The sequence below is a fragment of the Equus caballus genome, chromosome 2 (assembly GCF_041296265.1).
Source record: "Equus caballus isolate H_3958 breed thoroughbred chromosome 2, TB-T2T, whole genome shotgun sequence".
NCBI classification, from domain to species: domain Eukaryota; kingdom Metazoa; phylum Chordata; class Mammalia; order Perissodactyla; family Equidae; genus Equus; species Equus caballus.
The window spans coordinates 96,828,346-97,116,703 of NC_091685.1; the positions used below are offsets into that span (position 1 = coordinate 96,828,346).

General features: G+C 39.7%; 3 protein-coding genes and 1 long non-coding RNA gene across 13 annotated transcripts; 2 read left to right on the plus strand and 2 right to left on the minus strand.

Annotated features, from left to right (window-relative positions):
* The first annotated feature begins 7,499 nt into the window (after positions 1 to 7,499).
* Positions 7,500 to 71,880, plus strand: MGAT4D (MGAT4 family member D). 3 transcript variants are annotated; one of them, XM_070258647.1, is made up of 12 exons: positions 7,500 to 7,843; positions 26,811 to 26,969; positions 29,232 to 29,369; positions 33,792 to 33,925; positions 37,035 to 37,081; positions 45,017 to 45,130; positions 46,805 to 46,880; positions 48,165 to 48,279; positions 49,777 to 49,907; positions 53,197 to 53,304; positions 54,572 to 54,740; positions 70,679 to 71,880. In XM_070258647.1, the coding sequence occupies exons 1-11, from the start codon at positions 7,750 to 7,752 to the stop codon at positions 54,584 to 54,586; spliced, it is 1,131 nt and encodes a 376-aa protein (XP_070114748.1). In that variant the 5' UTR covers positions 7,500 to 7,749; the 3' UTR covers positions 54,587 to 54,740; positions 70,679 to 71,880. The 3 variants fall into 3 exon arrangements, with proteins under 3 accessions (XP_070114748.1, XP_023492285.2, XP_070114757.1); XM_023636517.2 differs by lacking the exon at positions 54,572 to 54,740; XM_070258656.1 differs by lacking the exons at positions 53,197 to 53,304; positions 54,572 to 54,740.
* LOC138922013 (uncharacterized) lies at positions 53,152 to 58,245 on the minus strand. Its single transcript, XR_011435101.1, has 2 exons — positions 58,065 to 58,245; positions 53,152 to 53,281 (listed from the first exon to the last, which is right to left on the minus strand). It is a non-coding gene; the product is annotated as an uncharacterized lncRNA (long non-coding RNA).
* Positions 71,881 to 81,612: 9,732 nt separating the features above from the next.
* Positions 81,613 to 123,166, plus strand: CLGN (calmegin). 2 transcript variants are annotated; one of them, XM_023636520.2, is made up of 16 exons: positions 81,613 to 81,799; positions 82,579 to 82,661; positions 94,539 to 94,691; positions 96,980 to 97,053; positions 97,712 to 97,770; positions 100,995 to 101,136; positions 105,039 to 105,120; positions 106,560 to 106,752; positions 109,731 to 109,920; positions 114,652 to 114,765; positions 114,888 to 115,038; positions 116,570 to 116,785; positions 117,903 to 118,028; positions 118,240 to 118,399; positions 119,611 to 119,711; positions 121,446 to 121,981. In XM_023636520.2, the coding sequence occupies exons 2-16, from the start codon at positions 82,629 to 82,631 to the stop codon at positions 121,524 to 121,526; spliced, it is 1,875 nt and encodes a 624-aa protein (XP_023492288.1). In that variant the 5' UTR covers positions 81,613 to 81,799; positions 82,579 to 82,628; the 3' UTR covers positions 121,527 to 121,981.
* A 4,587-nt stretch (positions 123,167 to 127,753) lies between these two features.
* Positions 127,754 to 161,997, minus strand: SCOC (short coiled-coil protein). 7 transcript variants are annotated; one of them, XM_070258682.1, is made up of 5 exons: positions 136,775 to 136,910; positions 135,025 to 135,104; positions 131,545 to 131,616; positions 131,084 to 131,167; positions 127,754 to 129,601 (listed from the first exon to the last, which is right to left on the minus strand). In XM_070258682.1, the coding sequence occupies exons 3-5, from the start codon at positions 131,564 to 131,566 to the stop codon at positions 129,459 to 129,461; spliced, it is 249 nt and encodes an 82-aa protein (XP_070114783.1). In that variant the 5' UTR covers positions 131,567 to 131,616; positions 135,025 to 135,104; positions 136,775 to 136,910; the 3' UTR covers positions 127,754 to 129,458. The 7 variants fall into 7 exon arrangements, with proteins under 7 accessions (XP_070114783.1, XP_070114787.1, XP_070114790.1 ...); XM_070258686.1 differs by lacking the exon at positions 136,775 to 136,910 and adding an exon at positions 136,438 to 136,568; XM_070258689.1 differs by lacking the exon at positions 136,775 to 136,910 and adding an exon at positions 136,288 to 136,399.
* Positions 161,998 to 288,358: the final 126,361 nt, after the last annotated feature.

The following is a 288,358-nucleotide window of genomic DNA, read 5'->3' on the forward strand; positions in this document are numbered from 1 at the left end:
CTCCCCAAAGCCCCCCAGTACCTAGTTGTATACTGCAGTTGTGAGCGCCTCTGGTTGTGCTATGTGAGACACCGCCTCAGCATGGCCTGATGAGCCGTGCCATGTCTGCGCCCAGGATCCTAACTGGCGAAAGCCGGGGCCGCTGAAGCAGAGCACGTGAACTTAACCACTCGGCCAGGGGGCCAGCCCCACCTTCCTTCCCTTTGAAGTCCCTGACTCTCCCTACTCCCAACGTCTTTTGTCTCTAGCTGAGAATAGTATTTAAGGTGAGAGCTTCAGCTGTTTTGGTGAGTTACTTGGTTTTCCTGGGTTTCTCCCATATATACATGTTATTAAACTTTTGTTTTTCTCCTTTTAATCTGCCTCATGTCAATTTATTTCTTAAAACAGCCAGAAGAATCTAGAAGAGTATAGGAAAATTTCTTCCTCCCCTACAGGACTTACACAAACCTAGATGGTATAATCTGCTACATCCTTAAACTCTATGGTACTAATCTTATGGGACCCGGTGGTATGGTATGCGGTCCATTATTGACCAAAATGTTGTTATGTGGTCCATGATTGTAGCTATATTGTACTTGACCAAGGCAACCCTTCCACTTCTTCCCTAGAATGGAAAAATGGGGAGGCTTTGGCAAGTTTCCTATTGCTGCCCTCTTTGTGGACTGAGAGTATGGCTGATCCAGAGGCACCTCTGGGGAGCCTAGATCTGTATTCTGACACGTGATAAATGGAAAAGGCATGAAACATTAAAAGAAGGAAAATACGAGAACAAATGAATGATGATGCTGGGAAAAGATACTGTTACTCTTAGCCCTTAAGAGCATCTGATAGTAAGAGAATAATACGGCTATTTCTCTCAGATGTAAAGCCACATCATGGTTGATGGTAGGATAAGCCCTCAGAACCGTTCTCCCCCCAAATTGAATTGAAGCTGATTTACATGTTTGGCTTGAAAACTCTGCCAGGGTAATCTGGAGAAAAACTGTGACACAGGACCCCTGAATCCCTGCCCAAATGGTAGCAGACTGGAACTGTTTGGCTGGGGACTTATGGGCTATGCCTATTTTCTTGTTTCTTTTCTAGGTACCCTGCACGATGAACTGTGTGGCTTCCCAGTTTTCATTAGGACCTGGACAATGGCTTCTTCTTGTCCCACTGCTTCCAGGAATGGTGAGACTTCAGCCAGGCTACATGATACTTTTGTGTAAACTAGTGTAAGATGCCTTCCTCACTCTGAACAGACACCGTCCTGCACCCCAGTGCACTTGGAGCAAGTGCTGATTTAAGCACTCACCTAGGCAGGGCCCCTTGGTAGGACACAGCTGGCATACCCACATGCCACATGCCACCCTGAGGGTGGGCCCAGCAAACTGTGTTTAACAAGGTTTCCAGGTAAATCTTTTTTCTTTTTTAAAGATTGGCACCTGAGCTAACAACTGTTGCCAATCTTCTTTTTTTTCTTTTTTTCTCTTTCTGCTTTTTCTCCCCAAATCCCTCCAGTACATAGTTATATGTTTTAATTGTGGGTCCTACTAGCTGTGGCACGTGAGATGCTGCCTCAAGGTGGCCTGATGAGTGGTGCCATGGCCACGCCCAGGATCTGAACCAGTGAAACCCTGGGCTGCCATAGCGGAGCGAGTGAACTTCACCACTCAGCTATGGGGCCGGCCCCCAGGTGATTCTTGTTCATGCTAAACTTTGAGAAGAACGGCTGTCATAGGTGATCTGTAAAAGCCCCTTTCAGTGTGACATTTTCCTGAATTGTGCTGAACAGATGGCACTCACCCTGGGTACAGATGACTTCTTTCGAAGTAACTTGAAGCAGAAAATAGGCGCCAGGGCAACTGGCATTTTATCAACAGTCATTATCTTTCAGATTGTTTTCACCTTCAGGATCCTACATATATATGAGACTAGAAAAATTGTCCCCACTAAGTTTACTTTTGTGCTAATAACAGTCGTGAGAACACTATTTAGACTGAGGTTAACTGAAGAATGCTTGATGACTGTTTGTGATGCCAGTAATATCCCCACAGGACGCTCCTTCTATACCTATTACTGCAGCAAATATTTATCTTCAGCCTGGCAATTCTCTACTTCCCATGATCTGAATGGGACACTAATTTTTAAAAACAAACAAAAACAGGGAAGTCTGAAGTCTTTGAGAATGCTACTGCAATCTCTATCTACTGGATTTCCTGGAGCGATGTTGACTGTTGGCTTAAATGGTAGTAGGTAGTGACTGCAGGTGCTTAGCTGTGAATATTGCTCAGCTGGACCACAGGCCTGTGTTGCAATCAACACCTTTAATCCGTGAAACACCCTGAAATGCACATGGGGAATATAATATGAAAATGTATAAGACCTGATCTCTCTCTCCTCCAGGCTCATAACATGGCAGAGGAAATAAAATATGTACATAACAATTCAATAAAATGCAGACTGAGTGTCCTGAGAGGACCAGCTGCTACGAGGGTTCAAAGAGGGATAGATTCCCTCATACACAGTAATCAATGAAGTCTTCATGGAAGAAGTGGCATTTCAGCTGAGTCTTGAATTCTTTTGATAGGTAGGAATATGAGTGTCTCTGTGGGGGGTGCAGTCCTTGTTTGAGCATGAAGCAGAAGGTGGAGCCAAGAAGAACCAGCAGGTGGCTATTTGTATCTCTAGCACCTAGTTCAATGACCGCCCAGAGCAGATGCTCAGTAAGTATGTGTTCTGACTCATAGACAAGCCATTGACTGAAGAGCAGGTTTTTGGTTTTTCCTTTTTTTGGAAAAAACATAAAAGAAGAAGAAATAGCTGTAATATAAAAATCGATTGGAAGACACATGCTGATTTCAAAAACGTTAAGATAGGAGAGCAAAGTATTTTTTTGAATCTTGAAAACATGGTATTTGGTGAATTTGAGTGGAGCAGAACTTTTAAGTCCTAAATAAAGGCATATACAGCTAGAGAGGCAGAATGGAACCAGATTGTGTTAGTCCTGGATTCCGGGTTAATACTTTTGATTTTTAACAGAGCGTTGCTGAAGGCTTTTTGAGCAGGTAGTCTGCTGTAGGAAAAGTAACAGTTAGAATCAGTGAAAAGTTAGCACTGCTTCCAATGGGCAACAACAGAGAACCAAAATGTATTGCACTTACACAACAACAGGAAATAGGCTAAGTGAGTTTGAGTATCATTTTAGCTTATCAACCTCAAACAGAGAGTCATCCTATCTTACTATTGAGGAACCCAAACTCAGAGAGGATTAAAAACCTTTCCCAATGTTACTCTGCTAGTGAATTGTGACATAGTTTGCTTTCCAACACAGCATAAAAAAAGTTCTATATTTAACACGGATATTCTATTTTCCAGAAAGGAAAAATACTTCTTTCCAGTATTAGGAAAGTAATGCCATACTCCTTCTTAGTTATCCTAGTTTCTTGAATCCAGAAACTAGTAATTGACTTATCTGGGGGGAGGAGGGTTAAATATCTTGAGAAACATTGTAATTTTGATTTTGGTTAAGTTGATGTGGTGGAGATGGATAGCTGACCATCGAAGATTTGCAATCTCTTTCCAGGGAAAAGTGTTGACGGGAAGCAGCTGCCCAGCCAGTTCTTTTGCATCCAGTTCTCATCAACAGCATTTGAGCAGAATGAAGGTGTGTTAATTCTGGTCCGACTTTCTTCTGCAATGCCTTCTCCCCATCCGCCGGAGGAATGGAGAGAATTCTAAAACCCAGAGGAGAAGGGAGCCACGTGATGGAAGAGCCTGGGATTCAGAGATCGCATGAAAAGCTGCCAGCCAATTAGAAACTGTGATTACTTGGGCAAGAAACATTACTTGAGCAGGAACAAAACCTCTGTTGTGTTAGCCATGGAAGTTTAGGAGTTTATCTGTTCCCAAAGCTGGTAGCATTTTAATGAATTAGTTGCTAATATGTTTAAATCACCATTATGAAATAAATAAATAGTGAATATGCAGAAGATGTGTTTATTTGGATTTGTGACTTGGATTACATTACAGATTTGACTTATAATGATATACAGTTTACAGTAAAATGCCAAAATGTACAGAAGTTTTAAAGAGTAAGCTTGCCTTTTCACCCTTTGGATCTAAAAGTGTCGGTACAGTTACAAATTGTCTCTACATTCAAGGAGTTTGTCACACAAAACCTAAGTATTTTGAGTAAATTGATTATTCTTTTGTGCTTAGCATCACGGTATCTTTGGGTTTCCAACAGAGATGGACTTTGTGGATAAATTAAAGCACTAGCTGTTCTTTTCTTTTATTTTTTTCTTTTTATTTTCCTGCTTTTTTCTCCCCAAATCCCCCCAGTACATAGTTGTATATTTTAGTTGTGGGTCCTTCTAGTTGTGGCATTCGGCATGCCACCTCAACATGGCCTAACCAGCTGTGCCATGTCCGTGCCCAGGATCCGTACCCTGGGCCACTGAAGTGGAGCGTGAGAACTTAACCACTGGGCCATGGACCGGCCCCTGTTCTTCTTTTAGATCTGCTGGTTTTCTCCCTCTGATACCAATGAAAACTGTTGATACTCAGAAGCAATTAGAGCTAAATTTAGAAAGATTTAACAATTAGAAACTCTTAGTTATTTACTTTCCTTCAGCTTAGCAGTATCTAAAACAATCCCAGAGCTTTTTCTGGGCACGTGTGTTTGTCCTATTAGACCTGTTTACATTGAGGTTTTTCTTTATTATACATTAGTGCATTGTAAATTATCAAGAGAGTTAAGCCTACCAAAATTTTGTTTGGCTCTCATTGTTTGCACTGACCCTACGCACGCACAAGGTTTATGTATGCAGGCTCATTGCAATAATCAATTGTTTATTTTGAGGGATTAGGTTCTTAAGCAGCTTTTCCACCTCTGTTTCCCATGGTCTCTGTGGAATCAGGCCCTCCAGCTTCTGCCCACAGCCAACTCTTTTCTCCCCAGAACTTGTCTATACGGAAACCCTCTTTTCCCAGGCATCCATGAGCAAATATCCTTCCTAGACCCTTAACCTCCTTAACCATTGATGCTACCATGTATAAATACATTTCTTAGGACAACCACCAACAATTCAATCTGCTTTGAATATATTTCACCCTCAACCATGGATGGAATTTAGGCTCATTCTAGGGACCTCTACCCTCAAGTACATTGGGATATGTATCTAAATGAAAGGCAGAGACAGTTTCTTGTCCTAAAAAAATAAAACAGCAGTTATTTTACCTGCACAATGGGTTTATTTGGGAATAGCAGAGGATTTGCAATTCAGGAAAACCAAGATATTGCAAAAGCCACAGGCAAGTCCAGCAAGCAAAGGAGAGGAATATTATAGAGAGAAAGAAATTTTATAGAGAAAAAGAAGGAAGTTGGAAGGGGTTATTTGGAACAAAATTCCATTGGTGGAAAACGAAAGGTCAAGGTGGTGGCAGTCTCTCACTGGCTGAGTTGTTGGGGTAGTTGATTTCTTGTTGGGGGTGCAATCTATATCTCTTCCTGTTGGGGTCTGTAATTGATGATTCTTCCTATGGTAGGATGTGAGGACTCCCACTTCTGGCCTCCTCACTCCATTTTAAATGAGGTTTCCTTAATTCAGTTACACACCCTGCATATTAAAGGAATTCAGAGAAGGGGCAATCCGAGTGGCCTGCTGTAGTCAGATTTTGATTCATGAAACAGATAAAACTTGAGTGAGACTTTGAGATGTGGAAAAGATTTGAATGATCAGAGAGGAGGCTGGGCATCCTCAGCAGAGGATAGACATCAAAGGAAAAGGCACAGAAAGAGAGAGGTGAACATGACATATTCAGGACAGAATAAAGAGGAGAGTCTGGCAGGTCCTGGAGGCATGTAAGAAAGTCTTAGGGGAGAATCTTGAGAAAACAGAGAAGGCCCTGATGCACTTGAACTCTCTCATCCAGGAACAGTGGAGCTACTTAAACAAGAGTGACAGCTGACAGTGGTGAACTAGGAAGATTACCTGGCATTGGAGTGAAGAGAGGACAGCAGAGGGTAGACACCAAGGACAGTGCGACCACTTTGAGAATTATTGTAATAATCTCGGTATTGGAGTAGTAGATAGCAACAGAGATGCAAATCTGGGAAGGAGCCATTTCAAAGAAGAACTGTAAAGATTTTACAAGTGATGGGATATAATGAAAGAGTAAATTGATCAGAGGAACTATAGTGCCATTGATAAAAATCAAAGGACTCTGGGAAGATAGTGCGCCTGCTGAGAACATTTAGACATCTTGGATTTGATGTGGGACATCAAAGCAGAAGTGCTGGGAAGGGGGAGTTTTACATCCAATGTGAAAAGGGAACTCACGTAAGAGGACAATGACGTATTGATTTTGGAGCTATCTCTTTGTGCTGGACAGTTTCCTTCTCCCACCTCAATTGACTCTGCATTTTTCTTCACCCTGCTGCATACCCCAGGAGGCAGGTTTGCATGATCTAGTACATGAAGCTGAACTTCCTTGCCTTCTGGTTTCCAGTGAAGCTTAACCAATGGGAAGCACTGGCAAGAGACTGAAGGGAAGAAGGAGAATAAAGTTGAGGTATTTATTCCTCCTGGCTCCCTCTTTTGGGATCTGGTTGGTTCACTGCTCAACTGAAGGCCACAATGCCTGGCCATTAGTACATGAGAAAATACAGCTTATAATGGCATCCTCAGGCTGGCAAGTGTTCTAATCTTTCTTCCTCTCAAGGAGCCAGAAACTAGCCCAGCTGCTGGTGCAGGGATGAAGTAGAACGCTTCTTACCGGACAGTGTCAGTGAGTCCCAAGTAAGAAGCATGATCAGAGTGGAGAACCCAAATAGCAAATTACATTCAAAGAGCCCAAAGAGAGACTCATCTACTGATGTTCTCCTAGTGTTTCCCAGCCCTGGGTAAAAGGCTGAGAAACCGATACCTTGAACTTGGCAAAGCTCAGCAAATCTCCCTTGGGCTGCTGCTCATCGTGTATATAACTTTTTTCTTTGGCAAAAGTTGACTTCCTGCTCCTTTCCTGTGGGAGGGAGTACCAACAAATTAAAGATAAGGGGATTAGCTGAAGGTCTGGGGTTGGTCACTTCCCACACAAAAATCTAAGCCCCCTAAGTCATTTGGGCATTTGATGGCTACCATTTAAGGCTAATAATCTCCAAGTAAAGATACATATCGTCTTTACGAACTCTTACCTATGTACAAGATTTGTAGAGAAACCTCTTCCGGTTGTGCAACCTGAGGCAAGTTGCTCAATTTCACAATGGCTCAATTTTTTCAAGATAAAATGAAGATAACAGCATACTAAGTAGATGCTTTTGTCATCTTCATATTATAATTTAAAAAACTAGGATGTTGTGAGGACTTAACGAGATAACGTATGCAAACTGTATAGCCCAGAGTCTGGCACAAAAGTCGCTTACTACTGCAGGAAATAAAGTAACAGTCACTGAGCACTCATCGCGTGCATGCAGTGGGCAGCTTTCTCATAGTTTATCATATATAATCACCAGCAGCTCTAGCATGTGGCTCAGGATTCTAAGAGCTGAGCCACACACAGGAGGCAAAGGGTGCAGAAGTTCTGCCAGAAGAGAGCCCCCCAGGGGTGGGTGTGCTGGGGTCCCCAGCGACCCGGTGGGGAGGGGGGCTCACGGGCGCGCGCGTCCAGGGCGCAGGCGCCGCGCGTGCTCATCCTCGGCGGCGTGGGTGCTGCTCGTCGCCTCCATCGGCTCCGCTGCCGGCTGTCTCCTACCCAGCCAGCTCCATGAGGACCAAGCAAGTGAACTTCCTGATCGCGTTCGCAGCGGTCGTGCTCTTCAGCTTCTCCTGCTTCTGCATCTCTAGGATGACTCAAACCAGTAAGCCGCGGGTGGCTCCTCTCGCCTCCTTTCCCGCCTCCCTGGTTTCGGGGCTTCGGGATGCTGGGGCGGCTGGATGGGAAGGGAGGCGACGTGGGAACCTGGCTGCTGTCACCCGGTCTCGTCTTTGGGGCTTTACAGATGTAGCCCGCCACGCCTTTGTCCCGCCAGCGGTTAAGCTGTAACGGGTGCCCCTGGTCCACCGGGGTGGCGGTGACCTCGGCAGGCGCGCGCGCTAACGGATCGGCCTGCGGGCGCTCCTGGTCCTCCCAGGCGTCTGCGGGCTCCTTTCCCTCCAAAGGTTCAAGGGTCCAATCTGCGCACAGCTTTCCTGCCACCCCGCTACCCCCAGGCGTCGTCTTCTCCATGGTTTCCAGAAACATGTGAATGTCTGACTTTAAGAACTCCTTACAAGAACTCCTTACACAGTCAACAGCTTTCCTCTTTCGTGTTCTACGTTACGTTATTGAACCACGCTTCAAGGCTCCCTCAAGTATTTTTTAATATCTTAATTTTTTTTAACTTTAATTTTTTTTTCCTTTTTCTCCCCAGAGCCCCCTGGTACATAGTTGTGCTTTTTTAGTTGTGGGTGTTTCTAGTTGTGGCATGTGGGATGCCGCCTCAGCATGGCTTGATGAGCAGTGCCATGTCCGCGCCCAGGATTCTACCCACGAAACACTGGGCAGAGCGCCCGAACTTAACCACTCCGCCAGGGGCTGGCCCCCTCCCTCAAATATTTTTTGCGAAGCTGAAAAGGTATGAGATGGAGAGAGACATAATCGATGATTTAGAGCACTGGTTTAGCCCCTGAACTTTCTCAGATGTACCATGCAGCTTGCGTTACCACTTTGAAACACACCACGGTTTTCATTTATTGTTGTCTGTCGAGTTGCCAACTTAGCATATAAAAATAGAGGATGCCCAGTTAAATTAGAATTTCAGATAAACAAGGAATAAGTTTTTAGTATAAAAATTGCGTGGGATATGTTTATACTAAAACAGCATTGTTTATCTTAAATTCAAATTTAGCTAGGCTTCTTATATTTTATCTTTCAACTCTAGCCCATGGTGTAACATTTTAGCATTCATAGTTGAATTTTGAATTTAAGATTTAAGAATCCTGTAAATATAATAACTCAGCCTTCCAAGATTGTCCTTCTGTGGTTTTTGGGTTAAATTTTCATTCTTCTTCTTAAACACATTTATGATTCATGTTGCACACAAAGCAATCTTACAAAAGTAATAATGTCAAGGATCAAATTTGGAAGTGGCTTTAGTCCTGTAATTAATGTTTATGTCCTCTAATTACTGTTAAAATTATGTTTTAGTCATCTGGTTAATACTAAATTTTGTTATGGACATACATCAACATTGTACCACATTTGTTTCAAAGATTAGAAGTGTATATTTATCTGAATTATACTACTAATCTTTAATCATTTTATATACTTTCACTCTTCTTCATTTTCTTTAAAGAAAATTATCCAAATGTGTTTTTATTTATTTCAGAACAATAAACCACGAGTACCTTTATAACAAAAAATAAGCAATTACTCATAATTAGAAAGCAAAATATAAACTTATAGTATTTTTGAACTGCAATTTAGATTGGTAACCTCAGAAGGCATTTTAATACAGTTAATATTCTTATGATGAAACTGTAGACTTTGAGATATACACAAGGATTTTTGTGTTTTCTAGTTTTGACCAAGAAAAAAGTTTGGTTCTGTGAAGTGTTCATATTCCCATCGTTCATATGTTCAAGTTCAGAAAATGAGATTGTTCTTGAGAATGCACTCCTCTTAAAAGAGCAGATAAAACAGGCTTTTCATTTTCTATGTGTTTCTGTGGAACGTAGCTCTAAAATAATTAGGAAATCAATCCTAGTACTATAATGAGATGTTCTTACATAAACAAAAGAAAACACAGTCTTCATGTAGTTTTTGAAGTAGTAATTTTTATAAAACACTGAAGATAGTCACAATATTTTAAAAACCTGACCTATAGTTGTAATTCTTATCAATGAAAATTTGGGAATATTTATTAGAAACATAGCCACCACCTAGTGCTTTATTCTTTTCCCCTTTAAAAATTAGTTTTTATGGGGCCAGCCCCGTGGCCGAGTGAAGTTCACATGCTCCGCCTCGGCGGCCCAGGCTTTCAACGGTTCGGATCCTGGGCGTGGACATGGCACCGCTCATCTGGCCACTATGAGGCAGCGGCCCACATTCCACAACTAGAAGGACTCACAACTAAAAAATAGACAACTATGTTCTGGGGGGATTTGGGGGAGAAAAATCAGAAAAAAAAAAAAAGCTTGGCAGCAGTTGTCAGCTCAGGTGCCAATCTTTAAAAAAAAATTAGTTAATTTTTATGTGTAGATAACCTTTTGGTTTCTTTCTGTGAGCTCATGATATTAATAATGAATTTGTTCAACAAATAAGCAAGTTCCATGAGGAGAGAAATTTTTTTTTCTGTTTTTGCCTGTTTGGTTCACTGCTGTGTCCCAGACCCAGGAGAATGCCTAGCGTGTGATAGGTATGCTAAATATTTTTGAAGAAATGAATAGTTGAATGAATGAGTGAATGAATGAATTTAGTAATTACCTACTCACGTTGTAGGAACTACGCAAAGTTTTAAAAACCCCTTACTTTCATGGAGCTTACATTCTGATTAGGGGAAATGAACAACAAACATGAATGATATAGTTGCTGTGTGATGTCAGGTGTTGGCAGGGCCAGGGCAGAGGGAGTGCTATTTTGGTTACGGTTGTCAGAGAAGGATTCTCTGAGAAGGGCATATTTGAGTAGATTTCTGAATGAAGTGAGGAGGCATTTTGTGTGGGTATCTCGGGGAAGGGTTTTCCAGGCAATGAGAAAAACAAGAGCAAAGGCCCTGTGATGGAATCAGCTTGGTAAGATGGAGAAACAGCCAGGAGGCCAATGTGAGCAAGGAGGAGAGTCACAGAAGGATGAGATGGCGGAGACCATAGTAAGAACTATGACTTTTATTCTGAGTGAGCTAGGAAGCCTTGCAGGCATTTTTTAAAGAGGAGTGATATGATGGCACGTATGTATTTAAATGATTGTTGGGTGTGGGCTATGAAAGAAAGAGAAGAATCGTAGAATGCTCCAAGCATTTTTGCCCACACCAGGCTTTCTCAACCTTAGCACTATTGATATTGAGGCTGCAAAATTCTTTTTCTGGGGGGCTATCTCATATATCGTAGAATGTTTAACAGCATCCCTAGACCTTATCCACTAGATGCCAGCAGCAACACTCCCTCTCCAGTGTGACAATGTCTCCAAGACATTACCAAATGTCCCCTGGGAGGCGTAATGCCCCTGGTTGAGAGCCACCAGTTTATTTTTTATTTTTTTTTAATTTTATCTTTTTTTTGTGAGGAAGGTTGGCTCTGAGCTAATCTCTTGCCAACCTTCTTCTATTTTATGTGGGATGCTGCCACAACATGGCTTGATGAGTGGTGCTAAGTCTGTGCCTGGGATCCAAACCTTCAAACCCTGGGCCACCCAAGTGGAGTGTGCGAACTTAACCACTATAAGAGCCACCAGTTTAAACAAGTGAAGAAAGGGAGTTGCCATGTAGTGGAATAGTGAAGCCTGCAGGAGGAGCAGATTTGAGGGGTAAAATCAATATTTCTGTTAAGAATAAGGTGCTCATTAGACATCTAGTGACAGTGTTGAATAGGCAATTGGATATATCATTTTGGGTCAGGATTGGAGATATAAATTTGAAAGCTGTCAGCGGATAGTGTTTAAAGCCAATGAGATTGGATGAGATCATGTTGAGAGCGGCTGTAGATAATGAAAAGTTCCAAAGAGTGAGCTGGGGAATTCCAATATTTCAAAGTCAAAGAAGAACTAGGAAGCTGAGAGAGCTGAGCCAAGAAAGTATTTCAAGAAGAGTTTAACACTGTCAAAAAATGCTGATAAAGTTCCCTAGTGCAGTCATAAAAGGCCATTGCACTCATAATCTTTAAAGTCATCATCACCACATTATTGGGGAATACAGCAGCCACTTGATCTCCAGGGCCTCAATTTGAGTAGGTGCTTCATGTCAGTCAACCGCAGATGATAATTTAGATAAGCATTTTGCCAGTGCCTCTCATGGACCTCCAGTATCACATCTTCTAGTGGGGTGTGGTGGGTATCCATGCAGTTAAGCCCAAGGAGGGCAGATAACCAATCCCAGATTCCCTCCCTTGAGAGTGTGTTTCCTGGGTAATGCAGCCACTCCAGGAGCCCCTAGCCATCTGTTAGCTACCTCCCTTGGAAAAGCCAGCACTTGGCCTGCCACTACCACTGACCTGGACCTGCTGCTGCTGCTGCCGCCACTGCCTGGACACTCCAGCAGGGGCTAGCAGTTTGGTGGGGGAACCACAAAAAGCAGCATAACTTCGCCTTTTTATACTCTCTAATCTGGCACAGCTGCCTCCCACTGGCACAATGTAATGAGAACACAACTGACAAGGGGATCTGGGACAAGGAACTGACTTCTGGTCTTGATCATACCAAAGAGAGTGTAGAAAGGCATATAAAGACTGACTGTCAGCAGATGGGGTTTTTAGGAAGTCCAGGAACAAGCCAAGCTAAACTGCATATTATAAGGGACAGAAATAAATTGATAAAAACTGAATTCTAAAAAGCAAAGGAACAGTAAACATAATTCAGGAGAGCAGTAACATCAGCGAGATGGGGTAGAAAAGGAATCCACTGTAGGAAGCAAAGGCATTGGGTAATAGGCTAGTTGTCAGCATGGGTGATGGGTTACTTGTATGCATTTCATATTATGCTGCAGAGCTTACCTATGTATTACATGGTTTTCTTTTGTATGTATAACGTTTTTAAAAACTGAAAGAATTTGTACTCATATTGATGAGTGATAGGAGGCACACAGTACTCAGTTCTTGAGAATATAGAACAATCAGAATGCATTTTTACAAATGTCTTTAAATAAATGCTAATTTTTATATGCATATGTAATTGATTTATTACATACACACATATTACCTACATATGTAATTGATTTATTAAAGTGGTTAATTTGTCAGTATATAAATATGAACTTTTATTTTTCCAAAAGTTACCCATATGTGTTCTATCGAACGCCCTTCTCTGTTAGCCATAGAGGTTTCATAGCGATTTTTGTGTGATTATCTTGGAGAATGTCTTTATTATTAGAAAATTTGTGCTCAAGAGTTTAAGAAGGAAGTGTCATGATGTCTGCAACTTGATTTCAAATGCTTCAACAAAGATACAAGCCACAGACTGAATGTGCCGCACCCCCCCCCAAATTCTTATCTTGACACACAATCGCCTTCCACCACGTGAGGACACAGTGAGAAATCTGAGGTCTGTGAACAGGATGCGGGTTCTCACTAGATATGGAATCTGCCCGTGTCTTGATCTTGGACTTTCTAGATTCCAGAACGCTGAGAAATAAATGTTGGTTGTTTAAGCCACCCAGTCTATGGTATTTCTGTCATGGCCGACTGAATAGACTAAGACGATAGATAAATAGAGAGCAAAACAGCAAAATGTTAACAATTATTGCATCTATGTGGAGGGTGTACCATTGTTCAGTGATTCCTTTTTTATTTCTGTATGTTTGAAAATAATCATAGTGTAACATTGGGGAGGGGAAAAACTGAAATCCAGTTCCACAAAACGTCAGATATTGAGTGTATTTTTAAAATATGTATTACATGCTAAAGGACAAATTGCCTAATAAGGTAATCAAGAAAGGATAGGTTTTTGTCCTTGTCCTGCAAAACTTGGCTTAAGCTGCGTTTTCCTTCAGTGTTGAGTAGAAGAATAGGCTGAAGAAAAAATCACTACCTATTCTTTGAACCAGAAGCCACACCAAGAATTCTTCTTTGGATTGAAAGAGTTTAATATAGCCAGTATTTTTTTAATGGTACAAGAGGAATGTGGTCATTCAGAATGATACTGAAAACTTATTCTGTCTCTCTTTTGGTCACTTTTGGTTATTCAAACAGTCTCTTGTTTTTAAAGACCCTGTCCCATTCTTTTAAAAACTTTGCTCTGAGAGTCATTTCAAAGCTTTCTTCTCCTTTCCCCATTGGACAGGCTAGACTTGTTCTAGGAAAATTCAGTGGCAGGAGAAGAAGTGGTGTGTTCTTTCAGACCTTTCCCCCTTGTTTGGTGTAAAACTTCTCAAACCTTTTTGGCTTAAAACAATCATTTTGTTTAACTCTTGATTTAGTAATCAAGGACCCAGGAAGGACTCCGCTGGGCAGTTTGCCATCTGAGTGGCATCAGCTGGGCCCTTGGCACTGGAGACTCTCCTGAGATATCCTCCTCACTCTGGCATCTCTTATGTCTCCCCACGTGGTGGCTTGTCCTCCAAGGCTTCCCCATGTGGCCTGGCTTCTCACAGCAGTGTGGTCTTAGTAAAGTTGTGCTTTTTGCAAGGCAACTCCCTTTCAAAAGGCAGGAAGTGGAAGCTGGCAGGCCAGTTAAAGACTCCACCCCAAACTGGCCCTGCGTTCCTTCTGCTGTGGTCTACTAGGCAAAGCAGTCACAGGGCTCACCAGCTCCCAGGGAGTGGAGACATTGACTTTACCTCTTGATGAGCGACTGGCAAGGGCACAGCAGAGCTGTTGTAGCCATCTTTGGAAAACAGAATCTGCTGCGTCCCTCCTCCCTCCTTGTGCTGTACCTCCATGGTGTCAGGGAAGGAGGTGGAGAGGCAGAGAGGGGTTTCTTTGTGTGATGGCAGCATGAAGTTCCAATTTCTCGAGAAGGTGCTTGTGTATGGCAGACATCCAGTGCTGGCTCTTTTGTCGGGTTGTTTGTGGCTGCTCCCTGGTTAGAATATCCGTCTCCTGCCTGAGCCCCTCCTCCCTCGCTCTGCCCTCACCACAGCCTCTTGCTGCTAGAACTTTCTTGCCTAGCAGGTGACCCTCTTCAGGTGCCTGCAGCATTCACTTGAGCCGCAGCAAACTCATGCATCTTTGCCACTTCTGCTGCATTCCTACAGGCTCCCTGGCAGATATTCCCTCTTGGCTTAGCAATTTCTCTCCCTCTCTCCTGCCCCTTTTCGTCTGGCAACATGAGACATTTTGCAGGTCCAGCACTTCAGTAAGTTTCAGGGTAGAAGTGCTCCCCAGCCCCTAACTTAGTGGAAGGAGGGCTCATTCTGGAGCACCTAAACTTTATGAGTGAATTTTTTGGGGTCTCTCTTTCTTTTCTTGGTGAAAGGAAAGTACCCTCCTCCCCATCCAAGTAGGAGATTATATATATAGATGTATATGTATGCCACGGGTATATGACCTTGTGGGAATATGCCTACAAAATGCCGTGGAAGAGAAATGGTGGGGACAGCAGATCCCAATGTAGCTCTAAGTCAGCAGAGTCAGGATCCAAGGGCTATTGGGCTATTCCAGACAGTAATTGAAATAGCTTGTGGAATTTGAAATACGTGTAGAACAACAATGCATGACAATTACAAGAAAAGGTAAGAGGGGGTAAATAGAGTTAAATGGTTTAAAGAAGTGAGAATGTACGACTTTGTATTACATTATATTATAATAAGTCAAGGATTCAAATGGAAATCTCTAGTCTAACCACTAAAATTATAGTAAAATAATGCATAACTGTATCACTAATTATATTAAATGCTCCAAAAAGGAAATTAAAATATTTTCTTACTGGATAGAAAACAAAACCCAGTTGATGACGCTTACAAGAAACACATTTAAATTTTAAAAACATAGAAATGTTGGAAGAAAAAGGATTGAAAAATATATGCTAGCAAACCCGAGCTGAAAGAAAGTTGATGTAGCTATGTTAATATCAGCAAAGTAGACTCGAAGGCCAAGTGCAACATAAATGTTGAATAAACTAGAAAAATTTCATTAGCAATCAAGGAAATGCAAATTAAAAACATGAGATACCATTTCATTCCATTCAGAGTTGTTAAATTAGGAAATCAGAGGTTTGGGGAGAATATGGTACTGCAGGAATTAAAAACAGTCCCCTTAGTCGGGGAGTATTCATTCTATCACTTTCCTTATGAAACATGCATTTCCTTTGTCCCAGCAGCTCTGCTAAGAGGGCTGAAATTGATGTGCAGCCTTGCCCATGGCTCCTGGCCAACTTCTCTTCTCACTGATCAGTACTCATGCCATAAAGGTTGTTAAATATTTTAAATAACATCCCTACCACCAGATATATCCTAGGGAAACCCTTGAACATGTTTACTAGGAGACATGTACCAGAATATTATTGGTAGCATTTTTATAATTGTTCATCAACAGTAGAAGAGATAAAATGTTGTGGCATATTCAATACAGTGGTGCATTTTACGGCAGTAAAAATGAATGAACTAGAGCTTGGCTCATCACTATGGAGGAATCTCAAAAACATAAACTGAGCAAAAGAAGCAAATACAGAAGAATACATATAAGTTTTATTTATTAATATCTAAACCCAAATGCAAATCAGCTTGCAAACGTTGTAAAACCATAAAGAAAAGCAATGGATGATTAATACAAAATTCAGGATTCTGCTTACTTTGGGGTGGGAAAGAAGGGGAATTGGATGTTGGAAGGAAACTGATGGAATATCTAAGGCTAAGGGAGTACTGGGTTCCTGGATGTCCATTTTTATTATTGTCTTTTAAACTGTTTTATATACTCTTTGTAACGTCTGAAGTATATCACCACAAAACGTAACGCATAGGGGGCTACTCACAGGGAATTTAAAGGGCGTGGTACATGATGTGATTTGATTACTTTTGTGAGGGGAGTAATCTGAAATGTATTTTACCTTCTTAGTTTCGTCTCCTACTAACTGCCTCAGATAGTCTTTCTTTGGAACCATATTTGGGTACAAATAAATGAATAATAAATTGAAAGTGGCCTGCCAATACTTTAACTCCATGCCGTTTCCCCTTCTTTTTACCCCCTGAGTGAATTTCTTGCTTTCCTCTCAAAATGCCATATATTTCGTCCTTACTCATATATGTTGTTTTCTTAGTCTAGAATGCCCTTCCCGGCCCTTTGCTGTATGGCAAAATTCTATGCATTCTTCAAATGCTCACATAGTCCCTCTTTTCTGAAACCTCTCCCACCTCCCTCCCCCACTCCTCACTCCTCCTTAAGAGTTAATCATTCTTGCCTCCCTTTGCCTGTGGCACTTGAGGATAATTCTGTTTTAATGATTACATTATAATGAGTTGTTTAATTGCAGGCTCCTTTCCCCCATCCCTTGCAGCCTAATTGTCAGTTAATTTAGAGCAGGAACCTGACTTTATTCATGTGTATTTACCAATCACATAGCACAGAGAGTGGCACATGGTAAGTATTAGTTGGAAGAAAGAATGACTGTCTCAGCATGCTTCTTGTTCTGGAGGTGTTGAGTGAATGAAATGAAGTGGAATGTCAGGTCATGACTACATTGTCTGGGACCTTGTATACTAAGGCGAGTGGTTTGGTCTTTGAATCTTCAGGAAGCGTTCAGGGAGCCATTTAAAGTCTTTGACAAAGGTTTAAGATTAAGCGTGGATTAGAGGTGAGAGACCAATTAAGAGGCAGTTATTGCTAGAGGCAATGAGAACCTGAACTATGGTGAAGTCAATGATGAGAAACATAAAACAATTAAAGAGGTCTGTACAGTGCTTCTCAAATTTTAACGTGCATACCAATCACCTATGAATCTTATTAAAACGCAGATTCTGGCCCAGTAGGTCTGGGATGAGGCCTGAGATGCTGCATTTCTAATCTGCTCACAGCTGGTGCCATCAACCTGCGCTGTCCAATATGGCAGCCCCTAGTCACATGGCTGTCGAGCCCTTGAAATGTAGTTAGTGCAACTGAGGAAGTGAATTTTTAATTTAATTTTAAGTCATTTAAATTTAAATTTAAAAACTGAAGCGGTGCAAAACATTTCCCCATTAAGCTAAATTTTGCTGTTTTGGTATTACTACATTTCACTGTAACTGAAACAATTTAGCATCTGAATTAAGATGTACTGTGAGTGTAAAATACACTTGGGATTTAGAATACTTAGTATAAAAGAAGAGTGTAAACTATTCCAGTAATTATGTTTTTATGTTGGTTACATGTTGAAAAATATTTTAGGTATATTGGATTACATTCAATATGTTACTTACAATTTCTTTTACTTGTTTCTTTTTACTTTTTAAAATATGGGTACTAGAAAATTCTAAATTACCAATGTGGCTTGCATTTTATTTCTACTGGAGAAAGTGCTTTGGGCCTTTGCTGTGAGAAGCAAAGGTCAGTGGTCCTTAGCATCTCACCTGGACCCTTTTTTATGGGTGGAAGTCACATTGGCCCATTGCACATGTGGACTAGTGTTTGTTTTCACAGTTTCACCACGATGGACTCAAAACCTCAAATTATCGTTTATTTCAAACCTTTCCAAAATAGCGTCATAACATTTCATCCTCACAAAATACCTGAATCAATATGCAAGTAATATGAATATTTTAAATGGATTATTGATGAATTGAATTATCAGGAAGAATAGACAAAAAGCAGATCCAAGACTAGGGATTATGCCCTTTAACATTTCTGTATGGTTGTTTCTACAAATACTACTTCCTCTAGAGAAAACTGTCCCTTTTCACATTTACCAAATTGATCCCTCAGGGACTGACTGACACTCTGGAAGCCCAGATACATTGCATCACCCGTGATATATCAACTCCAAACACTTGATCCATGTTGCAAAGAGAATATTACCTGGGGAACCAAATAATGTAGGGTTTTCCTGGTTAAACTGCATCTGCCTCTAAAATTTGAAGCATCCTCAAAGAGTACCCACTGTGTCTGGGATAGTTAGAGTTTTTAGATTAAAACATGATTCTGTTTAAGAATCTCTCAAATCAGTTCCTTTGCTGGCCAGTCCATTCGTTTGTTAATTTGTCCATTTCATTCAGCACATGTTTGTGTAGGAGCTGTATGCTAGTCACTGTTTTAGGCATTAATGCTTTTTCCTTGCATTATTATATCTGACATTTCTAATGTGAGGGGAAAAAAGTAAGTAAACATCTAGAAACATGTAAAGTAAAACATTGAGTGGTTATCTTCAAGTAATGGAATTACGATGGATTACTTTTTTTTTCTGTGCCTTTTTCTAAAATTTTAACCTAGGTATTGCTTCTCTAATCAGATGTTTGAATATTTTAGCACAGCTACCCAGGTTGGAAGCTGCTTTGTGTCCTCATTTTCTCTCGGCCATATACTAGTTCCATTAAACAACAATGGTTTAGCATTTAAATAACAAGCTGGTGTAGAGATTTTCCTCCCTAACCTCATTCCAGTCTTTAGGTTACTTCCATCTTGTTGCTGCTCATCTATAGGGCATTTTCTTTATCTGCATGATCCAGGATGGGTCACCCATATCTACATTCCACTAAAGGGACAGATAAAAAGAGGAAGGGAAAGACACACTCCTTCCCTTTAAGTGTCCGATCCAAAAGGTTCACTCAACAACTCCTGCTCACATCATGCTGGATACAATGTACTCTCATGGCCAAATCAAAGGCAAGAGACTGAGAAATCAAGTATTTAGTTGGGCGGCCTTGGCCCCAGCTGAAAGTTCTACCACTATAAAATGGAAAAACGAGTCTTAGTGGATCACTCTGAATGGCTCCTAGAGCCTTCCAGGTGTAGAGGCTTAAGTAGATAGGAGTATCTCCTGAGTCCTGTCTTACCACAGAAACTGCATGGAGAAGGAAAGAGGGAAAGAGAGAGAAGGGTGAAGAGAGGAGAGCCCCACAAGAGTGACTGAAGAGAAAGGTTGTCTCTCTCTCTCTCTCTCTCTACTCATCTTATTTGGGATCCTTTAAGACCTACAGTTGAGTGTCTGCCCTCCGCTTTGCCTTGCCCCATCTCTCAGCCTGTTCTCCTAGAGCTGGTGTGGAGGCCAGGAAACAGTGAACAGCAGCTAGGGAGAGGGGATGTGACAATAATTATCATTTACTATAAACTAGAACGTGTATTTCAGTAACTACGAACGATCAGAACAGTAACAATAAAAATGAGACTGAGTTCTTCCCATTTAAATCTAATCATTTAGCACCTTTATTTCTACCTCTTTTATCTTCCCTCTTCAACTGCTTTCTGGTCTTTGCTACTTTAATCTAGAATTATAAAAGTTTTTAAAAATAATTTTCTTTACCCTGTACATCTTATTTTTAATTTCTTTGTCTTTATAGTCCATTTTGTAACCATTTTTACAATAATTATTTACATTTAAGTCTCTATATTGAATGGGTTTTATGTGTACCTCTGATACTTTTATACCACATTTTCTTTATTTTGAATTTCTTTATTTTGATGCCTCCCACAATTATTTGGAAGACATTTTTTGAGTATATTTTTTCAAGAATGGTATGTAAGTACCATTTACATTTATGACAATGTTTTTCCATTGCTTTTACATGTGAATCAAAACGTATCTGGGTATAAAATTATTGGATTACAATAGTTTTTCCTTCTGATTACTTGTCCATCTTGCCCCTGTTGGTTTCCCTTCCACCTGTAGTCCTATAAGCTATACTGAGTCATCCAGAATTGCGGTCCAGCTGGCTTATTAAAGAAAGCTGAAAACCAGTTGCTACAGTGCCGTTTCTCAGGAACACCTTTTCTACCCTACCTCAGTCTCCCTCCCTCAAACCTCTACTCTAATACACACACACACACACACACACACACACACACACACACACACATCCTTTGTATGCTCCTGACTTCTTGGGGCTATCTCTTATCTTCCTGACTATGGCAGACACCACAGGTTGTCCATCCAGTATGCAACCCTAGATGCTTTTTTTTACTTACAGAGCTGTGATTTTGTTTGGGCCAGCAACGCATTAGCTAAAATTACTTCATTTCCAAGACCACAGCTAATTCAATAGGGAGCTCCATGTGCTCAGGATAAGACCTCACTCTCCCAGCCTCCATGCTTCCATCATCAGGGGGCAAGTGGGAGTCCCAGAGACTTTAATGCTCAGAGTAAGACCTCCAGCCCCGGCCCTCACCCGTCCATTGACAAGGCTCAAGAAGGACCTGCAGACTTCCTTGTGCTCCTGACAAGTTACACATTCCTCTCTCTTCCCATCACTCATAATCTCATCACCACCTTCTTCCTTGAGACCATCAAGGCTGATCTCATTAACCCCTTTATCTCAGCTTCTGATTCTCAGGTTACTCTTCTTCTGGACTCTACTCCATACATGGATCTACACATTGTGCCCTCACCTTTCCACTTCTATCCCCAACCCTTCCCAAAGCCCCAAAGCCTTTGTGCTCTAGAGCTCATGGTCATTACTAAAATTGCTCATGTCTTCATCCTCTTCTCTAAAGTTTCCTTCACCATCTTGCTCTCACTGAAACTTGGCTGTTTCCTGAGGACACTATTTCTCCTGTGGGCTTTCTCAAATAGTGGTTGTTTTCTCTCCCACACCGCTTGTACTCAAGGCAAGGTAGGTGTCCTCCTTCCTTCTCATTGCTGCTTCCAAATCTTTCTCCCACTTGTCTTCCCCAATGCCTCAGCATTTACTCTAATTATATCCCCACTTTCTCTCTTTGTGCAATCATCTTCAAACTCATGGGTCACTTTCCCTTGTTAGCAATAACTGCTTTGTTTCCATAAACTCCATATCAAGCATCCTAGTCTCTGACTGGCACCTCCCAAATTTCTAGGCCACTCTCTTTAATACCCTAACTCTGACAATCCTTTGACATACCAGGGCCTACAATTTACTGATTTGTCTACCTTTTCACGCCCCTCATCCACTGTGTTCTTCCTTACACTGTGTTTAAGTTCCATGGACAATCATTATAATAATTCCCTGGCATACACCCTCGACTCTCTTGATTCTCTCTCACTTACTTATATCCACTTGGTTAAATCACCATCCTCATGAAATTCAGTTCTCCTTTTACTCTGCATCTGTACCCTGATGACTGAATGTGACTAGAGTAAAATAAGCAGTCACAGTGACAGTCTCACTTCAAATCCATGACCACTGACCTCAAGTAGGCCCTGAAGGCTGCTTCAAGATCATATTATACTTCTCTGTCCCATCCACCCTCCTACTTTCCTAGAAAATTATTTCACACTTCTTTCTTTTCAAGTCTATAGTACATTGTCCCCCACCTTCACTCTCAGCTGATGACTATGCTCCCTATTTCACTTAGAAATAGAAACAATAAGAAGAGAGCTTCCAAAAGTTCCATAATCAATGGAAAGCACACCTTAGTTGGGGTAACTAGTTCCTAGTTACCCTGTGATCAGTCATATCATTATGGTGACACTTGTCCATGCTTCTGGCTAAAGCCCACCCCTCCACTCATATACTGGATCCCACCTGCATCTTGTCTATTTTCACGTGTGTTATCAGTTTGTCTCTCTTTCCTGGATCATATCCATCAGCACACAAACGTGCTGTTTTCTCTCATCTTAAAAAGGAAAATGAAAAACTGCCTTGACTCCGCTGCCCACTCTAGTTACTGCCCCATTATCCTACCCCCTCTTATAGCAAAACTCCTAGAAAGAGTTGTCCAGCCCTCCTGCCTTTAAGCCGTCTCCTCCTGTTCTCTCCTGAACCTGCTCCAGTTAGGCTTTCACCTTCATCGTTCCACAGAAATCAGTGTCGTCAAAGCCTCAGGGAGTGTGCATTGCTCCGTCTCATGGCACACTCTGAGTCCTCATCTTCCGTGTCCTATTCAACAGCATTGACAGTTGATCCCTCTCTTCTCCTTGAAACACTTTGCTCCTTTGGTTTCCAGGACTCCACATACTCCTGAGTTTTCTCCTGTCTCACCACTAATCCATCTCAGTCTTCTTTTCTGGCCTTTTCTCATTTGTCCAGCTTATAACTTGGAGTGCCTCAGGATGTCCTTAGGCATCATCTCTTCTCTATGCATCCTCATTCCCCTAATGATCTCATGGGTCTAAACACAGATCTTTTTACATTTATGTGTCCAGGCCGGGCCACTTCTCTGTACTCCAGACTCACATATGCAGCTGCCAACTGAGATGCATAATAGGCATCTCAAATCTAGTATGTCCCCAACCAAACTCCTGATATTCACACCAAAACTTGCTTCGCCTCATGTTTGTAAATGGCTACTCCCTTCTTCCGGTAATCCTCCATCTTTCCTAACTGAGTGATTTGTATGTGAGGATTAAAGTGTGGCTTGGATCTAGCAGTGCCTTTTCCTAGTCATTGTCCTTTCACTGAGGGTGGATTGAGGAAGGAAATCATAGATCTTGTGCCACTGCCCACTCACCAGTGAAGACGACAGATCTAAAGCCTTGAGTTCTAGTGGCTGTACCATGGCAAGCCAGAGCTTTTGTGCAACACCTGCTTCTGGAAAACTGCCAGAACTGTCTATCTCTGAAATGTTTAGCCAATCAGTTGAGTCTTTCCCTGGACCTCTGCTGTCCTGTTTCAGCAAGCCCAACTATCCATAATACCTGAATCGACTTCTTGTGTGCGAACTCCATTGATGCAAACCCTGTGGACGCATATAACGTGAAATTGTGCTACAATGTGGGGACTCAGTGTCAAATAACTGGAAAAGGGGAATCACTAATAACAGACCTTAAAGATGGAACTGGCTAAGTTTGGGTGAGGACTAGAGCAGTGAGGATCCCTCCAACCCAAGAGGGAAAGACAAAATATTTTGTTAGAGAGTAGTGAAGCAGTGGTTTACGTCCTCTGTTGTGTCTTGGGGTGGATGATCCATTGAGGCTTGGCAGAGAAATATGAGGATATTAGTTTATTAGCTGCTTCCTATCTTCAGTCAGGTAGCTCAGGCAAGACTCAAGTTTTATCCCGAGCTGGCTTCTCTGAAAGGTGAGTGGGACACCAAAATGGATATGCAAGTCTGTCAGAGGGGTCATTTCTGTCTATGGCCAAGGATTTAAGACCTCTGAGAACCAGACACTTAGGCACCCTGCTGGATTTCAAGACTGAACTCTCTGCCCTAGGCTAAGGCTAGTGTGAGTCAAGGCAGGGATGAAGGAAACGGCAGGAGATGAGACTGGGCTGGTATTTTATCACTACATTTTCTTGCTCCATTTTATAGGTGAATCTTAAGATGTTTGCTCTTGAATCTATAAAACCAGCCCTAATCTCTCCCTTGAACTTCAAAGGCATATAGACAAATGTCTGCCATGTATTTGGATGCCTCATAAGCATCACGACTACCTCTGGCCCTGCTCCTTTTCCTGTTTTCCCAGTCCAGATTGAGTACTAGCTTAGAAATCTAGTGGTCATGTTGGAAACCTAGCAGGGATTCTTGTCTCTTCTTCTCTTATCAGTTACTAAGTCTTTCCAATAGAAGCTCTCAGATATTTGTCATATTCATCCCCTATTTCCTAATCCTTTCTGCCCTGGTTTGTTCTTTTATCATCTCTCACATGAAACTGTTATCGCTATAGGTCCCTAACTCGTGGTTTCTCTGGCTTTAGTTTTGCTTTCCTGAAACAATCTTCTATATGGCCACCAGAATGATTTTTCTAAAACAAATGTTGCACCTAATAACCTTCAGCTATGCTTCGCAATTGAAATAGGTGTTCCCATGATGGTCTGTAGTGGTGTTCCAAGATATATAAAGTCGCCTGAAAAAAATCTGGAGGGGAGTGGAGAGTGACTCCGTTATCTTTAGATTAAAACCAATATGTACTGTGGAATGGACTATGGAATTTGCATACATTTTAAAGAAACTTCACAGAAATTCCATGAATGTGGTGGGCTATTTCAGGTTATGCCTCCACCTGCATCCTTTGTATTTAAATTCACTGCCATTAGAGGTTTTTTAGAAGAAAAGTTTAAGAAACACTGGTCTATAGGAAAAAGTTCAAGCTTCTTGTCATAGCTTATCAAAAAGATCAGCATAACCAGATCCCTCTTTTAACCTCACTTCTGAGTTTTCCCCATGTTGTCCCTGAGACGATGAACAGCTTCCAGGTCTGCAGAGACCGTATTTTGAATGCCTCTGTCCCGCACTGAGTTCCAACTAGAATGCCTTTCCTTGCCTCCCTTGGCTGTCTAACTCTTGCTCCCTCAAGGGTCTGCTAGGCATCATATCCTCCAGAATCCTTCTCTAGCTTCCTCTCCTCTCCCCTCCCAGCCATTTAGATTCTGTCCTCTATGCCTAGTATTATCACTACTTGCCAGGGCTTGAAACCTTGTTCTGCTGTGTCCATTTCTCCTCCAAGGGAATATCTTTCAGTTTACCCTGCTAGAATGGGCATTTTAAAATGAACACCTGAACCTTCTCCCAGTAACTCATTACCTCTCTCAGAAGATGAGGAGATTCATCTGAATGGTGAAATTGGTCAGACCTGACTTTTATAGGTCATATGGACAAGGAGGCAGAATCGTTTCCTTGAGATGGGAACTTGTGCCATCCCTGGCTCTTTCTCTTGTAATATCTATCTTATGTACTCTCTGAAAGAAGGGCCAGCTCCCTCTTTACTTTTCCCTCCAAAGTAGTAAGCACATGTGATAAGTCCTACCTTTTGTGGGTGTGGTTCCACTGTTGTCCAGCTTCTCTTTCAATAACGGGGTGGGAGTAGGGGTGAGTTAACTTGGGTAGGGAGGTAGGATACTCCAGTGCACTCTGCAATATACTCATTGTCAGAGAGCCCCAAATAAAGCTAATAGGCCCTTTTGGGGGCTGGTGTTATCTTTGTGTGTGCTTAATTAGTTAAAATTCAAGGAGAAGGGAATATGTAACAACAGAAATATCACACTGATTTAAATTATCAATTAAGTTAGTTCTACCAGTTAGTCAATAAACTTCCTGAAGGCAAGTTTATCCTTTTTATTTTTGTATTTCCATTGACACAGATTACTTGGCAAATAAGAGGTACTTAGTTTTTTATTTTTTATTTTTTTCTGATTATAGAAGCAATGCAACATGATTTTAGAAATGAGAGAATTTTGTAAAATGAGGAAATAAAAAATGATCCAACAAACCAAAGATTATATATTAACAAAATATAAACTTGTACACTTACTCTTCTCCTTTTTACTGTATGTATATATACTTTTTTTACAAAAAAGAAATTATACATAGTTTTGTTTTTAAAAAAACAACTACTTTTATAGCATTGAATATTCTTCTACAAGCTGGTTTTCATAGCTGCATAGTATTCCATTTTTACGTTAATGAAGAGTAGTCCATTGATAAATAATATTTATTAGACATGTCAAAACATTTTTTTCATGAGCTTTGCCATGTGATTGACATGCATTATCACATTACATATTTACAACTCTGGGGCAAGGATTTTTGTATATCCACTTATACATGAAGAAACAGAGGCTAACAAAAATTAACCAGATTATCCAAGGTCACACAAATATTAAGTGGCAAAATTGGGATTCAGTTATATGTGATTTAACACCAGAGCCATGAGAACTCTTAAAAGGATATTCTGTAATTTATTTAGCATATTTTTATTGTTAGGCACTTAAGTTGTTTCCAATTTTCTTATAATAATAAATAATGCTGCCTATGTCGAACATCATTAGAGCCGAATCTGTGTACATATTTCTGGTCATTTTCTTCAGATAAATTCTTAGAAGTAAAATTTTTGGCTCAATTGGTTTTTCTCTCTAATTACAAACCTAATACAATCACAAAATGGAAAATTTGGAGAACATAGAAAAGCATAAAGTAATAAAGCAAAAACCATTGATAATTCCACCTTTCATATATTTTTAACATTTTATTCTTTTTTCAATCTTTTATGTGTATTTATATGTACATATATGCCATACGTATATAGCACTCTCTATACATATATAGAGAGAGCTATATATATAGCTATATTGAAGAATATATTTTACATTTTTATTATACATTATAGGAAATCGTATGATACCAGTGCTACATGTATAAACGTATACATATATGTTTCCTTTGCAGATAATCAATTAATTAATTGTAGAAACCATATTCTGGAGTTTAAGGAAAATATGCTACGTTTAAAAAACAAAACTGAAACAAATCGCCAAGAACTGATGAAAACCTTGAATAGAATGAAGGATGAAATTGAACAGAGAGAAAATCTATCAGCACGCTTAGGTTTGTGTTGCTTTTGTTTTTGTGTATGGTGATTTATTTGTTTGTTTTAGGTTTTGTGTTTGTAAGTTTAGATTTTATGCTTTCTGATTTTAGGGCATTTCTCCTCAATAAATATAGCTAAATCAGTACTTGTTCTTTTATTGTGAGACATCCAAAAGTCAGGTGAGAGATATCACTGATACAGTTCTTCCCATCTCTACCTCAAAAACGGCCTTTCTATGTGTTCTCTCTCTGTGAGTTGCACCAGGATGCCTGATCCATCTAACAGATGCAGCCAGAACCTGAGCATCATCTCTGACTCCTCCCTCTCCTTCTCGCATCCCTCCATGTCAGTCAATAAACAATCCTGTTAATTCATAATCTTACATATCTCACAAATCTGTCCACATTTTTCCATCGCCATCTGTACTACCCTAGTCGGGTCACCTTCATACTTCATCTGAATGGCTGCTAACATACTCTTATTTTTTTCTTTCTCTCTCTAGACTTATACCCGCCTCTCTATTCTCACTGTAACCAAAGTGAAGACTACACTGTCCTGTATATCAACCTTCAGTGGTTCCCCGTTTCTCTAGGATAGAAGTCCTGCCTCATGCATCCCACTTTGTGGTTAGATGCTTCTCCCACTCTTAACCCCTGGTAACCACTGATCAGTTCTCTAGCTCTCCCTTTTCCAGTTGCTGTAGAAATGTCATGGTGCAGTGTGTGACTCTGACACTGGCTTCTTTCACTTTGCTTAGATTCATCCAAGTTATTGTGTGACCAATTGTTTTCTTGCCTTTCTGTTGCTGAGTAGCATTCCATTGTATGGATGTAAACTTGGTAGTTTGTTTATCCTTTCACCAATTGAGGGACATTTGGGTTGTTTCCTGTTTTTTTGGTGATTAGAAATACCTGTTGTTATAAACATTTATGTGCAGATTTTTTGTATGAAGAGAATTTTCATTTCTTTAGGATAAATATCTAGGATTCATGAGTATGTGGTAAGTCTATGTTTAACTTTATAAGAAACTGCCAAACTGTTGTCCAGAGTGGCTGTACCATTTTGCATTCCCCACAGCGATGTATGAGGTTTCCAGTCACTCCAGTTTATTATAGACATTCTAGTGTCATGGTTTAAGTTCTATTTCTCTAGTGACTAATGATGTTGAACATCTTTTTTGTGCTTATTTTGCCATCCATGTATCTTCTTTGGCGAAATGTCTGTTCAAGTCTTTTGCATATTTTTTAATTGGGTTGTTTGTTTTCTTGCTGTTGAGTTTTAAGTGGTCTGTATATATCCTGGCTACATATCAGAAGGATATGTGGTTTGGAAATATTTTCTCCCAGTCTGTGGCTAGTCTTTTCATCCTCCTTATGGTGTTCTTCACAGAGCAAACATTTTTAATTTTGATGAAGACAAATTTATCAATTTTTCTTTATATACATTATGTTTTCAATGTTGTATTTAAGACCTCTTTACCTAGCTGAGAGTAATGAAGATTTTCTTTTATGTGTGTGTGTTTTTAACTTTATAGTTTTAGGTTTTACATTTAGGTCTATGAAACTTTCAAGTTGATTTTTATAAATGGTGTGAAGTACAGATCAAGATTCAGTCTTTTTCGTGTAGATGTCCAAGTGTTCTCACACCATTTGTCAAAAACGCTGTCCTTTCTGCATTGAATTGCCTTTGCACCTTTCCAAAACTTAATGACCATATTTGTGTGGCTCTATTTCTGGATTCTGGATTCTGTTCCATTGGTCTATGTATCTATTTTTACTGTAATAACACACTGACTTGATTACTGTATTATATAGTATGAGTTAAAATTGGGTAGTGTGAGTCCTCCAACTTTGTTCTTTGTCAAAATTGTAGAGGCAAATTCAAATGAAGAGTACAAATGGAGTCATTAAGTGTTCAGAGGCTACAAAACGAAGTTATGAAGATACAAACTTTAATGATGTGATCTTAATCCAAGTAGCAGAACAGATCAGTTATAGCCTGATTCACTTATACTCCCTTTATTTGGAACTGGCAGTTGTATAAGTCTCTGGTTGTATAGCTCATAGTGCTAGACTTAAGTATTACCTTTGAAATAAGTATGAGGCAGTAACATTTGAGCTATATTTTGATAATTTACATTTAATAGTATTTCTCTTATATATTGAATACTAAATTAATCTGTGAATTAATTTATAAACCCTCATTTAAAAAAATTATACCAGGGGGAGAAAAATCCCTATAGCTGTGAACTCAGAAGCCCTATTTTTTCTGTCTTTCAGTTGAGAAGAAAGTGAATACATCAGATAAGATTGAAACCGTAACTAATGCATTTGAAATCTTAAAGTTCTTTCTTCCTCATCTAAGGAAAGTAGGCAGAATTTATCCTAATGTAATCATTGGCAAAGAGAAAACAGGCGGTAAGAAAACCTAGATTTGTATCATCAAATACAGATATTTTGATCTTTGGGAACTTGCTTTTAAGTTTTAAAATGTAATCCATTAAAATGACACTCAGATTGACATACAGACCACCAGCCTATCTGGCAGTGATTTGGATTACCAGAAATCAGTATATTGTCTGGCAGAAAAAATTGTTCAGTAAGTATTGGGAGACTTGAATTCAAATTCAATTTTAATACAGATGCTTTGAAAATAAGTCAATATAAGTCAAACATACAATAAGCATCTGCTGAGTGCTTGGCAACTCTTTTCTCCTTTGGTTTTGGTAAATCTATTCAAGATATCTTAACCCAGATATCTTGGTTATCTTTCTAGGTCCCCATCTTTCTGGGGACCAGAGTCAGCAAAAACTTTACAGAAGAGGTGATGTTTGCACTAACCCGTGAAAGATGAGTTCAAGCTCACCAGGTGTAGAAGAGAAAAAGCATTTGAGTTAGAAGCAGGGATATTAAGGCCAAGTCTCAGAACACCTGCCATTCTCACAAACCTTGTTCATTCCAGTGAGGCACTCTAGGTCAGAGGTCAGCAAACTAGAGCCCACAGGCCAAATTTGCTTGTTTTGAAATAGTTTTGTTGGACCATAGCCATACTCATCGTTTACTTGTCTGTGGCTGCTTTGGCACTACAAGGCCGGCGTTGAGTAGTTGCGACAGAAACAGTCTGGCCCGGGAGCCAAAAATGTTTACTATCTAGCCCTTTATAGAAAAGTTTGCTGACCTCTGCTCTCGGCAGTTCGGTGGGAATCAGTAAGTGCTGTTTTATATCACATGCCTCTGACAAGCCTCTCGTGTTGGGATGGGGGTGCCAGATGACATTGTTTAACATTGACTGAATTCTCACTGTGTACCATACACTGAGTTGCTATGTTTTCTTTCATTATCTCATTTAATCTTCATAACCCAATGCAGTAGGCCCATGATTATCTGTATTTTACACCTGAAAAAATTGAGGCTTAGAGAGATTAAGGAAGTTTTTGAAATCACACTTGTAAGTCTTTAACTGCATCAGATTCCCTCTTGGGAGTGTTTTGATTGTGGCATATAAATATGCACATATACGTGCTTGTACACGTGTGTTTGAATGTATGAGAGAGCGTGTGCTGGATGAAAGCTGGAGTTTATGGGAAGAGGAGTTGAAAGACACAGAAAAAAACCAATGCATAGAATCTATAAGATATTAGATACCAAGAATAAGCACAGCTGTGGAAAAGCATCAGCAAAGATAAGCAGAAGCCCATGATATAGAGTGAAAGGAAAGAGGGAGAGAGATGCTGGTAATTGGGAAGAGTAATAGAGCTCTGTTCCCTGGGGCCGGGGGCAGGGGTCGGTGGGAGGTGGGTTGAGATAAACCAGTAATCAGAACTGTGTTAAATCCTGAATAATTTTCCAATTTCCCAACTACGTCCTGATTTCCAGCTATGCTGTATTTATATTGGTCCTTCTTTCAAGGTCCCTTTGGTGGCTTTTCTTAGGTTTTTAGGGGGACCGGCCTGCATATAACGCTTCATTACCAGAGGCAATATAAAGGGAGATTTTGTTTCTGGTAACTAAAAGATCTTAACACATAAGACATTTGCAAATGTATTGAAGCCTGTAGCATAGCCTACTGGGGAATCTATCATCAGTCTTATTTATTCTATATTCTGAATATATCTCAAATAATTTCTGCTCTTTGTAGCCCCTCTACAACTGTTTTTTAGTGAGCCCCTCATTTCTTGCCTTGTCTATTTCAATAGACGTAATTTTTCTCATGACTTTAGTATTACTAAGTGAGTCCATGCTTTCCTCAGAGATGCGTACTAAAATGCGTAACTCATCTTGCTCAACTCTTGCTTAGAATCCCTCACTAGATCCTCGGTGCATATAGGATGAAGTTAGCTCCTTGACATGGCATACTCATAATAGGCTATATCTTTCAAATCTCAATTTCTACCACTTCCTTCCATTTCCAGCGACTCCAAACCACTAGCAGTCCCCAAAAATAGACCAAGCTCTTTGAGATCTCCATGTATTTGTACATGCTGATCACTGCCTATAATGAGCACACCACCTCCTATCAACCCACAGCTAATTTGTTGTGTAAGTCCCTTATCCAGTATGACTTTTCATCTTAACTGACAACTTCTTTGTGAAGCCTACCATGTCCCCTCGTTTAACAAGCTTCTGCTTTGTGCCAGGCACTTGCTAGGCCCTGGGGATATAGTGGTGAACAAGATGTGGACCTCATCCTCATAGAGACAAATGAGAAAGCAATTACAATATAGAGTGACCAGTGCCATAATGGAGGAAACACAAGTGTGAGCCAAGTAATCTATCCTCAGGGAATTGGGGAAAACTTTCTGGAGGAAGTAACATCTAAGCTGAGACATGAAGAGTAAAAAGAACTGGAGTAGGCTAAGCAGGGGACAGGTAGGTGATGGATAGTGGAAAGGTGGAGGATGGTTGTCCAGATAGAGGAAAAGAAATGTGAAAGATCTAACAGCAAGAGAGCCTGGGAAAAGAGTGTGGCTTGTGTGCACAAGTGGGGCTGGAGGCTATCAGCAATAAGACATGGCACAGAGGCCAAATAATTAAAGGGGCTTATCCGTTCATTTACTCATCCCAAATTTATTGACATTACTATGTTCCAGTCATTATATTAGTGCTGGACTTATAATGGTGAGCAAGAGAGCATCAGTGTCTGCCCTCACCAAGCTTACATTCCAGCTAGGAAAACAACAGGTAAAAATAAAAAGGATAAGAAATACTATGAGAGATGAAGTAAGAATATATAGCTGGTACACCCAAGCTAATTTAGAAAGAATGAGCAGAATTAGCACAAGGAATCTGAAGAATGAGTGGAATTAGCACAAGGAATCAGAAGAATGTTCTATGCATGTGCAAAGGCCTGAAGATGAGAAAGTGGTATTTGGTCAATTTGAGAAGCTGACAGACTGTTAAGTAATACTGGTTTGGAAAGAGGATAGTTGAAACAGAAGACGTAGGGCGAGACCAGGTCACTAAGGGCCTTGTGAACTTTTGTAAGTGTACTCCTTATCTTAAGGCATGGGAAGCCATTCCAGGAATTGCATTTTAGAGTGGATCTCGCAGCTTGAAACTTGACTCCTGCCCGACATCATCCATAAAAATCAATTCTAGGTGGACTATTCATCTAAATATGAAACACAAACAATAAACCATCTAGAAGATGTTCAGGAGAATATCTTTATGACCTGAAGATAAGCAAAGATTTCTCAACAGGAATCAAAAAGTACTAACTATAAAGGAAATGACTGATAAATTGCACTCTAGTAAAATTAAGAATTTGTGTTCATAAACAGGTAAAACATTGAAAAAGGAACCAAGAGTGGGAGACAATGTTTGTAACACATATAATTGACAAAGGGCTCATGTTCAGAATATATCAAAAGCATCAATAAATCAATAGGAAGAATGAAGACAACTCAATAGAGAAATGGGCAAGAGCTTAAACAGAGATTTCACAAAAGAATATCCAAAGGCCAAAAACATATTTTTATATATGTTCAAACTCAATACTAATCGGAGAAATACTGATTCCTTCTGTTCTCACCAAAGTTCAAGAACTTTTTTTTTAAATAAATGCTTCTCAGTTTGTTGTATACCAGGGTCCTGATTGTTTTGACAATTTTTTTCCCTAAGTTTATTAGTCTTCTTAGGGAGAAGATTTTCTGAGTTCCTCACTCAGCCATTCTGGAAGTCCTTATCCCCATCTTAAAGATGGGGAAATTGAGCTGGAGGGGCCGTGTTTCTTGACCAAGCTCATACAGCCAAGCACTATGCAGCCAAGACTGAGTTTGGGCAGACTTCGCTGATAGAATCTTCATATTTATTTATGATCACGTGAGGTCTAGTCTCCCAGTGCTTCAGTTATTATTGTGCAATAAAATCACTTAGAGGCATGGATTCATTCCAGCAAATCATTTGGAAATTACTTCATACATTTTTTTTACAGATGAAAATATTTCGTAATATTGTCCTTATTTTGGGTTCCAGCTTCTCCTTAGGAAAAAGAGTATAGAATCAGCCAATGTATGACATTTTGTACCCACTTAGATGAAAGCTGTAGTAAATGGAGAGTGGTTAGTTTTATTTTTGCCGACATCCTCCAACATGAGAATATCTTGGAGTCTATTTAATGTGTTTACTAACAATCCATTGCAAATTGAAATTTCCTGGAACAGAAAATGAAATATGTGATAAAAATTAACAGTAGTTTGGAGTTTTTTTGGAATACAGTTTCAAACACTCTTTCTATGACCATACAACTAACCCAAACATACAAGTAAGCATAGATAATAATGCTAAATTATGTTTTTCTCTGTGGTTTGAAATGATGATTCCATACTCCTTTGTTTGCAGTTTCCTTTGCGCTGGGTATTCCCACTGTTAACAGAGGAAATCATACTTACCTGAAGCAAACCCTGACCTCTATTGTCTCCAGAATGACTCTTTCGGAAGAGAATGACTCTGTGGTTATTGTCTCTATTGCAGATGTGCGTATGAAAAATAAGTAGGTCTCCTCATTCCCAACCTGTAGCCTCCAAATACACTTCCTCCATGGTAACCACTGTATTATTTTGAATTTCTCTCTTAAATTTAAAAAAACAATTCCTAGATGCCTTTTTTTGGTAGCAAACCATGTACTGAATACCTGTTTGACACCAAGAAGAAGAAATTAAGTACGTAAATCTAAAAAGAAAATATAATGGTTCCATGTGGAGAAATAAGATTGCATGTTAAATGTGTTAATAGGAGCCTTGCCTACTATATGGTAAAGAAATTATATTTGCAACCAGAAAAGTAAAATTGATGCTACAGTAATAAAATCTGGCCAGCCCCAAAAAAGGTTGGTATACAAATCAGGAAAGAATTTATGTTAAGTAACAATAACTACCACTAATTGAAGGACCCCTTTCCACATCTGTAGGATAGTGGACAATTTCTATACACATTATTTATAGCCTGTATTACACTTCTGTAAAGTAGGTATTACCATCTGACTTTACAGATGAAGAAACTGGAGCTTAAATAAAGTTAGTAACTTGTGGAGTAACTCATAGAGCATCTTCAAATCTAGGTCTCTCTGATGGCCCCAAAGTTTTCAATCCTGCCTCTAATGCCATGTAGAACCATAAAGAACTGTTTAAATATTAACACCATAAGATCTTTTGAAGGGGAATTTGGCAACATGTATCAGATTTAAAATGTGTATATCCTTTGTTCCAGAAATCTCAATTCTGGGAAGTTATCCTAAGGAGATAAACAGGCAAGAATTTCAAAATAATAAAAATATGACAGTATAGTCATGCAGTAGTTGGGAAGAGACTCTAGGTCTAGATTGCCAATGGTCAAATGCCAGCTTCTCAGGCTAGCCGGGTGGTGTAGCAGTTAAGTTCACGCACTCCAATTTGGAGGCCTGGGGTTCGCCAGTTTGGATCCTGGGCACAGACCTACGTGCTGCTTATCAAGCCATGCTGTGGCAGGCATCCCACATATAAAATAGAGAAAGATGGGCACAGATGTTAGCTCAGGGCCAATCTTATTCAGCAAAAAGAGGAGGATTGGAGGCAGATGTTAGCTCAGGACCAATCTTCCTCAAAAAGAGAAAAAAGGTCACAAATGCCAGCTTCTCTACTGTCTTGCTTGTGAACTTGAACAAGTTACTTTGCTCCTGTATGCTTCACTTCTCTTATCTGTAAAATAGTGATAATCATATTACCCACGTCATAGGGTTGTTTTGGAAATTAAACTAGCTAATATATTTAAAGTATTTAAAATGATGGGTGGCACATGGTAAGTGTTCAATAAGTAATTCTTTCAAGGATTTTCAGTGCTCTGTTGCTTTATAAAAGCATGATATTGGAAACAACCAAAATATCTATCAACAAGAGGCTGATTAAATACTTATGTCTATGTTGCAACCATTGAGGGGAGAATGAATATCTATAGTCACTGACGTAAAATGATGTCCACATCATATTATTGAGTGAAAAAAGTTGTAAAGCATCTTGTTTAACGTAATATTATCTTTGTAAAATGTGCTAGAAAGAGAAGGGAGGAAGGAAGGAGGAAGAAAGATATAAAGACAGATGAAATGTATAAAGAGAAAAACAGAATGAGCAATCATGGTCTCCAAAATATAAATAATGGTTATCTCTGGATGTTGGGAGTTAGAAGGATCTTTGTTGTCCTTTCTTTATTCTTTTCTCTATTGTTTGAATTTCCTGTAATAAACTTATCTTTGAATGCAGAAAAAAACTCCAACAAAACAAGCAGTTGAAGAACTAATAGGAAAATATAAATGAAAGGTTAAACAATCATTCTCTCCAAGTTAATTTCTTAATATTGGAAGCATATACAAGGTCTCCAAAACGTTTTGTCACATTTCCTCTGTTACATGTTACAATCTTTATTTCTTTGCTGTTGACACAATGCACATGTGCCCAAAATGTTTAGACCAATAATAAAATATTGGGGGACAAATTTTAAAATGGAATATAAAATGCTAAAGAAGTGTAACTTTAGTACTATATTTAAAATATCATATGTTTCAGTGGGTAACAAATAGCTGTGATTCAACTTTTTTTAAATAATTTTTTTTTTTTTTTGAGGAAGATTAGCCCTCAGCTAACATCCAGCACCAATCCTCCTCTTTTTGCTGAGGAGGATTGGCCCTGAGCTAACATCTGTGCCCATCTTCCTCTACTTTATATGTGGGATGGCTGCCACAGCATGGCTTGATAAGTGCTGTGTACGTCCACACCTGAGATCTGAACCAGCAAAGCCCGGTCCACCGAAGCGGAACGTGTGAACTTAACCGCTGTACTACTGCGCTGGCCGCTAGGCATGATTCAACTTATGGCTATCTTAAGAACCTTATGTACTAGTTATCTGCATCATGACTGGTATTTTTAAACTAACTACATTCATTCAGAATTGCCTTTCAGAGTACTCAGATTTGATCCTAGAACTATCATTGTTGAAAATATTTCCAGAATTTTACCTTGGGAGTGCTGGTGGGCCCTGAAGCTACATCTTGTAAATGTCATCAGTTATGTTAAAAAAAATGATCTGAGAGAATAAACCCCCAAAAGCTAATTTGCAAATGAGTCTGTCATCTAATCCAGCATAGTGTTCGATGAAGAGTAGGTACACAAAGTTTGTTGATGGAAGAAAATTTGGTAATCAAGCTGAGTAATACTGTCTGGAAAAATGTGATGTAATTTTGAAGTAAGCTTATTGTCGTATAATACTCATAAAATGAAGGCATTTTCAAAAAGAGCAGTACTTTGAAATAAGCCATCCCAAATTTTAGGACAAAACTGTTTTAGGTACATAAGTTTTTGTATACTAATTTTTAAGTGTAAATAACGTGTAGTGATATTTCATATTGTGACAAAGGGAGAATGAAATATTTTTGATGTTCAAGTCAGATCTTTTAGACACATGGATATTTTAAATTCTTTTATAGAAAGTGAAAACAGTAGAAATGATTAGGACATGATGACATTCCACACATAAACTAGAGTTACATGTAGTAAACATGTATTAGTAAAATAGGAGGCATGCTTGGTTTCAGTGAAATATTTTTCTCATTCTTAGAGTAATGAAGATTATGTAAAATCTGTTGTTGACATGATTACAAAAAAGTAAGTACTGTTCAATAAATTTAAAAATAGCCCTTCTTTCATTTTTCTATCCTATTTTTTATATCAATTATATAATTTCATTAGTGATCAATTCTTCTTAATGAGTGTAGCTGTGCAGAAAGAACCTGTAGTTCTGTCTAAGCTGTGATGAAGTATAGCTTGTAATTTTCCCCAATTTTGTAGGTTATCTACCTATTAAAATCCATATTTTTCATGTTATTATTGTTACACTATCTATTCCCCCATGAAATTCATTGCCTCTGAGAGAAGCCTACTTGATTATTTTTAAAACATTCTTGTGTTCCTTACTGTATGAAGTTACTTTCACTGCTGCTGCTTATAATCTCCTGCTGTATGCAGCCCAGGATATGCAGGCACATACAGACGAACCAATGTGAAGTTATTTATCAAGCAAGTTGCTCTGGAATGGAGTCAGCTTTCCAGATCGTTATGTTCAAGTGGGCGATACAACTGGTAAAAAAAAAACAAATCACAGCAAGGAAGCCAGTGTTATCGTAGGAGTATGAGTAAGGCACTATGAGAACACAGAGAGGGGGAAGTATTTCACTCTATCTGTAGGTATCAAGAAGGACTTTGTGGAGAAGGTAAGAATTAAGCTGAGTCTAAAGGTGTAAGCAGACATTCTTCAGGCAGACAAAAGGAGAAAGGGAATGCCTGGCAAACAGAATTGCTTGAGAAGGCAGAAAAGCCCCAAAGGGAGCATGCTAGATTTTTGGAAATATAAGTATATTCGGGAACATGGTTGGTTGGGAGTAGGGAGGAAGGATTGGTGGGAGCTGAGGCAGGCCATGATGAGATCATGAAGAGCCTTAGGTATCGTGCAGAAGAATAGGTGCTTTATGCTACAGACTGGGGTTGCAAACATGCTCTTCAAGCCTAATCTGGCTAACAGATATGCTTGGTTTCGCCAGCAAAGTGTTGCATTTTGTTTTGTCTTTTCCTCAACCAAAAGCTCAAGTGGATGAGGCAACATTATTCTGGTCAAAAGAATTCCAGCTGATAACTGTAGAATTAATAGAATTAGAAAATCACCGTTTTGAGACATAACTGATTCAGGCATGTCATTAAGTGACAGGTGGGTGGGGAACTTTACAAGGAGGGTGTAGCAGTTAGCATCCAAACGGGAGAGCTCTTGGTAGTTCAGAAAGCAGAAATAGAGGGAATTCAATACAAAGAATAGGTCGAAAAATTTTACAAAGGCTGAGAGAACAAAAGGTAGAAGAAGAGACGGGAGAAGCATACAGGGAGATGGGGCTACACCCCGAGATCTGACACTGGGCTGCACCTGCTGCTGCCCTGTTGTAAATGCTGCGACAGCGGGGTCTAGTGGTGCCGCCTCCGTCAGAGCTGCAACCTCCACCAACTCTGCTGCTCCTGCCAGTGCTGACATCACTGCTGCTGCTGCTGCTGGAGACTTCACCTAAAACCGAAAGTGGCAAGAATGTCCTCCTCTTCTACGGCCTTCCAATCTCTTGTTACTTACTGCCTCCGACAGGCAGAACCTACCGGGAAGCTGGCTAGCACAGGTGCCTGGGACTGTGGTGTGCAGACCTCCAGCCCTACGATGCATGGCAGAGCAGAGGGCGAGAGTGTGGGCCGAGATCAGACGGGCATCAGCAGGAAGGGACCAAGTTCCCCGACCTGAACCTCTGATCAAGCTCCGTATCACTGGAAGCCAGTCAGGCATTTTGTCCCTCCTGTTTTGATGCAAATGAAATACAGAATGAAATAACTATAGGGAGTTATTGCCCACCACCCTCCAAAAAACAAAACAAGCTTGAATCTCATCAAGCCTCTAGAAGTAAATTCCAGTTTAGAGTATTCATAGTGAATGGAGGAAGCAATCTGGAGAAAACCACCAGGACGTGGGACAGTCTACAGGACAACTTTTCTATAAAACAGTTCTTTAAACAAGACAGTTGCATTAAAAAAAGGAAAAAAAGAAATAAAAACTAAAGTGACTGGTCTAGCTAATAAGTTTTAAAAAGATATTAGAAATACTCAATTATAATGAGAAGATTTTTTGTGGATACTCCTTTGAACATCACCCCCACCCCCATTAGATACTACTGGGGACATTTGATAATGAACTGAGTATTATGTGATATTGAATAATTATTCTTGGTTTTGTAAGGTGTAATAATGGCTTGTGGTTATGTAAATGTCCTTTTTTGATTTTCACACTGAAGAATTTAAGGGTGAAATGTGATATCAAGGATTTTTTTTTCTTTTTTTAAAGATTGGCACCTGAGCTAACTGTTGCCAATTTTTTTTTCCTGCTTTATCTCCCCAAATCTCTGCAGTACGTAGTTGTATATCTTGGTTGTACATCCTTCTAGTTGTGTCATGTGGAACGCTGCCTCAACGTAGCCTGACGAGCGGAACCATGTCCGTGGCCAGGATCCTAACCGGTGAAACCCTGGGCCGCGGCAGCGGAGCACGTGGACTTAACCACTCGGCCACGGGGCCGGCCCCTAGGATTTGTTTTAAAATACTTCAGCAAAAAATAGTGGGCTGTATAGATGAAACAAGCGTCGTAAAAATTAATGGCGGTTGAAATCGGGTGATTTGGGATTCACTATATTTCTACTTTTGTGTGTGTTTCATAATTTTCATACTACAAATTTAAAGAATCAAATCAGACTATTCTCAACAAGCTTAACTGATGGGGAGAAAAGTTAAAACACAGTAGCTTGAGGGAAAGTTGTGTTTGGGGAGGTTTTGAGTTGGAGCAACTTGAGTGTTTTGTATGTCCTCCAGTGGAGAAGAAGGAGCTGATGGAGCGAGGTCTGTGGGGGATTGGATGCAGGATACACACGGAAGGAGATTTAGGCAGGACTAAGCTAAGACTAAAGGAAAAAGAGATAAGAACAAGTGAAAGACTGGAAGAAAATAATTAGTTTGGGGAGAGAGGGTGACATGAAAGAGTCCTCTCCATAAAGGTTCCTCTCTTCTCTGTGAAGGAGATAAGATCATGTGTTGAGAATGAGCGATTTGTTGGTGGTAAATGAATTTGAGAGCAGTAGTGAAGGCTCGAAGTTGGTGATGTGTGCAAAGGGAGATGGAGTGGCACAAGATGAAATAAAATACCATATATGTCTAGTTTTCACCAAAAAAGTTTCCCCAGAAAAAAAGTTGCCTTATACTTGAATCCTTAAAATGTTCTCCTGTCAGGATATGCTCTCATGTGCTTTATTCTCAATAATAAACCACTGTTTGGAGAAGACGCATTAGCCTGAAATGACTTATGTCTCTGCTAGTTTGGTATCCTTATAAGGGATTCTTGACAGGATCAGTTAAAAAGAAGGCAAAAGTTTACAAACAATTGCTGGGGATATGACCACATAATTGCAAGACTTTTGAAGATGACTTTAAAAAGAATTATGGTATGTGGTTATTTGTGGAGATCACAAATGAAAATATTACTTATGTTTTGCTATAAAATGTTCAGAGACAATGCCACTGGTTTCAGAAATTGCTGTATTTTAGTTAGACCTGAAGGTCAAATGTACCTGAGAACTATGTCAGATGATTCAGAAAGTGATTCTAGTGAGAATAAGGGTATTGACATTAACAATGCAGGATAAAGAGGTGGAATAAAAGATGTAAAAACATAAAACTCCTAGAAGAAAATATAGGCGGTACACTCTTTGGCATCGATCTTTGAAAGATCTTTCAAATACCACGTCTACTCGGGCAAGAGAAACAAAAGAAAAACATAAACAAATGGGACTTCATGCGACTAAAGAGCTTCTGCAAGTCAAAGGAAACCAGGAGCAAAACAAAAGACAACCCACAAACTTGGAGAAAATATTTGCAAACCATATATCCAACAAGGGTTAATCTCCAAAATACATAAAGAACTCACACAACTCAACAACAGCAAGACAAACAACCCAATCAAAAAATGGGCAGAGGATATGAACAGATATTTTTCCAAAGAAGATATTTCAGGTGGCCAGTAGGTACATGAAAAGATGTTCAACATCACTAACCATCAGGGAAATGCAAATCAAAACTACATTGAGATATCATTTTACACCCATTAGAATGGCTAGAATCACTTAAGACAAAAAATAACAGATGTTGGAGAGGATGTTGAGAAAAGGGAACCCTCATATATTGCTGATGGGAATGCACACTGGTGCAGCCACTGTGGAAAACAGTATGGAGAGTTCTCAAAAAATTAAGAATCAAAATACCATACAACCCAGCTATTCCACTGCTTGGGTGGAATACTTGGGTATTTATCTGAAGAACTTGAAATCAACAATTCAAAGAGCACACTTATGCACCCATATGTTCATTGCAGTACTATTCACAATAGCCAAGACGTGGAAGCAACCCAAGTGACCATAAACTGATGAATGGATAAAGAAGATGTGGTATATATATATACAATGGAATACTACTCAGCCACAAAAAAGGAGAAAATCATCCCATTTGCAACAACACGGATGGAACTTGAGGGTATTATGTTAAGTGAGATGAGCCAGACAGAGAAGACAAACACTGTATGATTTCACTCATATGTGGAAGATAAAGACGTGGACAAAGAGAACAGATTAATGGTTACTTAGGGAAAGGGGATTAAGGAGTAGGCATAAGGGGTAAAGAGGCACATATATGTGGTGACTGACAAATAATAATGTACAACTGAAATTTCACATCATTATAAACTATTATGACCTCAATAAAAAATTTTTCAAAAATTGGAATAAAGTTATTTTTGTGAGAATAAAATAAAACTATAATTTAAAAATAGCACATTATAGAATATGAGGTTAGAAATATGTGGTTGTATCTAAGTTAATGTAGACACATAGCTTTTCATTTACATACCCAAACTTATATGTTTAGCTCAAAATCCCTTCTCTAGGTCTTCTCATTGGGGATAATGAGGGATTGCTCTATATTTTATCAACCCTAAATTTGAGACTATATAGCAATTTTTAGAGGATGCAACTAAGGTTATATACAACCTTATATGAAACTGTATATAACTATGTACTTTATACAAAACTATAGAGCTGTAAAGTTTCCACTCTTATATGACAATAAGCCAAAATCATTCATCTATAATGGCAACAACCTATATTATTTTCTCCAGTTATTGGCAACTAGCAATTCTACTATCATTATCTCAAGGTCTTTTAATCATATCCATAACCTAACAAGCTAGAAAAATTTTAAAGAGTCCTAGAAAGGTGTCACCATACAGCATTCCAAGGGTCTTGCTTAAGAGGAATTGCATAAAACTGTGCTTGGAATCTTTCTCTCCATCAGTAAGGGGAGATTATTCTATTAATGTAGAAATTACTTGTAACTTGACTTTTGTTGCTTTTGGACTTTGGGTAAAATTGTCTAGAGGACAATATTTACTTATTAACCTCTGTAATACAAACCTTTTGATGATTGCGTATACAGCAACTTGATGTCATTTTCACTTGCCTCTGTTATTCTAAATTGCTGTACACAGTCCTAAGGCTTATAGTCATGCAATTTCATTTTAAAAAAATGCAGACATTATGTTACTAAATTTTTACCCCAAAGCAGACAATAAGTATTCCCCATTCTTTTCTTCCATACCAGCATTTTCTATTCCCTAAGGAACGTATTAGAATTAATTTTCAAAAATCTTTCCGTTTGATATACCATGAAATCAGAGGGCAGCCAGTAAGGCTTTCACCCCCTACATTCCCCCATTTACGCTCCCACCAAAGTAAATAAATAACATAGAGCCTGGGAAGAATTCAAGTGTGTCTTTTGAACAGTTCTTTCCCTGCCAGGTATGTATTGCTATTCCAGTTTTATAGATCAGGAAATTGAAGGTCAGAGAAAGTAAATAACTCACTCCAAATTTGAAGGCAAAGGAAGCAAAATTGGTACATTCACTTTTCTGGTTCAAAACACTGCATTCTTTCTAGCACATGACACTACTCCTACCCCATGATCAGGATACATCCCTATTATTAAACATCTCCAAACCATTTAAAAAGCAAGTGAAAGGAATACAATTGTCCACATTCCAATGACTCATAGCTAAAAAAGCATGTGCTTTCTTTCTTCTGTGTGTGTGTGTGCTTACACATACTCAGGCAATCCTTGATTTGCACGATAATATGGGGACATAAAAATGATTGTGCAGGTTGAAACCATGCAAAAGGCGATATTCACAATCAATGGGAAAAATTACAATTGTTCCATGACCTTTAAACATTTGCGAAAACATTAAATATTCTCTAACTGTTGACTATTAATGTTTAGAAAAATGAAAAATATAGTAAAGCTAATATTCGTTTAGTAAACTGTCATATAAAACATAAGAATTATTGAGAATAAAGTATTTTATTTCCTCTAGAAAATTTATCAAGAGTATAGTTTACAGTATTTGCCTTCTTCTTGTCATGCAGCTTAAATACGGAGCGAATATCTTTTTTATGCCTTTGCAAATTGTCGTACTCCTCTCTGAGTCTGGATCAGCCTCCTACATTTTATTATTTGAATTTTCAATGCTGTGAAATATCTCTGAGAATTCCTTTAATGTGAAGTGTTTTGCCAGCATCACATCCAATGGGACATCCTTTCCACCACAGCCACTTTCCTCATTTATGTCAGATAGGTTCACTTCACCAAGTGCCTCTGCCTGCGTACCTAGAGTCTCTCTGAATAGCAGCAGTGTCAGCCTTCCCAGGCTCAGCTCTCTTGGAATCTTATTCCAAATTCACCTTCAGTGTGATTACTTTCTGTGCTTTCATCTGTTGGCCACTTCCCTCTTTTGATTATTCATTTTAATTCTGTGTCATGTGGGCTTTTTTGTCACGGGGAGACAAGGAAGCAACACAACTACGTGTTTTGCTGCCTGCAAGTGAACTGAATAACAGATGCACAGTGACCAGTCACCAACAGACTTCGAAAGAAGTGGCAAGATGGTGATGTGCATTTGTTATTTATGTAGTGATCTGTGAACTAAAGAGCCAGCAGCGAAGTTTGTACTTTCTGCAACTATTCACGGTTAATATACCATGGTGAGTGGGAGACTGGTATTATTTAACTAAAATGTGGTAACTGAAATTCACACATATGGAAATGGTCCAAAGTGAAGACTGCCTATTTTGCACATAATTGAGATCATTCATATAAACTCTGTCCTTCTTGTTCACCTAATAGTAGAAAATAAACATTTCCTTGAGACTTTAACATTATAACAAATAACGTAATGCCTAAATTTAAATCTCACTTAAGGTCATATTATATCTCTCTCAAGGAAAACCATTTAAAATGCTCTATCTGGTCTCCCATCCTTTGCCTTGATGATACGAGATTTATATTACAGTGTTTTGAGCAATATTTTATTCATGTTAATGATGTCCTTGTTGGTCTATAAATATTAACTTCTAAAAATAAAGATTCTAAAAAGCACATATAGTCCTCCAGTGAGCTGTGGACAAGAGTCACATTTAGTCCTTGCTTGCTGTGGCAGTCTAGTTTCAGGAGCCACATTGCTATTCAGTAGGAGTCTTGTTAAACTCAAAATTGCATGCTTAAAAAAACCATCTAATGTTCTTGCTCTTTTGCATTTACTGTATTATTCTAATCATTAGTTTCATTATCTTGGATCTATTAGAGTACATATCTGATTGTAAACTTAAAAAAATTTAAAGTATCTATAATTTGTATGAGAGGAAATAAATTTTATATATTTTAATTTTTTGATATGTCTGTCACTAATTTACAAAAGAAATACTTTGGCTAAAAAATATTAGTTTCATGATGTTGATGTCATGTATCAACGTGAAATAATTGAAATAAAAATTTTAGGTGGACATGCATAAGGAAATTCTTTTTAAGTATTTATGTTGTTTTGGTAAACCAAATATTCACTTACAAGCGTCCATTTACTTTTACTTATAGATTCAGAAAGCAAGTGAAGTCTGGGTCCTTAGAGGTCATTTCAATACCTGCCTATTTTTATCCAACCATGTTACATGACAAGGAATCAACTGAGGACTCAGAAAAATTAGAGCGGTATGACCTTTTAGAAAATAGTATCCTTAAATAACTAACTTTACCTGATGAAATGTTGGAATCAGCATCTAATAGATCCTCTTTCAAACACAGCCACCTCCTGTTGGCTTCCAAGAGCTGACTATGTGCATCACTTCCCAACTCTGTGTTCAGTGACATCCAACGGGAAGTGTGAAATCGGGAGCATTTACACCATGGCAATGGGCAAAAGCTATAAATCAGGCTTCACCACCACCACCTCCCGACACCCGCCCTGCAGGGAAACAGCTGTTAAACATTTACCACCAGCACACCACTGATTATCTATATCCATATTTACAAACAATAATTAGCAAAGGCCTAATGCAGGAAAAAAGAAGCCCAGGGTTATGAATTATTATACGTAGATTTGAGTCCCAGCTTTTTTGTTTCCTGATCATCCTAGGCAGGTAATTGAGCCTTTTTTTCTTAGCTTTGTCAGCGATCCAGTGTGTATCATAAAATCTACATTACATTTTTGGCAAAGTCATTATGAGAACAAAATGATAGTATTTATAAAAGAATTTTGAAAAATTAAAAGCTCCATACGTGTACAAAGGATTATTATTCTTTGGTATAAATGTGGTAGATATTATAAGAAATGTAATAATTTGGCTCCTCAGAACTTAATAGAGCGAAAGACATGTCAGAATTCAGAAAAAAGTCTTATTCCAGGAAACTTATTAGCTCTGTTTTGTTTTAAAATAATAATAGTATTTCAGAATCTGGAAATCTTTTAAGGGTTTTGTTTTGCTTTTAATTAATGACCCGCATTATATCCAGTTTTCAGAGTCATAAAGCTAGAAGTCATTCTAGATCTTTGTTTTTCCTTCTGCCCTTTATGTGTCTATCCTTTTTTTAATCTCTCTGCACATCATCTCTCATCTCCATCCCTCTGCCTTAGACTTAGTTCAGGCCATTCCAGATCATAGCCTAGCCTAGCTTCTCTATTCCATAGCCAGAAGAATCCTTTTTCATATAAGATCAAGTCCAAAGTTTCCTGTGTGTCATGAAAGATCCTTCGTGATCCGGTCTCTGGCAACCTCACCACCACCAGCTTCATTTCCATCGACTCTCTCTGCTCTAAATCTAAGGTGGCATGTTCTTTCACACGTTTTGTACCCTTGCAATGCTGTTCCTCTGCACTGAATGCCCCACCTCCTTCTCCTCCACCCTGCCACCTTACTGTAAGTCATCATTGTCAATATCTTTATATGGCACTCATCTCATTGTGTTAATCTTATTATTTTTCTACATTTTCATACCCGATTACAAGATCCAGAAGGGCAAGAACTACGTTGTATATTGCTAGTATCTAGTTTAGTATTAAATTATAATAAAGTTTCTTTATACTTTCATCTGAACAAGACCTAAGATCAGAAAGGATATTCACTTTATTATGTAGATCAAGATTTAACTGAACCAAAACATAAAATAAATGGATTATGCTTATCCTAGTTTAGCAACGGCAGACACTGTCCACTGAGCAAAGATGGGAAAATTTTTAGTATAACGTATTCAACTTCTCTTAATGTAAATAGTACTTTATTTTAGCAAAGTATAAAACAAAATTTGTTTCTAATTACTGAAGTGTGCTTATAAATAAAAATTAAATAATAATGACAAATATTAAATGATTTTATTACTCATCTTTAGTTGGAAAACCAAACAAGTATTGGATTTTTGTTTTTTGATGCTGTATGCCCAGCCCAAGGCCATGTATTATTTACAGGTAAGACTTTGTTTTATATCTATATATATAATTTAAAGTAGAAGTATTAGGTTCTCCCTCCCTCCTTTGATTCCTTCCTTCCTTCACTTTACTTTATACTCAGAAAATAGAAAATATGCATTATATTAAAATGCCAAAAGCAAGCTTAAAGTTGATTATATATGAGTCTTCTTGCTGGGTTCACTATTAACAGAGGAAATTATAGCTACCTGAAGCAAACTGAAAAAAAATTCTCAAATTAGAAAAAAATAGAAATGGTACTGCCTACATTTCTCCACCCACAGTTTATTAAATTAAACAAGCACTTATTGTATGTCAGTGTCTATGCTTATCACTGCTACTCTACATTGCCTCACATTTTGTAAGTAACAGTTCCGTGCTGCCTTACCGTATTTGTGAAATAAATCAGTATATATAGTTTTTACTCCCTAAATTCCTGCGTATTGTTTAATAATGTTATGTTTCCCAACACTAAGTATACACCTCACCACAGGAGACACGAGACAACGTACAGTTGTGAGAAGGGTTTGCAGAATATCATTGGAGAATAGCTAGAGTTATAAAAAGGCCTGAAGCAAGGTCTTCTCTTATACTGGAAGAAAGAAAAAAAATCTCTTTTCATTCCTAGTTAGTGGCAATGTATTAGCAACATGAGATCCAGCCAATGTACTCTTCCTGATTTGAAGCAACACAATTCTATTTTGTGTTCTGGTACTGTGCCTGAGGACTTCCACATTTTTCCTAATCACTTAGGTGGCCCTCTTAGTCTATAGATTATGCATAATGTATATTAAATTATGAAAGAAAATTCTAGTTTCCCTCCCTGCCCTTCTTATAGAGAAGTATTTTTAGGCTTACTAGCACAATGATTCTAACGAGCTAGTTGTGGATGAGAGTAATAATTCCCTTTGCCATCTCTTTGCCAACTACAGTATCTGGCAATAGAACATGGCACCTATCATCCACACATAATGCCTTAAAATAGAAACTAAAGTCTTTGTGAGGATGAAAATGGATGCAGATAAATAGACTCTTCAAAGAGGATTTAGATTGAATGTTACGTATTAGTATTTAGGAGAGAAAGAGATCATCTCTGGTCTCAGAGTCAGAAAACGAAAATTGACCAACAGTAAATATTATCAGTGAATTGAACTAAAAATAAAATTATTACCTCATAAAAACATTTTTTCAGTGTATTCTTTTGAAAGTATTTTCAATTTCCAAGCTAATATCTTATTCAATGGAAGAATCAAAAGTTCTAATGCCTTTTTGGTTTTGTTCCAGCTAGAAGATGATATCATAGCTAAGAAGAGCTACTTTACAACAATCACAGATTTCGTACATAATATCACTTCAAATAACTGGTTTTCTATTGAGTTTTCAGTTCTTGGATTCATCGGTAAGCAATGGATCTAATTTGTGGGGTCAAGATTTTAGCACACAGTAAACTTAAAATTTCTCAAGAACTTATCAAAAAGTTTGTTCCTAAATGGAAAGGAATGGCGTGATTTCTATAAAGATACTATTACATTAGTAGTAAAATCAGATTCAAGGATCTGAATTTCAGAAGATGTCTTTTTAAACCAAATGTTTTTTCTGGATGGTAATATAAATAAACAGATTGACATCTATACTGTATGTTATAAAAACATATGATGGCTACCACTTGTTAAATGCTCGCTCTGAGTCTGGCATAAATGTTAACTCAGTGACTTAGACGCACTTCTCTCTATTTTACATAGAAAAACACTGAAACTCAAAGAATTAAAGTTGTAGAGAGAGGACTTTTAGCTTAGGACTGTTGTATTCTGAAGTCCCTGCGATTTCCAGCGTGCCAATGCTGACATACTTAAAAAAATCTGAAAATATGTGTATTATCCTCACTATAGAAAAGTTCCTAAAATTCTGTGCATGATGTGCTTTTTTCTGTTGTTTTACACTTCTTCTGTAGACTTTCCTTTTCTTTGCTTCCATTCTTTCCTGCGTTCTTCCTGTCCTTTTTTCTTTTATTTGACCCTCAAGGCAGCAAGTTGAATTACCATACTCACTTGATGTTTGTTTCATGCAGAACCTTCTCTTATTTTATTCCGCTGTTTTATGTGCAATCCCATAGATTTTCACTCTAATATGTTTGAAATATACATATATACATGTAAAATATTTGGTGTTTATCATGTTTATATCTGTTTAAAATTTACATAAATGGTGATATGAAAAACCTATTCCTGTTCCTTACATTTTTGTCCTCAAAACTAGATTTTAAAACTGTCAACATGTTGCTTTATGTTCATTTGGTTCATTGTTTTTTACGACTTAGAAGCGCTACTTGATTTCCCGAGAGTATTCACTGTTCTAAACCTGCTTCACACTTTTTCTCCCCAGAAGCGGTAATCCTCAATTCTTTTTTTGTGTTTTTTAAAGATTGGCACCTGAGCTAACAACTGTTGCCAATCTATTTTTTTTCTTTCTGCTTTTTCTCCCCAAATCCCCCCAGTACATAGTTGTATATTTTAGCTGTGGGTCCTTTTAGTTGTGGCACGTGGGACACCGCCTCAATGTGGCCTGATGAGTGGTGCCATGTCTGTGCCCAGGATCTGAACCAGCAAAACCCCGGGCCGCCGCAGCAGAGGGTGCGAACTTAACCACTCGGCCACCAGGCCGGCGCCGGTAATCCTTAATTCTTAAGCATATATATTATTTTACTTTATTATTCTCCAACTTCATCAATGTAAACTTTATTTAAATAATTTCTAAGGAATAGGATATATTTAATTTTTAATAATTTTTTTCTCTCTTCCCCTTTTCATGGAATGAACAATTTCATATAAGGGTCATGTTATGGTATATTGTATAAACACTCAAGAGTTACTTGGATTTCTTTACTTTTTCTGCATAGGAAAGCTATTCAAATCTGCGGACTTAACTGACTTTGTACAGTTTTTTTTAATGTTCTACAAAGATAAACCCATAGACTGGCTTTTGGGGTACATTTTTCAGATAAAGATGTGTCACCCAGGAGAAACAACTGTGAGTATTTCTTTACTTTATAAATATCAAATATTTTAGGAACATACTACCTGTCTAATGTAATTACCTAAAATTTGTTTACCTAAACAAATTTGATGAGTGCATCAATTTTTAAACTTCCCATATCTTAAATTTTTACTGACACTTATGCCTACTAAATGAAGTAATGAGGCCACAAATGCAGTGAAAAGTGGAAAGAAAGGGACAAACAGAAAAAAACAATGAAGTGGTAGACATAAATCCAAACATGTCAATATTTACATCAAATATAAATGGCCAAAATATACCAATTGAGATAGTTCATCAGGATGGATTAAAAAAACACTATGCAATTACTTGCTGTTGATACTCAGTTCAGATATAATGAAATAGATGGGGTAAAAGCAAAATGGAAAAAGATATACCATGAAGACATTAGTCAAAGGAAATCTGTAGTGGCTATATTATTATCAAAGTAGACTTCAGAGCAAAAAAAGAAAAAGATTGACCAGGGATCAAGAAAGATACTATACTGATGAAAGGGTCAATTCACCAAGAAGATGTAACAATCCTAAAAGTGTATTCATCTAACAAGGGAGCCTCAAAATACGTGAAGCAAAAGATGTCAGAACTGAAAAGAGAAATAGATTAGTCTAAAATTATTGTTGGCCTCTTCAACACTCCTCTCTCAGTAAGAAGCAGAACTGGTAGGCAGAAAACCAGCAAGGCAATAAAAGAACTGAACAACACTGTCTACCATCTGGACTGAATTGATATTTTAAAACTATGTCCAGCAACAGTAGAAAACACATTCTTTTAAAATACACGTGGAACATTCACCAAAATAGATATGTCTTGTATCATGAAACAAAGCTTAATGATTTTAAATTGAAATCATAAAAAGCATATTCTCTGACTACAAGGGAGTCAAATTAAAAATGAATAACAGAAGGATAACTGAAAGGTCTACAAACACTTGGAAATTAAACAGCGCCCTTCTGAGTAAACCATGAGTGAAAGAGGAGCTCTCAAAGGAAATTAGGAAATACTTTGAACTCAATAAAACTGAAAATACAATTTATCAAAATTTGTGGGATGCAGCTAAAGCACTGCTTAAGTATAAATTTATAGCATGAAATTTTTATGTTAGAAGAGAAGATCTCACAATAATCTCAGCTTCTACCTTGAGAAACTAGAAAAAGAAGAGCAAAATAAACCCAAATCAAGCATAAGGAAGAAAATAATAACTATAAGAACAGAAAACAACAAAATTGAAAATCTAAAAGCAGTAGAGAAAATTGATGAAACCAAAACTGGTTCTTTCAAAAGAGCAATAAAACTGATAAATCTCTAAACGACCAACAAAGAAAACCTGAAGGCATAAATTATCAATATTAGAATAAAAGAGAGAATCTCACGACATATCTATCTATATTTGTGTGTCTATAAATCTAAAAAAAATGTACATTATCTATATGCTGAAAACTTCAAAATGCTGATGAGAAAAATAAACATACCGTGATCATGGATTGGAAGGCTCAACATAGTAAATAAGCAAATGCTCTCTAAATTGATGTATAGATTTAACACAATTCCAATCAAAATCCCAGCAGGATTTTCTTTGTTACATATAGACAAGCTGATTCTAAAATTTTTAAGAAAAGGCAAAGGAACTCAATTAGCTAAAATGATTTTGAAAAAGAAGAATAAAGTCAGAGCCATCACACTACTCAATTTTAAATCTTAGTATAAAGCTGTAGTAATCAAGCCAAGCCTTTATAGGCAAAGGGGTAAATGTATGGACCCATTGAATGGAACAGAGTCCAGAAGGAGGTCTGCAACATATGGCCAGTTGATATTTGATAAAGAAGCATATGCAATTCAAGAGAAAGAATAGTCTTTTCAACAAATGTTTCTTGGATCAGTTGGATATCTATATACATATAAAAAAGAATCTCAACCTAAACATCACACCTGATACAAACATTATTTCAAAATAGATCATCTATCTAAATATAAGACATAAAACTATAAAACTTTTAGAAGAAAATATAGAAAAAACCCTTCTGGACCCAAGATTAGGTGAAGAGTTCTTGGACATGACACTAAAAGCATCATCCATTTTTTTGAATTGATAAATTGGACTTCATCAAAATTAAAACCTTTTCTGCTGCAAAATTTACTGTTAAGAGGGTAAGACGCCACAGACTCGTAAAAAGTATTTGTAAATTCCATGTACAACAAAGACTTGTATTTAGAATATGCATAGAATTCTCAAAACTCAACAAGAGAACAAACAACCAAGTTAAAAAATAGGCACAAGACTTGAACAGACACTACCAAGACTCTATCAAGGTAGTTTCTCCCTTACTGCAATAAGCACTTAACTCAGCTTTGCTTTATCAATAGGTTATTTAGGGCGTGTTTTTGGGAGCCGGCGTTTGACAGTACCATCCCACTGGAGCTTTTACTAATAGCTTAGAAAATATTATCATATTTGCTAAATTTTAACTCCTCAACTAATTTTATCTGACTTAATTTAGTTTCAAATTAAGTTAACTCTGGATTATTTAATTACTTCATAGTTATAAAAACGATCCTTTAATATATTTTCCTACATGTCAGTTGAGTAGAAATGACTTAAATAAGCCTGCTATCTTAAAAATTATGATGTACATAAATTTGAAATGTATTTTTATGAATTTTTTCTATGTATACGATATATAAAATAATTCTCAGATAGTGATAGTAATAATTTTAAATGTTTATTTTTAATAGTGGCATCACAGGTCATCTTTCTTATTTTTATTTTGAAGGAGATTGTCTAAATTCTTTTTTATTAAGTGCAATGCTGGCTGTTTGTTTTAATCATATACTTTTTTCCTGTTTAAGAAGAAATTGGGGAGAGTGTAATTTACCATAGGAATTAATCAATGAACATGGAAAGAAAAAGAATAATATATTTTGAGAGAAATGGACAGACAGGAAAATACTAAAAACTTCATTTATGTTGTTGGAATAAAAAGAAAGGAGAGGACAATTATAGTTGGTACAACAGTAGCGTGATTCTCTAAGACAGATTTCATGAAAATACATGCTTTAACTAAAACCCTTTTGTATCTCAACTCTTTTGTCCTATTACTCTTATGAAGAAAAAGCTAAGAATTAAATGTTTTGTTTACATTTTAAAATATTAATACTAAACTCTGGCAAAAATTAATATAATAAAAAATTCTGCCATCAGTAAGTGCAATAAAAAAGAATATTTAGGTTTTTAACAGAAGTTTATTTTCTCTTACTTTTCCCCCAGGAAAAGTGTATAGAGCGAAATAGGGAAATTCGTATTCGATATAAACCTTCCCTTTTCCAGCATGTGGGTATACAGTCATCGTTCCCTGAAAGAGAACAACATTTAAAAGTAAGATTTTGAAATGTAACTTGAATAGTATACAATGTTTCATGAACTTATAAAATATTATTTAGAAAAAGGGTGATGACAACATGAGAGAGACTATAAATTATGGTTGTTTAAACACAATTCATCTTATGACGGAACTGTATGTTGTGAAAAGCAGTCATCTTTTCAAGACCCAGGTTACCTATCACGGATGGAAAAATCCAACCTGTGTAAACTTCTTTGCCTTACTGCTCCCAGCTGTGCAATTAATAAGACTTAAAAAGTGTTCTGAAAATCATAATTCACTATTTTATTCTAATACTCAAAATTATACAAGAATATTTCAAAAGTAAAATGCCCCTGTTACTGAATTTAAGTGTGTCGACATTCTCCAGATCACTGTTTACCAGATGAAGGAAAATTCAGCATTTGGTTTTCAGTCATTCTTAAATTTTCCGTCATTTTTGGAAACAATGTTATTTGTAATTGACTTAGCGTCTTGGTGTGGGGTAGAAGCAGCAGAGACTTCAGAGTCAAAACACCTAGTTTTTAGTTATGGTGACCCATGTACGTATTGGGCAAACCCTAACACTCCTTTGAGTGTTGTTCATCTATAAATTGAGGAGTTTAAATTAGATGATCCTTAAGATTTCTTCCATCTTTGCAATACTATTGACATCTCTACCCTTCTTAGTTTCTTCACACACAAAGCAAATGATGGCTTTAATCCTTTGTCAGTTGAAATGAGAGAAATGCACATATACATCCTCCCATCACTTGGTCCATTATTTATAACCCGCCCTCTTACCACCCTTTCTCCTCTTGTATTTATTGTACTGCAGGCTTTGAAACAGTGCCTGGCACATAATGTGAACTCGTAAATGTCAGCTATTAGCCATCGTCAAGGAGGCATTCAAGATTAAAAGTGTCTGTTGTTTAAGACAAGTGTCTGGAATAATGAAAATTTAAATATTATGAATCTTTATGCAAAAAGTCACACCGTCAGAATTTGTAAAACATAGCCGCAGATGATGCAGAAAGAAATTGGTCTATACCATTCTATTCGTTAGTGCTATTAGGATAGAATTCTTTTCTTCCATTATATTTTTTTTTGCCATAAAGTATTTTAACCCTACCTTTGTAAATTCATGACAGATTAAGGAGAATGTTCCTCTAAAGACATATTTTGGTGTTATAATCTTAGCTTTTCTCTACCTCATAAAATAGAAATAATGTAATGATATGTCAAATGTGATTATATTTAAATTATTTTTAAATTTTCTAACAGGATATCTATTATTAGGAGTTCCATAATTCTAACACTGTCTTTAAAAATGATTAGAATAATTCTTTGGAAAAAAATATCATAACAAGGATTAGAACATTTCTCAACTTTCTTCATAGTGGATAAGAGACTACATCGTATTTTAAAAAGTTAAAATTTCAATAATAAAGTGGTAAGTATAAAAATTGATATAAATATATAGAAAATTATCAGATATTTGTTCATCTTATTTTATGTCCCTATGTCCTCTGTACGTTTTTAGTTTTTATATATAACTTTCTGATACACTCTCTAAATTCTGTTTTAGAAGTATTTTTCCCCTTATCATATACTGTAGATGTACAGTGAATTTGGAGACAATAGATCTGAGTTTGAAGCCTCATTCTTATCAATAGATGCAACAATATGGATGAACTCTAAAGCATTATGCTACATGAAAAAAGGCAGATGCAAAAGACTACATACTGTATGATTCTGTTTTCATGAAATTCTAGAAAAGGCAGATACTGATATCTCATTATGATTTTAATTTGTGTTTCTTTAATAACCAATGATGTTGAGCATCTTTTCATGTGCTTGTTATATATATTTGTAGATATATAAATATATACAATGAAGTATATATTTTTATGAAATATATTTGTGTGAAATGTCTATTAAGAAATTGGATTGTTTACCTTTTCGTTTTTGATTTGTAATAATTCTGTATGTAGTCTGACCACAAGTTTCAGCTATGGCTTGCCCTTTCATTTTCTTAATGTCGTAGTGTCTTTCAGTGAACAAAAGATTTTAATTTTGGGAGCCAGCCCTCATAGCCTATCAGTTAAAGTTTGGCATTCTCCACTTCAGCGACCCAGGTTGGTTCCTGGGCATGGATTCACACTACTTGTTTGTCAGTAGCCATGCTGTGGTGGGGGCTCACCTAGAAGAACTAAAAGGACTTACAACTAGAGTATATGACTATGTACTGGGCTTTGGGGAGGGGGAAAAAAAAGAGAAAGAAGACTGGAAACAGATGTTAGCTCAGGACAAATCTTTCCCAGCAAAAAAAAAGATTTTAATTTTGATAGAGTTCACTCCACTCAAACCTCTGGTCTCTCAATATAGTTATATAATTTGTTAGCTCAGTATTCAGTGATTTTATAGTTATGAGAATATAAATGCATTTACACTTAAACTACATACTCTTCCTTTATTACATGACTTTTTTTCTTTGCAGTTTTAAATTTGCTTTATTGGTACTTATCACTAATTCAACCTCAAATTTTCTGTGAATTATCTAAATCTGTTTGCGATATATTCAAACATTTTAAAAATCATGAATGAATGTCTATTATTGTCAAATTTTTTTCTGCATTTCTATCATTTCCTAATCTTGAAACACCTCTCCCCTGGGGCCTCCTGTCCAGCTCCAGCAGATCTCTTAGGAACCTCTTGGGGTTCTTCTGTCTCTCTTTTGAGTTGATTCTCTTGTTCTGTGCATCATTCTTGGTTTACCTGTTCGCTTTAGTAAAGCACACTCACCAGTAATTTCTTGAGAAAGACTGTGTGCAAGGTAAATTCTTGGAGAATTAAAATGTCTTCAAATGACTACAGTTTATCAAAGTTATTTGTTAAAGTGGCTGGGCAAAGAATTCTGACTTGGACATAATTTCCCCTCAATTTTTGAAGGCATTCAAGAGTGCAGATGTTGAAAAGTAAAGTCGTTCTAAATCCCATTTCTTTGCATAAGAAAAATTTTCCTGTCTGTAAACCTTTAAAAATTTTCTTGTATTTGGGTTCTACAGTTTCATGATTATGGTATGGGTCTACTTTTATCTATTGTGCTTAATATTTGGTGGGGGGGGGGGTTCCTGAGGAAGATTCGCCCTGAGCTAACATCTGTGCCAATCTTCCTCTATTTTGTATGTAGGTTACCATCACAGCATGGCCACTGATGAGTGGTGTAGGTCCACACCCAGGGACCAAACCTGGGCCACTAAAGTGGAGCATACCAAACTTAACCACTAGGCCATGGGGCTGGCCCTGGTTTGGTGGTTTTTTCAAATCTGAAAACTCATGCTTCGATTCTGGAAAATATTCACACATTATTTTGTTGATGAATTTCCCCCTCTATTTTCTATGCTCTTTTTTTCCCTAATTCATTTTGTTTTATTTTTTATTTTGTATTGAGGTAACGTTGGTCTATTTTCCATACTCTTTTTAAGGAATCCTTTTTGAAATGTTAGCTTTCTTGGATTAATGTTCTTTCTCTCTTACTCTCTTCTTCCTGTTTTCTTTCTATTTGCTTTATTCTCTGGGAATTTTTCTAAATTTTATCTTATATCCTTTTTATTAGTGCTTTTTTTTGTTTGTTGCAGGGGAGGGCTGTTTTCATTGATTGGTTTGTTTGGTTCGTTTTTGTTTGTTTTTGCTCTTCTAGTTTTAATTTTTAAGAATGCATTCTCTTCTCCTAATGTCACTGTCTCTTTTTATAACATTCTGTTCTTATTCTATGATTGAAGTACTTCCACTTAACCTGCTGAAGACTTTAATAGTTTTTAAAAAGATTTTTTAAGAAAGAATTTTTTCTTCCTGCATAATTTCTATTCCCTCCAAGTTGGTTTTTTCATTGGTCTCTTTTTCACCTTAAAGCGTTTCTTCATATACCCCATCATTTTAGGTTGTATGTTCAAATGGAGAGAGAAACCTGATTGGAGGCCCTGAGCACATGGCCGGACTCATGAGTTTCACCGTCTGGGGAGGAGAGGCCAGGCTCTTTTTTTCATGAATCCCCTATGTTAGTATCTTTAAGTCTTGCTTAAATTGTTAGAGAATCTGGGAGCCAAAAGGGCAAAGGTAGTTGGGGGTTTCAATGTTCAGTTTGCCAGAATTCACTTATTTGTCGTGTTTTTCATTATTCTCTCTACCCTGGTTTGAGTCTGGATAGCCTCTGTTTTCCTTTTCAGAGAATTACCCTTCAAGAGTGGAGAAAAGACAGTCACCTGGCTTCATAGGGTGAGAGAGGCTATCTAGAGGTTTAACCTTGCAAGCCACCCTCAGAGTTTTGCCGCATCTTCACCTCCATTTCTAGTAGTACTGGGGGCTTTGCCCTGCACATAGCTCCTCTGTTTCCCACTGGCAGCTTGAGATACACCTTTCTCAGAGCTTTTTGTTGCCTTTGTCTTCTCTCCCATTCTATTTATAAGATTATGTATTTTTAAATGGCCTTTAATGCTATTTTAAGTGTGATTTCAAGAAAAAGTAAAAACTTGTTTCTGACTTACCATCTTTATTGGGCAGACTACTAGTTCATTTTGAACTAAAACGTCTATTTTACTTTTCAGCCTATTTGTTCATTTTTTAACTTCAGTAAACAAAATTTTAATTTCCAAGGACTTCCAGTTGATTTTTTTATGTATATAATATCCTATCTCTCTGAGAAGATTAATTCCACTTAAACGTTAGTACATCAGTATAAATGTAATTCATTATCTTAACTTCTTCCTACACTTACTGTCTGTTGTTAATTCTGTATCATTGCCATCCTCCTCTCCATTTTCCTCCTCTTCTCAGGGGAAAAACTGGGAAGTACGCCTCACAGAATGTCTTTCCCCAAAAAGTTCCAAGCTAGATTCTGTCAGTGAGAGATACTCTCAGTAGACATGGAAGACAGCTGAGAAGGCAGCAGTGGTCTCCTGTGGGCAGAAAATTGAGATCACATTGCTGCCAGGCAGCTGAAATCACTGGTGGTTTCCCTTGGCTTCCAGGCTTCTTCTGAAAATAGCCCACTAGTTTGCTGAGGCAGTCGAGAGCATCTGCAATGGCTCCCTTGTGACCCCTACACTTCCAGATTTCCTGAAGGTGGCTCTGTCACCTTTGCTCCCCCAACCTTTCCAACAGTTGAGTGCACCTCTACTTTACCCTGCCTGGGTTAAATCTGTCTCTTGATGCCTCAAGTGGCTTCTGTTTCCTGGACTGAACTCAGTTTTGGTTCTGCTGCTTCCTGTATTTCACGCCCCCATACCCCAACTGAAATTTTGTGTCTTGCTTGTTTTTGAGACTGTCTCTGAATGCTGAATTGTTTTCTGTAGTCTTCCTCCAGTATTTATAGGGGAGGGATGGGTGTTCTACTGCTCATGGTGTGCAGTAGCTTTTCTTCTGAGTAGGGAAGACCTCATTCTTCTTGGGTGTTGCTTTTCTTCTCCACATCAAATACCCACACTCACTCCCTCTGCTGGGGAATAGTCATTTCTGATGTCTGCTACTTGACATGAACATAGATATTCCAACTGTGGCTCTGCAGTTAACCCCAAGGCCCCCACCTGTTCCCTATATCCACCACCTCTGAGCGTGGGTCATCCTTAGAGCCGCTCCCATCTTTTTAGTAGCTGGCTCCTCTGTGTTTTGGAATTTAAATTCCTTCCCTTCGAATCCAGTCTCACTTACTTTCCACCCAAAACTGCCCTCTGAATGATTTATGTGGATGGAAGTGTGTTCATACAAAATTATCTTTTCATACTTTAACAGTAAAAGAAGCGCATAATATATAATCAAATGTATGCATTGTTTGTACACATACCACTTTCCCATGGAAATGTGGGTGCATTTCCATGAAGATAACCCTGCACTCTATGAGTGTCAGTTAGACTTCCATGATGATGAAGATTTTTTTTCATTTTTTAGTGAGACTGAGATCAGCAAAAGTTTGAAGCAAAGATGAGATATGGTGAGACATATGTGGAGTTTTCAACATTGTAATGTTCCAAGATACCCCAAACGTAGTATAGCTCAAAATATGATCCCCAGCTGCTCTTTGGGAATAAGGCAGCTCAGACATCAAATTTCCTAGGATCCTTCATTTGCTACCCTATCGGTCAAGTGTCTTTCTCTTTTCATAGCTCCTTCCAGAATGTTTCCCTTCTTTCTTGCGAGAAGAAAAAGAACACCATCACCCCATCTCTTTTCCCCTCCCAAGTTAGGAACTTGAAATGCTTTCAGCATCCTTCACTGAAACCACATTTCCCTATCAAAAACAATTTCAGGGAAACAATTAACTATCTTTTTGCTAACACTTTTAGATATTTAAAATTAGATGCTTCCAAACTGATGAAAGGGTTGCAGAATGAATTATCCGGTCCATTTTCCAAACGGTGCATTTCAAAATGGAATAAAATTCAATTGGATAAGATTCTTATCCTTGTTTATATTTATCAGGTAATATACACACATGTGGGTAAAAATTAATAAGAAGAAGAGTTTATAATAAAAGGCAACAATCCCCTGCACTTCCCTAGCCCTATCTGACTCATCAGAGGCAATGACATTTGATCATTTCTTGTTTAAATCTTCTGATAGTTATCTTTATATCTCTAAATAAAATGCTTATGCTGCTATTTTTTTTTTTTTTTACCCCCTTGTGCCTGTGGCAGACATTACTGGTCAATTACAGTTTTTGTTTTTTTTTTTAAAGATTGGCACCTGAGCTAACATCTGTTACCTATCTTTTTCTTTTATTCCTTCTTCTCCCCGAAGCCCCCTAGGACAAGGTTGTATATCCTAGTTGTAGGTCTTTCTGGCTCCGATATGTGGGACACCACCTCAGCATGGCTTGATGAGTGGTGCTAGGTCCACGTCCAGGATCCAAACTGGCAAAACCTTGGGCCATTGAAGCAGAGCCCCGCAAACTTAACCACTCCACCACGGGGCCGGCCTGGTGGCTAATTTTTATTTATCCACATTATTATTATTTTTCCTGCAGGATAGATGAATATTTAGGTCAGATCCTTATTTGTTTTTATTATGTCTTGTCAGTTTGGGCTGCTATAATAAAAATACCACAAACTGGGTGGCTTAAACCACATAAATTTATTTCTCATAGTTCTAGAGGCTGGGAAGTCCAAGATCAGGGTGCCAGCATGGGGGGTTCTGATGAGAGCGCTCTTCCTGGTTTGCAGAAGGCTGTCTTCTGGCTGTATCCTCACACAGCCAGGAAGAGAGAAAGCTCTGGTCTCTTTATCCCCTTATAAAGGCACCAATCCCATTCATGCAGGCTCCACCCTCATGACCCACTTATTTCCCAAAGGCCCCACCTCCAAATATATTAGGGATTTAGGCTTCAACATAGGAATTAGAGAAAAGGGGACACAAATATTCAGTCCATAGCATATTACTATTTTGATTATTTTGCACCTTTTCTGAAAGTCTTAATAATCAAATATTAAATTTACTGAATTGATCTTCTCTATGTCATAGCTTTTATTTTCTGTTTTCCATCACTTGTTTTTCTATGTACTAGATGGGTTCCTTGACTTTCAACTTTTCTATTAAATTTTTATTTTAATTTTGTTCATTTTTTCCTACCATCTACTTTTTTGTGGATACAATTTTTCCCAATGAATCTGAGTATTCGTTAGACCTCTTCATTAAATATTTTTAAAGTTGTCTTCTGTATACTGAATTAGCTGTTGTTTCTGTGGTCAGATCACCCTGTCTGCTTGTTTATTTTTATCTTTCTCTGTCATGTTGCATGCTGTCTCAAATATTTAGTGATTCTTGGTTGTCCGTTGAATTTATTGAGCTTATACAAAATGTTAATATAGATCAATTTTGAATGGTATAATATGGGTAAGTTTTATCCTTCCCCCCTGGTCCCCCGAAGTGTACATATCCTCATATTCCTTTATAAAAGTGAAAGGAATGAAGCTTCCTGGGAGTTTTTGGTACATGGGTAGAATTTTTTGGGTTTTAGAGTATACGAGTGACTAGGTTGCGATTGTTTTGTGTTGAAGTTTTTTTGGTTTTTCTTCCTAGTGGTTTGAGGGAAGAGACACCAACATGCCAGAATAGACAGCTTTGTTCTGAGGCACTTGCATACACACTGCTTGCGCTACGTGTATCCCAATGGCTCAAGCACCTTTCGTTTGAGAGGACTGTGTGTGGGGGGGTTGCCTGGGGCATAAAGTGCTGGCCGCTCAGGTGTGGGCTGTGGGTGCTCCTGATCCAGAGTCTTATTTCATTCTCCAGGGTTAGCCCCAGTTTAGCTCGTATCCTCCATCAAATCTGCTATCTCTGTGCTAGCTGTCGTCCCCTGTGTCTAGGCCATAGATTCCTCAGTCCCCATTCTTCTATCAGATTTACATCTTTCATAAATCTGATTAAGTGTCTCCTGGGCTGAGACCCCCCCCCCTCCCATTATTCACAATGTTTTGGAGTTACACCTTTTCTATTCATTTCCTATTTCACTGAGGTCTAGCCATCCACCACCTTGAAACAAGAGTTTGGATGTTTCATTTCAATTTTTTTCAAATTTTAATTTTATTAAGTAAAATAAGATTTACATACATGCCCTGGAGAGATAAATGTCTCCTCTTTTCTTTAATCAGGGCCAACATACCAACACTTTTGTTGCTCTGTTTTCCTTAATATTCATTCCTTTAATTCTTTCTAAAAATCTTTTATGTAAAATTTGTTCTGTAACCAGTTAAATTACGTATTACACTTCTCATAAAACTTTTTAAATGTAAGATAAATTTTCTATAGTTTATTAAACAGAAAAATAATTTAGTTTATCTCTATTCATCTAGCTTGTGGTTTAAAAGTACTAATTTAATCAAGCAAAAATTCATCTTAGTCATCAATTTTCTTAGTTTTTAAAATTTTAAAATTTTTGCCAGTTTTCGATTTTAATGTTTATCATTTCATGTTCTACATCTGCAATAAACATAAAAGAAATTTCTTTAGAAACAACTAAAATATTTTGGTGTTAATAATTTCTGAAAACTCAAATACAATACTTAGATTTTTTCCATTAGTTGATAAGCAAGAGAATAGTGTGTTTTCTGTCATTTGCTAGTGCTTCATCCTGCATGAAAAGTCATTTCCATTTCACAGCAGTACACTAGGCATACGGCAAAGTGTTTCAGTGTGTTGGAGGTAGGGTTGCCAGATAAAACATAGGACACCTAATTAACTTTGAATTTCAGTTAAACAACAACTCTTTTGTATGTACAACCCATTTGTTTTGTTGTTGCTGCAAAATCTGGGAGGCCTAGTTGGAGGTGATGGACTAGAAGATTTCCCATCAAAATGCTTTAACTGAATTATTATTTAAGTTTATGCCCTTGACTTTTATTAAAGAATGAATACAGGATGTCTACATTTTCTTTAAGATTGTTGAAGTTTTATGTTTCCCTTTTATGTAAAGATACATATAACAATTTTCTCTTAGAATTTGGAGCCAGAAAGAGATAATCTTTCCCAAAGAATTGTCATGATTCCTTTGACCCATTGTGGATTTTTTTTCCCCTTTGGCTGTCAAGAAATTCAAAACTAATTTCATATGAAATGTAGTACCCATATTATCTTATATTCACAGAAAAATTTCTCCAATCCTCATTCTATATTTGGTCTCTGATTTTCTTTCATATATTATTGTTAAAAGATTATTGTGTTTTCATTTTGTTACTCTAAATCATTTCTGTATTTATTTAAATTTTAAATTATAAAAATAAAATAAAGTGAATGTTTAAAAATATTTGTACCTTATCTACAACTGTTTGCTGGCTATAATGACAATCCAACCATACAGATTTCCCAGAGATAACAGTGATGGAAATCTACTTTAAATAATTTTAACATCATGGCAGTATCAAAACTGACATTGTTGAGCCAGCCCTGCTGGGTTAGTGGTTAAAGTTTGGCTTTCTCACCTCTTTGGCAGCCTGGGTTTGGTTCCCAGTGACACACCACTCATCTGTCAGTTGCCATGCTGTGGCAGCGGCTCACATAGAAGAACTAGAAGGACTTACAACTAGAGATACAACCATGCAGTGGGACTTTGGGAAGGAAAGAAAAAAAGAGGAAGATTGCCAAAAGATGTTAGCTCAGGGTGAATCTTTCTCTACAAAAAAAAAAATGGGAGTTTTAAAACTATCAAGGTTAGAGATCTCATCAAGATGGCAGCATAAGCAGACTCTGAACTCATCTCCTCCCATGAACACAACCAGGTTACAACTATTTTTGGAAAAATTACCCTGGGTAGAAAACTGAAAACTGGATAAAAAGAACCCCTACAACAAGGGACAGTCCTGACTAAAGTGGGAGGGGCAGAAATTCCTACTGGAGAGAAAAAAGTCACCCTCAGGACCAGTGGAGTTTCTCAGCTGGCCAGGTGGGAGCCACCCTAAGGTACAGAGCCCTCCCTGGAGGAGTGAGGTCTGGAGCAGGGGCCAATACTGCTGTAAGCATCCTTCAGACTCAGCACAACTGAGACGATGGTCTTACTATCTGGCTTTGCTGGCTATTAACTGTAGCAGGGAATACCCTCAGAAAAGCTATCGGATGAAAGCTGAAAAGACCTGGGTCTTAAAGGGCCCATGCACAAACTTACCCATCTCAGCAAACTAAAATCACCAGAGAGAAGGCTGACAGTCCTTTGGTGAAGAGAGACTCACCTGGTGGGCTCTGCTGGTATCTTGGTGAGAGGAGGGGCCTCTCCGGAGACTGAGACATTGGTGGGGGCCGTTGTTCTGACCTGGTCCAGGTGTGCTGACACAGACCCTGGAAGACGCCATTGGGGTTCTCCCCCTGGCCTGTTAGCCCAGGGGGCTGCCACACCCACTAGAGTGCAGATTTAATCCAGTTCAGCCAGGGCAGGCAGCCCACCCTAGGGACCCACCCAGTCCAACAGCAACCCTCAGGCTACTTGTCTGCCTGCATTGACTGGGTGCCTTGATTCTCTATAGGCAGGTGAGTGTGTCCGCCTCTGTGGGGCAGGGCCTGTGTGAGGACCAGGTGAACTGTGGAGGGCATTGGTGGAGAGGTGGGGGCCTCTGCAGTGGGGCATCGGGGTACACTCCAGGGGGTTGGGAAGTGTGCTTGGACCAGGACTGTGTTGACAGTGTGTGTGGTCCTGTGGGGGGTGAGGCTTATCAGCAGCAGAAGACTTGTGCTTCACAAATAGCCGTAAAAAGGATCGGCCCCACATCCAAAGCCTGAGACAATTGAGTGCTCCCCTGCCTAAGGTCAGCCCCACTCAGCTGCACTCTTAAGAGAACTAACAATAGCCTTGTAGGCCTGAGGCCTTTAGCAACTGTAAGCCCCTGAACCTAGCAACCAGCTACACTGGGTACCAACCCAATTAACAGGAAAACTGCAACAGGAGTGTGCTGTTACACCTTGTAGCCAATGGTGCTGAGGCTCCCCAAACCAGATTTACAAACAGCTGGCCAGGGAAGGAAAGACTCGACTCCCTGGGTACCTGCATTAAGAACAACCCCGCCACAGCGGAAAGACACAAGTAGCCCACAAAGGGGTCACTCCTGGATCTTTTGGACTGGTGATGCAAGGGAAGCAGACTGCTGGGCCTCAAAAGGCATCTCTTACATAAGGGCACTTCTACAAGACCAGCAGACATAGCTGACTCACCTAATACATAGAAATAAGCACAGAGAAAGATGGAGGAGACAAAGGAATACATTCCAAGCAAGAGAACAGGACAGAACCCCAGAAAAAGGACTAAATGAAACAGAAAGAAGTGACCTACCTGACAAAGAGTTCAAACAAAATTTCATAAGGATGCTCACAGATATTAGGAGAAGACTGGATGAACACAGTGAGCTCATCAACAAAAAACTGGAAAATATAAAAAAGAACCAATCAGAAATGAATAATACAATACTGGAAATGAAAAATTCACTACAGGGACTCAAGTGCAGAGTAGAGGATACAGAAGAACAGATCAGTGAGCTAGGCAAAAGACTAGAGGAAATCACCCCAGCAGAACAGCAAAAAGAATTAGGCAGAATGAGAACAGTCTAAGGGAACTCTGGGACAATATCAAGCACACCAACATTTGTATTATAGGTGTCCCAGAAGGAGAAGAGAGAGACAAAGGGGCAGCAAACTTATTTGAAGAAATAATAGATGAAAATTTTCCTAATCTAAGGAAGGAAACAGACATTCAAGTACAGGTAGCTCAGAGAGCTCCAAATAAGATAAACCCAAAGAGGCCCACACCAAGACACATTATAATTAAAATGTCCAAAATTAAACATAAAGAGAGAATCCTAAAAGCAGCAAGAGAAAGGCCACAAGTGACATACAAAGGAAAGCCCATAAAGCTATCAGTGGATTTCTCAGCTGAAATCCTAAGGCGAGAAGAGAATGGCATGATGTATTTAAAGTGCTAAAAGGAAAAAACCTACAGCCAAGAATACTCTATACATCAAAGTTCTCATTCAGATTGGAAGGAGAAATAAAGAGCTTCCCAGACAAGCAAAAATTAAAGGAGTTTATCACCAAGAAACCAGTTCTACAGGAAATGCTGAAGGGACTTATTTAAGTGGGAAAGCAATGACCATAAATAGGGATAAAAAAATTATCCAAAAAAATAACCCCCCCAAAATAAACAGGCAATAAAATCACTGGTAAATGTAAAAATATAGTAAAGGTAGCGGATCAACTACCTGTGAAGATAAGATGAAGGTTAAAAGACAAAAGTACTAAAATTACCTACTTCAATGATAAGAGGGTAATGGATAGACACACACTAAACAGGACATTATATATGATTTCCAAAACGTAAAATGTGGGAGGAGCAGAGTGACAAAGTAGAGGCTTTAGAAAGAGGTTAAGCTAAAGAGTCTATCAACTCAATATAGACTGTTATATACATAGAATATTATATAGGTTCCTCATGGTAATCTCAAATCAGAAACCTATAATAAGCAAATAAGTAAGACAAAATAAATCAAACACATTACTAAAGAAAGTCATCAAACCACAAGAGAAGAGAGCAAGAGAAAAAGAAAGGAACAGAGAACTACTACTAAAACACCCAGAAAAAAAGTAATAAAATGGCAATAAATACATATTTATCAATAGCCACTTTAAATGTCAATGGACTAAATGCTGCAATCCAAAGGCATAGGGTGGCCAACTGGATAAAAAAAGAAGACCCATATATATGCTGCATACAAGAGACACACTTCAGATCTAAAGACACTCACAAACTGAAAGTGAATGGATGGAAAAAGATATTCCATGCAAATGGCAAAGAAAAGAAAGTGGGGTAGCAATACTTATATCAGACAAAATAAACTTTAAAACAAAAACTGTAACAAGAGACAAAGAAGGGCACTACATAATGATAAAGGGAACAATTCAACAAGAAGATATAACACTTGTAAATATCTATGCACCCAACATAGGAGCACCTAAATATATAAAGCAATTACTAACAGACATAAAAGGAGAAATAGACAGTAACACAATAATAGTAGGGGACTTTAACACTCCACTTACACCAGTGGATAGATCATCCAAACAGAAGATCAATGAGGAAACACTGGCCTTAAAGGACACATTTGACCAGATGGACTTAGTGGATATATGTAGAACATCCCATCCAAAAACCACAGAATAGACATTCTTTTCAAATGCCCATGGAACATTCTCCAGGATTGATCACATATTATGCCACAAAACAAGTCTCAATAAATTTAAGAAGATCAAAATAATACCATGCATCTTTTCTGATCACAAAGGTATGAAACTAGAAATCAACTACAGGAAGAAAACCAGAAAAGCCACAAAAATGTGGAGATTAAACAAAGTGCTACTGAAAAACGATTAGGTCAATGAAGAAATCAAAGGAGAAATCAAAAATTCCTCGAGGCAAATGAAAATGAAAATAAGACATGCCAAAATCTATGGGATACAGCAAAAGAGGTTCTAAGAGGGAAGTTTATAGAAATTCAGGCCTACCTCTGCAAAGAAGAAAAATCCCAAATAAACAATCTAACAGCACATCTAAGGGTACTGGAAAAAGAAGAACACAGAAATCCCAAAATAAGCAGAAGGAAGGAAATAATAAAAATCAGAGCAGAATAAATGAAATAGAGAGACTAGAAAAATAATAGAAAAAATTAATGAAACCAAGAGCTGGTTCTTTGAAAAGATAAACAAAATTGACAAACCCTTAGCTAGACTCACCAAGGAAAAAAAGGGAGAAGGCTCAAATAAGTAAAATCAGAAATGAAAGAGGAGAAATTACAACAGACACCTCAGAAATACAAAAGATAATAAGAGAATACTATGAAAAGCTATATGCCAACAAATTGGATAATCTAGAAGAAATGGATAAATTCTTAGCAACATATAACCTTCCAAAACTGGACCAAGAAGAAGTAGAGAATTTGAATAGCCCAATCACCAGTAAGGAGATTGAAACAGCAATCAAACACCTCCCAAGAAATAAAAGTCCAGGACCAGATGGCTTCCCTGGTGAATTCTACCAAACATTCAAAGAAGACATAATACTATCCTTCTCAAACTCTTCCAAAAAAATTGAAGAGGAGGTGAGGCTTCCTAACTCATTCTATGAAGCCAACATTATCCTGATACCAAAACCAGACAAGAACAACACAAAAAAAGAAAATTACAGGCCAATATCACTGATGAACATCAAGGCAAAAATCCTCAACAAAATACTAGCAAATCAAATACAACAATACATTAAAAAGATCATACATCATGATCAAATGGGTTTCACTCCAGTGATGCAAGGATGGTTCAACATCCGCAAATCTATCAACGTGACACACCACATTAACAAAATGAAGAATAAAAATCACATGATCATCTCAATAGATGCAGAGAAAGCATTTGACAAGATGCAGCATCCATTTATGATAAAAACTCTAAATAAAATGGGTATAGAAAAGGAAAACACCTCGACATAATAAAGGCCATATATGACAAACCCACAGGAAATATCATTCTCAATGTAGAAAAACTGAAAGCTATCCCTCTAAGAACAGGAACCAGACAAGGATGCCCACTGTCACCACTCTTATTTAACATAGTATTGGAAGTCCTAGCCAGAGCAATCAGGCAAGAAAAAGAAATAAAATGGATCCATATTGGAAAAGAAGAAGTGAAACTGTCTCTTTGCAGATGACATGATTTTATATATAGAAAACCCTACAGAATCCACTAAAAAACTTTTAGAAATAATAAATGAATACAGTCAAGTTGCAGGATACAAAATCAACATACAAAAATCGGTTGCATTTCTATACACTAACAACGAAGTAGCAGAAAGAGAAATTAAGAATGCAATCTCATTTACAATTGCAACAAAAAGAATAAAATACCTAGGAATAAACTTAACCAAAGAGGTGAATGATCTGTACACTGAAAACTATAAAACATTGTTGAAAGAAATCAAAGAACACACAAAGAAATGGAAAGATATTCCGGGCTCTTGGATTGGAAGAATTAACATAGTTAAAATGTTCATACATCCTAAAGCAATCTACAGATTCAATGCAATCCCTATCAAAGTTCCAACAACATTTTTCACAGAAATAGAACAAAGAATCCTAAAATTTATATGGAACAACAAAAGACCCTGAATAGCCAAAGGATTCCTGAGAAAAAAGAACAAAGCTGGAGGTATCACACTCCCTGATTTCAAAATATACTACAAACCCATAGTAGCCAAAACAGCATGGTATGGCACAAAAACAGACACACAGATCAATGGAACAGAATCGAGAGCCTAGAAGTAAACCCACACATTTATGGACAGCTAATATTCGACAAGGGAGCCAAGAGCATACAATGGAGAAAGGAGAGTCTCTTCAATAAATGGTGTTGGGAAAACTGGACAGCCACATGCAAAGAATGAAAGTAGATCATTACCTTACACCATGCACAAAATTCAACTAAAAATGGATTAAAGACTTGAAAGTAAAACCCGAAAGCATGAAACTTCTAGAAGAAAACATAGGCACTATGCTCTTTGACATTGGTCTGAGCAGTGTATTTTCAAGTACCATGTCTGACCAGGCAAGGGAAACAAAAGAAAAAATGAACAAATGGGACTACATCAAACTAAAAAGCTTCTGCACAGCAAAGGAAACCATCAACTAAACAAAAAGACAACCTAACAATTGGGAGAAGATATTTGCAAACCATATATCAGATAAGGGGTTAATATCCAAAATATACAAAGAACACATACAGCTCAACAACAAAAAACCCAACAACCCAATTTAAAAATGGGCAAAAGATCTGAACAGAGATTTCTCCAAAGAAGATATACAGATGGCCAACAGGCATATGAAAAGATGCTCAGCATCATTAGCTATCAGGGAAATGCAAATCAAAACTACAATGAGGTATCACCTCACTCCAGTCAGAAGGGCTATAATTAACAAGACAGGAAACAACAAGTGTTGGAGAGGATGTGGAGAGAAGGGAACCCTCATACACTGCTGGTGGGAGTGCAAACTGGTGCAGCCACTATGGAAAGCAGTATGGAGTATCCTCAGAAAATTAAGAATAGATCTACCGTATGATCCAGCTCTCCCACTGCTGGGTATTTATCCAAAGAACTTGAAAACACAAAGGCATAAAGATACTTGCACCCCTATGTTCATTGCAGCCTTATTCACAATAGCCAAGACTTGGAAGCAACCTAGGTGCCCATCAAGGGATGAATGGATAAAGAAGATGTGGTATATATTTACAATGGAATACTACTCAGCCATAAGAAATGGTGAAATTCAGCCATTTGTGACAACATAGATGGACCTTGAGGGTATTATGCGAAGTGAAATAAGTCAAAGGGAGAAAGTCAAATATTGTACAATCTCACCCATAAGTAGAAGATAAAAACGACGAGAAAAAAACACATAGCAATGGAGATTGGATTGGTGGTTACCATAGGGGAAGAGGGGAGGGGGAGAGCAAAAGAGGTGATTAGGCTCACATGTGAAGGTATGGACTATAATTAATTTTTGGGTGGTGAACATGATGTAATCTACACAGAATTCGAAATATATTACGATGTACATCTGAAAGCGATATAATGTTATAATCCAATGTTACTGCAATAAAATTTAAAAGAATAAAAAATATAAAAAAAATTTGTCTAGCACATCTTAAGAATTATATGTTTTGCCAATGTAAAGTCATCTTCTCTATTTAATAGGGGAAGATAGTGTCAAAAGGACAGAATTAAGGAAAGAATATCAAGAAATTGTTATGAAAATAATTACATCCTTATGAATTAATAATATGTTATTTCTAGATGTTATAGATTTCTTATTTTTATTTCAGAAAATATGAAGATAATAAGCATAGTAAGAAGAAACTCTGTAATACCTTGGAACCTTAGATGACCTTGATTTCTAACGGCATCTTTCAGAAATTGTAATAATGAAAATATGTAATTATATAGAAGAGGATAAAACAATGAACAAACTGGTGGACTTAGAAGTATTAAACTATCTCTTATGTCCAGAAAAATTACAACGTTTATCTATGGTGTTTGTGTTCTTACTATTACAGTTTAATTTGAAAATAGTAAAAGCAGGGAAGTTTTTAAAAGTGAAGAAATGTATTTTGTTGACTTAGATAGTGATGCTAACACATAATTTCAATAAATAGCTAAAAGTTCAGAAACTTGCTGTTGTCATTGAGAGGTTCCACGTGAACTGGTATATACTCTCATCCATTTTGTTAAGACATCTAAAGAAATAGTGCAAATTTAAGCAAGTCTGGGTCTGGCAGTACAGCCACAATATCTTCTTGTCTTTTTAATAAACGCATTTAAAACTATAAACTTACCCCTAAGTGCCATTTGAGCTGATTACCAAACATCTCGATATGTACGTATTCTGATCATCATTCAGTTTTAAAGATTTCATACTTTCTCTTATTATTGCCCTCTTAACTCATGGGTTATTAGGGAATGTGTATGTGTTTGTTTTCCCAAATATATTGGTTCTTGCCACCTTTTATTGTTGATTTATCATTTAATTACATGGTTGTTAGAGAACTTTGCGTGATAAAATTTGAGAATTGTTATGAATTCTTATGTTTCACGTGAATTTGAAAAGAATGTATAGTCTCTGTATGTCCTTTTAAAATATGTTGCGTTCATTTGATTTTACAAATATTAGTTTTGTGCTTTAAAAATTTCTCCTTAAAATATTCCTATTTACTGGATGCAGGGCTGTCTTACATCAGGCTTTTTAATATACTTAAGTCTTTTAAATCTTTCCTAATTTTTGTCTGCTTGATCCATCATTTTCTTATAGAAATCTATTAAAGCCTGCTATTCTTCTTATCATTCTATTGAGTTTGACTTTATTTATTTTGAGAATTAATCCGAGGTATTTCTTCTTTCTTATCCTTCAATCAGATATGAAAATCTTAATTCATACTGTTGTATTATCCTTGAGTGCCAGAATGTCACACATTTACCTCAGAATGAATTGTATCACATACTACTATATAAAGAGAATATGGAAGATAAACTGTTCATGTGTCCATTTTATTCTCTCCTTTTAAATGAAAAGAAGTTATATGTCAACTATATCTCAATAAAGCTGGCAGGGGGAGAAAAAAAGAACATATGTATGTTACAAAAATTTTAAATTTGACTTAAATTTTGAACTTTTAAAATTGCCTGTCAGAGCATATTCAGGCTTATATGAAAAAATAAAACTAAGTCCAGTTACAGCACTTCTTGAAAAGATGGCAACATTCCTTGAAAAGCTACTTATTTTGAGTTTGCAGCCCACCATCCAACTCTGGAACAAAATACCTGGAGGGTTGGGACCACACAGCGGAATAGTATTAAAAGACACTGTCTAATATACGCTGAATATTATGAAAAGCTGAGATGATTCCAAGGGAGTGCTGCTTTGGCGCTCAGAAAGAGGCATTTGAACTCTGACCAAAATGCCCTGAGAGTGGCAGATGCTAGAAGGCAAAAGGTGAAAGAAGTTAAAAGACAGCATTAAAGATTCAGTCTGATAAAGCTGTCCTAAATGAAATGAATCCAAGATAAGAGAGTTTTGGTGGCCAGCACAAAGCATTTCTGGAAAATGTTCCTAATGTAGCCAGGAGAGATGCCCCCACCTTCCATCCCCATCCTTACTGCTCCCAAATGCTTGGTGTTCAGAGGGTCTCACTCACTACCCATGTCTCTGGTCTGAGGTGTATGAGGAAGCGGAGATTTGGAGAACTCCCCCACCTTCTGGTATACTGCCAAGCAAATAGTGCTCATTGGTTGGTTTGGGCATTTGTTTTATAGCATTCTTACTCCTTTTGCTATTTTAAAATCAATTTTATTCACTCATATATATGAAGGCAAATGATTAAGCCCCTGAAACAATATAGCAGGTAAGTTTATAGAAACCACATTCAGACCAGATTCTACAGAAATCTTTTTTCCTTAGACACTACTTTTGAAGTGAATAGAAGCTCTGCAAATATTGGAGACATGATAAGTGAAATTCTCTCTGTTGCCAAAATGTGTCTCAAATATTGAGACAAGCCACCAACATCTGCACCATTTACTATTGAAGTAAATGGTAACATAGTAATATTACCACTAGCCATGGTGGTCTAGTGGTTAAGATTCTGCACTCTCACCATTGCGGCCTGGGTTCATTTTCCAGTCAAGGAACCACACCACACCACCCATCTGTCAGCTGTCACACTGTGGTGGCTGCGTGTTGCTGAAAGCTATGCCACGGGCATTTGAAATACCGCAGGGTCACCCACAGTGGACAGGTTTCAGCAGAGCTTTCAGACTAAGAAGAAGGACCTGGCCACCCACTTCTGAAAAAACTGGCCCTGAAAACTCTTTTAATAGCAGCAGAGCATGAAGAGCATTGTCTGATATAGCCCAGGAAGGTGGATGGCACAAAAAGACCAAGCATGGTTCCACTCTGCTATACACAGGATCGCTGGGAGTCAGAATTGACTCAACAGCACTAACAACAACATTGCCAATAGTAGCAGTAACAGTATGTGTGGCTACACTCTTATGTAGAGGGAAAAGAGATACCTTCTTCTGACAGGTGTGCAAAAATATCTTGCAGTTTTCTGTATACTCTTATATGGACCTTCCAGAACCGTGTGGCAGAATTGCAACAATTATGAGAAGTAGAGAAAGTTATTGAGAAATAACAAAAAAGCACCAGGCCCAGACAATTGCACAGGGGAACTCAATTAAAATTCTAGAAATCAGATAGTCCAATGTTTTAAAATTGTTTCAGAGTATAGCAAATAATGAAAAATTTACAAATTAATGATGCAAGTATAACATAAATATCCAATCCTGATAATGATAGCACAAAAAACAAAACCAGACCTTTATCATTTGTGAGGATTGATGCAAGAATCCTAAATGGGATATTAGAAATAGATTCCCAAGCCACATCAAGAAAACAACACACCATGACCTGGTTTTTAACACCAGGGGAATAAAAATCTAGTTAGGATTCTTACTAATAGGTCTAAGAAGAAAAACCATGATTACCTCCACAGTTATTGGAAAAGCCTTTGAAAAAACTCAGCACCTATTTCCTATCAAAGCATTGCAGAAAATTACAATGAATGGATACTTCCTTAACATGATAAAATTAAGGTGGCCAGATGAAATACACATATGAAAAATGCATCTACTAAAAATTATTTGTTTATACGAAATTGGAATCTCATCAGGCATCATGTATTTTAATCTGCTAAATCTGGCAATCACAGATAAAATTTACATGCCTCAATCCTATAGATGGCTCTTATTTAATGGTTAAACACTAGAGGCATTTCCATTAAGGACAAGAACAATGCAAATGATCCCCACTATCCCCATGACTGTTACATTGTTCTGGCAATGTTAGCCAATGAAATTAGATAAGAAAAAACAATTACAGGCATAAAAGAAGCTCTGAATAACCAGGTATTAAAACATTTTTTAATGCCTCTATAATCAAAACAGTGTGGTACTTTACTTTGTACTAGCACTTGAGCAAACAAGTTGACAAAATAGAATAGAAAGTCTAGAAATACAACCAAGTACATATGGATATTTAGTAAATGATGACAGCAGTATCTTAAATCACTGGGAAAAGATGGATATTTTAATAAATGATATTGGGACAACTTGATAGCCATTTGGAGAAATATAAAATTTACATGCTACTCAAGAATAAGCTCCAAATGAATCAGAAATATAAATTAAACTGAAATTTTGCAAGTACTAAAAGAATATATACGGGAACCTCTCTGAAATCTGGGAATAGGGAAAGGCATTCTAACTATGACACAAAATCTGGATACAATAAAAAGAAAAAGTAGATTGACGCGTGGTCACAAAAAATAAAATAAAATTTTGTATGGCAAAAACACATTTTATGCAAGTTTAAAGATAAAGGGATAATATCTCTATCATATAAAGAAATTTATTAAGTTTGGAAAGGACATAATTGTACAGAAAAATGGGCAAAAGTCATGAACAATTCACAAATTTAAAAATTGCCCTTATATATGGAAAGTTACTCAGTCTCACTTATAAGTACAAATTAAAACTACACAGAGATATCCTAAACTGCCCCATCATGAGGTTGGCAAGAATCCAAAAGCTTGACAGTGCATTCTCTTGCTGACGTTATGCAGAAATAAACACTCTCATACACTGTTTGTGGGAATACAAAATGATACAACTCTTTTGGGTGGGATTTGGTAATATATAAGAAAACTATATAGCATTTAAAACCACAGTAAGATATTATTGATTGGCCTCTAGCAAGACTAAAAGACTGACCGTACAAGTGATGGGGAAGATGTGGTGCAAAGTGAACTCCCATACATTGCTGGGGGGAATGGAAAACAGCCACTTTGGAAAACAGCTCAGCATTTTCTTAATCAAACATATGCCTACCATACATCCCAGCCATTCCACTCCTAGTTGTTCAAGACAAATGAAAGTATATGTCTACCCAAAGACTTGTACATGAATGCCCTTAGCATCTTTATTTGTAACAGCCAAAAACTTGAAACAACCCAAATATCCATTAACAGGTGAATGCATAAACAGTTTCATATCTGTATAGTGGACCAGTACTCAGCAATAAAAAAGAACAAACTATCAATGTCTACAAATATAGAAATGGATCTGAAAATAACTAGTGACTGAAAGAAGCTAGACCAAAATAAGTACATGCAATATAATTCCATTTATAGAAAAGTCTAGAAAATTGCAATCTAATCAATAATGTCAGAGAATTCAAGTCTGTGGTTGCTTAGGAATGGGGGGACAAGGAAACTTTTAGAGGTAAATGATGTGTTCATTATTTGTTTTGGTGTTTCTTGAGTGTATGCATACATCAAAAGTCATCAAAATGCATGCCAAATATTCCTAAATAAGCCTGTAGAAAAATGACGGGACCATGTCAAAAGGATACAGGAGCTAGCATGAAGAGACTCCGACTGTGCAAACCTGGGACAATTTGGGCACCAGAATAACTAAGCATAGTAATGGATTATAACTCACTGACTAAAATAAAGAAGTCATGATTCTATACTAATGATACATAGATTCAGTGGATGGTGGATGGACGGATGGATGGATGGATGGACAAGAAGCAAAAGCTTTTTCTTATAGAATGTTGCCTAATAAATATAGAAAGAAGATGGAGTTTAAAACTCACTATTTCAATCATCATAGTAAAATTGCTCCAGGCAAAAATGGATCAATGGGTGCTAAGTCTCAGGGTGGAAGAAGAGGGAGAGTAAAGTTTGATGAAGAATAGGACATTTACATAGTCTCAAATTTTCTTCACACAGATTACTTATTAATTACAAATGGAAGAATAGTAACTATACAGTAGAGAAAGCAGGAAACACCTTAAACAAGTGTTTAAAATTAACATCACCAAAAAGAGGTAAATGGATATGTGTCTCAGGTATATTACTCTGAAAAGGTCACAAATCACTTACAATACATTTCTGATGGTTAATTTTATGTGTCAACTTGACTGAGCTAAGGAATGACCAGAGAGGTGGTAAAACATTATTTAGGAGTGTTTCTGTGAGGATGTTTCTAGAAGAGATTGACATTTGATTCAATACACTGAGTAAAGAAGATCTGCCCTCACCAATGTGGGCAGACATCATCCAAACTGTTGAAGGCCCAAATAGAACAAAAGGCAAATTCTCGCTCTCTCTTCTTGAGCTGGGACGTCCATCTTATCCTGCCCTTGGACATTGGAGCTCCTGGTTTTGGAGCCTTTGAACTCCAGGACTTACACCTATGGCCCCCCTGGTTCTCAGGCCTTTGGGCTCAGAGTGAATTACACTACTGGTTTTTTCTGGTTCTCCAGCTTGCAGACAGCAGATTGTGGGAATTTTCAGCCTCCATAACCACGTGAGCCAATTACTATAATAAATCCGTTCTTATAGATATCTATATATATATCCTATTGTTTCTGTTTCTACGGAGAACCTTGACTAATATAATATTCTAGCCAAAAATTCATAACTTACATCTAATAACAAATAAATACAGGACAAATCCATGTTGAAGGACATTCTGTCAAATAATTGGCTTGTATACTAATACTAATAAATATTAACATCGTGAAAAGCAAGGAAATATGAGGCACAATTTCAGATTAAAGGAGACTAGAGACATGACAACTACATGCAATATTTCGCATGAGATTATATCTTGTACTGTAAAAATGCTGTGAAGAACATTATTAGGACAATTGAAGAAATCAGAGTATCGTCTATAGATTAAGATATTATATCAATGTTAAATTCCCTGAAGTAGATCACTATACTGTGGTTATGTGAGAGAATATCCTTGTTCTTAGGAAATATATGCTGAATTATTAAGTAGTAAAAGGGCATGATGAAGGCAACCTATTCTCAAATGGTTCAGAGAAAGATAGATAGATGATAAGAAAAAAGAGATAAAGAAAATGTGGCAATGTGTTAAAAATTAGCAAGTACTTTGGGCAAAGGATATACAGGATTTCTTTACACTGTTCTCCTAACTTTTCTGTATATTTGAAAGTATTTCCAAATAAAAAATAAAAAGCAACAAGATCAACAACAACAAAAAACCTTGGGGATATAATTGAAGACTCCTCTCCCCTTACTCTTTGACAAGGACCTCAGTCTAAGTTCATTTACCTTCAAATTTACGTCTCACTTTATCAAACATGCAACTAGTTATTAGGGAAAAAAGTCTTCTAGAAAAGATAAATGACTCTGTTAGGATAGGCTAGTTTATGTTGCAGTAACTTATAGCCCCAATATTTCAGTGGCTTACAACCTCAAAAATGTATTTCTCGCTCACAATACCAGGTCAGCGAGAAGGCTCCACTGATCGGGTCACACAAGGACCAGGTTGACAGGGGCTGTATCTCGGCATGTGCTTCCATGATCTCTGTGCAGGAGAAAAGACAGTCAGAGACAAGCACCAACAATTAAATGCTTCCACCTGGAACTGACACCCAACACATCTGTTCATATTTTATTGGTTAAAGTAAGTTGTGGTCATCCCTAAATTCCAACAGGCAGGAGTGCAATCTTGCCATGTGCCCAGAAGATAACTACCAAAAAAAATTATTCTTGAAATTATTTTGACTATTTACATTGCCTTTATAGACACAAAACTTAAAGTGAAAAGAGGAGAAGTTAGAAGGAAAGAGAGTGAAAGAAAGCGCCATTGCTTTCCCCTGGCCCGGATCACCACCTCCTTTGTCACTACGACTATTTGATGTATTTCTGTCATGTCAGTATGCTTGATGCAACATCCCTTCATCCTGCTTAGACATCCCAACAATGTTTATCTTTTTTCCTGGAGCTTGAAGCTTTGGAACCACAGCCAGGTACCTGTAGCCACATGCAGATCAGGCAAGCTGACTCATCTTGGGACTTCAGAAGGATACTCGTGTCTTGACAGTCACATTGCACCTACAAATGATACCACTCAACATATGTCATATTGTGGCCAGTTGTTAGTGCCATTGAGTCGGTTCTGACTCCTAGTGACCCTGTGTACAGCAGAGTCGAACCCTGGCGGGTCTTTTTGTGCCATCCTCTCACCTTCTGGTGCTATATCAGACCATGCTTGCTGCTATTCATAGGAAGTGGGTGGGTGGCCAGGTCCTTCTTCCTAGTCTGTCTTAGTCTGGAAGCTCTACTGAAACCTCTCTGTCATGGGTGACCCTGCTGGTATTTGAAATACTGGTGGCATAGCTTTCAGCATCACATCACGATGTAGCCACCACGGGTGTGACAACGGACAGATAGGTGGTGTGGTTCCCTGAACAGAAAACGAAATTGGGCCGTGGTGGTGAGATCATCAAATCTTAACCACTAGACCACCAGGGCTGGCCATTGTGGCCAGTTATCTTTCAAAAATTACAGTTGATCCTGTCACTTTTCTGCTTGAAATAATTTGATGGCCCTATGTGAATAATAAAGTTTAAATTCCGTTTCTTGACGTTTAAATTCCTTGATAAACTGGGCCCAATATACCATTCCAGAATCATTTTCTACTATTCCTTCCCATGGACTCTATTTCTAACTAAAATGGACTATTTTCCATTCTCAGGACACCTCTTGCTCTCACCATGATACTAAGAATGCCCATTTCCTTTGCCTTCATGGCACGGGCCCAGTTGCACTACTTTGATGAAGGTTTCTTTGATTTAGGAAGAATGAGTGGCAACATACTCTATGCTCCCATAGCGTTTTGTCCATGCTCCTATGATCTAATTTATCATATATTACAAGTATTTGATTATATATCTATTTCTCTAACTATATTATTAGCTAGTTGAAAGCAGGGCTCATATAGTCGTCATCTTCACATCCCCCAAATTTTCACACACAGCTTAGCACAGGGAAGATAAATGCTCAACAAATGTTTGATGAGACTTCCAGTAAGAAGTACTGTACAGGAAAGCACTTGAGTTTAACATTCTGAATTCCTATTAAAATAGACAGGTATCCTCCTAAAACAACATTCCAAACTGAGAATAAGAATTAAGTGTATATTAGAACTTGGAGTTTTAACAAATTTTCACATCAATAGGTCAGGGTAACGGCCCATTTAGCTCAAATTCCCCATTTCAAAATTTTTAGTTTTCAGCTTCTCCATTGCCGACCTTGAATGGATCCTTCAGAAATCCTTCTCTAGCAAGTCAAGGATATTTGTTATGGGCCACAGAATTAAGTTGAATAATAGAAGTTGGAAAGACCGAAGAAAGAGATTAAGAGGATATATTGTTACATAGTACCCCAAATAAAATTTTTTTAAACCAATAAAATTAAATACTATCTAAACATGCTTCGGAAGGTGATAGTGTCAAAAATCTAGAAACAGTCACTTTATTACTGATGCAATGTGAAAAATATTCAGTGATATTGACATTGTAGGGGAGGAAGACAACTCCTCTGCCCTCTAGGTACTTCTGGCTGGTGTAAGAATTAAATTGATATGAGACAGAATAACAGGAGAAAGTCAAACAAAACTTTATAACATGTATACAAGGGAGAAACCCAGGAAAGCTGAGTAACTCACCAGAATGGCCAAAGCCTGTCACCTTAAATATCATCTTCAGCTAAAGACAAAAGAGGATATTGGCGATAGTGGTTTGGGTCTTCAAAGGTGAGGAAGGCAATTTTCATGGAGATGGTAACGCAAATGGGCAAACTACAGACAATGCGACCTGAGAAACGCATTTTACCGGACACTATAGTTAGCTTTCCGTATTAGCTCCTTCCTGGAACAGGGCGTCTATCTTAAATCTTTTAGGCAGTTAGGGTGAAGGTCAAAGTTTCTTTCAGTCTTTTTGTTCTTAAATATAATCAAGGCAAAGAGACATTTAGGGTGGCCAACTCTGATCCCCCACAACATCTAGCCAATAACATATTGTGTGGGCGTAGGGGCATTAGCTGGCATGCCCCTTTAAAAACCATGTGTCCTTGAGGTGACACTCACGATGACAACAGTCCTGGACTTGGCCAACCCAGTTGCTTTTTTGTGGGAGGTTATCACCAAGACCCTCCCGGTCTGAGGAAACATAGGGGCCCTCCGGGGGAGCTCTGGTCCTTGCAATGCAGGTCATACAGGGATGATCCCCCTTGGCAAACATGCAGGCTTTGTTTCTCTCCTGCTTCAGCGAGCTTCTCTCAAGGGGCGGTAGCAGGTGCACGCTGCTGTCCAGCCGGCCGCCACTGGACCTTCCCTGTAAGTAACTCCCAATAAACCCATATGTCTCATTCGCTGTCTCCGGATCTTTTCTTTAGTCTCTCAGCAAGCTATCCCACGCTGCTCACTCAGATGGGCGTGTGGCAGAAAGGTGGGGAGCGCCATCAATCCTCTAATCTGAGACTCTTTAACAGGGGTATCACAAGTCAATTAAATATTTTAGTCTTCCAATAAAATGGAAATCATGATTATACCAAAGTCAAAGTCAAGATTTACTTTAAAATATAAAGTAGTACAAGACCCATGACCCAACATTTACCGGGCAAAGAAGCTTGTAATTCAATACTACGCTTATGCTGCATTTTTATTTTTAGTGTGTTGGTTTAAACTACAGGCTCTGAGAGGGATAGGCCTGGATTTGAACCCTATTTCTACCATTTCCTAGTCAAAGACTCAGCATGTAATTATTTTCAGTTTTTTCATCTGGGTTGTTGTGAGGTTAAATGAGATCGCGACTGTCAAACCCTAGACTACAGTGAACACAATAAATGTGAGCAATTCTTAACAGTATTTCGAAAAGAAAACAATGTATTTATTAGGTTACCATTTAATATACCTATATTTATCACACACACAGCCACACAGAATAGGAAGCCTCCTCGCTGACCAGAGTGACCTCTCATCTCTGAGCATCCAGAACTCTAGGAAAGGCCTGGTGTCCTAACTGGATGCTGTTCAAAAATGTGATTTATATAAAATTCAGGACTCAATTACACGCAACAGGAGGCAGAACGCCCCTGTTCTCAGAGAGGGCAAGCGCTCCATCAGAGGGAACAGTTTTGGGACTGATAACCAGGAATTCCTTCCCTGGTACCCACGAGCGGGGTTCGCTCTCCGACCGGCCGGCGGGGGCGGCGCGGCGCGCGGCCCGGGGACGCGCCTCACGGCGTGCGGGGAGGCGGGCGGCCGGCGGCTGCCCTAGCTCAGGCTCGCGGGGCTGCGCCCCCCGGCGGCCGTTGAGCCCCTCAGTTCAGGTGCGCGCGGCCCGCGCCTCCGGCCTCCGCCTCCTCCTCGCCTGCGGCCGCACGCGCATGCGCGGTTAGCAGTCGCTGCTAGGCGGCTGCCGGCGGGATTGGTCTGGGGAGACTCAGGGACCAAGTGGCAGCGGCTCGGACATCTGAACTGCCACTGCCGAAAACGGGTTCACAAGACAGGTGCGTGGGCAGAATGCCACTTTCCGCTGCCCTTTGCACTCGGGCAGGGGGGAGGAATCGGAGTCATTTCTCCTTATCCCGGGGCGGGGGTTCCTGGGCCGCACCCCTTTCTTTGGCGACCCGCCAGGCTGAACCGGTTGGGGCCAGGGGAGGGAGTGGATGTTGAGTTTGGGATGGGGGTGCAGCGAGCGAGGTTCTTGGGCGGGCTCTGCCGGCCTCGGGAGAAGGAAGGCCAGTCCCGGGTGGTGGGAGTTGATGCCACCTCAGAGCCATTGGGTCCTCCAGAACTGCTGTGTGCACCTCCTGCGCTGGGGCTGGGGCGGGCTCGGGAAGGCCAGGTACCCTCGCCAGCCCGGCCTGCCCCTGATGACTTAAGGGGTCCCAGGGAGGCGAGTCCGTTATTCCAGCGGTTGGCATTTCAGCCCCGTTCCAAGCTCGAGCCCCGGTGCGCGCTCGCGAGGCGTGTAGAGGGGCCCAGGGCGCGTCTGGGCACTGCTCATCCCAGCGGTTACTTCTCACAAAAACGCGAACAAAACTAAAATAGGCTCAGCTTACGCAATCCCCGCTTCTCTAAAGGCGAAGGGACCCAACCCTCACAGCGATGGTGGCCTGTGACTCCTGGCTACTCCCTGGATGCGCTGCTTGGAGCGCGGTGTGCGTCGCTGGGCAGGGAGCGAGAGGGCTGGGTTGAAACCAATGAAACCGTAATTAGTAGAGACTCATTATCGCCTACAGCCTGTTTACGATCAATCAGTCACTTGAGCTAAATTTGTTTATAGCATCTGCCCAGGCGACAAGGAAGAGGCGTTTGCTTGGGATTTAAAAGCAAATGGCAGCAAAGCTCAGAGGTGGGATAGAGAAGGTAAACAGAACGGCCATGGGAAGAAGTCTCAAATTAGAAGAGAGTTAATTTATATTGAAACTGTTTGATGCATAAAAGCCATCAAAACCCTGATCAAGTCTTATGATTTTGCTCGTTCTGAAATTTTTACATTATTGGTCATTTAATCACTCTAGATAGTCCTCCTTTTGGTCATTGTAAGTTTGACCTCTTTTCAGTTTATAATTTTGCCTTCACATCTAATAGGTTTGATCTTCCAATCATATTTAGACCCTATCTCTAAATTCTTAGAACAAGATAATTTATATTCTTTCTTTATCTAGTTGATAAAGTTATTTACTGTGTTTGAATGATGTAAGGATGTTGATGGATCTGTAGAAATTGAACAGCGCTGTAAATTAGCCTTAGTGCTTGTTTTCAGTACCTAATGTTTTTAGTGCTCTTAATTAGAAAGCTGGAATTGTCAACTTTAATGGACTAGTTTAGATAATCTAGTTTAACCGTGTCACTTGACAAATGAAAAAACAGGCCCAGAGCAGTTTTAACCCCTTTCCTTTTCAATTAATAGGACTAGAAACTTGGTGTGATGGTGCCAAGTTCAGTATACTTTCTATTATATCATTCTGTAGTTGAGTTCCTGAAGCTGCGTGCAATTGAAACTTTAAATAAGAGTGATTTTCAAACACGACTTTTGAGGCATACCAGTGTTGAGTCCTCCGTCAGCCATTAAAACTGAAGAGCAGAAAGGCATCTCAGTTATAAGAAATAGCATATAGAACAGCATGAATGTGTTAAATAGGTGAGTGTTGAAGGGCGTAAAAGAAATGAGTCTTAAAAGGGTAGATTTTGTGCTGAGAACTGCAGAGAACTATTGAACATTTTATAAACAGTAGATTAAGACTCGTTTTTTAGAGAACTCATGCTAGAGAGAAGGTGGAGGATGTATTTGAAGATTGACAAGACAGGAGGTGAAGAGGCAAAGTGGGGATTTACTAATACTTTTCAGAAATGATGGGTTCCTAAATTGAGACTGTGGCATGGGGATAGAAAGGGACATTTAAGAAATACCCAACTGCATTTAGTTACCAATAACATAGAGGGTTAGCGAGAAAGAATAGTCTTAAGATAATGGCAAAGTAACTTGACTGATTCGGTTCACTGGATGTAGAGTTAATGGGAGAAGGGAATTGAGATAGAGAAACAGGTTTGGGAGGAAAGACCAAGTTCAAATGAATGGAGGCTTTGGGACATCCTTGAAGATGTGTAGTGATCTGCAACTAAAGTGTGACATCTGAGCTGTGGATGAGACTTGCGAGTCCTTAGCTACCTTTCATAGGTAGAAGCCAAGAGTATATGTAATGTAAGCAGAGAGCCTGGGGACAGAACCCTCAGGAACAGCAACATTTACGGAAGATTAGAGAAAGTGCCCAAGCAGGAGGTAGAGAAAAGAGAATCAAGAATCAGGAATGGTACCACAGAAACCAAGAGAGGAGAGGACTCCAAGAAGGAAGCAGTCAGCACGGTCAGGAGGAGGAGTAGGCAATAGGACTGTATTTATTGCACTTGTCAACTAAGAATTGGTTGGTAGGAACATTTCAAAGAAGCTAGAATTGAGTACAGGAATAAAAAAAGTATTAGTTTTTCATTGCTGCCATAACAAATTACCACAAACCTGGCAGCTTAAAGCAACACAAATTTATTTTCCCACAGTTCTGTAGGTCAGAAGTCTGACACGGGTCTCGCCGAGCTAACATCAAGGTGTTGGCAGGGCATCATTTCTTACTAGAAGCTCTGGGGAGATTCTGCTTCTTGCTCATTCAGGTTTGTGGCAGAATGCAGTCCCTTGTGGTTGTAGGACTGAGGTTCCTGTTTCCTTGTTGACTGTCGGCTGAGAACTGTTTTCAGCTTTAGAGACCACCCACATTCCTTGGCTCCTGGCTCCTTTCCCCCGTGTTCAAGGTCCCTATGGCCGTGGGAGTCTCTCTCACTCTCCAAGTCTCTTCTGCCCATCTCTCACTGACTTCTTGCACTTTTAAGGGTCCATATGATTATATTGGACCCACCTGGATAATCCAAGCTACTCTCCCTATTTTACCCTCAACTAATTAGCAATCTTAATTCTATCTGCAAAGCCCTTTTTGCTATGTGAGGTAACATTCACAGGACCCAAGGATTAGGGTGTGAACATTTTTGGGGGTTCATTATTCTGTCTGCCATAGAAGTTGGAAGTATTAACAGTTAATGAAGATGTTCCCTCTAGAAGCTTTTGTTAAGGAAAGGAGATACCCAGAGACACTTATATTATCTAGCATGTGATAATTATAATTCCAATAGTAAGCCATACTGTTTCTCCTTGAGCTTTTTAACTGAAAAATGCAAGTATCTTCTTAAATATCCTGAAATTTGTGTATACACTCTGTAAAATTTTAGTGTCATAGAAATATAAGGTAATACCATGAAGTTGTTAATTTTGTATTTTTATGTAGCCTTAAGCTGCTTTAAAATCTTTGCTGGAAAGATTTTAAAGGCCATTTAACCAATTAACTATATGTGCATAAAATATAATTTGGAAACACATCAAAATGTGGCTTTTAAAATATAAAACCTCACAGAAACTGGAATGTATGTCTAAAGGGTGGACCATAATAAGGAAATATTTAACCTTGTATTATATTTTATAGGCCTAGAACTTTAATGCCATTTAGTGAGGATTAAATCATTAAACTCTCTGACCTTAGAGCCTTAATGAAAGGAATGTAGAGCTTGAAACTAGACCTAACTTTGAGTCTTACCTCTTCTCCTTCTCCTAGTAGCATTCGTATTCTTGGGTAAGTTACTTATCTCCCTGAGCCTCACTTTCCTTATTTATAATGGGATACTAATACCGTCACCTGAAGAGTTCTGTAAAGATTGGAATTAATATGCTTGAAACACTGTAAGTGCTCAAAAATAACACTTCTTATTCTCCTCACTCCGCTCTTGCCCTTTCAGTTCCTTTATCACAGGCTGCTTCCTTTGTCCTTGGCCTCGAGAAATCAATCCTTTCTGTCCTTTGCATCTGGCTTTAGGTGCAACTTCCTCAAGGAGGCTTTCTCTGACCCTCTCCCGACCGTGTAGATTCAGTTCCCCAATTACCAACTGTTACAACTTCTTTACTTTTCTGTAAAACTTACTCTAGTTTACATGGTATACCCGGATTATTTAACATCTTCTTTCCACTCTGGACTGTAAGCTCTTTGAGATCAGGGGCCATGTATGTTTTGCTCGTTACTGTAAATTCAGTGTCTGACATGATGCCTGGCACATAATTGACAATCATAAATATGTGTTAAAGAAATTCGTGAATGATGAATTTTATTATCTACTGGCTAGCCTTCCCTGAATTTCTGGAAACATTAGCCATCACAAAATTAATAAATCTCTGATGCAGCTTATTCTGAATCGTGCTAGTTTCTTCTGTGAGAAAGTAGCTACATTTCAAATGAGGGCTTGAGACTTCTTTGGAAGAAGGCTGCCTCTTTAAGATGCCACTATTACCTTCCTCTCCACATCACTTGTGATCCTTCAAAGTGAATTTTCTGTGTGCTGTGTAGCCAGATAATTCCAATAATACCCTCTAATTTTGGTGAAAATTTGTCCAGTTTTACTTTTGTGATGTGGTAACACAAAACTTTTTAATCTAATTTTTCTGTTTACTCTCTTTTATAAGTAAATTATGAACTGAGTTGTTAGAGTGCAGCATGGCTATAGCAAGATTCTGAAATAATTCACAATAAGAGATGTTTCTTGGTAGATATAGAGAAGAATTTAAAAATATGATTAATCTCCCCATATTAGATCATAAAACTTCAAACTTTCTAGACCATTATCTTCTTTCTCTATAGAAATACTTTTGCTGTGTTTAGTTTTAATAATGTTCTAAAAAACTTTCAAGGGCCAATGTTAGAAGCGTTGACGTAACTATTTCTCACTCATAAAACCACAGTGAAAGACATCTATTACATGAGGATTTAGTCCATATATTTTTCTAGGAGTTAAATTGTAGAAAAGGACTTTTCCCTCTGAGGAATCTGTAGACTTTTATGGACAGTGGAAACTCCCTCATTTTTTTTCTGGTCATCCCCTAATTGCCTAGAAACCCTTTTGCTAAATGTATCACTGCAACAACAAACTCATTCCAGCTGATTGCCTAGTAACATCTATTTCTCTCCCCAGTGTAGCCATTTTTTCCACTGTCATCTATGTCTTCATTCATTCATTCTATAAGCATATCTCTCTTCCTATTCTCATACACCAGCACACTTTGGGGGCACTGTGAATACAGAAATGAGAGAGAATTCCACCCCTTGGCGAGCTTATATTTTTGTCTGTTTTGTGTTTTGCAAGTTGCTTCAAACTATTCTTTTGGAACTATGTAGTGATAGAATAAACCCTAAATAAATAAGTAAAGTTTTCATTATAATGTTTATATAAAGATTATTTTGAAAATGATGCTATTTAATCAATTTTAACTGTAGTATGTAGCTATGATTTTAAAACCCAGGACAGATTTAGTTCATTCTTTCTATCGTTAGTAAAGCCAAATGCTAGTCCTGTATGCAGGATTTCAGCCCTGGTCATTTCACTAATCTCAGACCTTCAGAAGTTTCTCGCTTTTGTATAATCAGATCCAAACTCCTTGGAATGCTTTTAGCACTTTGTTGCCTAAACCACCTTAAGTTGTATTTTCAACTATTATTTCTCCTGTTATGGTTCTTGTCCCACTTTTTGCTGTATTTCTTGAGGTATTTTAATTGTTTCTAGGTCCTTCTAATTTAGGAAAAAATACTTAGTTTTGTTTAACAGTATGTGTTAGTTAAGTTAATGCTCAAATAGAAGATAAAAAATTCTCAGAGGCCTAACAGCGTTTCTAGTTGCTCGTGCTCCTCAGGAGTAGATGGCTGTGATGGTTAAGTGTGTGTCAACTTGACTGAACCACAGGGTGACCAGATATTTGGTCACACATTATGCTGGGTGTGTCTGTGAGGATGTCTTTGGATGAGATTAACATTTGAATGGTTGGACCACATAGAGCAGATTGCCCTCCCAATGTGGGTGGGCTTCGTCCAATCAGTTGAATAGAATAAAGAGGCTGACGCTCCAGTGAGGAAGGGGGAACTCCTCCTGCCTGACTAGTTGATCTGGGCCTTCAGTCTTTTCCTGCCTTTGGACCCAAACTGAAACACTGGCTCTTCTTGGGTCTTGAGCCTGCTGGCTTTCAGACTGGAACTTATACCATGGCTCTCCTGTCTCTCAGGCCTTCAGACTCAGACCGGAGCTGTATCATTGGCTTTCCTGGGTCAAACCTGACTCCCGTTCACCTGAATCACACCTAACTCCAAGGACAATATAGTCTGGTCCTGTCCCCTGGAAAAGGAGGAAATATCTTGTTGATCAGCCAGCAATCTCTCCCACACTTTACAAGGAATATTGGGTATCCTGTGATTGTCTTTTCTTTTAGTGTTCTAGCTACCTTTGATGGGGCATTGAGCATTAGTTCAATAGCAGTAAATGAACTGTGCTTCGTAATTTGTGATTTGGAGCTGGCAGTGGAGATTCAATAGGACTTTTAGGTGGTATTGGTGAATTTTTTTGACGTAAATCAGGCTGCTTGGTCTTGGTTTCAGAGATTGGGGAGAATGGTATCTTATACTTGGCCAGAGTTACTTATACTTCACTTTGTTATTGAACCAGCCCAGAAGCACCACAGAGAACATACGTGAGATAAAAGATACATGCAAATGGATATATTTCTCCGGTGCCTCCCTTCTTCCTCACGAAGGCACAAATGGTGTTTTGTGGTTTCAGCAACCTGTGTGAAGTGAGGAATACACATGAAGCGTAGGACCCTGGGCTTGCTACCTTTTACACATTTGTAAGGAAGGAAGGAGGTAGTATCAGCACTAAATGTTCTGCTTTGTGCCTTATAAACTCTTGCCGCACTAAAATTGCATAACTTAGGATGACTATAAAGATCAATAAGGAAATAGAGGACTTGAACTAGACTATAGATCAACTGGACCTAATAGACATATACAGAATACCCCACCTAACAACAGCAGAAAGAAAAATTAATACCAATTAATTGAAAGAAATATTAAGATCAATTTTCCTAAAACTAGCTCTTCCCAAAAGGGAGGGAATACATCCAAACTCATTCTATGAGGGTAGCATTACCCTGGTGCTAAAACCAGACAAAGACACTATAAGAAAACTACAGGCCAATATTTCTGATGAATATTGATGCAAATATATATTTTTCTTAAGTGCACATGAAATATTCTCTAGGATAGACTGTATGTTAGGCCACAAAAGTGTTAGTAAACTTTTAAAAATTGAAATCATACAAAATGTCTTTTCTGGTTACAATGTAGTGAAACTAGAAGTCAGTGGCAGAAGGAAAACAGGAAAATCCACAAATAGAACAACACACTTTTTTTTTTTTTTTTTTTTTTTTTGCTGAGGAAGATTTGCCCTGAGCTAACATCTGTTGCCAGTCTTCTTCTTTTTGTATGTGAGCCACCACAACATGGCCACTGACAGATGAGTGGTGTAAGTCCATGCCCAGGAACTGAACCTGGGCTGCTGAAGTAGAGTGCACTGAACTTAACCACTAGGCCACTGGGGCTGGTCCCGAACAACACACTCTTAAACATCCATAAGGTCAAAAAAGAAATCACAAGGAAATTAGAAAATCTCTTGACATAAATAAAGACAAAAGCCCAACATACCAAAGCTTATGGGATACAGTGAAAGCAGTGCTAAGATGGAAATTTATAGCTGTAGATGCTTATATTAAAAAAGACAGATCTCAAGTTAACAACCTAACTGTACACCTTAAGGAACTAGAAAAACCAAAGCTAGCAGAAGGAAGGAAATAATAAAGATTAGGTGAAAGATAAATAAAATAGAGAATAAACAATAGAGAAACCACTGAAACCAAGAGTTGGTTCTTTGAAAAGATCAAAATTGACAAACTTTTATCTAGATTGAATAAGAAAAAAGACTCAACTAAAGTCAGAAATAAAAGAGGGGACATTACAACCAATTCTATAGATATAAAAAGGTTATAAGAGAATACTATGAACAATTATATGCCAACAAACTGGGTAACCTAGGTGGAATGGATAAATTCCTAGAAACACACAGCCTATTAAGATTAAATCATGATGTTAAAGAAAATCTGAACATATTTTTAGCTGGTAAGGAGATTGAATCAGTAATCAAAAACCTCCCCAAAAATAAAAGCCCAAGAGCAGATGGCTTACCTGGTGAATTCTAGCAAACTTTGAGAGAAATATTACCACCAATCTTCCTCAAACTCTTCTAAAAAAATCAAAGAGGAGGGAACACTTCCAAACTCATTTTATGAGGGCAGCATTACTCTGATACCAAAACCAAAGAAACTACAAGAAAACTACAGACCAATATCCCTGATGAATATTGATGCAAAAATCCTTAACAAAATACTAGCCAACAGAATTCAATAGCAGATTAAAAGGACTATACACTATGACTAAGTGGGATTTATTCCTGGAATACAAGGATGGTTCAACATGAAAATCAATCAGTGTAATATACCATATTACCAGAAGAGAGGAAAAAACCACATGATCATCTCAATTGATGCAGAAACAGCATTTAACAAGATTTAACACCCTTTTATGATAAAAACACTCAACAAACTATGAATAGAAAGAAACTACCTCAACATAATAAAGGCCATATATGAAAAACCAACAGGTAACACCATACTCAATGGTGAACGACTGAAAGATTTTTCTCATAAGATCTGGAACAAGGCAAGGATGCCTGTTTTTGCCACTTATATGCAACATAGTACTAGAAGTCCTAGCCAGAGCATTTAGGCAAGAAAGAGAAATAGAAGATTCCAAATTGAAAAGGAAGAAGTAAAATTGTCTCTGTTCAGACAACATGATCTTATATCTAGAAAAATCTAAAGATTCCACCAAAAAAAATTGTTAGAACTAATAAAGGAACGGTGGTTGCCAGGGTCTTGGGGGAGGGGGAAATGGGAGAGTTGTTTAATGGGTATAGAGTTTTAGTTTTGCAAGATGGAAAGAGTTCTGGACATGGATTGTACAACAGTGTGAATGTACTTAACACTACTGAACTCAACAGTTAAAATTGGTTGAAATGGTAACTTTTATATGTATTGTTCCACAATTTAAAACATCTTTAAAAACTGCATAAATACATTACTTCAGTGTTTTGTGGTATTACCCCATTGTCAGGCCTCTCAAAGCTCCAGTGCAGGCTGATGATATCTTACCTCTCTCTTCAAGAAACCATATGTGACAAACCTCACAGTTTTGTTTGGAGCTTGATGACATGTTGGCACCACAGTGTGATAACTTCTAACTAATACTGTGAACTGCATGATGTAATTCTCAATTGTCAGCTGGTGCGTCATTGAATAATGATAGAAACTGCAGAATTAAGCAGAAACTGTTAAGTCTGTATTTCTGATGCTTTTTTTGTGTGTGTGAGGAAGATTGGTCCTGAGCTGATATCTGTTGCCAATCTTCCTCTTTTTGCTTGAGGAAGATTGTCACTGAGCTGACATCTGTGCCAATCTTCCTCTACTTTATGTGGCATGCCACCACAGCATGGCTTGACAAGCGGTGCTAGGTCCGCACCCAGGATCCGAACCTGCGAACCCTGGACTGCCAAGGTGGAGTGCGTGAACTTAACCACTATGCCACCGGGCCAGCCCTGATAGTTCTGATTTTTTTAAAAAAAGGCATAAATAATAACAACCTTGGACTGTATCATTTTCTTAATGAAGACTATTATCCTGTAGAACTGTATTGCCTGCAGAATTGTTTGTGACCAATTGCAGTTTAAGTATTTCACTTCTGCAGTAAGGTTGATAGGGCCATTTCTGGGAAAATATCTTCATAGCTTAATAGTAATAATAATATAAATTTTGGAAAATTCCGAGATTTGAAAATGTAGGCTGTTACCATATTTGTGATTCCTTTTCAGTGCTTTATCAGTAAGCATATAGTAATGCAGTGGGGTAAGATTAAAATAAGAGGTAGCATGGTATATTGATGTAAAGTTTTGGATTTTTATCTTCCTTCACATTTCCAATCATGTGACTTTTACCAAGTTTTTAAATCTTTCTGTTTTCAGTTTGTAGATTGGGAGTAATAATGCCTATCCTGTTCATGTCCTGCACTGCAAAGATTGAATTAGCTCATTCCTTTATACAAATGAATGATCATAGCCAAAGAACTTCAGAGAAGAAACAAACTTTCAAGATAATGGGTTTTCTAAACTTTCTTTCTGAAGGTTTGGCAACTATTTTGGAAAACAGTTGGAAAGTTAGGAAGAACTGTAATACAGAAAACAAATAAAATTGGTTGCTCTGGGTGAAGCAGGAGTAGAGTTCCAGAGCGGGCACTGCCCGCTTGGCTTCCTCCTCTTTCTTCCCTGGCGGCCCAGAACACCAGAGCACAAAAAGAGCACTTAGAGAATATTTTTTCAACAAACGAATTATTAAGAAACTAAAGTGTGTGTTCATTTTGAAGAAGAAGATAGGGACCTGAAGTGATATTAGTGTTTGTTATTACTGCTATTATTATTTTATGCATTTCTGTTTTACTCAAATATTGTTAACAGCAAGTCAGGCAAAACACCTGTTAATACATATGTAAGTCATGGAAGGCTCTTAAACTTTTAGAACGATGAAGCTTTTTGGGTTCTTAACAGTTAATAAGCAATTTGCAGATGTACTCATTCCTGTGCCAATAAGTGAAACTTAAAAAAAAAGAAACCTACCTTATTCTTATTGAGTCTAATTGATATCTTTACTTCCTATCCCACCTCTTTTTTTCTGATTCAGAGAGATTAAACTCTTGTGACAAATGACAGCATGCATCATTTTTTGTGTTATCTTTGTCTATAAAGATAGTGGTATTAACACATCTTTTAATATAGAGTGTTCATTTTATGGTAGATTGGTATTGATTTTTCTTAAAAACATGCATTTTCAAAGTAAACTTTAGAGTTATAGCCAGTGACCTCTAGATGAAGTCAAGGCTAACTGGCTCACTCATTCATGTAAAGTTTTGTTCTCATTAAAAAGAGTTTAATCAGTTGAGCTAACAGTATGGAAAAATGCCTTTATAATCTGTTTCTTTTCTAAAAACAGCTTTCTTGATACATTATTTGTATATCTTCGAGTTCGCCTGTTTAATGTGCAGTTCACTGGGTTTTTATACTTATGGAGTTATGCAATCATTACCACATTCCAATTTTAGAACATTTTTGTCACCCCAAAAAGAAACCTTGTACCCATTAACTCTTTCTTCCCACTCCTTTCCTTAGGCAATCACTATTCTATTTTCCAATTCTATGGATTTGCTTATTTCTTTTAAATAAGATCATACAGTATGTGGTCTTTTATGACTGACTTCTTTCACTCAACATGTTTTTAAGATTCATCTATCTTGTAACATATCAGTACTCCATTCCATTTTATTGGTGAATAATATCCATTTTATGAATATTCCACATTTTGTTTATGCATTCATCAGTTAATGGACATTTGGCTTGTTTCCACTTTTTGGCTATTATGAAAAATGTTTCTTTAAACATTTATATTCCAAGTTTTTGTGTGGACATCTGTTTTCATTTCTCTTGGGTAGATACCTAGGAATGGAATTGCTAGGTCAAAAGGTAATTCTGTTTTTAACATTTTGAAGAACTTTCATGCTGTTTTTCAAAGCTCATTTTACATTCCCACCAACAGTATAGGAGGATTCCAATTTCTCCACATCCTCCCAACACTTGTTATTGTCTCTTTTTGATTATAGCCATTTGGGTGGGTGTAGAGTGCTAACCTGTAAATCCAGTGTTTCCTAAGCAGAACCATTTAGTCCTATAGATATGTTCTGGAGGATCTAAGAATTCTAAGAATTTACTTTTTTAAAAAAAAAAATTTCATGTTGATGGTAACTTTTTTAAAAAGTAATATAACTATACTGTAGATCATCTGGATGACTGGCCACCTTGTAACCAAGGACTGCCATACTGTTTCAGTGTCTGAAAGTCGTTTGGCACCAAGAGATAAAATTTCAATTTTTAACATGCTAATGGGAATAGAGGAGGATGTAATTATTTAAATCATGTCTTTCTGCCAAGAGACAGCCAAATAATATTTGGCTTTTACTCATCTCAATTAATGCTATAAGGAACAGAAGTTTTGCAGTATTTGAATAGAGAAATGGTTAGATAGCTGTCTTTATCATTTTGATAAATACAAAAGAACTTTTTCCATAGCATTCAACCTGATTGCAATAAACCACATATTTGTTTGATTTTTTAGCTGAGATTTGTTTTCAGCAAAAGACTATCACATTAAGTTGTGGTAAAATTGTTTTTCTTAAGTTCTTTTGGCGTTTATATATAAAAGTATTTTGGTTTTATAATTATAAAATTTCCAATTGTATGTTTATATACACTTAAGCAACATTGTAATAAAAAAGTAACTTAAGTGGACATTTAGGAATCATGATCCTTTTTTCTTTCTTTTGAAGGGGTCCCCGTGATTAGAGCTTGGTGATTCCTGTTATCTATATCTGTAGGTTTCGTGCCTTTGGTCTTTGTTTTGGGGGTGGGCCTGCAGGTGTAGAATCTGTGTCCTGTGAGATTTGGAGTTTGTATTATCACTTGTTCAAATTATAATTTAAATAATTTTGGTAATGATTTGTTTTTAAAGCCATCTTAGAATAAAGGAAGTGTTAAGGAGAAATTATTTCTTTGTAAGTATACTTACGTGTATTTTTCACAACTTTGTTTTATTTTCACTGATTACTTTTAATTTCGCAGATAATCAATATGCGTTTCCAAGGCTTTTGGCTGTGTTTTGGTCTTGTATTCATCTCAGTTAATGCAGAATTTATGGATGATGGTGTTGAGATGGAAGACTTTGATGAAAATTCAGAAGAGATTGATGTTAATAAAGGTGACGCCTCCTCAGAGGTAAGGTTATTGAGAAGTGAGCTATAAATTATTTCTTTACATGGCACTTAGGAGTGACTGAACTCTTAAGATTCATTTCTGTTTTACTAGTTTCATTTTCTAAGTAAATAGAAAAACATTGCTTTTTTCCAGCCCTGTTGCTGTGTTTTTAGAGGGCCCATATGCTATGTAAATTTGCACATGGCACTTAGCACAGTTTTATCATCAAATAAACATGAGTAAGGTTTTTACTATCAAAATAGGAGTTCATCACTGGCTAAAGAGGACGAAGTACTCTAGCTAAGAGGAAGGTTTTCTGCCTACTTCTGACACTGCCATCCCTCTTCAGATAAAAGAAAAAGTAGTATAATTTGCACTTCTCCTAGAAGTAAAGTCAGTAGCTTTTCTTTATTTCTCTGAGGGAAGAAAATGCTAAATAGGAGGATGAATTAGAAACAGAAGTGGTGGTGAGGCTCACCCGTGTTTCTGTCTCAGCGTTGTTGAGATGCGTGTTTTGAGGTGGTAGCTAACTTTACAGAGGTTTTTGTACACTTTGACAACCCATAAGAGCTTTCACATTGAGGAATATTCATAGCTAATATTGGGACAATCAGAAATTTTCCTTCAGAAATATTTTTGATGGTGAGAAAGCATCAATTGTATTGTGCTAGCTACTGTTTAAAGGGCCGAGGAGAATAATATATAGTTGTTAGAGACTTCTTTGCCTTACTTCCTTTTAGAGTTTTTTATTTGCAAATGCAAGTATGGTTAGCTGTTTAAGGTGAATATTCTTTCTCTTGTTAAGCTTTTCAGTTCCACAAAGACATTTCTTTTAAAACCTAGTTCTGTGATCCACAGAAAGTAAGTAATCAAAGTGCTGATGACTGACTAGATAGGCTGCTAACAGCGTTTTCAGAGGTTATTACTTCAAAGGAATTGGCAGACACCTGCCACTCTTAACTATATTTGGTGATAATTTGAAAAGAGGATAAGTGGGAAAGAACAATTTTTGATGCTTCTAAGTTTATAGCGTGAGTGCTCTGGATAGAGTAAAGTATAAATAAAGGGCAAAATCAACTGCTGGTGATTTACAGGGTGGTTGAACATAAGGAAGCCTCTTGTGACCCCATTGTCCATTTTGCCAATCCATAAAAATATAGAGAACAGTAAAGTTGTAATTCAGTAAACTTCAAGAAGATTGACAATTTGGGTAGCAGAATCTTGACTCTGTCAGTAATTATGTAGAATTTTGTTTAGTTACTGATTTTCCTCCCTCAGACAGACAGGAAATCTTGTACTCTCAGGGCAGGGGTAGAGACAGTGAAAATAGAAGTACTCCTGCATGCTCTTGCCTGAAGGCTGAGAGAAAAAATCTCCTAACTGATCATACAGATAAAATCACAAAGGCTGATTCAAAAGGACCAAGATTGATCTATTACTTTAGGCAAAATTGTATTCATTCATCATCAGTTCAGATAATCTTGTGATCATTTGTCAGTAAATTTAATCTTTTAAATTATTTTGTTGGTACGTTCTATATAGTGTAGTGGTTAAGTGTATGAGCTTTGGAGCCAGACAGCCTGGCTCATATCTCTAAGTCCTACGATTATATGATATGAGTTACTGTGCCCCTCTCCCACAGTTTCATCCTGTGTAAAATGGGTGCAGTAGTGGTCCTCCCCACATAGAAGTATTATGAGGATTAGAAGAGCTGCCATATCACCAACACCACCATCGTTATCATCATCACAGTAGCTAACACTTACACGGCACTTGAAACCATGCTTTGCAGATAATTGCTTTGCAATGCTTTCTCTATTGAATCTTTTTCTTCTCTGAGTTCCTGATCTCTCAAAATGGTATCATCCTCCTCTAGTCACGTAGAGTGGAATTTAAGTTAATTTTAAACTAGCCTACAAAACTCACTAAGTTTTTCATCTTATATGCTTTTGATCAAGCTCTTTCTTTCACTTCTTAATGACTTTTATTCCCAGATATTGTCCCCTGTTAGAAGCCTTGCAAAGCCATGTGTCATGTGTCTTAAGGCCTTCTCTCATTACTTCTTCCATTCCTCCTGTCTTAGAAAGAGTCAGTATTCTCTGTTTACACGTACAATATTTTTTTCCGTCATCATATCTCCTATGTTCTTTTGTATCTTATCACCACTAGGATACAGAGTTTTGAGGTCAAAGACCATCTATCTATATTACCTAAATGTGTATTACATGCCAGGTTCTTAACTAGTGAGATTATTTAATTGAATTATTTGTGATGATGAATAACTTTGTTTTTAAATATCTATTTTCTAGATTGAATATAAGACACCTCAACCTATAGGAGAAGTATATTTTACAGAAACTTTTGATAGTGGAAAGTTGGCTGGGTGAGTATTCATTCAAGAGAATTTTTTTCTTGATTTGATTAGCTTTTTTGAAGTTATTGGTTATTGGCCTATGAAAATTGTTTCTACTACAGAACTATAAAAAATGTTAAAGTACTTTATTTGGCAGTGTAAACCAATAGCTTAACACATTTTTGTTATTCATAGCAATGTTTAATTTGAATAGTTGTTCATTTATACAAAGAAAATATACAAATGAATTATGATATAAAGTGAAAACTTATAACGTTTCTTCATTCCTTAGGACAGATATTAATAATCTAATTTCAGATGACAAATTCAGATTACTCTTACATCCTAAATAATGGTAAAAACAATAAAAGTTATTATTTATTGATTATTATATGCCAGACACTGTCCTAAGTAAGTAGGTAGGTACTATCTTTATCTCTGTTTTCCCAGTGGGGAAACTAAGGCTTAGTGTACCTTCTCTGTGATCATACAGCTAGTAAGTTGCAGATTCCAAATTTGATTTAACTCTAGCCTTGCAGGATTTTTATTTAGCCTCTAAGTATTCATTTATTTTTGAATGAAGAGTGATTGTTGGGTAATCTTTTGTTGTATTTCTAATATGCATTGTATCTATAAATTGCAAGTTTTATTTTTAATGATATTCGTTTGTTTTCACTTTTATTTATAGGTGGGTCTTATCAAAAGCAAAGAAAGATGATGCAGATGCGGAGATTTCAATATATGATGGTAAAATATTTATTTAAATATTCAATATAACCAGTAGGACCCAGACAGAGTTCACTAGCTTTTGAGATTATGTTTCTGTTAAATATATAGATATATAGGGCCTGAGGCCCCATCCTGCTTCACAATAGAATGTTCAGACTTTTGTCTCCTTTCCAATATTTCTGGAAGTCCCAGGGTAATCCATATTTAAGCCACCATCCAGTTTTCTAACTCTGAGCAGTTGAATTTTCACTCCACTGTAGTTAGTCTTTTGCATTTCCTGAAACAGTGTTTCCCAGGCTACAATTCTTCTCTTCTGTTTCATCTCAAGCATGGGCACACCTAGATCAAGTCATAACTTGTGGCAAGATTCTCCTAGCGAGTACAAAACAGAGATAATTTATGAGAGCTATAAGCAATGTGGCTGCTCCTGGAGCCCACATCTCCAGGCCTACGTCCGTTATCACTGGGTCTCTAATAGGATTATCCTCAAGCTTAGCTATAGAAAGAAATGTCCTATATGCAAGGGTCATCTTTTCTTCCCTAACAGGACTCTCCTGGAGTATGACGAGAGAGTTTCTTCCTCCTCCTAGTCTAAAACCAGCCTCCTCAATTGTTATATCCTACAGCAAGATCAGCCTCAGTCAGGGTGACTGATAGTGGGAATTTTCTCCCTCCCAGAGGACCTCATACCCATCAGGATGTGAACTCACACTCAGACCCCAACAGGCAGTTAAATGAGAACAACAACAAAACAACAGGGTGTGCTGGACGTCAGCTATCTCCTTCCTTTTTGTAGTTTCTGTTTTAGTGTGAGATAAAGATCATGCCTGCATATCTTCCTTTGCATTGTTCCCCATCCCAGAAAACCCTCTGTGCTTATATATTCTTCTGTGCTCCGAAAAGAAATCTACCCTATGAGCAGAACAAGCAACACTGCATTCGGTGTGAATCCATTTAGAGAACGGAATAATTTCCCCCAAAGAAGAGCCAAGTCTCCAGAGTTAAAGTACTACCTAAAATATACCCACAGAAATACACACTGTCAAACAGAACGTTTGGCCTAAAACATCTACGTTTAGGTTACTTGTAGTTTTTTGCAACAGCATTCGGTGGATACTTGCTTCACATTTGTATTTTAGAAGAATCTATTGATGGAGGTTCCCTAACATTAAGATGTGGTCTATCTTACAAATGAGTTTAAGTCTCTATTTCTTGCTGGACAAAAATGGCTTTTAGTGTTTAAATGAGTTTCTTCCCCAGTTTAAAATTAAAAATCAAACAAGCAAGCAAAAACCAAACTTCCTAGCATCCAAGCTTGGTCTGTAGTCTTATTAAACATAAATATCCACGAAAATAATTTTCTAGCACATTAGATTTGGTCTGGTTGGCTGACTTTTTCCAGTTTCTTAAAAGCGACTTTGAAAACTATGGAATCTCTTAAAGTTCCAGCTACTGAAATTGGTATTTTGTATATCAGTATTAGCAGTGTTTACATAGTGGGTAGTTGAGACCAATGTCAGATTTCTTTGCAGGAATATTTCGTAGTCACAGTAGTTAATCACAGCTTCCATCCAGTGACCCTTGAGTAAAACTAGTTCCTAGCATTTCAGGAGCTAATCTGTATGAAACATTGTGTGCCAGGATACAGGTTTTGCATTTGGAGGAGACTTATAAGATTTTTCAGATTAAGTTATTAATAAAAGTGTAGATGTCATAAATACCAATTCTTTAAGTAACCAACTTTCAGGATGTCTTGTCAAACCATGTGAATTCTTTTTGAAATTTTATTTACACAAGAATTGATATTAACCTGATATTGTCTAGAATTTGGGTAAATCATCGATTAATAGAAAGTTATTGTTTATTTGAAGTTGGGGAAAACCTCTTGTCATTGAGGAATAATTACCTTGTCACAGTTTTCTAAAATTAAAGAGCTAGATGATACATTTTTTATAGCTGATAAATGTGTGTACATAATTGCAAAAAAGACCACATAGTTTCTAAAATCCTTTACTATCAATAAACCCTAAAGGTAAAGTTGTTACTTCTTAAAAGAAGACCTTTCGATTTGGTCAAAGCACAGGTTAGTAGTGATGATACAATTTATCATCAATGTGAGAGGAGAAAAACCAGATAAATTCATCTCTTATAGAAAAGTATAATATAACCAATTTAGGGGGAATAAAAGGAAAAGAAATCTGGAAACTTTCAAATACACATTTTTAAGAGTCCAGTAAAGCGTGCACAGTGATGGACAGGAAAACACTCATCTCTGATTCAGGAGACTGTTCAGGTTCTTACACTGTTGTTTTTAGAAAGAAAAAAGTAATACAGAGCGAATTAGGGATCCGAAACTGCCCAATAATAAATATTTTAATTTGGGACAGTACTAGAAAATAGCCAATTTTTGCTAAATTGAATTTTCTTGGAATAGGCAATACCTATAATTTTCAGCCTAGAACATTTTATACAAATTAATATAAGTTGGTTATTTTCTATTCTATAAAGAGTAAAGGAGAAATGTCCAACACACAACTTTTGGGCTACAGGTAGCCCAGCTAGCTTTGCTTTGTGTGCAGCCCGTGATCGAATTTCAGGATCTTCCTGGTCTCAAACATGGGAAATTCCAGCCCAGAGAGGGCCGGACTCAGCTTTGCTGTGTACAACTTAGTCCTTCTGCAGTGCTTGCTACCTTCTTGGCCAAAAGTTCTGAGAGCTGATGACTTAGCCTGGGAAGCTTCATTGAGCGTACAATTTTCAAAATAAAGTTGAAATCCCTACAATAACTTCCGTAAAGAAAAGTAGCTGATGAATACCATGGATTTCAAAAGAAATAGATCGAGGCAAACCGCTCGTTTTGTGTTAAGGATGCACTTTGAGGGTAATTTTAAAACATCTCATTTTAAAAATACAATGTTGATAGAGCCTATGAGAGAAACCACATTTTGTAACTTTGTTGATTAAAAGTCTTTCAGAGAAATCTAAACTAAGCCAGCTTTAGAGGTGCTTTAATCAGATACTGTAGAGTTTATTTATTAGTTTCCACAATTTTAGCTAAGAAAGTGAAACCGTCCTCTGATAAGAGAAAAAAAGACCAGGTATGACATAAGGTTGGAGACATTATTTCCTGATTTAAGTTCTGTTTTATTTTTCTTAAATCAGCCTTGGTCACCACTGCTGATAAATAATTTTTAAGTCAGTGTTTTTGGTTTTAGTTTAATTTGCTTTGCTCTATATTTTAGGAAGATGGGAAATAGAAGAATTGAAAGAAAACCGAGTACCTGGTGACAGAGGACTGGTATTGAAATCCAGAGCAAAGCATCATGCAATATCTGCTGTATTAGCAAAACCCTTCGTTTTTGCTGATAAACCCTTGATAGTTCAGTAAGTTTTATTATGCTTTTGAATACTTTTCCTGAAATTAATATTAGTCTTTATATATTTGGCTTCTGAATATAGTTATAATGGATATAAAATGGACATAAAAATCCAGATTTTCCTTTTCAGTTTCATTTACTTAAATAACACAATGCATATATACATACAAACACCTTGAGGTTTTGAGTGAAAAGCAGATTAGTTTAAAAATAATATAATATATACTGTAATATATAAAATTTCACCACCATAAACTATAAAATGCTTACTAAAATCACCATTTTTCCATTTTTATTTTAACTCTTAAAATTACTTGCTATTAAGATATTAACCTCAATATATTCAGAATGGAACTGTAAATATTGCTGTTAAACCAGTGATGAGATTCAAAGGCAGTAGATTTATTTTAAAAAGGAAATAACATGTATAGGTCAGTGTCTTTCAAGCATGGACCCCTTTTAAAGGGGCGTGTTCTTTTTTTTCTTTTTGAGGAAGATTAGCCCTGAGCTAACTTCTGCCAGTCCTCCTCTTTTCGCTGAGGAAGACTGGCCCTGAGCTAACATCCGTGCCCATCTTCCTCTACTTTATATGTGGGACGCCTACCACAGCATGGTGTGCCAAGTGGTGCTGTGTCTGCACCTGAGATCCGAACTAGCGAACCCCGGGCCTCCGAAGCAGAACGTGTGCACTTAACCACTGCACCATCGGGCTGGCCCCAGGCACATGTTCTTATAGACAATCCTCCCCGCCCCAACAATGTGACATAAATAGTTTTGTTATGGTGTTGCTTGCATGTGTACTGTCATAATATCAGGTATGAATTCCTCAAGCTTACTTCATCTTTACTGGTATAAAACCAAAAAATAGATCTATACAAATACCATTACAAAACCAGTAAAATTCAAATTAAAATCAAAGAAAAGGAAATGTATAAATGTTACTTTCTACCTCATATCAGAAGATTTGGCTGTCCAAAGCTAATTACAGCTTAAGGAAATATCATTAAACTGTACACTCTGTCACTCCAGAACGCCTTCAGTTTTTTTGTTAACAAGTTGCACGTGTTCCTATGTGGGATCACTAAAATGCCACTTTGTATTTTAGAAATTTTAAAAAATATGGCATTTGGTGTAATTGGCTTAGTTTTTCAGTTGTGATGTTTTGGCTTAGTTCCATTATTTCAATAAATTTAAAATATTAAATAATGTAAAAGAGTATCTCACCATTATTTAAACAAGTTAAAAATATTGCCACAAGTACTTATTGGGACTAATATTTGAGCTTGATATTATTTATCATTATTCAGGGTGTGGTTTTTGTTTTTTCTTGAAAGTTTGAAATTAATCTTATTATTCTGTTGAAACTTAGGTGGAATATAATACCACTTTCTGTGTTGACCTTTTGTGGCCTAAATGAACGATTAAAGGAAAATAATATAAAGTTTAACTTCTCCAGAGTAAAATGAATCAAATTTATTATCTTCAGAAAGTATAAATCACTGTTAAGAAAGTAAGCAAAAGCTAGCCTGCAAGATTAGAAGCAAAGATTGGATAATAAGTCTAAAATATTATTAAAGCAATTGTGAAACTGTTATCCTAGCAAAAGAAAGGGAGGACCAGGAAGAACTGAATCGCTGTCTCTGATATGCTTGAAAACAGTTCAAAGAGGGAGAGTGAATGTTTGTCTTCTCTTATATTGATAAAATGAAATGGGATAAAGAAAATGAAGAAATTTTATTTTAACTACTATAAATACTATGGATTTAATGACATAACTTTACTTTAAAGCTGCTTTTCCCGAATTGTACATGTTAACGTGCATTATGTGGTCATATAAGTTTTAGAAACTAAGAATATTCTAACCGTAGAGATAAGCATATTTTCCCATTAAAGACTTTGAGAAGTTCTACATATAAAAACCTGTTTTTAATTTTGGTACTGTGTTTCCCAAACATATTTGACAACATAAGTTTTTTCCCCCTAACAATAATTATACTTCATGGAAGAGTTTGGGAAATGGTACTTTAAAGAAAATAGGGTTAACATATACTCTGCATACCTCCTCATTTTTCCTGTGACTTAAGATGACCAGCAGTCAAGCTGTATGATATACATTTCACTGATCCTCTAATCCATTGTGAGCTATTTATACTAGTCACAAGTTAATGATCTGGAAACTCTGAAAGTTATAATGTAAGAAATAGACATAGTAATTGAATGTGGGCATAATAGGACGACAAAGCTATGTTTACAGTTATCAAGACAATTTACAAAGTTGTTCTTTCAAGTTCTTCCATTTTCACAGAACCCTTTGTCTTTAGATCACCTATGAAAAAGCTGTAAATCTCTTTGTTTTATTTTACCTAAAATAGTGAATCTTTACCTTTAATTCACATCGCATACCATTTCTTTTACTTTATAGTCTTCAAAGACATGTTCCATGAAAAAAAATTTGTCAGCTACTGCTTAAAATAAAAATCTTGATAAGGCTTTGAGGAAAACAAACAAATTCCTTTTATTTAAAAAATTTAAAAGAACAAAGCGAAACCTCTCTTTAGATCATAACAGAAGCTAACATTTTTGAGCATTTATTTGTCCATCACTGTTCATAATGTCCTTTAATCGTTGTAACAGTCCTTTGAGGTACAGGTATGAGCAGTGTCCCCATATTATAAATGAGCAAATAGAAACTTAGAGCTTAAATAACTTGCCTTCACCCCAGGTGTCACTAGAGTAAGTGGCAGAATCAGGAATAAATCTCAGGTCTTTCTGACCCCAAAGTACCTGCTTGTAACCACTACTGTAAATGTCTTGAGAAATAAAGCAGAGTAGAAAGTAGGTGGAAAAATCACCATAATCTTGCAACTCAGAGAAGTCACATAAAATTTTGCTGTATTTTGTCTGTTCTTTTCAATACAAAATACATGTGCTAATTGGGTTCAAACTGTCAAAGTTTTGTGTGCTATTTTTTTTTTTTTCTACTTTCTCATCACTAAAGTTTCTTCAGGAACATTGAACATTTTAAACCACAGTTCTTTGTTAAAATTATCACTAGTTCCTGTTGCTTCTCTAGTTTTCATCTCTTTTTCTTATACTTCATTAAACCAAATCTAAACCTTTTTGGTTGTCACTGTTTTTCACTTTGATAGCCATTTCCTCCTTGATTTTTGTCACATGTAATTTATGTTTACCAAAAATCTCTTCTAAATTCAGTAAGTCTATGTCTCATTGCCTAAATAAGACTATTTCCTTAAAAGGAAAATTTTGCTGAGAATTACACAGTGTTGTAAATCCATGAGAAGACTCTCATGTCAGTGCACTCTTTCAGCTGTTACACTGTATCTCCTGTATCTCTTGGCTGCTAAGTCTCCAGGTTATTGAGTGAGATGATGAAATCTCTTTACTGGAGGTATTTAATTAAATGTACAACTTATTTAACATGGTTTAGGTATAGTTGAACTAAAAGAACAATTAGTAGTGAACTGGATAGCTAAGATCGTTAGCGATTCTGGAAATCTGTTGCTGTGGCTGTGGTCCTCATAGTCTTTGTTTTTTAGTTTATCTTTATAAGAGTATGTATAGTGTGTACCTTATTTTAATTTTTGTTTTTCCTATTATAGTTTTAGTCAAAATATCTTAATTCAACAGATTTGATGGAAAAAATTATTTCAACAAATTGGTTGGCTTTTCTATACTTGAGTGTAATCATTCTATTTTTGATATTTTAAAGATGTGCATAGAAAAAGCATTTCTGCTTATATTCCCTATACATTGTGAATATGCTTTATTTGAGCTTTCTAGTAATGTAATCATTGATGTTTAAATGAGTTGAGAGTAATACATTAGAGTTTGAAGAGCAATTAGTAATTTTTACTTATCAGCAGTATGATTCTTTTTCCCTTCATTTAGATATGAAGTAAATTTTCAAGATGGTATTGATTGTGGAGGTGCATACATTAAACTCCTAGCAGACACTGATGGTTTGAATCTGGTATGATATTTTAATGTTTAAGAAAACCTTATTAAAGTTAATAAGTATTTTTAAGGAGTAATTGATAAAACTGAAATTTTTATTTTCAACTGAAATAGAAAAGAACTTTGAAAATCCATTCAACATGAGTTTATATAGCTTTTACAATGTGCCTTCAAGTTTTGTATACAGCTGTGTTACTTGATGGCATCAGTTTTGTAATTTTTATCAATGTAAAAATTTTACCATGTCTTTAAATAAAAAATAACATGGTGCTTATAAATGCAGTTGAAAGATCAGCTTAGAGTTATTTTCTTTACAAAATAAGAATCAAATGTTTGTTCAGAGAAGCAAGATAACAGAGCAAGGCAGTAAAGTATAATGGCCAAAGAACCAAGTAAAGGCGGGCCAGTTCAGGAGTTGGCAGCCCACAAAAATTAACGAAGTTAAAAGTGTTGTCATAGTGAAGCAGGTTGTATTAGGACCATTTGAAGGCTGGGGAAATTTCTTACAGCATTCTCCTACAGGAGGCTGTGTCAGCATTTCTGCATATAACAGAAGTAAGATAAGTGAGACGTCAGTGAGATATTTGTGAAAACATGTGGCTATGCTATGAAACATGGATTAAAGGATTCATGTAGTATTATTAGGATCAGTTAAAGGGGAGCCCATTTGTGATAAATGTTGAAGCTCTTGTTTTAGGTATTGTAAGGTGACGATCACCTGAAGGTATAATGACAATAATAAAATCAAATGCCAAGTATTTTTCAAACACTTTATCTGGTTAACTCAGCTAATCCTCAAAGAACCCTCATGCGGTAGGTACTGTTATTATCTGCATACTTCAGAGGTGATGAAACAACTACAGAGAGGTTAAGAAATTTGCTCAGGGCTACATACAGCTAGTTTAAGTGTCAGTGTAGGCTTTGAACCTCCGTATCTGACTCTGGATCCCAGGCTCTTAACCAGGAGGCCATGCCAAATAAAGGGAAATTACTAGTAGTGAAGCAGGGAGCATGTCTGTGTCTGTTCTTGTGTCTGAATCTCTCTTCACTCTGTGCTCAGGAGGGTCATTTTCTGGCGTCTTCCTGAATAATAGTAATGGATAATCATTGTCGTCTTAAGATCATAAGTATGCTTTCCTTTATGCTTAATTTTCTTAATAAAATATTAATAATACAGATTTACATAAAGTAGTTAAAGCTTAGGAGGCTGTTCCCAGGGTGGTTTCAGCTTCTCTTTTACGTCTTCAGGAAGGAAGTAGTGTGTGCTTTTTAAAAAAATATTTTGAAGTAAAATTTGTCATTTTTCCACATCCTTTATTGTCACTTGTGTCAAGTAATTCTTTGTTGAATTAGCATTTAATACATTTTTGTAAACTCCACCCAATTGGATAGAATAGAGAAATTCATTAAGTACTCTAATTCTGGACTAATCTCAACACTCATCTCTCTTTGAAGGAAAACTTTTATGATAAGACATCCTATACCATTATGTTTGGACCAGATAAATGTGGAGAAGATTATAAACTTCATTTTATCTTCAGACATAAACATCCAAAAACTGGAGTTTTTGAAGAAAAACATGCCAAACCTCCAGATGTAGACCTTAAAAAGTTCTTTACAGACAGGAAGACTCATCTTTATACCCTTGGTATATCTTTTTAATTCATTCATTAACTCAAAAATATTTGTTGACTACTGTTATTTTCATGGCAAGTGCTTTGGGAGAAACAAACATAGACCTGACTCATAAGGAGCTTTTCTTTTTAGGCAAATAAGACAATTATAGCACAGACGGAAAGTAAAGTGCCACGTGAGAGGTACAGACGAGGGGCAGTTAAGAGTTCAAGAGCAGTATTACTTCCAGTGTGGAGACTCGGAGAAAACGTAATGAAGGAGATTATATTTGAACTAGTCTTGAAGTGTAGATAGAACGTGGAAGATAGGAAGGGAAAAGGATATTTTAGGCACTGTGACGTTAGTGGTGCTGTAAGGATAGAAAACTGGAAAATAAGGTTAAAGAGGAAAAAGTCCATAATGCCAAGCTCACAAGCTTAGATTTCATTCTATAGGCAGTCGTGGTCATTGTTGGGTCCTGTCTCGTGGTGGTTGTGGTGCATGTCTAAACTTTGAAAGGGAAAGCCTTGGGCAACCATATATTAATAGACAGCTTTACTTAAGTAAGTAGAGTTTGCTTAGACATTGAGGGGTGGAGTATTCTAAGGGGTTGTTCCCCTCTTCCCAAGCAGTTATGCTTATAGATGTTCGGTCTGCCCATGATGACTCAAAGTCACGGCATGTCACAACCGAACAGGACAGCTCCATCCAAGACTAAAGTATTTCAGTTTCTTTCAAAAGACTGCAGTTGCAGAAACAAGCATTTTGTCTGCCAAGGCAATGACCAATTTTATTTTTAATGTCAGCATTGATGTCAAATATCTTTTTCTGAAATTGGAAAATAGTACTGGACGTTTTGGGGAATATAAAGTAAACTGTAGAAATAATGAGAAATTATAACTAGAACAGAACAAATGAATTTATGGTCAAAAGCAATTTGGTAGTGTATATCAAAGTATATCAAAGGCCATAAGACGTTTATGGCCTTTGAAACCGTAATTCCACTTTCAGGAATTTATCCAAAGAAAATAATCCAGAAGACAGAAAATGACCTGTGTGTGAAAACGTACTGTAAATTTGAAGGCAGTCCGAATGTTACAGTAGAGGTTTTCTAAGCAATACAAAATAACTATCAAAATGTTTAGCAACCAGGAAGAAATTCTTAAAATATTAAAATGGGGAAAGAAAACAAAATTCAAATTAGAGACACATTGTGATGCCACTAGGCAAATTATGCAAGCAAATAGAAAAAGCCTAGAAAAAAAGAACTAATTTTCATTAGTCACCTGATACGTACCGGGCTCTATGCTGGGCACCTTGTTTACAACGATCGCATGTGGGGAACAGTTTCTCTCTCTATTTTGCCTTAACTTAGGTTAAGTCACTTGCCCCAGGAAACAACAGTAACTTGTAGGACTGGAATTGAAATCCAGTCTGACTCGTAAACATTTGCTTTTCTTACCACTATAAACAGAAAACTTTGTTGTGCTAGGTTATTGAATGACTTTTTTCTTTTTAAAAAAACTTTTATTATATGTTTGTAACATTATTCTGTAGTTGTTCTAAGAACCTTACAGAGTACCTTAAAAGACTTTATAATCCAATGCCTTTATTGTAAGTTCATTTGAAATATTTAATATAGTTTTCCAAATGGAAAATTTTTTGGACAAAGATATCTTTTCACATATGCATATTTGTCATGTGCTTTTTTGTTTTAACTGTAATTTTAAATCAATTTCAGTTGCAAAATTTATTCAGAAGGCATTCTTTTCAAGAATTTTTTTGAGAAACCTTTTTTTTGATTAGGAAGGATATGGTACTTTTTTACATTTAAGATCTTACTTTAGCTCTGCTTCAGTCTTGACTTTTTTCATTTGTAAAGTCATATAGTTTTATAATCTCAGCTGTAATAGAAGAGGAAATAGTAGGGAAAAGAGAGAAAATATTGAGCATTTGCGTTATTTGAGTTTGTATATAAATTGCAGTATTTGATTTTGATATAAATAATTTAGCATTGCCATGACTGAAACCTCTGGAGATTGTTATTACTTGAGAACTGTTTTTTCAGAAAGTGGTAGCCCACTTACTTGTTAAGTCAGGATCATTCTGACATCTGCTGACAGCTCCTGCTTCCTTAGCTTATTGACAGCAAATGTTCAGGAGCTATTTTCATCTACCATTCTTTCCAAAGATACAAATTTTACCCAGTGACCCCCCCCCCCCATTTACAAAAGGAGGAGAGAGTGCTTTCATTTTGTCATTACAATGGACGAGGAATTCCTTTATGAAAGTTGTGGCTTGGGGACGTCTCTTTAGAGAGCTAGCATTTACCTCCAAACAAACATACTGATAAGTGTAAGCTTGAATATTTTCAATCCTCCATGAGCTATTTTACACTACAGTGTGTGACTCATTGAATTTGAAATGCCAAGGAACTTTAGAGATTTCTAGGAAATGATAGTAATTTATCAATGTTAATTTCCTGATTTTGGTACCTAGATTGGGGTTATGTAGGAGAATGTCCTTGTTTGTAGGAAATATACATTAAAACATTCAGGGATGATGTGTATGAGGTCGGTAACTTACTCTCAAGTGGTTCAGGAAAAAATAAAGTTCTTTAGAGTGTACTTGCAACTTTTTAAGTTTGAGATCGTTTCAAAAAAATTATTTTAAAATACTGAAGAAGATTAGTTCGTGTTCTGTTGACTATAAAAGAAGCTGACTGGTCACATGAGTCCCAAACTGAGGTAGCTATTGGGTATTTTTTGTTTGAGAAGTAAATGGAGCATTTTATTAAATTATTATCATTACTTAAATTTTTTTCTTTGATTTTAGGAAGCATTATATCTGGTGATTTCAGCATATTTTGATATAATACATTGATGTTATACCTCCATTTCTGGTTGAGAGAAAATTTTACCCATGACGTTTAGGGTAATTTTATTATTTAGAAGATTATCTTTAAAATGTTTATCAATATGCTAAGTGTAATATGTTTAAATTGGTTTTTAGTGATGAATCCAGATGACACATTTGAACTATTAATAGATCAAATAGTTGTAAACAAAGGAAGCCTACTAGAGGATGTGGTTCCTCCCATCAATCCTCCCAAAGAAATTGAAGATCCCAGTGATAAAAAACCTGATGACTGGGATGAAAGAGCAAAGATCCCGGATCTGTCTGCCGTCAAACCGGAAGACTGGTAAGCGAAGAATTCAGCAGCAGAGCATTATTTGGTGTAATTAGGTCATGAGACATATCATGTAAGTAAAGTTGACGACCAATGAAATGTATTCTTTGAACCATCAAAACTACTTATTTTGCCTATTTTGGGTGAAATACTTTTCTAAAATGGATTTTGCACTTCCCTGCCTTTTACTTACCTTTATTTTCATTTTAATTAATATTTTAATTTTGTTGCCTTTTTCAATATATTTTTATTTTTTATTCTTTCAATGCTATGGTGAAAAAAATTCCGTGAATCTAAAACACCAACACTTTAATGTAATTCCCAGTTTGATCTTTATCGTGTGTGTGCATATTTTATCTAGTTGCAGTCTTTTCAGTTAATAGTTACTTGGCTTAAAATAGCCATATCCTCAGCATCACGGAAAACTCTACCGGATTCACTCATAGCAGTTTGCTTAATCATAAATTTTTCACTAGCTGAGTATTCATGTTTCTATTCTATTATGAATTTTTCTTTAAAAGAAATGTATTCAGTTCCTGAGTTCCCATAGTTTGAATTCAGATGGTGAACTCAAATATATGTTCCAAAAATATATGTTTTTTATGAGAACATTCAATTCATAATGTTTTCTAATTTCCCTAGTGATTTCTTCTTTGATCCATGTGTTTTTAAGTGTGTTGCTTTGTTGTCAATTATTTATTGCTTTTCCGGATATAATTTTCATTTTGACTCCCAATTTAATTTTAGTATGGTCAGAAAACATTTACAAATGTCGATTTCATCAGGTTGGTTGCTAGTATTGTTCAAAGCTTCTATATTCTTATTGGTTTTCAGTCCGTTCTCTTACAGAGAGGAGAGTATTAAAATCTTCAGCTATGATTGTGAATTTGTTTGTGCTTCCCTTGAGTTCTGTTAGTTTTTGTTTCGTGTATTTTTGTTTGTTTGTTTTGGGTTATTTTGTGAGGAAGATTCTCCCTGAGCTAACGTCTGTTACCAATCCTCCTCTTTTTTGTTTTGGTTGAAGATGATTAGCTCCAAGCTAACATCTGTGCCAGTCTTCCTCTACTTTGTATGTGGAATGCCTCCACAGCATGGCTGACGAGTGGAGTAGGTCCACACGTGGGATCTGAACCCACGAACCCCGGACAGCTGAAGTGGAGTGCGCAGAACTTTAAACACTCGGCCATCGGGCTGGCCCTGTTTCATGTATTTTGAAGATCTGTTACTAGATCCATTCACAGTATTTCATGACCTCTTGAGGAACTGACCTTTTTATTACTATAAAATATCCTTCTTTATAAACTCTTGCAATACTCTCTGTCTTTAAGTCTACTTGTCTGATATTAAATCAATACTCCTGCTTTCTTTTAAATCATGTTTCCATTGAATATTATTTTCAGTTGTTTATTTGTAATCTATATATGCCTTTATTTTTAAAGTGATTTTTTTGTAGGCAACATATATTTGAGTCTTGTCTTTTAATTGGAGTCCTTCTAACCGTTTACATTTAATTATTGATAGGGTCGGATGTAACCTACTATCTCACTACTTGTTTTCTGTTTGTCCCATGTATTTTGTGGTCCTTTATAAAAAAATTTTTCCTGACTTCTTCTGGGTTATTTTCTTTTAGTCTTCTATTTTTTCTTCTCTATTGGTTTATTAGCTTTTCCTCTTTCGTTTATTATTTTAATGGTTGCTCTAGGGTTTACAGTATGCATCTTTAACTTATTTCAATCTGCTCTCAAATAATAGGACTCTTGTCTAAGTTAATCTTATGAGTCATATTTTCCCCCTTCCATCCTTTGTGCTATTATCACACATTTACCCTGTTAGAATAGACCCCCTGATCCACGGGGGATAGGTTCTAAGACCCTCAGTGGATGCCTGAAACTGTGGATAGTACCGAACCCTAGATATATGTTTTCTTCCTATACATATATACCTATGATAAAGTTTAATTTATAAATTAGGCACAGTAAGAGATTAACAACATAGTACCTTCCCTTTGGCATATCCTAATTGCCAGCATCACTACTCTTGCGTTTTGGGGCCATTATTAAGTAAAATAAGGGTTATTGAACACAAACACTGGGATATGAGGACAGTCGCTCTGATAATTGAGATGGCTACTAAGTGACTTACGGGCAGTAGTGTATATAGTGTGGATATGCTGGACAAAGGGATGATTCACATCCCTGGTGGGATGGAGTGGGACAGCAAGAAATTTCATCACGCTATTCAGAATGGCACACAATTTAAAATTTATGAATTATTTCTGGAATTTTCCCGTCAATATTTTCCAATCGCAGTTGACTGTGGGTAACTGAAACCACGAAAAGCAAAACTTTGGATAAGGGGGGACCATTGTATATACTTTGAAGGCCACACATATTTATTCTTCAGTCAGTGTCTTTTAATCAGACAGTTAAGTCCTTTTATTTACCCACATATTTACCATTTCTGGTACTCTTCTTTTGTATAGATATGCATTTGCATCTCTTTTCCTTCTGCCTGATAAACTCAACATACGTAGTCCATGTCTGCTGTCTTTGAATTCTTTCAACTTGCATTTGTGTGAAAATGTCTTTATTTTGCCTTCATTTTTGAAGGATATTCTCACTATTGGATTACAGGTTGATAGTTATTTTGTGACAGCATCCCTTGTCCTGAGGCTGCATTGTTTCTGAGTAGCAGTCAGTTGTTATTCTCATCCTTGTTCTCCTTTACCTAAGGTGTCATTTTCTCTGTTTGGTTTGAAGATTTATTGTCACCGGTTGTCAGCACTTTGATTTTGTTGTGCCTTGATGTCGTCCTTTGTGTGTTTGCCTTTTGCTTTGGATTCTTTGAGCTTTTTGGAATGTGGGTTTATAGTTTGTATCAAATTTGGATAATATTTGGTCACTATTTCTTTAAATGTTTATATGTGTCTCCCCATCTCTTTTTTGGGGGCCCCACTCAAATGGATGTTGGAGTGCTTTCTGTTGTCCCACAGGTCACTGAGGATCTGTCCATTTTTTAAAACCAGTTTTTCTCTCTGTGCTTCATTTTGGAAAATGTCTGTTCCTATTTCTTCAAGTTCTTATTTATTTATAAACATTGAGGTTGCTACCTATTTAGAACATAGAGTGTTGCTCCTAGATAACCAAAAGTATTAACTTCTTAATTCTCTTGTAGGTAAAGAAGGATACTGATTAATGATGAAAATGCCTTTGTATTCAGGCAAATAGTATAATAGGGAAGTAACTTGTACAAGGTGGGAAGAACAGTATGGTTTTAAAAAAAATTATTAGAAAGTCACTTAGTGCACCACTTTCATGAATTCATTCTATCAGAAAAGGCAGGACTACATCCTTCCATGTGGGCTTTCTAACATTGCTTCATGTTTGTTTAGCCATACAGAGTAAGGCTGGGAAATGTTTGCCCTTAAATGAGACAAACTGCATAGAACAACCTCATTCTGATTGGTGATATGTGTTAGAATTTGTTTTATAAAGCACCAGAAGAAATGCTCCCTGAGATTTTAAACTCTGGTTACTCTGAGCCCTCAGAGACTCAAGATAGCATTGATATCATGCAAGTACACGTCTTTACATATATAGATTGATTATTTCAGTTTGTTTTGTTGCTCAAATTTTATTTGCAAAATCATTATGTAGCCTCTTAAAATTTCTACTTTTCTACAAAGATGAAACTTATATTAGTACAGTCATACATTGCTTAATGATGGGGATCTGTTCTGAGAAATGTGACATTAGGTGATTTCATCATTGTGTGAACATCATAGTGTGTGCTTACACAAACCTAGATGGTATAGGCTACTACACACCTAGGCCATATGGTACTGATCTTACGGAGCCGCCATCATACATGCAGTCCATTGCTGACCAAAATGTTAGGTGGCGCACGACTGCAGTTCTACTCGGTACTTACTATGATTATGTTTATATACTTTAGAATTTACTTTCTAAGTATCATTTTTTAAAATGAAAATATAAAATTACTAGAAGTAAATGTGCAGAGTTAAAAAAAATACTATTGGAGTAGGGAAGACCTTTGCAAATAGGACATACAATTGAAGCATCATAAAAGAAAATATTAACAAATTTCAGCCACCTGAAAGTAAATGATTTGTATATGGAAAAAAAAACCCAAAAACTATTTCAAAAAATATATGAGAAACTGGAAAAAATATTTTTAATTCATATTGCTGACAGCTAATTTCTTATTAGCTTCGAATATATTCCAGGATATTCATTATAGCATTATTTGTAATAGTAAGTTTTTGGAAACACTGAATGTCCCTTAAGAGTAGATAGGTTAAATAAATTGTGCCATATCCACAAAGTGGAAAACTATACAATTGTTAAGAAGAATGAAGCAGATTTATATGTATATAAAATAGAGGAACAGTCTTGACACATTGTAAGCATTTCAATATACGTTTGTTGATGAATGACTGTGTTGTTAAGTGACAGAAGCAAGGTCTGACATACCCTGTACAGAATCCTGTCATTTGTGTAAAAAAAGAATATATACATATGTGCATGTATCCACAGAGAACAATGGAATATATACAAAAAAGTGGCAAGTTAGCTGAAGATTTAGGTGGCTGAGAGATGGAGGAAGTAGTAGGCACAAAGACAGAAGGGTAGGAAATGCCTTTTGGTACCTTCTGAATTTTGTAATGTACGTTTTTAAACTTTTAAAATAATTAATAATTAACATAAAATACTGTATTTACAGGGATGAAAGTGAACCTGCCCAAATAGAAGATTTGAGTGTTGTTAAACCTGATGGCTGGCTTGATGATGAACCCCAATTTATTCCAGATCCTAATGCTGAAAAACCTGATGACTGGTAAGCATTCCTCACCTTCAAATGTCAATTTCATGTTTCTTACTTGCTTTTTTGTTACTGGTTCATATGACTGAAGGAAGGGACTTGAGGTTACTATATTTGCTTTATTCTAACATCCTAAGGAATGAAGACATGGATGGAGAATGGGAGGCACCTCAGATTTCTAATCCAGCATGTCAGATTGGGTGTGGTGAGTGGAGACCTCCCATGATAGATAACCCAAAGTACAAAGGAGTATGGAGACCTCCAATGATAGATAATCCTGACTACCAGGTAATAGCCGCTCCTTCCAGTCCCATAGTAAAGTTAAAAATGTTGTGATATTTCTTTTATATATCTAGTTATTGATAATGTTAATTTGTAGAAATGTGATTTGTAATAGAGTGCCTTAGCTGTCTTGAGAAGGCAAAGAAAATAGACTCCAACTAATTTATATTTAGAAAGTAAAGCATTCTTTTTTTAATTTTCTGGGGGAATAAAATTAAAAACTAAAGATCAGTTACTTTATACTATATTTTCCCTAGTAAACAACTGATGATCAAGCAAACTCACACTGTATATTTTAGTAATTAATACCTGTGCTTAATTAATGTGCTCCTTACTTTCTGGTCTTATTAAAATTAGGATTTTTTTCTAATACGAATCAGATATCTAATATGAATCAGATATATATATATTTTTTTGATTGGCACCTGAGCTAACATCTATTGCCAATCTCCTCCCACTCCCCCCTCTTCCTCCTCCCCCTCCCCCTCCTCCTCCCCCCCTAGTACATAGTTGTATATTCTAGTTGCAGGTCCTTCTAGTTGTGGCATGTGGGACGCCACCTCAGCATGGCTTGATGAGTGGTGCCATGTCCACATCCAGGATCCCAAACAGCGAAACCCTGGGCCACTGAAGTGGAGCACACAAACTTAACCACTCGGCCATGGGGCCGGCCCCCTAAATCAGAGGTCTTTTGAGTGTACCTGGCTTTTTGGGTAGATGTCCCTGTTATCCATTTAACACTGTAGTTTTATCTTTCTAATTATTCATTGACATTTTCTAACATTTATTATATATATGCAGTTATATATTCTAATTGCTCACTGTAGTTTTTCTTCATAGCATTTATCACAAAATGTTTATTTTGGTAACTTTTTTGTTTAATGTCTGTCTCCCTCATTAGACTTTAAATTCCATGATACAGGTACCATGTCTGTCTTTATCATCACGGTATCCTTAGCACCTGGCATAGTGTCTGGCACAGGATAGATATATATGATGGTGGAGTGAGTCAGTGAGTGATTGTACTGTCAAATTTATTTGATTTGATTGAGTTTAATCATTTAAAGGCTTAAGGAACTTTTATGTTGAATAATTGTTCTGAGGTTCAACCCTGATTGATTATTGATGCCTGTCATGGGTGTATGTTAAAAGTAGTGACTCCATTTTTGCCATACAGTAACCTCTCTGATTTGGGCAATTTTAGTGACAACTTGCCTTGAATAAGTTTATTAAACGTAAAAAACTTGTCTAAAGTAGTATCACTTACTTGTGAAATTTAATTACTCAGGTTTCTTTGTGTGTTTGATTTTCACTTTAGCTTTTTTTGCAAAGATTAAGTCAGTATTATCCATAGGGAATATCACGTACAGAATAAGAAGAAACATTATTTCTGGTGAATTACTAATGAATTAATATCAGTTAAAGTTTTCCTTTTTCTCCAGTTAGTATTGCTGATTTTATTCAACAGCAACTACTTCTTGAGTAGCTTTTATAATGAAATTATTTGAAAATGTCTTTAAATTACTTTTTCTTCCAGGGAATCTGGAGTCCTCGAAAAATTCCTAATCCAGATTATTTTGAAGATGACCATCCATTCCTTCTGACTTCTTTCCGTGCTCTTGGTTTAGAGCTTTGGTCTATGACTTCTGATATCTACTTTGATAATTTCATTATCTGTTCGGAAAAGGAAGTAGCAGATCACTGGGCTGCAGACGGTTGGGGAGTGAAAATAATGGTAGCAAATGCCAATGAGGTACAGTATTTACCATAGAGTAATAATAGGACTTGGTCTTGTTATGGGTTATACAAATGGCCCTTGAAAAGGTAAATAAATGCTCAGTAATTACTAAATGCCAAAGAAATATCCTTAAATAAATTTATGTAGACAATATTCAGCTTTATTATAATCAACTTCATTATAAAGTATATAATGAACTCTATATATGTAAGTCTTCATTTCATTCACTAAATTATGATAGCATAATGGGATTTAATGCCTATTTGTTGTTTATAGAAATAAGAATACTTAATACATTTGTCATCTTGTCAATTCAAGGCCTAAGTGGTAACAGTAATCTAAATATTATTCTTTATTCATTTCAGTTGCTTTTCACTTAGGGGAGTGTAGAGAATTTTTAAATTTAATATTATTAAAGTGTGTTCTGGTTTTATTTCCCCCAAATCTTAACACTGTTTAGAAAAGATTAAGCTAAACATTTCAACACAATGCATTTTGGAGAATATATCTTTAAAATCCATTATTATAAAGAAAAATTCATACCTTACATTTGGTTTCTTTGGACATTAGCAAAACCCGTCAAAAGAGTAGGTAAAGGTAGAGAGATTCTCATTTTGAAATTCCTTTAACTAAATCATTTGATGATTTTAGATTTTATTTTAATAAGAGAAACAATTTCCTTACTGAAGGTTGTATGTGAAGTGTGTTAATAAAAAAGAAAAAACCCCAATAATTCTCAGGTTGATTTTATTAATAATCCCTTTGAAAGTAAAGAATGAGTTATTAGAGAGTTGTATATTTCTAGATGAACCAGATAATACGTCCATAAAGAGTAATTCCATCTTAAAATTTGCCTAAAAAGAAAACTGTCTTAACTCTTGCTGGTAGGTTATCAGTTTCTACATATGTAGTAATATATCTTCTACTACAAAGTCTCAAATAGCGAGCGTGCTGATAATTAAAGAGTTTAAACTTTACAAAATATAAGATGAGAAAATAAAATATTTTTTAGCTTACAAGTTCATCACTTCTTAAAACACCTAGGTAAAATAAGGCTTTTTTTGGTAGGCTGTATTTCCTAATGAAGGTTTGTAAAATCTGAATTGAATTTTTATTCTTATTTCTTCTATAGCCTGGTATATTTAAACAGTTAATGGCAATTGCTGAAGAGCGCCCGTGGCTTTGGCTCATTTATTTTGTGGCAGTGGGATTCCCAATAGCATTAATTACTTCATTTTGTTGGCCAAGAAGAGTAAAGGTAAAGAAAATGAATTTCCTTCAACTTAAAAAACAATGTCTTAGTGTTTAGGAGTTCTGTGAATTGAGCAATAAACTAAATAATAAGTAATAAACTAAATTTCCTGTAAATGTTTACTGACAGTTCATTGTGTATGTCAGTTATTGTAAAAAAAAAATTTAAAAAAAAGGTTTTGCTTTTAGTAAAAATAGCTTATGTTAAACTTTTATAGAAAAAATATGAAGATGCAGAGTATAAAAAAACTGACATATGTAAACCGCAAACCAAGGGAGCACTCGAGCAAGAAGTGAAGGAGGAGAAGGCAGCCCTGGAGAAGCCAGTGGACGTGGAAGAGGAAAAAAAGCAAAGTGATGGTGAAATTCTTGAAAAAGGTAAGACAATAATAGTGATTTATAATGGGGACCCTGGGTAAAGCTCAGAAAAACAGTGGATTATCTGGTAAACACTAGCTGTTGCACTTGCTTTATTGTCCAATTTATATCATCTGAATCCCCAGGAACATGTGACCATGGCAAAGCGGAGTGATCGTCCCTGCCTGGGTGTTGTACCCTGAGCCGCCATCCTGTTTGTAGTTTTGGCCTTTTAGGAGGAGAGAGATTTAAATATTGTTCAGTTGCTTCAGGGCCCAGCAACTAAGAATCCCATATGCTGTAGCCTTTTGCAGGGACTTTTCCTGCCTCCGAAACTGTAGATGCAACGAGAGGTACAGACCATGCCCTCTGTGGAAGAGTGGTAGGTTCAGGGCAGGTGGCTGCAGCAGCAAAATCGACGCCGAGTCTTCCAATGGTGGCCATTTATCAGACAGTGTATCATAGCAAATAATTCAACCTCCTGAAAGGTTTGCTGAATCCCATGTCCCCTTCCCACCCTGGACTAAACTCCGGAAGATGTGAGAACTGAAGGACGGAGGCTTTTGGATGGCTCTCCAGTGAGACCTTTTTACACACATCTAGGTAGAAATCAAACTATTGCTATTTGTCCGGTGTCACAAACCAAGTTCCAGATTGAGCCCTTTGCTTAACTTAAATTATGTCTTGAGCACAATTTTTAACCTAATAGTTAATGCAAACAGTTGACTTAAAAACCATACACTCAAAAAAAGAAATACACACACACATATATGTATTCTTTTGATTTCCATATTACATAGACTGAATGCTTAAGAATTCTTCAAACCTGTCCTTTTCCTCAAATATGATGATTTATTTATAAAATGTGGTAAAATAATGAGTATTTATAATTTTTTTTTTTTTTTTGGTGAGGAAGATTCACCCTGAGCTAACATCTGTGCCAATCTTCCTCTATTTAGTATGTGGGATGCCTCCGCAGCATGGCTGATGAGTGGAGTAGGTCTACGCCCTAGATGCGAACCCAAAAACCCAGGCTGCCAAGGCAGAGCTCGTGGAACTTTAACCACTCAGCATGGGGCTGGCCCCTTCTAATTAATTTTTTTAAAATTTCAAATGGAAGAAAGCTTTTAAATATTGGAATTTAAATAATTCTCCCAGATTGTATTTAATACTTTTCAGTAGCAAGATTCTAATTCACTGAGTATTTGCCTTTAATAAAATCTGTATTCTAGAAGAGGAAGGTGAACCTGAGGAAAAGAGTGAAGAAGAAATTGAAATCATAGAAGGACAAGAAGAAGGTAATAAATCAAATAAGTCTGGATCAGAGGATGAGGTAAGCGACTCTTTAACAGAAAATAAACTAGTTTCTCTGTATAATCATTATCCATAAAAAATTATTTCAATAGAAACATCAATCTGGCTTGTGAAGAATTTTTTGCTGTATTTCTCCCAGCTTTCATAAGAGCCTCTATATTGTTTTTAAAATGTATCCATAAAGAAGGCAAGAAAATACTATAGTTTATATCATCTTAATGCCTTCATGCTTAATGCCTGTAAAGTAAGCCTGTAGTTTACACAATATAGAAAGGTGCATCTGTAAAAAATTATGACTTTATCATTTAAGTATTCTGTTGAAAGGTATAATATACAGACTATTTGAATATTTAAAAGGGAATTGTTTATTACAAGACAATTTTCTTTATAACCATTGTAAAAACATTCTCAATAATTTACTGTCACGTTTTGATATTTCATTCATTGGGTAGTTGAAGACTATCTGCCTGAAATGGTGTTTTTCTCAAATCTTTAGTAAACTAGTTTTCCCATCTTCCTGTGTCCACCCCTTTTTGCATCCTGATATATAGGAGAACTTTACACAGTGCCTTTTTTTCAGTCAGTTACTATGGACTCAGAAACCATCCAGGGTATAATTCAGAACCAGAGCTTTCTTTTTCACCCAGCATCTACCGGAAGCCTGTTTACTCTACTTCCCTAGCCCTTTAAGAGCTGCACAGTCCACCCCCATGGCCACCGTCCTCACCACTCCCGGTACTCAGCGTTAAGGAGGGAAAAGAACATTTGGTCTGTTGCGTGTGATAAAAAAACCTTCTATTTTGTCTATTTGAAGAAATCTCCCAAATAAACTTGTTTTATGGTTACTGTTTAATTGTTTTCTAAAGCTTATTAGTACATGTACCTGGTTACTGGTCTTCACTGCCTTGTGAGTTTTAAAGGGGTTTGGGGCATCATTATCTAGTATGGCTGAATATGCATATTCCGAGGGAGCCAGGTGGAGATCCTTTCTTCCAGAACAGAGTTTTAAAGTCATTGTTTCAGCTGTCATTCTCTTAAGAATAATACTTGCAATCGTTTATTCGAATATGTATTCTAGTTATATTTTGCTTCACAAAATATTTTGTGTACTTTTAGACTCATATATTTGTCTGTGAGCGAAAATAAGCCAATTTTTGTATAGCATAACCTTGAGAATTAATTATAACTATTTTGTATAATACTATATAACATCTTCATTATTTTATTTTGATAGAAAAGTTTATGTATAAATGCTTTTCTGGAAGGATAAGAATTAAAGAAAAGAAAAAATCCAAACCATAAATTTGATGTTGCCCTTTCCTCTCTCCTAATTTTTCTCAAAGTACCATGTGCCACGAGTTCTTAAAAAGTCTCTGTAAAACCACCTCAGCAATTCTTTACTTCCAGAAATATGGTAATGAATAGTTAGTGCTTAATATCCTACAATGAAAATATCATATAACCCTTGATTAACTATGACATTAAGTTCTAAATCATAAAATAAAATCATCAGTTGAGTTGTTAGCAATATGCCTTGTCAGATGCATATTTGATAAGCAGTTATTCTAAAAATGTCATCATGCCAATTAAAACATCAATTTATATACACATTTTTGATCAGCTGCATGAAGTAAAGGAACATATATAAGATAGCATTTGTCAGAACACATATTTTAGAGAATAAGAAATATGTATTGCTATAACTAGTTACCCATTATACGAGAGTCAACATTTTCATAATTCTTTTTTCTAGATGAAAGAAGCAGATGAGAGCACAGGATCTGGAGATGGGCCAGTGAAGTCAGTACGCAAAAGAAGAGTACGAAAGGAGTAAACTATATTCAAGTATTTTTAATTCCTGAGAGAAAGATTTGGATTCTAAAGTCAGTGTGCCAGACTGAACTTGCGTCAGTCCGCACATCCCGTTTCTAATATCTGGCAATGTTATTCTTTCAGACATTTATTCTAGTCTTTCTTTTTCAAGGAAAAAAACCTTTGAAGTTACCTGGTCTTTGAATTTAGAATAAAAGAATATGGCACGTTACTTATCCGATTTAAGAGATTAATATCATTGAAGTTACACAGTTTTAACAGTTTGGAGAAAGTTTTGGTTTGTGCAGAGCAAAATGACATGTAGCAGCTTCACTGCTATTGGAAAAATCAGTTCTTGGAATTTCCTCTTAAAGGGCTATACCACAAAATAGCTGGCAGTTCTCTGATAGAAATGAGAGTGTGTTCTGTTCTACAGAGCTAAATGCAATAAAGTTTCTGTATGGTTGTTTGATTCTATCAACAATTCAAAGTGTTGTATGTGACCCACATTTACCTAGTTTGTGTCAAATTATAGCTATGGTCCGTTGTTCACATGAATTATAGATTCCTTTAAAGAGGTGCTTTGTTGAGAAGTCAACAAAACAGAGATGTCTAAGTGTCATTCATAGAATCACTGGTTAATAGTGCAGCATATTTTACATTTGAATACAAAGATAATAGGTTTATCAAAACAAAATGGTGTACAGATTTCTTTTTCAAGCTTTGATAGTTGTTTTATGCCAGAATGGCTTACCCTATTCACAAGATTGCTATGCCTACTTTGCTCTTGAAAATAAAATTTAAATGTTTTTTTGTTAAATTATACCCTCTTTAATAGGTAAATTATTGTTGGGGGGGCTGTAAATTATTTTCTTTTATCTGATCTTTAAGAGATTCTGATGGGTAATGGATGACAGTCATCACGCTTTGTATTTTTATCTTGCTTTTTTCCTGACAAATTCAAACCTGTTAAGTGTGATATCTCATCTGGCTTCAAAGCTGCCTCTAAGGTAGACAGAGCAATGACTACTATTGCTCTTCTTCTTAAAGTAGTCACCAAATGTCACAGAACAACATTATTATGGAGCTGTGTTGTTCCATTTAAAATATTTTAAGTATTTTTTATGTTTAGGTAACAGGTTAGACCCTTTGGAAGGTGATCTAAATCTTTGAGCCCATGGAACCACTTTAATACTGTCCAGAGAACTTTATACTAGTTGGGTAATATTTTGGATCCTTTCATGGACGTACACACCCATCCTTGGGCAAGCCCCAACCAAGTTCCCATTCACCTCCACCCCAATAATATATTTAGAGGTTATATATAAAGAAAATGAGCCAAACGTAGCCAGTAATACAATTCACTCTTTATTTCAGAGAGTGAATTGAAAATGCAAGTAGTGCTTTATTCCATTGCTGTGAGCTGAACTTTCATAAATTGGTGGTGGAAAATCTTAATACTACATAGTTAACCATACTTTGTATGTAATACTAACTGAACTTAACACATCTTGCAAGGTCTCCCTTTCTTGCTGTGTATTTGGAATGTCCAAATGAACTAGACATGCTGAATGATTCTAGGTGAGAATGTTTCTGGTGGTAAACTGCTACTTCAGGAGATAATCCTTTCTTAATTTTGTGGAAACCTTCTTGCCTGACGAGTGTCTTGTATGTGAAGAGTTTTTCTAAAGATATATTAAAGCTTTTTCTGCTTTCTTGGTTGCAGATTCATTTTAACATTAACGTTTGGTTAAACTACATGAGCTTGCATGGGAAAATCTGAGCAACCAGTTTTGCCAGCTCACGGCTACTTCTTGTGGATATGCCCTCTGTGGATGGACCCAGGCTGATAGGTTTAACCAAAACGTAAACTCTTCCAAATAGGTGTGTTAGATCCATGCAGTAGACAAAGTACAGAGTCTTCCTTAGTAACAAGATGGCTTTTTTCCTTTTACTCTCCTAATACTTTATTGTTTAAAATGACTTAAATTTTATCCTTTTCTCTAATTAAGGAGAAAATAAATGCATTTTGGTTTTGTTTTAGTTGGACTTTTTAGAGGCTTTTTAACTTGACCAGGCTAAAGTGGCTTCCTTATTCTTGAAGATTTTTTTAAGATAGCCTTTCTTCCACTGATCATTTCTCTAGAAAGACATATTACTAGAATTAGTAGCCTTTTTGAAGTGTCAGTCCACATTTGCAAGAGACACAGGATGGAACTACTTATATGTTAAAATTAACCACTAGCAATTAATTGAATATACCTTAGAAATTTAGAACAGTAATCCAAAAATGGTTTTGTATTTGGTGGAAACTATTCAGAATAGTTAAGACATAGATATATTACAGGTCAGGCCTCTATGAAGTTTTTTCATTCTCTTTTCAATTGTGGCTATATGTTTTAACTTTAGCAGGTTTTATACATGAAGAATTAGATGGCTATTATCAGACAACTACTTACATCTCTGATGTATTTGATTTATTAAAATACACTAGCATTTCTACATAAATTTTAACAATCTCTTCCCAAATTATAGCTCCCATGCATGTCCGTAGTGTGACAGCTGTGAGGAGTTTAGGAAATAAAATTATCCCTGATCTGACAGGGAGATGGGGTAGGTTGATGGGAGAGAAAATATATTGGGGATGCATTTGGAGCTTGTCTTCAGACATCTAAATGCATGGAAGAGCAGTGGTAGTTTTATAGAAGATGGGCAACAGGATAATTAGAAAATGACCTTTTAACACCTCCTGCAGTGTCTTAGCACATATTTTGTGCTTGTTAAATGAACACAATTTTACATTCTTTGTAAAATTGGGGAGTATTTTCAAGTTTTAATAACTTAGACTAAACATTTGATAAGCCATCTATAAATCATATATAAAACTTAAAACAAGGTAAATACATTATACAGTTGATTATAATGTATCACTTTAGCTTCTGCCATCATGTCAGCACCTCCTTCCAATATAAGGTAAATTCAGTCCAAAGGCCAACACAAAGTCCTTGTTTTTTTGCAAATTTGTCTTTAAATACTACTAATCTGTATGATTTAAGTGAATAAACTGTAGCTTGTTCTTCCGATAGAGTAGCTAAGAGGCAATTAAGTCATTCTCTCTTCCAATCCTTAACCTTTCATGTAATCACATTCTCTATTGTTTCATGATTTACAGATGGTCTTTACTAAAGTAAAGGTGGTTTTAACTAATCTCTGGTCTTTTGCTGGTATTTTGTATATCAGCATTGAAGAAATATCTGAGGACAACCACTAGAGGGTGTTCACTCATGATAGGGGAAAACAAAATTACCGGGGAAAGCAAAGAAATGCTTCACATCTTAAAGAGTAAAGAATCAATTTTGCTTTGCTTTGGACCACAAAATTAATTCTAGATTCTATAATTAATTTCTCCTTTTTCTTTTGGAAAAGGGACTAGATCAGAGGAAGAGTTAATGGACAGGAATAGAAATGTGACATTATAAACTGGTAGGAACGACATGCTCAGATGATTTTGGTTACTTTTCTACAAAATGTTTTGTTGCTACACATACAATTCCAAATTCCAAAAATCTTTGAAAATCAAGTTTTTTCATGTTTCACACCAAAACTCATTTGGCAGCCAAACCTGACCTCGCTTACAGGCTTTTATATAGTCTTTAGTTATCACATTTAGTATTAAATGCATATTTTGCTACAAAAATGTTAACAGTTTGATTACAGGTGCTGCCCCAAACCATATGAATGTTTTCTGAAATGTGAAAAATTCCAAATTCTGGAACTGGTCCCAAGAGGTCCAGATAGGGAATTATGATTGATAGTAACTTGCTATAAGTAAAGTCCAAAGGGAATATGAAGAGGACAGATTTTGGATGGAATGCTAGTACGTGTCAGTATTGATGGAAGTCCTACTGGGGGACCCTAAGGAAAAGGGGTATGCCAATTTTCCCTGCCAGTCATCATTCCACCAGCATTTAGAGCTAGTAAGTACTAAAGAAAAAATTATTGTGACACTTGTTAAAACAGTTAGGAACTTTATTCATGAGTGTTAATAATAGGTGCCAATACTGTTGCACTAGCAGGGAGAGATCGGTCTCAACTCTGAATACAACAAAGACAACTGGGAATTTATAGTCAATGAGCAGGGGGTGGGGTTTGGCGGATGGAAAATTATGAAGAGAAGACATTAAGGGTAGGGGGATGCTTGCTAAACTGACTTAGCAGGATTCTTGCTAAAGCTGGACTAGGCAGGCCAAAGACAGGACCTAAGATGAGGCCTAGTTGAAAAGAGGGCTCAGTTGCCTAGCTAAAGTTTGGTCAAAGAGAGTCTTTGTCAGAAGCTAGGCACAGCCCCTGTGCACACTGTCCACCTCGTATATTTCTAATATAGAAGTTGATACCCTGAAATGAGAGACTGCCATATGAATACAAAATATGTGGCACTGGTTTACCATTTACACGACAAGCAGATGGTGGGGCATGTATTTCAGGTAACATTTTGTCACTACTGAGTTGAAGCTCTAGGGGTAGCTGTTGGAAAACCCAGAATATGAAATGAATTGGCTGTTTCTTGATGCTTTTAGCAAGGTATCACAAGAAAGAAGTTACCAGTTTCCAAGCAGAGATGGAAGGGAGTAGAGAAAGATCAGGTATTAGGACCTCACACACAGGATTAGAAAAGCAAGTTGCTGCTGTACCCTGAATAGCTGAAAAGGTTCAAAATTGCTTTATTTTTGAGGTGTGGGAAGTGGAGGGGGAAGCCCAGTAAGACTTCTCTGCCAGCTGTTAAGCCAACACAGGGACCCACCTCTGCAGTGGTAATTTGGGCATAGCATTCCCAGTGCAGTCTTATTTTCAGTTGGTTTCAAGGTAGCCTCTGTTAGAGAGAGGCAGGGCCCTGTGAGGAAGGAAACAAAGAAAGCATACTTTGAGAATTTAGTCTAGAAAAGAGCTTGATGATGGTTCCTAGCATATGGAACCAGAAGCATAGAGACCAGAAGGCTGAGTTTTTGAGGGAATTGTACTACCTAAGAAATTTGAGCTTGGCCTTAAAGTGATGGGTACCAAGCTCACACCAGCAAGAAGTGCAGTCCTCACAACTCCCAGGAAGGGCACACTCCCAACCTCTACTTCAGTCAGAGCCGTGGGGGAATTGGATAAGGAATAACTTTCCAGAGAGAAGCCATGGATGGCAATGGACAAGGGGAGTCCTTTGCCAGAGATCAGAATCAAGGTCTAATTAAGGACCCTCTCCACTACCAGGGACAGAATATTCACGGGGTCTCCTAGGAGTATTCCACAACTGCTTTGAATCAGTAAGTGTTTTCCCTTATTCCATTTTCCAAATTGAGAGTTTTTATTTGGGTATCCCGTCCTCACTACCCCACTATAAATGGGCAGAGGTGAGGGTGAGAGCAAATAATTTGCTCATCAGTTTTGAGGTCATAAGACTATTAGAAGCCACATCTACAACTGATGGACCTTGATAGAGATCCTGGATGTTCAGCTGAATCAGTAATGGGATGAGGAGGGGTTGAGTATGTTCTGTGTGTGAAGAAGGTTGTACACAGATATTTAATAGCAAGAGAAGAGGACTGCAACTGAGGCTGCTAGTTGCCACCAAAATCCTCTGCTTCCATATTAATAAAGTTGTAGCTGGAATATGCCTTCCAGCCAGGGACTACATTTCTCAGCTCCTCTTGCATCTAGATGTAACTAAGTCTCCACACCGCTGGAACGTGAGAAAACCTATGAGCCATTTCTAGGCAGGCCCAACACTTAAAACCTTGCATATGTTCTCCATGTACTTTTCCTGCAAATGAGAATAATGATAATTAGAGTGACTTGGAAGCCACGGTTGAAAATGGCAAAGCCATCCTCAAGTCCCTGAATGATTATGTGGAACAAAGCCTGCTAGCTTGCAGTGCTCACCCCATAACTTTTAGTTGGGAGGGAAACTTTTATATTATTTTATATTCTTTATCACTGCATCTCTTGTTTCCAGAGCTTAGTGTAACCTAAAAAGTACAACCCACCTTTCCCCTTGCAATCTTGGATCCTTGTTTGAATTCTTTTATTTTTAAAATTAATGTATAATATCCTGTAACATTTGTTTTAATAAAACTAGTATTCCCCTAAACATCCAGTAATAAGATATGCTACTTATCCTTCACTTTGAATAACCCTGGATATGCTGCTACACCACTATATATACACACACCCTGATTACTTAGCCAACAATATCAAAACACAATCTCTGAAATAGCATTTTATTAAACAGCAAAGCATAATTGCAACACAATTTTAAATGTAAGGTCACAAAAGGGATGCAAAATGTTTGCAGTATGACTATTCATACAGCTAAAGTCATCGAATCTTACACCAATACAAACATTATTATTCCATGATTAAAAGTAGCCCAAATCTAATAACCATAAGCTATATTAGTGGATCTCTTTTTCTATTTAACATTTTAACATTACACTTATGATACTAATTTCCTTACCAAATGGAGTCTACAAACTAAATTTTTAAAAATTGTTGAAGAATGACTAAAACTCTGCAAATCAACTAGTTGGGTTTACAAAAAATTCTGGGAGAAGTAGAGAAAACACTGAGAAAGTATCAATTAGTGTACATGTAAAACTCTCCCATTTATTCATGATTCTGATACTAATACACTCGTACAGGACTTTGCAAAAGTTGATCTGCTAGATCCTGCAAATAAACCTCGAGACCAAACTTTCTGTAACTACCCTAGATGTGGTTTAGATCAGGTTAGTCAAACTTTCTGTAACTATCCTAGATGTGGTTTAGATCAGGTTAGTCAAACTTTCTGTAACTATCCTAGATGTGGTTTAGACCAGGTTAGTCAAACTTTCTGTAACTATCCTAGATGTGGTTTAGATCAGGTTAGTCAAACTTTCTGTAACTATCCTAGATGTGGTTTAGACCAGGTTAGTCAAACTTTCTGTAACTATCCTAGATGTGGTTTAGACCAGGTTAGTCAAACTTTCTGTAACTATCCTAGATGTGGTTTAGATCAGGTTAGTCAAACTTACTCCACTTTCATCTATGTTCCCCAAAAGATCTGTCTGTGCTGGAGAGAACATGTCTCTGGAGTAAAAATATTTTGAGTTCGTTACTACTACTTACCAAGTACTTTTTCCATCCTACTTGTATTTTTCTCAAAATTTTCTATGTCAAACACACACACAACCAGAACTCATCTTTTCAGATACCAAGTGAGTTATTTTGTGCAAAGGGAAGTTTTTAACATCAAATCTTCCCAATTTGACAATGCAATTTCAAAGAAAAATCATTTTTATAGCCTCTGTTTTCAACTGATTAAAGAGAAACCAGCAACCCTATCTTATGACTAAATATAACAACAAGGCCTAACTGAGAAAGTATCTTATTTTGGTTAAGTTTCAACTATTAGAGTTCAGGTTACTCTCAAAGGTGATTAACTAGTGAAATCACTTTTACAAACGTGAAACCAATTTTTTCCCTAGAGGAAGGAAAATGGGAAGAAGCAAATGGAGAAGAGGCACACGACGGTGGACAGGGTACATAAAGCTGTGCATTTAGTACATGATTTTGGTCACTTTTTCACAACATGGTGGTTATTTCCTTGTATCTCGTACTATGCCTATAATAAAAGACAGTGCTAAACCTATAAATCAATGCAAATTCAATAAAACATTTTCAAGTTTCGTAAATATGTGCATTTCTAATTATAAAGTCTCTACAATACATTTGCACGTTTTCATAGACTAACATAATACACAAACTCATGGAAGTCCTCTGTTAATGCTCTTAATTTTGCCTAGATCTGACATTATCTTCATAAATATTCAATGAAGCCATAAACAAAAGAACTATAACTTTTGGAATCTATCCAAGTTTAAAGAAAAAAAGATCAGCAGCAATTCCATAAAACAGAAGGGATATCAATCCCTTATTTTCTTTTGCTTTTTGTGTCAGTTGTTTGAAAAACGCTAGAAGCTGACATGAGGTTTTCTATATATTGTCCAAGAACTTGGTTTTCTGATTTTAGCTTCAGATTTTCTTCCTTAACTGCATCTACTCTTGCAGAAAGATCTATATTAAAAATAAAAAAGCCTATTATCAATAAAATGGTGGCAATGACTCCATATTATAAAACGCTTATTAAGATTCATTCATTAAAGAGATACACAATCCTTAAATTTTCTGTTTTTAAATTCAGATTACTTTAGAAGTTAAGGTAAGCAAAGTAAACTGAAAATTTACTGAAAATTCCTAAAGAGAGATTTCACATTGGACTAAATGTGAAATATTTATGCTTTGTAAATAGCATTTATGTAGAGTAGTTAATTCTTAAAATGGTTATTTAAAAAAAATATGGACTTTGTTTTTAAAATGTGAATCTTGTTTCATGTCTTATCAACGTAAAACCATAATGTGTTCACTAGAAATGCTTACGAAAATGCGGTAGGTGAACACAACTGAATTCATATACTGGATATAGACAGTTTCTAAGCAATTGATCATTTTGTATTTCTACATTAGCGTGAAAGTCAAAAGACACAGTTCTTAATGATCAAATAAAACATTACCTCCATTAATTCATTTAACAATTAAGTACTGGATGCCTTGTAAGAGCCAGGCACTGTTCCAGAGGCAACAGTAGCAAACAAGAAAGGTGCCTGTCCTTACAGAGTTGACATTCTAATGTGCACGTGGGCACACGTGCATTTAGGGGCTTGGAGTGAGGGTCAGGAGAAAAAGCAAGAAAGGGAAGGGTCACAGGAAGCAAAAGGGAAGTTGTCCTTTTATACAGAATAGTCAGAGCCATTTTGATAAAGGGAATCTAACCAGAGACCAAAAAGAAGTGAGAGAATGCGCCATCTAGATAAGTAACTAAGGGAAAACAGCTGAAGCAGAGGAGAACAGCAACTGCTACGACCTGGAGTGGAAGCATGCTGACAGACAGCAAGGAGGTCGGAGTGTCTGAGGGGGAATGTATGAGATGGTGCGTGTGACGTCACTCTGAAAGGTCAAAGGGAAGTAGTCGACTTCCAGAGAGTAACCTGGTTTTTGTAACTGTGAAATGGGAAGCCACTGGAGTGACATGACACTCTGGTGTCAAAAAGCAAAAAACATAACCTCTTAATTTCAATGAAAACCAAAAGATGTTTCAGTGGTAGTATTAATTTTATGCAAGACATTTAGAAAATGAAAAAACTCAGATCAATCTCTTTTACTCTCAGAGGCTAATGCATTGTTCTTTGGTATGAGCTTTATTAAAGTGGACTTCCTAACACAATACGGGGGCTTAAAAGGGGCTCTCATGTACGAATAGCATTCTGTGAGACCTTAAAGAAGGAAGCATAAGAACACGATTTGACTTCCTTATTGGAGCCTAGCTGCTCTTTAAAATCACCAGCCAAAGCTACAGGCAGGAGGGGAAAAAAAACCCTAATGAAATGGACTTTAAAGTTTATACTTTTTAAAACTGCACACACAAAATTTAGCAACGTAAATACTTACAGTTTTAATTAATTGGATGTTATTCAAGAAAACTACAAAATGCAAGCTAACCTTCAAGTGTATGTTGGAGTTCCAACACTTGATTAATAAGTCGTGTTTTTTCCTCCAGTTCCACCTGATTTTCAGCATCAACTGCTGTAATAAAAAGGTTTGAATTTACTGTTAATTAGCATTAGGTACCATTTGTGTAGTGTAGCGCTTGATCTGCAAACTGTCTTACATTCATCATCTTACTTACACAAGAGCCCTGTGAAGTAAAAACTCACATCCCCATACTGCAGATAAGGACACCAAGGTGAAGAGAAAATGTGTTGCAACATCTCACAGTTAAGGAATGAAAGCTGCCTTAAATCCCTTCTAGAACTAGATGGGATATAAATAAGTAAATGAGCCAAGATCCACATCTTCTAATTATTGCTTTTCTGTCTTTCCATTCTTAATAAAGCACAAAATATTTTGTGCTTAATATTCACAAAACCAGGAACATGAAAAAAGGGAAATAAAGAACATACCATCCATGTCAGCATTCATCATCTTGGGTAACAAACTTTTGGGCCTTGGACAGAAAATCCTTGATGAATGGTCTGCAATAAGAAAAAGAAACAAAAACACATACAGTAATAAAATATAAGCTTGTTTTTCAAAAGAAAATTATGTGGCCCAGTAGGACCCTTTGCACATGCTTTACTGTTTCTACGACTAAAGTAAATACTCAATGGGTAAATATGCAAAGGATATGGACAAATAGTTTACAAAGACAAGTATTAACTAAACACGAGGAAATGATGACTTTCATGGTAATCAAAAAAATACACAGTAAAACACCACTTACATTTATTATTTTTTAAAAGACTATGATTAATGCTAGCAAAGTTATGGAAAAACAAATACCAAATATTGGACACAAATTTTAAATATGTAATCTTTTTGGAAAGCAGTATGGTAATAAACGAGATTCATAAAAACATTTAAATATTTTTTAGTAACTAATTTTAGTCTTGGAAATTTGGCCTATGGAAAATTACAAAGGAGGAAAAAATTATATACATAAAAAATCTTCACTTCAACCTATTTATAACCCACTAAAATGGAAACAATATAAACTGTTTATTTAGAGTCTGTCTGGTTAATTATAGTTGCAGTTTCTAATCGAGTGACTATTAAAAATAACTGTGATGACTATAATCACATGGATGATGAAAATTATGTAAAGTATACATAAGTATGGATAAATAAAACACAGCAAAATGGAAAAAACTCATATTAGGGATTGTGGTAGGGATGAAGACAAATCTATTTAAAAATACTTATTAAGGTATTGTTTTACATTTACTGTGTAATACTTTTTAATACATAAAGTTCAAAAGAAAAATACCAGGTATCTGAAACACTAACATGGAATAAATGAAAAATGTCCACTTGTCACCTCTTGGTTATGATTAAAACAGATTAACTGGGATGTAAATACGTATATAAATATTAACATTTTATTGTCTGTATAAAAGGCTCCAAAATGTTAGAGCACAAAATTCCTGTGAAACATGTTCTGCTCTACTGCTAACATTCATTGTACATTTAATGTGCTCAAAATTTATTAAATAAAGCTACCAGATTATTACTGAAAACAGATTTGTTAACCAATCTACTCACAGAAGCAGTTTAGACCTGTCAATGTTACTCTTTCAACAAGTATTCACTGAGCACAGACTATACCCAAGGCGTTCTTATGCCTCCATATGCTAAACAGTGGGACCCAAACCTATTGAATAAGGAAATCTACATACTAGAACTAGAATCACCATCAAGCGTTATCAGCGTGTTGTACATTTCCTCACAGCTTTAGTTAGTTGTGTAACACTTCAGATACTACTACAATCCTGGAAACAGAATGCTCAGTTTAAACCACCCCTCAAAAGATCACTCATTAGTCTAAAACTGAAAGATATTAAACCTCCTTTACATAGCATTATTAAAGAATTAACTACTTATAAGTGGTATAAAATTAACTTAATGCTTAATCAATCTACTCCAAGTCTTCTAGCATTTTCCCACTTATCCAGCATTAAAGCTGCTCTCCCTCACATCTTTTTCACATGGTTTTAATTTTCCAGTTCTTTGTATTTCAGAGAAAGTATATGTATATTAGTACATCTATATAAATTCAAGTAGGCTGATTACTAAAAATCTTTTCAAAAGTTTTTAAGTTATTCAACCTATTGTAGTACGTGAAGACCATACTTCAAAAATTACTCTCTCCATTCCATCAACGTGTCTCTTTATAATTGAAAAGGAAGAGTGTTAGCAGTGAAAACTTTATTTGGCACTTCCCTGAGAAAAGAGCACTTTTCACACCATTTCATCCACTGTTCTGGTTAAAGAAGGTCTGAGAGGGATGACAGAGGCAACAGCCAAAAGCAAAAGTAAGTGATCATGGGAGTACTGAGCAATAGCAGACTGAAACTTGGCTACTTCTCCTGCTAAATAATATATAAAAAGTGCTTCAAATTTCCAGTATTTAGTGTTTTTGAGAATACAGCTGAAACAAAATTGTAGAGTTATAAGATAGACAAGCCAAAGCAACAGATAATCATGAAATCAATGCACCTGATTTTGAAATCAGATATAGTACAGGGATGGGGTATACGTCTTTTTGCTTATGTTTCAGTCTAATACTAAAATTAAACCAAAAAGTCTTCTACAAAACCAGACTGACTAGCGTAGAAGGTAAAGAAAAAGAAGCCAGTTTCTGAAGTTTTGGCCACTGTAACCCAAACAATAGAAAATCTATGCATGGCTTATCAAGTTTGACTTCATCTGAAAAAATGAAGGAAAAAAACACAGAAAAACAGGATGGAGGGGGCTTTAATAGAGGAAAAATTACTCTTAGAAAAACACCTTCAAGATGGGAGTGGAGGCAAGAGCACAAAAGCCAGGCACGAGGACAGTGCAACAGGATATACCACACAACCCGAGAGCACCACTCACATCATGGTCTTGGAAAGAGTGCACCCTGAGGGTTGCACAGTGCAGAACCTGCCCAAGCATACATGGCAGCCCTGTGCAAAAGGGCACTGCTCTTTAATAAAGCAGACCAGAGCATTACCGGCCGCCTCTGCACAGCAACAAAAGAGACACATAGCAATTTCCTCTTATTGTGATGTGATTAACTAGACTGGCCTCAAATCGCTACTCTTGTATATATTCAAAGTCTTTCAGTAAATTTAGAGTAATAAACTGATTTATTTCATGTATGGGATTAAAAGGTTTGTTGAGCTCTTTATATCGAAGTATTTTAACCATGGATTTTATTTTCTTTCAAAATAGGACCAATCTTCAAACTTCATGTCTACATTAGCACGGTACTATGTCATAATATGTACTCAATACAAGACTGAGTTGTTTAACTATAAAATCCTTTTTTTCAATCTATAGTTGCTATCATATCAATCAAATTCCATATCAGATGTGCTCTTAAGAGTTCATTTTCAACTCCTGCTCCTACACATAAATGCAAATCTGCCATGAAAAGAGAGAGAACCTAGACCAAAGTACCTCAAGTACAGGGACGCTGAAATGAATGTGGGGTGCTAAGGCTGTTCTGTTTATCCTAAATCTGCCTTAGCTCCGAAATGGATATGGTTCTCTAAGATTCTTCAACTCTCACCTAAGCCTAGGTCAAATCTCAAAAACTTTTCTCAAAAATCACAGTAAATTTTGACGCCTACCTTCATCTAGTCTTGGTCAGTGGAAGAAAATCTAGAATTTTGATAATTTAAGTCCAGGAAGCAGAAGGTATGGAGAGAACAAGGACCAGGAAGTGTGGCAAGCATTAGGACAGACCCACTTTCCATGCCCACACACCTAACTGTGACCAAAGACTATCATTTTACCAAATTTCTCTCTACCTTCTTTTGTACTATCCCGAATGGTACAACATCCTTCTCTCAAGAAGCAGTTTAAGCACAGTGATTAAGAACAAGAATTTAGATTACCTGGATTCAAATCCTAGCTCTGCTATTTATAAGCTCTCGAACCTTGGGCAAGGTTAATGTCTCAGCCTCGGTTTCCTCATCTGTAAAATGAGGATGAGAACAGCATGTACGCCATAGTTTTGTTGTGAGAATTTAATGAGTTGATATATATATGATCTGTTTGCAACATACCTAGTACATAGTAGGTATTCAATAATGTTAGCTATTATCTTCTCCCCGTTTTAGCTCTAATTCAGGCCAGGAAAAGAATTTTAGAAAAACCATCTGGTCCAGCTGCCTTATTTTACAAATAAACAAACCAAGGCCAAAGATGATAACGGCTTACTCAAGATCCCAGTAGTTTTAACTACAGAGCCAAGACTACAGCCAATGTCCCAGTCTAGTTTTTTCTACCATGCAACCACAGGTAGGCTCACACCTGAGACCTGAGATTTTGAGACATTTTCCTGATATCTGTCTAACCTCAACCACCCAACTTTTCTGCATCTGAAAGTCATTTTCATCGTGTCATCCACTTACTAGTGAACTGGTAAGACTACTGAAATGATGTCACTGTCCATTAATATCCTAAATGTTTTACATATATTAGTTCAGAAATCAACAGAAGGACGTTGCAATTTACAGATGTAGACACTATCTCAGAAAGAATATGTACCTTGCCTTAAATTTCACAGCCAATGTTTGTACCAAGAATTTGAACCCAGGTCTAACTTTAGTTTTTTCCATCATACAATGGAAGAAACTTTAAAATGGCTCTAAGTTTGCTAAACATTTTGCAACCCTTAATGTCAAATTCCTTTGATATTTCTACTAACTAAGCAACTGAGGATAAATTTCATTCCCTTAAAGCTGCATCAGCTTTCAACATGGTTGGTTTTAGCTCCGTTCAAGTTCTGATCTGTTCTGGTTAGACATATCCAGTTTCAAATTCCAAAAGATTAAGGAACTGTTTGGCCAAATGAGGCTTTGAACAGAAGCTAGATCCCCAGAGTGGTTAGCTGTAATGAGTTAATCGATGTAATGTCAATCGATGAGTACAGGCACAGAATATACAGGCATAGCTCTGGATTCTCAGGTACAGATAACAGTGTTGGGAGCATAGCATAGCATCCTTAACATTGTTACGTCATAGTACTGGAATCGGTGAAAACTGTATAACAAAAGTCCTGCCTTTCAGGAATGTATCCTCTTTCTCCTTTCCAATCTTAACTCCCCAAAACTTGTTCAGCAGGACCCTTGAGAGAAGCCCATGAGGAAACTAACCCGGGAGCTGCTTTCAGCGCCTGGATGTCGCCAGCCCTCATTTTACCGCTCACTCGCCTCCCTTCCCGCCTCGGCGTCCAATCCCCCCATCTCCCGGGCTCTGGGCAGAGCAGCCACGGGCAAGTCCGGGCGAGCCAGGTCCCAGCCTACCCCAACGCCCCTCCCGCAGTCCCATCTCAGGGCGCGGGGCTGGACAGCGGCCTTCGGCCCAGGAGAAGCGGGAGGAGGTGGAGGATGTCCGAGTCAGGAGCCGCGGGACCCTCCGGGCGCAATAACGAGGAGACGATGAGAAAAAGAGGTTGCGCAGGGGTTCTGCAGGGAGCAGGCCTCAGCCGCCCACCAAACGCCCAGGCCCGGGGCCGCTCTCCCGGAGCCCCGGTGCCCCGGGCCGCATCCAGCCCGCCCCGCCCTCCAGGCCCTCGGCGGTACCGAGGCCCCAACTCCAGTCGCCTGGGGCCAGGCCCTCCGCGGCTCAAGACGGCCTCACCTGCCGTTCGAGGCGCCGGGAGGGGGAGGGTTCGGGAGGATGCCTCAGGCCGGGACACTTGGACCAACGGACGCCGATAGCTCCGCCCTGTCCGCCCACAGAGCGTGCGCCGGGAAGGGAGTCCCGCCCAGTCGCCCGCCAATCCCCTCTCAAGAAGGCACGCCTGCGCATGAGCTGCCCGACGCCCCAATCGTCCTCTGTCAAAGCTCCGGGATCCACCTTTTGCCCTAACAAAAGGACATTGGCGTCCAATGAGGATTGAGATCCTTGTGGGCGGGTCCGGGAAGAGCAACAGCCCATGACAGTGCAGAAGCTACTGGAAGCGCGTAAAAGCCAGTCCGAGCGAAGCAGCTCCTCAGTCTCACAGGACCCAGAAAATTGGGGTCAGAAATTTACTGTGGAAATTCTGACAGCTGTCAGGAGGGAGGTTAGCAAAACCAAACGCTGGGGGCGAGAGAAATCATTCAAATTCAAGAAGAGGGCATTTACGGACATTGAGAAAGAAAGCCATTGCCATACTGCGGTTCCTCAATTGTAAAAGCATACTTTTCCATATTTTTTAATTTCTCAAATCGGAAAGCCATAAATGTACCTCTAGTGGATTGTTCCTCTCTGCATCCTCCCCAAACTATTAAATCCATGGTGCACCTGAGCGTTTAGTAATATTTTAGAATTGAGAAAATACCTTAATAGTACTTTGATATATAGCGCTTTCGCTCACCTTATCCCATTTGATCCTCACAGAAACCCACAGAAAGAAACTGCAGCTTAAGATAAATGTCTTGCTCAAGGTCACACACGCAGTGTGAAATGCTATGTTGCCAGGCTTTCGGATATAATGTAATCGGGCTTGATACAAAACAGAATCCTGCTTGTTTTTGATATTGGTTGAGTACAACATAGTAACACCTTATTGTTTTGGCTTTGGCACATTCTTCTGAGTTGTAGAGATGAACCTTATGTCTACTTGTTTCTTCACTTTTGACTTCGGGCACAGTTTGCTGACATAAAGCCTTAATCTTTTTAAAGAATGCATTTTAAAAAATCTTCCATTCAGTGTTTGAGAACTGTACATTTGGCTGGTAACTACAATACACAACTTGAGGAAATTTACTACAATGCATTGCAGGAGCTAAATAAATGAAAGAAAGATCCAATATAAATCTAATAGGAGTGTCAAAAAGAGAGACGAGAGAATGGATATGGGCAGTATTCAAAGAGTAATAACTAAGAACTTTTCAGAATTGTGGAATATTCGACTTCTCAGATTCAAGAAGGACTTATTCTTGAGCATGATTGAAGTAAAAAATTCCACACCTGGACACATCGTGGTGAATGCAGAACACCAAAGACTAAGAGAACTTTTAAAAGCAACGTTTTTTTGCTAGAAAAACATTTTTTTGTTTGTTTTAAATAGGGTAAAATAGACATAAAAAAGATTTATCGTCTTAACCATCTTGAAGTGTACTGTTCAGTAGTGTTAAGTACATTTACATTGTTGTGCAGCCAATCTCCAGAACTCTTCATCTTGCAAAACTGAAACTCTATACCCATGAAACAACAATTCCCCATTTACCTCTACCCTCAGCCGTTGGCAACCACCATTCTTTCTGTCTCTATCAATCTGACTACTTTAGATACCTCACGTAAGTGGAATCATACAGTATATCTTTTTGTAGCTAACTTGCTTCACTTAGCATAATATCCTCAAGTTTAATCCATGTTGTAGCATGTGTCAGAATTTCCTTCCTTTTTAAGGCTGAATATTATTCCACTTTATGTATATACCAGATTTTGTTTAGCCATTCATCCATCAATGGACACTTGGGTTGCTTCCACCTTTTAGCTATAATGAATGCTGCTAGGAACACAGTGTGTGCAAATATCTCTTTGAAACTCTGCTTTCAATTCTTTTGGATATATATCCTGAAGGGGAACTGCTAAATCATATAATAATTCTATTTTAAAAGCAACTTTTAAAAATGTGGTATTGACCCAAGAACAGACAAGAGGAAAATTAGAAAGGAGAGTACCAGTACCTGGAAGTTGATATACCATAAAGGTGTCTGGGTAAGGAATAAGTGCTGGTGACGTTGTGGGAAAGAACTATTATTCATTACATTGAGAGTGTAATTGGCACAATAACTTTGTTAATTGGCTATAGAAAAGTCAAACTATGGTGGTTTTAAATTTCCTATTTGTATAAAAAATATGAAATTAGATTCTGATCTCACATCATAATAAAACTAAATTCCAAATGAAGTAAATGTGAAAAGCAAAAAACAAAACCCTAAATTTTTAGAAAAAACCGATGTCTTTATGACATCACTGTAGGGAAGAATTTGTTAAACCAGACAAAATAGCACCATTCATTAAGGAAAAGATTTTAAATTTTAATTGTTTTATAAACAGAAGATTTACAAGTTTTAGAAACAAAAGAGAAGACATTTTAAATCAAGTTAAAAACAAGCTACATGCAGGGAGAATATAGTAAAGCTCTAAAAATATAAAGAATTGTGACAATTCAAGATGAAAAAAGTTCAAATAACATAAATAGACAACTCACAGAAGAGGAAAACTAAATGACCAGCAAGATTTTTAAACGTTTGCCTTCACTAGTAATCAGGGAAATGCATATGAAAACAAGATAAAGGGGTCAGTTCATTAGGAAGATGCAAAATCCTAACAGTGCCACAAAATAGCACTGAAGCAAAAACTGATAGAAGTGAAATGAGAAACTAACCCACAGCCAGAGTTGGAAAGTTTGTCATTCCCCTCTCTGTAATTCGTAAAACAATTTACAGAAAATCAGTAAGGATACAGAACCCAGGTCCTAAGCTTGCCTGCACGTTAGAATCACCTGGGAATCTCTGAATAATTCCAAAGAACAGGATACACCCCAGACATTAAATCACAATCTCTATTAATATCTTTGGAAGATACACGGTGATTTCAACAGAGAGCAGGAAAATTTGGAAACTATTGCCATAGAAGACCCGAACAATTCTATCAACTAATTTGTCTTAATTGACATTTGTAAAACATTCCACCCAATAACTAGAGAACTTGCCTTCTTTTCAAACACACATGGAATATTCACCAAAATGGACCATATCCTATCATATTCTATCATAAAACAACCTCAGCAAATTCTAAGTGACTGAATTTATAACAAAATATTTTCTCTGCCCACAAGGGAATTAAACCAAGAATCAATAACAAAAAGATATTTGTAAAAACCCAAATAGTTGGAGATTAAACTACACACTTCTAAACAAACTATAGGTCATACTGAACTATACATTTAAAAATGATTAAAAGACTCAATGGCAGGATGGAGATGAAAGAGGAGAGAGTTAGTGAACTTGAAGATACCCCAGTAGAAATTACCCAACCTGAAAACAGGGGAGAAAATGATTGGAAAAATAATCCCTCAGGAATGGAGAACAAAAAAGATCTAGCATTTGTGTCATGAGAGTCCCACAAGGAAAGGAAAAAAGAGTATGGTACTGAAAAATATTTGAAGAAATAATGGCTTTCCAAGTTTGGCAAAAGACGATTTCACAAAGGGAGGGGGTGATTAGGAAAATGATGTCTAAAGACTCTGGGGATGTGGTATAATGGAAAAGGCTGCTGATCTAGACAGTAAGCACCAACATCACTAACGTCACAAAGAGAACCTGCCATGTAGCATTTATGAAAGAAGAATGCGCCATTACCTATGGAATGGTCTTGCAAAAAAATATAGCAAATTGCAAGCTGATGTGATCAAGCCCATAAACTAGCAATTTAACAGGAAATACAGAGAACAGAGAAATATTTTAAACCTACCATCTGGATAAACTTAGCAAAATCTGGCTATGGAACAAAACAACACCAACAAAAAGCAAAGCCCTTTTCTTTAATAAATTAATTGCACTGGGGGAAAAAAGAATGGAAAGAAAACCTGTAGACCAAAAGACATTTAAAATACATATTTTTAAAAACAGGCAAAAAACTTATGGTTTATTTTGGACGCAACCTTGGATGATAAAGCTGTTTTTAAAATGCAAGAAAATGATTGCCCAAAAGTAGGATATAGCTATTTTAGAGCATTCTCCTTTTTAAAATTTCAGAACCAAACATATCTTGTTAGATAGTTCAAACTTTAAAGCAGGTCTTTAGACTATCTAAAAAAGATAACATACAAAAAGATAGCCATAACATTACAAAGCAATATATTATTCACAAAATGTTGCAAATTGGATAAAACAGTGTTGCTGATAATTAAGATGTGTCCTTGAATGAATAGAAAAAAATCCTTGAAATGACAAAAAGGTTACAAAAAAGAACAGTATGTCCAAGCTGATATAAAAAGGGAGTTTAAATTTTGGCAAACTAGTCATGAAATGAACGTTCATTACTATATGTTTGCTTTATACAGTGTTCCATATTTGCATTATATTTTTCAATAAAAAATTGGTTTTAAAATAGCCACAAAATTCCCTTCTTCTGAATAAGGAAAACGCACAAGTACAAGTAGAAACTACTGACATTGCATAGAAATATTTGATAATAAGATGAACATTCATGTGGCCTGGAATATGCATATATTAATATAAACCATCTAAATAAAAGCACAAAATTAAAATGTTCTTCATAGAGAATGGGGAACTCTAAATTGAAAACTATTGTTACAAGGCAATGTATTATGTGAGGAAGAAATGATAAATAGTAAAATGGAGAACTTCCTAGATCATTTTGATGTTCCAGTCTGGCAGGCTCTCATCTCATGCATATAAAAACTCCTAAATTGTCTTAAGTAATTAGAGGGTTCTAAACATACTGTGGATATTTTAAAGTGAAATATGCTAAATGGAGGCATTTTGAAAACTTTCAAGTGTAACCAGGTGTGTTTCCTCATGAATTTGCAAAATGTGTTTCATCACATTCCTAAATAAGAGCTCACATTTTCCTTTTTACTTATTTTTTTTTCCCTTGAAAGGTTATTGAATTCATTGGAGAATGAGTGCTGTCTTGAATTTGGTGTGTAATGGATATGTTCTACTTGTTGAAACTTGATTTCCAAACTAGACTTACTAGTATACTATACTGCTATTTGGTAAATTAAGTAGTTCCTGTATACTTTTCTCAAGATTATAATTTCCTGATAACAACCAATAGGTGGCTAATTTGATCAGAGTAATTTTCATTCATTTGTTCTATAAAGAAAAATGTAATAAATTACCAGTGTATTTTTAGTGTTTCTCAAATGAGAATTCAGAAGGACCTCAGGGACTCCATGGAATCAAGCTTTGAACTTTATGACAAAAATGAAAATGAGGCAGTCTTGATGCTTACTTTGCTTTAGACAAAATATTGTCTAATCAGTGTTTCCCAAAGATTGGTGCCTATACCTCTGGTTGTACATGATAAGCTTTTAAAAAATTGTTATATATTTTATTGTATTACAAAAAGTATGAATAATGCAACTAACTCTCAGTTTGCAGATGTTGTTTAGAACAAAGCTAAGTTCAAAAATCATGCTAATTAAATGGTTAATTTAGTGTGGCAAAACTTTCGATGTTGGTATGCATGTGACTGGTTTGGAAAACCTTGATCTATCAACAGTGCAACAAGCATTGGTTTGAAAAAGAGGAAACCTGGGTCCCAGTTCTGGCTCAACTTATATTTGTTCATTCAATTCTTCATATGTTTACTAGTTTAAAAGTTTAGTGTTCATTATGCGCTAGGTACTGTAGAGTATCTGAGTATCTGAAATTGACCGGAAGGCTGTGGGGGATGACTCACTTTACTGTAGACCCGTTTCCTCAAATGAGGGCTTGGAATAGACTTAATTCTGCTTCTCTAATATTGTATAAAATAACATTGAGGGATTTATCAAATAACACTATCAGTGGGTTTTAGTGGATGGTTCCCCAAGTCTAAGAGTAAACCTTTGATGGTTTGGTAGGGTCTGACCATCCAGCCCTCGGCAACGGGCCTGCCGTGGGTTCTGAAAGCTTTCCTGAGTGAGTTATCTGTGAGCTCCTCCATTCCAGCTTTTATGATTTTGGGTTTCTGTGATCCTCTGTACACGGGTCTACCATTATCAATCATTTCAGCTGGGTACATCTTCCACTAAATTTTTATAAAATAATCTCTTCTTTATGTACTGCATGAAGCAGATTATGGGAAAACATAATGTAGTTTTCATTTTGGGAGAAAATTGATATGGCCTTCAGAGGTATTCTGGAGTCCATCCAGAACAGAAGTCTATGAGGAGAAATCCATCTCCTCATAGAAGTTTCGTCAGAGGAGATCTCTATGGATCTCTATGTTTTAGGGCATTAATCTCAGAGCATTGGTTCTTCCATCCAATTTTATTTTTTTTAAAGATTGGCACCTGAGCTAACAACTGTTGCCAATCTTTTTTTTTTTTTTCTGCTTTATCTCCCCACATCCCCCCAGTACATAGTTGTATATCTCAGTTACAGGTCCTTCTAGTTGTGGCCCAAAGAGTTTTACGTTAAAATAAATTTTAATATTTTTTTCCTAACGGGCATCATTGGCCACAACCCAACTCAGCATTTCAACATTTTCTTGCAAGTATCTCTGTGGTTCAGTTTTGGATTTGATGTAAAAGGTGTACAGTCTACTCTTAACATCACCTCAGGAAAGTGTCATGAACTTAAAAAATCCACTGGCCCTTGGTGTGCTGCTAGTGACCATCTACAGAAATGGGAATTTTAGTGCTTGTCCTAAAGATCTGTTGGGAAGATGAAGTAAGAAAATCTGAGGCAAAATTGCTCAGCCTGGTGGTCTGTAAGCACTAATTCTATCTGAACAGAAACCTCCTCTACCTGATTCTTTAAATTCCTTGAGGCACCAATTGATCTTCTTCATTAAGTAGCCCCATTGCCAAGCACAGTGCCTACACGTGTGTCCATAAATATCGGCTGAATGAATGATTGAATATTCTGTTCCGGGTCCTTACTTTTTCTATCTCATAAAAAGCAGACACGTCTGTGCTGCATTAGAAGATGACACTGCATTTCCACAGTGTCTTTTTACCTCAGAGCTCACATTACTTTCTATCAAATTATCTCACTGCCCCTTATCACATCCCCGTGAGACGGCAGAAAAGCCAGAGAAGTAATTTTCCTTATGGTTCCAGTGGTGGCTCTTCACACTTACAGAACATTTGGCACACATGGAACATCACCTAGAGTGACAGTGATCGTCACCTCTTCATAACATATGTCTCCGACAACTGTCAGCAGATATTAAGAAAAAACTAAAAGACATCATGAATGTCATTTAGGGGCCAGCCATTAATACAGAACTGCTGGTGACTTGATCGCATTTATTCTCTTCGAGATGGTACACTAGTGACCTCTAGTGGCAACATTGATTCAAGATGTTTCTGTTTCACAACGAAAAATTTCACTTCTTTATTACTTTAATCCTTATGTTTTCCCTTCATTTAGTAACATTTCCTGCCTGTGGAATGATCTTAATTATGCACAGTGATTTTCATCTGTTCATCACCAAATATTATTCTTACATTTCATAGAATCACAGAACTTTTGAGCTGAAAGAGCTCTCAAAGGGATTTATTGGTTTTATTTCATCCTGAGCAGAAAACAAGGCCCAGAGAAATAAAGTGACGTGCTGAAGTCTCACCTCAGGAGTGAAAGTCCTCAGGGAATAAAAGTCTAATGGGTCTAAGGCTCTACCCACACTTCAGATGACTGACCCCAGCTGATATCTGAGCACAGCGGCAGGAAAGGCTCTCGAAGAAGAGCTGCCCAGCTGGGCCCTTCCTGAATCTCTGAGGCACAAAATAGTGAGCACAAGATGATTGTGCTTTACAACACTAAGTTTTGGGGTATGTTACACAGCAATAATAATCAGAACAAAGAGTTTAATTAGGAAATTTCTCTGGTTCTATAAAACATACTGAATGAAAAATACAAAATAATGTACGCTTCTCAAATACTAGTGGAATCTTAATCTTCTGTTAACAGGCAATAATAACAGTTGTAATCAATTAAGGAGCTCTCGGTCCAAACGAATACACATTCTAATTGATAGAAATATAAGTTCTTCTTCCCCCATTAGTCTGCAAATTTTAAAGATATGTAGATTTTCAAAATATGAATCCAGAAGAGGACATATGTGTTCCTATAAAAAATCGAGTCAGTCTCCATTGAAAAGTACATTTTCAACTTCTAATGTATTTGTCACTTAAGAGACTACAGAAGTCTCTCAAAGAGTTTAGAATCTAGTTGGTAAGACATGTAGCACCCACATTAGATAGAACAACTGTAAAGTAGGGTAGTACTAAGTATGACAGAACGTTGGAGACAGCAGTTGGGCTGGGTTAGGAACAAACAGAACATGTGGAAATGGGAGCATGGCGAAGAGCATTTTATGACTAGTATATTTATTTTCCCAACTGTAAGTTCTGTGAGAGTTGACAGTGCTTCTGCCTTAATTCCTACTGTATCTCCAATACCTGGCCCATTATAGGGATGCAATGTAAACACATTGAATGAGTGGCTGAATGATACACACTTGGAAGTAGAAGCAACGTCTAGAGTTTGAACCAGAAAGAATTAATAGATCAAAGAGCAAATGAAGGAATCAGCTGAGGAGGACAAGGAAAGCCAAGCAGGAATGTGATAAGATAGATTCCTAAGGGGATGAGTAACATGTTTTCTGGAAATATTTGTGTAGAGGTAGAATACAGGGTGAATTGGCAGGAAGAGGCTACGGCAGGAGGAGTCTATGATAACAAGAGTGCTAGCTAACACGTATTGAGTTCTATTTGTAAGGTGCCATACTAAGCACTTAACATAAAATATCTTATCCAATCCCCACCATAATACAATAAGGTAGGTACTATGATTATCTTTATTTTGTACATGAGAAGCTGAGATTCTGAGAAGCTGAGTTATACGAGTGTATAGACTGTTACAATAATTCAGTCGTGAGTGGTAGAGGCAGCGGAAATGGAGAAAAGAGGATATTACCACAAACATTTTAAAGAAAGTAAAAAAGCAGGAATGTGTTAACAGATTAAATCAACTACAGAAGATAAAGGGAGGGAGGGTCAAAGGTGACCATGGTTTTTAGTCTCGGGTTCCAGAAAAATGGTAGTACCATGTTGCAGCTCTGTCACATGGATCGGTTAGCTCATAGTGCCTCCAGCCCTTTTCACCCAAGGTTCGCAGAGAGAACGGAGCCCTCCTAAAGTATCCACTGCAGGAAATAAATTAAATTCCCTCCTTGCAGCTAGAAAGGTACTAGTTACGTGCCGTTTCTGGGAGAACTGAGAAAGGAGTCACTCAAATCCTTTTCTGTGTTCCATGGCTCATGGAAGGAAACCTGGCTGAGAAAGGCTATGATTGTTTAGCAGATTTCCTTTGGAAAGTGTAGAACATTTCCTTAGCCTATTCACTCCTGTCCTTCCCTGGTCTAGTAAACCACCTCAAAAAACTGAGTAACTTTAACCAAGAAAGTACTGGTTCAAAAGTTCTGACTCTGAGCAAGTTCCTCCTCTGAGCTCTCAGACCATTTGATGTCCTAGTCCACTGAATTTCACTCTTCTTGAACTCAACAGCTTGGACTGCTAGTTGTTTTGCTTTGTTTTGTTTTCCTGTTTGTTTTCTCTATAAAAATTTTTCTTGGAAAGATTTTTCCCTTCCACGAGTAACTTTGCCTGCTTAAAATGGCAACCGCAGAATCTAGACTTTGCAGGTTAGTCACATTCTACCACTATGTAAAGAGCCCAGAGTTTCCAGGACTCCACAGGCCTTTACTGAAGTGCTGACGCTTCCCCTCTCACCACTTGGGGTTGGTACCCTTTCCCTGCCTTGTTATCCACTGAGGCTGGGCAGGGCTTACCTCATGGTGACATTTCACTGGGAGAGTGGTGGGTGTTGACCAGAATATCTGTAAACTCCTTTAGGTCAATCACCAAACTGATGGAGAAAGGTTTCTATAGCTTCCTAACCATAAGTCATTCACCTTTTTATCTTTAAATATTTAAACTTTATGGACTTTTCTGCAGGGGATTATTAGGACTGAGGGGATAACAAAAAAGAAAAATAATTGCTATTTTAGATAGAACAATAAAGAACCGTGGGTGGATTTTTAGCTAACTACAACACAAAAGTTCATATTTTGAGCTTAGTTTTTGCATATTAGCAGTGACAATTTAAAAAAACATTGAAAATGATTTGTTTAGGGGCCGGCCCCGTGGCCGAGTGGTTAAGTTCACGTGCGCTCCGCTTCGGCGGCCCAGGGTTTTGCTGGTTCAGATCCTGGGTGCGGACACGGCACCACTCGTCAGTCAGGTCATGCTGAGGCGGCGTCCCACATGCCACAACTGCAAGGACCCACAACTAGGATATACAACTATGTACTGGGGGGATTTGTGGAGAAAAAGCAGCAGAAAGAAAAAAAAGAAGATTGGCAACGGTTGTTAGCTCAGGTGCCAATCTTTATCAAAAAAAAAGAAAAAACTATTTGTTTAGTCAGGAATATTAGTTGTAGAGAATTTTCCATTGTATATCACAAATATTTTTACTATATTTGGAAATAGGTTTTTAGTACAAAAATCAAATAAGATTGTACCATCTAATGTCATCTATAATAATAGGTAACATTCATTCAGTATTTACCAGGTGCCATATGCTTTTACAAGAACTCAGCCTGGTCCCATGGCTGAGTGGTTCAAGTTCTGCGTGCTCCGCTTCGGCGGCCTGGGTTCATGGGTTCAGCTCCTGGGCATGGACCTATTCTACTTACCAACCATGGTGTAGAGGTGTCCTATGTACAAAAAAATAGAGGAAGACTGGCATAGATGTTAGCTCAGGGCTAATCTTCCTCAAGCTAAAAAAAAAAAGCGTGGAGGGAATGAGGCAACAAAGAGAAAAGAGAAGGCATGAGGTACAACAAATTAAGGATGCTACTGTGAATAGACCTCTATTAGAATGTTGGAAATGAGACCAAATGTGATGGTGTTTTTCTTAAAACAAATGTAGGAGGAAGGGTTATGAAAAATAGTGTAGTGAAATGACAAAGACAGCTCTGCTCTGTGTCACCATTGTGTCAAGGTGGTATTGTTAGCACTGCCTGAATAGCTAAGATAAATACAGCCAATGGTTAACATAGGTTAGCATAAGGGAAGCCATCTTATAGAGGAGAACCACGTTAGGACTATAAGTGACCCTGATCCACAAGACAAATCCCACCCCAACCCCCTACCCTCCGCCTTGTCAGCAGTACTTTAGTTTGCACGTAGCCTAGATACGTACATACTTGCTTGTGAGAAATGTGCATGCTCTGCTATTTTCGTAGCCTTGGCTTAGACGTAGACCACCTTATTTCAATAAGGCAATAACTCTGTTCTCTAAGTTTTCCCGGGGATGTAATGACCTCTGGGCAAAAGCCTTCTGCTGGTATCTGTCACAGGTGACAAGAGGAAGGGATGATCTGGAGTCTCAAGGACTATACCACCAGCTGGTCAACAGTCCAACCCCCCCCCCCTCCTTCAGCCCATTTGCCCTATATAACTGCTTCAAAATTTTGTAGTTTTAAGATATTTCTTTAGGACACTAGTCTGCCATCTTCCCCCTTGCTAGCAAGCTGTAATAAAAGGACCCTTTTTCTCCTCCCACCTTGTCTCTGGACTGTTGGCTTGTCTTTGCAGCGAGTAGAAGGCCCCTCTTGGTGGTTACAGTATATCTCATATGTGGAAGTTAAGATCATAATCCTAACATGAGTCCTGAATTTGAGATCCATGTGAAAATACCAATGTTTGGTTTATAAACATCCCATTTTCTGAGAGAAATCCAGGTTAACAACTTTGGGGAGCCTGGCCACATGGTAATAAGAAGACTTGCTGTCTACACCCACCTTCCATCAGTGGCCATTCACTGCAGGAGAAGCCCAGCTTGAGGCTCAAACCAGACACACTGAAGTTACAGCATGAATCGAATGCCTGATACATAGTAGTCTCTCATTAAATATTTGTTAAATGGATGAATGAATAAAGAAATGTTCCATTTTTCCTTGTTGGTCATCTTTCTCTATCTCTCTTTTGGAAACTAATTTACAAGAGAAGAAGAAATGAAGTGACTATAAGTGAGAATTTTAATACTCGAGGCAGTAGGAATAGAATCTATATACACTTGATTAAAATACTACATATAAAAGATTTCAAGATACTATGTACCTCTTCCTCTTCTCCTTCTCTAAGGACATACTGAGGATTATAACCCACTCAATCAATTAGGAAACCATGAGTCTATTCTGATATAAATAAATAGTTTGATGTGAAAGGGCATATTTAAATAGTCTCAAAATCTCTCCCCCTCAAAATACTTGAATTATTATTAAAAGAAAAAGGAGTAAGTCACTACCATAATCAAGGGATCAAGTTAACCTCACTAGTAAAGGGATGAATAGAAATTATGTGGCAGTTGATAGAACGCAATGAGAGGAACACATAACACTTCTGTGATATTCTTGCCAAACTCACTGATAATGGAGGAACATTTTACAAAATAACTGCCCTATAATCTTTAAAAGTATCAAGGTCATGAAAGTCAAGTAAAGACTGAGGAATTGTTCCAGGAGACTAAAGCGACATGACAACGAAATGCAATGTATGATTCTAAACTAGATGCTTTTGCTATAATGACATTATCAAAATAACTAGTGAAACTTAAATGCACTTTGAAGATTAGGTGATAGTAATGTATGAATGTCATTTTCTTGATTTTGTTGCTTATATTGTGATTATGAAGGAGAAAGTCCTTGTTTCTAGGAAATACTCACTAAAGTATCCAGAGGTGATGGGGCATTAGATTGGCAACTTACTCTCAAATAATTCACAAAAGAAGAATCCTTCTTAGAGTGCTTGCAAATTTTTGGTAGTTGAGATTGTTTCAAAATAAAAATAAAATTGAAACAAGAGATGATTGTGCTGAAGGGTGGCATTTACATCTTACGTCTTATCTCCCCTGCTCGCCACCCTCTGTGCCTTATGCGTCCTATAGCTAAATTTGCCACTTTCTACATTTTATTTTTCTAAAACAACTTTTTTTTTCAAGGAAGATTATTCCTGAGCTAACATCCGCTGCCAATCCTCCTCTTTTTCTGAGGAAGATTGGCCCAGAGCTAACATCTGTGCCCATCTTCCACTACTTTATATATGGTACTCCTGCCACAGCATGGCTTGATGAGCAGTGTGTAGGTCCATGCCTGGGATCCCAACCGGTGAACCCCAGCCCCGAAGCAGAGTGCACAAACTTAATCACTACACCACGGGGCTGGCCCTTTCTAAGACAAATTTTTGCATGCATCACTAAAAATGCAAAAGGCTGTAGTGATGTTTTGATAGCTATCCCTAATCCTAGCACTGGTATTTTCACATCTCAAAATCAGCATTCATGTTAGGATTAGTATCTTACTTCCATATACCAGAAAAACTCTAATGTCAATGTTATTTTTTAAGAAAAAAATTATTGCATAAATATAACATGAAAATGTAATAACCTATAATCCCTTCACACTAGTAATACATTTTTCCAAGTTCTCTACCCATCCTAGTCCATATACATAAATTACTTACACATGATTGTAATCACAACATAGATATGATTTTATATTCTACCTTTCCTGTCTGAGCATATTCCAATATTGTTACAAAGCCTCTGGGGCTCTTCTGGCCCTCAGATTCTATGATTACATTTTTGAAACAGTGACCTCATGGCATAACTAGGGGACCATAATTCATTATTCAATACCTGCAATGCAGGAACCTTATTGCATCTACCTCATCAGTATAGTGCACTTATGCTGTCTATCTGGTAATTTCTATCCTGATGCACTGTCATTTGACAAAGGCTTTGAAGTCACTGAGACCTGGGTTGGAATTGCACCTCTGCTTTGTACAAGGTACTAAACCTTTCTGAGCCCCAGTTTTCAATCTGAAAAACAGGGATAATAATACGGATCACATGATATTTGTGAGGATTAAATGAGATAATGAATGTGACGCTCTTAGTACAGTGCCTGGTATGTAATAAGTACTGAATAAATGTTTGTTATTATCATTATTCACCTAAGAAATGCATGACTAGTTACTAAAATGTGGGCTTACTCAAATATTTAATTTTGTAACTCTCTTAGTTTTATTTCTGATGAATGATGGGTATTTTTGACATAGTATCAAGTATCCACAGAGTTAACTAGGATTTCTAGAGAAACAAATTGGTTTTCTAATCATCACCAGAATTGAGAAGCCATAGGAAAACTGGAGTGACAACTGATTAATCATCTTTCTTCAACACCTGCTTTTTTCTGCCTCTCCCAAAAAAGTTAAGAAAATAACCTCTTAAAGATGTAATCATTGGAACATGACAGAAATATTACACACACAGTTTGCTTATAAAAAAACGATCAGTTAGCTATGAATTTGCCTAATTCCTTTCACAATCAAATGATTACACACATTCTGGAAAAAGGGTAATGTCCCCACTTATAAAACAGACCAATAAAGGAGTTATTGTTTGTGTTAGTAAAAAACATTCTGCAAACACTGTTCTTTGAGAAATTCCTTGAAATATAGGCTGTCGCTGGGCAATTCTGTGCTGAATGATCACTAAGTATTTCACAGAGAGGCACTGGCTGAGAAATTTAATGTTTAGGGGCCAATAGTCACTGCCACCTGTGACTGAGTCTCTCAAATTACACATTGATTACATTCTATTTACAGAAATTCTGTTTTTACACTATTTTAAAGCAGAAGAGACAGGAATCCACTGTGTAAGCTGAGTTAGCATGAAGCTCAAGCCATTTAAAATTTCTAAAATAAAAATGGATAAGAAATGTTGAAAAAAATCTTCAATTTTTATAAACAAAGCTTTCTAAAATAGTTATCGTGACCTGAGAATAACCCACTAACCTTGCCATTAAGAATGAAAATGAAAGCAAAATATTCACATGGATGAGCAAATAATAGTCGTCTTTTGTCTGCTGGGAAAAGGTAGTGAAGATTCTTAGGAGTGCTAAGAAAGGAAGAAAGTGTTTTAAAATGCAAGCTTTTTCAAACCGCTTTTACTAATGTCATGCTACCAGCGATGAGAGCACCACGCATGTGCACAGCCAAGTATTCTGAGCCAAAGTCATTAAGCTGACAATGAGACGCGTGCGTGGAGAAACGGGGGAACAATGACTAAATGGGGAAGAAAGCCGGTAAGGGCTGAAAAGATCCGGCTGTTGGCTGTGTGCATCCTGGGAAGTCTGGTGGCAGAAAGACCCAGGTCACTCTAACAGAAGGCCAGCAAAGGAGACGTACTATTCTCCTGGACCATTCACGTGGGCTGCCACTGAGTCTCTTTCGTTTCCCATGTCGAGGGTTGAAAACCAACCCTGAAGTATCTGTGAAAGCAAAACGTCTTTCTGGAGCAGCTTTGACAATAACTCTGGTTCTGTGCTTGGAGTGCATATTATTTCCAGTAGGGTAGCTGATAGCTTTTGGGCCATTTAAAATTTTCATTCCTAGGGTTGAGGAGCACGACTGAAGCTGGTTCATCCCGTCTGTACTGTTCTTTTAGAGTTACCCTCCTGTCTACACTCCAGATTCTCTTTGAAGGCTCAAAGAGAACCTTCAAAGGGTCTCTCAAGGGAACCCCAAGAGTCTCTAAGGAAACCAGGCTCTGACCCTCAAATGTGAACAAGTCAGGCAGGCAGGAGGCCTGTGAGGGGAAGTGTGTCCAAAGCTGATCCAATCCATCTGGGGCCTTTCTGGAATGAAGGTCCCCATGTGGGAAAATAGCTACCTGGCCCCCCTCTCAACAGGATGAAAACCTGGGAAAGGTCAGTATCTCATTAGCTCATGAGCTCAGGTAAATAAATTTCACCCTGACTTCTTGGATCTCCTCTGGAATTTTCTCTAGGAAAAAAAAAATTAGCAAAAATTATGGAGGATTTCATATAAATAACATACAAAATCTTCTCCCTTTTTTTGGTTAATCTAGTGAAGAAGAAAAAACGCATTGCTGAAACAAGGCAACTGATGGATGGTTTTGTCTTTTAAAGGAAGAGTCAAAATATTAATACTTATCCTTTGATGAGAAAATTAGAGAACACTCTAGATTACTGAAAACATTTAGATACTGCTCTAACACTCCATTTCTTAAGCTTGTTTATTAAAAATAGTTTTTGCATTATGCTACATCATTTATTTCAGTTAAGTGGATTTCTTCTGATTGAAGATTTTTTCACAGAAGGAGCACTTACAATTTCTAGCAATACATTAGTGATCCAGAGCTATACCACTCTCAGAAGCTACTGAGAAGCGGAGTTAATCTCCTTTTTCTTATTGAATGTCTTATGCTAAGTCTCTATGGCATTTGCTGGGCCAGGGGAGGTATTCTTAATGCCACTGTCCATATTATCTTCAGCTTACAGGAACAGATACTTCATTCGGCCAATGTCATTATCTATACTTACATGGATCCCAAATGCCAATTAAGATTTGCTGAAATTTTCTGCCACTGCTGGTGCAAAGAAGACACTTGTTCAATTTCACTAAAAAACACATTTCTACCATTCTAGAGATGATAATTTTCGACATCCCTAAGGATCCCTGAATAATCTTTTAAATTAACATTCACAACCAAATTCATTGGAGGGTGTAAATTGAGAAGATGTAGGGAGGGCTTCACCATCCCTGACCAGCACACACGGCAGACTCTTGCCCCATCCTTGTGTACTTATTTAATGACACCTCCACTCTGGGGCTCTCATCTGCACAGTATCCTCCCACGAGTTCCAGTGTAACCCGGCAAAGCCATCAACAGCAGCCCAGCCGACATTCAGGAGCGTAGTGCTGGCTGCAAACACTGGCTCCATTCACCATCAGAAAAGAAAGGCCTGCTCCCTTTTCATGGACGAGACTCCTGCGATGGCTCAGTGTGTCTACCAGCTGGGGAGCCACAAGTCTATTTCCTTCTTTAGCCGGTATTATAATGGAGGGGGAGATGAAAAGGAATACAGACTCTTGATACCTTTTACTTGGAGTGCTAACTAATGCAGGGCCTCGTGTCTGATCTTCTGCTTGGCTGAGGGGATGGCAGATGGCCTTCTCAAACCTTTTCAAACCCAGGCTGCTTTCAGCAAGGCGTGAGGGGGGTATTGTTACATTTTCTGTGTAGTGATAGGAAGCAGCACCGAATAAAAGCACACAACAATTGTGCCACTTCTCTGGGAAGCTTATTACAACCTTACAATGAGGGCTAATTGGCTGATGCCAAAAGCAGACGCAGAAGCAGCTTTGAATATTATTCAGGAGAGGTTTTTAGAGAGCAGAGTCAGGAAGGAGGCTGAGGCATAAAGGAGAACAGTGATGGGCAGGACATCCACGAGGAAGGGGTGAGGGCCGGCATGAAGAGGAAAAAGAGGCGCTGTATTATTTTTATCAGAAAAGAATCGTGCTCTTGTTTAAAGAGCTGGTTCACATCCAGCTCCCTCTTCCTCCGCTTGCGCCTCCTTATCAGCCGAACGTCAATAGGCAGTCGTGGCTTATGGAGCAGCGTCCACAGGACACTGCCGTTACCATGACAACTGATGCGGACAAATCTTGGAGCCTTTTAAGAAACTTTTGCGTGAGTTCCTTGAAGTGGGTAGAGAAGGAACTAAAATGTTCTGACCGCTTACGGTATGCCAGGACAGTTCAAAAAGCTTCCTTTATTATTTCATTTAATTTTCAAAACAATTCTGAGACATATTCTTATGATCATTTTGCAATAGAGGAAACTGAGGCTCAGAGATGTTAAATAACTTGCTCAGAGTCTAAAAGATTCAAATATAGGCATTTCTGACTCCAAAGTTCAAGCCCTTCCTGCCACACTACCCTGGGCCAATTCTCCAAATGGCCAGGTCCTATCTACTACCTGGCATGAAATACTGGTGCTCCATAAATGTTTTCTGAAAACAGAACTAAACTGACCCAGAAATAGAGATACGAAAGAAATTCTAAAGAGTAGAAGTAATTTAGAAAAGCTGACCCTAGGAGTCAATTCTCAGCTAGGTAGGCCCTCACCTCAATAAACACACAAACTCAGTCAGAATTCTTTGGCAAATATGTGTTGAGTGTCTATTATGTGCCAGACATTGTGCTAGGTGCCAGAAGTGCAGATATTTTAAAACCCAGGTTCTGTCCTCTAGCAGCTCACAGCCTGTTTGGGTAGGACCCATATACATACAAGTAAAATATGCTGGGAAAAACATAGGTAGAGGCAATCTCAGCATTCTCAGGAAGAAGAAAGGAAACTTAACTCAGCCTGGAAAGGTCACAGAAGGCTTCCCAGAGGAGATGATGTCTGAGTGGATTCTTAAAGGATGAGTAGGAAGTAGCCAGGCCAGAGAAGGGTGAGTGGTGTTATTCCAGGCACCGAGAACAGTACGAACAAAGTCCAGAGGCATTAAATGGGCAGTGTGTGCATGAAACCTTAAGTGTTTCCTAGTGAGCCCAAACTATGTGGCAGGAAATGACACTGAAGAGATAGGTGGGGCCAGCAGGAGGGAGATTTTCAATGCCACGCTAAGTGTCTTGGACTTCATCCAGCAGGGGATGCAAGGCATTGACTGTTCTCTGCTGGGAGAGGAAGTGATATGGTCAGCAGTGGATAGATTTGAAGGGATAAGAACTGAAATAGCAAGAACAGTTGGGAGGTTGATGCTGAGGTTTCTGTGGGAGAGAATGAGGGCCTGATTAGGGGAGTGGTGATAGGGATGGAGAAGGCTAGATTTATTTGAGAAACATTTTCCAAATCAGCCCAACAGGAATCAGTGATTGATTGGATGGTGAAAGATGAGAATGGAACGATGACATATGAATTTCTAGCTTAAGAAATGAGTGGGTGATGGGACCATTCATTAAAATTATGAATCAGGAGTGGGAGCAGGTTTGGAGGGAGGGATGGGGGAAGATGAGCTCATCTGACACCTGGCACATATCCAGGTGTCTAGCAAGCAGTTGGATTATGAATCAGAAACTCAGAAGTCTAAGACAATGATAAAGATTAAAGAACGAAGTCTAGAAATAGTTTCGTCTGTAGTCACATCTGTCCTGCAGGAGTGTTTTGTTTGGACTTCTGTGATATTGTTTTCAAAATTAGGACTTGGTAAAAAAAAACATGGAAAAATCAGGAAGTGGCACACACACAAAATCTGTATTTCTGGTATCTCTTAAAAATTCTGCTTATTGGCATTTCTGTTCTTCCATGGCAACAGTCAGCTAGAAGTGGCAGGCAGGTCTGCTCTCTGAGCAGGGCACATGCTCTCCAGGGAGCCTCAGTCCTCACCTGGTTTGACCCCCGACCTCGAGGCTCAGGATTGGTTGACATTTTATCATCACAACTGCTTTTCTGCCTTTCTTACAGTAGAGTTAAGAGAAAAGTAAAATTTTCTTGTTCCTTTGTCTCAATCAAAAGTACAAAGTGGGGGCCGGCCTGGTGGTGTAGTGGTTAAGTGCACACACACTGCTTAGCTGGCCCAGGGTTTGCCAGTTCAGATCCTGGGCGTGAACCTACACATCACTCATCAAGCCATGCTGTGGCAGCATCCCACATAGAACAAATAGAATACACAACTATCTACTGAGACTTTGGGGAGAAAAAAAAATTAAAAAAGAGGAAGTTTGGCAAAAGATGTTAGCTCAGGGCAAATCTAAAACAAAGTACAAAATGAAATCTAATCCATGAGGACTGTGTGTTTCAAGGAAAATGGTGAGAAATGAAGAATGTCCCCATATATTTTATATGCAAACAAAGCATGTCTTTGTTGGAAGAATTAAACTTGAGACACCATTGTGAAATAAACCATATTAAGAGCAATCCCTACTCTATTTAAAAGACGCATCATGACTCTCCATTTGTTTGTATCTTCTTTCATTTATTTCATTAGTGTTTTGTAGTTTTCAGTGTACAAGTCTTTAATATTGTCAAAAGGTCCATTATCCCCAAAACAATCTACAGATTCAACACAATTCCTATCAAAATCCCAATGGATTGTTTCCAGAAATAGAAAAAACAATTCTAAAACTCGCATGAAACTACAAGACTCCAAATAGCCAAAACAATCTTGAGGGGAACAAAAAGAGAACAAAGCTAAAGGCATCACACTTCCTGATTTCAGTGTAATAAAAATATATTACAAAGCTACAGTAATTAAACAGTATGGTACTGACATAAAGACAGATGTATAGAGCAATGGAACAAAATAGAGAGCCCAGAAATAAATCCATGCATATATGATCAACTGATCTTTGACAAGGGAGCCAAGAATTACAATGGGGAAAGGACAGTCTCTTCAATAAATGGTGTTGGGAAACTGAATATCCACAAGCAAAAGAATGAATTTGATCCCTTATCTTGCACCACACACAAAAATCAACTCAAGACGGATTAAAGATTTAAAGGTAAGACCAGAAGCTGCAAAACTCCTAGAAGAAAATATAGAGGAAAAGCTTCATAATATTCGTCTTGGCAATAATTTTGTGATTATGAACCAAAAGCACAAGTAACAAAAGCAAAAATAAACAAGCATTCACAAATCATATATCTGATAAGGGGTTAATCTCCAAAATATAAAGAACTCCTAAAACTCAATAACAAAAAACATTAATAACCCAATTAAAAATTGCCTAAGTACTTGAATGGACATTTCACCAAAGAAAACATACAAATGATCAACAGGTATGTGAAAAGATGAACGATGTCATTAATTATCAGGGAAATGCAAATCAAAACTACAATGAGATATCACCTAACACCTGTAGGATGGCTATTATCAAAAAATTAAAAGACAACAAGTGTTGGTGAGCATGTGGAGAAATTGGAACCCTGTACCATATTGGTGGAAATGTAAAATGGTGCAGCTGCTATGGAAAACAGTATGGAGGTTCCCCCAAAAGTTAAACATAGAACTATCACATGACCCAGCAATGCCACTTCTGGATTTTTATCTGAAAGAACTGAAATCAGGATCTTGAAGAGATATTAGCACTCTCATGTTCATTCCTGCATTGTTCACAATAGCTAAGATATGGAAACAACCTAAATGCCCACCAACAGATGAATGAGTAAACAAAAATGTAGTACATACATACAACTGAATATTATTCAGACTTAAAAAAGAAAAGAAATCCTGCAATATGCCACAATATGGATGAAACTTGTGGATGTTATACTAAGTGAAATAAGCCAGTCACACAAGGACAAACACTGTATGATTCCATTTATATGAGGTCTCTAAAACAGACTCATAGAAGCAAAGAATAGAGTGACAGTTGCAGGGGCTGGGGTGAGAGGAAAGGGGCACTTGCTAATTAACAGTGTAAAGTTCAGGGATATAAGATGAATAAGTTCCAGAGATCTGATGTACAACACTGTGCCTATAGTTAACAAAACTGTATTGTACACTTAAAAATCTGTTAAGAGGGTAGATCTCATGTTGTGTTCTTACCACATTAAAATAAAATTTTTTAAAAAACTAAAAAAAGAGGCACGATGAGAAACCAAATAAACTGAAAAAAGAATTGAAACTTTAATAGTTCGTTTTGGAAAGTAAAGAAACAAATGATGATATACTTCTTTCCCACAAATACATTGCCTGGCCCCTAAAGTTGTTTGGATTTGCAACCTCTGTTTTAGAGTCACTGGTATTTAGCACGGACAGTGAGAATGGAACTAGGAGTGGATGAGATCATTCAGAGAGTGTGTCTAGAGAGAGAAGAAAAGTAGGCTAAGGGCAGAATCTTGGGGAAACACTTGAGGGAAAGGGTTCCCAAAGGAGCTTGAGGTTGACGAGAGAGAGGTTAAAGGAGAACCTGAGAAGTGTGGTAGCATCAGAGCCAGGCGAGCAGAAACACAGGAAGGAAGGAGAGATCAATACCATCAGATGTCTTTGCTCTGCACTCTGTGTCTCCCACCCAGAAGGGAGGCCATCAGCTATCATAGAGCTTGGACCAGAGATTCCCAAATTACCTTGGTTCACAGGGCCCTTAAGTCGAACTAATTTTTTTTACAGTGCTCCAAGGCCAAGAGAAATACCAAACAGTTCCATGAATTAGGTATTTAGGTCCAAACACTTTAATAAGTGTTTATGTTTTTAAAACAGCACATTTGAAAAAATACTGCACCTAAACTGAAAGAAATTTCCACTTCTTTTTAATTTCATTCTTAAATAAACACAATTACTTACTTAGGGAATGTGTGCACCTCTTAAGCACCTCATAGCTTCTCCAGCCTTCCCAAACTGACACTCTCATTATCTGTTCTACATTGATTCTTTTACACAGAACTTGGTTTTTATCACAGCAACCACAGAAAACCCAGCATCTAAACAAATGTCATTGAAAGAAATATAGCTCGATCTTATGTGAAACTGTGAACAACCTCTAGCCAGTTGTTCTCACAGTGTCTGCTAAAGGTGGAGACGCCCCATGGAGCCTCTGTGGTTTTGCTGCAGTGCCCCGGGGCACCTTGACACACAGTTTGGGAACCGTGGGGTGAAACAGTATGGGCTGGTCTAGAATCCTCACTATCATTTACAACCTTGTTTCTATGGCGACATTTGGCCTGAAATCCATACAACTAACCTACAAATGAATTTATGGAGCACACTGGTTTGTGATTGGAATAACTGGTGCCACTGCCAGTTCTCACGGTGCCAGACTAACCGGAAGTAGGATTACCTAAACACAGCCAAAGATAAACCAAAGTTTAACTATCACCATCAGTCCTCTCCCCAAACAAACCTTTTCCCAGAGTTAGCACATATTATTTTCTCCTTTCTGCTGTCATCCTCTGAATAAGAAAAGAAACAGTGTCATACGGGCAGGGTGAAAGGAGAAGGCGACTGGGTCTGAAGCAGCCACACTGGGAATCAGCCCCAGAACATGTGAACCTGACTGTTTATTCAGAAGAAAAAGTGAGTTGTCCTTGTATGATAGCCTGATAGCCTTCATATCCAGCCTCAAATACCACACATGGCTAGCCAGTGTGTACCTTGCGCAAGTCACTTAACCTCTCTGGGCCTCCTTTTCACATACATGTGTGTATATATGTGAAATATATATAGTGCTTTTATCTTTTAATGCTTTACTCTTTCATAGACTCCACGATCTGAATGATGTCTACCAAACAAGCTGCACTTATTTCGTAATAATTTGTTTTCCCATTTTTATTTACCAAAGACCGAGAACCTCTTATCAACAATAGTGAATGGGTCCTACCCCATCGAATTGATGTAATTATCTCCAAAAGCCAAAACATCATGGTCTTTCAGTTCATTTTTGTCACAAGGATACGAACAATTTCCATTTCCCATCTTGGAATACTGAAACAGCACAAATTAGTACCGGTCCCTCAGCCCACGGCTGGTTACCATGCTGGAGCACCTCTTCAGGCCCTTTGTGCCCTGAGATTCTGTGACTCTTCTAACCAAGGACGAGGAGGTCGGGAGCGGGAGCAAGGAGCCTGCAGCCTGCCCTCAGTGCCACCACCCTCACTACCACCCGGGAGTATGGCTTACCCGTCCCAGTTTATTCAGCATTTACGCCCACGGCCTCACACTCGGGTAGCAGGCAACTCAGACTGAGCCCCTCTCAAAACCATTGTCAACAGTGGCCTGGACCCCTGAATTCAAATCCCCCGCCCTCCTCTGCTTTTGTCTGCGCTGGAAGTGTGAGGATGGAGGACGATGAGACATGGAGGGTAGAGTTGAGGCGGCGCCAAGCGCTGGATAGGAGAGAGCGGCTTTAGAAAGGCTCGTCTCCCAGCCACACCGACGGGCCGCTCTCTGGCCCAGCCCACGGTACAGTGCAGAAAGAATCCGGCGCTGGGCCGACTTGGGAGCAAGCAAGAACTCTGTAACAGCGTCCGCCCACAGCATATAGAGCTCCCCACGCGCACGCTCATCGCTCATCGTGCCTTCTAGAAGCTAAGACACAGGTTTCCCTGGTCTTTGTTTCTTTCGCTGCCTTCTACAGCTCTGTCATTCTCTAAAACACCCTGGTGGGAGCATGTTAAGGCCAGCGGTATCCCACTTCTTCCACAGCCGCAGGACCTTGTACCTTTCCTCCCCTCATAAAGACTGAAAATGCTCCTTTTTGATTTTCAAAGCCCCCAGCATGTTTATGCAGTGCGAGGAGGGGAAGCTTAGCTCCGGCTGGTTGGCGGTTTGTGCTAATTGTCTGGCCTGACTTTAGAAAGAGGCTTTTTGAGTCTGAGCATTTAGGGAGAAAGTGGAGAAGTGTGGCTGTATGAAAGAGCAATTGATGTTAAATATTCATGCTCTGCTCTCTATTAATCAAAATCTGTAACCCCCATTGCTTAGCTGAAGTCTTGCTGGCTTCTTACTATGATTGTGCTAGAGGAGCTTGAATACAAAACGCCAACACACACACACACACACACACACACACACACACACACACACAGGCAACATGTAGGTACTTATAGGTTTGAAGTGTTTCCAGTTAGCATTGTGCAACTCAGCACTGTCTATTTTCTCCAGGATGTTGAATGAACCATAGTTATTCCTTCTGTCAGCATTTTAGTTCCACTAACCCCTTTTCTCTTTCTCTCATGTTGAATTCAGCAAACTTTGTCCTTGCTTAAAAAACAGACATTTTTTCAAATATTTCTGGAAGTGAATTGCAGCATATTCCAGTTCACTTTTCAGAAATGATAAAATTATTTTACAAAATACAGAAGAAATTGACTATACTTCAACACAGTATGATAATATCATAGTTTATTTTGGTAACGACTTTGAAGTCATGTTTCCTGAGCTTTTAGGAAATAAACATTTTATGTTTTTATTTGTTAATTTATTTTTAAAAGTACGTGTAATACAACCACAAGGAACTTTTAAAGTAATCATTTAATTTCAAAAGAAAAAGAAAAATAGCTCTTAATTTAAAACTTTTTGTTTTATTTTTCTAGCTGTATTTTTTCAAGTTTTCTACAAAGAGTTTGTTTCACGATTGTAATAAACGTCATATTTTTTAAAAAATGCTGAACAGTTGCTGAATTTTCTATTTCGGAATTCATCAAGTTTTCCCTACCTGTGTCATCTGCAAGGGAAATGTTGGTGAATGTGCTGTCCTCCTCTTCCTCTTTGCTGGCCCCGTCCATCTTGTTCACTTTTCGGGCCTGTTAGTGAGAAAAATGAGGCCAGGGAAGAACAGCAGATCCCTCACGTGATCACCCTTGTTAAATCATTAATAAATGAGTGTTCAAGCAGGTGCTATCTGACCCCAGCACAAGCCACCCTCTTGCTACTTTCCACTTGAGAAGTTCTTACCTGAGCGTTGCATTCCTAACCGGAAATGGTTAGAGACCCAAGTTAAAGAGTTACAACCCTTTACCTGAAGCTGTTGAGCTGGCACTGCTGCCGTACCCTGGCCAGATGCCAAACCTCACCTTCAATCCAATGACAGTTTCTTTGGGCTGAATTGCCCAAGAACATTGTCCAAAAAGCAGTGAGATGAGATTGGGGGAAGAAATTGAATTGTATACGATTAACATATTTTTTGGACACCTATGATAAAATTCTCAAGGATTTTGGTGAGTGACCTAGCAGCATGACTTGGGGGCAAGTCACCTAACCTCTCAGAGCCTCGATTTCCTGTCTGTAATATGAGGATAAGTCTGTTGTAAGGATTATAAGTGAATAACATGCGCTTGATAAATGTCAACCACAATAATAACCACAAATGATCAGGCGTATGTGAAGAAATAAAATTATGTACTGAGCTCATTAGTGCCCTCTCATATTACTGTATATATACTTCACCCTGTGAAAGTTCATTAAAATGACAGGATCGTCCTTCTCTATATCTGGAGGAGCCCAAGGGGAGGGATGTTGGCCTTGCCAGCTGTTAGGCCAAGGGCTCTTTGTTAGAGAAGGAAGCCTCCTTTCAAAACTGTTTTTTCTGGTCCCCTAGTCTACATTCATATACATAGACAAACTCAAAACTATTTTAGCATTTCAAATCATCACCCTTTGGGGGAAAAAATTCAACCAGATTTGATGATGAATTTTAAGCAGATATTAAAATTGAGTTACTACATACTACATTCTGCCCTAAGTGCTTTTATACATAGGATTTTTTTATTCACCCGAGTTCATTGTTGCTATATTGAGCAAAATGGATGTGAGCTGTTGGAAATCTTGAATGTTAAAAATTAAATTCACTAGAATAGGATTCCCCCTAATTTTCCAATTACAGTGGACAAATGTTGAGTGTCTATTCTGTATAAGCTGGGCACTTTGGAGGGTTCAAAGTAAAAGATAATTATTGCTGTTAATAAGCTTATAAGAAAGCTCAAAGGTGAGAGTCCTGGAGGTTTAGAGAAGGGAAAGAGTATACCTGGCTGGCAGAGCTTGAAAGGCTTAGAGACGGTGACATTTGAGATGCATGATCAATGACAAACAGCATCCAATAGGTGAAAATGGCCAGATGGTGAGTGCCTTCTCAGTGAAGGGGCACGGGCAAAGGCTCAGAGACAGGAAAGCGTTAGGCACATTTGGGAAGCACGAGTGGAAGATCCATGTAGCAAAGAGGTGGGAGATAAGGTGGAATATGGGTTAAGGTCATATCAAGAGAGCTTTGAATGCCACACTGTGTTAGTCAAAGTCCTATAGGAATCAGACACTAAGATGGGATTAAAAGGGTGAGAGAAGTAAGGAAGGAGCCAGGAAAGGCTGAGAGAGCCATCAGACCATGATGTAAGATTGACCCAGAGTGAAGACAAAGTGGGATGGAAGGTCTAGCTTGTCATTCAGACTAAGGAGGTTTCAGTAAGGCTGTTGAGGAGTACTCGAGCCAAAGTTGACCATAGGAGGAGTCCTGTGCCTCCCAGGAAAGGCCTCGATTAGCATTCCTGCAGCGCATAATTACTGACTAGGAGCAGCTGGTGGGAAGGGAGGCCTTTGTGCTAATATGGTGATGGATTTCAGAGCACAGCAGCTGGGCCCTTTGGTCAGTTACATTCCCTGTGGTTGGAAGTCTACAAGGCACATACTTCTGGCCACCAAGAGCTGCTTTTTCTAGAAACTGTATATATAATCATGGACCAATACTTTAGAAAGCATAGAAATACTTCTCTTGCCTGATCCATCTTCTGCCAATCCTAGAAATAATAGCACACGCTTAAAAAGTGCTTACTGGGGCCAGCCACATGGCCTTCTGGTTAAGTTGGATGTGCTCTACTTCAGCAGCCCAGGTTTGGTTCCTCGGTGCAAATCTACACCACTTATCAGCAGCCATTCCGTGGTGGTGACTCACATACAAAATAGAGGAAGATTGGCACAAATGTTAGCTCAGGGCAAATCTTCCTCAGCAAAAAAAAAAGTGCTTACTATGTGCTAGGCAGCAACTCCATGAGGGGGGCACTAATATTATCCCGTTTAAAAGTTGAGACATGCTGAGGCATGGAGAGAAGTTAAATAAAAGACATACAGTTAAGTAAGTGGTGGAGCTGGGGTTGGAATCTTGGCCTTCTGGATCCAGGATCTGTGCTCTTAACCACTATGTTAACAACTCCTAATAAAATAATTGGGTAAGGGAGAGAATGGAAGAGAAGTGTTAATCAACCTGGCAAAAGAATTTAGAAACCAAAAGATGCTTTTGGTTTAAATTGCATATTTGGGTGTTTTTGTTTGTTTGTTTTATTACTCATGGTCAGTTGTACCTTTTGTTAGGAATAGCCTAGGCATTTGATTCTTTGCTTTCTTTCTGACTGCCTTCAAGGACTTTTCTCATGATGAATCTATCCTAATGGACAGGAGAATGAAAAGAGATAAAACTCAAGTCAGTCAACTTTGCTACCATCCCCACTGTTGTTGGGCAAAGGTTATGATGGAGAAGATGTTTACTTTCAACTGGAGTGAAGAATTATCCATAGATTTAAATTATTCATGGTGAATGTTTACCCCATGTTGTCTTCTAATAATTTTATTGTTTTAGCTCTTGTATTTAAGTCATTGGTCCATTTTGAGTTAATTTTTGTATACGGAGTGAGGTAGAGGGTGCAGCTTCTTTCTTTTGCATTTGGATATCCCGTTGTCACAACATCATTTGTTGAAAAGAATATTCTTCCCTCCATTGAGTGGTCTTGGCATCCTGGTCAAAAATCAATTGGTCATAGATGTTTGGGTTTATTTCTGGAATCTCAGTTCTATTCCATTTGTCTATAGGTCTATCCTTATGCCAGTACCACCCTGTTTTGATTACTGTAGCTTTGTGGTCAGTTTTAAAATCAGGAAATATGAGTAGTCCAAGTTTGTTTTTCTTTTTTAAAATACTGTTTTGGCTATGTTTGTCCCTTACAGTTTCACATGAATTTGAGGATTGACATGGATTTGGCCATGGATTTTCAGATTTGACACCAAAAGCATTAGCAGCAAAAGAAAAAATAGATAAATTGGACTTCATAAAAATGAAAAATATTTGTGCATCAAAGGACATTATCAAGAATGTGAAAAGACAATCTACAGAATGGGGCAAAATATTTTCAACCCATATATCTGGTAAGGGTTTAATATCCAGAATATATAAAGAGCTCTTACAACTCAACATCAAAAAGACAAACGATCCGAGTTTAAAAATCAGCAAAGAACTTGAGCAGAAATTTCTCTAAAGAAGATACACAAATGGCCAATAAGCACATGAAAATATATTAAATGTCATTTGCCATTAAGAAACTGCAAATCAAAACCAAAATGAGATATCACTTCACACCCCCTAGGATGGCTTTAATAAAAACAACAACAACAAAAATGGAAAATAAGTGTTGGCAAGGATATGGAGAAATAAGAACCTTTGTCCTTGCTGGTGTGGCCTCTATGGCAAACCGTTTGACAGTTCCTCAAAAATTAAACATAGAGTTACCATATGATCCAGAAATTTCACTCCTAGGTATATACCCAAGAGAAATGAAAACATATGTCCACATAGAAACTTGTATATGAATGTTTATAGCAGCATTATTAATAGACGCCAAAAGGTGAGAACAACCCAAATGCCCATCAGTGGATGAATGGGTAAACAAATTGTGATATAGAAATACAATGGGATATTATTCAACAATAAACAGGAGTGAAGTACTGATACATGCTACAACTTAGATGAACCTTGAAAACATTATGTTAAGTAAAAGAAGCTAGATTTAAAAAATCACATAACTGGGATGGCTCCGTGGCCTTGTGGTTAAGTTTGGCATGCTCCACTTCAGTGGCCCAGGTTCGGTTCCTGGGTGCAGACCTGCATCACTCACGGGTGGCCATGCTGTGGCAGCAACCCACAAACAAAACAGAGGAAGATTGGCACAGACGTTAGCTCAGGGCGAATCCTCCTCAGCAAAAAAAAAAGAAAGAAAGAAAAGAAAAAAGTCGTATATTGTATGATCTTGTTCATATGATATATCCAGAATAGGCAAGTCCATAGAGCCAGAAACAGATTAATGGACCAGAAGGTGGGGGAAGGAGAGAATGTAGAGTGATTACTTAATGAGTATGGGGTGTTTCTCTGGGGTGATGAAAACGTTTTGAAACTAGAGAGAGGTGGTGGTTGCACCACACTGGGAATACACTAAATGCCATTAAATTGTATACTTTATAATGGTTAATTGTGTGTTATGTGGATTTCACCTCACTTAAAAAAAAAAAAAAAGATGAGGAAAATCCAAGTAGGAAAAAAAAATTAGCCATGTTTTGCCTGTCTCTCCATAGTATAACTGAATAAATTATATCTAAGTCCCCTAAATCATAGCATACTCTACAACATCAAATTCAACATAAGACTAGTCTACTACGTATCATAAAATTAATAAGGCTAGAATGGACCTTGCATCATATCTCCCATGTATCATAAAGATATAAATCTCTATTATAATATGATCTTCCTAAAAACAAGATTCAAAAGCATGAACACTATGGTCAATATGGTTATATAACAAATCATCATCTCTCATTTTTAATCGGGGAGTGTGAAATATAAATGTGTGTGTGCGTGTAAATGGGTGTCGGGGGTAACAGAGCTGAAGACAGTATAAAATGAAGAGAATTAGTAAACTAATCAGGATTTTCACACTCCCTTTGTCATGATCTCAAAATATCAATATCAATAATGAAGCGCATGGGAAGCCGGTGTTTGCTGCGGGTTTTCTCAGAGCTTTTTCTAAGCAATAACCCAGGGATCTCCTCTAAGTGCTCTGAGTACCAATTATGACATCTGAAGTGTATGTAATCAGTAGGTTCCCGGAGAGAAAGTAGCATCTCCAGAGAAGGCACTAAGCATTCCTCTGCTATATAAAATGTTCTCTTTCTTTAGGAATAATTTTACATGAAACTATTTGGATATTTTTGACAAATTAGTGCAAATTGGATTAATTCAGTCCATTAGCTAAAAAGGGGGAACGTGATGGCAGAACTTTATTTTCTTTACATGTAGTTAATAACACTAGCTAGTATTTGTTGAGGGATTACTCTATGCTTTGCACTATTCTAAGTGTTTTACCTATAACCATCTCATTATTCCTCACAACAACCCTATAAGGACACAGAAACACACGTGGACAAGACAGTTTGCCCAAGATCCACAGCCAGGGCGTGGCGGAGCCGGGATTCATATCTGGGCAGCCCAGGTACAAAGCCCACACTCCAAGCACCATAGTGGGTGGCCTCTATAATACACAGGCATTAAATTACACAATATGATTAATATTGTATTTTTACCTCTGTATGTTCATTTTAAAGGTAAAGATCAAACCCTAAAATATGTAAGAAAAGAAACATTAGGAAATTTTGGATTTTTATTCTTCTTTAGGCTACTATAAACCAGTTTAGCTATTCGTGTGGTTTTTTAAGTAAAAATATTTCCTTCATTATACCTTGTTTTAAATGAATTTACCTTTTGGTTTTCACAGTATATTTAAATTATATGTCATTAAATCATGTATTCAGTTTTCAGTAAATATAACTTAAGATGGTAACCGCTCACATCCAGGAATCTTTACATAAAAAATTAGCTTTGGGGGCCTGCCCAGTGGCGCAGTGGTTAAGTTCACACGTTCCACTTCGGCAGCCCAGGGTTCACTGGTTCAGATCCCGGGTGCGGACCTACACACTGCTTCTCTAGCCATGCTGTGGTAGGCATCCCACATATAAAGTAGAGGAAGATGGGCACAGATGTTATCTCAGGGCCAGTCTTCCTCAGCAAAAAGAGGAGGATTGGCAATGGATGTTAGCTCAGGGCTGCTCTTCTTCTTCAAAGAATTAGCTTTGGCAATAGGGTGATAAGTAGAAACATAATTCTCGACTTTACGGACGGATATTCCCTTATAAGACGTCAGCTTGGATTTTTCAGCATCTGCAGTAGTGAACCAGGACATTCATAATATGCTCATTTAGATGGGCATATAAACATATGTACGAATCCCATTTAGTTGTAGAATTTGACAGCAATTAGTAAAAACAAACAAACATAATAAATATAATGTTTTGTGATGCAACACAAGGCAACAAGGGGGTTAAGTAATGTTAGTTAGTATTTCCTGTTTTGCCCAATTACCTTTAGGCAATCTACTCACAGAGCACAAATATGGCAGATTTCACTCTAATATCCATCAAACATTATGTGGCTTCACTGTGCTTCAAGGGCAAATACCGTATTTCTTTAAATGCCTTTCAAGATGCCCAATTCTGCTTGGGCAACACAGGAAAATTTTAACATTTTATTTCATATATTGCATGTAACTTTTAGACAGTGTATAAACTGCCTAGATTCATTCAACATTCATTCAACAAACATTTATTGAACATCTGCTATGTGCTAGGCATTTTCCTAGGAACTGGAGATACATCACTGAATGAAACAAAATACTCTCTATCACAGAGTTTACATTCCGAGTGGGGAAAACAGACAATGATCAAACAGATAGACATGAATATATATACTCTATGTATATACAAATGTGTACAGTAGTCCCCCCTTATCTGAGGTTTCACTTTCCATGGTTTCGGTTACCCGCAGTTAACTGCTGTCCAAAAATATTAAATGGAAAATTCCAGAAATAAACAATTCATAAGTTTTAAGTTGCATGCTGTTCTGAGTAATGTGGTGAAATCTTGCACTGTCCCACTCTGTCCTGCTGGGATGTGAATCATCCCTTTGTCCAGTGTATCCATGCTGTGTAAACTACCAGCCCATTAGTCACCTAGTAGCTATCTCGGTTATCAGATCGACTGTCATGGTATTGCAGTGCTTGTGCTCAGGTAGCCTTCATTTCACTTACTAATGGTCCCCAAACCAATTTTATTACTAATTATTGTTGTTAACCTCTTACTGTGCCTAATTTCTAAATTAAACTTTATCATAGGTATGTATGTATAGGAAAAAACATAGTATATATAGGGTTCAGTACTATCTACGGTTTCAGGCACCCTCTGGGGGTCCTAGAATGTACCCCTGCGGATAAGGGGGACCGACTGTATACCCAAATGCACATACACACAATGGAGAGAAGTGCTAAGAAGGAAAATAATGCAAAGTAAAGGAGACAGTGATAGGAGTGTGTTGTTATTTGATACAGTGTGTCAGGGAAGGCCTATCTGATAAGATGCTATTCGAGCAGAGACTAAAGGAGTTGAGGGAACAAGCATGAGGCTAACTGAAGGAAGAGCGTTCCTGACAGAGAGACCAGCGAGTACAAGACCTGGAGACGGGAGCAGCTTTTGTATGTTCAAAGAAGGTGCCCGAGGGACAGTGAGGCTTGAGCGAAAACCAGAAATACAGCAGGGGGCTGACCACGTAGAGCCCTACAGGCTTTTCAAGTTCCTTGGGTTTCACTCGGTGAGAGGGGACCCATTATGCAGAGGAGAGACATCAACTCACTTAGGTTCACTTAGGATCACTCTGACTGTTGTGAAGAAAATTGAGTGTGGTTAGAGACTGGGGAGAGGAGGAAGCGCAGAATCAGGGAAGTGAATTAGAAGATGGCTGCAAATAATCCAGGCCAAGGGACCAGCCCGGTGGCACAGCAGTTAAGTGTGCACATTCCGCTTTGGCGGCCCGGGGTTCGCCTGTTCGGATCCTGGGTGCGGACATGGCACAGCTTGGCAAACCATGCTGTGGTAGGCGTCCCACATATATAGTAGAGGAAGAGGGGCACGGATGTTAGCTCAGGGCCAGTCTTCCTCAGCAAAAAGAGGAGGATTGGCAGCAGATGTTAGCTCAGGGCTAATCTTCCTCAAAAAATAATAATAATAATCCAGACCAAGAGGTGATGCTGATTTAGACCTGAGTAATCGCTGTATGAAGTAGTCTAATTCTGGACATATTTCAAATTTGGAACCAACAAAATTTGCTGATGTGGGGAGTCAGAGAAAGAGAGAAGCCAAGGATGACTCTAAGGTTTTTGGCATGAGCAACTGAAAAAGGAGGTACCCTTTGCTCAGATGAGAAAGACTGTGGGAGGAGCACATGGTGGGGAGAGAAAATTAAGAGGTTGCTTTTGGACATGTCAAGTGTGAGATGCCTTTAAACATCCAAATGGAGATGTCGGGTAGGCCATTGAATATGGGTCCAGAGTTCAGAGCAGAGGCTGGGGGAAATATAAACTTGGGACTTGTCTGTGATGGATGGTGTGTAAAGTCTTGGGCCAGGTGAGATCGCATAGGCAGTGGTATAGACATAGCAGAGGAGAGGATGGCTCGTGAATGTCAACACTTAGAAGTCAGGAATATGACAAGGAATCCATGCAGGAGACTGAGAAGGAACAGCCAGCACGGAAGAACGAGAATCCAAAGAGTTGTGTCCTGGATGCCAATTGAAGAAACTGTTTCCAGAGGAAGAGTGATCAACAGGGTTAAGTGCTATTGTAGGTCAAATAAGATAAGGACTGAGAAACGATCACATATACGATGTTTAAATGAATGCCTGGTTTCACTTTCCTCCTCCAAAAGTTTTTAACCAATGAGAAAAAGTCGTGGTTACAAAAATAAGGAGCTGGGGAGTGACCAGGAAATGGAAATTATAAAGAAAAAGACAACTTGGAAAATATGAGAAAGACCTTTCCAGCGGGGTAGATTGGAACCAGAGAACAGGATGGACAATGTTTATTTCCATAGCTCAGTGGTGAATCCAGAATTTCTCTCAAGGAAGAACTTAAGGTCAGCATTCTGATCGGAAGCGGGCAGGTGGGGAACTTGTCTTGGAGCTGTATTTTATACGAGATAAAAAAAAATCATCGTCCTTGTTAAAGAACTGGGGAGAGGGAGGATTAGAAACGTCCCCCAAGCATCCCCTTGAAGCTGCGTCTGCCCGGACTCTGGAGGTGCTACATATCGATGTGCAGTTGTCCTTGCACAGAGCCGCCCGCTAGGGTAAAGTTGGATCTGAAATCCATCCCATGCTCTGCTCGCCAAGCCCTGCCCGAGACCTCACACATGGGTCTTTTCCTAATTTGCATATATGCTAGTGGCGGCCCTGCATCAATGCAGTGGAAACAATGTTTTCCATCTCTAACAGGCACAAACCGTATTTATAAATTAAACTCTTGTATTAAGGAGAAAAATTGCCAACACTCACTTCTCCACCTGAAAATTCTTCCTAATCTGTAAAGTATTTTTCAAGGTGAGCTATCCTTATTTTCGTGTCCATAGCCTTACGAGGAATTTATTAGAGTTAATGCCTCCAATGTCAGCTGCCTCTTATCATTAAAAACATGTGTACTGTTGAGAAGAAATATAAAGCCATGAATTAAGTCTGACTTCAGTAAAATTTCACATGCCTTCCTAGGAACCAAGAAATTGATAGTCGCTTGTGTTGAACCCCTGCAGTCCTTATCTGAAAAGCTTGATTGGTGGCTTGCTACGGTCAGTATGTTCCTCTTATTTTGGCTGTGTTGGCTCCCTCTCGTGGCTAGATTATGTGAACATTAATTCTGGGGCCTCTTGAACAAAAAGCTTCAGCGTTTCAAAGCCTTGAGGGCTTTGCCTGTTCCTAGTGAGTAACAGATTTCCCATGATTATATGCTGTGTATACACAGGACGCCTTTGGGAGCAGTAGGTTGGGAGGTACCAAGGAAAGGACCGCTGGGGTAACAGTGGTGATCCTGTGAACACGCGTCAGATGAAAGTGCTATAGATGGGCAAAGGGCTTTTTAAAATTTTGTTCTGAGGTACAATATATATAGTAAAGTGTGCAAATTATAAGATTATAGATAGATAATATATATCCAACACCCAGATCAAAAACCACTTCCAGGACCTCAGGATAAGACTTTTTCAAAATTGGTTTGCTTATTAGAATTCAGTCTTCTTTGCAGCAGAGAAAATTACCAGCAGCTACAGAATTGTAGCCAATAGTCTACTCAAAGGAACTGCGAGGAATGATTTGTTAAATGCATTGAGATGAAATTATGTTGAGTGCAGAGGGCAACTCTAAGGTGGCCCACACGTATCACTATCCTCCACTCCAAAGTGAAAATTACTCACTTTTGTCCCTTTGCCTGGTTGCAATCTCTTTGCTCTCTCTTGAACAATTTTCCAATTCTATTCTCTCTCTTCGGCTCAAAACACCTTGATTGAGTGCTGTGTGCTCAGGACTGTGGGTACAGAGAGGAAGAAGTTATCATCTCTGCCCTCCAAGAACTCATAGACTGAGTTTAAAGCAAAAAGAGGAAATGGGTGATTCCAACCCAATGTGTGAAGTGACAATAATAAGAGCTAACGTGTTCTAGTATCAAGCTTTTCTCTCAGGAGATTACCGACATCTCCTGATATGAGCCTCATCACTATTACTCTTACTTTACTAATGAGGGAATGAAAGCACTGAGAGGCTGGTGATTTGCCCAAGGACAATAGAGCTGCTGAGTGTGATTGCCTGGATTTGGCTCCATTGCCCACACTTGTACCCACTTCCCTGCAGCTGTTTTTCAAGCGCGGTGTTGGAGGCACGTGCAGGGGATGAAGGGAGCAAGCAGATCTTTGACTATCTCGTTTGTTGAGCCTCCCAACCAGGAGCCATACTCATCACTACAGAAAAATATGCCAGTCAGCATCTTTCTTTGACACAGTCCCAGTCCAGCTCCCAACTTGCTGTCTTACAGACTTGAGTGAAAGCTGGCTGTACCATTGTAAAAATCCAAAGGCATGGGTTTTGTTTGTTTTTGTTTTTGTTTTGTGAGGAAGATTGGCCCTGAGCTAACATCTGTTACCAATCTCCCTCTTTTTTTTCTCCCCAAAGCGCCAGTACAAAGTTGTATATCCTAGTTGTAAGTCATTATAGTTCTTCTAAGTGGGATGCTGCCACAGCATGGCTTGATGAGTGGTGTGTAGGTCCACACCCAGGATCCAAACCGGTGAACCCCAGGCCACTGAAGCAGAGCACACAAACTTAACCGCTCAGACACAGGGCCAGCCCCTAAAGGCATGTTTTATTTTCATATGAAATATAGCAAAAATTACTCTAGTGATCGCTTGAGCATTCATTGTTATGACATGAATTTCTCCAAATCACAAGTAATCAACAGAATCAGGTGTCAAGCACTTTCTATTAAATTGATTAAAATTTCTATTTACATTGATGAGTTAGAAGTGCTGTCCACCTATACGTGAGTTTTTTTTTCAGTCTTGAAAGCACAGTAGAAAGCATTCCTGTAACCTTACAGAGTTTCAAACAGTTCAAAACAGATCAGTGTCGTGGTGCAAGATTTTGAAATCCCACCTTAGGGTGATGTTTGCATTTTCTGCTTGCCAGAATTTTCTAAAGCAGGCGAAAACTCAGGACAGGGACATCAGAGCCTTCCCTCATAATCGCCATCAGTGTTTTCTCCTTGAGCAAAGACGAATTGTGTCCATCTGCATCATTGTGATATCTTCATACTTAGCTTCTCAGAGGACAAGGACCAGGTTTAACTCAAGTGGAATTTTATTTCCTCAAAGGCTAGGTACAGATAGGAATAGGATCATTATAACAGGGTCTAGTGGTAGTTATGATGGTGTTAATGTAGGAAGTGATTCCCAACCTCTTCAAGCTATCTCAAAAGACATCAAGGCTTTAAAAAATGAGGTTGGTGTAACTGTTTGAAGAGAAAATAATGGCAGGAACATTGGATAGTCCCAGTAGTAGTCAGGCCCGCCCACCTCAAAAGATACAATCACATTGTGAGCAGTGATTTCATTTCACCAATTTAATGTTATTAGATTGAGCTTTATTGGGGTTTCTGTTATGGTTTCATAGCTGTATAAGTACTGTAAGCATAAAAAATGTACATATTAGTATGTTTATACATATTCTTAAAACGAGATGATATAAGATGTCAGCATAATGAGTTGACAACCCACGAGAAGTTTTTCTCCTTAAACGGGGGGTCTGTATATTCCTCAAGTTTGAGAGACACTGTACTATAACCCTTGGGCCTACAGAGGGAGACAAACACAGGCCTTGCTCTTCAGGAGCTTGTATTAACACAGCATCTATCACGGGACTTTTTTGAAGCGATGACACCACATTTATTGCTGTTTGTTTTTTCTGCTCTTTAAAAGTTGCTACTCAGCAAATAGTTTTTTTCTGCACTTCCTATTGGGATCACCTAGGCATCCTCATTGATTTTTTTTTTCAGTGTACATACAGTAAATTTCATTCTTTGCGTTGCAGTTCTACGGGCTTTGACAAATACATGGAGTCATGTGTCCACCACCGTAGTACCATACAGAACATTCCATCACCCTAAAAATTCCCCAGCGTGGTCCCTTTGGAGAAAACCTCTCCCCTTTCACCCAACCCCTGGCAACTATTGACCTGTTTTCTATCCCTATAGATGTGCCTTTTCCTTAATGTCATAAAGATGTAATCATACCATATATAGCCTTTTAGGTTGACTTCTTTCACTTACAGAATGCATTTAAGATTCGTTTGTATTATTGTGTGAATTAATAGCTCATTCCTTTTTATTGCTGAGTAATAGTCCATTGTATGGATATATCAAGTTCATTTATCCTTACCCTGCTCAAGGACATCTTGGTTGTTTCCAATTTGGGATGACTATGAATAAAGTTGTTATAAACATTCTTATATAAGTTTTTGTGTGAACATAAATTTTCAACTCATTAGGAGTCGAAATACCTAGGGATGAGACTTCTGGGTCCTCTTGTTAAGTACATATTTAACTTGGTAAGAAATGACCAAACTGTCTTCCAACATGGTTGTAGCATGCAACATTTTGCATGCTCAACTGCAATGAATGAGAGTTCCTGTTGCTCTGTATCCTCATCAAAATTCGATACTGTCAGGTTCTTTGATTTCAGCAATTCTAATACGTATGTCCTGCTACCACATCGTGGTTTTCATTTTCATTTTCCTGGTAACAAATGATGTTAAGCATCTTTTATATGCTTATTTGCAATTGACATCTTCTTTGGTGAAATAAATGTTCAGCTCTTTTGCCCATTGTAAAAACTGGGTTGTTTCTTTCTTATTGTTGAGTTTTAAGATATCGATTCTGGATACAAGTTTTTGTCAGATAAGTGATTTGTAAATATTTTTTCCCAGACTATGCCTTGTCTTTTCATTTTCTCAAGGATATTTTTGGCAGAGCAAAGATTTAAGTTTTAATAAAGTCCAATTCATCAATTTTTTATTTTATGGATTGTGCTTTTGGTGTTGTATCTAAACACTCCTTGCCAAGCCCAAGGTCATGCACACTTTCTGCTATGTTTTCTTTCAGATGTTTTATATTTTACATTTAGGTTTATGATCCATTTTGAGTTAACTTTTCTTCAAGGTATGAGATATGCGTGGATGTTTATTTATTTATTTTTTTTTAGGAAGATTAGCCCTGAGCTAACATCTGCCACCAAATCCTCCTCTTTTTGCTGAGGAAGATTGGCCCTGAGCTAACGTCCGTGTTTTAATGCCTATGAGATCAGTAGTGATGTCCCCTCTTTCATTCCTGGTGTTGGTAGATTGTGTTTTTCTCTTTTTCCTGGTTAGCCAGACCAGAGGCTTATCAATTTTATAACTTTATCAAAGAATCAACTTTTGGTATGATTGATTTAATGCATTGTTTTTCTGTTTTCAATTTCATTGATTTCTGTTCTATATTATTTCCTTTCATTTGCTTGCTTTAGACTTAATTTGCTCCCCTTTAATTTCTCAAGGTGGAAGACTGGGTTACTAATTCAGATCTTTTTTTATCACTTTTTTCTAACATAAGTATTTAATGCTATGAATTTCACCTAAAGATGCTTTAGCTGCACCCTGCAAATTTTTGATATGTTGTATTTTTATTTTCATTTAGCTCAAAATGTTTTTCAATTTCCCTGAAGTCTTACTCTTTGACCTGTGTATTATTTAGACATATGTTGCTTAATTTCCAAATATTTGAGTATTTATGAGATATTATTCTATTATTGATTTCTAGTTTAGTTTCCATATGGTTTGAGAATATACATTGTGTATTTTCTATTCTTTTAAATTGTTAAAGTTTTTTGTGGCTGAGAATATTCTGTGTGCACTTGAGAAGAATGTATATTTTGCTGCTGTTGGATTCAGTGTTTTATAAATGTCAAATGGGATGAGTTGGTTGATGGTGGTGTGGTTGTTTTTGGGGGTTTTTTTGGTTTTTTGGTTTTTGGGGAAAGATTTGCCCAAGCTAACATCTATTGCAAATCTTCCTTTTTTTTTTTCTCCCCCAAGCTCCAGTGCATGGGTGTATATCCTAATTGTAAGTCCTTCTAGTTCTTCTATGTGAGCTGCCACCACAGCGTGGCAACTGACAGATGAATGGTGTGGTCCTACAACCAGGAAATGAACTCGGGCAGTCGAAGTGGTAAGAGTACCAAACTTTAACCACTAGACCATCAGGGCTGGCTCAATGGTGTTGTTGTGGTCATCTATATCCTACTGACTTTCTGCCTACTTATTCTATCACTTTCTCAAAGAGGAGTGTTGCTGGCTCACTCTAAAATTGTAGATTCAGCTATTTCTCCTTTAAGGTCTACCAGTTTTTGCCTCATGTATTGAAGCTTGTTATTGAGTGCATATACATTTAAAATTGTTATATTTTATTGGAGAATTAACTTATTTTTCCTAATGTAATATCCTCTTTATCTCTGATAATACTTCTTTGCTATGAAGCCTATTTTATCTAAAATTAATATAAATACTTTGTTAGTGTTTGCATGAGATATCTTTCTCCATTCTTTTATTTTTAACCTGAATATCTCTCTATATTCAAAGCATGTTCCTCATAGACTGCATATCCTTGGGTCTTGTTTTTTTAGTCAATTCTGATCATTTCTGTCTTTTAACTGGTGTGTTTAAATTGATCACATTAAAGATAATTATTGATATGGTTGGACTAAAATCTACCATCTTACTAGCTGTTTTTTATTTGTTTCACTTGCTATTTATTTCTTTTTATCTCCTTTTCTGCCTTCTTTGGCTTTAATTACCCATTTAAAAACTTTTTTAATGGTTGCCCTAGGGTTTACAATATTCACTTTTTAAAAACGTGAAGCCACTTTCAAATAAAATTATGTTATTACACATGTAGTTCAAGAACCTTATAACAGTATATTCCCAACTCCTCTCTCCCTCTCCTGTGCCATTGTTCTCATACATTTCATTTTTACATATGCTATAAACACACAATACATTGTTAATATGGTTGCTTTAAACAGTCAGTTATTTTTTAGAGCAATTAAAATAAGACAAAAATGATTTTGTAAGCCCTTCATTTATTCCATTTCTGACACTCTTGGTTTCTCGGTGTAGATTCAAATTTCTGACATATATCATATTCTTCTATCTTGAAGAACTTCCTTTAACAATTCTTATAAGGTACATCTTCTGCTTGTAGGTAGGTCCCTATATTTTCATTTGTCTCAGAAAGTCTTTATGGTTTCTATATTTCAGAAGAGCATTTTTTCTCGATGTAGAATTCTGGATTGACATTTTGCCCCCTTTCAGCACATCAATGATGTCATTCTACTTTACAGTTTCTCACAAGAAGTCTGCTGTAGTTCTTATCCTTGTTCCTCTGTAGGTAATGTGTTTTCTCCTCTGGCTTCCGTCAAGGTTTTCTCTTTGTCTTTGGCATGTCTTTGCGTTTTCCTCCTTGTTTTGCTGTTTTATTTGCTTTGCTTTGTTTTTGTTTTTTAATTCTTCTTGGTGTCTTCTGAGCTTCTTGAATCTGTGGTTTGGGGTCTGCCAGTAATTCAGAAAATTCTCAGCCATTATTTCCCGAAAATTTTGTCTGTCCATTATCTCTTTTTTCTCCTAAGATTCTAAATTGTGCGTATGTTAGACCATTTGTATTGTCCCACAGCTCTTGTATAGTTTGTTCTATTTTTTTCCCACTCTTTTTTTCTCTTTGTGTTTTAGTTTGAGTAAATTGTACTGACCTATACTCAACTTCGTTGATTCTTTCCTTGACTAGGTCAAGACTACTGATAAGCCTGTCAAAGATGTGAGCAACTCTTTATATCTGTTACTGAGTTTTTGATTTCTAGCATTTTCCTTTGATTCTCTTACTGTTTCTCTCTACTGAAATTATCTGTCTGATTTTACATTTTGTCTACTTTTTCCATTAGATCCTTTAACATATTAATTATAGTAGTTTTCCACTCCCTGTCTGATAAATCCAGCATATGTCTGAGTCTGGTTCTGATGATTGTTTTGTCTTTCTAGACTGTGTTTTTTTCTTGTCTTTTTGTATGTCATGTAATTTTTTTGTTGAAAGATGAACATATTGTATAGGACAATAGATACTAAGAAAATATTTTTTATGTTCAGAAATGAGCAAGCCTTTCTTTCTGCTAAGCCTAAAATGTGAGAGTTTGTATTAACCTAGTCAGGAGGTGGATTGGGAGTTTGTTGTTGCGATTACCCTCAGTGCTCCAGAGGCTTCAGATTCCTCTAGTGACACTGTCTTTGTCTCTCGTCTTGATATTTGGTCTTCATTTGGATTAACCCTTAGAGAGAGTCTGCATCTTGCAGCTCTCCTAGCTGAATTCCACTGCAACTCTTGTTAGCACGGTGTTAGGAGATGGGGGTGGGTTGACCTCTTCTGTTCTCGTGAAGCCTCAGTCTTAGAAGGACACTGGAAACCTGGGTCTCAAGTGTTCCTGCCCCTTCTTCAGCTAAAGTGCTGGAACTAGCAAGTATTCTTGCCCCTCTCCCACTGGCGAAGCTTCTTTTATCCCCCTTCTCCTCTCCTAGCTACAGTCAGTTTCCATCAGTGCCCTCAGGGTACAGTTTTGATCCTCTTCTCTTTGCAGATGAAGGCTTTGTTAGGGAGGGGCGATAAAGGAGATATGTCTAGGTGACATCTGGGCAGTGGCTGCTGTGCTCCGTTGCCACCTAGCACCTTACAGGACATTTGCTTAGGATTCTCCCTGATCTTCCCTGTGAGCACCTGGTGTTCCCAGAGGAAAAGCCTACAGGAGAGTGTGAATCCCCCTACATCTGTGGCCCCCTGGGACTTCACACTCTCATGCTAGCCCACACTTGGCCTTTAGCAATTCTTCAAACATTTCTAGTTTAATCTTCTTACCAGCTTTTATGGGATTCGGCAGCATCTGTCTCAGGTAAGCAAAGGTTGAATCCTGTTTCTCCCTGCAGCCCTTTGTCTTTCTCTTGGTTTTAAGTTAGTTGTTTGCCTGCAATATTAGTTCTCTGATAGGTTCAAGAAAAGTTGTTAATTTGAAGTTTATCCAGCTTTTTTCTTATCGTAAGGGTGGGAAGAGTGTTTTTTTCAGTTCTTAAATCTCTGAGCTTTAACTACAACTATTATTTATGTTTTAAAATTTAAATTTCATCAACATTAACTTGATTTTGAAAGTTTTGGAGGGTTTTTGCAACAGCTCAAAAACGTCTTTCTAGGTGTGTTTAAAAACTAGAACTGGGAATCACCAATGAAGAAAGTATAAAAATGTAATGAAGTAATATTTTGGGTTGCTAATTGATATATTTTTTCTTTTCTGTATCTTTTTCTTACATACAGATTCTGTGTTTCTTTGCCTCAAGGGAGGTATTTGGTAGGACAGAAAGAAGAAGTAACTTCCAAGAATTTATGGGTTTTGTTTTCAGAAGCCTGAGCCTGTAGTAGAACTTAGGAGGTTTGCAGAGAAAGAAGAACATAAGGGTTTATAAGAAGCAGCAAAGATCCCGAATGGACAAAGAGACTTTCCCAGACTGGAAAGAAGGTTCCTGCACTAAGCCTGGAGATCAAGGGAGGCCTTGGAATAGAGCAGGAAAGAGGTCACAAGAACCCTCAGAGGAAGAGCTGCCTGCACCATCTAGGCAGACAGGACACTTAAGCCACCTTATTAAAGATTCCCGTGTCTTAGATGTGACTTGGTAGCATAAAGTGCCACCAGCCCTGAAAGGTGATTAGGACCAAAGGAAATGGAAGGCTTTTTTTGTTTGTTTTTTAAAGACTGGCACCTGAGCTAACAACTGTTGCCAATCTTTTTTTTTTTCTGCTTTTTCTCCCCAAATCTCCCCAGTGTATAGTTGGATATTTTTTTAGTTGTGGGTCCTTCCAGTTGTGGCATGTGGGACTCCTCAACATGGCCTGATGAGCAATGCCAGGTCCGTGCCCAGGATGCAAACCGGCGAAACCCTGGGCCACTGAAGTGGAGCATGCGACCTTAACCACTCGGCCATGGGGCCGGCCCTGAAAATGGAAGTTTTATTAGAAACCTGTGGGACAGATGACAAATCCCAGAGTTCACCTCCACAGATACCTTCACACTGCAGAATATGCCTGACACCTGACGTGACCTTGAGGAGGGAGAGGAGGCCCCGAGAATAATGGAGATTATATTTTCTCTTCAGCCTTGAGAGATTGGGGCTCAAAGCCAAATATAGTAGATTTCCAAAAAATAGAGGTTTAATATCGCCTGCATATCTTAGTTTGTGGACTAAGAATCATACCTGCTACTAAACGATTCTGTTCCCAGGACCTAGTTATTATTCTGTTTTGTTGAAAATGTTTTGAGTTCTAGTGACTCAAGATTTTTTCTATTCCAATGCTTCTGAGGGGTTCATTGTGACCTCGATTGTAATGGTTCCTCCTGGGGTGGGCTGGGGTGGGTGGTAGAGACAGCAGAGGAAAGGCACTTTGAATGAATCGCCCAGGTGATTCTGAAAACTCTTTCTTGCCCAGAGTAGCTCCCTTTGCCCACCCTTTCCCTGAGAATCCCTGTTCTTTCTTGGGCTCCATGCCTATTTTCAGTTAAGACACTGAAACAAAGGCACAGTTTGACTCTTTTAAGCCAGAGGTGTGTTCTTACAAAGGTGCACCCAAAAGCCAATATATTTCTGTGAAAACATATAGTGCTATATACATAAGTTGAAATGGTTACTGCTATTTGCATTACAAACAACCAAAGTATAAGTGTATTTGTGAATCTGTAGGTAGGAGAGAAAAAAATCCCTGGATTTCTTCCTTGGGAAGTAGTTATTGACCTGGGAAACTGTCCTCCTTCTGACCCGGCCTCCCACTGAGGTTGTAAGAAGGATCATGTGACACACACATAAGCATCTGAATGGAAATGTCCGCAAAGTGAACAATCGGGAGAATTACCGCAGTTCTCCCATTCAGTTCTGTTGACTGAGGCCCAGTGCTGGCGGACACATGAGAGGTCCTTGACATTCCCATAGCAGAGATGTGTGTTTTTTGCTACTGTTTCTGCCAATGAGACCGCAACTGGCTGGGAGTAAGCATTGGGAGGATAACACATTTTCCAGAGCTTCTGTCTGATGCCATTGTGGAGAAACACGGTTAGAGACCTGGTTGTGGGACTCTTGTGTTATTTTTTAAAAAGTTTCACCACCCCAAAAGACCACAGCAACCCGATATCTTCAAGCTACTGCGCAAGTTACACCTATTTCTCTTACCTAATAAAATCATATTACAGCACTTCTTCTCCCTCCTAGGGAAAGAAAACAAAGCCCTGAAACCAGGAATCTCTTGGAAATTGAAGCAAAAAGCAAGAACCAGGTAAAGTAAAGACTTCTAAAAATCTAGGTTAACATGTTCAACGAGCACGCTGAGAGACGAAGGTGCTCCCTTGTGATTTGTCCGCGGAGCACAGAAAACCCCGAGATTCCACCAAACAGTGTGGGTGTCACCGTAGGCACACTGACAGGGCCTAGTGTGGCCCAAAGAGGCTGGATATGGGCTGCTCCTGGACCTGCTAATAGAAGACCTTTCTGGGAACAGAAAATATCCCATCCAGAGATGGGATGAAATGATTTTGAGAGTTGGCTCCTATTACAGCATACTGGATAGAAGCTGAAGTTACGGAGTTAAAACTGAGTTTGAACCCCAATTCTACCACTTACTAGTTATGTGACCTCTGGTTAGTTACTAAAATATAAAACGAGAATAATATAAAACCTATTTCCAAGGGCAATTGTGAGGATTAGATTAGGTAACGTAGGGCAGCCTGTAAAGCCATACAACACACGTTAGATATTATGAGCCATACTCTTCCCTTTGAAAATATTTAAGCTACAGTCTACTACTTTGCACCATTACTCAAAGGTCACGTCCCCCTAGCAAAGGAATGTCTGTTGACATCAAGGAGAAGAGTAAGGATTTGCATTTTTATTATTTCACTCACAGAGAGGAGAGAATATCACATTCTTTTCAGGGGATTTGTCAGTGTGAAAGAACCAGGAACTTTACGTAGGAGTCCCAACATATTATGGGGACACTGAATTGCCACATCACCCTCAGATTCTTGATAGAAAGTGTGATCCACTGTTTGATTCTCTTGGGTTCAATGGACTCAGACCCATTTGGTGGTAGGGGGTTATCGTAAGAATAGACAAAGTCAAAAATGGCAGAGAACCATCTCAGCAGTCACACAGCCATGCCTCCTGGAGAACTGGAGGGGCATTCATGGCTGTACAGGATCTCAGGTCCCAGCGGCTCCCTGGCCCTGGTCATCTCATTACCCTCTGAAACCAGCTTCTCATTGCTCCTCGCAGTAGTGTCTCCGTCGAACACCTGGCCAGCTTCTCTGCCAACTTCTATGTCTGCTGCTTTTGCTTCCCTGTCTCCCTGCGATTCATATGCAAGAGAGAGAATGGGCTTGAGATACTCATTATCCTCCGATATATAAGGCTCCTCTGGTGGGACTGAATTCTCACTCATAGGAAGCCCTGGAATCCCAAAAGGACATAAAGAATGGGACCCAATTCTTTCCTGAAATGATGACTTACTGGTTTGATCCTTGGATCTACTTTGTAAATGAGCAAGAGTCTGGAATTTAATAGCCACCTCCCCTAGGATATAAGCTTAGGCTCTTGAGTCTGAGATTCCTATCTCTTAGGTGCAGTTGGGAGATGTGCAATAAAAGAGAGGAATTTTCTGCTCTTATGAATACTCTCCACGCTAGCTCATATGCTAAGTTTTAAATCCGCATTTCCAGTTTGATACTTTTTGCTTGCAGAACAAACTTCAGGTTAGTGACTCTTAGTTTATTTGTTCAAGTAGAAATGCAACAATTTACCCCAATGCATCAAATGACACGAGGATCCCCTGGCAAGAAAAGATGGAGCTCTGACTCAGTGAGAGTTACTCTAAGGAGCCCTCACGTGAATTCCAGCTGGAGGTAGGAACAGAACCTAAATGACCACCATTTATTATGTCATCTTTACTTAGTTAACACGTAAAATGTCATGTCCGTTTTATGGAAAATTCATGTGAAGGCTGATGTGACCTTCAAATGAGTTTCTTTCTTAGTAGTTCTATAGGTTGCAAAATTCTTAGAAGGTATAATGACCAGTAGCTTGAATAGAAAAAAAAATCAGCAGAGAGGCATTCTGCCCTATTGTAGTAACAACTATAAATTTATGAGATGAGACAAAAAAAATGCTTAGATTTTAGGATAATTTTACTCCAAACTACTAATTAAATATATAATTATGTAATCATATATGTAAATCTGGGTCTTCTTTTACTTTCTGTGCCCCTGGTTCAAACTCAAAGGGTATTTTTAGTTCCTGTTTCTTCTTTTTACCAAGCTTGATCAGTGAACGAGAAAGTCTGATCAATCATCCACTCGTTGGAAAGCAAGGAGCTTTTGAACCACACAGCTCGTATCAAAATTAGAAATGCCCCCACTTAGGGGCCCATGTCAAGACTTTCAGAAGGCAGTTGTCACTAGATCTTAGGTCTGACATGTGCCTTTGGGTAAAAGCAGCTTAGAAATGTTCTTTGAAATGATGTGGATAGGGAAAGCAATAAAAATGGTAATTCTATTTTTTAACAAGTAAATTCCAATTCATATTTGCTAGGAAGCTATATAGTTGTTTCTCACTTCGATAAAGTGTTCTTCCTAAAATATTTGCAAAACAAAATCATTTTAAAAGCAAAGCACAGTTTCCCATTGACACATTCTAGTGATGCATCCTCGTGGGGTATTTTCGCTGACAGAAACATATTTTATTACTACTAATAATGATCGCTAATATTTATTGAGGGCTTACTATCTGCCAGGCATTGTTCTAAGGTCTTTACATAATTCCCTCATTTTATTGTCCACAATGATTGTAAGAGATATTGTCCCAATTTCCCAGATACAGAATCTAAGGGAAAAAGAGTTAAGTGACCAGCTCAAGGTCTTATGGTTGAGATGGAGGAAGGATGAACCCAAGCACATACCCTGAGCCGCCCCCTTTACCACACCACTGTGCTGCTACCAACACGTGCCCAGGTTTGTTGGAAGGACAGGGGGCCGTTTCATAGTCTGTCAGACACTGAGATAAAAACCCACTATAAGTTGGATTGTGGGGCTTGAGGTCTCCATCCTCACCCTTGATGTCATCCTAGGAACATATTCAGGGTGGGCCTACTATTTCTCTTGGTTTTAGACTAACTTATGGTGGATGGTTGGGAAATGTTAATTGCACGATATAGATTCATTCATTATAAGGGTTAGAGTTGACATGCTCCCTTCCCAGGGATATTTACATAATTGGTAATTGAACTGAATTGAATGCAGATATATTATGGTTTCACAAGTGCTACTGAGAAACTGTTGCAGAAATCAGACAAATGAAGATTTTAAAAATACGGTTCGTTAATTATAAAGCTGGATTGAAGGGTAAGCCTTCATTGTGGCCACAGTCAGACTCCCTAATGCTTTTCCCCAAGTCTCAAACTTAGTACAGCTCTCCCAAGGAGGGGCTGGCTCTGCAGAACATGCAGACATAGCAAAACAGCTGCCTCTACTGTGTCCTTTGGAACAGAGTGAGAGCTAGGTCTCTAGACCTGGCCCTAGCAACAGGTGGGCCCTGATCCCCTTGTGACGCCACCCATGAGGCAAGAGGTGAGCCAAACACACCCATCCTCCCATAGGGAGATCCAAAAAGAAAGAGGAAGAAAAGGCTGAGTTTCCTGCTCAGCCCTTCTAACTTCACCAAACAGATAAGGTACTACTTGGCCCTCAGGGAAGAATAAACAGGGCTGAAACAGGGCCTGCAGCTGCTTCCCAATGCTTTCAAAAGGGCAAAGGTCCTGTCATATAGTCCAAAGCCAGAACCCTTAGAGGGAGGGGGAAGCTTTCCTCAAACTCCAGAAATTGTGTTGAATGTTCTGAGCATGCTGGTTGCTGCTTTAGGAATGAGTTCTTACTCATGTAAAACAAGGACACAGATCCATTGCCCAGGAAGTGAAGGTTCCTGAAGGGTTTATTGTTCTCTGTGATTTATTTACGATTTGACCATAACCTTGCAGAACAAGAGACGCGGATCCAGCTGGCAGCAGTTAGGTAGCTGGGAGCACACCCACCATGTCATCCTAAGAACATTGCTGTCAAGGGGAGAAGCTGGCTATTTTCCGTGTCTGAGAAGCAGCAGCAGCCTATTTGAAACAAGAAAGATTTCGAGAGCCTTTAATTAATACTGAATTACTTTCAGGACTTTAGGAATTCAATACTAGAGCAACCCAACCAAGTACAATTATTTGAAGATCAATTTGATTTGATTTTTCATGTAGCAAGGATAAAAAAATATTAATATATAAGAATTTACAGTCATTCTCCTCCCCACATTTTAAGGAGGATTTTTGTTTCAGTTGCTCAGTTCCTGTGCCCTCGGTGTGCTGGTCAGGAAAATGGGTAGAAAGAATTGGGAGAAAGTGAAGAGAGGTAACTTGATCTACATAGGAAAAGGCATAGAGTCACCTAAGGAAGCAAAGATCCAGGACCCAAGAAGGACAGCAAGAGAGGGAAAGAGGGAGCAACGGGAGAGGCAGCCTAGGCTAGAGATTTTGGAAGAGAGAAACTTGAGTGGCTGCCATGAGCCGTGGGGTTTGGGGGAGAGAGGAATGGAGAAGGGGATTTGTAGCAAGTTTGTGAAAGGTACTTCTGAGTAACTTCCTCTTACCAACATGAAGGAAAGCTTTAATAAAGATCTTAATCACTCTTCAAGATTTTGGAATGGGACTTATCTTTCTCTTGGATAAGTTATCACAAGGCGATAGGCTTTAAGGAATGGCAAAGAAGCCCAAATTTATTTGGATCTTTCTAGAGTGAGTCTTCTCATGGGTACTAGCACCAAGCTTGTCCACACAGAATAAAGTAGTGATCATAAAAGGATGTGCCTGGGAGGTGGCCAGAGTGCATAGCAGGGTGTGACAATGGCTCAAGCACAGAGTGGTGACAGGAATATGTTAGAAGGTAGCCCTTGGCAGAAGCCAGAGATCTGAGGTATAATCACCTTTCTAGTCACTCTTCACCAACACAGTTCCTGTCACCTATCAAAGGGCTCCCCTGACCGAGGCTTGTGAACAGTCTTTAGCATGTTGCTTTTGGCCCTTCCATCCTGAAGGAGGTTTGCTGGAGAATGGCCTGCTGGTGAGGTGAGGTTCCAGCTGCTGGGGACAGGGTCATAGAAAGTCACTGTGCTCGGTGACTTGAAAGTACAGGGCTTCAGGATCAGCCCTGCCGTTGGATGACTCTTCCCCTGCTTGGACTCAGTTTTCTCGCATGAAAAACGACAGTGTTCGGAAAACAACATCATTAATCCTTTTCAGCATTAGCATGCGATGATCCCTTTCCAGGCACCCATTCCTTACTGCAGCTATTGGTGCCAATTTGTCCTGCCCCAGAGACCTGGCCAGTTTTCCTTGCCTACCCAGATGTTCATTCCACTCACATCATGCCCCTCCCAATCAGACCTAACTGGGGTGAGCAAGGACAGTGGGGCCATGGCTAGAGCAGGAGAGCTGCTGCTCCTGAATCATAAGCTATGGGCTGGCTGGAGTGGGGAGACGGTGTCACCTCAGTGACCCAGGCACTCTGGGAACCATGGACCACAGATCCTACACACACATACACAGATTGAGACAGTCGAGCCTGTCTCTGGAGCTCAGACAGCTTGCATGGCAGGAGGAGGCAGCTTTGGTTTTCTCCAGACCCTTCTTAGAGCCACTGAAACAGCAACTGGATAAATATAGGAGGATGACACATCTACTCTGAGGGGATGTGCATGCATGAGCGTGTGTGCGTGAGTGTGCATGCACAAACAAGCCTGTGAGCTGCAGACTGCCACGTGGCCCTCAATCTCCAGGAATCGACACTCAGAGCTAGAAAATCTGAACGGAATGTGGCGTCATCAAAGCACCCTGGCAGGAGGGTGAGATGAGGCCATGAGCGCAGTCACGCCTTTGGCTCCTCGGAGCATTCTCAGAGGTCGCCTTCTGGTTGGCCCCTGCTATATATAGCCCTGCTTCCTGCAGTGCACATGCGATCTTTCTGAATGAAATACCAGAAATCCTTCCAGGCAGTGGGAAAGCATCAGCTAAGTGGCATTTGAACGTCCTAGAAAATGAGTGCAGGAAACAGAGCAGGTGTTTTTCTCATTGTGAACGGCAAACGCTGATTTGGGAGGTTTCGAGGTAGGCAATGTGGGCCAAACTCAGTACTGCCAATTTTCAATTACCAGCACAATTAGCAGCCTGGCTTAGCAATAAGCCTATTTTGTCAAGCTCTGTTTAAGAACCAGTGGATTGTACCAATCGCACCAAACAGATGAACAGCAAAGGGATCATATCCCACTCTCGAAAAGCAGTGCTCTGCCTGCACGGTCCTGGGCTTTTAGCAGCCCCGGGCGCCAGCAAGTATGTGAAACCCTCTTCTTGGCCTTGCCTTAGCCTAAGGGCAGGGATCGTGTTTCTGTAAGGTCATCTGCCCTGTGGTTGATCAATCCATATTAAGCAAACTACACTAAATCAATGCAATATACATCAACAGTAACTTCTTAGAGTCACTCAGTCTTCTTATCATCGCTAGTCATGACCATCATTTAAAATAATGCAGAACTAGTGGATGTGAAGTCATCCTACCCCTGAAGCTTACTGAGCAGTATCCCCCTTGGGGACAGGGTTTCTGTGGGAGAGCCAGTGTCAAGGAGTGCCCAGCAGGCCTTGGAACGCCGTGGCTCGAGTCCCCTTGGTAGAACTACCGTGTGGTTTAATGTTACTCAGATCAGGCCCAAGAGACTCAGAGTAGTCAAGATTGTTCCTCTGGGATGTATGAGGTGTCTGAGGAGCAAGAGGGGCCCAAAAACTATAGCAGGGGACCTTTGTGAGGAAGGGGAGACCACAGGCACTTCTGGACCACAGGACTCTGCATCTGGGGTGGAGTCAGAGAAGCAGAAACCATAGCCCCCTTTTTTTTTTTTTTGAGGAAGATTAGCCCTAAGCTAACATCCGCCACCAATCCTCCTCTTTTTGCTGAGGAAGATTGGCCCTGAGCTAACATCCATGCCCATCTTCCTCTACTTTATATGTGGGACGCCTGCCACAGCATGGTTTGATAAGTGGTGTGCAGGTCCATGCCCAGGGTCCAAACTGGCACACACTGGGCTGCCCAAGCAGAGCATGTGAATTTAACCATTATGCCACAGGGCCAGCCCCAACCATAGCCTTTGATTTGTTCCTGCTCAGCTTTCACCGAGTCTGTGGCCTTTTCATTCCTGGGTCAGACAGCTGTTGGCTGATTCTTCTCCAGAGCTAACCTTGGGGAGCCACTGTGGAAGGAATCACAGACTCCTCAAGAGAGACCTAGGCAACTGCCCACGTACCCTATGATTCTGATTTCAGCTACCGATTTCAGCTACAGACAGTGACTGAGTAGTGTTAGCTGCAAAGTCACCAAGAAGATCTTGCTCCCAAATATTGCCTCACTTGATGCCTAACTCCACCGTCATAAATCCATTTGCAAGAGACAGGCATAGCTTTTCTTTGAAAGTCATCTGCAAATACTGTACAGGGAATGCTGATCACTCCCTAGCCTTCTCCTGCTGATACCTAGAAATGTACAAACTACATTTCCTAGGTTTCCTTACCAACTGGGTTCCGGTTAGGTTAGGCCCAAGGGAGGCCCTAGCAGGAAGTCAGAGAGGAGACTGGGAGACGTTGGGTTATTTCCACCCATCTTTCTCTGTCTCAGGTGCTGTCTCTTGTGGTATCCATGTTTCCTCTGTGGTCCCAGTTCCCACCAGGCCCCTTGACAGCTCCAGTGTCCTCCAGGTGGTCCAGGCTCTTCTCCCTTGGTACCTCCAACTCAGCCAACCTGGTTGGTCTATTGGTTAAGATTCAGTGCTCTCACTGCTGCAGCCCTGGTTCATTTTCCAGTCAGGGAACCATACTATCCATCTGTCAGTTGTCATACTGTGGTGGCTGCGTGTTGCTGTGGTGTTGAAAGCTATGCCGCTAGTATTTCAAATACAGCAGGGTCGCCCACGGTGAACAGGTTTCAGTGGAGCTTCCAGGCTAAGACAGACTAAGGAGAAGTGACTGGCCACCCACTTCTGAAAAATTTGGCCACGAGAACCCAATAAATAGCAGGGAGAATTATCTGATAGAGCACCGGAAGATGAGAGGATGGTGCAAAAATACCAGGCAGGGTTCTGCTCTGCTGTACATAGACTCACAAGGAGTCGGAATCAACTCAGCAGCACTAACAACCACCTCCAGCTCTAGCCTCCAGCTCTAGCTGTTACCATCTCTCCTTCATCAGCTCCTGTTGACTCTTCCACTCTTCCAACCCGTGTTTGTAGCTAGTTCCCCAATTAATTCCCTTTAGTGAACTACCTGACTTGGGCTCTGTTTTCTAGTCTCCACTGTGACTTATTCAGAGAGTTAGCATATAAACATATTATAAGTAAGCTTAATGCTTATTCTTTTTTTTCTCTCTGCAACACCTCCAGTAACAGAGGAGTCCTGGGGAGCTCAAGAAAGAGGGACTCAAAGGGGAGAAAGGGATGAAGAATTTTCCCCTTGTTTGTCTACCCTACAGAAGGCCCCTCTGACTCTAGGGTTGTGTGGGAAAGCCATAACTCCAAGCTCCGTGTCACCATCCTGCCATGTTACTCTCAGGCTTCCCATCATGGAATCTCTGCCCCAGCTGAAATCTGTTTGCCGGTACCCATGATTAATGAGCTCCCAACTGCAGCCTTTTGCACATCCATCGTCCCTCCCCAGAACAGCATCTCTCCTACTCACCTCTCTGTCTGTGTGGCTCTTCCTCCTTTGCAACCCTGCTTAAAGCCTGAAATCTGAGCCATCTGTCCCTGTTATGTGTCCTTCGGTAAGTCACAGGTGCAATCTGAGCTCTAATGGTCTTGTACTCTTTGTTTATTTTTGCCAGAGATCTTGTAGTTTTAATTGCACATGCTTTCCTATTTGACCAATAGAATGTTAAGGTCTGTATAGCTAGAAGGCCATGCCTATATTTCTTTTGCTGACTGTTCCTACCCCTCCCTCGGCCCCTTCAGCCCCTGGCAATTCTAACATCGAGCACTGCTCTAGTGTGTTCAACAAATATTGATATGCTGCCTAAACAAATTCCCTCAGCTAGGAAGAGAAGCCTATATCTATTTGTCAGGACAGCATGCTTTCTGTGGGAGCAACGCTGGTCTGAAAAACCTCAGATTCCCCTTTGACAGACCACCCCTAGTAGAATGCAGTCTCCAGGCATGAGGTTTGCTCTGTCATTATTTTTATTTCTCCCTGGGCCTTGCATGTTTAAACCACATTTGCAATGGAATTGCTTTTCCCCCAGCCCAAATCTCCTGAAGGGGATTCTTGCTGATGGCATCTGTGGCAGAGACGAGCTCATGCCTGAAGAGATAAATTATTTATGGTGAATGGTGCCCTAATGGATTGTGTGATCAATAATGCTTAGAATAGTACAGCAGCGGACAAATCACGGAAGGGCTAGAACGTGTGTCTACATCATTCTGAGAAGACTGGATCCAGCAGATAGCAAGAGGAAAAAGGGGTACTCATGACGTCAACCTTAAAATGGTTCTGGGTGAGGAGAAAAGTACAGCATTCCTTTTTTTTTTTTTTTTAATTTAAAGGGACAGATCAGCTTTTAATCATGGGGATCACTGCACCAAAATGCAGCCAACATTATCCACTTACCAAAGACCAACCTTACTGCTCTCATCAAGCAAAGAGTCTCCCCATGTTTCTGAGTTCTCCCAGAAGTTCTGCAGAGAAAAGCTGAATTTTTCCCTGTGTGTTGGTGCATGGCCTGCCTGCAAGTAATGAAGACATTAGTATCTGTTGCTCGGAGTGTTAATTGCTTCACTGTGCTTAGCTCCAGTTCCTAGGCAACATCCAATATCTCAACAGGCCTCTTTGTGCAGACATGTGATCCCACATTTAAACTTGCTCAAGACTCTGCTCTTCTTGCCTGCTAGAAAGCTCCACTGGGCTCTCAAACTGGAATTTCAAACTCAACATGTCCAGAACCAGTGGCCTTGTCTCCATATCTCTCCCCTGCCTGCTACCTGCTACCTCACTGCCCAGTCCCTCCTCCCGCACAGAGTCCCTTTGTTCCTCTTTATCTACTGTTGTCCTATCCATAGCACCAACATCTTATATTCAGCCACGCCACCATGCCAAACTCTTCCCTTTCAAGGCCCAGCTCAAATGTCACTCCTTCCCTGAGGCCTCCTCTCAAATCAGAACCCTCATGGTACTTGGGTTTCTCCCACAGTAGTCAACATATTCTAACTGATGTTATGAATATTTGTACATGTGCCATTTCTCAAATTGCACCATGAACTCCTTCAGGGTATGGACCAGATCTTAATCGTCTTTGAATGTTCCAAAAAGACTTGCATAACACTATGGTAGACTTTCAATTAGAGTTTGTTGAATAAATGACTGAATGAACAGATCTATAAGCAGGCAGTGGAGGTGGCACAGGCAATGTTTGTTTTCTTTTTCACCTATATACCTAAAGGGTACAACAGAGAAGGGTGGAAAGGGATTAAGCCACATCAGAGGAATTCTAGGTGAAAGGTCTCCAAACTCTGTTTCACTAGACTGAGCTCCACTTCCCCTTTCCTAGATTCTTTTATATATTTCACAAAGACAGTACCAATTCCTAGTATTGTTGCCATAGCTCCAGCTGAACTGAGGAACTCAGGAGACAATCCTGTGGAAAGCAGAGAGGATCCTGGGCTCTTCTGGGCTGGTTTGGGTATGGAGAAGCTATACCAGACATTCCCAAGGCTCCAGAAGCCTCCAAAGGAAAGAAACAGATCAGAGTCCCAACCACAAGCACTGAAAAGTGCTGAGGTCATCACAGTGAGCAGCGTCTCTAGTCACTCATGTACTCCAATAACCAAGCAAGGTTAGTGGCAGGACCACAGGGCCTGAGGTTTCATTTCTACACACTCATACAGGGTTTGTCTCATCTTTCTGAATTGATGGGGTTGTCTTGGTAGACAAGGTCTGTAGGGGACCCAGAAAGAGAAAAGTATTTTTTACATGAAATTTGTACAAGGGCCTAGCCAGTAGTAGGACATTCAATAAATGGTAATTTCTTTCTGTCACCCCCTTCAGTTGGTGCATTCCAAGATGCACTCCTGGATGTAACTCTCAAGAAAAGCCTTTTTGCGTAATCTCTAAAGAAAACTTTCCTTCAAGCTCTAGGAAATGGGCAGTCAAGGATTTGCAGGCAGTTCCCCAGACTAGGTTTCAGTAGCCACATCACATTGATTTCCAACACGTGTGGCAAAATCTCTCCTCGTTACTAGGCACTGTAAGGCTCAATTGTCACAATGAAAACTTCAATTTTGTATTTTCTCACTTGGGTGCATTTAAGTTTTCAAACATAAAATTGAGCTAATGTCGTCTTTGAGCATTTCATTTACTTTTTTTTCTTATAAAGGAAACCGCCCTTGAATATATTTGGCTGTGTGATTGCACAGTCAAATAAGGACACATTTAAATATTCAACTGGGTAACTACGTCTACAATCTACTTTCATTACTGGCTTCCAACACCATACATGGATAGGAGCCCCTACCTTGATAACGTCTGTTGATATTCACTTTGGTCTCTTGTGAATGACATAAGCATTACTTAGCTGATTTATTTCCACTTCTAATCTTAGAAAATCACCTGATTATCATTGAGGATGATATCCATTCTGGAGATACTGTTCAGGATGACTTCAGGACTAGAAATAGTACCCGGCTTATTCTTAGTACATTTTACCTACAGATTTTACATATGAATGGGGAAATGAAAACCTTTGGATAATCAACTAACTCTACACAGTCTTACACTGGTTCAACGCCCATGCGAAAAATCAAATCCATAATTCCGGCTTATTCCTTCAATTCCTCCAATTCTTTAAAGACAAGAATCTCAAAGCAGGGTATTTCCTCAATACCTTTTGGCAACAAGATTCTCCTTTCTTGTATAACTTTTCTCCTGGTCCATAACAGTTAATCATTGATGAGAGCATGAAAGAATGAAAAAAATAAATAAAATGACAAAGACCTCTTTGACCTTCTGTGGTCAGGAGATTCAATGAGCTTGTCTCAATTTTGTACTCAGAAAAAAAAAAACCCAGTTGATCCAAACCATTACTTTCGAGAAATCAAAAACGTGTTCTGTGTGCTTTTGGCAATTAAACTTCTTTTTAGAAACATAAATTCTCAGAAAAATAGTGATTATGTAATTCCATGGCAGGTTGACAGTGTATGGAAAAAAGCATAATTTGCATTTATCAAAGTTCAACTGTAACTCATTGTAACATCACAACAGACCCATGCTCTCACTTGATTTTCTAAGCTATGCAGGAGTGGGCAAAGGTCTACCAGAAGAAAGTTCTCAGGACCCAGACCTCACTCCAGCAGGAAATGGTGTTGGTGACAGAGTTCTGGGAGGCGCTCAGCCTGAGGCTTTCTGGAGCTGACATCCAGCACAACTGTCATCTCTGAGGAAAGCTGGATTAAGAGCTTGACACTCTGTGGTTATTAAAAGGGTTGTGAGATTATATATAGCAACGATTCGATTGAATATTCTTGAAGCCTATGGGTATAGAAGGGTCGGAGGGGAGATACTTTTGAATTTCATATACTCCACTCCCCCCTGACTCCACAGAGATGAATTGAAGTGGATTACTTTTTAGCTGAAAGGCTAATTCAGTACTTTACTGCTTTAGAACTTGCTAGAAGCAAGAAGGAAAGAATGACAGAGTTCTTTCTACCATACATTCCTCATCAGCTACTTTCATCCTCCTCTCCTACAAATTCACCTATGCTCCCATCTGCAAAGCCCAGGTTAGTTCTCCATCATTCTCCATCTCCAATTCCCCTCTTGGGTGACAACTGCCTTTCTCCCTGGATCATGACCTAAATACCCTTGCTGCTTTTTGTAAGCTTGGCTCATTGTGGCAAATGTCCCTTTCTCAGGTCCCAGTTTTTTGAGGCATGTGTAATGTAAGAAGATGACTCCCTAAACCAACCAGCTCCTCGCGCTTGATCCATTGATGAAAATGTCACAGCCATTACAGAGGTGCCAGCCCTCTGTCCTAAGGTGGTGGCTCGTTCCAGAAGAAGGCTGCCTGGCATATACACACAATATGTTTGAGGACAGGAAGTAAAGAATATTTCATCAGAAAACACCACATTAATCCATTTCCTTAAAGCCACTTAGATGCTAAAGAGCAAAAGCAGAATTCCCACCAGCGCTGTTGACATTTTTTGCCTCAGAACAATTCCCTTTCAATCAACAAAGTGAGTGCTTTGCAGGGCCTGGGCTTGGCTTGAACAGCACTAGAGAGACCAAAATACATTCCTTCAGCACCCTTCCAGCACAGACAGTCCTCCACCCAAACGGTCAGTAGGTCTTGGCTCCTTCCCCACCCCACATGCCCTGCATAGCTACCCGGTTTCTCTCCAGTGTTGTTCTGAGCCTCTGCCAACATCCAGTGATGAGGCTGACATCCGTTAGTGCTGATTATTCATGTGTTGTGCTTTCTGAGCTGGGGCTGGGCGCTGCCGAGCACCTGGAGGAGAACCCCAGTTCTGCCTGCTCTTTCCTCTGCTTTCTAAAGAAACCTGTAAGGCACCAGCGAGCATGCAGATGCAGGCTCTAGCCTTGCCTATCCATCCTCCCAAGTTGGGTGGACTGACATGAGGAAGGGGGAGCAGGAGGAAGGAAGGAGGTCAGACAGAAGTCTCGTGCCTCTCTGACACACCAGCTCTCTTTATATAGGAAACATTTCTTGTTCTTTGCTAACAAAGCTTTAGTCACTGGGAGCCTTATGCAGTCAGAGAATTTTGCTCGCAAATAAGGTGGAGAAGCTGTGATGTGCTCACCAAACCTGTTGCCTTTTTCTCTTGGACCCGCAGCTAGATGACCTTTCCCAGCCTCTTCAGTTAGATGGAGGCATGTGACTGAGTTCTGGACAGTGCAAGATGAGAGAAAGTGGTGTGTATTAGCTTTAAGGTGGGTCCATAAGCCCTCCGGCAGGATCTGCATGCTCTCTCATCTCCGTTAGTGAACTTGGGAGCTGTGCGTTAAAGGCAGACGCTAGGTCCTCAGTGACTGTGGGGAACAATGGACTGTGCAGTGAGTGAAAAATAACCTTCGTTGTGTTAAGGCCTGGAGACTTGCGGTTGTTGTTGCAGCAGCTAGCCTTACCTACCCTGACCAATACAATCATCTCCTTCCACGCCAGTCCCCGAATTGTATGGCTGTTGCTCCCAATTTTTTATATTTGGAGAAATGAAGAACTTACAGATCTTTAAAAAAGGCAAATGCCATTACAGTTCTAAGGGGAGGGGGGTGTGTATTCAAATCCTTTAGCCTTAGAATCCATTTGTATCCAGTACTGCTCAAAGTAAGTAAATTCCATGGTAAAGCTTTGGTATTTCCAGTTTAATCATCGATTTGAGCTGTAGTAATATTTGTTGATATAGAGTCTATTCTATTTAGCTTCTAACTTGAAGAAATTCCCCTTGGCAGCTGAAGAATCCTAATTCCTTGAAAGGGAAAAATGAAAAAAAGGGAAAAAAAAGGAAAAGTGTTGCGGCAATTATAAACTGACTTTGTTCCTTATAAATTCACATGACTCCTGAGTTGCTGTTTAGCATTACATTTATGTGTGTAAGTTTCTGCAGACAAGGCCTATGCTTTATAATGATTTATATCCCTTACAATGGCTAGCATAGCGTTTTACAATTTGCTGGATATTTTAAAATAAATTCAATCTTTGTCCATCTTTTTCTTGCATCCATTAGATTATCCCTCTATTCAGTCATTTTGCATTTTTGGTCCCAAGAAAAGCAGAAATCAGAGGGAAGAGGAGTAGCTGATTCGCCCTGGGGAGGAAGGGAGGTGGAAGAAAGCCCCAAGAACTTAGAGGCTGGTGGGTCCCTGAGAAACGTCTCTTACTCCTTCTTCCAGGGGTTCAGGCTTGTGCAGGATTAGGGAGGGAAGATGGATCCTCCCTACCCATCTTGGTTGGTTCTGCCTAGAGAAGGAAGGCACCTGCATCCAGGTTCCCAGCTGGAGCCCAGGAAGCAACATAATCTCACAAAATAATACTGTTCTCATGTGCCAACATGGTGTGGGGCACTGGTAGGATTCATGTGAGTGGGAAAGAAATGGGCAAAGATTTTGGAGAGCCTCTTGGAGATTTTGAGGCCTGGAATTGTGGCAGAAACAGTTAACACCTATGTGCCCAAGAGGTCCTGGAGGTAGCTGTGCGAGAGCTGGACGGCAAGGAGTCTTGTGGTCACGAACAAGGGGTGAGTCAGCAGCCACCTGGTGAACCAATAACTGAAGACCAGATGGCAAGGTGGACTCCTCGAGGGAGGCCAGCATGGATGGCGAATGATCCTGAGGACCAGATGTCCCCTCCCAATACCTGGCACTGTGTAAGCCTCCAAAATTTAGAGGCAACCCAGGAAAAGGTGAGAGGGGAGAAGTCAAATTAATTGAAAATAAATTTCTGCAACCCCAGAGGAACGGAGGCTTAAAGAGAAAAAAAGCAAAACAAAGAATTATATTTCTGACACACCTGAATATTATGGAATGAAATTGATACCTGTTACCTGTGATCTAAGAAACAGGGGTTTCTATTAACCATAAAGAAAAGACAGAAGGAAATTAACTAGTATTGTGATTTCGAGAATAATGAAAACCCCACTTTCTCCCTCACTGCTGTGCTAGTCTGTGAATTTCCACCCTTATAATGTTTTCTTCTCTTAGATTTAAGATTTTCCTCTTAAAATACACACGCTGTTGAGGGATGTTAACCTTTTAGTCACTTACTACTTAATGTGAATCAGTTTATCCTGTGTTTTTCTGACATCAAGGTACAAGCAAGTGATATTTCCTAAAGAAGAGGAGAGAAAAAGAGGGCAAAGGATGGAGACAAAGGAGGGGCGTGGGAGGACAGGAGAGAAGGAATGAATCAAGAGAAAACATAATATGCAAAACAAAGAGGAGAGTGGTACCTCTGAACCTGAACGTTGCCTGCCTCGTAATTTTGGGTAGGAGCAGCCATAAGGATAGAGCTAATTCTGTATTATTAAAAACTGCCCTGCTTCTCCTCACGGTGGCCACCCTTCCAGGGGAGGTGCAGCACTTGACGTGATTCATCTCTCAGTACTGGGTGGGCTACAACAGCACATACCAACAGCGGTGCCCATGCATCATCACCAGACCTTGTTCTTTCTGCACTCCTCACAGAACCTCACAAACTAATGAATTCATTAAGCCCCACACTACAGCTGCAAGGCAGGTGCCTATTAAATCAATTAAGCACCGATAAACATTATTTCAGTATAGAGACGGTGCTCCTAACAGGCAGAAAATATGATTCAGAAAAGTCCCAGGGCTTGGGAAATAATGGCTTTCTCTTGAGGAGTTAAATCAGCCTTTTGTGCGATGAGGCTGCAGCAGAAACAGAGCATATAAAGCAGGTGTTCGCTGTGACATGAATCTGAAAAGTTAAGCCAGGGTAGAAACAGGTAAATAAAAAGCAAATGTAAGACCTAAATCCCACAGCAAGGCCAGTGACAGGGAGAGAGTCACTCGGCAGCCACAGAAAGATACCATTAAGAAGGAAGAAAACAATGCCCAGTCCTTTGTGTACAAAGATAGTGAATTATTAGGTTTTTTCCCTCATCATGACCTTGTGGTATTGAGCAGCCTCCCCTCAGACAATCAGTGTTGACATCAGCTACATGCTCAGATCAATAGACATTTCATAGGATATCGAGAAACTGTGTTCTCAGAGGTAAAGCAGGCAACCTGCGGACCTTGTCCACCTGCCATGTCACCTGCTTTGCCGGGAGATTAGGATGTGGAAATGGGTCAGCATCCTTCAGGGGCATCAGAGAGAGAGGCTTTTCCCCTGCACTTCAGGGATGAGCCAGTCTGCAGGTTATTTTCCACTAACCCAGGCACGTGGCCATTCATTAAATCTGGAAATAAATCATGCACAGGGCCCCAGGGGAACAGTATTTGTTTTTCAGGGTTCTAATTCAGTACATCCAGCTAGAAAAGACAGCCACTCCACCCTTACCAGTTCTGAGAAAATAAATTGTTGCTTATTTTCAGCCTTTCTGCCTTAAGATTGCCCACTGCTGGTTTGGGATTGGCAAACAGCATTTCTCAAAAAGAAGATGCTCATTAAACCCATTTTGGATTTGATGCTGGTGAGTATCAATGCCAGGGGGGGGTTGTGAAGGCCCCCCTCATCATGAGCCTGCCACAATCAGATACAGATTCACACCTAGGCAGGTGGAAATCCCCTACCGGAGTTTGCACCATGTGCCCAGAGCAGTGAGTATGAAATTTTCAGTGTAGGAGAATCACCCAGGAAACTTGTTAAACAACATCTTCCTGGGCCTGGCTCCCAAACAGGCTGTGGCAGAGACCCAGGAGTCTGCATCTTTACAAGCCCTTGGGTGATTCTCCTGTAGGTGGTTATGTGACCACACTTTGAGAAATCTCTCCCTGAGCCAAGCCCAGCCAGCAGGCAGGGCAACACGGAGGACAGAGCAGTGTGTCTTCCCATCTTGTGAAACACTTCTCTCCCTGCCAGTCTTGCCGACTCTCAGCCCTTGCCCTCAGGATCCTTCCTGCCTGGATTTATTCTGTTACTTCATTGCCAGATCCCGCTTGGCCAGCCTGACTCTGACCACTGACTCCTTCTGGAAAGCATGTATCTGTGTGGCTTCAACCCCAGTGTGGCGGTGTGTGGCAGATGTCATGTTCACATGGGGTTGTGGTGGACAGTTAGAGTTAGGGCTTCGGTGATTTTCTTCATGGTCCAGGCCACCAAGGTTACTTTTTTCTAGTACTGTACCCCTTACCTGCTAACTGAAAATACCAGACACAAGCTATAAACTCCCACCCCATGTAAACCCAAAGGGGAGGGATCCCCATCATTACATTATAAGCATTTTCTCCAAGAAGGAAGGAAGTATACTACTAAAATCTCCCAATTATCTGCACTAATGAAGCCATGGCACAGATAATCCAATTATTTTTTACTTTGAAATTAATTGCATGGTTTCTTGACAGCAGATATGCTTCCTAACTGTGACTTGTTTTTACTGGTGTGTGGCTGATATTTCCTAAGCCATATGCCAGCTGGTTGCATGGTGAGAGGGGAGTGTGTGGGATGGCCAGGGGAAGTTAGTATGGGATTTGATTTCAAATTTATTATGATAACTACATTTATGCTCAGTGTGTAAGCTTTCAAGTCACAGGGCCCAGACATTTGGACACAGAATACTTTTGACAACAAATAATTGTAAGAGGAAGACCGTGGACCAGTAACTAATTCTAGCTGTGTCCAGATCAGCAGAAAGGGAAACATATGTGATACCAGAGTGGATATGGATGGCATCACTGGGTCTGCACATCTACACGACAGTTTGCCAACATTTCAGGTGATGGGGGGTTGGGTGAGATGGCTTGTATGATCTCTTCTAATCTTGAAACTCCATGAACGTAGAACTGCAAACCCAGTGATCAGATGTGGGTCTAGAGAAGAGGGTGATCCCTGAAATAGACTCCACTAGCCTAGGAAACAGAACACAGCCACTAAAATTTCCTGCTGTCAGAATTTGGACTCGTTTCCTCCAAGTCTTTGAACAGGAGAATTCAGTTTGTTGGTCAGCCAATTAACATGCACCCAGATGAACTCTTCAGGGCCCAGATCCTTTCCTGGTAATGGGCTGGGTCTTCATGTAATTAAATAGAGAATTGCATTCACGTGTGCAGGGAACTTTTACGCTTAAGCATACACTGAAGCAATAATGTCGGAAATCAAGAATCACTTAGTTTTTATGTTGGTATCAGGTGCTTCCATGGGAGGTAAACTGAGAATTGTTTGGCAGGCTACTGCCTCCTCCTCAATACCTTTCCTTGATATTGATGCTGCCTGATTCTCCTGTTCATAGATGGAGAGAGTCACCGGGAAGTTGGAGGGAGATGGGCATTCCAAGTGGGTTGACCTGGCCTGAGACATCTGGAATCTATGCCTAAAACTGCCATCCTTAGCATTACTTGGTGCTTTGGAAGCCATGGTAGTTACCACACTTGCCAGTGTAGGTTTTAGGCTCTGATTACAGGTGCCTCTGTTTGTAAGTACCTTGTACCCTAAAGGGTCTTCTTTAACTTCTTCTCAACTTAACCAAAGGGTTAGAAAAGGTATGGCTGAATAGGGGAAAGCTAAGTTAGGAACTTGTTTCTGAGGACTCTAACTTTTCTGCTGCCTGAATAACTTCTGCATCCTTTCTGAAGAGCAACCAGAGGCTGGCTCTGCTTGACTGTCCTCTTGGTAGCTATCTCCATCAATTCTGTAAGTGTGATCATCATCGAGGTGCATTACTCAGATTTCCTTTTAAGAGAATGTGTTGTGGGGACTATGGCTGATTGACAGTCTGTAGCTCCTGCACCTTTAGCTCCACTATGAATTTCTGAACTGCTCCCAGCCAATGACAGAGAATGGTGGGGTTACTAGACCAGTCCATTCCTGCCTAACTTGGAATTCTCTAATGAACTTTGGTTCAAGCCCTTCCCATCAACTCGGCCAGAACCTTACCTAGAACTGTACAATGGTCCATAGCTCTTCCCACTCACTCCTTCCTTCCCTGTCTTCTTTCATAGATGTCAGACCAACATTGTAGTCTAAAGACTATCTCCACCTACTCCTGCTCTTCTTTTATTCTTTACAGGTATTTACTCCAATAAATATCTTGCACATCTAATCCTGTATGGGCATCTGCTTCTCGAAAGACACAGGAGACACCAAGAGGGGTCTGAGAAAGCTGGAAGTAAGATGGTATTTTCCAAATGGGTTACTCAATACCTGGCTGATGAGAAGGACCCCATCCTGAGTAGTATGTGGGATAAAGATATTCCCTGGCACAAGGTGGCAGCCTAATTGTTGAAGATTTCATATGTGGTTACCTAGGAAAACATTCTGATGGGGGAGAATGCCTTTGCCTGTGCAATGATTAGGACATTTGAAAGATACGGGATGGAACATGGCCTACAAGGACAGTGGAGTTTGCTTCTTGCTACTAAATTGTACTGGTGGCCAGCAGGGGAATACTGGGAAATGGAGAGCAGTGACCATACAGATAAAAGCTAAATGTGGGAGCCAGAGGGCCTTGCTGGTGGTTTCTAAAGAGGCTTTCATCTCCTGCTGTGGAAGAGCAGACGTAGTTGAGGAGCAAACTCAAAATCTGAGAGTTAGGATTGTGAAGCCCCAGTGATGTTTAAATGCTCAGCGAAGGCAGATCTGTTATGGGATCAGGGCCCTGGTTAGGAAAACATGAGACCCTAAAAACTGGGATGGTGACATCTGGGTGGATAGTCCCCAGGATTTGATTCTGAACTGAACCCTCAGAGCTCTCAGAGGTGCCCCACCCCTCACCAGAGTAAGAGCTAGCATTTTTCCAGTTCGGAAAGACACTGTGGAGTCCTCTCCTCTACAGGGTAACAGGTACTGACCTCAGGAGCTGTCCAATCTCTTATTCCGGCTGCCAGGCCAAAAACTAAGATTAAATTTCAGCATAATGCAACTGGGGGTATATTGGGTTTCATAAGGAAAGAAAGAGATGATATCCCAAAGAAGCTCCGAGAATTAGCTAGCATGAACCGGCAGGAGCAAGGGAGCACCCCTTGAATTAGATTTTGAACATGGTTGATCAAGATGGTTGAACTTAAGACTGAGGGCAAAACAGTTGGTCAGCCAGTGAGCTACCTACAATGAGAAGAAGGCACGAATGGAGGAGCAGGAGCAGAGGGTGGTCAATTCAATAAAAAGTCATCACCATTTGCTTTATTTCCTGGACATGAGAAGATTTTCAGATCTGGATCCCAATGACTAAAGAGGTACCTGGATCCCTAGGCAGAATGACCCTGCAAACCATGGCAAATATGTACCATGATGATTCCCCAGTTCTTTCTCAAAGAGTTCTGCATACACTGGGGAAAGGAAAATACCCAGATATTTTGAGAACTATCAGACATAGTTCTTAGCTGGCATTGATACCTGGAGACCTGACGTGTTATCACAGGCCCCTGTTAGAGGTGGGGTTCATAAGGCCAGGAAATCAAATTGTGGCTAAAGCCTGGCTTACAGTGTGTCCTCTGGGTGGTCCGTGAATCCGCCCAGTAGTCATGTCTCCAAGCCCTGAGGGTGTAATTGGAATTGATACACCTGGCAGTTGGTGCAACCCCCACATTGTCCCTTGGCCTACTGAATGAGAACTACCACAGCAGGGAAGGCCAAACGGGAGCCCCTGAAATTGCCCCCACCCCTACCCTGTCTCCAGCTCAGATAGTAAATCAGAAGCAATATCATATTCCAGGGGTGGCAATTTGTGTCCAATAAAGGCTTAAAGGATACAGGGGTGGTGATCCCCAAAATATCTCTCTTTAATTTGCCAGTCCAGTCCCTATAGAAACCAGGTGGATCCTCAAGTATTACTGTTGTCTACTACAGACTTAGCTAAGTAGTAATCCTGATCAACTGCTGTGCCAGGTGTGATTTCATTGCTAGAATAGAGTAATAAGCCTCAGGTACATGGTACATGTATCAGCACATGACTAAAAAATAGTATCATAATAGTTCAATTTTGTTCTATGGCTTTTTAACTCACTTACCCTCTGTCATAATATAGTCTCAGGAGATATGGACCATCCAGACATTCTGGGGAATGTCACATTGATCCATTACATTGATGACATCATGTTGATCGGGAAAGATGAGAAAGAGGTTGCTATACACTGAAGGCCTTGGGAAGACACCTGCACTTCAGAGGGTGAGATATATGAAGAATCAGGACACTGTCACTGCAGTGAAGTCTCTAGGGGTTCAGGACATCCCCTCTAAAGTAAAAGACAAAAGTCTTGCATCCTCCATCACAAACAAGGGAAGCACAGCACCTGATAGACCTCTTTGTCCTCTTCTGGAGACCTCACATTCCACATCCAGAAATAATAGCACATATACCAAGTGACACAGCAGACTGCCATCTCTCAGTTGGGCTTGGAGTAGGAATGGGGCCCTACATCAGCTCCAGGCTGTGAGGCAAGCTGTCCTGCCACTTGGCCTTTGATCCAGCAGACCCTATGGTTGTTGGGAGTGTCAGTAGTATAAAAAGATAGAGTATGGAGTTTATTGCAAGTCCCAGTAAGAAAACAATAAGGCAGGCTCCTGGGATTCTGGAGAAAGGCCATGCCATCTGTAGTAAAATTATAATATCTTTTGAGAATGCTCCTGGCATGTTTCTGGGCATGTTTCTGATGGAATGCTAGACCATGGGGCATCACATGACCATGCATCCAGACTTTCTATCATGATCTGGGTTCTGTTGGAATTGCCAAGTCATGAAGTCAGACAGGCTCAGAAGCAATCTATTGTAACATGGAAATTAGTGGAACCGGAAGCATGAAGAAGTTGCATGAGCAGGGAACCCATTGTAACCCATCACGCTTGCACCAGTGCCTATCCCCAGCTCTCTCCAATTGCCAAAGGAGTGCCCCATATGACCAGCTAAAGGAGGAGAAAGAAAGTCTAAGCTTGGTTTATGATGGGTCAGCTTGTCAAGGACTGTGAAAGGTCTGAGACTTTGCCCTGCTTGTGAGCTAAGAGTTTATCCTGCCACAGTTGTATGGAGGCTAGCAGAAGCCTTAAGGTCAGAGACAAAGAACTTTATTACTCAACACAACAGCAGTAGCTAGGGTAACCGCATTTTTTTGAACCAGTTCCCGGAGCTCCAATTCCTATAAAGCAATGCAAAGAATGCCAGGTGACACCTGCACATGTAGTGGGTTGCATTACAGGAGAGAAACCTTGAGCTTAGGAAACCCAAATCTTCTAAGTAGATAGTGAGCATGTCTGCTCTTTGCTCTGGAGGGACACGCTATCTCTGTCTTCCAAAGCTGTTGACTATACAAACATCCCAGAGAAGATGGTCTGGAACAAAGGCAGTAAGTGCCTCTCCTTGCAAACATGCAGAAACAATGGAGACCCATGGAGAGTTGTCTCTCGCATGACTTGATATGGGATGCAAACCAAAAATGAATGGTGGCTATGGGGCTGGCCTGGTGGTGCAGCAAAGTTCACACATTCTGCTTTGGCACCCTGGCATTCACCAGTTCAGATCCTGGGTGCAGAACTACGCACTGCTTGTCAAGCCATGCTGTGGCAGGTGTCCCACATATAAAGTAGAGGAAGATGGGCACAGATGTCAGCTCAGGGCCAGTCTTCCTCAGCAAAAAGAGGAGGATTGGTGGCAGATGTTAGCTCAGGGCTAATCTTCCTCAAAAAAAAAAAAAAAAAGAAAAGAAAAGAATGGCAGCCATATTACAGCCCTATTCAAGGGGTGACCTTGAAAGACAATGGACAAGGAAAACCTTCCCAATGGGCAAAGCAGGTAACAGTGCGCCTGAGGGGAGAATATATAGAAATTCCTGGGCTGGCCAGAAGCCTGGGAGTAAAGGAACTGGAAGATTGGTGAGAAGTCCTGTGGTAGAGGCATGTAGATAGACAAAAGGACTTGAGCATTAAGTGTAAAGATTGTTGTATCACACTTTAATACCCACTAAAAAAGCATCCTCACAGAAGAGGTACTGAAGAACCAAGTAGACAAAATGACTTTGCCAGTTATGTTAACTATTCTTTGTCATCAGCTATCTCAGAACTGGCATAATGGACACATGAAAGGAATGGCCACAGAGACAGAGACTATGGATGGACCCAACAGTATTGACTTCCACTTAAGCAGGCTGGTCTAGACACCACTGCCTTGGAATGCCCAACCTGTCAGCAACCAAGATCAATAATGAGTCCCTGAGGTATCACTATTCCTCAAGGAGATCAATGGGCCATTTGGTGACACGTCACCAACATTGGGCCCCACGCCCCCATCTTAGAAGGGTCAGCAGTTCCTCTTCACAAGGATAGGTATTTATCTCAAAATGAATTTGTCTTTCCTGCTCACAGAGCCTCAGCCAGCACCACTATCCAGGGGTTTATAGTATGCTTGATCCACAGTCTCAGAATCCCTAACAACATAGCATCCAACAGAGGGCCCACCTCAGGGTGAATGAAATAAGGCAGTGGAACCATGGGACCCCTCACCGTATCACATACCACACCATCCAAAATCTACCAGTCTCAGAATTTTGGAACCACCTTCTAAAAGTGCAGCTGAAATACTCTGCAACGACAGGATGCTGTTCTTCAGGATGTGGTATGTGCATTAAGTCAGAGACCCCTATGTGGTGCTGTGTCTCCAACAGGAAAAATTACTGCGTTCAGGAATTAAGAGGTGGAAGCAGAATGACCCCACTTATCACTCCCAATGACTTATTATACTTCTGCCCCCACAACTCTGAGCACTCCATGTTTAGCTTTCTGGTCCTGGAAGGGGCACTCTTGCAAACACAGCAAGGCACATTTTGTGTGTGCTTGTTATGTGTGTTTATGGGACATGTGTGTGGTAGTACAATGTGTGTTGTGTGTGGACATGTGAGAAGTTCCGGTATATGTGTCATGTGTGTGTTGTATGTGGTCTATCAGTTGTGTGATATGTGGCAGGTGTGTGTATGCATGGGGGGTGTATGTGGTGGGACCATGTATGTACGTGGAGTGGAGGTGTGTTTGTATGTGTGTGCTGTGTGTGGGTGGATGTAGTATGCGTATATATACACATGTGTGGTTTGTATGTGTGTGTGAATGATATATGGGGGTATGGGTGTGCATGTGTGTTCATGTTTGTGATATGGATATGTGTGCGATATATGTGGGGTGTGTGAGGATTTCTGTACGTGTCTGATGTGTGCAAGGCATATGTATGTGTGGCATGTGTGTGCATAGTGTGTAGGTATATGTTTAGTGTGTGGGAATGTGTTTTCTGTGTGTGGTGTGGGTATGTGTGTGTTTTGTGTTTTTGTGGTGTGTGACGTGTGTAGAAGTATGTACTGAGAGTATGATCTGTATATTTGTGTGATATGTGGTGGATATGTATTGTATCTGTGTGGTATGTATTTATCTGGGGTGTGTGTGTAGTACGTATAGAATTATGGGGAGTAGCATGTGTATGTACATGTAGGGGGGTATGATGTGGGGCATGAGTGATTTATGTGGGTGTGTGTTTATGTATATGGTGTGTGTGCACAAGTGTGTGCTGTGTGTGTTGTATATGTGCATAAGTATAGTGTGGGTTTGCTGTGTGTATATGTGTGTGATATATATGGATATGTGTATGTATGCTCTGTGTGACATGTATGTGTGTGGTGCATGTACGTGTGTCTGGTGCATGTGGTAGGTGTAAATGTGTGTGATAAATGGTGTTTGTATGTGTCTGCAGTCTCTTTGTGGTAGGTATGTGTGTGATGTGTGTATATTTGTGTGGTATATATAGAGGGTGTGTGTGTTGGGTGTGTGTGTGTGCACAGTGCGCATGCACTTCATGCGTGTGGATGTGTACACATGTGTATGTATGTGTGTGGTCTGCACATGCATGTAGTGTGTGTAGAGTGCGTGTGTGGAATGTGTGTATGTGCACGGGGTGTGTGTGGGCATCCAGCTGAGCAGTAAGCCCTCTGGGGGAACAGCTAGTGTCTCTTCTCCCTCTCACTTTCAGAGCACCTCTTCACTCCGCAAGATCTTGACAGCGTCGTGAGCCGATGAGAGGCCATTTCCCAAGTAGCTTGAAGGCTGCGTGACTCCCATAGTTGTCCTTGACAACCAGGCTCCAGCACCCCGCCTCCCGCATACATCACGCTGCCCAGTGTTGGGCCGGGAACTAACCAACCGTGATATTGGCAGTCGTGCTCGTGCGCTCAAACCACCCAAGTGCATGTGAGGCGGGGCACAGGCACACAACTGCACGTACCACCCAGTCTGGGCTCCAAACAGCACTGCATTTTTAACGAGCAGACTGGCTCATTAGAAAGAAATGCAGTCTATAATTCCATGTTACATCGCCTTTTGGCTCTGTTTTGTCTTTGCAGACACCAGATCTCATCTATCGGAAGCTGCGTATGGCTCATTAAAAGGACAGCGTTAGGGAGGGGCAACAGCAGTGCTCACAGGCCAGATGCCTCTGTCCCATCCCTCCCTTTTTTTCATTTTCGCCTTTAAAATGTTTTCCTTTCCTGGTTTGGCCTTCATTTACCCACCCAGTAAAAACTGTGGATCTGTAGTAACCGCCATCTGTCAAGTACCTCCTCTGGGCCAGGTACAGGTGCACATGATCTGTGATCCTCGTGGCAACCCAGCAAAGTCAGCATTCTAATCCCGTGGTGCAGATAAGGAAATGGAGTCTGCCTGCATGGAGGAGCGTGGGTGGGAAGCCAGTCGGTCTGGCTCTTCCCACTGTATCACCTGCATGTGGGACCACCCACATGATGGTTAGGGTTTAGCATTGTCTTGGTTCACTGAAAGGGGAGGAGGATTCTTCCCTACCTGACCTTTATTCCAAGGGAAATACTGTATTCTCATCAAAATCTCTTCTGAAATCTGGAAAAGCCCTATTTTCATATTATTTCTCTTAGCATCCCCATAGTTCACAAGACAAAAATTAAAATCTAGAGACATTCACAAAATGTCCCAGCTTTTTACGACCCCAACCAAGAATGCAGGGACCAAGAGCTCCTTTCCTGCCAGCTCTGTCATCAGTCTCTGTCTTCAAGGGACTGGCCCCTTGGACACTGCTGATCTGCTCTAGCAGTAAACCATGTACTGCATCCAATAAGTACAGTCTCGCCCTTTATTTCAGTTCAGTCACCTGGGATTTTCAAAGACCTGTTTGTGACAGAGGTGTGCTCTGCTACAATTTTCCTCCTATCATCTAAATTGGCTCTTCTCTCCTTTGGCTCCTTAAGAAAAACCTGTTCCTGATTACGGTGATGTGTCTGTCGTAGGGAGGCAGGAAAAGAAATATGACATAGTGGCTATGAGCACAACTTTGGAGTAAGGCCTCAGATTCAAATCCTGTTTATACCGTACACAAACTTTGAGATACAATTCACTTCAATTCTCTAAGCCTTAGTTTCCTCATCTGTGGTTGGGATGAAAATGTGTGCAAAGATCTCAACATGATGTCTGGCGCATGGGCAAAGTTAAAGGTGTTAACTCCTATCATTAGTGTTTCCAGTTGGACTGAATAGGAAACCATGTGAAATTTGCATGATTGTACTTTTACAGCAAGCCATTGATGATGCATCTATTTAGTTTTCCACTTGGAAAGAACATAGATTTGATTAATCATAACAAGAATTTAAAATATTTCCATTATTCAGAAATAACCTACACAGAGTCTAAGTTTGTCCCTTCCTTCCTCTCTTTTTTCCCAGTCTTTTTTTTTTTTTTGAGAGAGCCATAAATAGCAATTATATAGTCAGATTCACTGGCTCTTCCTCCCCCCAGTAGCAGGCTAAAGCTTAACCTTGATTAAGCAACATCACATCTGATTCAAGTTCTCCTGCCTTCAACCCAGCCCCTGCTCCCCTGGGCTCAGCCCTGCGCCAGACTCTCCGCTCCCACTGAGCATCAGAACATTGCCAAGGCTAAGCATCCCCCAATTTTTCTTTTAAACAGTTGTCTACCTACTTGAACTTGGACCATTTTATCTATTCTATAAGACAGTCCTGCCGCTTAGAAAATGCTTGAGCATGTTAAGTTGTTTTGAAATGCCATTTCAGAAGCAGGGTCCTGAATCCAGACCATGCCCGTGTATTTCACAGCCGCATCACATTGGCATTCTTTCATGGCCTGGAAACGCTTGCCACTTGCCCTTCCAGTAATGCAAGTAAAGCAAAATCTCTTGACAAAGCAAATTAGGAATAATAGATGGGTTTTTGGCACTTCCTGTGACTCAAAGCAAACCTATTTCTAGATTGTAAAGTATGAAAAGAGAGAGAGATCAGGTTGACATTGAGGAAAATTGAACATTGATAAATGAATTGCTTTCACTCAGTCTCTCAATTTTTCTCTCTCTCTCTCTCACACACACACACACACATCTTTAAAGGGTACCTATTTCCCACAGATCGTACTTACGTTAATCTCAATTCAAACACAGATGCGCTGACGGCATTAGAAGTCAGTCATTTTCATTCACAAAGCTTTAGATTCCACTAAATTATTAAAGTGGGACAATGGACTTCCAATTTTGTGCCCAGACCTACTCACTAATAGAGTGACCTTCTTGTTATGGGTGAAGATATATTTGATGCTAAATTTGCTGCAAATTTTAACAGCATTCAATCTTGAGACTGTGAGTTACTGCATCCTACATGTGTTGGTACCTTACTTTGATTAAAAATGGGATAAATCAATGGGAGAGTCCTTTCACCCAAGGCCACGTTTCTTTCACATGAAGGTCATATATGCACTAATTGGACAAAATATAAATCGTGGTTCTCTCCACATTCAGTTTTGGATCCTGACCTGTTTTGTGTCAAGAAATCACAGGGAGCCCACCTTATGTCATCAAGGTTGGCTCAATTCACAGGTGATTTCCTTAAATCATAGAATGATATTAAATGCAATTCCAAAATAAGGAATGGAAAGTTCAAAGGGACATTTTTTAAAAAGCTTATAATGTTACAGAAAAGGCGATGGGAACCTTGACTTCATTTGCTTTCCTGTGTCAGAAATTTTGAGGACAGGAGAAAAATATAACTCCCACTGGTGACCCCACCATGTGCTCCCTGGGAGAAGTGATAAGGAAGAACTTCTATCATTTTGATCAGTTGAACAGCCAGTTTCTCCTTGCTTTAGGATTCATTGGTCTGGTCTCTAATTTCTATAAAGTTTAGAAATCTTGACCTTTAGTAAAATGGGTAGATCCCATTTTAACTTTTCCTGTTAAATATTAATTTTGAAGATTTTGAAGAAAATCATGCTAGGATAGTTTTTATTCCAAGATGCCCCTTCTCTAAATACATTTAATTTCTCTTAAAAATAAAATAGGTGTATTCACAGGAAAAGGAAATATACAAACCTGTTTCTTGAACACAGTGCAGGGTGTAGTCTAGACAGGAGTGAACAAAGCCAACATCTTCCACCCTCAGTGTCCCATCTCCCAAAACACACATGCCCCCAAATAGGGTTATCAGATAAAATATAGGATGCCCAGTTAAATGTGAATTTCAGATAAACAACAAATTATATTTAAGTATAAGTTTGTCCCAAATATTGCATATACTTTTTCCTTTGCTAAAGCTGGTCACCCTTCCCCAAAAGCCTTTAAGACAATGCTCCACAGCTCTCCTGGGGAGTCAGCGCTCAAGAGACTGATGATCTCACAGATTCAAGAGCAGGGAGGCACCTAAACGTCATTAAAGCAATCTTTCATTTTACAGATGATCAAACAGAGGTCTAAGGACACACAGCTACCTGCCCCTGTCTCCCAAGGCGGTGCTGTTCCCTCTAAGCAACACGCCTCCTTCCACTATTCCTTGAGGAGTTGGACTCTGACTGTAGAATTAGCACAGAGACAAGTGCACCCCATTTCTCTGTGCCTCTGTCTACTACAAGTCTATCACCTTCCAGAGAAGGGAAATAGAACTGGCTACCTTCAAGGGGAGCAGGGGGCCAGGGGAGGCAAATCACAGAGAACAAAGCACAGATGAGCATCTCAATAAATTATCTTGCCACATTGGCTTCAGATGTCATGTTTTCTTCACGTGGGGGCACACTCTGTTAGTAATTTGTGGTTACTGTGGTTGGTTACAGAATCTTCCCCCTGGAGACCTTTCTGAATCACAGAGAAAACCATTTGTCTTTGTTAGCCAACTTGCAGTCCTACCTAGAGACCTGCAGGAGGATGAATTTAAATAATTTCCCAAGAACTCTTCTGAACCTTGGAATCTATGAAAATTTAAACAACTAATATTATAATGTTCAGACCTAAGACTAGAATAAATGCAAAAGTAGCTCGGTGTTATTACAGAGCTTCAATATTACTCAAGGCTTTACAGAATCAAGGAAAATCCCCTTAAAGGCCATGGGAATGCCCTGGTTGCTTTTCTGAAACATCATCAGGAAGGCGTAGTGTGTTTGGTTGATGATGATTAAGGATGCTATTTATATGCATATAGGACACTCAATTGCCTTACTATTTGCAAGGGATACATTCTAGAGAGTGCTCAAAGCAGGACAATGCATTGTTCACCGATAAACAGAGATAACTGAGGTTGTAGACCCAAGTACCGAGTCCCCCCAAATTCCCAGAGACTCTCCAGTGGCGCAAGGGGCTTTATTTCCAGCTCTCCCATTCCCATGTCTTCTGCTTTCCCTGAGTAGCTGATTAGCGGGGCAGGGAGAGTGTTCAAGTGAAGCACTCCACATCCCCTTGCCTGAAGTGGTCCTAAGTTGGAGACACGGGGAAGGTCACCAGCTCCCCAGCGTTGGCTGGCTGGATGAGGGACTCACAAGGCGCAGGCAAGTTCTCTGGGACCCAGGGTGACAAAGACTGGGGCTAAAAAGCAGGAAATACAGCACTGCCTAAGAAGGCTTCCCACATAACCCAAAAAATGAAAAATTTAAGCCATGAATCTTATAGTTGGAATTGTTTCACATATCTGGGGGCTGCAAAAGGCTTTGGAGCCCACCTAGTCTATCTGTTCATCTAACCAGTGAAGAAACGAGGGCCTCATAACCAGAAAGAATTTTTCAGTCTATTGTTAGGAGAGAGCCTTTCTTCCCCACACCGGTGGGTGAGCCTCATTAGTGTGAAACTCCTGGTGGTCCCCTCCTCGCCCCAACCTTATACTTTGCCTCAAGGAAGAAAGAGTGAGCTAATGTGATGAGGACTCTTGGAAGAAGAAACTAGGTAAATGCCACCTAGCTTCTTCCTCCTGTCTCTTTTCTTGGGAATAAGCAATCCACTGGAAGCGTGTTCTGCTTGCCTCCTTCAGCGAAGGCACTCTCCTTGTAGGGAGGGGACAAATGGTCTGTTCAGGTACAGAGCTGTTGAGTAAGTTTGCTTATATCTAGTGTTCAGTATTTGGAATACTACTTGTCTTTCAAAACGTATAAGCCACATTCTTGAATATCAGCTTTGTAGTGATATAGATAAAAATTTGGCCTCCATCTGCCTTAGTCTTTTGCCTTATTTCTCAGTTGGTTCTGAATTCCAGCAGATTTACTGAGGGCCTTCAACTCCCCACATTCTTCAAGAGTTCTTTTTTATTTATTTATTTTTTTTTGGTGAGGAAGATTGGCCCTGAGCTAACATCTGTTGCAAATCTTCCTCTTTTTGCTTGAGGAAGATTGTTGCTGAGCTAACATCTGTGCCAATCTTCCTCTATTTTTGTATGTGGGATGCCACCACAGCATGGCTTGATGAGTGGTGTATAGGTCTGTGTCCAAGATCCAAACCTGAGAACCCCAGGCCGCTGAAGCTGATCACACAAATTAAACTATTAGGCCACTGGTCCAGCCCCACATCAGGGGTTCTTAAACATTCTCAGGTCACAAACCAGTTTGAAAATCTCATGGACCCTCTCCCCAGAAAAACACATTCCCTGAAGCTGATACATGGGCTTAAACATCAGTTTAAACACACCTGCTTTCATTTTCATGATGAATTATATATGTTGATACATAAAGCAAGTCAGAAAGACTTAATAAGCTCCTTCTAGGAGTTTGTAAAAACACTGGTATTTAACAAACACTCACTAACACTCAGTTATTCTGGGCCCATGTCAAGTCTGATTTATTTCATTAATTAAATAAGTAATTACTAAGGGACTGTCATGTAGCGGGCTCTCGATTAGGCACTAAAAGGGGACACAAGGAAGGACAAGATAATATTCTTGGACTCAAAAAACCCAAAGTCTAATGGAAAAAACACAATGGTAAGTAAAAAAATCACAATACAAGGTATCTTGCCTTAGGTGTGGCCATATTATTCAGCTCTTGCCAATGGATGAAATTGAAAGTGGTGTGTGCAACTTCCAGTTCATATCCTTAAAGGGAAGTAGCAAGCCCTTTCTTTCCATTTTCTGCCTTTCCTATAGCTAGAATGTAGCTATGATGGTGAAAGTGGAGCATCCTTCCTGGACCTCAAGATGGAAGCTATGTATTGAGGATAGCAGAGCAAGAGGATATAAGAAGCTTGGGTTGCTAACACCATTGGGCCAACACAACAGCCCTGGAATGCTTACCTGGATGTTTCTGTGAGAGAGAAATTTCTGCCTTGTTTAAGCACTGTATTTTTAGGCCTCTTTGTTACAGCAGCCAAACCAGCATCTAAAGTATGAGCTAATACAACACACAAAGGCACTGACTCATTGGTGAATGGCACATTCAATGTGATGAGCCCAGTGGGCAGATGGTATTTTTATTCTTGTGTTATAGACACAGAAACCAAGGCAAATAAATGATATCTTCTAGCAAGTCAGAAGAATAGAATCAGAGCTAGAATTTTCCTCTTATGTTACTGAGTCTAGTACTTGCTTTACTTTGCATGTCTAGTATACAAGGATAGTCCTTGAACAAATCCTTCCAAGAAATTCCAAGTTGTTGACCAGTGGCTGCCATGTTGCAATCATTTTGCTGAGCAGTGTGGATGAAATACAAAGCAGAAATAAAGTCCTTGGTTTCGTGGCCAAGATAGTTGGTGGTAGAGGTTACTTAATCACCAAAATGAATGTATTGTTATATACTGACACAAGTTTGCTTAAGGGAAGGAACATGGACTTAAGAGAACATATTACAAAGGAAACTGACCTGGATAAGGGTCACTAGGAAGCCTTTCCTGAGGACATGTGCTTGAGCTGCATGCTGAAGGAGTAAAAGGATTTAATGAAGTAAAGAATGGGAGAGACAGAATGTTCCTGGTGGAAGCAATCATGTGTGCAAAGGCCCTTTGGTGGGAGGAAGCATGGCAGGTGTGAGCAACTGGGTGAAGGCCTGGCTGAAGTGCAGAGAGATAGGGAGAGAGTGGTGCATGATGAGATGGAAAGGTAGATGGGGCCAAACTACATACGGTCTTGAGGACCATGTTGAGGATCTTGGTCTTCAACATCAGACAGCTTCCTACCCAAGGAAGGATTTAAGCAGAGAATGGGGAGATGGGGGAGGATGGCATGATCATATATGCAAAGTGAACATTGATTCTGTCTGTATTGTGAAGAACAGATGGGGTGAGGGGTAGCAGAGTGAGTGCAGGGAAATGATTGCAGTTGCCTAGGCAAGAAATGACGATCATTGGGACCAGAGTTATGTCTGGAGATGGGATAGTTGTTAGCTGGAAGTCAATTTCCTGGCACAAAAAAGAATCACACTCTTAGCCAGGTAAACTTAATTCACACGGATATCTCAAAAGAAACAAGAGTGAAACCACAGAATTATGTAAATAGTGTGATTTGCAAGTGTGCCAAAGTTTCAGTGTCCACTATGGCAAAAATTTGCTTTTGCTAGAAGTTTTGTCACCTTTGACAAAATAAAGAGGCTTTTTCAATTTTTGGATTTGTGGTACCATCTCCCTCTCCTTAGAGAGCCAACGAATCTCTAATCATATAAGTTACATCCAGGATAAATTCTCATTTGAGCCTTTCCCTAGAAATAAGCACACACCCGCTGTGGGTGTGATATTTGTTAAGTGACTAATACAAAAATCAATGGCCATCACGCTCTCTGGATGTGTCTCTACTGTTTTGTTTTGTTTCAGGATTTGTTTGTTTTTTTATGCTGCTTTTTCTACTAAAATGGGAAAATAATAATCTCTTTGTCTAAAAAGATCTCTTTGTACATATTCTTCAAAAGCTCATAAGCTACTTGAGTGAAACTATTTCCCTCCCTTTTTCACCAAAAGCACAAAGATAAGTTATTCCTTGATGAAATTATTGACTCTACATCCCACATGACTTCCTTCAATAGGAAGTAAATATTCCCTCAATAACAATGGATGCAGAATGGAATAAAAATGGAACAGCATGGAGAATATGAAAATTCTTAGAGATTTAATAAAAGATTTCCAAGACGATCCAAGGAGGCTGGTTTTACACAAAAGCAAATTAGTAACTCACAACAGCCCTTCCCCCAACCCACCCCAGTGGGAGGGGTCTGCAGCTAGCGGGGCTGGAAGGTGACAGGCTCACGGATTCCGGCTTGGCCAAAAAGTCCGACTTGAGTCTGTGTTGAGCTCTATTTCTTTAAGCTCCCAAAAGAGAAACCCCACTCTGAGAAATGAAATCTCCTAGCTACCTTTCAAAATATTACTAATTTATATTAGGGATAATAACTATACATTTAAAAAAAAAATTAATTCTGAAGAGCTTTCGTTTTAGACTAATCTTCAAGAAACCTTTCATTAAGGCCTTGCCAAACATACAGAAACTCAAGTTTGCAAAAGTGGTCCTTAAAAGGTGTTAACAAGGAGGGAGAATAATATTAGCGTTTATATTGTTGGTATGTACATGGGACCTCTTAACTAGGCTGACCAACCCCCTTGGTTTCCCCGGGACCGAGGGTAATTCTTGGACATGGATTTTTCTTTTAAAACTGGGACAGTTAGCGGAAACCCGAGATAACCTGGCCACCCTCTCTAATACGTATGTTCTGTTAATTTTCTGGAAAAGTTTAAGCATCAACTGATCAATAGGTTTTTATGGAGTACTTATATCTGCTCCGTACTCTCAAGGTACTGTGAGAGATACAGAAGGAGCATGTCATGAGGTCCATCCTTTGCCTGAAATTCTGTGGCTCCTCCTTTGTTTCCCGGGAGCTTATAATCTAATTTCTCTACTCAATGACCGCTTACTAAATATTGTCAGGCACTGTGGTTGGCACTTGGGATACAAAGATTAATGAGAAACTGAGTCTGGCCTCAAGGAACTTACTCTTGTGGAGAAGAAGGACCTAGATAAAATACAGCAGAACTTGGTAATGGGTATTACAGAGCTACAGCTAAGTAACAGGCAGAGCTAACTGTGGCTGCAGATGCGTGGACACAATGACGGTACACGGTGATGGTACCAGGCAGCATGCGATTTGTTTCCTTCAAGCGGTGGTCCAGACTCTAGCTAATAAATACTGTAATAGTTCAAAGGAGAGAAATAACCCACTTTGCAGAGTCATCATCCCTATGTGTACAGAGGAGTTGGTTATTGAAAATATAGGATTTAAGGTAGACTATAATTTTAATATGAATTAATACAAAAAGGCTCTTGCACAGACCAATCATACTAGTACGTTATGAAACAAAGATTATGATTTATCCAGTTCTGTGCACATAAGTTGCAAAAACTAACCAACCAACAACTGAAAACAAACAGGTAGAGACGAGGTAGAGAAAATTCTAGGTAAGTATAATGGTGTCACCAAAGACTTAGGCTAGAGGCAAGAAAGGTTAACAAGCTTTGGTGTTAGATGGATTTACCAAAAGAGGAAAGCTCCATGTAGAAGATAAGGATGAGAAAAATAGGTTACAGTCAGGTGGGGAAGGATCCTGAACTGCGGAGAAGTTTGGAATTCCTTCTGCAGACACTGGGGAGCCACTGAGAGGCTTTTGCAAAGGGAAGTGCTGTGGTCAAAGTTATATCTTAAGAAGCTTAATCTGGCAAAAGTGATAACTCAGGTCTTGCATGAATTAGACAAGACTGAGTTAATGAATTAAAATCAAGGGAGTTTTACCATGTGTGGAAGGGAATACTAAAGGAAGTTCTCCCTTTTTACTGCAGAATGCAGCTGCTGGCTGGAGGGAGGGAGAGGTTCTTGGCACCTCCCTAAGAGGGTTGGGAAGTTGATCCACCTGCAGGGAGAGACCCCAGGCCCTCCCCTACAGAGAGAATCATGGCTGACCGGAATGAGCTCTTTCCTCCACTAAGAGCCAGCTCACCAGTGAAGAAGGTCACCTACAAGGAGAAACCAAGGGGACAAAATCTCCCAGCTCCAATTTCAAAATAAAAACAACCAGGAAAATGGTTACACCTAGGTATGTCTAGACTGAATTAAACAAAAGTAAAGAGAAAAAGCCTCTGTATCATTCCATATCATAGGCTCTTCCACATTCCTTTCTCACAGTCTATTTCCATTTCTAATTCTACCTGTGCAAAATATAATCATGCCCGCTTGTAATTACCTATGCATACATGAATACTAGGAAGTTAAACTTGTTCTTCTATTTACAAAGACAGTGTGATACGTAGTAGCTTAGGAATTGCTTCTTTTCCCTGTGATTTTAAATGTGCAACGAGTTTCTTTCTAAAACACATATTTGCAGATGTCACTTTAAACACTATTTTCTGAGATTATATTTTCCATAGAAAACAGATGTCTGCAATTATCCCTTTTTTGACCTCTGAGACTTATCAAAGTCAAATAGGTAATCATCCAATCAGACGGGCTATCATTATCAGAAGAAAAGTAATTATAATCTGAATATGTTTGAACATGATTATTATAAGCTTTAAACTGTTACACTTTTGATTGGGGCAGAATTGGAAGACATTATCACTTCATAATTCAAATGATGTAACTTCACTTGTTTTTGTCATTTAGAATCTGGAGAGCTAAATTTATTTAACAATATAATTCTTTAAACAGGAACAAATTATGCAATAATCTCTTTAAAACCATGAGAATGCTTCTCAAAATCTTGACAGTGAAATTAGGGGAATTTTTTTTTTTAACTAGAGCAAATCAGAGCTCGGCACTGAGCCCGATCAGAGTGGGAAGCTTGAGGCAGACATGTTCACTTGACAGACATTTTGTGATCTGCTTGGTTCTGTTAAAGAGACCGGCTACCTTCCCACCTGCGGCTGGAGGCCACCCACCTATTGCTGGCCCAAAGAAAAAAGAGTACTAGGCCGAATATGGAAATGGGTGAGAAAAAAAAGAAAAACTGTAGAAGAAAAAAATATCTTTCCCAAGAAGATGTGTAAACAGAAGAGTGAATTAGATTCAAAACCAAAACTGAGAATTTTTAGAAGGATTTGGGGGAAAAGAAGTGTTGAAAATGTAAGGTCTGATAGATATTGAATAAAACAGCATTTCCCATTGAAAATAATTTTGCAAAAACCTGGTAACACAATCCTTTCGTCCAGATGTTTGATGAGGTGTTTGCTTAGCTTGGTGAGAGGTCTGGATTTTTCTCCTCCATCTTTTCCAAGATCTGCTCCTTTCACGTTATGCTTTCAAGCTGATATGCTCATCTCCTGAGGAAGGAGGTGTGGAGAGGCAGGGCATTTCCGGGCTGTTGCTGGGGCCTGAGTTCACCTTGAATTGGTCAACATGTATATAGACGAGCGCTCAGAGAATTCTTGCAGCTCAGAAACGTGTGGCGTCTGTGCTCTCTGAACATGGCATGAGCTGAGCGTAGAAACAGTAAGAGACAGGAGCCTTTACAGTGTCTGAAAGGCACTGAATGGTTATTTTTCCATAAGCACAGCATTTCTTGGGACAATGGTTTAAGAGGCACCATTCAACTTGCAATTCTAGTTCTGCAGAGTGAAGACCTGAGGCTTCTCCCCAAATATAGCAGAATTTTGGTAAAAGCCAAGTATGCTCTTAATACCCTGCCACCTCCCTTGTTAAAAGTATATATTTTCTTCTTGTTGTTTCTTCTTGACTTGACTTCTTCCCTTCCCCTCTTTCCGCCATACATATGTATCCAATTCCTGTATTCAACAAAGACTCACTAAGACCTGATATGGACCAAGCACTGTGGATATAGCAGTGAACAAAACTGACAAATATCTCTGCCCGTCTGGAGCTTACCTTCTAGTTAAATTCTTGCTAATTCCAGCTGCCGAAATGTTAACTGCTCACAAAGGTATTGATGGAGGATTGAAGGTAGTGCTTCCTTCATCACCCAGGGAATCAGCATCCCTTGGGGCAGAGCCCAGGGACAGTGTGCACTGTTAAACTCCCCTGGAGATTTAGATCCTCAGAATGTGTGAGAGTGATGGTGTAAGGTGTGACAACCCCCCAGAGATAGTGGGAGACTTGCAGAAGGGTTGATCTTGTGTTGCCTGGATCTTTCCAGGTGCCTCTTGGAATTTCACCAAGAGGAGAGGTGCCCACTCGTTGCACCTCTCTGAGGCTGGGCTGCACAGAAACCTCCTGTGCTTGGTCTGTGCTGCACAGACTGGGAGCTCACTACCTTATTAATCTCTCAAAGGCAGAGCTCCTGCTTTATTAATATGACTAATGATTTATAATTCCCTATCACCTAGCACAGTTCCTGGAGCCGCGTGAGTGCTCAGAAACCTCTAACTGAATGAATGGCTGTTGACTTCTCTTGCCAAAACTTTTGACGCTCTGCTCAGTCCAAGTGGAAAGAACTTTCTTTGTCTGTGAGCTCCCTGTTGGTCACAGATTCCCAGTCTAACTTATTATCTTGCAAGATGTCAAGGTGGAAATTTCCAGCTTGATTCTTACTCTGAATTTCCTCTAGCCCAGGCATTTAAATTATGGCACTACATTTCAATAGGGATATTTTGTTGATATTTATTCCATCATGCTGAGTGTTTTGTACATCCATGCACTGCTTCTGATGGATTCAGCTTATTAAACTGGGTGGCGTCCAGCTGCATCTCCTATTTCTTCTCTTTCCTTCTAATCTACGTTCCAGTAACCAAGGCAGCCTATTAACACTTGGTGTTTTCGTCAGACCTTGCACATCACTGCCTTTGAGCCTTGTGATCACATCATTTCCCATCTCTTCAGAATATCTTTTCTCCTCACTGTTGCCTGGCTTCATTCTGTCCAACTGTCAAGACCCACCCAGAAAGCATGATGGCCCTGTCATCTCTGAGTAGGAGTACCCAGGAGTCTGAAAGACATTTTTTCCACAAAGCCTTTTTTGACCAATACAAGTGATCTCTTCTCCCTCTCATTGCTTTTATAATTATGTTTTGTGGAAATTATTTGACATCCTCCTTTGCTCTGTCAGTTAGGAATATGTTCTAGTTAGCCATTGCTGCATCACAATTACTCCAAAATTTAGTGGCTTAAAATAACCATTTTTATTGTATCTCATGATTTTATGGGTCAAGAATTTGGGCCGGGTTCTGCTGGCTGATCTTCTGTTTCATGAGGCATTGATGGAAGCCACTCAAAGGTATTTACCTGGCTGATGGGCTGATTCATTCACATGTCTGATACCTTGCCGGAATGGCTTGAAGGCTGGGCTCCACTGGGACTGTCACTTATAGCTTTTCCACGTGGCCTCTCCATGTGGTGGCCTCAGGGTAGTCAGATTCCTTACATGACAGCTCAGGGCTCTAAGAAAGAGTGTTCCAGCTAACAGGGTGAAAGCCATATGGCCTTTATGACCCAGCCCTAGAAGTCCCATTCTGTCACTTCTGCTGTACTCTATTCGTCAAAGCAGTTACAACTCCCTTGCCTCCAACTCAAGGGTAGGAGATATGGATCTCACATTTTAATGGGAGACGTGGCAAAGGCTTTCTTGGCCATGTTTTTGAACTATCACATAATGTTTGGTTGCAGCCTTGTTTCTGGTGAAGGGACTAGAACAAATAAGCAAATGACCATAAGACTTTATAATTTTACTCTGGTATTCTGTTCTGAACTTTTGATGTTAAATTTTCTCCCCAAATATATCATTGCAAGCCCAGCAGCTTCCCCACTACTGTCTTCATCTTATGACTATGATTTGGAATAAGTATCCATATACCTGTCAGAATTGCCTAGTACAGTAAAACCCACAATGAAATGCCCTTCCCTATTGCAGGTTCATTACACAGCATGAAAAATCACATCCCCCAAGGACACAGTCTCAGATGGCATTTCTCTCTCCCACTGTAGTCTCCAGTGCCTGTGACACGGGTATGTTCCTGTCCCCATCTCCAGCGTGATGATGGGGTCCTGTTCAACCGGTTCAAACATGATGCTCCTGTCATCTCTAGCGGAGGCACCAGAAGTCTGAGTGACGCCTTGTCTTGTGTCTCCAGGGCTCCACTCCCTCTGAGATCCTGGGCTCTCTGACCGACTCAACATGTCAGCAGGAGCTAAATGATGACCTCAGCGGCAGCCAAGGATTATTTTGGTTGCATTACTCTCTGTGATTATCCAAAAGGGAAAACAAAAAGTCACTTTAAAATGCAGCTTGTGCTCTTCTGGTGCAACAAAGGATCTCTTGGAAATCTTTTATTTTTTAAATGACATTATAATATATGCTTTGTTTTGTTTTCATCACTTTTATCATCATTTCTTAACAAAGGCCCAAGTGGCTTGGCTGGGGTAAGGGGAAAAAAATTATAATGATTCATTTGTATACATTTGTCCTAGTGGGAATTTGATGTGGTGGAAATATTATTGGAATATTAAATTAGAGGCACTCAACATTATTCTCTGTTCTATTGGAAACCAGACACAAGGTACAAACGCTATATAGGGCCCATGAACGCCACTATAATTCAGTGATTCATGAATCACCCCTCCAGAGCACCTTGGTTATTTCTAAACTGAGTCAACACAGTTTTCTTCTGTGGCTGGTGTCCCTGGTGCTCCTATTTTAGTGAATTCTTTAGCTAGCCCCTCCTTTCCCCAACTCAATTCCTTTGTTAACGTCCCTCCCTTAAGGCAAGAGCTGATATGGTTCTAGAGAGGATGGGACTAGGCAAGCACACACTCAGCTATCCTGAAGACCTCATGCTTTCCAGCAAACCTCTCCCAGCACAGTGTTCCCATCCTGGTCCTTAGCAGCTCTCCCCCTGAATCACAGCTGACCAGCTCCTGAGACCAGTATATCAGTCAGGATCTAGCCAGGAAACAGAAACCACAAGAGAATTTGAAACAGAAGGACTTGGATGCAGGAACTGATTACATGAGGGATGGAAGAGCCCAGAGGCCAGGCAGGGGGCAGTGAGGAACCCAGAGACGGCAGAGACAGGAAGGTGACGTTGACACAGGGCAGAGGGAAGAGGGGAGGGGGTTCCGGAGCTCAGGGGTGTTGTCAACAGGTGGAGGCTGGAATCACAGCAGACCTACCCAGTAACAACTGGAGTCAGAGAGGCTGTGCAGCTGTACAGAAGGAGGGGAAGAGGTACATGTTTCTCCTTCCCTACCGCCATCTTCCAGTCACCTGTCACTGCCGCCCAGCCTCCAGTCTTGGAAAAGCAATCTACAGGGGTCAGACCCCTTTGCTTCAGAACAGAGTAGGGAAAGGGCAAGAAGAAAACCCAAAGAAAACGGAGGCAGGATGTGCACTGCAGTAACCCCGCAGATCTATTCTCGTTCAGCTCTCAGTGGTCTCTCCAGGACCCAGCACACATCCATCCTCCAGCCCAAGGTCATTGGCAGCTGCTCGAAAGTCTCAGCTGCTGACATCTATTCTGAATGCGCTGATGTAAACTTGTCCAGTAACAGCCCTTCTTATTAAAGCCCCACTCTGGTCAAATCTCAGCTTCAGGCGGCTTGTTCCTCCAGCCTCCCACCTTGGGCGTCTTCTCCTTGCTTACAGTTTTGCTGCCTTCTAGCTTGCTGTTGTTCCCATTGACTCTCCAGTGTCTTTACCAATTTGATTTTGTCAGAGATCCATTTTTGTAAGCTGATCCCTTGCTCCAGTGGGTAAGGTCTGAGTTTGGTATCAAATAATCCTCTTTCTCACCATAGAATATACTCGCCGTTCCTCTTCTCCAGCAGAAGGTAGTCTTTTGCTCTCAAGATAGGCCCAATTTAAGGTGGAAAGGAGTTACACCCCACTTCTTTGCATAAGAGCCTGTGTGACTGGAGACATTGTTGTGGTCAACTTTGAAAATACAACCAGCCCCAGGCAGAGACTTTATAGATTTCCTGAATCCTAATTAATAGTTTTTTATCAGATTTCCTCTCTCCCTCTGTTTCTCTCTCCCTCCCTGCCTTTTTATTTTCTTATAATACCTAGAGACAGGAAAACAATCTTTGGCAAGCAGTACATCTCTGCCTATAGCTTAATCACAGATTAAACCTTGAAAGATTTAATGACTATTTTCTCTTGATTTTCCCAGGCTAGACTCTCACCTTCACCACTAGTATATGCTAACGTATTAAAAGAAAGAAACTGAAATCAGGTTTTATACCCAGAAAACTGACTCCACTTCCCCAGCTGGGAGTGGGAGCCCTGAGACTGCAGCTCAGGTGGGAAGATAGCTCTTGACCAAGCAGGAGGTGCCACAGTGAAAGGGGGTTTTTCAGTGCTTCCTGCCTGCCTGCCTTGGTCTTTCCACAGGCAAAGAGGACAGAAAGATCAGGAAGAGTCTTTTCTGGAGTGGTCTATCTCCTACAGGGAGAGAGTGTTGAAGAGTTCACACGCAGAAGAGAAAAGATGGTCTTTCTTCCTGAAGTTAAGTATTCCACAGACACCTGACAGATTACATCTTAATCACCAAGTAGAGGGCAAGATCCTTGAGGACAGTGCAGGCAAATACACCACACGCTCTGACCGCCAAATAAGCGTTTAAATGCTTAAAAAAGAGAGGACAGAGGCTAATTTAGACCAAGTGAAAAACTCTGTCTCTGGGTTCCAATTTCCTTCTCTCAGAGGCCAATTTCTGAGAACTATTTATGATTGGGCTGAGCTTGGCTCTAAAACCCTGTGGTTTTCAAACCTTTCAGAGCTAGCCTTTCTTTATTACATCAAGTGTTTTGTAATGCCCCTTTAATATTTTGAATAAAATTAATAAACATAACCCATCCTCACACATTTCAAAAAGAAATCAACACAATGCTTTAACCAACATACAAGAAAGACACAACATTATTTATAATAAAATAATGGGCATTTCGAGGCGTAAATGCTCTAGCATTGTGCATTGTAACACTGGAAGTCGAAATCAAGTCGTGAGGCTTCACCCACGTGGAGAGGCCCCAGGAACGTAAGAGTCACAAACATGGCCGCTACTGGTGGGGTTTGCCATCGTGATGTGATTTTCCGAAATGGTAAACAACTCTTGACAATACTCTGAACAAAGCAGAGTGTGACTGTCTCCTTGATTTAAATGGATGAGTAGAATTCAGTGCATGTTAAAAACAATGCAAAAAGACCTCATGTAAACTTTTATAACTGAGTTAGGTCCCCAGATCTGTCAGATTTTTCCCCTATGGGGATTTCCCGTAGAACACTCCGAAGTCATGTGGGATGCAAGATAATTTTGTTGTTGTTGGCCTCCACCCACGAAATGACACTAGTAACCCGTATCCTTGCAACAATCCAAAAAAAGCCCCCAAAATTTCCAAAATGCTCTGGAGGGCATTGGAAACCTGCTCTAAAGTGTTAATCAGCCAGCCTCTGTGAGTGTTTTCTAGGAAGGGTTCTAAAAAACTTAAATGTATGAAGTTATTGCTACAGTCATTATTTCCTTATCATACATGAGGAAACTGAGGCACAAAGAGGCTAAGTAACTTCTCTAGGTCAGGTCGGTGGAAGCCAAAGTAAACAGTCTAGAACCTGGGGAACCAGTGCCACTCCCTTTCTGGAGTTGCTTCACCATTCGTGACTTTTTTCCCAACCTGTTCTCTCCTGACAGGTCTTGGCTCTGATAACGTGGTAAGACCTCCAGAGAATCACAGAAAGCCCTGTTTGCTGTTCTGTCCTGTTTCTCTTTCTAAGCATGACTCCAGCAGCACCGTCTTGGGGCCCTCGAAAGGACCATCCTCAGTTCACCCCTCCACGCTCTCTGAGCTGGCTTTTCTGTGGTGGGGCGCTGACCTATTTCATCCATTCTTGCGATATGATAACTAAACCAAGTAAAAGAGGCATAATTTACTGCCTGCCCTCTGCTTTTCCAATTATCCTGTTGGAGGCTCGCTAATTTTCTCCTCACCTCTCTCACCTCTCAGAGCTCTTCCGTTTGCTCTGTCAGACCGCTGGGTACAGCGATGATAACCGGCTCTTACTCCCCGAGTCATCTCAAACAAAGGCTCGCTTGCCAAATGGGATGTTTCAGAAGCGATTAGCTCACCTCTCACCCACAGCTGCTCAGCGGGCGGCACCCTGAGAGTTTCTGAGAGCAGATCTAGAATGCAGAGTGCTCTGCTCACCCCTCCTTCAGCTCTGCACGAGCACACTCAGGTTGGCCTCCTGTGCAGGTTGCTTGTAGGCTCTGCAACACCCATGGTCCTAAATTAAGTTGTGGAAGGCAAAGTCCATTTTCCTCTAGGGGACTTGATGTCAAGGAAGAAAACATCAGTCACAAGGTCTTTGAAAATCTACTAGCTACTCTGGCAAGGATCTCCAGTAGGACCTCCTCCCGGGACGACATCCAGCTGTATGTGATCTTTGGAAGAGACACAAATGCATTCGAACAGGATTATGCGCATGGTTTTAATTTGCATGTGCCTGTAACAGTTACTCTAAGGGAATTTTCAAATCATCACTTTGGTATTCTTCTCTTAGGGCTATTTCTTTTTCCCCCTTTTTCTTTACTCCTATGCAAGCGGCCACTATCATTGAACCCAACACGCTGTACTAGAAACGAGGAGAGAGAGGAAGATAGTAAAAGACAAGAAAAGAGAGAAACCAAAAAGCAGAGCACATGAGGACTGTGGGGTAGAATTTTGGAGATCATAGTTTTAATCCAAAAGGCCAAAAATGGGGATCTTCAATATAGAGCCATTTGAGAGCCTGAGAGTAAACTCAGCCTGCGAAAAAGCATATAATCCCAGTCAAGTCACAGTCAGTACACATGATGTTTTCCTCAGTTATCAGCAAATATAGGTCCATGAAAAAGACATCCTGTTCTCTTCCCACCCTTCTTCCTTTTATTGTCCCTTCAATTTTCTCCTGAATAAAACAGACACAATGGCATTAATCCGATAGGATTTATGTCTTTCTTTCATGGTCTAGTAGAGACACTGGTCAAGCTACCTGGAAATATTTTAAGCTTATCTTCCAAGAAAAACAAGGGGAAAAACTAAAATGGATTTTTATTAGTTACATAAGTAAATAAAATATTTTAAATCATCTTTCAGACTTTACAAGTTCAAGCTCTCAGTGAAAAGCTGTCTAATAAGAAAATATAGTATGTCTGAGTCATTTCTCTTGTGTTTCAATTCCCCTTTTCCTGCCTGCTAGACTCTTTTGGCAACAAAACCTGGTCTTGTAGTGTCACATGCCACTGGTATCTCTTGCCTTTACCTCCTTCCAAGCTCTGGTCACACATGTTCTAACTACTCACTGGTTGTCTTCACCAAGATGTCCCTCAACAGTTCCAAACAGACACGTCCAAACCTGAACCTGCACCCCCTCAGCACAATCCCCCCCTCACTCCCCATCCCTCCTATACACCCAGCCCCATGATCCCCATCCCAGATGGAAGTAACTCCATAGTATATTCGCTTATATTCAACTTTGTGACAGAGTATTTATGGACATGATGTATCCCTACACTGGACTGTAAGTTCCTTAAGAGTCAGATCTGTATCTGATTCATCTTTATATTCACCACATCATTTAGCCAACACCTTGCACACTGGAGAAGTCACTAAATGTTTATTTCATGGATAGAGAGGGCAACTCAGCATTGGAGGCAGTGGAATGGAGAAGGACTGTAATACTATTAGGACAAAGTCCAAGGCATAGGGAAGGGGAAGAATGTCCTCTCCAAATGCCTTACTGAGTGCTCATCATTCCAAATCTTCAGTAAGGCATGGTTGACTGACTAATACTCATCTTTTGGGAAGCCATTGGAGTGGTGGGGTGATGGCATCTTATTTTCATCAGTCCTAGATGCACAAAGACAGGAGCCAGAGCAAGGGAGTATGTTATATATACTTTCTGCCTAGTGTCATGGGCAATAGACCCCAAGTCCCTGCCCCTGCTGGACTACCACAAACTTATATGACATCTACAAATTTCCAATGAAAGGTGAGAGGTCATTACTGTCATCCTCAAAGGTTTTCATTTTCCCACTATAGTATGAGCTTCCTAAGAATGAGGATCTATCTACCGTATCACTAACTTACTTCATTCATCTTTATAACTATGATGCCTGGCACACCGGTGCTCAATAAATATGTGTGGCACATCAAATGTTTCTTAGAGCTTAACATAGATGAGGTTAAAAATACTCATGTAAGGACACACAATTATTAAGAAAAACTATTAGTCAGTTGTTTTGTAATGTTCAAAGAAAATAGTCCTAGAATTAATATGCATAAAATAAAATTTTTTTAAATATAAGCTCAGAGCAGTTTTTTTTTTCTCTCACAGTGTGTTCTCCAGACCACACTATAAGAATTACCTGGGCTATATTACATATACATACAATTTATATATATAGTATTTCAGATTCATGTGCCCCCACCCCAAAATGACTGAATGTTATTCTTTGGGTTGAGCATGGGAACCTACATTTTAAACATGCACTGTAGGAGCTGCTAAGGCAAACTAAAATTTCAGGACATTGGCCTAGAGTGACAAGTGAGAGAACTGTCACAGGGATAGTTGAAGCAACTCTGAAGCTCAGTTATCCAAAAGATCCAAGCAATTCTCTCTCTGGATTCTTCAAGCATATGGTAAATCTCTTCGTGATTTGGATGGCTTAGAGCCAGGAAATTGGACAAGATGGCCTCACAAGATTCTTACTAAATATGTAATAGTATAAAAAACATATTTTCCATCATCCCTTCAAATTCAACATGCACAGGAACAAAACTCTGGCCTGTCATTTCTGTGGTGGTGATGAAAACAGCTCAATTGGTTTGTTTTCCTTGTAGTTGCTTTTTCTTCAGTTAATTAATTACATCCAATATTCTTGAATGCCTACTTAGTGCAAGGCCTGGGCAAGATACTTCAGAAGACATTGGGAATAGGAATCAACCATCTGAGAGGAACTCACCACCGAGGACATGTGACAAGAGGTAAGCAAATGAAAGTTAGGGAGCAACTCAAAACACTGGAGGAAATGTCACAAGACAGTGTTTGTTGAGTACATGAAATGAATCACGTAAATAATAACATCTCAGTGTGTTCTGAAGAGGGTGATCATTTCAAGCTGGGAGTACATTTGAGCCCAATCTCTAAAATGGGTGAAGATTTGGAAAGGCAGAAAGGAAAAGAAAGGGTATATCCAGGAATTGTAATGGCATGAACACATTTTAGATGAGGAGGGATAAAACCATTTGATAGAGGTGGAGGTTTAATCAGGAAAGGTGGGGAGAGATGAGCAAGATGAAGACCTGCTTCGTGGGGGGTTCTCTTGGCCATACCAAGAGAATTGTGGACATTTTCCCATAGGGAAATTGGAGGACTGGGAGTCATACAGTTTGGAGAAAATAATTTTAACAGGATTAATCAGATGGCAATTTTAGAATGATATTTAAAGAGAAAAGATGTGAAGCAGATAGAACAGTTAGAATGCTATTGCAATGGATCAGACACAAGGGAAGAAGACTTTAACCAGGATTAGAGAACAGTGGGAATGAAAGGAAAGAAATGATTGTGAGAGATATTATGAAGTAAAGAAAGGACAACAGAACTCAGCAACCAAAGGGAGATGGGATTGCAAAGGAGAGAGGAATCAAAATGAGCATCCTTTCTCATCTTGTAAGTATTGATCACTGGTCAGCTGCATCCAACCTTTTGCAGACAAAGATGTTTCCTCTGTGTCTGAGCCTTGCCAATGCATTTTTCCATTGACTTTTATCAGCTTCAGTAATATCCCTGTCTGTGTGGATATCCAGGCATTTCTCTACAGCATTCTAATGTAAGCTGTTACCAAAGGGGCGTCCAATTCCACTTCTTGAGAGCAAACAGAGAGTCTGGCAAAAACCAGGCCACTGCGTCAGCGGTAAGTCACATCTTGGCACATCTGTCCTTCAGTTGAAGTACTCTGGGTCAGATGTAAGGAAGTAACTAGCAAAAAAAGTGGATACATGATATATAGATAGATAGATGATCGATGATAGGAGAATTATGATCAGGAGGAAATGGTCTGCACATACGAAGTGTCATCATTTCAAAAAACTGAACCTGAACACTAGTTTCCACACTAGGTTTGGCTCTTAAGAGATGCAAATGCAAGCTATTCTTGGGGCTTGCTTAATAACTCAGAAAGAGAAGAGAAAGCAGACCCTGGAGCTCTTGAGGGAGAGCTGTGTTCCTACTTAGACACCATCTAAAGGGGTTCCTCCATTTCCACAATGAATGAATGTCTGACCAAATTTGAAAATAAGGAAGTTGAAGTGGTGACTTCAAATGAGAGAGAGGTTTGCAGCGCATTGGCCTTCTGTTCTGGAGAGGAAGGCCAATGACGGTGAAAGACAGCCTGATTATAGGGATTGTATCTTATCCAGAGACAGGCAGAAAATGTCTTAACCCAACCCTCAATCAAAAACTAGATATTTGATGGAGATGAGGATGGAGATGCCTCCTAGACATTTGGAAAGAGACACTGGCCTCAAGGAGAACCACAGAATACTGCAGAAAGTGGTCAATGAGGAGGTACTTCTGGAGAAAGGGACAACGTGAAACCTCCATTCAGATATGAGTAAAAGTTGCAGAGAACCTGTTAATAAACATCTTATTACAGCCAGAAAATGGGGGTAATTTCCACACCTGAGCCGCTTCCTGGAGCTGTGTGGGCAGAAGGAAAGAATCTGTGGAGCTCAAGTACCAGGCAGAGGGGAGAGACAGAGCATCTCCCACAGACTGCCCAGCTGAAAGACCCCTCTGTGGAGTAGGTTTGGTAGGCTGAGAGCCAGAGCAGCGTGACCACCTCCGTGAGGAGAAGCAGCAGCCAGCGGTAGAAAGGAGAGGCAGCACTGTTCAGGGACACCATTTCTGCCTGGGGTTCAAGTTTCTACCAGCTTCTCACCAATTCTGCCTGGAAATGTTCCCTGCTCAAGGAGCAGAGGCTGATACAGGGAATCACGGCACCATAGCCAGAGGTACAGAATGGCAACAGTGCATGGATTATTCTGGCCGCTTTAGGGACCTGCCGGGGCAGAAGGCCATCATGTGGATACAGCAGGATAGAATGGTAACAATGATGATGCTGACAGGCACTTGTACTGAGTGCTTATCTCGTGCCAGGCACTGTGCTAATCTCCGTACACATTCTATTGCTTTAAGCCCTCACAATAAACTTATGAGACACTATTATTACCCCCAAATGAGAAGAGTGAGGCACAGAGAGGTTAAATAACTTGTCTGTATTTACACAGCCTGGGTTCCTCATCACTGCAAGATACCTCAGATGACTCTCCCCCATTTCTTTGTCTGAAAAAGCAACTCGGGGGAAGAACAGAGGCACAGATGAAGGGGCTCTCCCCTCAGCTACAGGCCTCTCCCACAGGGTTTACTCTCCCAAACAGAGGCCTTGAACAAAGCCTGTGCACAGAGCTAACCGAAAATCTTTACTTATCTTCCCAATGACAACCTGACACAGGCAAAGGGAAAAAATTAATTTGCTAAGCTTCAGATTCAGCCATTGTCCTACATCATAGGCAAGAGCATCTCTGTAATGATGAAAAGCACTATAATTTTAACCTTGCTATTGGACTAAACACAATTTACACCAGTGATGAAAAAAAAAAAGAAAAAGATTTACAAGATATAAGATAGAAAGATAAACTCTTGTCCCTTAGTGGCTATTAGAAACATTGCCAAAATACCATAAATGTGTGAAAGATGACATGATTATTTTTGCATTTCCACTGGGCATTTCCTACATTGCAAGAACTTATAGGGGCAGAAGTCCAGTATGCAGATGGTAGAGCTGAAGGGGAATGGAAGAAGAGCAAGCAGCAACATGCCCCGACCTTCCTCCAAGGAGGCCCCGCTGACCAAGCTCCAGGCTGGGATGGATGCAGGGCTGGTGGCATTCGGCATAGAGAGCATGCCCAGTCACCTAAGGTGCAACACCTGCCAGCATCCTCTTTATTTCCTGCCTCCAGCCACCTGCTCTTAGGGCAGCTTCGATGGCAACACTCTGTCCCGCATTTCATCACGATCTGGTGTCAGATTCAGGTCCACCACAAAATCTGGAACATGAGAGAGCTGCCAGGACAGCCAAAGAGGCAAAAGGAGAACCAGCTGAGTTTTATCTACTGCTCTATAGACACAAAGCCCAGTAAACAGAAGCTTCCAAGAAGTTAGAGCCACCAAGCTGGCCCCAAGGAACCAAGGGAGGTTTTATAAAAGAGAAAAGGAATAGACACCAGAATGCGGTTTAACCGAAACCAGCTTGAAATCATTCTTGCAGCTGGCCAGTCTGGACTGGTTATCCTGGAAGGGACCTCATCACCATTAGCATTTGAATGTCCAGTCACAGGAAGTTAGTCACAGCTCAGGCTGCTGAGTCAGGTCCAGGATGCAGGTTGTGTAAACGCCTGGGGGTCAATCAGGAAATGGGTCCCAAACTCTCCTGACCCAGCAGCCAACCTCATGAGCAGAAGGCAAATTTGGGCTTTGAGCTCTGAAGAACCTTGACAGTAGGATTGGCTTCAGTAAGATAGGACAACATCTGCTGGGGAAATCAGGGTTCCAAGCTCTGCTCTTCCTTTGGTACCATAGTCATTTCTTCATGTGGAGCTCAGCACAGGCTGTGCGCCTCATGGGCCTGTTATTAATATAGAAGCCCACTCACTGGGTAGGTTTCACTTTCTACAAATTGCGTACCATTTCAATGGATCCATCTCTCTCCAAAACAGATATTAAAGGAATTAATTATAGAGCATCTGCAAATCACTGGTGTTGTCCTAAAGAGAGATGCTCCGTCAATAAGTGCTGTAAAAATAGTCTTAGGAGGTGCTGGTGAAGTTAGTGCTGTGGAGTCCTTACATGTATAGAAATAAGGGCCACACGCCAGAAGTACTGGATTGAATTATGGTGACTCCTGTGTCTGACCAAGAAAGTACTTTGTTGCTGTATTGCATATTCAAATTTAGGCTGCAAATGGAAAAACAGTTTTTACAACTCTAAATACACTTTCTACTACAGAGAATGGTGACTGAAGCGAAAGCAAAAAATAGCTGCTCGCAGCACGGTTTGAGAAAATCTAAATCTGAAAATGATCATTTTGTATTTGCATGCTACCAAATAAGGACATTGGGGAAGCAACGAGTCACCCTCACCCATATTCTAGCATTTACCAGGTTCCAGCACAAGGTGAGGGTCTTCTTTAAGATGAAATTTGGATATTCTAATATTTACATTAAACTTTATCTCACATGTGTAACCTTAAGTTGCTGTCTGAAACACGGACTGAATCACAATTTTACAGAACAGTTATGCTCTCCTCCAATGAATGATTTGAATACTGTCAAAACTTTAAATATATGGGAATAATACTTCACATTGGAAGAGTACCCTAGGCTTTCAAAAGTACTTTCCCCTACCTCATCCCATTTGATCACTTGTGATTCTCACAAAATCAAGGCAAGGTGTTTGTAAGTGTGTGGTTGTCATATTAAAATATCACTGAACTGTGGGTCTTTTTGTAGAGACAGGATGAATCACCACCGGTAGGAAAAAAAAGGAACAAACAAATGGAAACTGGGAGAGTTAGAGATCTAACTCCCTGTTAACATATCACATGGCCCCTGTAAAAACCAAAGCTCTTAAAGTGCCAAAACCCAGCAGAAAGCTTCAGGAATTGCTTACAACCTAAGTGTGTCTTCTCCTCTGTGCTTTTAGAAGACAGTTTAAAGAGAGTTAGGGAATGTTCTGGTCTTTTGTTTTGAAACCTCCTCTGCTTGTTGTCTACTTGCCTGCAGACTGTGAGATTGGTCTATTTGCTTTAAACAGACTGAACGACCTTTAAAATAAGCAGACTTCTCTGACGGGTTGACTTATTTTGGATGTGCAAAGATGTTTGCTGAGCTTCTCATCTAAGACTTGAAAATTTTTCTGTCTCACTGTGACACAGTTAAGAGTTTGAAGGGGAGCGCCGTCTGTCGTAGCACGTTTTGGAGGGTGGCAGAAGACAAATGTCTGCTCTACAGCACAATCAGCTGTCTGCACCTCCCCATGGATTTTTCATGAAACTTAGAAGGAAATCCATATTATTCAAGTTCCCAAGCACTAACTACCTTTGCCAGGAGACCACTGAACACAATTTCCAAAACTGGAAGGCATTCCTTCTTATGTTCCCAGTAGCTAGGTTAGCATTGGATCAGAGGTGCACTCCGGCCCTACATCCCAGGAAAAGCATTTTCTGGAGAGTTGTGGATAATTGCAATGGGTTTTACATATTAACTTATTATAGCAAAATAAATAAATGAAGGTGACATCCACATCGCACCCCTGCTTCATACAGAGGGGAAAAGATGAAAAGGGGAGCAAAAGGGACTGCCACCAAGCAACGATGCTTACATCCGCACCCCCACACACTGCCCCAAGTTATCAGCCATCTTTGAGGAGTTATCATGCCTCACTGTGTGTGGGTTTCTTCTGCCCGAAAGGAGGCCATGAGAGTGCACAAGTCAGAGGGTCCTGGGTATCAGGACATCAAACAGCAGGTCATAATAGAAACCAGGGCTCGGGACACAAGGGTTCTGGCCCTGCCTCCACCTCTAATTATTTCTGTGACTTTAGACAAGGCATTTTGTTTCATCTGTAAAACCAGGAGGCTGAACTAAGTCTTCTCCAAGGTTCCTAACAGCTCCTAAAAATTAGGATCCTTTTGGTAAGAAAGGGTAGGGAGGTTGTGAAGAGAGGCATAATTATCCCTGTCAGCTGGAAAAGAATAGACCTTGGTGGTGGGGTGAAAATAATCCACAAGGATTCCTTGTGATGGGTTGGGAAACTATATAGAAACAGAATTGTGTGTAGTGCATAACACGAGAGGAGATACATGAGACAATATAAAATGGGGCTCACGTAAGAAAGCCCACACCTTAAAGCAGAAAAGTCAGGCTTTTGAACGGAAGCTGTGCCCTATTCCTTTCTACATCTCTCCCCAGGATAATGTAGCACCTTGTGCACACAATTAAATGTCAGCCACAGAAAACATTTCCCTTGGCTTTGTTGTTCCAGAACGAGATTCTTTTGTCCTCAATATAATGGATATGCAGAAACAATGATAGAACAGAGATTTTTTTCTAAAGCGATGACAAACACACTGCTGCTTCCTCCCTCCCTCCTTCCTCCTTATCCCCACCCCCAAAAATAAATCATTGTTCAAAAAAAAAGTCTCATTGTCTATTGTCCACGGAGATCTGGATCTGCCTAGGAACAGCTCTGGCGGGCACGCAGCGGCCCCGAGCAGCCGGTAGGTGGCGCACGAAGGCAGCGCAGGCGGGAGCGCGGGCCGATCCCGGGGGGGCTGAGGGAGGGGGGGGGGTCTCGCCGCCCCCGCCCCGCCCGCCGCCGTCTTCCACCCCCTCCTCGCGTGCTAATTGCTGGATGCTCTACTGGGACTTCGGTTAGGGGAAAAGAAAGCGGGAATGGGAGGCGGGGAGGGGAGGTGGGGAATCCGGTTCCGAATACACAAAGCCTCCGGGGTCTCGGCGGCTCAGGAGCAGGGCGCCCCCCACCTCCACCTCCTCGGGGCCGTGGCTCGGGCCGAGGAGCAGACTGACCACTGCGATGAAAGTGGTGATCCGGCTGCGGAACCCCCACGCGCCGCGGTGCCTGGCGCCCGCTGAAGCCTGGACACCTCCCTCCCCAGCTCACCCATCCCCAGCGTTGGAGCCCAAGCCCACCCCAGCCGGGCGCGGGGATGCTTCCGACTCGGGGGACACCGGGGCCCGCAGGAGGAGACATGACCTGCCCCCCGGTCAGGTCCCCAAGCAGCAGGGTCTGGCTGAGCCCCAGAGCGGGAGGGTTCCAGGCGGGTGCGTGGGCCCGGCTGGCGCCATCAGCAAACCTCCTTCCAGGAGGAGCCGCGGCCAAGCCTGCCCCTCCTGAGTCGCGGGCTGGCGCTGTCAGTTCTTGCGACGATGAGGGCCACGCGGTCGTCCGACCCCCAACCTCTGTCTGGTCAAACATCGTGTTCAAATTCCTGATGGCCTTCAAGTCAGAGGCCTGGGTTGAAACGTGAGCATTGACACCTGGGGCTTTGTGACCTCGGGGATGTTCCTCAACTCCCCAGCCCTCCATCTCCCCAGCTGTAGAAGGCCGCAATAATACCTCATAGGAACGTTGTGAGGATTTTTTTTAAAAGTGGAGCTTAACTTAGCAGGAGGCCTAGCTAGAGTAACTATTATTATTAACAACCTGACTCTCCTTGGAGGGGAGGAAGATGCACACTTGGCAGCCCTTGAGACAGATCTGGCATCACTCTTGCCTAGACTGAGGGGACGGACTTCAAGAGGAGAGCCAAGGGAACATCCTCAGACTGCTCCCTCCCAACAGATTCTTCCCATCTGTCTCTCTGCTGCCCTCAGCCCCCACCCCTCCTCCTGCGGCTGAGGCTGGGCTGAGGCTGGGCGGTGGCTGTTAGGCCCTCCTTCCTCTCCCTGGGTGTCCATTCTCACTTGTTTTATGTCCCATCAGCATTTGGAGAGTTTCTGAGAGAGTGTATCACACAGCCTTTGGAGTCAGACACGCCGGGGTTGGAGTCCTGCCACGCACCGCACTACCTGGGAAGCTGGGCAAGTCCTTCAACCTCTCTCAGCTTCACTCAGTTCGCTCCTCTATAAATGATAGTCATGATACTTACCTCACACGGTCCTGGGAGACCGTATATATAACCTGCTTGGCACGTACTGTCTCTTCGGTAAATTTAAAATTTTCAGTTTTACGGTTGAAGTTAGGTTAGATTATCTTGCAGAAGATAATGGAAGGTCACTGGAATTTCCACAGATATCCTCCAAAGGTGAACCCAGCAACTGCTAACAATTGGCTTCTGTACTCCTGTCTGAGTCAGCAAGGTTTATTTCCTCTCCAGGAAAAGAGCAGAAATCCAGTGAGGACGCATTCTCCCAGAGCCTCAGACACTTAAATAGGCTTATTAACTTTTGGGGGCTATGAGATACCCATTTTAGAGTAATATTCCAGCTGGAAGGTTCTCTGGGAGAGTGTCTTGCTTTAAAGTTGCATTCTAAGCCACAGTATGTGCCTGGCTGATGGGTGACTCGGTGGCTCCTTCTTAGCACTCACATGTGTTATGCTACCCAAGCAGAGGTGGGGTGGCTCGGGCGTGGCACTCAGCCACCACCTGCCTGAGGTAGGCAAGAGATCGGGAACTGTTGACCTTTCTCTAAAAGGACACTTGGACGTTTCTGTGAGCATTCGATTTGTATAGTTCTTGGGAGAAGTTCAGTCATTAGGCAGACTGATTCCCATTGGCATCAGTAGGATCAATAGGCAGTTGTGGAGGCCAGCCTCCAAGATGGCCCCCGACAACTGTTGCCTCCTGATATTCATGTCCTAATGTAGTCCCTTCCCGTATTAAGCACAGCTGACTTGTGTACCAAGTGAATATTATGAAATGACACTGTATGACTTCCAAGGCTAGCACCTAAAAGACATTGCTGTCTCTTGCATCACTCACTGTGGGGAAAGCTGGCCACCATCTCATGAGGACGCTCAGGCAGCTGCACAGAGTGGTCCATGTACTGAGGAACTGAGGCCTCCTGCCATCAGCCAGCACCCACTTGCCAGCCGTATGAGTGAGCCATCCTGGATGAAGTGGATCCTCTAACCCCAGTCAGGGCTTTAGATGACTGTAGCCCTGGCTGACATCTTGGCCTCATGAGAGGCTCTGAACCAAAACCACACAGTTAAGCCATCCCTGAATTCCCGACTCACAGAAAAACTGTGTGAGATAAAAACATGTAGGCCGGTTTGAGGTGTATAGATGCTGTATAGGTGACTATTTCAGCAACACTCAAAAAAGCCATGGGGCTTCCAGGGGCTACAGTGGGGCTAGTAATGAGGCCCCCACCCCCTCACTTAGTCAGCTCTGCTGGTTCTATACACAAGCCCCTTCTTGAGCTCACCTGAAGGCCCCACCTCCAAAGGATCTGAGGGAAAACCCAAGTTAGAGTCTCCCAGCAGCACTGAGTTAATAGGAGCCCTCACCTTTGTTTTTGAAAAGGGTTGAGAGTAGGGCATTCCTCCCCTCCCTGCGCCTCCTCCCCAGAGCCAGTTCTGGCACTTGGCCCAGTTATAAAATTGCCAGCACTGTCACTGCTTTTTGGTCTTATTATGAGTGTGTCTGTTCTGATGTGCTGGTTTCAGCATGTCGTGGGGGAAGTGTGAGCACAGAAAAGGAGGCTGTGTCAGATCTTTCACTCTTCCTGTTAGAAGCCTGCTGCTGAAAAGCCTGTGGGTCGGAGGGGAGGAGACAGGTTACCATGTCCTAAGGGGTATAGGGCCCCGCCACTCCACGGATCAGGTGTGAGAGCTACAGTGGTTGGTTACTTTGCTTCTTCCTGAAGTTTCCCTGGTCATTTCCATCGGTTGTCTGTAGCTAGAAGCATGTGGCTGAGCCTATGCCCCTAAAAGTGGTAGACTCAATCTCGTGTACCAGCTCCCTTGTGTGGGTCTCACACTTTTCACTGTTTGTCACAGTTAAAAATCACGTGTTTAATTCAAGCAGAGTGAATCAAAGTGATTTACTAGATAATAGTCTTGCGCTGACCAAAGGCTGGTTGGAATCCTGTTCTTTCATGAAATATCTGCCAATGAGTATAGTTAACTCATAGTTTTGTTAAGTTTAAATGAATCTAAAATATCTGGCTGGATGTCTATACCGTTCAGCTAGAGGTCTGTTTTGTGTAAATCTTTAGATCCCCTAGATACAGGGTCACAACAGAGTTGGCTTTTGGGGAAACTTCACCCTCTTGAAAACCATCCTGATCCCCTAAAAATCCATTTCTTATTTTTGATGTGATTCTAAGTTTCAGTTTTTTATTTTTTTCAGAAAGTTTTATTTCTGCTATATTTTTAGATTCAAAAGTATTTATTTAAGGTGAACAAATGATACAGCGTACACCACTGCTGGAACTGCTTTTTAATTGAGAACAAAAAGGGAATACCTAGGACAAGAATATGCAATTACCACACTGACTGTTTTCAGTGAATTTTTGTCACTTGTTTATCTTATTGCTAACGTGATGATACAGCAATCCTTGGGAAAAGAATAACACTTGCGTTAAAGAACAAATCTAGATAAAAATGGAAAATAGAGTTAGCCGCAACCCACAAGGCCTTCTTTGGGAAGAACTCTTGAAGAAAAACCGACTCACACTTCACAGAAGAATATGGCACTGTCATTTTTCCCTTTATAGTGCCAGAGTGTTCCCGAACAAAGGCCTCAAGGCATTATCAACTCGTCGTCTATTTTTTGATGTGATTTCTATTTTCAGGACCCTGCTTTCCTCCCTCTTTGTTCCTGATGCATCTGGTCATTGGTGCCTTCTACTTTGGTCCTATCGTATTCAGTGTGACCAGCCCCCACCTGGAGAGTTCACCATGGTGACCACAAGTCAGACCGGCAGCGTTATTGTCTACCCACAGGACCAGAGGAAGACCTCAAGGATCCACCCACTCCAGTCAGACAAGCTGGAGATATGTGAAGTCTGAAGGATGATAAGGTTATTCAAACGATCTGGAAAGGAACTGATAGATTATCAGTATATATCCAAGCCCTGGATATTGTTTAAAAAGCAAACAAAAACCTTTTTTTTCTTTTGCTGGAATTTCTGATGGTACAGTACACAAGTCCCAATGTGTAACCTAACCAAAAATAGCTATACATTGCTTAGAAATTTACATAGCTCAACCGCTGACCTTGTAGAGTTAGGAAAAAAAGAAACTGAGGGTATTTATACTCCACTGATAAACGATGGAACAGGGTGTCTCTAAACATGTCTTCTGGCTCAAAAGTTCTACAGCTTAGACTCTCTAAGTGACTTTAATCTGATTTTAATGTTCATTCAATCAGTCAGACATTCAACAATTATTTAAATACCTATTATGTGCTAAGCACAGATAACCATTAATGAATAAGACAGACATGGATCCCTCCATACATTCTACAGACAACCAATCCACAAACAAGTGTAGATATACCTGCAACTGCATATATCCTGGGGGAAAAAATTAATGAATTCAGAGATAGAGAATAACATAGTGTGCCTACAGAGATGGATTAGAAATGGCCTTTCTAAGAAAAAAGCATTTAAGTCAACATCTGCACAATAAAAAAGGTGAACCCTTGCCACATGTCAACCTTCCAGGAAAACAACACAGTATGGGTAAAGAGCCTGAGAAGAAAAAAGTGTGATATGTTTAAAGAGTAGAACATTATGAATACAGAACTTTGTGGACTAGACAACATGCTAAATCCTAGCCTGTCAGGGTTTGATTGGGTAATTTAGTCTGGCCACCCAACCAGTTCTTAAATCCCCTTCACAATACTCCCTCTAAATAGCCAGTCATCTGTGCTTGAGTCTCTTCACGCAAGGGAGTGCACTAACTCTTGAAGTGTCCATGCCAGTTTAGCTTAAAAATATGAATTTGTTCCAACCAGGAAGCTGGAACTAGAATCACGAATTGTAGTCACAGGCCTGCACCTGAGGAAATTTTCAAGTTGCAATGAAAGAAGCTACTTAGCTCTATTTACCATGCTTTATTATGTGGAGCGCCAAAGACATACAGCAGGATTTCAAGTTCATCATCCTTTTCAAGAAGAAAAAAAATGTGAGAATGATAAGACCGCTCTCACAAACTTCCCACATTTTTCTGTTGAACAAAATTCATGTCAGTATCCTGGCAAACCAATGATTGTGCAATGAAGTCACTTGTGCCCTTGAAAGACGGCCGGGTATTTGGGCCACAGTGGTGGGGTGGGAGTGACTTTCCTGTGATATTTGTGGTACATTACATAGAGGAAATGCACCGTATCCACCAGTTTTACAAAAGTCTTTGATAACGTGAGTTGACTTACACACGGCCTGTTATTGACCTGACAAAAGAAGCTCAATGGGATTCTATGAAGATTCTGCCAGTTATTTGAAGGTAGTCCCCACAGCCAGTCCATACTACTAATAGTTTGAGAGCAGTTTGAGTATTTATTTGTTCCAGAGTACATCAAGAAACCTAAGTTTCAAGGTCTTAGGGAGGTAGTTCCAACTTAACAACCCACAGGCCATTCTCTCTTAAAGTCATTTATGAACTGTTATGTGGTGATTCCTAAGCCACCCTGCTTGAAACAGCCTCCCAAGGATTTTGGACCATCTTGCAGTGTTATAATACTGCTAAGAGTGTGAAAAGTCAAAAATCTGACCAAGAATAAATGCTAACCCATGCAGTGAAAAGCCTATTGGTAGCCAAAAGAATTTCACCACTGAAATATAAGAAAAAACCTCCAGGGAATTTTGCTGCTCAGATAGCAGAAATGCTCTAAAAGTATAAAAACTGTAGAAAAATAAAGCAAAAAGAAATCAGGATATCTTGATGGGGCTGGCAGGTGGAGTATGGTGCCCATGTGGCACCTGGTTCTAGACCAGACTAAATAAAAATCTACAGACCAGTTGTACAAATATCACAGCCACCTTCTTGAGCCAGCTCATGAGGATCACCTACCAGACCGTCACATTAAAGGGTAAGGCAGATTCACCAATATGCCTGGAATGCAGCCAGCCCACCAGGACTGAAGGGATGTTCACTGGGCCAACCAAACGTCAAGAAGCGTTGTCAACAGGATGCTCTTAAAGTTACCCTGTGGTGAGCTGAGGTGGGACAACTCCAAGGAGTAGGCCAAAGGACTCCTTTCAAGACTTGCTCAAGCATGACTTCTGTGATGACTTCCAGCTGTGGCAGCTTGGCAGCGAGAGCAACAGACCTTGCTGGCCAGCAGCAAGCAGAAATGGAGCTGATCCTTCTGAGCAGAGGCATCTGACAGTCAGCTCCATAAGAGAACCTATCTAGAAAGAGCAGCTGGCCGTGTGACCAAGGATTGGAATCGTAAGCCGCAGGTTAGTCCTTGTGGTTTATACAACATTGAAGCACAGCCAGCTGTTCATCAGTACGGTATGGTGGTTCAGCACCCAGACTCTAGAATCAGACAGCCTGAGTTCAAATCCTGACTCCATCAGTTACTAGCTGGGTGGCCTTAGGACAGTTTCTTAACCTCTCTAAGGTCATTTCTTCACCTATAAAATGGGAATAATGGTCATACCTGCCTTATAGAGAATTCAGTGGTTGTATGTATGTCACCTGTTAGAACAGTGCCTGGCATATCAGAGGTACTCCATAAATGTTAGCTATATTATCAGTCTTTATGACTCCTCACAGGAAACTAGAGATCATGTTCTAGTTTGCCATTACCAGGTCAGTGTTCATATTTTTGCCATTTACTACTGAACGTGAAAGGCAAATTATTAAGAATTTTTAATATCAGTTCCTTCCTCTGTCAAATGCAAAAAATAATACTTCATGGGTTTTATGAAGATTAATAAAATAATAGGCATAAAACGCCAAAAATGGAGCCTGTTACGCTGTTGGGGCTCAATAAATAGTAGCTATTATTGTTAGGTCCTGATGGCCTAGGGTCTGGCAGAGCTGTCCAATAGAAGTTTCTGTGAAGAGAGAAATGCTCCATGTCTGTGTTGCCAATATGGTAGCCAGTAGCCACTTGTGGCTATTGAGGACTCGCAAGGTGGCTAGTGTAACTGAGGAACTAAACTTTTAATTTCATTTAATTTTAATTAAAATATCCAGACATGGCGTGCGGCTAATGTATTGAATAGTGCAGGCAAGGTTGTTCAGGCTTCATCCTCTCTTCTCCATATCCTGTCTGTGCTCATGTCATGTCCATTTTGTTACCTACCTGGGGTTGGACAAGAGCAAAGAGAGAATGTAAAACCCAATTTTGGCAGGTTGGTATTGTGGCATAATAGAAAGAAGAAAAGGCAGTGAGTCTATGGGGACTGCTCTATTCCCAGCTCTGCCTGCTATTCTTGGGCACACCACTTAACCTCATCTTCAGAAGGAGAGATCTGATTCTGACTTGGCTTCAAAGTTCCCATCCATCACGTGATCACTAAGGGGAGAACATAGGAAATATTACATTAACTGAGATTATTTTTTAGGGACTATGGGTTGCATTTAGCTTTGTTTAGTGTCTCCCAAATGTAAAGGTCGTGCATATGAGTCTTGGTATACGAACTGATGTAAGTGAATAGAAAAAGGTAAAAAAGAAATTGAGGCCAAGAAATTAAACTCAAGGCAAAGAAAAAGGACTGTTGTGAAAAAGAACATATGTCGTGTTGGAGCAGGGTGCTCCAGTTGTATCCCTATGCAGGTTTGTGGCCTCCAGCAGTGTGGGTGAGAGTGGAGAGTGCTGGGGAACTTTTGACTGATAAAAACTTTGGATACATAAACCCATAATATGATTTACTGTCTCTAGCTGAGTACAAGGTGGAAAGGAAATTCTGCCAAGCAGACCTCCTGGAATCCACCCTGGGTAGAATGAGCACAGGACAAGGAGCGTAGAGGTCTGTGTTCCTTCTCTGGATCTGTGGCTAACCAGCTGCATGACCCGCAGTTAATCTGGCTAACTTCTCTGGGCCACAGTTTAATCATCTGTGCCATGAATTGGTTGGACTCGACTCCTACAAGCTTGGACAATCTGTGACTATGCTTAGAGCCCTAGAAACTTCAAAGATGCTTGTCTTTGCCAGGAGCCAAAAGTGTGAGAAATTACAGCACCTAAACCAGGTAACAACGCCCCTGCCCCACACCCACCCAGGTGTACACATACTTTTTAGTCTGCTGAAGAGGGAGGCCATGCCCTATTGGGCATGACCCCTCAGTCCCTATCTCAAACAACTATGAACCATAGGTGATGGGATCTCACTTGGCTATAATTCTGATTGATTAGCCTTGACAGTACCCAGAGAATGTCCTAGATTTTTTAGAGACAGAGCAAAGAAATTCCTGAAACTATCAGGTTGGTGGTGATGGTGTGTGTTTGTGTGAAGGTAAAGCGAGAAACCTCCCCACCTGCTCCTATAAATGCTGAAATATAATACACACAGTTGTCATTGCGGATGAGCTGGTGATTAGCAGGAGAAAACAACAGTGAGTTTCAGAATAGGAAAACCAGTGGCTAAAGAAAACCATCCAGGGTAACTGAGTTTATTAATCTATTTGACTTTAAATTATCTTTCCTCCACCATTTTTATAGTCTCTAAGTCCACAAATTGTTTTGAAACTCAGCCCCTCCTCCTCTGATTCTCCCAAGGCTGCTACATGATAAATAGCTCTCCATACCCTCCCTGCCCTCTCCCCCATTTCTTCTCACATTCCTTTCCATCCATGTTGATTCTTGCCAAGAGTAGGGTGGGAATCTTTACTCAACAGCCCACTTACTGCAGACCTCGTATCTAACAACAGGAAGTATTGGTTTTAGAGAACACCTGCGGAGAGATTCCTATAGACATACGCACACCTTTTTCAGACCAGAAGTCCTCTGGAGGCAGTAAGAGCTGGACCTTGAACCCTAATAACATCACAATGAAAGTGGCGAGGCTGTAAGGCAAGCCACGTTCACTCTCCATATTAAGTCCTGCTGCTTCTTGACGTTACTGAGACTTCCCAGGTTGATTCCAAGGGCCACGAGAATAATCTCCCCTGTGGTTTCTACTTCCTGGTGACAGCCTGTCCCACTGACCTCCCTGGTCAGGAGAGGATCCTTCTCCTCTGTGGGGGCCCCTTATGACTGAATTTATGGCTCTTTTATTAGGTGGGCAGGTGCTTTAAGTGAGGGAGGAAAGAAGTGGCAAGATTTGCTTACAGTTTCAGTTCAGGAAACAAGGAAGTGGAAGAATTTATCCACAATCATTTTCTGACGTAAGGTTGCAAAATTCTTTGGGTACCATTGAGAAGAAGGCTTCTTTCTGCTTCAAGCCTAGATTTCTGGTACATTAAGACTAGAAGGGATTTCTAGATTATGAAAACTTCTATCAGAAGAGAAAGGGGCCTAGAGAGAAAAAGGGGCCCAAAAGATCCTACATTACAAAGCTGGTTAGGGGGCCCCAGGACTAAAGCCTGGGTGAACTGATTTCCCCAGATTTCCCCACACTCTCTCTCTGCCCTTGGTCATCTTCTAAAGGACCCTTCTGTGGTGGGCCTACGCAAAAACAGAAAATCTCTGAAAGAGACATAGAAGTTTGGCAACCTGTTTGCTAGCTTCTCTTTCTTTATTTCAAGGTATTCAGTATTCTGACTTTGCCCAAAAAATAAAGAGAGAAGAGAAAGAAAAGAGGATTAGATATCTTCAAAAACAAAACAAAGCAAATAAAGAAAACTGCTTTTTAAAGAAAAGTGTGTGCGTCTGTATGTGTGTGTAAAACTAGGGCCATATATCTTTTTGGAGTCAACTAAATAAAAATGTAAATGGCCTTCCCATTAAGTAGAACATACAGAACGAGGCTGCCTTTGCCTATTCCAGTTCTTAAAATCCTTAAAACTCAACGTGGGAAAAGTGATTCGCTCCACCGCAGACAGTGGGGCTCGGTCTGCTCTGCATTCTGTGAGATCGTCTCATTTCCTTTGGGCTTCTCCCGGCTTTCCCCCAACCCTTGCCAAGTTGTCTCTCTTCCATTATTAGTCATTCTAATAAACACTCCTAATAAACACAAACCCTATAAACCAATCCAAGATGCTACTTTTGGCTCCTGCACTGCCTTTCGGAAAGACTGATACCTGCATTAACTTTGTCATCTGTCCTGGAGAAACCCAGCTGAGATCTCTAACATATTCTGTTGCAAGCTGCAATATAATGGACATATTTAGTGTACATTCTCTTGTTAAATGGAATCTGCATTCATAAGTGAACTAAAAATGCTTAATTATTAATAAGTCCCCCAGGGATTGCTGACATTTGGGATGATTTTATCATGCTGTAGATATTTAACAACATAATGTGGATGATGGTATCTAATTCAACCTCTCTCGTTTAAAAGAACATTCTCTCCCAATTTGTTTTGACTCATATGCCACATAGATTAGTCCCTGAACATCAGGCCCCGGGTGGAGGTAGAGGGAGCTTCCTGAGGAATGAGACAAGACTGAAGCTGGGTGACAGTGCAGGGAAGGCCAGGAAGAGGCACATTCAGGTAGAGGCAATGGTGCCAAGAGATGGAAGTTTCTGGAAAGATCACAGGAGTAGGGATCACTGGATTAGGTGCTAGGCTTCCAGTTCTGCAGCAATTTGCTGTGTGACTCTGATCAAATTACTTAACCTCTCCAAGACAGATTTTTCTCACATGTTTGGAAGGGAGAATGACAAATTTCTTAACTACCTTATTGAATTGGGTGCAATATATGTGAAAGTACTTCCAATATGTAAAGCACTTTGTAAGGAATATATTCAAAGATGGGGAAGAAGGAAATAGCGTTTACTAAGCACCCTCTATGTACCAGGGGTCGTGTTCAATACTTTACAAACAAGAAGTCAATTAGTCTTAGCAAAAAAAATCTAAGATAGGCCTGATTGCCCCATTTACAGAGGAGGATGTGGAGGCTCAGAGCTTTTGCTTAAGGTCATAAACGTAGTGAGTGGCGGAGCCAGACTGAAAACCTAAAGGGATAAGGTAGACAATATGTAAAGGGAAAATGGGTCACAACCTTAATTTTTAAATAGAAATGTTCAGTCAACTTAAGTATTTGGTTGACTTATACATGATGATATGCATTATCCCAATATATGAACGTTAACATGAAATTTTAATTATTTTGTCATCAGTCTAATTCTCTGTATAGTTCTAATATTAAGGAAGGAAAAATCTCTTAGTGTCAAAAATAGGTTTTTAAATAAAGTAAATGTTAAGAAGCCCTGACATTAGGTTTATATGATCTCAATCTGTTAGTAGTGGGTTGACCAATGACAGTGAGTTTTCGGCTCCTTACTTCCCTGATTCTGGGACGTCACTGTGAAACTGGCCTATGATGGAGGTTCCTCCTCCAATGGTAACAATTGTTTCTTTCTCCTCCATTTCTTTCTGCCCCTGTATTCTGCCCCAGGGTGGTGGAGATCTCATTTGCACACAAATGCTTTGTACACCGTGGCTCCTATTTTTCAGTATTCAGCCTGGTGATGAAGTTATTGATGGCTGTTTATGAGAGAGACAAAGTGGAGCAGGGTTTGAAGCAAGAGACCAGAAGCCAGTCCATCACCTGCTCCCTTGGTGACCTCACTTCACCTCTTCGTGCTTCAGTTTCTCCATCTGTTGGTGGAAAGAGTGACACACGATACCTTGCTGTCAGAGTGTCATGAACATCTTTGGAAAGCACTGGAAGATGCTAGAAGGGGCGTGAAAGACCCCATGCTTCCCTTTATGTGGTAAAATAAAACCCCATCCGATGGTCTAAAAATTACAGGACATACTTTTTAAATAAGATGATCTTATACCTGAAGAAAGTACTTGCGTTTCTTTCTTTGTCGGTGGATGGTTTTCCATGAAACCCACTTCAATGGCTGGACCTAAATATTCGTTTAAATAATGAGCAAATAAGCATAAGCCTGTACAAGGAGCACACATGGCTGCTATTATTACTACTAGTTTACTTTTCAACTACAAAATGCATCTCCATACCACTTTTAACATTTTTAATGTGCTTGCTCTCTTGCTCACACCACACACACACACACACACACACAATAGAATTGTAGAGAGAAGGTATCATCACTCCTACTTTATAGATGAGAAAACAAACCAGGAGAAGTAAATGGATTGCCAAGTCCACACAGATAATTAGGGGCAGAGTTAGGAAAATAATCTAAGTCTCCTGTCTCAAAATCCAGTACTTATCCCTCTCAACTTCATTTTTTATAATCCTGAAGACTGAACTTTTTTCTCCTGTTCTTATACGTCTTTTTTCTCCACTTACTGATACCACAGGGCTGTAGGTGCCTTCTCCACATTCCTTCTCGGGGAGCGGAGCCCTCTAAAGCCACGCTCTCATCCCGACGTTCTCAAGTATGGTTTGCGGTGAACTGAGAGCTCAGACATGACTGTTTGCTTGTTAAGCTTGTTCCTCATTGCAAGCCCGAAGAAAAACCTGCCAAAAATCACATTACTGAGTCATCAGGACCTCCAAACGGCTCTAAGTGGAGGAGCCAGTCAAGCTGCACGAGTCATATTCAGGCTGAAATAGCCGCGTCGTGATGCTATTACAGACACGCATTTGCTTTGTATGTGCTTCCAAAGTGTATCCAGGCTGAAGAATCAGAAGGGAAAGCATGGGTTGAACACCAAAAGAGCACTTTGAACAGGTTTTTTTTTTTTCTGTGGGGAATTAAATTGCAAAGATTATCAGAGGCTGATGCGGAAACTCAGACAAGCTACAGCTGAGGAGGCACTAACTCCATTGTTTGCACACATTCAGCTATGACTCGAGTTCTCTGCACGCCCTTGGCCAATCCAGGTTGCTATTACAACTCCTTCTGAGTAAGTACCCCCTGCCTGGTACCACTTTGCAGAAAAAGTTCTACTGAGATTTTCAAACAGTGAAACAGCGAAAGCTGTGAAAGGGAGCTTTCTCTGTTTCTCAACATGAGGGATAGCTAGCCCACTGCTGCTGGCCGTGGCCGGGCTGCCGAAGCTCACACAGAAAGAACAAACCCTCTCAAAGACGCTCCCGTCTGCCCCACTTGAGCTGCCACTGCCAGGGTGAGCATCCCTGAGAAATTGCCCTATAGAACAAGCAGCTCCTTTTCCACAGCAGACTCCCAGCTGCTCCCCACCTCTGAGGCTGCTGTTGGGCTTGACAGAGTGGCCGGCCCACATGGCTTGGCTCTCTCGCTGTCGAAGGCCTATTAGAAGCCCAAGCTGGAAGGCACAGGTGGGCATAAGCAATGCGCACTGCCCTAAGTCTTCTCCAGCTTTGGGTTGATGGGGTGAGGCATTTGAGGGTTGGGTGCCCTTCCCAAGCGTATCACCTCCGCACCCCTTCCTGAATAGTGCAATCACCTTCACCCACCCTAAAGCCCTGCCTGGAAACAGAACACTGCATCCAGCCCTTCCCCCAGGAGCCAGAAGGGCCAGATCTGGCCCAGAGCCAGGCTCTGAAGAAACGGCACAGGGCAGAGGGAGGCGGTGGGTGGGGCAGGGAGCCTTGTGTTACACATTCAAAGCCTAATTTTGGATCAGAGTCATACTTGTAGGCAAGCCTGAAAGATCACTAAGGCCCCAAAATGAACCCCCAGCTCTGAGGCAGGTCCTGGGTGAATCCTCAGCTCTCTTGCCCACATGCTGTTCTCCTTGGGGAGGTCAAGTTAGACTTGTTTGGATTTTCACTGGTGTTGTTTTAAAGCCACGCCACTTGTCTTTTCACCTCCTGCTAGGTAAGGGCAGTGCACATGTTTGCAAACTGACGCAGCTGAGATGCCAACGAAAAGCCTGGGTCCCCCATGCTACTGCCCCCCGAGTTAGGCCTAGCACATGCCATCCTGCTTGAGGTGGCACCAGCTCAGACAATAGGCCACAGGGCCAGGGCAGCTGCAGGTGACAAAGCAGACACCTTCCTATTAACAATAAAAATGACTCTCTCTGACATGGAAGAGAGAGGAGACCAGACAGGGGAACGCTGGCCTCTGGGAGCTACACGAGAGAGAAGGGCTGCTCCCTGTTCTTCCAAGGGTGTGGGCACTTCCTTCGGAGAATTTGCTCCTGCCAAAAGCAGGCTGCTTCCTCCCTGGAACTCAGGGTATCAGGATGCCTGTTTGCAGAGCTGGCCAGCCAGCAGCCAGGAGCAGCTGGTTGTAATTATGCGTTGCAGCTTCAGAGGAAGTTGCTGGCTGCGGGAGCGTGTGCTGGGCCTGGCTGCACACTGGCTGCTGGGCTTAGGGGAACAATGGAGATAGAAACCGGTGGCAGCAGGGGAAGGGGAGGAGCAGGACGAGGGTGAAGACAGGCAGAAAGAAAGGGCGCGAGCTGCTCCCAGCGCTAAATATGGAGAACCCCGTGTCTGCACGCCAAGGATCCCTGCTCCTGTTCCCAGACTTAAAAACAAAAGTCTGTGCCCCTCCGGGAACAGCCCCCTGACTTTTCTTTTAGAAAAGCTGTACCTGCTGAACACTGTATTTAGAGACGTGTGCCTGGCTGACATATTGAATAGCACTCCTTAGCCTGTTTAATCTAAATTGACTGCATCTTGGAAGCAGCTGGCCACAGGGAAAAACAAAAGAATTCATGATGAAAAAGGCAAATCTCTCTTGACTAGAAAGTACGGCAGCAGCAGCAGCAGTTAAACATTTCAGTACCTTGCTAAATGCTGTGCCCAGATGCCTACATCAGGAGGGAAAGAAAAAGACAACTTTATAGAAGTGAAATGTGGGTTAATTAACAAGTTTGGCGGTTTTTTTTCCTGGATGGAGAAAACTTATTAATGTCTGGATTGTTATACTTTCCAAGATTTCTTCAGGGTTTCCTAATTAGAACATAGCAAGAAAATGAACATAGAGGAAGGGGGTGGGAAATGGGTGGGGGGCTGTCTTCCCTGCTGCTGTGTTTGGAATCCCCAATCCTCACACCAGCAGGGAGCTTCTTTTCACGTATGTGGACCGTCCCATCCATGTGGTCGCTCCCTGTTTCTTTTCTCCCTTCCATCAGGTTCTCTGCAGCATCCGTAAGGCTTGGACTCCCCACCAAAGTATTCAGAATCCCATGTTTTTGCCAGCTCAAGGAGCAATTTCAAGGCCCCAAATCAGACCAGTGGACAGGCCTGAGATTCCTGTGGCCTCCTGATGACCCCTCTCCACTTGTACGACTCCTGATTTATGTGGCTTTAAAAGGGCCAGTGTCCCACCTGGTATTGGGCACCCTTGATGTATAAAAGTGACAGCCATGCACAATGACATATTATTGGCTTGGGCTGGTAAATGAGGAGGCAATTTCATTACCTTTCTCCCTTGTCCATTGCCTAGCACAGGATTACTTGAAATGCTATCAATCAGTCAGCGTGAATGCAGAGAAGATGCCAGCCTGTATGTGGGCATGGCAGCCTTGTTCCCTAATGATTAATGAAAATAAATGAGGACACTATTCTCTTTAGGACTGATTGCTAGGATCTCCTTATTTTCTGGGTGGAGAGATTATGGCAACAGGTCGAAAGGATTTTTCCAGTAGGGTCCCAGTAGGCAATATTTTTTCTTCCTTTTCCTTCTCTTTCCTCCAACCGGGGTCTTACATTTTCTAAACACACACACACACCGCAGTTAATTCCTAGAACTATGCTGTCCAGTGCAGTAGCCACTAGCCACTAATGGCAATTTAAATTAATTAAAATTTTTTAAAAATTGATAATTCAGTACTTCAGTCATTCTAGGCATATTGCAAGTTCTCAGCAGCCATGTGTGGCTACGGGCTACATACTGGACAGCACAGAATTACAGAACATTTCCATCATTGCAGAAAGTTCTATTAGACAGCCTGTCCTAGAGCATCTATTTGCTCTTGAATCTCAGGACTCCTGTTCCTTTCAGAATCCTCTACCAATAATTTTTATGAAGGTGAAACTTGTTTTTCTTTAACCACAACTTAAATCAGAACTAATTAGCTTCCTCTGGGCTCCTAAGGGAAAGCTCCCCAGCTACTGTGCCAGTAGACCCTTTTCAAACAGCTAAGCAGGGTGTGGCATCGTAGATTTTGAAAGGACATAAAGTCAGCAGGATTAGTTTCAGGCAGTCTGACCCTCACCTATTCCTTTAGATAATTTTCCTAGGCGGTTCTTCATCATAATTAGAAGGAGCAACTGTGAGGCTAAGCGGTGAGTCAAGAAAGATACCAGGGCATCTCCATAAAAATTTGCAAAATAAATGGAGAGTAATGGCTCCTTTAGAACTACATGGTATATTACACTGCAAATTCCTGCAGGAGGCTTTGAAGCTGGGCGGAGATGCACAGAGCAATGAGGCACTTTGATGCGGCTGGAACCACCTTCAAAGCTGCCAGGAGAGATTACAACAACTACCTGTAACCAATTGTTCAGGGCCTCTGTGTGTGGTTGGTGGAGACAGGGATTGGACCACCCAAAAATTAAACAAATAAACCCAAAGCTACACCGGAAGCACTGTACCCAAACTAACTACAACAAAAGGAAGAAAAGGATAGGATATTTAATTTAACTCTTGCTGGAAAATTAAAGATTGTACCAACACTTTCATGTACTTTTTTATTTTCTAGTTTAAAATAGAATCTTACTGGAATAAGGGACATACTTTTAATATTTAATAATTTGTCATTTCAAGTTCCTTTTTTGCAAAATTTCCAACTCTGCTTTATTCTTCTCTTTCATAGGAATGATAAACTATATATCTTATTAACAAGTTAGACATGAATACAAACTTTATCCTGAGCCTCCCAAAATTTAATTTAAGATGAGAGTACCCAAAGTGCAGGCTCTGTGACCACGTTATTGTTCACAAATTCTTATGAGCTTCTATTCTGCTGCATTGTGGGGAGGGTACCGGTGGGTAACAGCGGACCCTTGGAAGCAGATAAACAGGAAATTACCAAGGTTGCTTTCTTAGTCCAAGCTGCTTTATCACATGGCAGCTGTTATGTGTCACCACAAACCTCGGCTATCAGCTGGCCTGATTTTCCTATTTTTCAAGGGATAAATGTGGGCCCCAGCCTTGTTTGAAAGTGAAAGCTGAAACAGGGAAGGATGGTACGAAAGAGACAAGACTCTTCAAGTCCAGCTTGGAAAATTTTGAGGGTAGGAGTTAGAAATATTTCAGAGTAAGAGATCCCAGCCCTTTTCTTTCTGATCCGCAGTGGGGAGTGTGGGGCAGTTCTGGGGGAAAGGAGTGTTGTCGAACGTTCGCTGCAGCACATTTCAGAAAATCAACGGGCTGTCTCCTAATCAGTGAGGCAGGGAGATGGTATGACAGAAGTGGTCAGCCTGGGTCCCAGTAAAACCTGGTCCCTTTTCAACCTTTCTCCCCATGCCGTGGGCTGCCTACCCTGTGAGGGAAGCAGCTCCAGGCTGAAGCAACACCTCTGAGAGTGTGGTTTGGCCCGTTTCTGAGTCATTAAACCTCCTGTGGCAGCTGAAGGCCACAGATCCTTTGGCTACAGCTATCAGATCTCTTCTTAAACTAGAGGTATCCTCATTTAAGCTTGGAAAAGGGCAGGTGGGGAGGAGGGAAGCAGGAGGGTGTCCTCCCGTCCCTCTCTGGCTGAGCCAGGCTCACTGTTTCACTCAGAGCAAGCAAGAAAGGTCCAAATAGTCCTCTGATCCTCGGTGAACAAATCCCCTGAAAACGAAGCTCCTTCATAATGAAGCTGGCTGTTTTCTTTTCCTTTAAGTCTTCATAAATCATATGCAGCAGTGTTGGCATGAGTCATATGGCTCGACAGCAAAGCTCCTGCTAAGCCACACAGCTGCACGGGACAAAAATACCTCGGTGAATAGAGTGTGTTTGTCCTGCATGGTTTATGGTATAAATAAGAAATCAGCAAAAATGTTGGGGTTCCCCAGCCTCTCAATTCTGTCTCCTAACCCGGTGGCTGCCTCCTCTGTGCCTTCAGCTGCCCTGTGTCAGCCCACTTCCCCACTCCCTTGCCCTTGTCAAGAAAGAAAAGGATCTGATCAGAGTCATTTTCATGTACTGATTGATTCATTGATGAGCAAACGACACATTTAAGTCTGAGTTTTTGTCAATATGGAAGCTCAGCCAGGTAAATATACTTGATCTTCTATTTCTAATGGAGTAATGAAAGACATCCCCCTTATGAAAGGACTCCAAAGATGGGGCAATATGGAACACAAGGAAATCATGTACATGTAACCCTGACCCTGAGCTTGCCCTTGGTGGGTTTGGAGGATCAGAGATGCCATTTCTCCTCTTAGATAGTCTGTGTCCTTACAGAGACATGTCTGGGCCAGGCTCAGCTCCAGCTCCTCAAGGCCTGTTCTGGGGCTGCTGGGGTGACCAGAGCAGGCTGAGTCCATTCTGCTCCAGTCCCGGCCATCTGCAGTCTTCTCCTTCAAACCTTTTCCCCACTTCTCTGGCGGATCACAGATTGAGAGTCCCGCTCCCTCCTCATCCCCTCTCTCCCTCTCTTAGAACTTCCAGAATCTTGTCTTCTAGCAGCCTACTTGTATTATTTTGGTTAATATTTAATAATTCACATTGTACCCACTTCTTTTCTGTCCTTCTTGGATGAGTCCTTACGACGTCTGTGTTATTGTTTCACCGAGTAATAAAGTTTCTGACACTAAAGTGTGCTGCTGGAACGCATTTGCCTCATTAATGGAGGTATTGCTGTGTATGTGGGTCACTTAATATCTGTTAGGTGGCATATCATTTACCTTCAGATTAGAGAATCGTTTAATATGTATTTAGGGCTTTGGTTTTAAGAGATGTATTTTTTTAATTAAATACATATTTTGAGTCCTGACATCTGACATGTTTTGCTTATATATAAAGTGTGTATATAATTTGCCTAAGTTCAGTGAAGTATAAAATATATTAATGAATGATAGTAAATCACTCCACACATAAACCTCTATTTATTGTGGCTGGACTAGAATCAGCCTAAGACTTTTCTAACATTCCAAGTACTATTGCTTTTGGATTTGCTTCCCCCAATACATAGGATAGAGTCCTGCCCGCGATGATGCTTTAGAACAGGTTTCCAGCCACATTTCTGCTTTGGGGTCTTAGGTGTAGAAAAACAAGGAGAAAAGTAGAAGACAAGACATTTACGGTGATCCCCTTTTCTCTTTGAACTATCTGTTGACTTCCTCAGGGAAGTCATCACCTGATGTGGTGAGAGAGAATGAACTTCAATGTCAAAGAGAACTGGATTTGAATCTATTAGCCTGTGACCTTAAACAAGTTGCTTAACCTTTCTAAGCCTCACTTTTCTCATCTTTAAAAAGTGGATAATGATACATATTTCCTGAATTGCTTGTGAAGTGGAAGTGCTCAGTCCACTCTCTGTCTGTAATGGTATTCAATAAATGCCGGTTCTCCTCCTAGTCCTATCTTAACTTCAGTATTAGTATCAGATAAATCATATTTAGAAGATAATATGAGGAAGCATTTTTGTCCTGTCCCCGTCACTGGGTAAGGCAATTAAGCTAAATTGTCAATTAGTTTGTGCATTTAGAATGTTACATTGGTCTCACATTGTGGAAGTCAAAGCACCAAGCCACTGCCAAAAGAGACTCCTTTGTCTGCTCATCAGCATGTGGTCATGTGGAATCAGTCCTGTGGGGAAGTGGGCAACAAGAGTCCCAGCCAGGTTCCAGGCTGGAGGAGGACCACATGAGGCATGGACCTACCTGCCACTACCAACTCCATTCTGGGGTATGTTGTGAAAGCCATGGTGCGTTACCTGCCACTCACCCACACATCCACCAAATTTCTTCTAAAGTACCACTATAAAAGGTTCATTCCTTCTGTTTAAGAGCTTGTCAGTGACAAACACACAACTCAAGATAGCTTTCTTAAGACATGGGAATTTATTGGCTTATGTAACTTATAAGTTTAAGAAGGTGACACTGACTTCAAGTACGTCTGGAGCACATGTCTACGCACTAAACCAATCACTCTGTCTAGGACACACAAAAATTTCATTGGTTAAACTTGGGTCACAAGCCTACCTGTGGATCAAGGGACTCAGACAGTCCTCCCTACACTACATGGACAGAGAGTGAGTTTGGGGAGGTTTGCCAGGATAAAAAGATTGGTTTCTGAGCAGACAAATGCAATAGGTGTGGACTACAAGCTACTACAGAACAGAGAATATCGTGGGAATGTTAATATATAAATTCAGGTTGTCAGCTGGTTATCAGTCAAGGGTCTAGTCAGGAGACAGAAACCACCCCAGTTATTTTAACAGAGAGAATTTAATATAAGGAATTCATAACTAGGTACAAAGTTGTTAACTAGATAACTAAATGTATAAAAAGAGGATATTAAATACTAGGGCTAGGGGGAGAAGTGGAGAGGATGAAATTGTCAAAATCTACAAGTTTAGAGGAGATGCCCTATAGAGCTAAAACTCAGACCTCCAGGGAGGGGTGATGCTTGGCTGGCGCTGGTGACTGGGGGCACACAAGGTGGCTTGTTCTGCTGGTGCTGGGCAAACTAAATACTGGATTCACTCACTGCTGTGGGAAAGAACTGCTGCTGCTGACTGAAGAAGTGGGGCTGGGGGGTTGTTTCCAGCAATGGCAAGCAGACCTCAAGCCAATAGGGAGTGAAAGGGAAGGAGTTAGTCCCTTCTCCTCCTCCAGCCTTGCAGGCTCCGTCTAATCCCCATGATTTTCAGAGCCTAACATGGAGCAGCTGGCGAAGGAGGAATATGGTTTGCAGAGTCCCAGCTCCAACATCGTAAAGCCAAGTATACAAGGGTGGGTGTGGAGCTGAGCGACAATAACTTCATAACTGGAAGGTAATCACATTTTAGTGTGCATTGGTTGCTTCCTTGAAGCTTAGCAGATAGTAAGTATACTAAAGACATGGAAGTTTGGGTGGCATTGAATAATGTGTGGAGATCTGAATCAGGATTCTCTCATACTTTCAAGTTTCCTTATTTCTTGGGCAAAGCAGACCTGATATCAGAGGGACTATACGGGGTATGACCATAAAATAAAGGGATGTGTTGCAAGGAAAATATTTCATTAACATGAGTTATTCTTTCAGGTATCCATGCTACAAGTAGGTTAAGCTTTCCCTTTTCTATCTAGGCTGTAGGTAGTCAATGTCTTGGTAATTACTGAGCCAGGTTGATCAAAGTTCAGCTGAAACTTCCCTGTGACTAAGCATAAACAACCTTGCCAGAGGAAGGAGCCAGTGTGTTTATACGAAATGTTTGTCCTTTTTCTAAGGTAAGGTTCTTCTCTTGGTCAAAATTTCTCAATAGCTCTGTCACTTGAGGTGAGCTGTTGAAGACCTGAAGTTTCAGACAAATTGAATTTATCTAGTTCTTCTAACCATACTCATGTGACCACTTTGGTCAAAGCAAGTTTTGTGTGTGTGTGCTTAATAAGGCCAGGTGGAAAACACATATTCTGTGTAAGCAATAAATGTCAGAACATCAAGTACAATTTGGTGAACTTTAGTAAAACAGTTGTGAAGCAATACAGCCCTCTCTTTGCTCCAACAAATTGTGAAGGCTCCACTTTTCAAAAAAAGAGAAAAGCGGAACAGCGCTACTAAACCATGAATCCATTTTTGGTTTATTGTTAGCAAAAGGCTGTCATCAAAACTATTTTTATGTTTATTATTAAATGAGTAATAAATAACAATTGTTCCAAATAAAGATAAACTTTCAAGGAAAAAAAAATGATGGATATAGAAATCTGTCGTCCTAAGTGACTTTGAACATGATAAAAATTATAAAAATATTCTAATTTATTTCAACTAAGTGCTTTATAGTTTTCAAACTGCTTTCACATAATCCTCACAGGAACTGTGTGAGGTAGGTAAGAGTCATCATTCAATTTTATGGATTGAAAAAAAAACAAAAAGCAACTGAGGCTCCTAGAGGCTTAAGCATTTGCTTAAGTTGTAAATGGTGGAGCAGAAACCAGGTTTTCTAAATCCTAGATTGCGCATCTTTTCATTGCTACTTCCTTAACTAACTCTATGGTCAGGTTTAAGAAAATGTATAAAAGGAAGCGATCATAGCCTGCTATTTCCTATGTACCTAAAGTAGTAAGATTTATTCTTTTAGATAGTACATCTAAAATGCAATTTATAGATAATTGGGAAGCAAGATTTGGAATTTGTGAATAACAATAATAAAAGCTAACAATTATTGATTGTTACTACTTGCCAAACTCTCTTCTTTATGCAACCTAAAACTACCCTTGAGATATATATTTCTTTTAGCCTCATTTTATAGACGGGTAAACGGAAGCTCAGCTAACTTTAACCAGTACGTTGCAGAACAAGGATCCAGTCGAGGTTTGTCTGAGTCAAAATCCACACACGCTCCCCTTCTCCTCCAAGCGGGCTCAGCCGCCAGCAGGAATGCCTCCCTTATAAGTGCTGGTCCATCCTATTCTCCGAGACCTCCCGAACACAGAGTATCTAAAAAAGAGGGTGAAGCCACACCCTAACACACTGCAAATATATCCTCACCTGGGAAAGATATGAACTTCAGCTTTGATTTGCTGTATAATCTTGGTTAAGACCTGCCTTCATGTTCTTTCTCTGTTTACAAGGAATGACAATATCGGGGCTGTCTTCATGGCCATTTACCTGTGATTTATCTCCATAAGAGCTTGCCACCACAGGGACACACCATTGACCAGAAAAGTGGTCCTTTTCCCCTTACTGTGTTCAATATTCTAGAATGAGAAATGTCATGTAAATTCTAGTTATTACGTAATTAACTATAGCGGATAATTTTTTCATATTGCAGGCCTGAAGGCAGAAACCAAAATTCAGTGCTGGCATAAGTAGTAGTGGTTTTTTTAAAAATATTCATGCGCAATACAACATATTTTCCAAAATAGTTTGGTTGTTCTTACTAGCTTTGTGTCATCTTCAAAACATACCAGAGGCATTAATCCATACTATGGACTTGGAACTTTCTTTTTTCTGTTTAAAGTCTAACTTATTTTCAAACTATAAAACTTAAAAGTGCCTGAAACCACAAAACTTCTTTTCTTTGGCACCCATCACTGAAAAAGAGCTGAATTCTTTCCCCAAGGTTTTTATAAGGAATTTGCTCTTAGGCTAATACTTGTTAACTGAAGTTCTTTTTTCTGACCAACTTTTAATTTCCTGAAAATTGGGCTTATGATATGGAGAAGGCACTAACAAATCCTAACCTGGGATAATGAGCTGGATGGGAAAATAACTAGTACATGGCTACTACCAGAGATGATCATGTCCACAGAATTTTTTTCCCTCCCAATTAAGTGTAGATGTGACTGTGTGAGCATGCAACAGTATTCCCTTAGTAATTGTGCTGGACTAACAGTCTAAATTTATTTTATGTAATATTATTTTCAATAACAATGTCTATTAAAGACATCTGGTGAAAGTCTGTAATGCTTATTTCATGGATAGACAGCGTACCAGTGTATTTTAAGGATTCTGTTTTCAGTTTAATGTTATGGGCTGTTAAGGAGAAGGTTTATGGGTGTAACATTATTAGTTGGAATTTGACTCAAATTGAAATCAGGCCCAAGAATTTACTTATCCATAATATTATGAAGGGCTTTTTAAAACATTAAAAAGTTTAACTAAACAAGAATATTAGTATAATTTAATGTTTTACCTGCAGTTTTCAAGGCCATTCAAAACACTTCCTAATCACCAGATTTCAAATTCATATGTTAGTCTGTCTGTCATACTACAAGGCTTTTAAAAATCAGAAGTTTACTACATCAGCTCAATATTTTAACTGCAGGAGAAAAAGGCATATATACTTGCTGAACTATTTGATTATAGATTTAAAAAGAATCCCATATGTCATGCACCCTCGTTAGGATTTGAGGTGCCAGCTAAGCCATGGGGATGGTGGTGGAATGGTAAGGCACGGGGGCCCCAGTCCAGGCTTGGCCTGGACAGAAGCCACCATACTAACACTATTGCCAAGTAGAAATGAATCACCCTACCCATTGGCTAGGCTTAGCATCCCTGTAATTTTATTTTAAAACCTCAATGATCAAGATTAAAAGAAAGCAATAAAACATATCAAATTTTTACTCGTACTGTTTGAAGAGCCCCCCATTCTCCATGTCTATGGCCTTGACACTTCTTTTGGCATCACTATTAGTGACATGAGGAGTAATCCACCACTGTCAGGGAATTTGGCTGTTTCATCACCTACCTAAGAGACCTGCATAACTCCGTGGTGATTGCTGTCTAGATGAATTATGTGGCTCCTTCATGCACTTTTTGATTGAACAGTGATAACTCAGATAATGCATTATCCTGTGCCCCTCTCTGAAAAGAATCTGCCTTTTTTTCTTCCAGAGCAGTGAAAGAAAGACCTCATAGAGGCATTTAAAGTGACATCACCATGCCAATCCCAACTTATTACAATCAATAAGAAGCAATTGCTAGACCAAATTAAATACAATAAAGGTATATCTCATTGTCGACATTTTCATGTTTAGAGCTGGTGCTAATTGGTCATCAAGCTCTTAGAAACAAGTAGAGGAAGCAATGCCCAAAATGTAGCTGATAAAATTTATTTTATAATGTCAAATGTATACCTGCCAGTGGGAATCCACTGGCTTCTCCATCCGACCATCCATCCATCCATTCAATGTACATTGTTTGCAAGCCCACCAGATGCCTGGGCTAAACACTAGTGATTCTGCAGAAAGCTAAACAGATGTAGTGTTGCTTTCTTAGGATTTATAGTCTGTTGGGAAGACAGAAATTAAGTATTTACATGTGTGAGGAATTTTAGGAAGGAGACATACAGGATATTCTGCAAGCTTGTCACAGGAGATCCTAACCTAATCAAAGGAGTAAGAAGACTTCCCTAAAGAAATGATGCTTGAACTGAGACCTAAAGGATGAGAGACTGGGGAGGGAGCCCCTGTGGCAGAAGAACAGCAAATGCAGAGTCCCTCAGGAAGGCAGGAAACCCAGGGCAAACACGAGAGACTGGGAAGTCCATGATGAGCAGGGCCTCGGTAGGGAAAAGGAAACTGGTGCAAGATGAGGCTGAGGATCCAAGCTAAGAGGCGAACAAGCCAAGAGAAAAAAAAGAATTATATCAATAAGATTTTATTATAGTATGATTCTAGAGGCATGGAGAATCTTTTAAAAAAATTTATGGGGGCTGGCCTGGTGGCGTAGTGGTTAAGTTCCCACATGCTGCTTCAGCGGCCTGGGGTTTGCATCCCTGGCTGCATGTACACGCCACTCATCAAGCCATGCTGTGGCAGTGTCCCACATACAAGACAGAAGAGGAGTGGCATGGATGTTAGCTCAGGGCTGATCTTCCTCAAGTAAAAAGAGGAAGATTGGCTACAGATGTTAGCTCAGGGTCAGTCTTCTTCATCAAAACAAACAAACAAAAAAATGTATGAAGTAAATCATATATACTGAGTATATGTATTATATGTATATATATCATAGCCATCCCTTGTGGTCTAGTGGTTGAGATTCAGGCTCTCACTTCCATGGCCTGGGTCCATTTCCTGATCAAGGAATCACACCCCCAAACCCCACCCCAGGCATCAGTTGTCATACTGGGATGGTTGCGTGTTGCTGTGATGTTGAAAGCAATGCCACTGGTATTCAAATACCAGCAGGCAGGCTGGCCTGGTGGCTTAGTGGTTAAGTTCATGTGCTCCACCTCAGCGGCCTGGGGTTCACAGGTTTGGATTCTGGGTGTAGACCTACACACGGCTCATCAAGGCATGCTGTGGCAGTGTCCCACATATAAAAACAAATGGAGGAAAATTGGCAACAGATGTTAACTCAGGGCCAGTCCTCCTCACACACACACAAAAATATCAGCAGGGTCACCCATGATGGACGGGATTCAGCGGAGCTCCCAGACTAAGACAGACTAGGAAGAAGAACTTGGCCACCCACTTTCAAAAACCTGGCACAAAAACCCTATGAATAGCGGCAGAGAATTGTCTGATACAGGTCTGGAAGGTGAGAGGATCGTGCAGAAAGACAAGGCAGGGTTCTGCTCACAGGGTCACTAGGAGTTGGAAGAGACTCAACAGCACTAACAACAAATATATATAATATGTATATATACTATATATGGTGTATGTGTATATATATATACTGACATATAGTTTAAACAAGTATATTCTCATTAAACTATTCATAAACTATTATTTAAGCTATGTTCAAATGAAAATAATGAAATAATCATACTTGCACCCACCACCCAGCTTAAGAAATACATCTCTATAACTTTTAAGACACCCTTTATACCCTCCCCAATATATTCCCTCTCCTGCATTTTTGTTTATAATTTTACCACGTAAGTGCACATCATAAGCAGTTTATTGGTTGTGTGTGTCTCCCTGAATTTTATATAAATGGAATTATATTCTATGTATTCTTTTGAGACTTTCTTTTTTTGCAAAAAATAATGTTGAGATTCATCCATGTTAACGTGTAAACATTTCCTTTTCATGGCAGTGGAACAGAACTTCAATTTATGGCTAAACTTCAGTTCACAGCCAAAGAAGCAAAGTAGTACAAATTTTGAAAATCTATAGGCAATTCTCAAATTTCTTCTTAGTCATTAGTATTGCTGACCTTCTTCACCTATTTTTGTAATAAGTAGCCATGGATCTGATAATGAACAATAAATGTGCCAAATAACAGCTGATACTTGCAAAAGGCTTTGCACTTTATGTCAGGCAAGCCTGTCATTGCCTTTAATCCTCCCCACAACTGTGGGAGGTAGGTATGCCCCAAATTTCCAGTTTGACAAGTGAGGGAATTGAGGTCTAGAGAGATCAGGTGACTTTGCGCCACTTTACGTGGCAGAGGTGCAAGTGTTTTTCCCTCCTCCGCAAGGCCAAGGATTGAGCAACAGGAGGTAAGACCAAGAAGGGACTAAGGCTTGAATGATTTGAGAACTTGTGAACAGTTTTTCCTGATATTTCATCATCTCTTTTTAACCTCTGGGTGTGAGTACAAAGACAGAAACATTCTGATTGAATCCCCAGGTCTTGAATTTACCCTTGCTTCTGGGCTTTAAGACTTGAGAGAAAAGCAACATTCCAAACCACTGCATTTGGTCTGTGAAAAGCTATGTTCAGAACCTCCTTTCTCTAACTTTGTAGTGCATTGGAATGTTTCGTGATGAGATGAATTTGCCACAAATACCTTGCATTTTAAAGTTTCCAAAGTTCTTTCACACTCTTTGTTTTTATTTATTTCTCACAACTCAGTAGCTTTCACAGGTGACATGGGCCCCACGGCGAAGCTGGACTTGGCAGGAGTTCAATGACTGTTCAGGGAGGTGGGCTTGTCAGCAGCAAAGTCCTTATCAGAACAAAGATATTCTTCCTCCTGGTCCCTTTTTGTCTCCATTATAGCGTGCTCTATCTACATCCGAGAGTAATTTCAGTTATTGCAGCGCCTGAGATTATGTTCACATTGTCTCTGAGGTCTTGAATCTAAGTAGACTCCTGAGCTCATCCTTGAGCAGAAATGATTTGAAACGGGCTCCTCTGTGCAGAAGGTGAATTTCCTAGGCTGGTTCTGCAGTGCCAGGGCTGGGTCAGAACTGGACAGGCTTTAGGGGCCTTGGAGATGATGTGAAACCTTCAGTAGTGGTGTCCAGCTTGCATGCCAACCTCTAAATTTGCATCTGTAATTTTTATTATCACCACTCTACCTCATTTCTTATGTTTTGAAATATTTTTATCTACAAAACAAACCGCTTTTAAAATATATAGGTCTTATCTTGCATAAATGAATGCCCTATTAGGCCTAACCCTGCACTAGCTCATGGGACTCCATAATACTTCCTAGGATGGTTAAGTGTCTGCAGCACAGGCCTTGAGATCCACAGTAGTCCTTTGGCATTTGAAGAGTGTGGATTCGTTGCTTGACTTATTCCAGAGAGACCCCGGGAACCCTTGACCTATACTGATTTGTAGTTTAGCTGAGACAAATTTGATTAAAGTGAGCTGCAAGGGTGGAGAGTGGACACCCAGATACTTTAGTTACTGAATGAACCTAGTCAACTGCTCGTTCTCTCAGTCTGGGAGCAGTCTCACTGTTCTCTCTTCATTCTCAAGCAAAATTGTGGGAGATCTTATATGCTAAAGTGGTTATTTGACAGTATGGGGATTACAAAGGTCTTGGGTCTCCTTCTCAAATGCCAGGAGTCTGCTCTAGTCATTCACCACATTCTTTGAATGAAAAGCACAGGATACAATATATGTATACATATATGTATAACATACAAAAAAGATTGCAACAAATTACTCAAATATGAAAGAAATTGTATTTACTTGGTATGATTGGAACAGTGGTTCCCAACTAGTTAATTTTTGCCCCCAGGAGACTTTTGACAATACCTAGAGGTATATTTGTTGCAACTGGCCAGAGGGGATATATGGGGGGGTGGGGATGCTATTGCTTCCACTGGGCAGAGGCCAGAGATGCTGCTAATCATCCTACAGTGCCTAGAGCAGCTCTCTATAGCAAATGATTGTCCAGTACAAAATCTTAATAGTGCCAAGGTTGAGAAACCCAGAATTAGAATATTTTCTCCATTGTTCCAAAATTTTATGACATTTTCATAATATACATATTAGTACATAATGTCATTGTGTTTAGGTTTTTTATCCTAAAACCAAACCGTCATAATTCTTGCTTTCTGGAAAATTTGTTTTATGATTTAAGTCATGTCCTCAGCCTTCGTGAAGGGCTGATCAACCAAAAGCCAAGTGTGAGCCCTCTGCATCTTTGGTGAATGTGCTGTTGAGGACAGAGTTCACAATGTTATTAAATTCACCTTATATAAAGATGCTCCAAAAATAAATTTTTCTTAGATCTCAGGGCCAGAAACAGTTTATCTCTGTTAGTGAACTGTTCTATTTTTTAATTTTGGACAATAAGCACAATGAGTTTCTCTCTTTGCCTTAGCTGCTAAGAAACTCATCCTCTCACCCTCTTTATTTTTTGATTCTTCCTATCTTCTCGTCTTGTTCATTTCTCCATCTGCACCTAACATGGTACTTTTTCAATTAATTAACTAACTAAAAATGCCCCTTTCTCCTATCTCCATTTCCTTCCCTCCCATTAATTCTTTGTGTTTTCTCCCCATAGATTATTTTCTTTCATTATGGTTTCCATTCTGTATCTTATCTCTTTTATAATTTTAAATGTAGCTAATTTATTGTTTCTTTCAGATGGTTGCATTATCTTACATCCCGTTTGATGTTTCGGTTGCCTCTTTTTTTCACAGAAGATCTTTGCCTTTGTGTGATTTGTAATTTTTGTGCGTGAGTTTATCTTCAGTCGGAATTATCGTTTGCTTTTTGTTGTTGGAATCCCATGCAGCTTTGTTAGTTGAGGGATGAGTATGTACATATATATTCTTTTTGAAAGTTATTAGTAGTAATTTAAAAGTATGCTTATATGCTATATTTCATAGTAAAATTTAAGAAAGGCATGAAAATTGTTTGAAATTCTTATTACTTCATGATGTAAATAGTAATGGAATGAACTTGCTCTCATATAGCTGGGCATTATTAAATACGAGCATGTAGAATGTTAAAATATGAAAGATGTGTATATGAGTTTTGTAAAAAAACTCCTGGCCTGGAAGTAACATGCATATTTCGTCACATTTCTGTGGCGACCATTCCAATGGCCACACTTAGATGTAAAGGGAGCTGTACTCTCTAGCTGAGCAGCTGCTTCTCTGCTTTGATGGAAACGTGAATTCCAGCAGCCAGCTAGCCATCTCTGCCACAGTGGGCCTGATCCTAATGTAAAGGCCATTCTCCTTCCTTCTCTTGCCTTGTCTCCTCATGATTGAACCTTTGAATATGCTATGGTGTCTCCCCATCCAAGCCCTCATTCCACACTCAGTTCTTCTTTAGAGATGGCAGCAGGGGTTGGAAGAAAGACCTGTGTGCCCACCTGAGTGTTAATGAAGCCAGTCCTTCCCTAACCATGGAGAAGGAGTGGTGACAAGCTATGCTCTGTCTAAATATGTCTACAAGAAAGTTAACTCCATGAAGGCAAGGACTCTGCCTGTTTGTTCACCACTGTATCATCAGTACCTAAAGAGTCCCTGGCATATAATAGGTACTCATGGATGTTTGCTGAATAAATATGAATGATTAAATACATACATAGTTTCTTTATCCTGTTTCCCACCTGGAAGAAATGGAATGTCTTTCTGCCCCTTTCATCCATTCCTCTTAGCCTTCATATCTCATTGGACACCCACTTGCGCCACCTACAATGATGCCAAAATTTCCTAGTCTCCCATTCATCGTTCCTTGCTTAAACTCTCCGGTTTCTGCCTCATTCTGCTCGTCTCGTCTCCTGTCCTCTGCAGCACCCCTCCGTCAGTTTGTTATGCCCATCAACATCTAGACCCTCTTCCTTTCACTGAAGCCTCCTTTATTTCACCTTAATGATGCTTAATAAAGTATGAGTGAATATGTTACAGAATAATCTGCAAATGTCCTTTTGAAGCCTCTGATTTAAGTGGTGTCCCAAGGAGGCTTCAGTGGAAAAAACTGTACTTGAACCCCTCCCCTGACTGGATAATCTTTCCACCTAACAGGACAGGGCAGGTTGAGCCAGGCCACTTGGAGTAGTAACAATGCTTCCAGTTCCCCAAAGGCAGCTGCTTCACACTCTGCACACTGTCTCCTGCCATTGAGAGGCTCCAGCCAGCTCCTCTTTGGGGCAGAATCCCTGGCCTCTGTCCTTTGTGCCCAATGCTGGAGAGCAGGGTTTAGCTATTTCTCAAAGTCTCTTCCCCTTCCTTAAAACCCCGTCATATATGGCCCCTCTGTTTTGTATGAGCTAAGGCCAGGTGGCTGCTAGGTGCCCAGTGTTTTAACATCTCCAGAGTATATTATATAGGACCCACAAATCCAACTCCAACTACCTTAAGCAAAAAAGGAAGATTTGGAGGAAGAATGCTGTGGAACCTCTTGATAGTCAAAGAAGAGGTCCCAGGAGAAACATGTGTCTGGAGGTTGCTATCTCTCCTCTCTATTTCTGTTGAAAGATGTGTGGCATTTCCTCCATGCTACAAACTCATATCCACTGCTGCTCGGTCCACAGGCAGGAAACATTCTGGAGAATGTTGCTGGTTACAGTTCAGCCACCCGGAGCATGAGCAGCCTAATTGTCAGTCTCAGGGCAAAATTATTAGGGAAGAAACTCATCAGCTTAGCCTGGGCCAGGATGTCACCCTTAGCTGAGTTAAATCTGATCAGGTGACAGCATCAGAGTATAAAATGCCTCATTCATTTAAAAGATATTTTGAACATCTATTACATACAAAAAGCACTGTGCTAGGGGGCTGGCCCCGTGGCGGAGTGGTTAAGTTTGCGCGCTCCGCTGCAGGCGGCCCAGTGTTTCGTTAGTTCGAATCCTGGGCGCGGACATGGCACTGCTCATCAGACCACGCTGAGGCAGCGTCCCACATGCCACAACTAGAAGGATCCACAACGAAGAATATACAACTATGTACTGGGGGGCTTTGGGGAGGAAAAGGAAAAAAATAAAATCTTTAAAAGAATTAAAAAAAAAAGCACTGTGCTAGGCAATGAGGATACAAGAGTGAAAGACAGATTTAGTCCCCACCCCTGCAGAACTTGCATTCCAGTAGGGAAGAGAATAAACATATAACACATTATCAAGTTCATGAATTTCACATTGTGATAATACCTTGATGATTATTGTGATAATACCCATGAATGTGCTACTCAGGTCTCCTTCTGCAGGGACCATATTTGACAAATGGCCCAGCTTCTGTGCCTCTGGATCCACCACCATGTTCCTTTGGAGACTTACCCTTCCCCGGTGTGGAGACACATCTTAAGGTGACCCCCAGTGAGTCATACCCTTGTAGACACCCCTTCCCTTGAGTGTAAGCAGAACTTGTGACTAGCTTCTAGGCAATAAAATATAATAAAGATGAAGGGACTTATTGCAGATGTAAATTCTCAAATCAGTCGACTGACTTAATCAAAAGGGAGATTATCCTGGTTGGGCCCGACTTAATCAGGTGAAAACCCTTAAAAGAAGGACTCAGATCCTCCCTGAGATAAGAGAAATTCTCTGGATGGCCTTGAAGAAGGAAGCAGCTGTGTTGTGAGGGGGTCTGTGAGAGGCATATGTGGCAGGGAATTGGGAGGGGGGGGAGGCTCTAGATGCTGAGAGCAGCCCCTGGCTGACAGCCAGCATGAAAATGAGTGCCTCAGTCCTACAACTGAAAGGAACTGAATTCCGGCAACAACCATGTGAGCTTGGAAGAGGATCCTGAACTCCAGAAGAGAACAAAGCCTGACCAACACCTTGACTGTAGCCTGGTGAGACACTGAGCGGAGGATCCAGCTAAGCAGGGCCCAGACTCCTGGGAGCTGTGAGATTATAAATGTCTGTTGTTTTAAGCTACCAGGGTTGTAGCAATTTTTTATGCCGTGATTGAAAACTAATATATGTAGTAAGAGCTGGCACTTCCCCTGCAGTGTCTCATTCTCAGAGGCCACAATTGCCCCCCTCAGGCACTGCCCATCTCCTCTCTGGTTGCTAGGCTCATAAGTGGGGTTACATCTCAACAGACCTGGCTAGGTATGTGCTGTGCCTGACAACGGAAGAAAGAGATTATATACTACAGTGTTGTAAGAATTAGCTAGCATGTTCCAGCAGAAGCCGGAGTACCTCTGGGATTGGATTTCGAGGGTGCTTGATCAATAGGGTCAAATGTGAGACGGGATAAACATGAATTTATGGCCTTAGGGGCATTTTCTCAGGACACTGGTTTAACATTCTAGCAAGAGCCCTGGGGAACAGGGTGGTTCTTAGAAACCTGGAGAAATTGCTGGACAATGCTGAGCAAAGTGCAAATGCCTGAGTTGCCTAGGCAGATGGTAGAGGAAGGAATAAAGAGACTGAGGGAAGTGGGCATCATGGAATGGATGGATATGTTATGTGAGTCCAGAAAAACCATCAGAGGATTATGTTGGGTGGGAGGGCCCAGAGGACAGACTGTTTATCAAGGCCAATCTAGCTACTATTGCCTATGAATGTCCAACCTGTCAGCAACAGAGACCAATGCTGAGCTGCAATATGGAACTATTCCTCCAGGAGATCATCTGGCCACTTGGTGGCATATCAGCTACATTGGGCCCCTCCTATCCTAGAAAGGCCAGCTCTATATGCCCTTAGGATAATTTTCAATTCTGAGTATGAATTTGCCTTTCCTGCACATAAAGCCTCAGCTAGCACTAATAGAGAACTTACAGGATGCCAAATCCTCAGACATGATCTTCCATATAACATGACCAGGGGACGCATTTCACAGCAAAAGAGGTAAAGGAGTGGGTCCATGACCATTGGGTCCAATGGTCATATCATATAATGAACCATCCAGCCTCACAGAACGCTAGAATGACCTTCTACTGTCACAGCTGAAGGGCCAGCTTAGAAGCAACACTCTGAAAAGATAGGGTACCACACTTCAGGATAGTATATGCGTTAAATCAGAGAGGGCTCTCTACAGTGCTGCGTCTCCAACGAGAAGAATACATGCATCCAGAAAAGGAGGGCTGGAAGCAGGTGTGATGCCACTTAACATCACTACCAATGACCAACTGGAGAATGAGCTCCAACTCTGAGATCTTCAGGGTTGGATGTCCCTTAGTCTTGCCAAAGGACATAGCAAGAGTCCATTGAACTATAAGATGTAATAGTTGCCAGGGCAAATTGTACCCTTCATGTTCCGGGACAAGCAGGCCAAAGGAGGAGTCACTATAGTAGCACGGGTAATTGATCCTGATCAGCAGGAGGAGCTGGAGCTGCTTTTATATACAGGGGCAAGGAGGAAACATGTTGAGTCCAGGTATGCACTTGGTGCTTCCTGGTACTTCTTTGCTGCTTTGGAACTGAGAAGGGGGTGCAAAAGCCAAGAGCTTAGACTCCTTAGGCATGAAGGTCTAGTCACATCAACAAGTAAGCCACCAAGCCCCACTGAGGTGATGGCTGAGGATGAGGGAAATTTAGAATGGATGGTGGAAAAGGGTGAAGATGAGTATCAATTGCAACCCTGAGAACAATTACGCAGGATGGGGCCATAGTTTGTACCACTAACTTCATTTTCTAAATTTCCCCTTGAGAAGAGAGACCCACAGGAACCATGGCAAAGCTACCTGAAGTTGCATGAAAAAGAAATCTGTGTGGCACAAGGAATAGATCTTGGTGCCTTAGTCAGCTCAGGCTGCTGTAATGAAATACCACATATTGGGTGGCTTAAAAAACAAACATTTATTTCTCACATTTCTAGGGGCTGGGGAGTCCAAGATCAAGGTGCTGGCTGATTCAGGATTTGGTGAGAACCTTTTTGCTGGTTTGCAGAGGGCATACTTCTTGCTGTATCTTCACATGATGGAGAGAGAGAGAGTGCCAGCGAGCTCTGGTGTCCTCTTCTTATAATGGCGCTAATCCCATCATGGGGGCTCCACCCTCATGAAAATGCACTTCTCGGATGACTAAGTGCAGGGAGCACAAGTGACTCCCAGCTGCTGCCCTTCTGGATCCACCATTGGGCTTGCACCAAGGCCAAACCTGTGGGCTCTCTACCCATGACTGAGCATGCTGGGAGTACTGATGAGGGTCCTTCAGGATGCAGGACTCCTCCAATAGGTGACTCTGGTTTGAAGATCCTCCATAGGCCTGGCTGAAACTTCCTCTGATCTGTACTGCAGTTCAAGACTCTTCCTACCCAACTCTCCTTTCTCCCTTCACTCTCCCCCTCACAAGTGTCAAACCTGCAACTGGTGGCTCTCCTCACTTCCCCTTGCTCCCTCTCCCTTTATCCTTCACAAGCAATTCCCCTAATAAATCTCTTGCATGTTTAATCCCATCTAGGAATCTGTTTCCCAGCAGACAAGTACTAAAATATTCCATAAAATATATAGGATGCTGGTTGCTATGATGGAGAATACTGCGGTGGTTGGGGATGGGGAGGTGACTACTTTACATAGGACAATTGGAAGAGGCATTGGTGAGATTTGATTCCAGGCTCTAAGGAAGTGACTGCTGACTTGGGATGTAAAGTAAGAAGAAGAAAAGAACCATTCAGAGAGCCAGAGGGACTGCATTCTGGCCTGGGGAATGCCGGGAAGGCTGGAGTGTCGTGGGTGAGGGACAGTGGCAAGGATAAGATGGAGAGGTCCACCAAAGGTCAGCTCCTGTGGAGTTTTGTTGATCACCTGCATAGGATGGTCAGGTAGAAACAAGGAGAACACCATCCCATGTGTATGAATAACACAGTGATGCAGAGTTTACAATTCTGCGTGGCAGCTCCTCCAGGTACTAATTTATCCATTCCTCCATCCACTTGTTCGTTCATGTTGAAGTTTTAATTCTCCAAAACAGAAAACTGCTTTCCCCTCCTTCATAGCATGCCTGTAGAGCAAAAGCTTGTTTATAGGAGATCATGAAATTCTAGGGTCTGAGCCTCAGCTTCTTAGATCCAAAAACTCAGTGTTTTCTGTCTGACCAGATGAGATCAGACGGTCAAGGATTCCCACACTAACCAAACTCAAAAGAGGCTGATGTTTACAGCAAACTAATACATAGAAAGGCAAAAGTATCAGTTAGTTAGAGTATTCTTGCTCTATAGCAAAACCTACCCAGGGAGTTAAAATTTAATCCCAGGATTGTTTTTATTAGCATCCATCCTCTGTTATTTCCCCTAATAGCCTCTTTTCTGGGTTCCACACAGATCCCACCCACGCTTCTGTTCACACATTCTTTCTTCAGACAGAGTGCAATGCAATTGATTAGATTAAAGCTTTCATGGTTATAATCTCAGAACCATCATGCTTCTCAGAGCTTACCCTCTGGGTTATTGTGAGTGAATTTGGGGTGTTCTTATAACTTTTCAATTGCAGATTTATTGAAAAATTTTTTTGGACTATAGTTAGTAATAACTAGTAACAAATGATAATTATTACAGATGTTATATAATGCTTGTTTATTATTGCCTAAGCCCTTTACATAAGTTATTTCATTAAATGTTTGAAACTACCCTGTGAAGGAGACATTCTGATCCCCATTTTACAGAAAAGAAACTGAGGCTTAGAGAAATTAACTGACTTGCCAATGTGACTTCAAAGCCCTGCCTTGCTTCCTTCCATTCTCTGTTATTTCTGTGCCCTTTTCTCTCTCCCTTTCTCTCATTCCCTCTTTTTCTATGTAATTTATTAAAAACTATACATGCAATATATAAAAACATTTCAAAAAATACAGAAGGGAATAAAGTGAAAAGTAACAATGTCCACCTCATCCATTCTCACTTCCTAACCTCAGCTCTGGCCCACTGACATTCCTGCTAAAGGAAAGTCACTCACTAACAGTTTTTTTGTGTAAATCCCACTATATTCTACACACATGATCACACACACACATTTTTTTTCTTTGCTTGTTTTTTCTCTCAAAACATACATCCTGTGCATAACTTGCTTTCTGGAACATTTTCCCCTATCACTATTTACTGATGTATTTCTTTCTTTTAAATTGATTCATCTGGACACCACTATTTTCCATCCATCTGCCTATTTGTTCGGACACCAAAATCAAAGTATTTTAGTTACTATAGATACATTTTAGTATGATAGAACAATTCTTCCCCTCTAATGTTGGAATGTCTTGACAATTTTCATATCTTTTCCTCCAAATAGATTTCAGACACATTTCTTTATTCAAGTTCAAAACAATAACAGGACGGAAGAGGGAAACCCAGTAGCATTTTGATGAGATTGTGTTGAGACCATAGATGAATTTAGGGAGAATTGACATCTCTACACTATTGTGTCTTGCTCTCCAAAAATGAGGAGTATACAGTTTAGCTAGGAAATCATTTTTACAAACTAGTAACCACATAGAGTGTAGTAAGTGTTAAAACGCCATATGTGCAGGGTGTTATGAGTGTATAGAAAAGGAGTACAGACGAGAAGCACCTGGTCCAACTTCACGGTTGACTTCTAGATTAAAATGTATTTCCTACTTATCGACTCCTGGATCCTAGTTCTGACTCCTGAAGCTACTCAGGATGTTTCATTTATCTTCCTTCTAACTGTTGAAGAAAATTTTCAGGTCTCTTAAAACTTATCCCAGTTAAACATCACCAATTACTTAAGTGACACAATTTTCCAGACTCTTCATCCCTTCCTTTTCTCTTGTAGACATCAACCTCTTAAACTGTGGTGCCCAGAATTTAATGCAGTAGATGCTTGGCCTATGAGGATTTCAAATTTGCAGTTTCAAGAAATTGTGTGAGTCTTCATGACGCTATTTTCTTGAGGCACAAATTTGAATCACATAGGCTTCCGTGAGGACTATACTCATTTATCCATCCATACCTTCACTCAACAAATATGTAGTTCACATTTGTGCTGGAATTGTCCCTGAGTGAGTCTAGCTGATTTTCAGTCATCTGCTTATGAGTCCAGGCTTGATGTTCTCTACTCGAAAGCACACGTGCATTTGGTGAAGAAATTGAGTGAGGCTTCTATTCTATGTGAGGCTTCTGTATGTCAATCAAGACACTATCAAATATCTTGCTTTCCATGCTATATTTCTTTGTTCTTTTTTGCAGTTCTGTTGAAGTATAATGGATATGTAGTACACTGCACATTTGTAATTGTACAATTTGATGAGGTTTTACATATGTATAAATCTATGAAGTCTTCACCAATCAAAATAATGAGCATATCCATCATCCCCCAAAGTTTCCTCATGCCCCTTAGTAATCCCTTCTCCCTAACTTCCTATCTTCCATCCCATCCCCAGGCGACCACTGATCTGTTTTCTATCACTATAGAATTTTATATAGATGGAATCAAATGTATGTATTCTCTTTCGCTGGCTTTTTTCATTCAGCATAATTATTTTGAGATTCATCTGTGTTATTGTGTATATCAAGATTTTGTTCTTTTCGCTGCTGAATAGTATTCCATCATATGGATATAGCACATTTTGTTTATCCATTCATCTGTTGGTGGGTGTGTGGTTTGTTTCCAGATTTGGGCTATTACCCAAAAAGCTGCTATAAACATTCATGTGCAAATCCTGTGTGGACATATCTTTCATTTCTATTGAGTGAATATCTAGGAGTAAAATGGGCCAGTCATGTAATAGGTATATGTTTAACCTTTTAAGAAACTACCAAACTGTTTTCCAAAGTGATTGTATTATTTTACATTGCCAGCAGCAGTGAATGAGAATTGCAGTTGCTCTTTTTTTCTACTGCTATTAACAATTTAGTGAATATCCTTTCAGATACTTTAATGCACATATGTATATGTATATTTTTTATTGAGATATAATTGACATGTACCATACATTAGTTTCTGGTGTATAACATAATGATTCAATATTTGTACATACTGTGAAATAATCACCACAATAAGTCTAGTTAATATCCATCACCACACCTAGTTACAAATTTTTGTTCTTGTGATGAGAACTTTTAAGATCTAAGCTCTTAGCAACTTTTAGATATGCGATACAGTATTATTAACTATAGTCCCCATATTGTACATTACATCCCTATGACTTATGTATTGTATAACTGGAAGTTTGCACCTTTGACATTTTTCTTCCATTTCACACCCCCACTCCCTACCCCATCTCTAGCAACTGCCAATCTATTCTCTGTATCTATGTGTTGGGTTTGTTTGTTTGTTTGTTTTTTAGATTCCACATCTAAGTGAGCTCATATGGTATTTGTCTTTCTCTGTTTGACTTATTTCACTTTAGCATAACACCCTCAAGGTCCCCCCATGTTGTTGCAAATGGCAGGATTTCCTTCTTTTTCATTTGCTCTTTATCATCTCAAACACTTCATATGGTCTGTCTTTTTAATTTTAGCCATTCTAGTGTGTGTGTGTTGAGTATCTTATTAGGCTTTTAATTTGCATTTCCCTAATGACTAATGATGTTGATTGTATTTGCCACCTGTATATCTTTCTTGAGAAATGTCCATTCAAATCTTTGCCCTCTTTTTATTGGGTTGCTTTCCTTATTGAGTTGTAAGAGTCCTTTATATACTCTAAACATAAGTCCTTTCTTGGATATATGACTTGCAAATATTTTCTCCAAGTTTATTTTTATGCCAATACCACACTACTGTAGTTACTGTATGTTTATAATAACACTTAAAATTATGTAGCCTACCTCCTTCAAATCTGTTATTTTTCAAAGTTGTTTTGGTTATTCTAGGTCCTTTGCGCTTCCATATAAATTTTCGAACCATCTTACCAATTTATACGTTTGAAAGCTTGCTGGGATTTAACTTAGATTGCATTAAATTCACAGATCATTTGAGGATAACTTAGGTCTTAACAATATTGAATTTTTCAATCCATGTACATGGTATAGCTCTCCTTTTACTTGAGTCTTTAATTTCTTTCAGCAATATTTTATAGTTTTAAGAGTATGGGTCTTGCACATCTATTGCCAAATTTATTCCAAAGTATATCAAATTTTTATGCTCTTGTAAATGATACCGTTTTTAAAATTTCCACTTCCCATTGTTCTTGCTAGTATATATGAAAATGCAATTGATGTTTTATTAACATTGTGTGATAAAATCTCTCTAAACTCACTCATTAGTTCTAGTAATTTTTTAAAAAATTTCTAAAGATTTTCTACATAGATGATCATTTTGTAAGCAAGTAATGACAGTTTACTTCTTGTTGTCCAATCTGCCTATTTCACTGTGTAGAACCTCCAATACAATACTCATTAGAAGAAGTAAGAACATTCTTGTCTTATTCCTGATCTTAGGAAGAAAGCAATCAGTTTTTCACCATTAAGTACGGTGGTACCTATAGGTTCTTTGTAAATGCCTTTTATCAGGTTGAGAAAATCCCCTTCTAGTCCTAGTTTACTGAGACTTTTTTCTTGACTTTTTTTTTTCTTTTGAGGAAGATTAGCCCTGAGCTAACATCTGCCACCAATCCTCCTCTTTTGCTGAGGAAGATTAGCCCTGAGCTAACATTTGTGCCCATCTTCCTCTACTTTGTATGTGGGACGCCTGCCACAGCGTGACTTGACAAGCGGTGCATATGTCCGCACTTCGGATCTGAACCCGTGAAGCCTGGACCACTGAAGCGGAACATGCGAACTCCATAAACTCCAGCTCCATCTCCTCAACTTAGGGAGATGGCCAGGCCCTGCCTAGGGTCCCCCTCCCTGTACTAGGGCCTGAAAACTTTATCCAAGCAGGACACTGGGCAGCTGTAAAGATCATCTGTTTGTCTTTCCTCTCTCAATGGTCATTTTCCTGTGCTACTTGTCCAACGTCGTAAAAACACTGTTTCACATATTTCCTCCATTGTTTTTACCTGTTTAGGGTGGGAAGAAAAATCTGGTTCTTGTTAATTCATCTTGGCCAGAAGCAGAAATCCCTTATGTATTCCTATTCTATTCCTATTCGTATAGACTAAGATTGTTTTGATCCTTTTTAGAAGTCAAGTTTTACTGAGCTTTCAGTCCATCACAGTCTAAGGGTTTTTCATTTTTAACATTCAAATACATGAAAATCAAGGTTTCCCTGACCTTGTACTTATGTGATTGATTGAGCAACTTAAAGTCAGCTCTCATGTTTATTCTGTTAATTTTCTTCGTATTACTTTTGGTTCTTAGGTATTTTGACTCTTGCTTCTGCCATCCATTCTATCTCATTTATTAAATGAATATGTATCAGTGCCAATTATGTGCCTGGCATTGTTCTAGATGGTACGGGGGACACAAACACAGTTCTTGTTCTCATGGAGATGACATCTCAGGAGTGTGGGGAATACATCATACACAGATACAGAAATGAATTATTTCAGATAGTGATACATGCCATGAAGAAAATGAAACTGAATACTGTGACAGAGAATAACCAGGGTAGAGGAGTGGCTGCTTTAGCTTAGCTTTTCAGGGAAGTTCTTTGTACAGGTTATTGGTTGCAAACAATAGAAGACAACTCTGCTTAACTTAAGCAGAAAAACATTTTGGGGAAGTGTTTCGGGTACCTAATAGTGTTTATAAATAGCTGCATAGCCCAGCTTTGGTAGGACCCGAGGGAGGCAAAGCACAACCAAGATAAACTTACACGGTAGTCTGCGTACCACCTCAACACCAACCAGCCGTGGCCATGGCTAACTGGACGACCATCACTATGATGAACTCCACTCACCTGAGATACTACTAATGTTCTACTGGACTCTCCATGGCACCAGAGCTGCCATGGACACTGCAACTTCCACTCCCCCTGTGCATCACTCTCTTGAGATTTGAAACCAAGGTCTGGAACCGATTGGCTGCATTCAAGTCATGTGCCCAGGTCTTAGTTTCCACAGGTAGGAAAAGAGAATACCTGGCCCTCAGGAGTTTTGATGGTGGGAGCCAGAGATGTTCAGTTGTTGGGCAGATAATTGACAATGTATATGGGGCTTCCCTAAAAAGGTGACATTTGAAGTGATATCTAAATAATGAGAAAAGGCAGTCATATGAAGATGTGGAGGAAGCACATTCTAGATCAAGAGAGCAACAGGAGCAAAGACTAAAACAGGAATAAGCTTGGTGTTGTCAAGGGAGATAAAGTCCCTGGGTGGCTAGAGCATAGCGGACAAGGAAAGAGAGTCAACAGACAAAATCCAAGAGGTGGCAGAGGTGTGACATGTACAACCTGAGAAACCATGGAAGGGCATTTGCATGGTATTTGTGTTGCACAAGGAAACCCTTGGAGGATTGGAGGGTTATAGGAAGTAGAGTGATATGACTCCTCCTGCTGGTGTTCACTTAAAATTTAGAAAGCATTTTTTTTCTTTTTTACATTAGATTGTAAAAATGTTATAGCAGCATTAAAGAATATTAGGAAAAAATAATTTTAAATTCCATTCTATTGATACTGACGAGAGATTTTCACATATTGAGGTATATGGGGTAACTATTCAAGTTCAAAACTGATTCAGCTTGAACTGGAAAGCCTGACTTACAGCCCATCAAACATACATTGTAAATCTGCTTATCCATTAAAGTAAGGAATCTCTCTTAAGATAAACAATGCATACTTCCTCTCCCATGGTACACCCTATTGGTAACACCCGGATTAGTCCCTCTCCTGGCATCATGGTCACGTTGACCTGCTAATTTGCAACTGAATACCCCTCTGAAAATGTATCCTGGGTGTGTTTACTGTATCTTCTTTGATCTAAAAAGATATAAGACTGTACTGAAACCCATGCTTCTCTAGAATGCCTTCTAAGACCTTCTTGGGTTATAATCCTCTCTTTGGTTCATAATAAATTTACCCCAATTTTGATTTGTAGGTTGCTTATGGATTATTTGCGTCAACAATACCGTTTTCATTTCTGCATATTCTCTTCGAATTTTGCTTTTATGCATACCTAGTTTACATCTCTGCCCATGGTACATATACTTCCATGTTTTATTCTTTTTACTGAATATGTATATTCTACATTGTTTAACACAGGGGATAACGCTGTACTGCACATTTGTCTTTATGAGCTTTCTTTAGAATGAACATTCAGGAATGGGATTACAGAGTCACAAGATACAAAGTATCATTTAAAATGTAATATATATTGCCATAGAGGTTTCTGAAAGAGTTGCATTGGTTTATAATGTTACCAAAGTTCATGAATATATTAGTTTCACCAGTTATATAACTGCTGATTTTGCAGATGTAATTTGATTCAGGTTGCCCTCATTTTCATTTCTTTGATCTCTACCGCCACCCATGCTCATTGAGACCACAAGGAAGCAGGGGGTGGGGCAGTAGGAAGAAGTGAGAGGGGAGGCATAATTTCTCTGGCCCAGCCTCCACCTCTAGGATTGTGGAACAGCAACCTAGACATGCCATTCTGCTCCTTCCTTGAGTCTCCTGATGTGTCTCACTGGTGGCATCTCCTTTACTGTGGCTCCCATTGCTGGCTGCTTTGGTGTCAGCTGCATGCTTCAGGGCCTGGGTCTTCGTGTCCTCCTCCTCCTCCTCCGTGACTGCCCCCTTGTCCTCTGCCTTGTTTGATGGGTAACTGCTCCTCCCTTCCGTGCTTCCAGTGTCAGGTTACCGAAACGGGGAAAATTCCCACCATCCCCACAGCCACTAGCTTTGTTACAAAGAGTGTTTCCTGGTGATCTCAGTTTTCTTACAGAGATTCAAAGTCATTCATTCATCCAATATCTAATTATTCAATAGTGTATCAGTCAAAATCCCAGCAGAAAACAGATGGCACACTCAAACTGGGTAGAGTTTAATAAAGGAATTATTTGCAAATATGGGCAGGAGTTAAGGAAACCAACAAAGGATGATGTAGTGCCCAGGGGCTAGCAACGAACAGAGGCTGTTGACACCCAAAGGAACAAAAGGAGAGAGTGGTTACAGAAATCCAGAGAGAGCAGATTGAAGGAGAGGGCTGCCTGACAGGAGCTGTGGCCTTGGGAAGAGGGATGCAGGCAACCTCTGGCAACCCAACAAGGAGGATGTCAGGTGAACACATACCTCAAGTTCATTCTCCTCCTGCCCCCTGGTATTCTGCCATGCCCACTGGTTGAATCCAATCAGAGGCAAGAGAGCCTCTTTATGGCTCAGGAGTTGGAGGACACAATGGCAGCATCACTGCCCATGTGGACAAGTCTCCTGGAGATGAAGGATGTCCTGAGCTTCCCTTGATGACTGACATAAACAGGAATAAAGGCCATCCTGGGGTTAAGTCCGGATGATCTCAAGGCAAATAATGCTGCTGAGGCTGCCAGTGTTTGGAGGAGATGGTGGGAAGGGTAAAGGTCTTACCAGGAGTGTGAGAAGTTCTGGTGCCACCTCTTAACTCTCCCTAATGATGAGGAGATGTCCAGGGAGGGCAGTGTTTTCCTGAAGACAGGAGATCCAAGGGCTGCTCTTAGACTCATGGCTTGGAGGTGCGGACATATTATTACTCACTCACTATTTTGCTGTGTTCAACTTACCCCATGGCCTCCCATGACCTGCTGTCTCTTGATCAAAAATACGTATTCCACTTATTTCATAACTAGCAAGTGTTGGTTCCTATCAGGTACTGGGAAAACAAATACACAAGGTACGGTTCTGTTACTCAAGAGGCTTCCAATCGAGTCGGGAGAGATCTAACTAGAACACAAAGTAACGAGCGCTGTGAGAGAAAAATACAAATGATACTATGGGAGGACAAAGGAAGTCAGGGAACGCATCCTGGGGGCGGTGGTTATCTTTTCTGTTGGGGGGGTTTCTCTGCTGAGAGCCCTCCATCCATTATAAACACAGACCCTCAGTCAGATGACATACTCAGAGACTCACTGAGACCCCATTGCTCTGCAAATTGTGAACTTTCTTCCTGTGAATATGTCTTTCAAATATATTTAAACATATTTCCTCTTTGGTGAATTATTGTTTCTATTCACCATGTTTTTTCTTACAAATTTGATTCCAGTTTTTTATATATTATAGTTATTATTCTGTCATATTTGATGCAAATCTTTTTCACAGCCTAATTTATTCCTTTTAATGTTAGTGATGTTATTTTGCATTGTATGGAGATTTTAAAAGTCTACTCATTCAAACCCGTCATTTGTTAGTCTTTTCAGTTTAGATTGTTTATGGTTCTCCACAGCTGAGAACATTATCATTTTTCCACAGATCTACAAACATTTTATTCTATTTTCTACCAGATTTCATACAATTTTGAATTATTTAGTACTTTTAATCTATTTTTATTATGAATGATTTTGCATGTCCTTTAACATAGGGGCATAAATTAATTCTCCTCCCCAATATTATAATACTTTCTATACCATCATCCAATTTACTGAGAAAACTTTGGGGAGGTCCAGAGCCAGGTCTGCCAGTAAAATCACTAGAAGCTTCTTTTTGTGTTTACACTAACTCATTAATCAATATTCCTGGTGATTCCCCTGCAGACCACCTATTTCACTGTGTGTATTTTGCATGGTACTTGTCTCATTCCTGCCAGAGATAGTAAGCTTCATGAAGGTAGGCATCATCTATCCATCCCCGTCACCTAACAGAGTACGTTACACATTGTTTATTTGGCAACATAAACAATTGTTGAATGAATGAATTAAAAAAATAAGGAATTAAATAGCTCAGAATCCACCCACTGTTTTAATATCCATCTTCCTGTAAGTTCTCAAGAAAACGTGAAAGACTCTCAAATGCTACTTAAGCCACCTGACTTACATTATTTCCCAGATCCACTAGTCTGGTAGCCTTATCAGAAGAGAAAATTATGTCAGGCTCAGTGAACCCTTGGTGGATGCACGTTGACTCTCATCATCACTGCCCTCTTGTCTAAGTGCTCGCAAGACATCTGCTTAATAATCTTTTCTAGCACCTTGTCTGAAATCATCAGTAAGCTTCTTGATTTCCAGAATCCTTTCCCACCTTGCCCTCACCCCTTTTGAAAACAAGGACAGGGGCCATGTCTTACTTAGCTTGGAATCCTCTTTGCTGAGCACTGTTCTGGAAAATAAAAAGTAGTTGCTTAATAAATGTTTAAAGAATGAATGAATGAAAAATAGTGATTATCCGATAGAATCTTCTAGACGGCTTAAATGAAATTATCTAAATAAACATGTAACGTTGGGTAATGCACACCGTCAGCAAGAGAGCCGTGGTCCTCCTGGGTGTGATGTGAGGCAGCCCTGAGAGCGCTCACCGCCTGAGAAGGGATTCACAGAGAGGCGAAAACAGGAGCTAGTCCCTGAAGGGAGTTCTGACATCAGGGAAAAGCGCTTCCCGGTCAATGTGATAATCCTCAAGTTTAGGTCCTTTGAGCAAGACGTGACTCAGGCTGGGAAATGTTTGCAGAGCTGCAGCTTCAATCCAAATTGCTACTATTTGAAAGCCTTTTATTTTATTCCTTTGTCATTAAAACAAGAAAGCAAGAGAGCTTGTTATGTGTCACAATTTCTTTTCGTCCAGCCACTTGTGCAAGGGTCCAAGCTGAATCACTAGCCAATGGGTGTGCAGGAAGAACATTTTAATATTAAAACAAAGTGCATTATAAAGTTATTTCCCTTTGAATATTTAACTTAATTCTTTAAAGTTATTGCACACGGATGGTGTTTGGTACCATTTGTCATAAAGCAGAATCAAGCTCAACTCACTGAAGGTCAGGCTGAAGGTCTTCCAGTTTAATGAAGCATCAATATTAAATTGGAATTAGGAAATTTGTATTGGAGAATCTGATAAGCAATGCCAATCTAAGAAGAGGAAAGTTAGCAAGGCTAACTAAGGCTACATTCTGTAAGGATGCGTTCTATCCAAGCTGATCTCTTGGCCTGGAGAAATCACAGTATAGGTGAAGAAAAAGAATGCATACTCAGAGTAGACCTACCACTCCATAGGGGACTGGCAGCCGGGATCAAGAGAGAGTCCCACTTGCTACCTTGCTCGACTCCACACCTCTCGGCAAGACTATTACAAACACAGGGAGCCCATGGGCTGTAGTTTGCTGACAGCTGCCCTATATTCTCAACCTCTTTCAACAATGTTTCTTGACCTTCCTCTGGCTGACCCCTGGCTCTCTCTTGGACATGTCTTCCCCTGCAGCCCTCTCAGGCAGTCTAGTAGTTATTTGTACCATGCAACCAGAGGTAGAATAGGCGTTTTCCCTGTTCCATGTTGTTGCTTTGAGACTACGCTCCTTCTCTTCTTCCAGAAAACACTCAGCTTTGAATCTTATTCATCAGATGACACTACCCCTTAGTTTCGGCTATCTACTAACCCCTAGGCCACTATCCCTCACTCCTTGGAGATTTAGCAACTAATTCTATCACTGTATTCAAAATAAGTCCAATTATTATTCATATGATTCCAATAAGCAGATATTCCTTCCAATACCCTGATCTTTCAGTTCCTTAATCTCCTTTCTCCAGTGGCTTTGTCCTCCCTTCAATCTCTGCTACTCACTTCTATGGTCATCCCTTTGACCTTTTCACTATTAACAATTGCAACACCCAAAAAATCTTAACTTCAGACATCCTACTCTCTTACCACCACCTATTATCTCTCCAGCTGGTTCACTCTGGTACCCTAAGGAAAACAATCCTTCTCTACCACCAGGACTTTAATCCAATGCTGCTATCACCTTCTCACTGTTCCACTCCCTTGATCTGCTCTCTCTCTTCTTCCAGTCTAAATTCCATAGTCTATCTTTATATCATCCCCTTGAATACAGACTTGACTTCTTGCCCCTCTCTCCCCTGCACCGGCTCAACTGAACCAAAACCCTAGTCAAATTTCAACTCTGCCTACTGGGTGCTTGTACCCTCAAGGCATGTCCAAACAAACTCCCAAACATGGTCAGACAAACCCCAAAAATACTGAGTGGTTTCACTTTAACTTAATGGTAACTAACCCTACATGGTCCTCAATATTGCCTGGCATTCATCCTGGTTCCATCACTTTGACCTGTTCCTAGGCGGCCAGTTCATGTCTTCCATCTCTTCAAACCTCCAACTTCTCCTCCACCCTCTTTGCTCTCAGCTGATGGTGTTGATTCCTATCTCACTGAGAAAACAGAAATGATTCTCCCAACAGCATATCCAACCACTACTTGCTATGCGCATATACTCTACCTTTGGGTCCCATCCTCTCTAATCTACTCAAGGGCCTTGCCCCCACAAATGTCCCATTTCTCCTCCAGTATCATTCTGTTCCCTTTCTGTTGAATAATTCTTATTAGTGTCATAGCATGCTTTATTTTTCCCATTTGGAAAAAAAACCCTCTTGATTCTACTGCACCCCATTTATCTCCCTTCACAGCAAAACTTAAGAACTGTCTATTCCCCTTGTTAGCAGTTTCTCTTCTCCCATTCTCCCTTAAGCCCAGTCTAATCAGGCTTTCTTGCCCCCACTCAACCAAACTCCTCTTATCAAGTCACCAATGACTCCCCCTTGCTCAGCTTCAATGGGCAGTGCTTGGTTCTCATCTAATTGATCTATCAGCAGATTTTCTACCTACGTATGCCTGGAAAGTCCACAGTACTTTCAGTATGCTTCTGAAGAAAGGAATGGGGTTCTGGTTGTATGAAGTTAAATTTGTGGGATATAAACAAGTCAATCTATAAGAATATGTCTTATAGCTATTCAACCATCTGCCTTCTCTGAGTTAACGATGATTTATGACAGAGCCGTAGTAAGGAATGTTAATTGGCTTCATTTTAGTACACTTGGATTTCTTGCCAGGGACTGTGGATTGATGGGGGGATGTTTTTAGGAACATTGAAATTTTTGTTTTCCAACTGAAACAGCTCTTCCACTCTACTATCTCTCTCAATATTTAGAATAACAGAGTAGTGCTAGATTTGGAATATATCTTACAGAATAGCTAATCAAACCTTTCGTCTGATGGAGAAAGTCCAGAAAGGCTAAATGACCTTCCCAGAGTCTCACAGCCAATTAGCGCCCCGTTTGAGATAGAACCTGAGCTGCTCACTCCAAGTCCAACATCCTTTCTCTCCTACTTGCTGTTGACTCGCTTGAGTCATTGGCTTCTCTCAATGGCCACATCTGCAGCCATACTTTTAATTCACTTTCAAGGACTCCTTTTATTCTCCTGGACTGTGGTCATTAAGTCCAACATCCTTTCCCACACACTTGCAGCTGATAGGTTTTCTAACAGTTCTTTCAATGTGTACATTCCATCCTGATGCTTTTCACTCACTTTTTAGGGAGCCCTATTGTCTTCCTGAATGGTTTGGGATCTTCGGTTCCATCAAGGAATATACTTCATACTTTATCAGGCTACATCTGACAGTGGCTTTGATTTGTTGCTTTGTCCCCAAGTTATAAAAGAGATATGCTTGGCAGAATCCCAGAGTGCATTCCAGGGCCACGTACTTAAAGATGTTCTCGATTGTGCAACATTTGAAAATACAGTCCTAACACACAATTCTAGATCGGCTGCTTGTTCAGCCATCAGTCAAATGCAGTTGCAGTGTTCCCACCCCGTACTTCGGGCAGCCTCTGAGCCTCCTGGCACTTTGTGACAGTCTTCAGAGCCCTGCCCAATTTGATCTGCAATTGGATTGGTTTTGTATTTATATGTACAACCAGGAAAAGGTGAGGAGAAATGAGGCGTTCCTCCTCCCCAACACACAAATGACAGACCTTGTCAGACAATAAGCAAAGACAGCTTGATGATATAAACGGGTACAAAGACCAGAGTAAAACTCACTAAAAGATATTACCATACCTAAGCAAAGACTGAGTCAACTTAAAATGGGATTCCTAATAGCAGCTATAATGATAACTAACACCTAACTCTGTGCCAAATGCTATTTTGGACTCTTTATATGTATCATATTATTTGTATTACATTCAACCCTCACAACTCTATAAAATAGGTACAATTATGGATGAGAAACCTAAGGTACAGAGAGATTAAATAGCTGCCAAGGTCACACAGTTGATACAATAGTGGGACAAGATTTGAACCAGGGGTATTCTGACTCCAGAGCCTTCACTCCTTTTTTTTTTTTGGTGAGGAAGAGTCACCTTGAGCTAACATCTGTTGCCAATCTCCTCCCCCTCTTTTTTTTTATTGAAGAAGACTGGCCCTGAGCTAACATCTGTGCCAGCCTTCCTCTATTTTGTATGTGGGTTGCCGCCTCAGCATGGTTGACAAGTGGTATAGGTCTGCACCCAGAATCTGGGCCTGTGAACCTGGGCTGCTGAAGTGGAGTGCACTAGATTTAACCACTATGCCATGGGGCCAGCCCCTGGAGTCTTCACTCTTAACCATTGTATACCCTGCCTTTCTGGAAGTCACAAATAGAAGCACTAGCACCCACCATTGGCAGAACCAGGTGGAGATGTGGGGGCAAACTCTTTCCCTCTAAACAACCCTACTAGCAAGGCCAGCCCTTCAGTGGAGAAGAGTTCCTCAAGCTATCTCAATTGAGGAGCTCTTAGCAGCATCCATTTTTATGCATCTCCACTTATAAATCCACTTTAAGATAATAATTTAGTCTCATCGAGCTTAGCCTACAGAGCGAGAATGCAAATCAACACATGGGCTTTCTAGCTTTTTGCTCAGACTCTGTGGGTTTTGGTTAATGTGAGTCTGACAGCTCCTCTGAGTTCACCATCTGAATGCTGATGGATCAAATGCAGGGCTAAGAGCCAGAGGTCCCAGTGTAGTGAGTGCTACCCTGGGAAATCCAGCTGCTGACCTCTCCTTGAAATTGCAGACATCTTGGCATCACAAACCTTTTCCTTTGAAGCTTCAACTGTCCTATCTTCCTTATTAGATTGGTGGTTTCTTGATGGAAACTACCATGTTTCAGATGTCTTGGTATTCCCAACTGTGTCTTTCATTGCCCTGCCCACATCCATAGGAAATTTCAGTGTGTTTCAGCTCACTTTCAACTACCAGAACTGCATCTCTGTGCTGAGAGCTTTTCCCCCTAGAGCAGCAGAAGGCACACAGCGGGCTGGAATTGCCTGGCAATTAATCTACTGCCCTTCCAATAGCCTTCAACCAATGAGTTGGGAATAGGTGTATAAATACCGCAGCACTCACCTCGCTGAGGTGGGATTATTCTGAGGCTCTGTGTTGCACCGTTTCACTGAAGGGTTGAGTTCCAGTCACCCACACTGGCGTCTACCTTAATAACACACCCTTATTGGCTGCTTCCCAATCCCTGTTTCACTTCTCCACTCCTTTAGACCATCCATGTCCTCGAATCCTTGTCTCAGGGTCAGCTGTGGTGGGAACCCAAAATAAGACAGAGTGGGGAAGGCAAGTCATAGTTACAGAAGGCCTCTTGTGCCCGGCATTGTGCTAAGACTGTTATAGGTATGATTTATTTAATCCTCGCCACTGCCATGAGAGATAGGGAGCTGTTTCATAGCTGAGAAATCTGAAGCACAGAACTTGCTTATTTTGGTCAGGTAGCTGCTCAGCAGTCAAGCTGGATGCTGAACACTCACCGTTCTCTTTGGCCTGATGGCTATCCTGTTTCCATCCTACCCTGTAGCCCAGGCCAGGGCTTCACATTCTGGAATCAAGACTCAAAAATGTGTGGAATCAGTTAGTTGATATTTCTGGAATAACCTCTGATGATTTATCATCCTCTTACCTTTTCTGTGGACAGATCCGCAACGATAAAACATGTATCAACATAAGCAAGTGTTTGAGACTGTGCCAAAGCTGAGGCAGGGAGCAGGCATGACTCATTAACAGCCTGCTCAGCAGGCTGGTCTGTAAAAGTCTCCACATACCAACTGACGACACAGACACAGAGGAGAGAAAAGAAGGAAGCCAGCTGAGGTGGAAAGACCGATGCCCCCACTTACGTGCCCGGTTTCACTCCTGCAAAAGCGCTTCTAAGCTAGTATGTGGACACAGCCTTAATCACTCCACTGAGAAAGACAGCTCAGTGAAGGTTTAGTGTCTTCTCATATTTGGCAAATACGTGACCAGATTTTTTTTTCAGCCTCAGAGGAAAGCTATAGTTTTTTTCCCCCAAAGATCTGTCTAGAGTCAGTCCCTCAGTCTTTATTGACCATATATAGAAACTTAGCGACAAGTTCTTGTTTTCAAAAACATTAGGGTCTAGTAGCAGGATTTACCAACCCAATCCCTCAGTTGAACTGAAAGTCCTCACTCTCCCCATTGTCCTGCCTCATCTGGATCTCAGAACGAAGAGCGACTGCCTTAGTCACCCAAGGACAGAATATTGACAGCTTTACTATCTTCTCAGTGATAATTTAGTAAGTATCTAGCTTCTAGACAGGCCTCAACTCCGAAGGTAAGACAAGCAGTGTTGAATAGGGGCTCTCCACACAGATCACCTATGAAGACCCTCCCTCTTGATATGATGAGATAGATTGTCTGTGAGGGAGTAATTGTCCTATAGCCACTATTGATTAAATGCTGAGAAACATGCTTAGGCTGCATTTGCTGTCAGCTGAACTAGTGATGGCTCTGTGTCTTCCTATAAATTCTTCTTTTCCAGCTGGGCTTTTTTGTGGTTTAGTATTAAAATAGACACTTCCTAATTAGACAGATCTCTGTCATGAGGATCAATCTGAGAACTTCTGTGGTATTTTCACATTAGATATCTCTTCACAAATCAGCCCCGTGCTCTCCAGCTTTTCCAAATCATAACTCACTGAATAGCTCCTTAAGCAGGCAACAGCCACATAACTAGTAATTAGTGTCCTGTCAGCTGATATCAGCAGCATTAGTTTTCAGCTGCTGACATCAGCAAGTCCATCATATATTTAAAGCTATAGCTACTCTTAATTGTGATGAGTACATCTGAAATATCCAATTAATAAGATCTTTTTTAAAAAAAATAAAGAAAACCATGTTTGGGTGAAAGTATATAAAACAAATTAAAATAAGGATTACAAGCCAAATTTCAGCACAAAAATGAGTCTGTAGGAGCCCACAGTGCTAGACAGTCTTCCAAGCTCTGGCACAGACATCTATCATAAATCCACAAACAAGTCTGCTGCCTTCTGATTAGAGGATGGAGTTGTTTGGTCAAGGTTATAGAGAACATCTGTTTTAATGACAGAAGTCAGTGGAAGAGCAGCACTTTGAGCCTCTCCATTTTTTTATTCACTGATTGCTCATAAAAGAATTGGTGATTTTTTTCCAAATACGTTCTGACTAAAAATAAAGTAAAATAAATTCTTTATTCTTACTTCCTTATAGAAGGGAAAATACCATCTAAAGTTTGCATTTACTTGAAAATTCAAAAATTGAAATTTCAGAATGTTAATATTATCTGAACAATAGCTGTACAGTTTTTCAAAGGAGGTACAAATTGATATGACCATAATACAGAGTAGGAAAAATAGAATCATTTTAAAGAAATTAAATATGAAGAAAAATATCTATCTTACTGTAAAAGCTATTTTCTACTTAGGAAATAATCAGAGAAATAATATTCTTTAAGAAATGTACTTTGTCTGTTATTAAACTTCTTCTATCCCCCCAAAGTACTATCAAAGTAGCATCTATTTTTAGACTTTGTTCTGAGGTTTTGCACCAAATTGATGATTGCTACACCTGCAAAGGCTTACCTATCAAATGGAGTTAGCATGAACCAGATCGCAATT

Coding starts and splice junctions, on each gene's coding strand:
- SCOC (XM_070258668.1), bottom strand. CDS start 161,979: ATGGACGGGGCCAGCAAAGAGGAAGAGGAGGACAGCACATTCACCAAC. Junction 131,168..131,544: donor GATGAATGCTGACATGGATG/GTATGTTCTTTA, acceptor TTTTTATTACAG/CAGTTGATGCTGAAAATCAG. Junction 129,602..131,083: donor ACTCCAACATACACTTGAAG/GTTAGCTTGCAT, acceptor TTTTTAATATAG/ATCTTTCTGCAAGAGTAGAT.
- MGAT4D (XM_070258647.1), top strand. CDS start 7,750: ATGAGGACCAAGCAAGTGAACTTCCTGATCGCGTTCGCAGCGGTCGTG. Junction 37,082..45,016: donor GTTGACATGATTACAAAAAA/GTAAGTACTGTT, acceptor TTTTACTTATAG/ATTCAGAAAGCAAGTGAAGT. Junction 45,131..46,804: donor GACTCAGAAAAATTAGAGCG/GTATGACCTTTT, acceptor ACTCATCTTTAG/TTGGAAAACCAAACAAGTAT.
- CLGN (XM_023636520.2), top strand. CDS start 82,629: ATGGCAGCAAAGCTCAGAGGTGGGATAGAGAAG. Junction 97,054..97,711: donor GATAGTGGAAAGTTGGCTGG/GTGAGTATTCAT, acceptor TTTTATTTATAG/GTGGGTCTTATCAAAAGCAA. Junction 118,400..119,610: donor TGGTGAAATTCTTGAAAAAG/GTAAGACAATAA, acceptor TCTGTATTCTAG/AAGAGGAAGGTGAACCTGAG.